Source organism: Trachurus japonicus, chromosome 24, assembly GCF_045865225.1.
Source record: "Trachurus japonicus isolate A0001 chromosome 24, Traja_1.0".
NCBI classification, from domain to species: Eukaryota; Metazoa; Chordata; class Actinopteri; order Carangiformes; family Carangidae; genus Trachurus; species Trachurus japonicus.
Window position 1 is genome coordinate 9,732,183 of NC_140930.1, and position 288,358 is coordinate 10,020,540.

Sequence of the window (288,358 nt, forward strand, 5' to 3'; positions counted from 1 at the left end):
ATCTATTTCTTATTTTATGCGCATGTAAACTGGTAGAATTTGAGACTAAAACATTGCACCACTGACAATCATTCACTGTGGCTTGAACTGCACCTCATCTAAACATTATTTTTTGGAGCTTTGCTTTCTGCAAAATGAATAAAAATTAATTTAAATGCTTATTTTGTCTGACCGGCAGCACAAAACCTCCCAAAATAATTCACTTTACCTTCATAGAAAGAGACAGAAAACCAGCAAATCGCCACATTTTAGAGGATAAAGTTTTGGCTTTTTTTTTTTTTTTTTTACATTATTAATCCAAAATTAAAATAACTGTCAGTGCACAAAAGGTCACCAGAAGCAGGGAGTTAGAAAAACTGCCAACAAACTTTGATTTCCTCACAATTGAGAGAAGTGTAAGTTATTTAAAGAGTTGTGTTACTCTTACATCAGGCAGTATAAAATAATACCTGCATAAATTGGAAGCTCATTGTGAGAAAAAAAAACAGATGTAGATGAGAAAATGAAACAAAACTGCTGAGATGTTAGATGCAGAAAAAAAGAAATCAAACGAACCCAGAAATGATCGTGGTTATCATCACATCATTTAATTTCTGCAGTTTGTAAGAAAGAAAAAAAAATATCACAACGTATATAAACATGAGCACAGGAGCTCCTCTGAGTGCTTAAACTTTGCTATGTTACATCCGACTCCGTGACGATGCCGTCATGATGCCCCTCAAAGTCCACAAAGTCAAAAGGCCAAAAAAAAAAAAATCCTCGGCACCATTCTGCTATAATTTAACAGCCTGTAAGCGACGTTTAATTTACACAAGCTTCCTCACACACACACATTCACGTACTGTTATCGGACTCCTCTCTGATCAAGGCAAAGTGGTGCTAGTATGTACACTGCATTATCTGGATGTTAGTGTGTGTTTGTGTGTGTTGTGTGTAGATGTCACGATGACCCTGGAGATCGGGTTACAGATGGCGCTTTAAGAGCTTTAATGGGGGTAGGCCTCGATCACCATGGCGTGACCCTGGAAAACACAAGAATGAAGAGCTCATGAGGAAATCGATCAATCAAATGGAAATATTATTATAGTTGTTTCCAAGAACTGTGTAGAAACATAAAACAGATCAGTTAAATCATTAAAAGGATAGTTTAACATTTTGGCAAATTGGCTCATTGCCATAATCGCTATAGTCTTAGGAGTAGGTTTGTTACCTTTAATTGTCGGTACAAGCTATTTTTAGAACGGCGGAGCAGAGCTGCGAGCTGCTCAGAGCTACACTACAGAGGCTAATGGGATTTCTTGGTTAGGTTTCCCTCATCAAACTCATCAAATAACACAATCCAACAACTCCAAAATGCTCCGGTGGACAAGTTGTGACCTGCACATTCACCACGCTATGAGATAATAACAGAACATTACGAGATGGAGCTGTTTTCGAAGTAAATGCAGGGACTGCTTGCTGAAAAACTGTCCCTGAAGGCAACGTAGTACATCAGCGGTTTTGCATGTATTTACCTCTAAAACAACTCTGTCTGGTAACGTTCTGTTATTATCTCATAGCGTGGTGAATGTGCAGGTCACAACTTGTCCACCAGAGCATTTTGGAGTTTTAGGATTGTGTGAGTTTGATGAGGGAAACCAAGAAAAATGTTGAACTATCCCTTTAAACGCCATTCCACTGTGTTATGGATTCTGTCAGTTTACCTGTCCTCCTGCAGCACAGGCTGCCACCAGTCCGTACTGTCCTCCCTCCTTCTTCAGCCTGTGTGCCACTGTGGTTACCAGTCTGCAGCCGGTGGCGCCGAACGGATGACCCAGAGACAGAGAGCCTCCCCACAGGTTGAACTTCTCCATGGGAGGAGTCCCCACCTACACACACACACACACACACACACAAAAAACAGACGATGTCATCAAGACGGCTATTTACACAGAGGCGAAGCTCAGGTGAACATTTTTCAGCTATAAACTTCCATGACTGGAGCGCAGTTAAATCAAAATAAGACGTACAAATCTCTTGATCTTAACCAATTAAAAAGATCCCACATGTCTCACTTCTACAGTATTTAGTTTGATCCATAAGAAGATGAATTTGTGTTTTTTTAACACCAAAAACCATCTCAGTTTAGTGCTCTACATCCTCTCTCAGGCGTCTCTCTGGAGCTCGAGTAATAACAGATCGATTGGCTGACTAGTTTCTGAGCAATCAAATAAAAACATAGCAGATGTCAAGAAGAGAAATCCTGCAAGGTTGGACGGTGGGTCCAGGTGGGCGGGGCTTGGTGCTTGGTGTTGTGACATCACAAAGTTACAGGAAGTCCAGACAGCTTGTTTTAAGGCCCAGTTTCTGAATACAGACTGTGTGCACTTAAGTTTTGATACATTCACAGTTGCAATATAGAAGCTATCACTGATTTATAATCACACATCAAATGAAAATTTCAATTTAGTATAATATGGGACCTTTAAATTTTTTGTCACCATTTAGTTGTTAAAAATTGATTAGGTTTTATGTCTGACCAAGGTGGCCAAAGTCTTACAATTTTAGTATGACACTACCATATACAAGGATAATACACCGGTAACAAATGCTGACCAAAAAAATTCAATTGTTTGAGTATCTTGGCCAAAATTAACTTTGCACACACTGTTCATGTGTTGCAACTATCCACACGTACTGTACTATATCTATTCTGAGTAACAGCCAACATCTGACCAGCAGCTGTTTTTACCTTTGATTTCCTTCCCATGTACGTCTGGGCGAACCAATCTGAGTCCATAGCCTTCAGATTTGCCATAATCTGACCCTGGGAAAAAAAGAAAAAACACAGATATAGAGAGTTAACAGAGTTACCATAGATACCAGACTGAAAACATATTGATCACTACTGATTCAAAGTGCAAGCTCTGAAGAAGACCAATCAAATCTGACTCCAACATTGATGTCTATGAATAACACACACACAACAATTGGATTCAGAAATTGAGAGATTCTAGTTCAATAAAAAACAAAAAAAAATGGACGATCGATCTAAAACTATTTTGGATAGAAATTAGATCAACACACACATTCATCCACCTTCACATAATTTTGTGTGTGTAAACTTACTGCAAACGCCTCGTGGAACTCAAAGACATCAATGTCACTCATGGACAAGCCGGCCCGTTCCAGAGCTTTGGGGGTGCCGTACGTTGGCCTAAAAATAAATAAATACATTTGAGATTTTTTTTTTAACTCCTTCCGAGTCAAACTGTTGGAACAAAGAAGCCCTTGTTTGTCAAATATTTGTTAGGCTTCTAGATGAAATCTGAGAATAATACACAAACTTTAAAATGACACAAGTTAACTTAAAATGAGTTGAAATTAGAAGAAGAAGACACCGAGACTCACCCCAAAAGCAGTTGATCTTTGGGGTCCTGGGACACGTAGACAAAGTCTCTGCCAGGATGAAAACACAATAAGATTAGCACGTCATCTGAAATAGCTCCACTGGGGGCGGGGGAACTGAGGCTGTCATTGCAAACAGAGAGGGTGCAGATACCTGAGGTAGGCTTTAGGCTTGTAACCCATAGCCAAAGCTTTCTCCTCCGACATGACGAGCACAGCAGAGGCACCGTCAGTCTGAGGACACACACACAAACGAGCGCTTTACTCACAGTTGGGGCAGTTTGTGACGAGTGACAGCGTTTCTGTTTGTGAACGGGAATCATGGGAGGTAGTTTTGGGGCAGGTGTATAACGTTGAACCTAAACTGTTGGCAGGTAATGCAATTATGAAGCCCAAAAGAGCGCTTCAGATAACTGTAAACTCAAAGTCAAAGTTGCTGTCTGAACTGAAGAGACTCACCGTACTCAACCAAAAATGTTTTTACAGTATTTTGCTTCAGGTCAATTGCAGCTTTGTTTATGTAGCTTCAAGTGTGCACAGCTTTGTGTGTTTCTTTTACACACAGAGACAGATGTTGATGTCTACGCTGAAGGCGCTTTTCTGAAGCAGGAAGGAGGAATTAAGAACACTGAGAATTTATGTGTGTGTGTGTGTGTGTGTGTGTGTGTGTGTGTGTGTGTGTGTTTACCAGGAAAGAGGAGTTGGCAGCAGTCACTGTGCCGTGAGGTTTAACGAAGGCGGCCTTTAGTTTGGACATTTGCTCCATGGAGGATGGTCGGATGCCATTGTCCTTAGAAACAATATCACGGCCTTGACAAGACAAATTAAAATACATGGTCATCATTTAAACAATCAGAAAAATCAGTTACAATCCTGCCACAGCATCAGTCAGATTATTTGAGCCAGTGGTGTTTATCATATTGGATCTATTAGTTCCTGTTGTACACACAATTTAAAAAAAAAATGTAAATATTATAAATTACATTATGCCAATAGGGCTAAAACGAATGACTATATTCATTATGGTTTAATCTTCTACTTATTTTCTGAATTATATCAGTAAATGTTTCTTTAATGTCAGAAAAAAAAAAAAATGAGGCAATTGAGTTTACGGCGCTGATGTAAACCACAGAAAAGCAGAAAATCTTGACAAATAAGAGGCTTGGACCAGGAACTGTTGGGCAAAAATGAAACTTATTATCATCAAGATTGTTTTTCCTCTCACTTAACGAAGCAATTAATTGTTTCAGCTTGACACACAACTACCAACACCAATAAATGGTTTATATAAGCACTTACAAGCTGAACCAGTGCAAAGAACAAACAACAACAGACAGATTGATTCATTAAACTTCATATCTCAGTTAACAGGGTGGAGCAGCGTTTACCTGGCACTTTGAAGGAGATGACGTCCTGCAGCAGACCCGCATCCTGGGCCTTTTTGGCGAGTGTGTGTGATCGCAGAGCGAACTCATCCTGCTCCACTCTGGAGACGCCAAAAGCAGCGGCCAGACGATCGGCACTGTGGCCCATAGTTTCAGCGGTGGAGAACTCAGCCACGGCAGGAAGCTACACACAAATAATCAACGGTTACAGAGGAAAAAGTGGACTTTGATGCAAGTATTGGGAGATTTTAAGTGGATATCTACCTCTGGGGAGAGGTGAGCCAGCCGGATGCTGCCAAGCAGACTGAGCCTCTGACCGACGGTCTTTGCTTTGTTGAGGGACAGCATGGTCTTCCTCATCTTGCGGCTGTGACGGATGGGAACGTCAGACATGAACTCCACCCCGCCTGCGACCACAGCGTCACACTGGCCTGCAGCGATCATACCAACAGCTGGAGAGAGACGGAGAAGGAGGAGAGAGGTCAAACGATATACACTATGGTGCATGCATGTGAAATGGAAAAGGTCTGACGTAGAGGTTTCCATCTCTAACGCACCTGAGGTCATTGCCTGGTTGGAGGAGATGCAAGCCATGGTGACGGTGTGAGCTGGGATCTTGTCAGAGAAGCCGGCGCCCAGTGCTGCCTGTGAACAGAGTCAGGTATGAAGGAGATGCACAACACAGCTCCCTGCAACAGCCAGCGCTATTTCATAAAGCATCCAAATGGTACATGATACATCCCTGGATGAGCGGTAAAAAAAATCTGATACTCGTAAACAGATTTGGGAAAGAGACTTGCTTTGTATACTGGATGAAAAAAAAGGGGGGAGGTTCTCTTCAACACAGAGGAATACATCAGAGAGGATAGAGGCGCATTTATCCAATAAAAAATAATTCTGAGGTATTATTACACTCCAACAGAGCTTAATCGAATAAGCTGAATTAGTGATAATGGGTGTAAGGATGTGTGTGTGTGTGTGTGTACCTCTCTTGCTACATTGCTGGTTTTAACTTCCTGGATGACTGTTCCGTAGATGATGTAGTCGACAGCATCTTTGGGCATTCCTGTTTTGGTCAGCAGGCCCCTGGACAGAGCAGAACACACACACTCAGTCAAGATTAACGCTGTAGAAACAAATGGTGGAGTTGTTTATTTTGTGACAAAGAAAATAGAAAACAAGATGTGACACACTCACTGCAGAGCTGCTCTGGCCAGGTCGTGTGGCATTAGGTCGGCATATCTGGAAACACAAACAAGAACAGGTTTTAGCCTCACAGCTTGACCATGTAGAACAAAGTCACTTGACTTCAATTGACCTCCAGATCAAACAACCTATTTTTAGCAGTGATCACGCCAAAGCAACATAAATAAAATAAACACGCTGACGCACGTGGTTCCAGACAACAGGAAGGGCGTTCGAACTCCCTCCACCAGCACTATGTTCTTCACACCGGGCCGAGCCAGGGTCTTCTTGCTCTTTGTCTGAACTGCAAAAAAAGAGAAGACAATAAGTAAATAAAAACGTAAATATTCAGCTCACATTAAGTGTGATCTCTGGCCAGGTCCATAATATTGATTTTCATAACAGTTAAAGTAAGTGACTTACCCTGAGCCTGAAGCTGAGATGTCGTACTGAGAGAACGGGCCCCTGAGACACAGAGAAAAACATTCCTCATCATCCTCACTTTAAATTACTAAACTACAAACATCTTAAATGACTACCGGTACAACTACCAAACAAACAAAAGTGATGGTAGGCCGATATCATTTTGTGAACTCGTATACAGCATGTATTCATAAGAATTGGCTAAGCTTATCTTCAGTCCTCTATTTCTGACTCTACTCTCCTGTGTGACTGAATATTATCCAACTACTTTGTCATGTTTTAAGACTCTGTTAAAGTGTTGAAAATGAGGATGCAGACTCACCAAGCCTCACTGCCCAGGATGGGCTGATGGAGCAGCTCCGCACTGAGTTCAGCAACATAGCCATGATGGTCTAGATGGAAAGAAACTGTGATCGTCACTCCAAACTTCTCCCCAGTTTTCACATCATTAAATTCAAGACCATGCCTTGCATCTCCATGTTTTGGATTAAAATGTTGCTATTTTCTGTTTAAAGAGAGTCATTTTTCCTCATGCAGTAGAAAAACTCACAGTTAATGCAAAGAACAGTGTGGTAAACACTCAGTCAGAGTTGGCTAAGTAGCAGAAACGCCTCTCTGTGCATACACAGGTGAATCAACACCTCTCTAAAACAGCTGTAACAAAAATGAACATTGAACAGCTTATGCAGGACTCAGTATCTCTACACTGTGGTCCTACAGCTTTTTGTGCGCACTTCTCTTCCAATGGAGACTGTGTTGCATGATGTGTTTCCATTATTACAGTGCCACCTGCAGAGTGATATAACCACACTACACTGCCTCTCACTTCTGTGGGCTAAAGGTCACCTGTTGTAAGCTCCTGTGACCTGACAGTCTAAATCGCAATAGACACAATAAACCAGTCAGTACCGCGGATCTTCCCACTGTTTATAATTAGCTAACCCCTGAGTATGACATTGCAGATCATGTGTGTTAAAATACGACGGATCAGTTGCACTTAGCTTGAAACGCTGAAGTGTAAAGTAAAATGTATGAATGGAGGGTTGATTTAGTTATTATTATTTTAAAGAAAATGCCTTTTGAGTATCTAGCCTATTTCTGTGTTTTATTATGTAGCATAACATGACATATCATTGTGCGGTCACCCAGCCCAGCCTCCCCCACCTCAACCCCGACTGTGACCCTTCACCTAGTTTCCTATCCAGCAGCATAGCAGGGGACGTAAACGCACCATTACAACTCTAAAATTGGGTGAAACCACCAGCAAACAGGTCAAATAACCTTTGCTTCCTTTTAAAAAAACAATCTTTGCCCAGATTAAAAATAAAATTCCCAGAAAATGACGCTAGAAGCTACACGCTAACTAGTAACGTTTAGAGCTAGCTAATTGTTAGCAAAAGTTTCCATTAAGTTGCGAGCTATTTCGCTTTTTTTTAGGGATAAAGACGCGTGTTTACAGAAATGTCAACGTGTTTTTATCTTTTTCTAATTCTATATTATCAATAGTGATAGTAAAGCTGGAGCTTACCTGTGTGTGTGTGATATGTCTTTGCCGACTGCCTCCCAGTCAAACGACTAACAACCACTTTAGCAGCGCTACCGGACTACAATACCCACTAACCGCCGTCAAGGACCCATGAAATTATGGCTGCCCAAAAATATGCCTGAACAAAACGAACAAGAAAACAAACAATTTACTTCATATTTTGCCTCTTTTGTGCTCAAATTCAATTATATGTCACGTAAATGGTATCCAAAAAAATATTTATTTATTTTTTACTATCAAAACAGACGATATTGGAAGAAATAAAACCATAGGCTCTGCCGCTGAGGTCCTTCTGCTGTTGACACTTTTCGGTGAGGATGACAGGTGTGTGTTTGTGCAGCCGGTAGTTTCCTGCACCACCATCTCTCAAACCTGGGATTAAGGCTATAGAGTTAGTTAGCTGCTGGAAGATTTCAATATTTTGTACTAGGATTATAGCAAGCCGCAGCAGCAATGTCGACCCTCCGCTTCGGGCAGCATCTCATCAAGGCCTCGTCGGTGTTCCTGCAGACCGAGCTGTCCTTCGCGCTGGTCAACAGGAAGCCCGTGGTGCCCGGGCATGTGTTGGTGTGCCCGCTGAGACCCGTGGAGCGTTTTCGTGACCTGCAGCCGGACGAGGTGGCGGATTTATTCAGCACCACCCAAAGAGTCGCCAACCTGGTGGAGAGACACTTCAGCGCCACCTCGCTCACCATCGCCATCCAGGACGGACCCGAAGCCGGACAAACCGTGAGGCACGTCCACGTCCATGTGCTGCCCAGGAGGAATGGGGACTTTGAGAGGAATGACAGCATCTATGATGAGCTGCAGAAACACGACCGAGAGACTGAGGATATTCCCTCCAAGTGGAGATCAGAGGAGGAGATGGCAGCTGAGGCTTCAATTCTGAGGAACCAGCTGCAGACTCTGTAAATGAACAGTGGTCAGCAGTGACTGGAGGATGATGTGAACACTTGATATTAATATGGAACAATATTATTACTGGTTTCTTTTGTATTAGTTCATGAATTTTATGCATATGTTTTCCAAAATAAAATGCAAATAAGTTTCCTGCAAACATGATTTCAGCCCACAATCCTTACTGTCTGGAAAGCAGTGCAAAATCAATAATTTAAGAATAAGAATGACTTTGTTAATCACCACCAAAGGAAAATTCATTCATCTGTCAGCTCATCTAGCCTACAATTTGCAGAAGAATGAAAAAGCCTGATAGCTGCAGGTATGAAGTATCTTCTGTATCACTCCATCTTGCAGCAAAGAGATGTCCACCACTGTTGTTTTTTTGGTCCATCGAGGTGTTATGAAGTCGATGATCTGAGTTGTTCAGAATGGCCTCTAACACCTTCAGTGTGTGTCTCTCCACCCTTCCCCCAGCTTTCCTAACTAATTTAGTGTGGGCAGTTGGCTTGAAACTTTGTGAAATCATACTGACAAGAGTGTATTTCTTTTGTATACTGCTAATCTAATGAAAAACCTTGGTTCATTTTTGGCAGTCATGACTGTGATTCATTTCAGTAGGACATACCGGTAATACATTATGTAATAATCATTTGTCTAATAATATAATTGCTAACAATTATTATTTAACCATGATGGCATAATTGAGCATGACTTAGAAGAATAACCATGCTATGTAAACAACAACTAAGAAAGATGCACATCTATAAATCTGTTGCCCAATGCATGCTTTGTTTATCAGGATTTCACCCCTCTACTCGTTTAGCTTTTATTTCAAAAATAAGAGCACACTGTATTATTGGAGCTATCTGAATGCATCACCTCACTGTCTATGCCACTGTTCATGTAATACCACCTGTGGCACATGAACCCAGAAATCACTTGGTGTTTTCTAAGCCAATTTTCAATCCTGCCAATGTATTTCTAAAAGAATTTTCTGATTTCCCATGAGCCCCCACCTTCACTGCTTTTTGGTCCCCTCCTGTGCCACCTCATTTAAGAAAATCCTGGAATTGCCTGTGATCTCCAACAGGCCTGTCTACTTCATCACCAGGACAGGTGTCAAGCAGGCTTATTGGGGCTTGAACAAGGATTTTCTATTACATATGTGTATGTGGTTCAGACAAGAGTGGAAAAAGTTGAGTTTGTTTAATTTTTACACACTGTGAAATGTTCCTGTAACTGCAAACAAATTGGGGCTTGTCAAGAGAGAAACATAGCTCCCTTTATTCAAAAGTGGTATCATTTGTGGTCCTAGTTGTCTACATTAAAACACGCTTTTAATTATGTCAGAAAATGCTTTCTTCACTTTCAGTTTGATCCAGTCCTGTAAGGAATTGTCAAGAAGGTCAGAAGATTAAGAAATCTCCCATCCCAGTCGTCGCTGCCATCTGGATGGAGGCCTCAAGGTACGACAGTGTGCGTGAATGCATGTAGATGTGATACATGCTGTTTATGTGGACTAAGATTTAAGCAGCGAGTCCCAAGTTTGTGTCTCCTCTGTAGTTAACGATGGTCTGCCCGACGTGATACAAAAGCAAAAAATATAAAAAGAATACCAGAGGTCGTGCTGGGACTGCTGCCTGGAGCAGGCGGCACTTAGAGACTGCCTAAAATGGTATACATGCACACACTCATATTAATCAGTTATTCAGTTAATAGCTTGAAAGCATTGCCACAGTCTTGTGCTAGTGGCTACTGAGTTCCACTGGAGTATATTAAGGTCAAGGGCCTCACTTGGGGGGGCATCTACTCACAATATCTGCAACCTGCTTGTCGGCACATGATGCTGACAGGCAGGAACATCAGGGCTGATAAAGTATGGGTCTCGTGCACCAGCTTGTGGACCCTCTGGGTATGTTCTACGCGTGGCATATCTCCATTGCTGTTTTTCATTATTAAGATGGCACTTGTGTAATCTATTATGGTTTTGTCCTTAAAGGGATATTTCAACATTTTGGCAAATTCGCCTATTGCCATAATCCCTGAAGTTTTAAGGGTAGGTCCATTACCTTTAATTGTCGGTGCAAGATGTTTTGAGGTCGGCGGGGAGTGAGCTCTGCACGGCAAGCTGTATTTCCGGGCTTTCCCACAATCCAACAACTCCAAAACGCTCTTGTGGACAAGTTGTTGGGTTGTGTGATGAGGGAAAAGTAGAAATACCATGAGCCTCCGTTGCGTCAACTGAGCAGCTCACGTCTCTGATCTCAGAACAGCTTGCACCGACAATTAAATGTAATTGAACCTACTCCTAAAACTAAACAGGGTTTATGGCAATAGGCAAATTTGCCAAAATGTTGAAATATCCCTTTAAAGGGATAGTAGCATTTTTTTTAAAGTGGGGTTGTATGATCTACAAATAGCCCCTAAGTACTTTAATTGCAGTAGAAGACTCTCTGCACTCCTCCTGTTAGCAACGCCAGCCCATAGCCCTGCCCAGAGATTTACAACATACATTGTTGTGAATGGACCCAAAGAAACGGCCTATTTTCACGTCCTAAAAGAGGTTTTACATGAAAAAAAAAAAACACAGTTCCATTGTTCGCTATAATATAATTTTTTCCAGCCCTTCAAAGTGCAGGAAAAACACAGTTTTTATTTGGACCTAACCAACTCACGTATCTCTCCGCCCAGGGTTAGCGCCCGCCAATCAGCAGTTGGTTAACTCCAAATAAAAACTGTGTTTTTCCTGCACTTTGAGGGGCTGGAAAAAATTAAATTATAGCGAACAATGGAACTGTTTTTTTTTTTTTTTCATTTAAAACCTCTTTCAGGCTGTGAAAATAGGCCGTTTCTTTGGGTCCATTCACAACAATGTATGTTGTAAATCTCTGGGCAGGGCTATGGGCTGGCGTTGCTAACGGGAGGAGTGCAGAGAGTCTTCTACTGCAATTAAAGTACTTAGGGGCTATTTGTAGATCATACAACCCCACTTTAAAAAAAAATGCTACTATCCCTTTAAGGTTAAGGCAACTGGTACAGTCTATGGTCATAGGAGAGTAATTTTTAACTGGCACATTAGATGTTGCACACGTGAGTGGGCGTGGTCAGTTAGCCGTTTGGCGCCAAGGCATTACCTGTCCACTAGGTGTCACTTCCGCTCGTCCATGTCTGTGGTGTTTGTGCTTTCTGTAAAATTCTTCGTGCTAATGTGAACGGACAAACAGAAGGCGAGGAAGTTTGAGCTCCTGTCTCAGAAAGGTGAGTGAAGCTTGAGTGTTGTTTTGGATAATGCTAATTAGTAGTATCGGTTTTGTTCACTGCACCTAGCTTGCTGTGCTTGCTAACATGCTAACGGACGCGAGTCCTCGCAACGGTACGTACGCACGTCACTGCCCATATTTGGATAAACCGGGAGTTCAGCATTGAACACTGATTGGTCCAGAACTTTCTTGGCCTTCTGTACGTTCCATAGTTGGCCAAGGTGGTGACTTGGGAGAGCCCATAAGACCATGGGAGAGCCACAGTTTGTTTGCATTGGTTTGTTTGAGCTGTATTTGTGTCTGGAGAAGATTCATTCACTTGTTGGAATTTCAATTTATCCAGTGTTGTGTCTGCGACCTCACATGGCTAAATAGTCCGTCATACTACTTGTTGTGTCCCATTACTGCAAGCCTTACAATCCACAAGCCCCACAACCTCCCGTCAGTGTTGTTATCAAGTTCCCCCACAACCACCAAAGCAAACAAGAGAGGATAACTTGATTTTCAGAGGTCATTAAGTTTCTATTTATTTTATTTTCTCATTTATTTCTTTGTTGTTCTTCTTACAGTGGCCTTGCAGTTACATGATCACAGAGTACATCAATATTATGTAGGTGTAGTGGACCAAGGAGGAGGTAAAGTGTATGTGTGCACGTGTGGGGGCAGAATTATGGAGTTTATGAGATGTCATGAGAAATAGTTTTTGAGAAAGTTGGTATTCAGCCTTTGGAAATCTTGAGGATATGGAGTTTAAGGAGGATTATTTCAGACATTATAGAGAACAGCAGCTTGTATGGCAATATGAAAATCACAAGAACTAATAAACAAGTTGTCTTTAACATTTACAACAACATAAATTCCCATTCACAGTTATTTGACAAACGTATCCATAGTTATAAAACAGTACTATCATCTGTACCTGTATTGTTTATATCCCTAATTATGCAGGACGTGTGTAAAATCCATAGAACAATACTTCATTTAGTTTGACTAGCTGGAAGAAAAGATCTACCAGTCAATGCACTGATGTCTGTCATTTTTAGTCCTGGAAGCTGTCTGGCCATTTTTATTAACAAGAGAGACTCGGGTCTTATCTGACTGTAGCATAATTGATACATTTTCACATTTTGTACATAATTCAACTGTTTTGAGCAGGATTTGGAGGTATTTATATACCAAAGCTGAAATAAAAATGTCGGGCTGCAACTAATGATGATTTTCATTCTTGATTCATCTGCTAATTATTTTTTACAAATAGTGAATTAATCCTTTGATCAATGAAATTTAAGAAAGTAGTGTGAAAACCATCTGTCAAAATGTCCTTAAACTTACCTCATGACTGAGTGAGGCATGTTCCAACAAAATTATTCCTTTTCATTATATAAAAACTACAACTGTTGTTTCAACATTTAAAGCAATATTAGTAATCTTTCAACAGTTTATAATTATATCGTCTTTTATGGGGCTCAAAGTATTTTGACATTTCTTACACTGTTGGTTTATATTTGACTTATTTCTTTCAAGCAGTCACCATTATGTTTTGCATAGTGAAGAAGTAAACATGAAATGGCTCTGTCATCATATCACTAAATGCAATCTCTTTTGTCATTATATGTGGTCAAATCAAGTAAGTATATCTGAACAAGTGATCTGAGGTATGAACTCTCTGCATATGTCTTTTATTCCACTTCGCTTCTATCTCCTTCTTCCCTTTATCGGACAAAGCTCAGTGGAAAAGATGAAGAAGGCTCTGAAAGACACTCATATAGGGGACAGGCTCATTGTTACATCTGTATTGTTATGTCTCATATTAGTCAACAAATGAACCCCTTAATACTCCTTAAAACAAAAACAACCACTTAATACTCCTGTGTAGTGTAATTTTTGCATTATGTAAAAGCTGCAGGGATTCTGTTGATTTGTCATAGTATTTTTTTATGTAAAACAAAGACATTTTTCCCCACTTATCAAATTTTAAGTGGCACCGTGGAAGTGGTACTTCAAACCTTTGTAGCGTGAACAGGAAGATGTATAATGGTATGACAATCTGCCACAAATACAAATTGAAACAGGGAACTTTCTTCATGTAGCTCTCCATTGTAGCCATTTGTTAGTAAACTAGTCCCAGTCTGTGATTCAGACAGGAAATATACAGTCAGTCTGTCAGAGACTCTCTGCATCAGAGCCAATCAAGTGTCAGTTCTTCAGTTTGACCACAAGGTGGCATGGTTTCCCTCCGCAAAGTCTCAGCTTCAGTCCGTGGGGCTCAGCAGCCAGTTGGTCACAGTGGAAGGCACATTCAGGACGGCTCAGGAGCCAACAGGCACATTATCAGGACTCTGTGTCGGTGTGTGTGTTTGTGTGTGTGTTAGATTTTGGGCCTCCAGCCCTGTATGAACTGTGTGATCTTGGTGACATGCAGTCGGCTCAGGTGGAAGTCATGTGACAGGATGTCCTCGGTCAGCTGCACCAGGAGGCTGCCGTCGATCCGCTCCCTCTGGAACACGGCCACCGCCGCCTCTGATAGGCCGATGAACCGCAGGCACGCCGACACCTCCTCCAACGACAGAGCAGACAGGTCGGCGGGCGGCCGCCAGGTGGGGTCGGGGGGCGGGGACAGCCCTTCGCCGCCGCCCTCGGCCCCTCTGGAGGAATCTGTGGTGGGAGTGGCGGCGGTGGGCTCGGGCGAGGGGCAAGGGGACTGGCGGTTGAAGGGGTTCAACGCCCCGAAGGGAGCGAATCGACTCTGTGGGGGCGGCGGCCTGAGTCGGGGTCCGGAGGGGGTGAAGGAATCAACCCACGGCTCTGCCCAGGTGGCCTGCGCCGGCTGAGGATTGGCTGAGTTGTCTGCGGAGACGGCGGGGACGGGCTCAGGACTGGTGGGGTTGGGCGCAGGGCAGTCGGCCCAGGAGCAGGGGTAACAGTAGAGGGAAGCATCTGGTGAGGGCGAGCAGCTGAGACAGAGCAGGAGAAATGAAATTAATGATAGAGAGGGCTCCAGACTAACTTGTTGTTTTACCTGGAGCACAGTGGCCCCTAAATTTAAACTTTAGGAATGCAAACAGAAACACAAAACACATTTATATTCACATTTCCTTTTCATTCATTATCATCACACACGTTGGCCTGCTGCCACCTGTAATGACAGATTCCAGATACTATACTTTTAATTGCTCACAGGCCCAGTGTGACAAGCTGCTGGAGTCGTTGCCTGGAAACCACTGAGCCATACGCACGCTATTATATTATTATATTAAGTTGTATTAAAGGGATAGTTCAACATTTTGGCAAATTGGCCCATTGCCATAATCCCTATAGTTTTAGCAGTAGGTTCGTTACCTTTAATTGTCGGTGCAAGCTATTTTTAGAACGACGGAGCAGAGCCGCGAGCTGCTCAGAGCTATGCTACGGAGGCTAATGGGATTTCTGGGTTTCCCTCATCAAACTCAGTGAATGTGCAGGTCACACAACTTGTCCACGAGAGCGTTTTGAAGTTGTTGGGCTTAGGGTTGGGCGGTATGAGCAAAATCTTATATCACGGTATGAGTAATTTCATATCACGGTAACGGTATATATCACGGTATGTTTTTTCCCCCCTGTAAATTCAAGTGCTTAAAATAACCATACTGTTGCATTTGATCATTTTCCTCTTTTATTTTTTAACTTGGATTTCTATTAAAAATTAAAAAAAAAACAAACAGGAAAAATGCCAGAGCAGTCTTGCTCCAGTTAGTACAATTATATAAAAAGAAATCACAACATCACAAATTTGCATTTTACAAAAATGCCTACGGTCTGTGCTGTCTACGGCTGTTCAAACAGGTCAAACCGGGAAAATCAAAAAAGTTACTTTAGAGTTCCTAAGGTAGTAAGTAACCTTTACAGTCTATGGTAGTACGGGCTCAAATGTCAACAACTGACGGAAAAACGGTGGGTGAGAGGGACGGAAGTGACCATAATAAACAGTGTCCTAGGCTAGCCTGTCCTACAGTAAAAATGGCACATAGAAAGAGGAGTAAAGCAATATGTTAAGCGGCAATATATATTTAAGCATCAAAGATGTTCAATCAAACCTACATAGTTTGAAATAACGTTTAAAACACACACAGCCAGTGTCACAACTAAGCATAAAAAGCCCGCTAGCTTAATGCTAACGTATAATGTAAAACACCATAGACGGGCTAACAGAAATTAGCATCGCTTATAACCTGACTTACTCCTCTTCTGAAAAACTCTGACAAGTCACACTTTAGGATGTGTTAGAGGTCTAATTCATCTGTCTAAACATCAGAACTATGACACATGAAACGGTAAACACAGCTGATCGATCGAAAAAAATTACGGCTGGAGTGAATTACTTTCACTTTTTCGTCTTGTTGGGCTGCCTCCGTTTCCTCGTGACTCCCCCACTCATGGATGTATTGTCATGGATTATGCTCCCACTTCTGCTTTCACTCTCCGCCTCCGCCATGGCTGTTATCACTCCGGTAACGGTAAAGCTGTTTCTTCTTCGTCGTGCTCATGCAACCACGCCAAGCAGTCTGCTGCAGTGCCGGCTCCCCCGTGTGTCGAGGCGGTGTAACTACAGTGACTCAGAGAGATGCCGCAGACATCTGCTCTTTCTCCGGTATAAACGGTATTGCAAAATCTCTACCGGTAGACATTTTATACCGTCACACGGTATAATACCGTCATACCGCCCAACCCTAGTTGGGCTGTGTATTTGATGAGTTTGATGAGGAAAACCAAGAAATCCCATTAGCCTCCGTAGCGTAGCTCTGAGCAGCTCTGCCGTTCTAAAAATAACTTGCACCGTCAATTAAAGGTAACAAACCTACTGCTAAGACTATAGGGATTATGGCAATGGGCCAATTTGCCAAAATGTTGAACTATCCCTTTAAGGCTATAGGCTGGTGCTTGTAATGTGACATGACTGTCATCAGAAGACAGTGGCCTGTAAACACTGTTTTAATACAGATGCAGAATGCACTACAGACACCAGAGGGACGTGTCACCTGTGGTTTCTGATCGGCAGCGCCTGTAGACCTACACCTGCATCTTTCTTTGTTTACTCCCGCCGTGTCTTTGATCAGCTGGGAATACGTAGCGGAATTGACATAAAACATGATCGCAACTCACATTTATCCGGCAAAGAACTGTTTCCATCGGCATTTGTCGCATAAACTTTGTATCGATCAAGAGAAAATCAGTTGAGATCGACTGTTTTAACTTTTTATCAATATTCATGACATTAAATTGAATTTTACTGTTTCCATAAGGCATATTTAATTCGATATTGCTTAATGCGAATAAAACGTGTGGATGGAAACATGGTTAGTGTTAAAAAAACCCCACCAAATTTACTGGTTGCACATGGGCAAGTAGATGAAAAATTTACTTCTGGCAGTCTGGAGCCCTGATATAGGTTATCATGACTTCTCGTGATTCGCAGGTCAAAACACATCGGTTTAAAAACATTCATGTGCTGATGTCATAATCAAAAGCTCCAGAACATCTGGACAGACGTTGCTGTTTCCAAGGTCACGGCTGATTTTTATTTTCAAGTATGTTTTCTTGCGAAGAGGAAGTTCCTGTTTGTCCTTCTTCCCTTCCATATAACACAGTGTCATCTGCTTCAGATAGTGAGAAGGATGAGATTTGGCGTCATCCTTTGATTAGGAAACACTGGTGGTTGTTAGTGGTTAGTGAAGATTAATGTGGACCTCTTCCTGTTTGTACCATAACACATGAGCCAGAAGTGAAACAGCGCTGAGGCCAGAGAACGAACACTATAATGATTTGATACTGTACCTGTCCTGAAGTCCAGAGGAGTAGAAGGAGAGGTTGGGTCTCGGGGAGGTGGAGCTTTTGGGGAAGCGAGGTGGGACAGGCGGGCTGGGGGCCGGACTGGAAATGGAGCCCCCTTTAGAGCAGCGCGGAGGGACCGGGGGGGCGATCAAGTAGCGACACTCCTCTCTCACCTACATGTAAACACACATAGAGAAAAATGAGACTCCTAACACTTCCCAGGAGGTTTTAGTTTGCATGTGTGCTAGTGTGTTTGTGTGTTAGTGTGTGTCTGCTGACTTGTCTCAATGTTCTGCTCGGTAAATGTCAAACTTGGTGACCTTTACACCTCAAACAAACTCCCTCACACCCTCGGTAGGAAGCTCCTCACACGCACGCATGCACACTCACATATGTGTTGTGTCTTGGCAGGCTAAATATCAGGGAATGAGGAACATTGTGTGTGGCAGGCTATAATCCAGCTGCATAGCAGACATCAGCACCCACACACTCTCTCTCTGTACTGCTGTAAGCTGCCATCGCTTCAGAAGAAAAAAGTTAATTAAACAAAACAAGCGTGATAATGGCCCCCCTTGCAAACAAGGACGCCGTACACACACGAACGGTGGAGAACAGCAGCAACAAAAGCTTGTTTTGAACATGACACATAATTATCCTGTTTTAAAACCGTTTGTTCTCATAAATGCACATACCGGTCGTCTTAACAATACTTTAATGTGTTTTTATATATAAAACAAAACAAAACAAAGTGATACCACACTAATGACATCACCACATGTTGCTCATTAATGTTCATCCTTTCCGGTTGCTCCAGTGTGCGTCATTTTCAATCAATAGAGGAAGAGTAGTTGGGTTACCACAAATAACTATTCAGTCAAGGACACCGGATTGAGTTCAAGAGCCTCTCCTCAATTAGAAAGAGCAAAGGCCTGGCTATCCCCTTTCCTAACTTATCGGTTCCACTGGCATCATGAAGGTCATAGGATTTGAGTGTACATAAAATTATAATAATTACTTGTTCAAATTATCAAGTGTTCAAATTTTCCATCCAAGTACCCGTTTAGCTTGAATTTGAAACCAATGGAGACGTTAGTGGAGCACAGGCTGAGCAGGAGGAGGTTGTAACACTGGTTACTGGGGAAAACTAGGGAAAGATGGTTTGAAACAACTGCATTATTGCTTCAACAGAAAAATAATCAAGAACAATAAGAAAACGAATAAGATGTGAAGTGAAAGATGTCTCTCTCTTTTCAGAGTTTATGCTTTTGAAGAGATTATTTGAAAAAAAATGTCAAAAGAATAGTCTTCAAGTGATATACTGTAATTGTGGCCCTGGACTATTTTCAGATATAGGCTACTGTACGTTCAGAATAGATGCCCCAGCAGTAGCATTACATCCACATGCGAAAAAGAAGTATCACCTAAAGAAACTTAAAGCAGAAGTAAGTGGTCCGGTCGTTTTCGCTAATGCTGTGTTCCAGGCAGGCTTTTGAAATCGTAAATTACAGCTTCAAGTCACAACTTACGACTTTGTAGCGTTTCAGGCAACCCACTCGTGTTTTTCCGACCTGTTTTACCTGTGAAAGTCACTATAACGGCCACTCGTAACTTCCGACCGGTGAACTCGTACCAGATCGAACTGGTACCACTTCACGGTCGGAAAAATACGAGTTTCCTTGAACGCACCATAACAGTCCTCGTCGCTACGTCACCACATTCATGGCGTTCCTTGGCTGCACACACAGCCCTGCATGCCGTTCTCTCTCCTCATTGGATAAAAACTGTAGGATACGATAAATGTTTTCTCTTCGGCTCAGAGCAGAGCAGAGTGACTGACAGACCCGTGTTTCAGTCCAAACACTCTATGTAAGTGATTGCTGTCGGAAGATATAACTATTTAAGACTTATATTAACACAAATATATCACTTACTTCTGCTTTAAGACTCAGACAAAAAGCAGGAAACCTGTTAGATAAATGATCTTTGGGAGGTGCAGCACTGATTCACAGCAGTAACAATAATCACAATCTGTCCCAAGTGTTGATAGATTGTGTTTTCTGTAATAATCAGCTTCTTTGTCATTATCTTTTATCATAAAGTCAATAATAATCTGGATATTCTAGCTCCTTTAGTGTTATTATGCTGTGCCATGGGAATAAAATGGCTGTGTATCATTTTCCTAGCATACAGAAAACGTGTACCTGCATCCTTAGTGACGACGGGTGTATTGAGCACATGGGCTTTGAGTGTATGACTACCTTTCCAGGAAATCTGTGTGCATGTGTGTGTGTGGGCAGTGAGGTTTAAAAGCTGTAATGTATGAATAATTCAAGCCAGGCAGCCTGACTTTTAACAGCCGGATGCTGTTGTGGACAGATAAGAGGAACGAGAGACAGAAGGATAAAGAGAAAGACAGAAAAAGACTGAAACTCACAGCATCAGATTTTGGCGGCACAGGCGGCGGGGTCGACACCCTCGTCACCACGGTAGCAACAGAGCCGTCCAGCGAGGAAGACGAATGGAAGGAGATGAGGTTCGGCTCCTTCCCCAAGCCCTCTGCGTTCTGATTGGTCCAGAGTTCCTCGTAAGGGATTTCCTCACTGGTCCTCATTTCCGCCTCAGTCCACTCTGGGGTCACGTACTCCCTCTCCTCACCTGGCCCCTCCCCGAGTCTCTCCCCAAGAGAGTCCCTGCAGCGCTGCGATAGGCTGTCCGAAACCCCTCCCCCGTACCCGCACATGGAGAGGCGCTGCAGGGCCGGCGCCAACGAGTCCTGACCCGACACGCACATGCGAGAGCGCCGCGGGCTCACGCACTCCTCGGTCATACACTCCAGTTCTGGCCTGGTTTCTCTCACGGCGCGGGAGTAGGCGTCCGGGTCGAAGGCGTGCCGCAGCAGGAGGCTCTCCAGCGCCGCCGTGTGGAGCGACACCTCGGCCACGTTGAACCGAGGCATGCAGCGCAGCAGCAGGAAGTGGGAGGGGGAGACTTCCTGTCGGCGAAGCACCATGCACAGCACCACAGTCTTGCTGACGATGTTGAGCAGCTTGTAGCGGTGGCCCTCTCGCACCGCGTGGCGGTCGTACGGGTTCCTGGGCGGTCGAGAAGGCACCGACACGTTGACGGGGAGGCGGACCCTCTCGATTATGCTTCGTACCGTGTGCTCCCCTCCCAGCATGCCCTGTTCCAAAGGGGAGCGCGTGCAAAAGCGTCCACGGCAGCCAAAGGGCAAGCTGACGCTCTGATTGGTGCGATGGTTCATGCAGACCAGGCAGGGAGTTTTACCTGAAGAGGAACAGACAGAGGGGTGGGAGGACAAAGTGTTACAAGAGACTGAAGGAGTAGAAAACCAAAATATGAACAATTCATCGTTGAGCCTTAGAGGTTTGGCTGCACCTGTGGAGACGTAAGCTTTGCTGAGGCGCTCTGATTGGTCAACTTGTGCATCTGGTGTCTCCTAGTTTCTGCTAAACACATGAGGCAAGCTAAAGTCTCATTTTCTACATCAATTGGATTGCGATTGGACAGCAGCCTTCTAACGTGTTTTTTCCTGAGAATGAACCCTTTTATTCTTGTGAAAGTAGACAACAAAGTTGGCGCATTTTCTGTGTATTATTAGTGTTAATATTTTCTTCTTTTTCAAGAGTAATATCTTAAAGGGGAACTGCAAGTTTGGTCGCTTTTCTGCTGTGTTGCTAACCCTCCTTGCAGCCATGTGCATTTGTTTTCAATGAAGCCGGCAAGAAAGCAATCTATGGAGCGGTGGATAACGTTATTTATCATATACGTATATTTGTGTAGTCTTATCTGTCATAAACAAGAGATTATGGGTTATGGGGCGCGTTTGTGTTGCGGTGCCGCCGAGATGAGAAACTCCTTGGGGCCTTTGACCATCACAAATACACTGAAGCTGTTTAATTGAGGTAAAAATGTAGCATAGTTAAGGTAAAAATCTTGTTCCTCTTTGAATTGATCAAATCGCTTACAAAGCAAAATAACTGATACCAATTTAAAAGAATCAACAGCTTGTATCCTATTTCAAATGGGAATGAACATTTCATCCCATACAGTGCTACGACTAATGTAATGACTGTAATGTGTCTTCCTAATTCTCATATGAAAACCCTGAAGTGAATCATAGATCTCAACACAGTGAGTTTGGCCTTTACTTACTTCTAGGAGTCTTTCCCAGGCGTCTCAGCAGCGCACTCAATCCTGTCTTTTCTTTAGACGGCGTGGCACAGAGAAGCTCCGCTTTCCCCATGAGTGACAGCTCATCTCCAGCCTGCAGAGTGAAGCTGTAGGGCTCACTGTCCTCACTGAACTCCCCCGAAACCACCTGCAGCACACACACATATGCACAGATAAGTAGAGGTGATAATGCATTGCTACAAAGTTGTGTATGTGCAGACTGAGGCGTGCTGCTGAAAAACCTGGAGAGAATATTTATTTGAAAAGTGAAATAAAGCAGAGATGGAAATGTGTTATATGAAGATGTGGAAAAGAGCTAACCTTGACACTGAAGGTGATTGTCTCCATAACAAAGACCCGGTCTGGGAAGACTCCAGCAACTTCCTCCACACTGGAGAAATACTGGACCGGATCCCTGACGTCCCGGTCTTCATCCAACAACTTGAACTTGCCTATGAAGACAGTGGAAACAGGATGAAGATAGGATAAGGGCGGACAAGGGACGAAGTTGGTGATGGAGGTAAAGGAAAGGACAGAAGAAGAATAAAAAAGCGTTTGGAGCCCAGAGAGGAAAGGATAATGGAGAAGAGGAGAGGAAAAGGAGGACAAGGAAAGAGATGGGAAGATAAGACAAGAGTGGAAGAAATGAATGCAGGGAAGATGACGAGGAAAGGAAGGAAAAATAAAGGATAAGTTATTTTTTCTGTCTGACTTCCTGCAGTCTTACTTCAAACACACACACACACACACACACGCTCATGCAGTAGACACTGTTTGGACGAGAAGAATACAAAGACACCTCCATGACCTCTGACCTGGCACCAGCTCTCGGCCAATCAACAGCCGACAGGGGTTGGCATGGCAACCAATAAAGGACCCCCATTCTCACGCAGAGCAGAGACACATCACCATGGAGACACTCAACTCACACATACACTCACAACTCACTCTCTCTCTCTCTCTCTCTTTTACCCTTCTTTCCTTTGCTCATCCCCTCCTCCGTCTGTAAATCTTTCACACTTCTGCGCTCCAGTGTTGCAGTCCAGTAACTGTGTTTGTCTCTTCTTTAAACTGTACATTTCTTTTCTTTTTTTTTCTTTGGGGTTGGTACCACTTTGTGATGTTAAGGAATGCACAATGTGCTCCAAGTCAGCTGTATTTAAAAGGACATTTTTAATAGCGCTCACATTACTCTTGCATTGAACGACGATAACCCTCGAAGGATCCTCTTTTTTTTTTCTCACAGAGAGTGGAAGTGTTTGTGTGTCAGGGAAAGAAAAAAGTTTTTTTTTTTTGTCTGGGAGGCAGAGCAGAATACCAAAACTCCACCATCCTCCTCGCCAGCACCTCCCGCCCTTTCTCCCTCTATCCCTCCCTCTTTCTCCCTACTCTTGCCTACCAATTCAGACACAGCCCCTAGGATGAGGAGCTTCCACCCGTTGAACAATACCAGCAAGTGCTACTTTTCAACACAGCCCACCAACCAACCCCCTCCCTAAAAAAAAAGAAAAAAAAGTGACAGGCTGAGGAGGGCTTTGAAAATGAACCAGGGTTTACAGCTATACCAAACAAAACCCCTAGCTCCATCCAGGAAACTCCTATAAGAGGATTATGTGGCTGGAAGTGAGACTCCAAATGTGACACCATACCAAAGATCTCCTATTAACTCTGTGAGAAAACAATTCAAGAAATAAAAACAGAATCACTCAGAGGCTTTTAAATCCCTACAGATGAGGGTTTGGCCACTGCCACGTTACACGAGTGGCTGTGGCCGTGGCGCCACTGGCTTCCCCCGAAACCTTATTCATGACAAGGGATCATTCAGCTTTTCTGTCCTCTACCCTTCAGTCATCCTTCGCCGCTCGCTGATGGACAGAGAGAGGATGCAGACAGACATGTCTAGGATTAGGAGGAGGGAGCATCCTGTTGTGCATCCCCAGGGGGAATCCTATATTGCTCTCCTCCTAAGCTTATTTAGACTTCCTGTATGAAGTCATCATACAGACATGAGCTCATCACTGGCGATGCCCTCTGATTCAACAACATCTCACATGTTTGAGTCAGAAAAAGAACATTTTATTCAGCTTTATTGCCTCACTTTCTCTTATTTATCAAAATGCGTCATTATAGCGATGCACCACTAGTGAGGACATCCAGTTCATGTAAGGACAGGATCCAGCAAAAACAACAGCCATAATCATTCAGACTCACCCTATAGCAGCTCTCACGGCTATTTCCTATTAGACTCTAACAGGGGAGCCACTCTTCCAAGAGTGGAACCGTTTTGGTACAAGCATTTAAATAAACTGGAAATAAGTTAGTAGAAAAGAGGGAACAACAAAGGATGGCAATTTCTTCAGCCAAGAAAATGAAGATTCAAAACCCAAATTAATCATGGATCTGTTGTTTTGTAGCCTATCTGTTGCATCTTTTCGATTTAAGAGACCTTACACTTATCCAACACGACTGCAGTTATAACACCCTAAATTTAACAATTTTGTAGTTGCACTTTGATTATCTTACTCATGTTATGTGTTAGCGAGTGAGCCAGAAATACGAGCATTCACTGTTTCCTATTAATCTCCCCATGTGCATGAGATTTGAATCTTGCACATCCATGAATAGTAACAAAAATTGGATTTGAGCTGATGAAAATCTGGTTACAACTCTCCTCTGTAATACTTTTAGAGACCCAGACATCCTGTATGATCATCACTAAGCAAGCACCTACTTAATTCACAAAACTCTATTTATAGTTGTTTATTTGTTACAACCAATGACTTCTGAACTCTGAGCTCTTGAACTTTGTTTTTTTCTTTCATGATTCTTAGTTCCCGCTAACATCAGCAATAGTGGCGGTCACATGTGAAATACATAAATGTCTAAAATGACAATGATCTCAACATGCCCCCTCCCACCCAAACGTTCTTTCATTCTTCCCGAAAAGGAGCCTGAGAGGCGGCGGCGGCGGTGGTAGTGTGAGGTAACATCTGTGCTCCATCAGTGGAGGAAGCAATGGAGAGGAGGCATTAAGATCCAGTTACACAGCAAATAACGTGACTGGCTGGCGAGTCTGAACAATGGGATTGCGGGGATGAGCTCCGGTGAGGTCATACTGACTAGATTCATTCAGCAGGAAGACGACAAGTGAATGGACAGGAGGGAGTCAGTGAAGGTCACGTCTACAGTAGCAGGTCGGCTGTGTGAATATGGACTGGAGTGAATCTGTATATGCGTGGACGTACACTATATTAGGGTTTGATTGTGTGTTTTAAATCAATAGTTCAGCATAAACATATTTGGAATCACTGGGTCCAGCTCAATGCCAATCAGCACCTTGAAAGCTCAATAATTAACATGTTTCATCATGAAATGATCGTTTGATTTGAAAGCGGAACCAACTATTATTGAAACTTATATTAACATTTTAACGTTAATATAACATTAACTGCGGCTGAGTGGTTAAAGGGATAGTTCAACATTTTGGCAAATTGGCCCATTGCCATAATCCCTATAGTTTTAGGAGTAGGTCCCTTACCTTTAATTGTCGGTGCAAGCTATTTTTAGAACGGCGGAGCAGAGCCGCGAGCTGCTCAGAGCTACGCTATGGATGCTAATGGGATTTCTTGGTTTCTCTTATCAAACTCATCAAATACACAATCCAACAAGTCCAAAACGCTCTGGTAGACAAGTTGTGACCTACACATTCACCACGCATATGATAGCAGAACGCACATCAGCGGTTTTGCATGAATTTACCTCTCCAACACCAACTCTGTCTGGTAACGTTCTGTTATTATCTCATAGCGTGATGATGTGCAGATCACAACTTGTCCACCAGAGCGTTTGGAGTTGTTGGATTGTGTATTTGATGAGTTTGATGAGGGAAACCAAGAAATCCCATTAGCCTCCGTAGCGTAGCTCTGAGCAGCTCGCGGCTCTGCTCTGGCGTTCTAAAAATAGCTAGCACAGTCAATTAAAGGTAACAAACCTACTGCTAAAACTATAGGGATTATGGCAATGGGCCAATTTGCCAAAATGTTGAACTATCCCTTTAAGACAACACATCGTTGATTGAGGCTCACTGGGACTGGGACACACGCCTAATTTCTAAACTTAGTTGAATATTTTTCGCAGAGTTTGAGGGAAATGTCAGCACAGCAAACAATATCACTTACCAATCAGTCTAACGTTAATGCGTCTATTGCGTGTGTTTGTTTGCCTATCCCCCTCAAAAGGACATGAACTCCCCACCGAATATAGACAAACTGGAAGTGGAAAAAAATGACCTTCTGACTAAAATGTGTATTTATTTTTACTCCCTAGAGAAAAGGGACATTTTTGGAGAAAAACTTGGAACTTTCAGGAGAACAAATTTTACTAATAAGGAATTTTTGTCCAAAGCAGTGTGTGTGTGTGTGTGTGTGTGTGTGTGTTCACTCACCCTGGTATTGCAGTGGGATGTCTATCTTGGGTCCAATGACGTAGTGTCCCTCCTCTAAGCTGTGGGCCGTCACTGTGGTCCACTGCCGACAGGAGTGTAACAGCACCACATCCTCCTCTGACAGGCCCTCCACACATTCACCTGGGACACACACACACACACATACACAAATCAACACAGAGATGGATTAGGGAGTCGGCTGGCTGAAGGTTTTAATTTCTAAGGTCACAGTGAGGGGCTCAGCAGTGGAAAACACTAAAACACCTCCCCACACACACAAACAGACACACATGCATTCAGGATTCAGTGTCAATAATTACCAACCATCAGTGACGGTTCACCACCCCTAACCTACTCATCAGGACCCCGCTATGCAACTGGCAACCTACTATTACGCAGCCCCCATACTTTACACACACAAACACAAACTCTCTCTCTCAACTCAAACACATGCACATGTACATGCACACACACAGCTCCCCAGCTTTCACTAGAGCCATCATGTAGCACAACAGCATTGATTTCTGCTGATAGCGCAGTGGTACAATTCAATCACACACTCACACACACACAGATCACATGGATGCACATCTTTTTTTGTTCTTGTTACTGAGGGAGAGAGCTGTTACTCCCAAACCTTTTAGTCTAACAGTCGTGTTGATGGACGGCTGAAAAGAAGCAGCGGATGAGAGAGAGAGAGACTGTAAGTAGAAACACAACAGGTCCTCTGTTGAAAAGATAATGATCGTCAGAGGAGAGGAGAGAGTCTTCGGGGAGTTTGACTCATTGTCACTAAAATTCATATCTGCGTGTCTCGGTTTTCTCTGAGCTGCTGAGCACATCAAAAGGTTGAGTTCACCACAGATCCTCTCTCTCATCCTCGGTGATGTCAGGCCACACAGCAATGTCGTTTTCCACTGAAAACACATTTATGTCCAAATTCAAACACCCAGTCTGTTGTCTGAGGCTCATTTTGACCAAATCTGCACATGCATTAACCCTCCTGTTGTCCTCCTGGGTCAAGGAAGGAAGGATAGAAGGAAGGAAGGAAGGACAAAGGGAAAGATGGGATGAAAGAAGGAAGGGAAAAGGGAAGGAAAGATTGATGGAGGGAGGGAACAGATACATTCAAGGAAGGAAGAAAGGAAAGAAGGAAGGGAAAAAGCATTGTGGAAAGAAGGAAGGGAAAATGGAAGGAAAGAAAGATAGAGGGAGGGAACAGATTTGTTCAAGGAAGGAAGAAGGGAAAGAAGGAAGGGATAAAGGAAGGAAAGAAAGATAGAGGGAGGGAACAGATGTGTTCAAGGAAGGAAGAAGGGAAAGAAGGAAGGAAAGAAAGATGGAGGGAGGAGGGAACAGGTCAGGTTTGGATCAAAAGAGGACGGAAGAAGAAGTAAGGATGAAGGGAAGGAAAGAAGGAAGGGAAAAAGGAAGGGACCAGATTGGGTCAATTTGGCCCAGAAGGACAACAGGAGGGTTTTGATGTACTTTATAATCACGACAGCATTGTTTGATTGACTGCTTGTTTGGCGGTTTCATAGTGAGTGAAACCCCCCCCCCCTCCATCCCACTGAATTACACCCCCTCACACACACACAAATACCACTGATCCACAGTCTCCATCCACATAATAAAACACTGCTGTTGTTGTTGTTGTTAATATGATTTAAATGGATGCTTACATCATTGCTCTGTTGTAAATAACTAACTATCATCTGGGTTGGCTCAGCTGCCTGCGCAAATAAGCATTTGGCATCTGTGGGAAAACTACAGTGCAGTTAATAAACACCTAGGGTTGCCCCCCACTGTCAATACAACGCACACGCGCGCAGTTGGAACATAAGGTGCGTAATTTTTCAGGGGGGGGACCATGACAGGGCTCGGATGCGCGCTTTTGTCCACCGGAGAAAGTTGGGAAGGTTTTTCCCTCCTCGTCTCTGCTCGTTAGTATTCATCACATTCACCGACAGATTACAGCATTTACATATGAAAAGAATTGAGCAGCACTTCAACAGCACAACAGACACTTTGTGGCTTTCCGGGCCTCCCTGGACTGGAACAACTTTGGCCATGACACCCATCGCCCGTTCCCAAAGTAAAGCCACTGCATATTTGGTTCAGTGGATAATCATGTTGGCACGAAAACACAACGCAAATAAATAGGAAACTGAACACAAATGTCAAATGATGCCTCTCTTTTTCCAAGTCAGTGGGGTTAGTGTGAACTCTGAAAGTCTGTTATCTCTGCAGCTGCATCAAGGTAGCCAGATTTAACCCAAATAATTACGGAAGCATGGCTATGTTGGTTTCAAAATAAGAGCACCCAATGTAGGCACTAAAAACAAAGTGTGCAAAAATATTGTATATTTCAAAGAAACATTTTTGGCTATTTTAGTCAGAAGTAAATAACTACAACTGCTAAGCACAGTAAACACAGGTTCCCATCTTTGAATCAAGTGATTCATTCCTGCAATCTCTTGTAGGAGGTGTTTGCCAGGGAGTGTTTAATCATTTAATGTTTAATTGTGATGATGCTGCTTCCCATTTAATCAAACGGTTAACTTCCAGTTAGCCTATATGACCAAACAGTGTTTTAGACAGTTAAGGGACACTTAAAACTACTTTCCACAGAGAAAAGGAGCAAGTCAGTGAATAAGCTACAACAGCGATTGAAAATGAAAATTACTTTTATGACTAATTGTCTTGTAGGCCTACTTCATTGATCGATTCATAAATTGGTTATTTCCGTTTTAATCCCCATGAAAATATGACTGCCTTAATGTTGTAGGCTAAAACTAACTGCTTTAAACTGCTGCCATCAGGCAAACATAAGATTCCACTGGCCCGGAAAAACATCTATAAAAAAAAAATCCTTCATCCCCTCTGCAATAACCACCCTGAATAACCAAAAATTAAGACTTTGCTGTTTTTAAGAGCCCCCTTTTTTAGTATTATTGCACTTACAACCTTGTTTTTAATGTTTATATTTTTTGTTTTTTATACGAGCCTGTTGATTATTATTCTATTTAATTACTTGAACGTTCATTTGTTATTGTTTTAAAGTTCCAATAGGCCTAAGTTTTTCTGCATGGTTTTCTGACGGGATTTATTTTGAAAGTTTAGGCCGGAAGCAGAAATGTTTCCTGACAGTCACTTGACACTCTCAGAACGCTCCACAGATTCTTCAGTGAAAAAAAAAGGAAGACAAAAAAAAAGCTTCGTTGTTCTTCTTTCGTCCCAGCGTTGTTACATCCACACAACCCCTCTACCCATCGTAGAAACACACTTTACTCGACACGAGTTCGAGTCTTTTCCTCACTTTTCCCCCTGACTGTAAATCCAATATTTGTCGCACGCTGTTCATCTTCTGTTGTGCTGCTGCCTGCTGCCTCTGGAGCAGCTGTGAAGCGAAGCGACGGACGGAGGAGTTTTACGTTACGTTAGCTAAGTTAACAGTTGTCATGAGAACAGAACACACAACGGCTCCCGAAAGTTCTTTTTTTAACGGTCACATTCGAAGCTCTCTCTCTCCCCACTCCCACACACAGGTTGTAGTGGAGGTTTGTGTTGTTGTCTTGTCTTTCTTACCGTGGGCGAGACGGACCAGAGTGGGCAGACGGAACTTGCTGACCACCGCGTCCAACGGCAGCGCCAACGGGCTCCAAGTGATCTCCGACAGGCTCGCCGACAACTTCTCCATCCTCCCGGGTCATCACGGTACCGGAGATAAGGGTGGTGGTGGTGATAATGATGTTGTTGTTGATGATGATGATGATGATAGCGATGATGGTGGGGATGGTGGTGGTGAGGATGAAGTGGAGGAGGGAGATGTTGGTGGTATAATGGCAAAGAGTTTCGCCATGTTTGAATGTAGGGAAGAGAGGGAGCGCAGTCACAGTCGGTGCGCACGGACGGTGGGAGGGAGAGCGAGAGCCCTCTCTCTTCTCTTTCTCCCCTCTCCTCTGTCTGTCTGTGTGTGTGTGATTTAGTTTCTGTCCACCACCACCCCCACACATACACGTGAACGAAATAGCAAAGCAAAATTTCACTTTTTTTTTTAAATTACTGTAATAAAAAAGTCCAACAAAGGCGCACACAAAACCTCCTCATCTAATAGTTTGATAACCTGTCGTGACCCCCCCCCCTATCAATAATTACACCACAAGTTAATCTGAGTGGGTGTGAGGGTTGGAAAACAATGACATGAGGGGGCTTTTTGGAGAGGATTTCTCAACCTTTTGCACAACCTTTACCACTGAGATGATTTGTAAGCATAGATGGCTGGATCACTGAGCAGATTTACAGGGTCCAGGGACTCAGTGGAGGCTCTGAAGGAGGAGATAGGCCTATTTCATGTTAAAGATAAAAACAATAAAAAGACCACATAGGACATGCCAAACAACCAAAAGTGATGTAATACATTCGCAGACAATTAGGCAAAGCACTATAATATGACACAGTTGACCACATAAATGCAAAAACGCCCACACAGACACAAAACAACCTTAAAAGACACAAAAAACCAGTCTAAAAAAATCACCAAGAAGAGATTTCCTACTCGTATGCAGTTTTCTGATTTACACAGAAGCAAGACGTAACCAGCTGACCCAAACACTCCAGACCACACATTTATCTAATGGAGCTTTATGGTAGAGCAAATCCAAGAATGCCCACACAACAGACTAGTACGGTAACTCATCCACCACATTAAAAGCAATCATATCAGTCCCAACAGAAAATTTCTCTACTTAAAGCTATTCCACATCATCAGGAGACACTGTTGTATAGTATATGAGTTTTACATTTTACATTTAGCTGTAACATAGCTATGGTGGAGTAAGCAGAAGTAGCTTTGCAGGTGTCCATGAGGCACTAACAGCTGTACACATTAGATGTATGACCAGCTCATGTAGACAGTATAGTGATGTGTTGCTGAAGTGGAATCAGTTTATCCACCTCGTCGGTCAGCACTAAACTTCTGGCCCGAGGCAGGACTCTGGTCAACTCGCTCTCAGTTCAATGAACCAAACTGTAAACAGAAACTGATTCATTTGCTATTGATTTTTCTTCCCAGCAAACCAGCTGTGATGCTGAAGTCCTGTATGTCATAACCTAAAGTGAGCAGTTCAAAAGAATTATATAATTGATGTTAAATCTATTGTTAACTTACGACACTGTTCAAACTACTGCCAGGGCTTATGAGTCAACGCAGATCATCTGTTATCAAGTTGTTCTGTGTAATCACAAATATATGGTTAAATTACTGATGTCCGGCTTCCAAGAATGAACCAACCACACCAACACCCACTCAATACCAAATATAGCAGTGCTGTGATTTATTTTGTCTGTTCAATTAGTTAAAGTGTAAACTCAAGCTGTGATTCACCGGCTGTTAATGGCTCACTCATCCTGTTTGACTCTCACAACAGCATATGGCAAACACTGAAATATGAAGGCGTACTATTGATACACAGAACCTGGATTGAACCAAAGAGCTTTCATTTATTAATTTTGTTCAGAGGGCCTTAGATTTATTCCCACATCTAACTTTTAATTAAAATATATAAATATATTTTTCTGTCTAGTGTACAAACAATCTCGTGTAGGATTACCGTCTTTGTGATACAAAATGACTCAGAAAATCTCAATGATATGACCAAAGATTTGGATAACAACTTTATTTGTTCCATATTAACAAAAATTATATCAAGATGGACTTCTGGACTAGCGACTGGGGCATTATTTCACAGCAGGGAAGGGGGGTTGTTGTCAGCATGGTGGAAAACTTAATGTGCAGGCTCTGCAAAAAGAGAAGACAAGAAAAAAACATTTTTAGTAAAACAGACTGGTTAAATAAAACCCTGTACAACTAAGCACAGAAAGAAAAAAGTGAATGTCTTCCAGAACCAGGTATCACCTGGACCACTACCACATCAGCCACTGACGTCCACATTAATGTCATCTGTCACTGACATCTAGGGGAAAACATATGAAACTGCAAGATATCTGACATTGCTGTTTGACTTGTCTTTTCCTGCAGCAGGTCTTCATGTTCATTGCTGCATTTTCCCCCCACAAAATAATCTTGTGTGTGGGAGAAACCTATGCTACAGAGGGTAATGACTAATGGCTTACCTAACCCCTCTAACGGCTGCTTAACGCACTTTTCTTTTCAATTTTGATGGCCTATTTAGACAACATACAGAGCAGTCAGAGCTGCTGCTATTGCTTATAATGTATGTTCTCTTTGACTGAACTCTAACCTTAAATCTTGGTTAAATTCCAATTACAAGTATATGGTCGAAGAACTTTATTTTTGTTTCGCTTAAGTTCAGATCATGAGGTAGGATGAGATCTATATAGAAAGACTTTGTGATGTAGTATTTTATTTTACAGGCAGGAGTTGCCAAAATGGACAGACTGCTCAATGATCTATCTAGTGCCCATCCCTGATTGTATAATATTATCAAAAAATGTTTGGCTACTTACTGTCCTTCACAGCCTTCTTGCCTGGAATGAAAAATAAATATTGCATTAGACACATTTATTATCACTGAGACACAATGTATTAAAATTAAGCAATGGTAGCTGCAGCTGCTTACAATCTAAGCCACAATCCACAACAGGATTGTGGCATTTTTTTCCAGCACCAATCAGTGATACTCTTAATTTATCTCTATGATAAATAAGTGCAAAGACTGGCTACTTTTCAGTGTGTTCAAAATCAGCTATATTACTGAGTGCATTTTTAACATACTGTCCTGAGTAAGTTAAGTCTTAAACTCACCCCCGTAGGAAACTTTGTAGTACAGGTATGTCATGATGCCAAGACCAACCCACATCTCCTGGTATGCCTTTGAGTAGTAAGGGCCCACCTTGGACCACCAGTTTGCAAACATACGTCCGGCCATCTGCGAGAGGAAGCATTGATGTATTGTCAAAACAATTCCTGTGCACACTCAGTCAGTATAATGGCACCATGTTGAACAGCAGTATATTGAATCTATGCCTGGGCGACAGTGGTTTGCTGTCTTATTCAGAGAAAAAACAAACTTCATTCAAAGATTTTCTGCTTTTTTGATGTGTCCATCTTACCCAACAGATCCAGCTGGAACTGTATTAATACTCTTCAGTATATTTCTTTAAGTGTTAATACAGTAGGTTGCATTCATTTTGACTGAAGCCTTAGAAACTAGTCCCTTCATTCAAACTATATTGTTGATCTTATGTAAAGGATACCTTGACCCTCAGCTGCATCAGGACGAGCTAATGACTTTGTGCAGCTGGGAAACGGTGAATAAAACAGAGGCTAAACCAGCACTACTCTGCAGTCTTTCACGTAAGTCAACTACGGCTGTTTAAAAAGACGTTGTTATTGTATTAACTTGACATGCTCAACAACTTCTCCTTGCTGACGCTAAGTTAACCTAGGAGGCTAATGCTAATGTTACTGCTAACATAAAAAATATCGTATCTAAATTACTGGTCAGTGACAGTGTGCGCATTAGGTGTATGCAAGTCAGTCAGACGGAGTTGAAAACAGTCTCACGGTTGATATCTATTCCGTACACGTGTTATCTGACAAGTTAACTACTTCAATCAATGAATGTGCTACTGACTAGCGTGTTAGCATCGTCTCTGCTGCAGTACATGGAGAACGCTCGTTAGCTTTAGCCAGAAGCTAGGTTAGCTTGCAGAGTGCACCTCCAAAAGTAGCGCTCAAAACCACGGTAAGAAGAGACGATAGCTCCATTTTATCACATCAGCGTGAGGAAAGAGATGTTTTTATGTTATAATTGAACCATACATGATGAATAAATGCCACCTTTTGTCTTACCTTTCAGTTTGTCACGCCGCTGTAGGAAGGTCAAGACAGCCGCTGCTGTTAAACGTCAAAGTCGTGGTGGAGAAGCTTCTTCTTCAACGCTCAGCTGAGTAGTGCTACATTCACGTGTTTTGTGATGCAGCGCCACCTAATGGAGGTACACGATACTTTTTTTTTTTTTTTTTTTAAATACCTGACTAAACATCTCTTGGCTCCACCTTGAGGGCTTCTTCATAAATGTCAAGACAATTATCTTTTCTCCCTTTTTTGGTTTATGAAAGCTGGATATTCACGGCGAGCCCACAGCTGCAGCCACTGAATTACTCAATACACCGTCCATATTCACTGCAGTCAACTGCATAATAGATGATGTGTGATATTGTAGCCTACTTCAATTACTTATTTCCAGTAAGAACAGTTAAATCATAGTTTATAAGTTACAGAATGAAGTGTTTCCTGATGTCTACTACAAGAAATAGTACAAAAATGCAGATTTAGTCCAGATAAATACATTAAAGTTAGAGCTTTGTCCAATCTAAAGGAAAGTTTTACCAGCTAAAAACTCAAAAAGTGTGTTGACATTAGATGTAGTGGGTCAATATGTGTTTTACATATCAAAGGTAGCCGTTTATTATAATTGGTGCTTTTACAAAAATAACCTTTTAGTGTGAAAACCCCCCTGCCTCACTTTCAATTCCAGTCGCACTCTATACTAGCTTTTAGCACGATGTTATATTACACATTTATAGACTTTCCAGGGGAAATAATTATTCCATACCGTGTTCTGCATTTGTACTGTATCTTGTTTCCAGAAGTGGGAATTTGTGGTGAGGGTGCAGCTGCTATATGGCACAGAGACTGTCCACCAGCTTTGTCTGCTCTCCATAGTGAGACAACAAACAAAACACTGGCACCACTCTAAAGGGTAAAAATGGCATTGTGCAATAAGATCTGCTGTTCACACTCCCCAGGTGAAACAAAGTAAAAATATCAAGTGAGTAGATATTTTATTTTATTTTATCCTCTAAAGGTCAGGTTTGGATATTTAAAACACCTGACCCCACCTGGCTGCTTTGAACTGTCATGAATTAACAGATTACTGTGACTCAATATAAAAAAAAAGCCTATTGTGGAAAGTGAAAACAGAATTAAATATTTACTACACTGGAGCATTGTACTGGGAAAGTGAAACTGAAACAGATTCACTAGACTGCATCACACTGAAGGTCTTTTCCCAGTCTCCTCTTCTCTGTGCCTTCATGGCAGTGGCATATAACAAAGATCCTGGAAAAGAGGACAAGCTAATATGAGTAAGTAGATATATTTTATATATGTGTCTTTGTTTGCCAGTAACAAGCTGTGCCTTGCCACCAAATCGCTCGACTCTGGGACTTGTCAGGATGTGATTACTCTCTAGGTAAAGGGTACCACGTTTATTATGTGACAGCCTGCGGGAGTGATTTGGCAGGCCGTCAGTGAAAGTGGGAGGGACTTTCCGCTGTTTTTTTGTCCTCCAGCGCTGATAGGCAAGAGGCACCTTGTTTCATTTTATGAGACCTAAAGGCCAAGTCCTATTTGAAGTCGCTTACATAGGGACAGTCACAGCCGGATCAACACAAGAGTTGTGCCAGTTGTGTGAGAGGACACAGCTGTGAGGAGCTTTTAGCCGTTCACTTGTTCACACTCTGCCGGGTCCTTCACTGCAATATGAACTCCAGTAGCTGTCAGTGGTGACTGCAGCCCCGCTACAGGTATGCTGATTTGAAAATAGGCGATATACGTAGATATCCGGCTGCAGGCACTTTCCATACAGCATGATCATTCCTCTGTCCTCTTTGTCTCAGTGTTTGCATGTATGCACTTGCCTCTGTGTGTGTGTGCGCGCAATAATGAAAGGGTGTGGATTGGCGCTTTTTTAATGTGAGTAATCAGACAGCGGGAGCAACAGGAAAAACCTTACTCTGCAGCATTTACTCTCTCTTTCATTGTTGATTTGTCCTGAGCAGATGATGTACTAATCCATGTGTCCTGAACCTTCCTAAAGGTGGATTTGGAGCCGCCGTTGGAGACGGCATGGCTTCAGGTGGCGCAGAGGAAGACGATGGAGGCATTCCATTGGACATCGACAACGTGCACATGCTCCTCCAAGGTCAGTCTATTTCTGTATTTTCATAGATGTTGTGACATGTGAGCTGTCGGAGTGGAGAATCACAGCAGAGGCCAACTATCTGAGAGCAACTACTCATCAAATACTGATTTATATTTAGGAAGCGTGTTGGGAGAATACAAGAGAAAATATGATCTTGTGGTGATTCCACTTTACTTTGCATCACTCTTAACTGTGGACGAACGCAGGACTTGGATAAGAGGCTTAAAGAAATGAGAGAGAAACTGACGCAGATGAATAACTGTCTAGAAAGTTAGCAGAAGTCAAGTGCACAGAAATGACTCGATATGAAAGTCATAAAATCTTACTGCAGTTTGTTTGTTGACGGTTTTTGTTCCTCATTTCTGGCACACACACACACACACACACACACGCCTCAGAGTGTCCTGGTGATAAGATCTAGTGTGTTTATTAAAGAAGATTGTTGCTGCTTCTTTTATTATTTTCATTTCATGTCCTATGTCTTTCATGAAATTATAATGCACAGCCAGTCTTTACAAATTTTCCATAATATCCATCTTCCTATAGTATAATGCTCCATTTAAATTCTTCCTTTTGATTTCATATAGTCTCATTCATTCATTTTACTATTAGTATCATAAAGTATGTTTTTTTAAAGTGTAATTGAGAGATTTAGTCGTTGAAATGTCCACTCCATCTAATGTGCGTCAGACTCCTTCATTTATCAGGTCATCAAGTTAACTGCTCTTTACAGTAATTACATGAGTAATTGCATCTATTGTCCTCTGGACTTTGATCATCCAATAATAAGCTTGTGTCACATAATCACAACATAAAAACTAATGTAGTGTAGATATGTAAGGATGGCTTTGATTGAAAGTTACCTATGAGTCACGGCGTTGATTTGACCTGACAAATATTTTAAGATCAACGATGCTTTCAGTTTTATCACCACAAATATTTCAGCTTTGGTTCATGGAAGTTTACAGCTCATTTAATGAAAAGTTGAATCTTTGATGCACAAATTAAAATAGAGTAAATCTGTATGTTCTAAAAATGTTGAAAGGTTAACATCAAGCATTGCTGTGCTGCATCAGGGAACATCTGACATAAGCTAACTGAAGATCAATATTATTTTTTTCCCCAAACAAATTAACGTACTCTCACAACATTAGATCATCTTCTTGTGATGTTTGTTCATGAGTAAACGTCTTTAAAAACCACAAGTCGATATAACCTGACAGCTGACCAGCCTGAGAGACTCAGGTAAACTGGGTGGAGTTCGGTGATTAAAAACCGAAGGAGTTTCCAGTCCTGGCAGGCTCTTACACAAACAACAGCCAGTGAGTCACAATCTGTTATAGTGAGTCTGTGAACCTGAAAGTTACTTTTCAGATAAAACAACAAGTTCCCATGTTGACTACAGACTCAGTCCGTCTTGTCTCTACTCATAGAAACCTTTGTCCTGCAGGAGATGTGGACGTATGAGTTTGTTTTACAGAACAATCATGATATTTCTGATGACATTATACAGTTATCCATGTGCTCCCATTTGATCATTAGCTGCATCTTAAAGCTTTCTGTCATTCCCATATTACTTTAAGAAGCCTCCAGGAAAGTCTTTACATTGTCATATATAGTAAAAAGGTGTGTGTTTCGTCAACAGAGGCTTAAGATCAGGTCTAGTTCCTCACAAGAGCCATGTATGTCCAAAGTCCCCTCTGTGTGTGTGTGCATATGTCTGTCAGGGAGTCCATTATGGCTCTGAGTGTGTCTCTGTGTGTATTTTCTGTGTGTATGTGTGTGTGAGAGTGAGTGTGAGCCTCAGTATCTATGTCTGTCTGTGTCTTGGAAGCCATCCCGTTGCCGGCTCGCAGCCTTACTTCAGCTTAAAGAGGAAACCTTTCACTCCAGGCGCACGAGGAAGAGGTTTCAGTAGTTTAAGAGGACAGTCTGGTTTCTTTAGCTTGTTGCACATGGGTCTGTTGACCATTGGTTGTAAGTATGGCGAGTGGAAATATCCTTCAGTTCTCTGACACTGGTGAGTAGCTTTGGACCCTGACTGCATCTGAAATCTGTTTCTGCTGCTTTAAACATTTCTGAGTTATTATGAACTTTGCAGCATCGTGTTGCACTCAGGGGAAGTCGAGTTATTTGAGCTGAAAAATAATCAACAAATGGAAATTTGGATTAACAATACTGAAGGACTGGTTGCAGTTGTCTTCCAGGGAGAGACAAATACATTTCTCCAAGTCTGTACCCTAAATCACTGTGGTTAAATATGTTTTATCATCTATAACTTTGGAAAAACATGACAGCAAACGTAAATAAACCAACAGGAGAAGAGATGAATGGACTGAGAGATCCCAGGATGCACTTCCTTAACTCATGTACAACATATCCAAAATTCACCATAGTGATCAGTTTAAATTCATATTCATGCTTTTCTTTTAATTGCTGCAAAAATGTCAAACATCTTATATGATAGCACCTCATCCTGTTGTTTTTTTTCTCTCTCTTTTCCAAACAGTGGAGCACGAACAGATTCAGAAAAGAACTTTCACCAACTGGATAAATGCTCAGCTCTCTAAGGTGAGTAAGGACAGCATGTTTGTTTATGATGCTTTTTCTTTTGAATAAATGTATATATCGGTAAATATCTAACAGATCCTGGAGCAGTGTTAATGCTTTGCACATAAAACTGACTGTCAGCATTTTTTTAATGTGTGTAGCTGTAGCATCAACTGATGTTTAAAACAAATCAAAGCCTGGTGCTTCAGCCATGTTAAAATGGTATTTGTATACTGGAGAGTACATTTGCGTGACCTTTGTAGTGTTGAGATGTGCAGGAGAGATAATGCAGGAGGGGACAGATGAGAGAAAAGTTTCCAGGTGTGTGCAGGTATGTGATATTTTCATCCTCAGCTCACACCTAATGAGGAGGCCGTCCTCTGTAATCATGGCTTCAATTTATGTTTCTTTAAGTATAGTCTGTACTGTATTTCAATCTATCTTTAATGTCTGCAATGTCATTAAAGCAGATAGAAAGTGCTCCTTGTAAAGCGGTTTGACAGTTTTAGCGCTGGGTGTTGTAACACTTGGCAACAAAAGAACATCTCTTAAACCCCGGAGAGGGCTGAAAAGTGGCGTAACGTCACACTGTGGTTTGGCTGTAAATGATCCGGAGCAAGCTGCAGCGTGCAACGTGCTGACTCACTGGTCAGACGGCGAGGTGAGGTGAAGCGAAGCGAAGCGGCTCGCCCTGGATCTCTACGGAGAGAGAGAGAGAGACCTTGAGCTGCTTGTGACATTCGTCTGGGAGTATAAATAGTTCTTCAGCGCAGCAGAGCAGCACGAAATCTGAACCCGGCCGCCCCGTCATAACCTCATGTCCATATGAATGCACTCCAACGCCAAAATCACCCGTTCATAACTTTCCATCTGTTACACCAATCTGACTTTTCCTAACAGACGACAGTATCTTTATGTCTACATAACAGGCCTGTCTTCACTGTTGGGACTTGTCCCTGAATCTCAATTTGGGTTTTAGTTCAACAGAGAGTTTGTGCTGTTAAGACATTTGTCACTGTCCAACAAATCTATAAGCACAGTATTTTTCTAATTGTAATAAAAGCACAAGACAAGTTCAAGTTGACTGAAAAAACTCCTACATTACACTTGTAGTTATGTTTTTACTTTGGTTTACTAAAGAGTAAACTTTTCAGAAACTTTCCCATCAGCCTTTTTACCATGTGACCCCTTGATGCCCGGATGAACTTCCTGTTTTGTCCAAAAATGACGCTGCAAATTTCCATCCACACCATGACCTAGGATCATTCACATAACCCTTTGTCGTTGTTTGACATTTGTGTGCCAAATGATTGTGGTGTGATTGATTAAGAGTTAATGGATGTCATGTCGCACATTGGACATATTGGGGTGGATGATCTCATGGAGGAAAAAATAAAACAAGCACAAACAAATAAAATAAAATAGCTCTGATTTAAACTCTGTTACAGTACTTCCTTTTTTGAGGTTTAATGAAAACTAATGAGAACAGTTACCGTGCATTTGCCATGATCATCTGCTGTGATTCATGATAGAAAGAGCTGCAATAGATGCTCCTTTATTTTTCATGAATTGTGCAGCTGGATATATATGAATATTTTGTTATTGTTACAGAGATGCCCTCCCTCCTCTGTGTCAGACCTGTTCTCTGACCTCAAAGATGGGTTACGGCTGCTCGACCTGTTGGAGGTGATGAGTGGTGAGTCCATGGTGAGTTGCTCCCATATGCTTCTCATATCAGAGAGTTAAGTACTGAGTTTGGGAAAAAGCCAATATAAAACCACACAACTGTAATTTGTCTCCACAGAAAAGACAAAGAGGCCATGGGGTTTTCCAGCACAGAGCCAACATCGAGACGGCGCTCAGTCTCCTAAGGAAGAAAAAAGTACATTTTCATATTTAAAAAAAAAGGAAACTGTCATCTAAAGCTGTAGTTTGTTTTATTTTAGTAACATTTGTTGTGTTTGGTTGGTGTAGATCAAGTTGGTGAATATAAACGTGTCAGATATCATAGATGGACGACCCTCGATCATCCTCGGCCTCGTGTGGACCATCATCCTCCGCTGTCACGTGAGTGCAGATTGTAAAAGTGAACTCTACCAATGAAACGGAAGCATCAGCATCACTGATTCTTAGAAGAAATCTTAAAGGGATAGTTCAACATTTTGGCAAATTGGCCCATTGCCATAATCCCTACGGTTTTAGGAGTAGGTAAGAGACAGAGTTGTTTTCGAGGCAAATGCAGAGACTGCAGAGACTGCTTGCATGAATTTACATCAGCGGTTTTGCATGAATTTACCTCTAAAACAACTCCGTCTCGTAACGTTCTGTTATTATCTCATAGCGTGGTGAATGTGCAGGTCACAACTTGTCCACCAGAGTGTTGTGGAGTTGTTGGATTGTGTATTTGATGAGTTTGATGAGGGAAACCAAGAAATCCCATTAGCCTCCGTAGCGTAGCTCTGAGCAGCTCACGGCTCTGCCCTGCCATTCTAAAAATAGCTTGCACCAACAATTAAAGGTAACGAACTTACTGCTATCACTATAGGGATTATGGCAATGGGCCAATTTGCCAAAATGTTGAACTATCCCTTTAAATAAAGATATACTGTATTGATGAGTGATGTACTGTTTCAGATTGAGGAGCTGGCCAGCACTCTCTCCTTCAGCTCTCGTCATTCCTCCCTCGACTCTCTGGCCAGTCTGGACTCCTGCTCTGGGAGTCCCGTCCCAGGGAGTCCAGTCCCTGCAGGACGGACGTCTCCGCTCCACAGACGCTTCAAAGTATCCGCCAAGAGGGCTCTGCTCATGTGGGTCAGGGACCAATGCCAAAGGTAAGTTTCCAAAAAAATAAAAAATAAAAGTCTCTTTTATTCTCTTTAATTTCCTTATTTCATCGTCTGTCTGTGTTTCTGTCTCCAGGGTTGGCAGCGCTATCAGTGTCAAGGACTTCAAGTCGAGCTGGAGGAGTGGAGAGGCCTTCCTGGTCATCCTGTGTTCCCTCAGACCACAGCTGGTCGATCTCTCTCTGCTTCAGTCCAGAAGCAACCAGGAGAACCTGGAGGAAGCTTTTCACCTGGCTGAGAGGGAGCTGCACATCCCAAGGCTGCTGGAGCCGCAGGGTGAGGCTGATCAGACTGTACAAGCTGGTTTACAGGGACATTTGTTTAATTTCAAACAGACTATTGATATCACGTATGCTTTAAATTAACATTTACGTAGAGATATTGAATTTGATATTCACTATTACCTTTTAAGAGTGTAAATTCTTGTAGCTGCATGACAGCTCATTCAACATTTACTTTGAAAACATTTTTGTTTCACCTCAGATGTTGACGTCAGAGACCCAGAAGAGAAATCCATTATGACGTATGTGGCCCAGTTCCTGCAGTACTCCAACGACATGCCAGCGCCCGACGACCATCTGGAGGTTTGTTATCACACCCACATCTGTCACAACAGTGTCACATGTTCATATCACACCCACTGAGTAAAACAGAGAGTCATTTCTTGGGTGCTTCGTGTAACATTTAATACAAGTTAATCTACAGTCGACTGTTTCTGTCTGGATTGGATGTTTCACTAACTTTTGACCCCGTCTCTTTGTATTCCCTTTGAACTCACATTACCCCACATGAAACTGTTGGGTGTTAACCACTTCCCTGTTTCCTTGGGTTTCTCCTGCTCTGCTCTCCTCTGGTGCTGGTGTAGCTGTTTCCTCTGGATCAGCCCTCCTGCTTCTCACCTGTCAGTTTACCTGCTCTCTTCACTCCAGCTATTGCTGTCTCGTCGTTACGCCAGGTAGCCTCACACACCAAGCAAGCAAGGACATACTCCTCAAGTTAATGTTTGTAGTAGTTTGCCATGATTGAGCCAATTTCCGTTGTTGCCAAACAATGCAGTGAACTGTGACTGATATTTATAAGATGCATAGCTGTTGGTGCAGTGAACTTTTCCAGGTGTTTAAATCACTGTTCAAACACAGAGCTGTTGAGAATCACATATATTTAATGTATCAATCCAATGATTGTGCAGCTCTTAGGTTTAAGTTTATTTGTTTAGCACAAAAAAATGCATAAAACGCTGCGCAAGGAGCTGGAACGAAGTCCTAACAAACTTGTACAAAGTTCCACCCCTGTCAATAATACAAAACAAAAGACAAGCAGACAACATACATGAGCTAAACAAAAGAAAAAGACAAGAAATCAATAGCAGCAGGAGTTAAGGTACTTGAAGCAACTAACAGCAAAAAATATGTGACAAAAGCAGAGAAAATATAGTTAGAGAGCGAGTAAGGAAAGATTATTAGGTTCCTGTGGAGAGTAAAAATTCCCTCAGATTCTTTTTTAAAATGCAATGGGAGGAGATGGACATCAGTGATGAGTTTAATTCAGTCCAGAGCTAAATGCATCTGTAAGTAATGTTGAATTGATGTTTGGGAGGACTTCAAAAATAAGCTGTTATTACTAAGCCTTGTTTGATAGGAATGAATATCTGTAGTCGGAATAAAGGAATTATGAAACTAACTCTGTTATTCACCTTGGTTATCACTAATATTGCATCCAAATATAGCTTTTTACACTTTCGCTTTTGATTTTGCAGGTCTCTCCGAGCGAGCGAGCACAAGAGGCGACTTGCTGGCTGCAGCAGGCGTTTGACGAGCTGTCAGACGCACGGACAGCGACAGAGAATTCCAGCTACGCAGAAAAATATCGAGTAAGTCCAAGCACATCATCACACGGGGAGAAAAAACAATCACCGGTGTGTTGTGTTTTCATGGTGATTAAGTGATAACAAGAGCTGTGTTTGGTTCCCCAGGTGTTCCAGAGTCTGACTGGCTCCTTCACAGAGCAGAGAAGACCTGTTCTGACACTCCTCTCTGCGATCGGACGCCGCCCTGAGCTGAGTCAACAGCAGCAGGCTCTCAGGGCGGCGTGGGATCGAATGGAGGCGGAGGTGAGGGAACGGAAAATGTCTCTTCCTGATTCTCTCCCCGAGATAATAAGTGAGAAGTGTTTACACAGGATCAGACAACACACAACAATGACCAGAATCTGTGTTTTTCTAGCTGCAGAGATGCAACGCAGACCTGGACCTGAGTCTCCCTCCTCCTCTGGACTCGGTGGTGGCGTGGCTGCAGCGAGCAGAGGCGGCGCTGACGGAGGAGGGAGGGAGGGTGAGAGATCATGCAGACACGGCTAAAGCAGCAAGAGCCCAACAAGACATACTGAAGGTTAGTTTCAAGCTGCAGGACAATTCATTCACACATATCTGTTTAGGTGTGCGTAATATCCTATTGTTCTGTCTCTGTATTTCACAGTTTTTTATTATTTTACCAATTTATTTACTGTAGTTTATTCTGTGTATTTGCTATAATTCTGTTGTCTTTTTAACCATATGAAGCACTTTGTGAATCCTCTCTGTGGAAAGTGCTATTTAAATAAAATGTACTTTGTTTATTATATTTTTTTGTGTTTTAAACTGTGCTTTTAATCTGTGCTAATTGTCTGTATCTTTTTTAGTATTGTTGTACAGCACTTTGGTCAACGCTGTTGTTTTTAAAAGTGCTTTATAAATAAATTTGTATTGTATTGTATTTGTATTATAAACAGATCACACAATAATTACTGAAGATAAACACCGAAGATACATTGCCATTATATAGTTTATGCGTTTATAATCTTCTTTTCTGATTTCTTTTAGACTTTAATTATAGAGATGAGCCACCATGTTCAAATCCTCGACAACTACGAGAATGTGGATGAGTCAGGCAACGTGGTGGTGCCTCTGGAAAAGTTCGATGACATCAAAAGACGGTATGAATCTTTAGAAATCTGAAAATCTCTGATAATAACAGAATCCACAACAGCATCTTTTGTATAAATATCCTCACTGGACAACGTGTTAATACTTTCTTGTTTCTTTTTCCAATTGAAAACAACAGTGTAACTCACATCAGAGTCACAGCCAAATATCACGGGATCAAGTTGGAGTACCAGGAACATCGTCTCACTGTGCTGGACCTCCTGAACCGCATCAATGCAAAGATCCAGACCTGGAAATCTCCGTACAGGTCAAAGGAGGATGTAGAGCTGCTTCTGCAGGACTGGCATGTGAGTGGAGAAGTCACAGTGAATAACATAGAGTAAACTGGTGATAGGAAAACATGGATTTATTTTTTTGGGTTGAGGAAAATACATTACACTCTTTATAGCTAGTTTTGATAAGCTCTGATTAGAATTTGTTAACCCTGCCACTTTTGTTGTTTTGTTTTGTTTTGTTTTGTTTTGTTTTGTTATGTAGGACGCAGTGGAGCGCCAAGGCGTGCTGCTGATTCTGATGGACTCTGTCCAAAACATGAAGCAGAAGGCCAACGCTTACACCAGCAAAGCAGCGCTAAGTACGAGCTGACTGTTTGTCAGAGATAAGAACGAATAAAGTCCGAGTTTAATCTTTCCACGCCATAAAGTTAAAAGGTTGCACTTGACTTTGTGTCGCTCTTCGCTCCCCAGGTGAGGACTCCCAGCTGGTGAATCGACAGGTGAAAGAAGCAGAACGCGAAGCCGAGTCGGTGGCACGAGCTGTGCCGGCTGCGAGGGAGACGATGCAGAGGGTTCTGTCAGCGTGGGAGCTTTTCAACAAGTGTCTCACGTCGCTACAAATATGGCTGACACAGATCAAAGAGGCACAAACAGAGTCTCCTGCTGCAGGGTCACAGGTAATAAATAATCTGTACGACTCTTATTATGAAGGACGGTGTTAATGAAGCTACCACAACAATATGCTATATGCTATAACAACATGCTTTATTTTGGTTACTGCAGGAGCTGAGTGAGTGGGCAGAGTGTCAGGCCAAGTTAAACGAGGTGGGGAACTTTCTCACCGAAGTGACTGAACCTTCAACCAGCCGAACTCTGGCCGAACAACTCAGCAAGGTCAACATACAGTGGGCCAAATATGGGAAGACAAAGTTTGTAAGTGGACTTATTAATTAATTCTCATTCTTCTCTTTTCACAGAAGTTGTTGTGACAAAACAAAATGTGACATGAATACATACAGGATAAAAGGACATGCACAGGCTGCCAGATATGAGATGTCAAAAACAACAGAAAGAAAATAAAAAACAAAAAATCTAAAAGAAAAAGAAAAAGAAAAAAGAAAAGATGACAACAATAGTTGAACCACTAATAGAGATACTGTTAACAATAATAGAAATCATACATCAACACTTAAACATAACTACTTCCATGTCCGTATGTAAACAAACAGGAGTACAAAACCTAAACAGATCCTATATCAGAGGCACGGTGAAATATTTGAAAGAAAAAATAAAAATGAATGAATGAATGACTGAATAAATATAAATATAAGTTAGATCAATAAGTAAGATTATACCAAGGATCTGAAAATAACACAACCAAACAAAATAACAAAAAAAACTATATATATATACATAAAGATAGACAAAAGGAGTGCCACATCCCCAGATATCCTCCCATCCACAGGACCCAAAGGACGGAACAGAAATGAATTAAAATAAAGACTTTAAAGTGGAGGCGGCATCATCCAAAAATGACACGTGTCTTTTCTTAGGAAGTGTCATCGGAGGCCATCGCCGGCCCAGTGGCTCTGCAGCTGGTGGATTCACTGACCCAGGAGGCCAACCTGCTGCTGAGACAACCACTAGACGTGTCCTCTGTCCCGCTGAAGGCCAACAGACAGAAACTACAGGTTGGAGAACTCACACACGTGACGTTTTACTAAATCTTTCCATGCCTGATCTATCTATTCTGATTCTATCCTTTTCCCGCTTACTGTGTTTACTTTTGTTTTCATTTGTCAGTCACTGTGTAAAAAGATGGCAGAAGTGGAGTCATCTCTCAGTTCATCTCTAGCCATACAAACCCGCCAGCAAACTCTCCTGCAGGTACTCTCCTGTAACAAAGTGTGTGATGCTGCAGGCTAACGGACCAAATCCTGGCTTAACCCAGTGTGAAGTCAAGCTTTATCAAACCAGCACGCAACCAACTTTCCGTAAAGACTGGAAAGAAACGCTGAGATTACTGTAATACTATTATTATTATCCTGCATGTGCCTGTTGTTACTGTAAGGCTGAGGGTCTCCTTGTGTATTTATGGCAGACGCTGGTTGAAGCGGAGCGAGCCTGTGGGGAGCTTCAGCGGGCTGCGTCCAGACTGGAGGGCCGCCTGGCCGAGCTGGACCACTGGAGCACAGACGCCCTGGACTGTGACCAGCGCCTGAAGGACAATGAGCACAGACGAGGCCCCGCACTGGAGTCAGCAGCCAAAGTCAGCACGCCACAACGTCACGCTCCTTCCATTTAAACACATCCACTAGATGTAGAGCATTACAATTCACAAATAGCCGTTACTTGACTGTTCTTTTTTTTTAATAAATAGTATAGTAATAGTAATAATAATAGCTTTAAATAATAATAATAATACATTTTATTTGTAAGCGCTTTTAGAAAATCCTCAAAGACATTTAAAATCATACACATTTAAATTATATATAAAAAGCTAATTTAAAAAGGTGAGTTTTGAGCATGGTCATTATTCAATTTTAATTTTATAAAAAGAGATACAAGAACGTAGATAGACAGACAGACAGGCAGGCAGGCAGACAGACAGACAGACAGACAGATAGACAGACAGACAGACAGACAGATAGACAGACAGACAGACAGACAGATAGGTAGGTAGGTAGATAGATAGATAGATAGATAGATAGACAGACTTTACTACTACTTAGACTACTTTAATAATTCCTCACAGGAAATTATGGTTGTTACAGCAGCATTCACATGTCATTCATAGCAACAATGAAATATACAAGTAGAAATGCAAAAATACTTAATAACTAACTAACTAAATAAATATAAACAACAGAGAACTGTGCAAAATGATACATAAGAATTAGAATTAGAAGAATTAAGATCTATAATTCAAATTTTTTTTCACTTTCAGTCTCCATGTTTGAACTTAGGTGCTCCTGGTGTTTTCATATTGTGTTTATCAGTGTTAACTTGTAGAAGATAAACTTAAACAATGCAGTATACAGTATACTTAATACAAGGTTGATAATTATTTCTAGGGGCTGATTTCTCGAGGGTTGCAGCTGGAGGACCAGGTTCTAATGGAGGGACGGGATCTGCAGGACTTTGTTGCGCGGATGCAGAGGACGTCTCCTCTGCAGCACCTCAGCACCGCTGCGATGCAGAGCAGGGTGTCAGAGGCCGTCTCCAACTGCCAGGTGAGTTCAGCAAACGTTTGGTTAACCTTCTTCAGTTCCCCAACAGTCACTCATATTTATTTGATCTGTATATTTTCCATTTCTTAGGAGATTCGTCGACTCTTTGTTTCCCTTGGGTACATGGATGAACCGGCCCGTCAGACCCAGATACAGCCAGAGACCGGATTACTTGTTGTGGCCAGAACCAAACTTGTAGACCAGACTGGGAGTGTCAAGCTGCAAACCCAGGACCCAGGTCAACATTCACCTCTTACTCCATCTCCTACGCCTCAACAAAGGAGCAGAGATCTCCAGAGTTTCCCTCAAAACCAACACAGGAAGCCACAGGATGAAAGAACCGTTGTCAAAGTCAAAATGCTGCCGCCACCTTTGAGAGAACCAGTACCACATTTCCCTTCCTCTCCTGGTCAGAGTGTAGAAGAAGTTGGATCTAAACCAATGATGCAAACTTCAAGTCCAAGCCAACGAGATCGACCTTCACCATCTTCGACTCAAACTGGGCCACCGCCTCAGAAAATTCTGGCTCTGTCCAAAGATGTCACAAATCCAGTAGCAGAGGGAAAGGAACAAACTCCCAAATCCAAATCCAGAATAAGATTTCAACCAAAACCTCCACAGGTCAATACAATATCTCAAAAGCCACCGGTCGTGGTCCGCAGCGAAGTTCACTCAAGAGCCCAGTCGATGGCGAGAAGCCGGCTGGAGAAGGCCAGAGTGCAGCTGCATGTTCGCATCCAACAAGCCATCAAGTTATTTGGTGGCAAAGAGATTTCAGAGTCGCAGGCCAAGAAGAAACAGGTACAGTTTCAAATGTTAATCAAAGTTAAAGTTTTATGTTGATGATGTTACTTTATGTTTTAGCATCATTTGCTAAAAAATACACTTGTCCATTTGTCGATAAGTGTGAGTTCTTTGTTGCTTGTTGCAGAAGCTTGGCTTTGTTTAAGTCCTGCTTCAAATGCAACGACACCCAGACCCTCCAAATCCTACTTTTAAAGGAATAGTTCACCAAAAATGAAATTCAGTCATTAGTGACTGATCCGGAGTAGTTTTTTATTCCTCAAAGTGCATCTGGAGACCCGGGAGGGGGGTTCGTAGTCCATCGAAAACTGTATGAGAGTTAATAGGGCCTGAGACAAAAACGTCCATAAAACTACACAAAAACCCTCTAATATTCCTCATTACTGCTCGTCCGCGGCAATCCAAGTGTCCTGAAGGGACATAGTCCAGAGTTTACCCGAAACAACGTCACTTAGGCAAGTCTGGTCACGTCCGCATGAAAAAAATGAAATTTTTTGGTGAACTATCCCTTTCATTTCAGAATCACACACATGCATCAAAGGTCTGTGGTGTTTTGCTTTGTGTTGCTACCAGTTGTGTTTGTGTACGTGCTGGTCCAGCTCTGTGTGTGTCTCTCTGTGCAGCGGGCTTTAAAGATTCTGCAGCCCGTCATCCTCGACGAGTTCCTGGCTGCAGTGGAGGGTTATGGGGCCTTCTGCTCCGGGGCCCAGCTCCAGGACTTGATGCTCCTCTCTGACTCAGTCAGGAAGCAGTGGGAGGTAAAACACTGATGAGCCTCAGCAAAGATTAAGTCAAAGAACTGACAAAGCTGTTTCTGTTTTGATATCATTTTTTCTACAAAAGTGGAGGTCAATAGATCTTGTTTGGGGATTTGTTTTAACACTGGTTTAACATTTTCTGGTGTTTCAGGTTTCAGGTTACTCTAATATCTTATCAAATTACCTTCTATTAAATCACAACAACTAATATTTCCTCAGAACCACTTTAAACAGCTCTCTACCTGTTTTCAGGACGTCTGCAGTGAAATGGCTGCCTTCGTTCCCGTCTTATGGTCTAAGCTCAGAGAAGGAAAGCAGCCATTTTCTGTTGTGCAAAGTGAAACGCATGCTAACGCTCTCCACGAAGTTACTGACCAGACTAACCATGAGGCTTTGCGGCAACAACAGGTACTTTGCCTAATAACCCTGTAACATTACTGTGTGGTAGCTTGTCTGATTTTGACCTTATAGCCAGAAGTTGTACTGTATAGACTAGAGTGTTTTATTCCAGAGGTTGACGTTACGACCCCACACAGGTGGTCACGGACGGAGCTGTGTCTGTTGAGGAGCGGGCTGAGTCGCTGCGAGAGCTGTGTGACACTGTGACACCAGGTCAGTCACCCTGGATGGCAACGGAGCAGCTGAAGGAGGCAGATGAAACACAAGAGACCGGCGCCACCGTGCTCCCAGCGGACAGGTAGTACAAATCAGATTGTTTAATGAAATTTAATGAAAATACATCTGATACAGACTCAAGATAATGACAACATACTCCCCAGACCCATCCGTATCTGCACACACCTCCCAACTTTCAAGACCTTAGCTTTTAACCTTAGAATTAGTTTTTAATATATAATTTTGTGTGTTTTATACTGTTTTATTGCTGTTTTTAATTGTATTTCACTCTGGCTTTGCTCTATTTTATGATTTTTAAGTGTAAAGAATCTTTGAGCATTTGTAAAATTATTATTATACAAAAGAACAAAACCGTTAAAAACCTCAATAATCCATACATCACTTAAATACATGTAACAAAATAATCCAAAAATAATCTCCCACATACCTCAAAAAAAAAATAAAAAAATCTGTAAAATTCATAACCTTGCTTTATAATTATATGAAAAGTCCTTATTTGACCCTATTTATCTAGTCTATTTAGTCTAAGTGTAAAAATGTATTTTATTTTGTCAGAACGACATATTTTTGGTCGGAGTTTTAATGAGTTCCCTCTTAGTTCATACAGTACCTATTATTCCAGAAACTGACAACAGGCTCTAAGTATAAAAAAAACAAAAAACAAATGTCTTCACAAGCAAGGGTAAAAATTCACATCAGATTTGAGTTAAACAAATTGAAATTTAGGGAGCAATAAAACAAAATGTAGTGCATATATCCTTACGTCAATATTCACTGTACAGCATCCATGCATCATTGAATTGAAGCAGACCGTGTATTCATAACAATTGTCACTGTGTAATCCTCTATTCTAAGTCTATTAATCTTAATGAGAAGCCTGTTGCTCTGGTTCCGACTGCCTGACCCTGACCCCCTCCTGTTGAACATTTCTTAACTCGGCAGGGGACGGCAGCTTGGGGGAAACACCCCGCCGAGATCGACTGGCGTGTCGGCCGACGCACGACCGAGCAGCAGTCTGCCACAGAAACAGAGCGCGGACAAGCCACAACAAGACCTCTCACCTGCGGCGGGCTCGGTGCCACTTCACGGTGACGTCCTGCCGGCGGGACCTCGGGACGTCCCGACAGAGAGGAAGGAGCAGCTGACGCAGCAGAGAGGATCTGTGCCGGGGAAAATTAAAAAGTCTGCGCTCCGAGCCCAAGAGCAGCGACTGACGGCTCGTTTGCTGAACGTCACAGGGAGCAACCAGCAAGCACAAGCTCAGATACAGGTATGACCACCACATCATCATCATCTCCAGATATTCTAGTACTTAGTGTGCTCCAAGCTGCATGTTTGAATGTTTAAAGAGCTTTAATATCATGCAGTGTGAAGTGAAACTAATTAAATAGCATCTTAAATGTATGTGATCAGGGTGGACATGGTTACAGTGATAACTTAGGAGTACATTTTTTCATTTGTAACACTCATTCACTGATTTTGAAGACTTTTAGGGTTGATGCTTTTAATTTGAATTCCTACTGTCTTTATTTAAACATCACAAGTTTTAAATTGTTTTTATTTATTTATTTATTTATTTTGTAGTTTGACATTTCCAGTGTTCTCACTCAGTGTTTGACACTCAGTTACTGTATGTAATATGCTACACTTTTCCCTGTTTGCACCAAACTATAACACACTTAAGTTTACGTTTAAGTTTAATTTATTTATATAGCACCTTAAAAGCAAAGAGCATTTGCACCAAAGTGCTTCACAGTCAACAAGTCACATATGAAAAAACCAACATCAATACAATGCAGCAACATCATATACATCAATTCATCAAAAGAAGAGATAAAAATGATTAAATCCCGGTTTTACTTAAAGCGATTATTTGTTTCTAGGAAAGGAGGAGAAAGCCTCACAGTCACAACTTGAATGCAATAAAACTTGGAAATGTGTGTTTTTCCACATGTGGCCTTCTTCTGAAGAAGGCAAAAATGATACGCATTTTGCAGGTTTTAACCTTTCTTGGACGTCTACCTAAAATCCAGAACTGCACAAGAAATAAATACACTTTTCCGTCACTTTTTCATATTTTCTTTACCTTAAACATTGTGCATCTGCAGCTTTGAATTTAATATGATACAGGTTTTTAAAGCTCAATTTCTCTCAGAGGGGTTACCATACCAGCAAACCAATGATCTTCAATACAATTACACAAGGTGAAAAACACAAGTATATCAGCATGTTTATGTTGCACGTTAATCAGCCTTAAACAAATCCTATTTACCTTATACATTCAGTTTAAAGTGTTCTTTCCTGTTCAGCCGTCTCATTGGCTGTGACTGACACTTGGACGCCACAGCACCAGGTGTCGGACACTAATCCTCAGTAATGGGATCAACCTGCCGCTCCATCTTTTTACCCTGCTCTTCTGTCACTGTGTTGCTCTCCCATCTCCCAGGCGGTTGTCAGGGGCGACACCGTGGAGACCAAGCAGGAGGCAGAGTGGACCGTCATCCCAGAGGCAGTGGCCCAACCTCAGGGGGAGCTCCGCTTCTCTGGACAGGAAGCACTGGAAAGGTATGGGCTCGTGTCTCGGAGCTGACATCTTGTTTAAAGTCACAGAGAAACATAATCTGAAATTTAAATCTGTTGTTTCTTCATGTCACACTTTTATCAGCAGGATCTGTTCCCACGTAGCCTTTCAGCCTCAGAAAATGTTTTCCTAAAGCAAAGTGTAAATTTTTCACTGCAGGTACAGGAAGTCCTGCCTGGTGTTTAAGTCTCAGCTCCAGAAGAATGAGCAACATTTGCAGGAGTTTAACCCGGAGCCAGTCACCATTGCTGCCCTGCAGAACCAGAAGGAGCGACTGCAGGCGAGTGCAAGCATCGCTCATGTTACTTCACCCTCCTTTGTGGTGCATCAACAGTTCAGACAATAAATAATACTCTAGTTCGTCCTTGTAAACATGTGTCTTCTTCCTCATGCAGGCTGTAAAGCAGGAGACAGATGCACTATGGCTTGAGGTAGAGCCCCGGTACGTCCAGCTGTCCCAGCCCCCCCACCTGATGACCAGGGACGACCTGAGTGAAGCGGAGAGAGACTGGGAGCAGCTGAGCCGGTGGTGCAGAGGCCAGCAGATGTGTCTACAGAACAGGTACAGTTCAACAGCTCCCAGATGAAATAAAAGCAGTGACCCCCCCCCTTTCTCTCTCTCCCCCCGTCCGTCATTTTACATGAAGCGGTGCGGGAGAAGCGGTCGGTACCGCGGCGGCCAGATGATCGTTTTGAATCATTGACTGAAAAAAAAAAAATGAAATCGCGGACCGGAGAATATTGGAACGGTACCGCTTCTCATCAGCGCAGCAGTCCTCATCAGGGAATGAGAGACATCTGAGCGAGGAAGTCTCCTCTCCCGGCGCAAAACCACGTCAATATTCTCCGGTAGCTTCTCATCAGTCCATACCGTGCAGTTTGTGCTGCTCTTCAGTTTCACTTGTTTTTTTATTTGGCTGTAGGAGTCCATGTATCTCCTTCTGCCACAGTAAAAAAGGAACATTTACATTTTTTCAGGCAAGATGAGAGTCTCAGAAACTTCAGAATCAATGCCCGACCCCATCCCTATTCCCAATGTCAACATTGGCACATGTACCTGTAGTGAAAACCACACCCTCTCCCCGCGACGGCTGTGGAGTGGACGTGGTTTACACATCTTATTTGCATTTCAAGGTGCAGACACAGAAATGGCTCGTTCGCAGGAGAGCTCTGGAGAGCCACTTTTAGATTGCTGAGATGTAGAGCTGCAGATTGATTTGGGGACAATACACTACGAATACAATATGGTTGGACAACTTAGACCCATGTGAAATGGTTGAAAAACAGCATAATATGGGACCTTTAAAAGATGGGGAAATGGTTGTCATATAAGGAGAGACTTGATTTTATATCATTGTATACAGGCTCTGCTCTTGATGATTGTTTTTGTTTGCTTCATCTTTCATACTCCGTAATCCAGAGGTGATTGTCTTGCAATGTATTGTTAATATTGATAACTAAAATAAACAAATAAAAATTGTTAAAAAAGAAATTAAAAAGTTGATTTTACTGTGGATTCTGTCAGGATGACGTCTCTTGAGAAATCTGCCGCCCTGATGGAGTCTGCAGACGATACGATCGCGCTGATCTCACAGAAACTGAACGGCATCATCGGACAGTCTGTGGACATCTCCTCCTTCACCTTGACTGATCCTAGTCTGCTTCCTGGCTTAAAGGTAAATCTTTGCTTTGTTCAAACAGTCAGCACTCGAGTTATGAGAGTGAACTGTGCAAACATTTGGTTTTATTAATCCCTGATGTGTTACTCAGGAGATGGACGACAGGCTTCAGTCTGGAATGAGAAAAATAGCAAAACACACCAGCGAGGAGGAAAAACAACACCCAGAAGCCACATCCCTCCACCAAGCTCTCCACACCAGTGTCAGTCACCTCAAGCAGCTGAGACAGCAGCTGGAGAAGGTTCAGTTCGCTGCCCAGTCCGTGGATCGCTTCCTGGCCACAGCGAGGGAAGTCAAGGCCCAGATCCAGGACGAAAGCGGGCAGCAGAATGAGGCGGAGCGGGAGCAGGAACAGGAGAGGCGTTCCTCTCAGGCAGCGATCCAGCAGAGGTTGCAGACGGCTGCAGACCAATGTGACAGCGATTTAAAGACAGCAGGGATGTCTCTCAGCATGGACGGTGCAGCTGTATCGTGCCGGGATGTGGTGACATCGTTGTCCAAACACACTGTGGACGTGGAGGAGAAGCTGAAGCAAAGGGAGAGAGAAGATGAGATAAATCTAACGGGAACGGAGCAAATGCAAAGAAATGAAGAGTTGAATCCCGTGGAGATACGTCAGACAAACACCGGGGATGATTCGCTACAGCATGGAGGAGCACAGGAGCAGCAGCAGCATCCTCCTCCTCCTTCACGTGGGGCGCAAGAGGAGGCCAAAAGGAGGAGGCTGGATGGAGATAATGACACAAAGAGCCAAAAGGAGGAAGAAGAGCACAAGGCTCAAACATGGAAGTCTGAAGGGGAAAGCAAAGTCCCGAGAAGAAGAAGCGGCCAGAAGAAAGAGGGTGAGGGGAAGGAGAGCTCGGTCCAGAGGAGAGCTGCCCTGTTAGTGGCACTGAGGGAGATCAGAGGAGCAGCGGAGCGTCTGGGGCTGCACGAGCTCACCCTGCCGGCTCTGCAGCAGAGGTACAGCGATATCAGATTAATGTTGAGTTGACTACACTTGGATTATTAAAATGGTGTTAAGTAACTAAATAAACTTTAAGATAGATAGATTGATGTTTTTCCTGGCCAGTGGAACCTTATGGCGTTTGCCTGATGGCAGCAGCTGGAAGCAGTGGTGGAGGGGGTGAGAAGAGTCTTCTGTGATCAGGGTGGCCTTCCTGATCACAGACCGGCTGTACAGTTCTGAGAGGGGGGTTTGTGGTGCTCCAATGATTTTGCTGGCCTGGTTAACTGTGCGGGAAAGTTTGGTCTTGTGTTTGGATGAGAGGAGGCTGTACCAGGAAGAGATGTTGAAGAAGAGTAGGGATTCAATGAGGGACTGGTAGACCAGAGTTAAAACATGTGTGCTGACGTTGAAAGTCCTTAATTTCCTCAGCAGGTAGAGAGTTGTCAGTTGTGATTTTTTAAAAATGGTGTCTGCATGCTGAGAGAGGGAGAGGCAGTTGTCCAGATCAGTTCCAAGGTATTTAAAAGACTCAACCTGCTCCACCAGCTGACCCTGGATGCTGAGTGGTTTAAAAAGAGCGGTTGCTGACTCCCTTCTGCCCCCACAGCACAGCTCTTTGGTCTTCTGGACATTTAGCTCAAGACAAAGCTGGTTATTCAATTTATTTAAAGTGGGACAATGCAAGTTCATGAACGAAACAAAATCGTAAACAAGCCGGATTGTAGCCACAGGCTAATTTCCATCTGCTGTCCCATACATAGATGTTCCCTGGTACAAAAATTATCATTTTCTATGATTGTTTGTTAGATGAATAAACATCTTACATAGCAACTACTCTTAAGGAAATAACAAAATCCAAGGCACCAAGTTTTTTTTTCTGTTTTTTATTGCACATTTCACCAAAGATTTTGCTTCAGACCTATTTTAGATTATGTGGGATACTGACTCGAGTCTCCACTGTGATGATCCGGCGCACTAATGATAATTTCTTCCTCCTCAGGAGCCGGGCTTTGACAGAGCTGGAGAGTCGTCTTGCTGGCCTCCTCTCTGAGTTTCAGCACAAACAAGATGGCTCCTCATCAGGATCCTGTGACGAGGTGCAGGACGTTTGGGAGGAGACAACTAAAGCTGTGACTGAACGGTAAAGACAAGAACAATGTTTAATTATCAACAAGCCTCTGTCTGTTGTGCAAGTTGTGCTAAGTTGCTGCATTTGTTTTGTGTACATGTTGTGTTATTGATCCCGTACAGGCTGGAGCAGTGTTGTGTCCTGACTGAGCTGCTGAAGAGGTTTCAGTCTGTTCGTGGTGAACTGACGGGGACTCTGCAGAGAGCAGAAAGCACCATCAGTGAACAAGCCTCCTACATGGGCAAAGACAACCTGCAGAGATTCCACACTAAGGTACAACATAAAGGAAACATGCAGTAGACATGAAATCATCCTTTTTTCTCTGTGCAAGTGTTGGATCTTTTTGTGCTGACACTCATATATAGATATCTGTGTACATGTATGTATGTCTTCTCAGGTTCAGCAGAGAAAAGCAGAGCTGAACAGCCTCGGCGACGGCATCGAGGAGCTCCGCAGCGTCTGCAGGCAGCTTCACTCTCATCTGCGTCAGATCCCAGGATGCACTGTCGTCCCGTTTGAGAGTGAAGCTGATTCTCTGATGGACAGCTGGCTGGATGTGAGTTTAGTAGCTTTATACATGATGGAAGAAATATAAGAATCAGAATCAGGAAAACCTTTATTGTCCCTTGCAAAAAGCAGTGGAAATTTCTTCTTTTTTTATAATAATTTTTTTAATGGAAACAGGCAATAACATACAGAATTTATAAACTGACAATACACTGACCAAAAACAGACAAACAGAAAAGAAAGGACAGAGCAGACCTGACAACATAATAAAACAGGACCAAAACAGGACAGACATGTAAAAAAGAAAGACAAAAAGGGATGTGAAACCGCTAAAATTAAATTAACTGTAACTATTTAATATACATTTACTAAAACGTAAGTTTTTCCCATTTTTTGTTATGCATTTCTACCTTATCTTGATTTGTTGCAATAATTTTTTCCAAAAGAAATTGTTGTCACACTTTATTTCTAAAGAAATTCATCTTTGACATGCTCACAGATGTGCATAGAATAAAAAAACACAAGTTAAAAACACAGTTTAGACTTAAAACAACAATACAGAATGATTTCTTGCATATTTCCTGCAGATCAAACCCTCTGTTTTAAGGAGGAATTTACTATACCTTTGTTTTATGAGTGAGTGTTAATGTGTGTGAATGATGAAGTGAACTTTCATCCTTACAGATATCAGAACGGACCGATTCCCACCTTGAAAACTTGCACCTCGGTCTGACTCTGTGGGATGGAGTCCTCCAGCTGGGAGCGGAGGTGGAGAGCTGGACTGAGAAGAAACTCGCAGTGTTTGCTCAGACTCCATCCTTTCAGTCAGAGGAGGACATCAAGACACTGCAGGTGAGACTCAGATCCCTTGTATCGCTCTGTAACATATAGTTTCAGACTTCTCCTATGGGAAGTTAAATGATCTCCAGGTTTCTACAGCTGCTTTGAATAATGATAACTTATTCCTCCTGTCTGTCTCCAGAACGAGATCGTGGCCCAAGAGAAGAGTGTGGAGCGTTTCCACCACAGAGCCACTGAGATTCAGTCACTGCTTCAAAGCACAGAGCCCCCGCTGGAGCTGCAGGTATAACACACAGCCGCTGATTCAGGGTGTGGGCGTTTCAGGCTGAAGTAAAGCTTCCAGGACGCAGCAGATAATGACTGAACTGATTATTTCAACTGATGTGATGCCGCTATCACACACCTCACACTGCTATTTGCGATTAAATTAGATCTTGGTTAATTTTGTTTCATCTAGGTGGCGGAGACCCAGATGAGGAAGAAAATAGAGCAGCTGAAGGAGCTTGGATCTGAAGCTGAGGATGTTTACAGGCAGATGGTGGCTGCTAAGGGACAAATTACTGCCAGGATGACTGAGTGCTCCAACTCCCTCCAGAAGATCCAAGACTCCCTCCTCACTCTCGGTGGTTCAGATGTTGCAGCAGTCCTTGCAAAACTCAAAGTAAGCTTTAAGTAGTTATGTCAGAAAGAAATTCTTAATTTGTTTTTAAGAATATTTGTATTAATTATACTAAAATTATACCATATTATTCTACTGGATCTTATGCTATACAGTATTCATATCCAAGATGTTCCATCTATGATTGTTGGAAGCAATTAAGTGAAAACTACAGACTTGTTTTGAAGCAGCATTTAACTTTTTTCCTTCTTAGCACCGAGAGGCTGCAAATACAAATTTAAAGGTTAAAGTGATGTGGTGCAAACCAACCAGAGTTTCACCAGCTTAAAGGATGACAAAAAATATTTATAACATTATCAGTAAGTATCAGAGAGCACAGTAGCGTCTTTTAAAGTATTTTTTATGAATTGTGTATTTTATTCTTTGTATAATTTCTTGCATACAGTAGCTATGTATATATTTTTTTTAGTATTCAATGTCCTGCTTTTTGTTTCTTTTAAGGCTGCTGTCACAAACTAATTTCCCCTCGGGGATAAATAAAGTATAATCTAATCTAATCTGATCTAATTTAAACTTTCAACTAACACTTCAGAATCAACACTCTTCTAATAAGACAACATATAATTGTACAATCAAATGAAAGATAACAGGCCACCTTCACCATCTTGTGACTTGGTTCCTCCTGGAACCTTTAAGCAGGTGTTTGGACACCAGGGGACTCTTTTTGCCCGAACACCCTGGAGTGGAGAGTTTGGAGACAACAGCAGAGAGAAATGACTGAACAAATACGAACAAACACTTGGTTTAATTCAGTTTGTAATACGTGTTAAAAAAACCCCAGAGAGAACCAGACTGTCTAAACTAATAACAACTATTAATCAACTTAAATTGGGGCAGTTAAATGAACCTGCTGTATAAAAGACACATGGCTTTAAAGTCTATACACTGATAGCTGAGGATTTTAAATCTAGTAACTTCTCCTCCTCTACAGGATCTATGTCGGCAACTCCAGACCCAGGACGAACAGGCGGAGAGTTTGCTGGAGGATCTGCGTGTCCTGACCTCCATAGCCAGTGCAGAGAGTCTGCAGAGTCTGTGTGAGGACGGGATGCAGCTGCAGGAGAAGGTCAGAACGGCCCATCAGCTCTTCTCTGAGGTGGAGGACCAGACCCAGAGGAGCATCCAGGACTTCGACAGGTAATTGAAGACACGCACACAAGTTTAATGTTTGTTTTTTTGTTTTTAACTCAGCTTCTCATGCAATTTGTACATGCATTATCTGAAACAAGCGAAACGTTGATTTATGTGTTTTATGCATCATTCAAACACAACACTTCCACAGAACAATAGAGGCACAAGCTGCTCAGCAGGTTTTTCCAGAGTTTGTTTGGGCTTCTGAGTTGAGATGCTGCTTCATCACTTGACTCTGTTCCAGTTATTGTCAAAGGATAATTTTCACAAAGCAACAAACAAACAGGCCAAACCTGAACTGAGCACACAGCAGCTAATGAGTGTTCACAAAATCATGAAATCATTTTTAATGTCTGTGATTTTAGTGTTTAACCTGACTCGAACTGTTTTCCCAATACCATTTCATTAAATGTTCTTTTCTCTTTCTCAACTTGGATTAAAAGATAAAGTCATCTCTATTGTATTTTTTTGTTAGTATTAACAAATCCAATGAAAAGACCAAACGAAAGGATGAATTATTTACATGTCAGCTGCACTCAGACCTAATCCTTTCTGCTCTAACTAAATGTCACAATATATACTTTAATTTTTAAAGCTGAATTTAATTTCCTGAAACAGATGAGCACTAAAGCTTTTAGTGTATCTGTCATGTGTAAAATGACAGGTAGGAACAAGGTAAATGCAACTTTGGCTATAGTCAATACTTGCAAGCTGGATCAATTCACCAGTGGTTTTGGTGTTTTCATTGAAATATAACACACACACTAAGTATAAACAGTCTTAGAGATACAATTCAAAAGAAACCGGGACAAGTTCAACTTGTTTTCATTAGTGCACATTGTGTTCTGTCGGATAATCGTTTTCTCACCTTGATGCCACTTTCATCTACAGTGTTTTGTTCACTCTGCACACAGGCGTGACAATGCGATGATCTGCATGCCTGCATTCATGTTTGATGTGTGTGTTGTAGGCTGCAACAGGAGAGCGAGGATTTGGAGCGATGGCTGCAGACCGCTGAGGAAAAAGCAGGGAAGGAGCAGGATCCTTGTCCCCTGCCAGAGGAAGCACTGAAACAAAGGTAAAACTCCAGTATACCGTATACTGTATGTGTTAAAGTTATGACTTAATCACAACAACACAAAAATATACATAGTTCAAGTGACCAAACATTATATATACAAGCCTGTATGCACATGAATACAAATGTTGTCTATTTTTTCAGACTGTATTAGTATTGTAAAAGGGGGTCAAGTGGTTAAAAAATGCCCCAAAAAACACATCTATAACCAAAATAACTAAGGGTTAAAAAAGTATTATTATTGCTGATTGCATCATTAACAATCCAGATGCAGATGTGCTCAGTTGGACTCACAAAGCTGTGAAGAGGCGGTAAAGTTGGCGCTAAATCTAACCGGTTCTGTGCACTTGAGTCAGGAATGTGGTGAAGACATGAACAGCCGATGGATGATTGAATCAAACACAGGTGCAGTCGGTCGGTGTTGTAAAGTTGACTGATGCTGCCTGGAGAAAGGAATGGAGGAGGTTGTAGAGCCTGTTATTCTCCAGAGGTGACTGATTGACATGGTTGTTACATGTTACACAGACACACACACAGTTTCGAGGGATAATGTCTGCAGCACACACTCATAGTAAGTATGTAAATCCTTTAATAAGGTGCTCATCTCATGGCAGTACAGGTACAAGCATGCACTACAGGTTTGCTGATACAGACGCTTCCTTCATCCTCAAGTATGTACCGGTAGTTTCAGTTTGAGGCTTTGTTTTTATTCCTTCACTTTGAAGCAGGTGCACAGTTGTTACAGATTCCTCCGTTCTTTTTATCTCTCACCTCAGTGCGTCCTCCGTAACCTCGGCCTTGAAAAGACAAAAGCTTCATTTGTGTCCCCTTATTAACATTTGAAAGTGTGAATAAACTGTAGCCGGACACCGACTCCCTTTTCCTTTTCTCTTTCTGTCTCTCTCTCTGCAGGGTGAGGACAGAGCTCCTCGGTCGGCTCGTGTCATCCTTACAAAGCAGCAGCCTTCAGCAGTGTGCGCCAGTGGAAGAGAGTAGCAGACTGCTGCAACGGGCCAACAACCTCCTCACCAGCGTACTTCATGGTGCCAAAGAGACAGAGCGCTCTCTGAGAGAGGAAGTGGAGCTGTTTCAGGTTTTGTTGAAGTCCACACAATCCTGGGTGGTAGATCTGAGACTGATTGTTGACTCTCCACGGGGCGAGGGCTCCGGTGTCCAGAGTCCTGTAGAGCTGAGACTTCACCGTGCTCAAGTAAGAAAAACTTCCCTCCCTCTGACTGAGCTGCTCAGTGTGTTTACATACTTGACAAGTCATATCCTGCAACGAATCTGATTATAATTCATTTGACTTGAGGCACGACAACAGTGTTTTCTAAGAGCAAATACTGAACCACCTCAGTCTGAATGAAACTAGGCCAACATGAGTTTAGTATTAGCCTTCTAGTTTGTTTCATAGAGTTACAAAAGGGAGCGTTTACAGTTGTGTGCCAAATCAGGGTGCGGTCACTAATATGTTTATCTGCATTTGTTCCTTCTGTTGTGTGAAAAGAATCAATGAGACGTTCTGGCACTTTTTCTTTCTGCTGCTGCTGCTGCTGCTGCATGTCTAAATAGCTTTTACACAGATCTGTGAAACTGTATTTCAGGCTGTGGTAAGCGTCGCCGCGGATGGAGAAGCTCGGCTTGAAGAGCTCAGAGTCACTGGAAATAGCCTGAGCCGCAGACTGTGTGATGGAGATGAGCTGAAACAGGAAATTGAGGAAGCGGTTCAGAAAACCGAGGGGCAGTGGAGGGACCTCGTCCAATCAGCCGAGCCCTATCGCAGGTGAGTGGAACAAGTGAACGACTTTTATCTATAAGATAAAGTTAAAATGTTAAAGCAGAAGTAAGCGATCCGGCCGTTTTGGCTAACTTCCTGTCAGCCGATGGAGTTAGCAGTCCCCCACCACATTCACGCGCATCCCTTGGCTGCACACACAGAGAGGACCGCCCCTTTATGCCGTTCTCTCTCCTCATTGGATAAAGGTTGTAGGATACAAGGAAAGTTTTCTCCTCGGCTTACAGCAGAGCAGAGTGACTGACAGACCCGTGTTTCAGACCAAACACTCTATACAAGTGATTGCTGTCGGAAGATATAACTATTTAAGACTTATATTAACACAAAAATTCTGCGTACTTCTGCTTTAAGTTGAACTTCATTATTTTGTCATTTGTGTCTCCCGGTGCTTCAGGGCTCTGCAGACGGATCCAGACGTCTCCTCCTCCTACCTGTCCAGAAGACAGGAGGTCTGCTGCAGGGTGGAGGAGCTGCGGCGCCAAACCGCTCAGCTCCCCGCCTCATTCAGCTGGCCGGGCACAGCTGAACGTAGACAGACCTGCCATCGAGCCCGTCAACTGTGGGATGAGTCTAAATCCCTGCAGCTGACTGTTAGCAGCCTGGCTGGACAGAGGAGGGATCTGGCCGAGAGAAGCAGCGACAACATCTGGAACGACTCCTCCTGGACTGAGCTGGACACCGACTGCTCATCACTGATGGCAGAGCTGAGGGTAAAACTCTACTCTTCATGTTAAAGGGATAAATAAAGTTTATTATAGTGATATCCAACCAGGATTAACTTAAAGGGATAGTTCAACATTTTGGCATATTGGCCCATTGCCATAATCCCTATAATCATAGCAGTAGGTTCGTTATCTTTAATTGTTGGTGCAAGTTTTTTTTAGAACGGCGGAGCAGAGCCGACGTTTTCGAGGTAAATTAATGCAAACCCACTGATGCACGTTCCCGTTGGGGGCAGTTATTCAGCAAGCAGTCTCTGCATTTGCCTCGAAAACAACTCTGTCTGGTAACGTTCTGTTATTAACTCATAGCGTGGTGAATGTGCAGGTCACAACTTGTCCACCAGAGCGTTTTGGAGTTGTTGGATTGTGTATTTGATGAGTTTGATGAGGGAAACCAAGAAATCCCATGAGCCTCCGTAGCATAGCTCTGAGCAGCTCGCGGCTCTGCTCCGCCGTTCCGCCGCTCCGTGCAATAGCTTGCACCGACAATTAAAGGTAACGAACCTACTGCTAAAACTATAGGGATTATGGCAATGGGCCAATTTGCCAAAGCGTTGAACTATCCCTTTAATTAACAGTTTAAAATTACCGGTAGCTAAAATTTAGATAACAGTAATGGACATAGTTAAAACAGGTACAGTATCTTAAAGTAATAAACAGATTAACTGAGCTAAACTTTTGTTAAAAGTAACCTGTGTATCATGAAATTAGCTACAGCTGCTAGAATAAAGAAACAGTTTAGATAAGATAAAAGTAGTGGACATATGTCCACTCACACTAATCGCTTAGTAGGTGAGATCCAACCTCCGATAAAAGTGGGGAAAGTAGTTATGCAATCCTGACTAAACTAAAATATAAACCAACTTTTCATCTAACAATTTCCATTAGATTAGTGTAAACATCCACATATGAGGTCTTACAGGTCGGTTAGTGAAGAGATACCTGAGCTCCTCTGATGCAGATGCACTTATCATAATCACAGTGCTGCTGATATATAAACCCACTGACTGTCTGCTTGGTATTGCTCAAACGTCTACAGGATTTGTGTTCCCGCCTCGAGGAAGGTGCGAGTAATGAGGAACATTTTGGCCGCTTGCTGCAGGACTGCCACCACAAATTGACATCCCTGCAGGAGAGGATGTCAGCTTGTCAAGCCCAGACAGAAAACCCAGATGCACCAGCTCAGGAGGTGAAGTTCATTAAGCAAACTGACCTGATGAATCACGTACACACTGATATATATATATATATATATACTGTGTATATATATATATACGTATATATATTTTTTTTTTTCCACGAAAGATACATTTATATAGAGGGAATGGAGGATTTCTTAATATTTAGCCGCCTGTATTATATTTCTGTCCGTGTACCACTCTCTCCACTTTCCAGGCTTTGCTACAAGAAGTAACAGACATGGAAAAGGACATTTTGAGACTTAAAACACTGAAGGACTCACTCTCAAAGAGCTCCACCGTCGAGGCCCAAGCCAGTGTCTCGCAGCAAGTCAGCATCCTCCAGAGCCACAAGAGGGCACTAGACAGCAGCATCAGAGAAAACCTGGCCGCGCTCACAGAAAACAACAATCAGAGAGTTCAGCAATTGAAGGAAGAGGTCTCTGGTGTGCAGACAGCTGTGAAAGACCTGGCTGCAAATATTGGCGATCTTTGTGAGAACCTAGAAGCGTTAGCAGATATCAGCCAACTGAAAACACAGTGGTCTGCCATCCAGGTAACATTCAAACATCCCAGATGGGTTAGGTTCGTGAAGGAATACATGCTGAATGAAAATGCCATGTCTGTCCTCCCTGTCCAGAATGAAATCCTAGACATTTGGCAGTATTTTCAAATCACAGAGGCGTTTGTTTTCCTCCCAGGACTTTGATACCAGACTGACAGAGTTGGCTGCAAGAGTTCACAGCCTGCAGAAAACTGGAGAGTCCGGCATCGCAGAAGAAATGCTTCCTGCAGATGTCATTCTGACTGTTGATGGAGTGGCTAAAGATGTTGACAGGTGCTTCACCTCAGTCCTGGTTAAAAAAAAACAACAACAGAAATTCACAATGTCATAGTCGCTAACTCACAGTTCTCCACAGATTTTTTTCACAAATACCTCTCTTGTTATTCAGCTTTATTTATTCATCCAAATGAAAGTAAATGGAGGTTTTTTTTTGAAGGAGTAAGAGGCTGATAGAAAAGCCATTTCCAAGTTAAATGTTAATATCTGTTCAAGGACATGCCAGAAAAAGAAGCTGGCACGGTAGCACTACTGCCTTTACAACAGTCTGCTTGAGCTTTTACAGCAAAGAATCGTGTTTATTTGTCGATGCTGCTCTTGCTGCATACACCTTTTCCCCCAGTAAGAACTCATTACCGCTCTGTTTGTTCTCTCTCTTGCTCCCTAACTGTAGCCTCAGGTCCACTTTTCTACAGAGGAAGCAGCAGTGTGCAGAAATCATTGCTAACAGGGTGAGACAGGTCACCAGGCAGCTGCAGGAGTGGAGCCAGACGGTGAGAGCCGAACGACCATCACCCAACCAGGTAAGAGTCTCTTTTGCACTGGTCAAATAAAACAATTGAAAATTATTCTCAATAATCACAAAAAAAACCCTAAAATTAAAAACTGGCATTGAATTTGCACAGTATAAGTACCTCATTTTCAGCCACATCTTGTACAAGTGTGAAGACCATAACATTTTGCAGGATCAGGCTTTGGACTAAAACACATGATTATTTTATATATAGCTTTTTTTAAAATGCCAAAGGTTCATTATTTTATTCTGCAAAACAACTAGAATGAGGAGAACTTTCTCATCTGTGTTGTACATGGTGAACATAATAGATAGTCCTCACTGGGAGCATGTGGTTCTTGGTATTACCAGAAATCATAAACATGTTGTGACTCATGTTTTTCCACCAGCCTCACTATCTGCTCCGTGCTTTTTGCTTGAATCTAACTGTTTGTTAGTCCTTAAAATGATTATCATACAGTAAATAAACTGATGTCTATGATTTAACATCATTTCCTGCTGGTAAAACATTAAATAATCCACAGTTACAGCTTATAAATCTAAGTATTTAATCAAATTGAAAAAGATTTGGAGTCCAATGTCAACAGACAGTGTGGCTCTTTTAGCTCTTTTTTAACATTTGGATGGATTTGCGTCATGTTTGTTTTCTACATCAACTAAAAGATGAATCTGTCTGACTTTGGAGAGCCATTGACTCTTTACACTTTTTCACCACCGTGATGTTAATAATTGTGGTTTTGTGGTGATATGTCCCAACATGTATGAGATGTACTGCGGTTAAATCTGATACACACACATTTATGTTTCCCACAGGATGTAATAACTCTTGTAATCGATAAATCTTTCATGTTTTCTTATCACCTGAAGCAATGCTTTGTGTTTGGTGCTAATTATTAGCAAACGTTAACATGCTGAGCTAAGGAGCTGAACATGGTAAACATTATTCCTCCTGGTAAACATCAGCATGTTCGCTGTGTCGTTGTGAGCTTGTCATCATTCTGACATTAGCATTCAGTTCTACATGTCATGCTGTTTCTGAGTGCAGCCTCATGGAGCCTCTTGAATGGTTGTACAACTCACACACACACACACACACACACACACACACACACACACACACACACACACACACACACACACACACACACACACACACACACACACACACACACACACACACAAAGTGAATTTCACAGAATCAGGAACAAAACCGAAGTGACAGGGCCTTTTGTCTTATTCACACTTAGGTCAGTGACGTCAAATATGCTTTATCTCTGGTCTGTTATTTGAGTTTGTACCTGTGTCTGTGCTCTGCAGGCAGCTCTGGATGAAGGTTTACAGCTCCAACAGTCTCTCCGTGAAGTGCTGTCAGAAAGAGATTTTCTTCTTAATTGTCTGGGAACAAAAGTCTTAAAGAAACTGAGGAGAAAAGCGTCTGATGCACTGAATCAAAGCACATCTGCACTTGAAAGCCTCTCTAAACACCCGGTGAGTTTCTTTTTCAGTCACTTTAATCATCTTGCAGCACAAAACGATGATGAGAATATTATTTGCTATTGTCCAATTTTATTTGTTTCCATAGGTGAGCCGAGATGGCGGAGATGTGGACGTGAAAGGCAAAGAGTTGACGTGTGAACCTGTTGGAGAAACATTTAGGAGTGACGCACCTCACTCAGCTTCACCTGATGAGACAAAGAGCCTTATGCAAACAGCCTCAAAAGATGCCTTAGTATCAAATCAAGCACCAAGCGCAAAAATCCCTGATGTTGTCCGATCAAAAACCAAACAGGAATCACAACAGCTCACATCTTCTCCACCAAAAAACATCGATATTAGCAACATAAACACAGAGAGCGTCCCTCAAAGCAATGGACACAGGACAAATAAGACAGATACGTTAATATCAGATTTGCCTCATGATCCCAACAAGGAAGAGACCCCTAAACTACTGCAAGAAGAAACTGTCTCAGTCCTGGACAGTACAAAAAACATTAGTTCCCAGGCAACAAAGCCTCCGGATCTCCCACTTTCTAACACTGACAATGTGTCCCAGACCATCACTGATGCTGAGGGACAGGAGAAACCCGGTGAGGACATCAGTGTGACCCCAAAGGAAGCGGTTACAGTTGTGTCGGAGATGCAGGAAAATGAAAACACTGCAGCCACCGGTGCAGATGTGCCCACATGTTCAGAGGAAGAATCGCTGGTTTCAAGCAGAGGAGTCACCGAGAAGAAATCTGGACGACAAAAGACATCAACAGATCCAGAATCATACAAAACAGACATAAAAAGCCTTAATTCAGCATCGCAGCCTGAGACATTAAAGCCACTTTCTGGTGCTGAAGATGCAGAGAAACCCTGCGAGGGCGTCAGTGTGAGCCCAAAGAAAGTGTTTACAATAGTGTTGGACACAGAGTTGCCTTTGTCACAATCACAAGACGTGCAGCAGAGAGGAAACGTTGGAGCATCCATCCGTCCTAAAGCTGAGGACACCGACTTAGAAAATAGTTTTAAATCAAATGTGTCTCAGGTGGAAACTTCACAGTCACAAAAGCTCTTAGTGTCAAAGACAGTGCAATCTACAGGTGCCAAATTATCAAGCAGAGACGAGGAGGAAACCCATGGATTAATAAATTCCTCTCCATCATGTGGCTCTGCTGCTGAACGTCAGACAGCAGCAGCAGCAACAACATTTCCCGATGCCAAACAAGAGGGGACGACAGGTTCCTGTCACACCGAGCAGCACACAACGAGCTCAGTCTTGTGCCCTGTGGAAAGTTCAACACACGCTGGAGGTGCCTTAACTACGACTCACATACCTGCCGGTGACAACAATAAACAGGTGTTGTCGGGTGCTGACGCTGCACAGAGCTCAGGTACGGGACGCGCAGAGACGACAGAAGGAGGAGAAGACCCCGAGAACAAATGTTCAGACGTGCCAGAAAGACGAGAAAACACTTCTCTGCAGGAGGAGGGAAGTGAATCAAAGACACCTGCAGCACCTGAGGACACAGAGGAGACACGGGGACAGGTGGGTCTCACTTTTTATTTATTTTCCTGTGCTTTTTCTACTCTTCTTTTTCTCTGCATTTTGCCTCTTTGAGTTAAGTTTACTGTGGCACAGTGGCTGGGAGACTGGAAGCAGTGATTAAAAGAAGATATAAGCCAATCAGTTTCAACCTCTAACACAGTACAGTATGATCACAGCTTGAAACAGCTATAGCATGATGAAGTTTCCACAAATAATGCAGAAATTAAAGAGGAGCTATGCAGGACTTAACTTAACTATGTTACTCTTTTTTTTAATTAAACAGCTATGGAGTAATTGTCATGGTTAAATGACTTGTTACAGGGAGAATGGAGGCTCTCTGCCTTCCTCGTAGCGTCTCTTCGCTGAAAACCAACCTTGTACTGTAAGATCAGAGCCTCCGACCCGGTGTCCCAGCTCTCATCTCGGTGGCACTGTAACACAAATGTGCCCTGTAACCCGTTATCTCTTGTTTATGATGGATAAGACTAGACAAATATACACATTGTAACATTGTATATGATAAATACTGTAATGTTATCTACCGCTCCATACATTGCTTTCTCGCCAGCTTTGTTAAAAACAAATGCACATGGCCAGGAGGAGGGTTAGTAAAACAGCAAAAAAGCAACTGGACTTGCATAGTTTCCCTTTAACGTTTGAAACAAGAATAATATTGTCAGACAGGAAAGTAATAAATAATCTACAGTCTACTGTGGATTATTTGGAATAAATTTCCATGTGTATTGAATATTTTTTCAGTGTTTCAGCTTCTATCACACAGCAACATAGATAACTAGAGGGAGGCAGATTCAGACAATATGCACCAGCATCTTAGACCTCTCAAGGCCACAACGACGGCTCATTCAAAAAGAAAAAGGTTTCAATTATTTGCTCTTTTTACAGCTTATAAAATCATTAGAGAACCATGATATTACAAAGAAGTTATGCTGTGCAGATTCAACGCAGTATTTTCTTGTTGGAGAAATTTGAACAGTGAAGGGAAAAAAAATTCAAAAGATCCAGATGTTCCCACAGTATCACAACTGTCCTGAATTTCACATGTCTAACAGGGTCTTCTTTTGACATTTACAAATCACTCCCCTTCTCCTCATCTGACCTTCATGTTAGAGTGGCTGTGTTCACTGAAACTTACTTATTTCTGACATTTTGCAGCTGTAATTTAATTCTAAATTTTACCCTAAATTTAGCTGTAACTTTCTTGCATGTAATCCATTTACCGCTCTCTCCGTTTGATATTTGAATGTCATAATTCACCAAAGTCCAGTCATACAGTTGTTGGTCTTCATCTTTTTTCTTTTTTTTGGGGGGGAAAAATTGGTCATCGTTACATTGTATCTTAGAAAAATGAATGAAATCCACATTATACAGTATATAACAGACTGTAAAGGGCCTATAACACTATGTGTATCACAATATAAAACCAATAGTGTGAAACTGTTAACAGGACCGTATTCCAATAAAAGCTGACAAGAAATCTATCAAAAATCTTGTTTTAAGAGAAAATCGCAACACATGGAAAAGCTTTAGGTGTGTTACTTCAGACAGAAACCCTCCACCAGATTTATTATGCTTTTTCCTGGCACCTGTTGCGCGCTGTCAGATTTGAAATCAGGCATGAAGGGGATAAAAAAGTCAAAGAATAAAGATGTTGAGGCAAAAATACGGGCGCACAGCAGTCAGCACTGACAGAAAGTACCCTCGTTCTTTGCCAGCGGAAAAATACAGAAAACCACTCACACTTAGTCCTGTTTTATCACTATACCCTCAGTTTTTGCCTCTTGCAAATATGGCAACTGGCAATATCTGCAGAGACGAGGCGGAGCCCTTTCATCACTCCAGTCCTTCTCCAGAGCTCTTTGGTCAAAAATGCTTTTGGTTTTTGAGGAATTCAAACTAAGACGACCTGTCATTATTTTGAGTAATAACAGCGTTCCTTCTTTTTCTTTCTGACTGTCCTGAAATCTTCCTCCAAATACCAGAATATTTTGTATCTAAGAAACAGTTTGGTGTTTTGTTTAGTTTTTTGACACTAATTTTCCTGCGAGTTGGAAATTTATTAATGGGCGCCACCCTGAGGAAAGCAACAGGTTGCGTTTATAAATAAAACCATTTGGTTTGAGTGTTCTTGATTCAGGACTCGGAGACCAAAAAAAAAAAAAACCTATGAGGGCAGTCAGAGAGCCTCAAAGCTAATGTCAGACAACTGCACCAGCCTGAACAGGGAAAAATTCAAATTCATAGTAAATGATCCACATCTGCCCAAAAAATATAATGGCTTCTTCTTCCCTTATCCCTCTTCCCCTCCAAATTTAGTGCAAATTGTTTCATTATTACTAAATTGTGAAAAAGTGATTCAGCTGAACAGGGTGAAAACAAAATCTCTCCAGTGTACGTGATAACCTTAAAAAAACTAAGTTCTTTTATTCTGATTTTTATTTCAAGTTTTTCGACTTAGGATTTATGAAAATGGGTACTTGACATTTTAACGTGAAGGGCACATCATGTCCAATCTGTTGAGAAGTGTACACACGCACATGAGAAGTTTCTCCTTCAAAACACTGGCGAGGAATGATAATTTCAGGCTGCAGATGAAAGTACACTCAACTTCCAGACAGAAATGAGTGTTGCCTTTATCAGCTGCCACTTAAAGCTTCAGCAAAGGTCCTCTGCACCTAAATATCTGCACGTTGCCACCAGTCAAACCTGATTCAAACTTTTGTAAGGTCATTTCCGTAGGCTTGTTTATTTCCTGACTATAAGTCCACGGGACGATTTCAAATCCTGTTCTTGTTCCACCTACACGTCCTGGTCATGCCCCACATATTTTTGCACTGCAGCTCCTCCGTCTGTAATCTAATAACCAAACAGATCATGTCATGTTTTGGTGTCTTCCCTGTCTAACCGAGTTATAACACGCAAGTTATTTTCTGTGAAGAAGACTGGGAGGCAGCGCTGTGGAGATGAATAGATGGAGGAGTCCTTCTCCTTTTCCCCTCGGGGCAAACTGCTCCCAAACTGCTCAGGCGCATTCTTGTGTTAACTGTACTGACTCGCCGGGCCACTGTCAACAGGGTGATATTTACCAACCCGGAGAGCAAGGGAAAGAACAGGAAGCTGTGTTATTATCTGTGGACAAACACAGGGAAGGAGAAGGCTAAAATGTGACACCACCCCTGCCCCCTGTGTGTGTGTTTCAGCCTCAGAGGGAAGAAGACATGGAGCCCGAGAGGACGGTGCCGGGTTTGTCAGGTGTCGGAGAGACGACAGGTGGATCAGCAGCGTCCTGCAAACACAGATCATCCACAATGCAGGATACTTTATCTGAGATACAGAGCCTGGTGGAAAGAAGTAACATAATAAATGTGAGTATGAACTTTTCTTGACCTGTATCACACTGTTTTAAATTATATTACAAAGGAATTTCTCTTAGTTTATGAACTGTTTTTGTACTTTGAGCGTAACTAAAGGTTAAAATCTGACCTGATTACCGAAATTAAAATGAAAAAAAAGGTATACAGTGCAGAAAATGCGTATTTGATCCTCTGCTGATTTTGTAAGTTTGCTCCCCCTCAAAGAAATGGACTATCTATAGTTTTTATGGTAACTTTATTTTAAGAGGGAGACAGAAAATCAACAAAAAAAATCCAGAAATAATATCATCATAAAGGTTATAAATTAATTTACATACAAAATCAGCAGGGCATCAAATACTTATTTCCCAAACTGTGTATATTTACATACATATTGTTTGTGGCACTAATCTGTAGTTGTGTTACATACTGTTTCGCAAATGAAACTTGTGTCTAAAGTCATTTTAGTGACGTAATTCAAAGTATGAGCACATAGCTCAATTTGTCACAAAAGGGCACAAAGTCAATTATAAATGCATGGAACAGTGAACAGATAGGAGCAGCAGTGTTTTGATTAATGTTTGTGTATTCCCATGATGCCACAGGCAGGAAGGTCAACAGGAAGAGATGCAACGATATCCTGCTGGGTCGTTAGCGGGTGTAATTACTCACAGTTTAGAGCTGGTGACTGATGCTGTCATAGTTTGAATGCTTTTTGATGCCAAGTCTCATTTTTGTAAAAAAAAAAAAATAACATAAAAGAGAGAAATTCACCATCTCCTCGTGATGATGATGTTTCCTCACACAGCAACTGGATAGATAGCTTTTTCACTCAATATAGATTTCTTACCAGTTTAGTTTTGTCTGTTGTTGTTTTGTTGCAGAGGACGCCACACATCGATTTAAACTGGTATCTGAGATGCTCTCCTGGTGAACCAGAGATCCGACTGGTGCGAACTGTCCAGCAGGTTCTGGCCTGTCGATACCAACCAGCACAGCTCGATGTGGCTGCTATGACCAAACAGCTGGAGGAGGCAGAGGTATGTGTGCAACCCAACATCTGTATCACAAGAGAGACAATTGTACTAAATAAAATTAAATCAATTTTTTTATGTTACCAAAAAAATGATACTGCCCTAAAGTCAGTTCTGGTTACTGCAGGGCTACAGGTGCTGTGTGGAGGATCAAGTATCTACAATGAAGAGTATGAGCGCTGCCAGGGACTGTGACCCAAATGCTTTGAGACGAGCTGAAGGACAGTGGAGCGCGGCGCTGCTGGATGCGTCCGCCACGGTGCAGGTGAAGGCGGCACAGCTGGACCAGGTCAAACGGTATCACAAACAGATGAAGATGACCAGAGTGTTTCTGGAGGTTTTAGCCGCCGAGAAGGAAAACATGAGCTTGTGAGTAAATCTTTTGATCTCATCTGTGCTTCAATTAAAGGGATACTTCACCAATTTTCTACTCACCGTCATGCCAAGGAAGGGTTTGGAGAACTTTCAGAGTCATCAAAACACTTTAGGAGTTCCAGGGGGGGTCCGGCTGGCAACGGATTTTCATATAATGGCGGCGGATAGAGTTCACTTTTGAATCATCCAAAACACACACTATGAAACATCCAGATACCTCCATACTGCTCGTCTGTACTGACCCAAGTGTCCTGAAGCCGCCACATGGAAAAGTTGATTGGAAAAAATCAATTTGATCTCTGTTTTTAGCCTTGTTGTAGTAGTAGCTCCCAGTGGCTCTGTTGATGTTTATGCACTGCGAGATGTTCGTTCGTAGTTGTAAACCATTGGATGTTTGATGTAAACACGAAAGAACATCTCGCAGCAAATCTCACGCAGCCACTGGGAGCTACTGCTACAACAAGGCTAAAAGCAGAGATCAAATTAATTTTTCCCAACAACTTTTTCATGTGGCGGCTTCAGGACACTTGGGTCAGTACAGACGAGCAGTATGGAGGTATTTGGATGTTTCATAGTGTGTGTTTTGGACGATTCAAAAGTGAACTCTATCCGCCGCCATTATATGAAAATCCGTAGCCAGCCAGACCCCCCCTGGAACTCCAAAATCTTTTTGATAACTCCAAAAGTTCTCTAAACCCGTCCTTGGCACAACGGTGAGTAGAAAATTGGTGAATTATCGTTTTTGGGTGAAGTATCCCTTTAACATTATTACTTGGTAGTGTTTGTTTTGTGTGCTTTGATGAGTGATACTCGTGTTCTTCTGGCATCATTCTCATCAGGAACGCTTTGGGAAGTAGCGCCGTTCAAGCCGATAAACTCCACGCTTTGCTGCAAACCATGGAGCAGAAGAAAGCCATCATGGAGGAGCTGCTGCACCTCAGCAGCCAGTTATCGGTCCACCTAAGCGAGGCTGAGAGCTCAGGCGCTCTACTCGCCCAGCTCGGAGACGTCCAGGAGGAGTGGAGGCTTTTGGAAGGAAGCATCAAGAGAGCTCTACGACACGCCACCAACTCCACCTCTCAGTCCTCTCTTCTTATAAAAGAGGCCGAACAGCTAAAGGCCAAGATCGAAGCTCTTCAAAGCAACGACAGCAAAAGCACTTTAGAATTTATTTGTCTCACCACAGACCTAAAACTGTACAGCCAGCTTTACCTACACTTACAGTCGCAGTCGGACGCCCTCGTCCATTTCTCTCTGGGTCGGAAGGAGAGGGACGAGATCCAGTCTAATCTGAAGGAACTGGGGTCATTGCTGAATGACACCAAGAGAAACCTCGACACTTCCTCGCACGGTTGTGGAGGCATTTCCTCCACTAAGATCAACAAACAATTACAAGACTTGATCATGTGGGCCAAGCAGGCGGAAAACCACATCTCCATCGGGAAAAAGTTGGCTCTTTTCCCCGAGGAGGCTCGCATTCAGATCGTCGACATGAAGAAATTTCAGACGGATATTCTGTCCCGACGGGCCAAGATGCCAGCACAAGTCGAAGCAATGAAAGCTGCGTCTTTTGACATGGAAAAGGAGGAAAGCGACCAAGTATTGAAGACGTTAGAAGACCTCTATGAAGCCATTGTAAATAGTTTGGATCATGTTCTCGACACCATGAAGAAAGAACTGCACAAGCGCGAGAAACTGCTATCCCAGCTCGCTAGCACGGACGCCTGGCTCGCAGCGACACACGCCACGAGAGATCCCTGCGCCCACGTCGAAAACATGTCCAACGCTGACATCCAGGAGCTGGAAAGCAAACTGGAGGGTCACAAATCGGCCACGGTGGAGATACAGAGCCAGCTAAACGTGGTGGAGGCGATGGCCGAGAGCTGCAAAGACATGACGGTAGGGCTGAGTCCAGGAGAGAGCCGCTACCTCGTCAACCGGCTGTCGGGACTCTGGACCGAACTGGATGGACTGCTGGCTCACGAGAGAGCGACCAGCTGGGAACTAGAGGAGCTGATTGAAGAGCGAACGTCTTCGGACGAGGAACTGTCAACCATCGAGGCGAGCTTGGACCAGATTTCCGCCGATTTGGAGAGGCAGAAGTTCCCCTTAACGCAGGAAACCCTTTCGACGGTCGCAACTTTGAAGCACATGCTGATGGAGAATCAGTGCCAAGTGCAAGAGCTCCAGCACTGCCACGAGGCCAAGCGCAGCGCCCTGCTGTACACCATCGGAGAACTGCAGGACAGGTGCAAGGCTCTTACTCTCAACGCCTTCGAGCAAGACAAACACCTGCACCTGAGGAGACAGATGGAGGAGTCGAGGGACATCGCCGGAGAGCAAATCCAGCGTGTCAAAGACAAAACACTGAGCCTGGGCGAGAGGTTCAGACTGTGCCAAACGCTCCTTGTCGAGCTTCCTCTGGTGAAGACTCAGTGTCAAGAGGCAGGAGACCAACTGGAAGCCGTAGCTCAGGAGATGTTCCCGTCCGAGCTGGACCAAGAGAAGCAGAGGATTCACCTCACCGTGGAAACCCTGGTCTCCTGGGAGCAGTCCGTCACCGATGATATCAAACACGTGGAGACGCAGCTTCTGTTGGGTCTGCGCTTTTCCTCCGAGCTTCCCGCCTTGATCGAGCTTTTCCAAAATACAAGAGCAGAGCTGGAGGGAGCCAAGCCCGTCGATCCGGATGAGAAAGCAATTGACAGTGCGCTGCGGAGATGCTGGGTGGTTTGGAGGAATATGGAGTCTGGGATGAGGGTGTTAGAGGCTCTGGGACGGAAGAAAAAAGTTAACCTGAAGAACAACAAGGAGCTTTACTCTCTGAGAGACGCAGCCATGCAAGAATGTCATTTACGAATGGTAAGATATAATATTTTTAGTATATTTATAACTTCACAACTCATATGCAACAAGTATCCTGACTTCTCCTGATGAATTTTCCTTGTTATCAGTTTGAACTTGATAGGATCAAGCATGTGGGTGTGAGAGCCGTTCGAAGTTAGATGGCGAGCTCAGAAACAGTCGCTAAAGTTTGTCGAGCCCTAGCAGCCACGCCCTTTGACCTACATACATTCTTTTAATAACTTTTGATCAGCATGGGGTGTTGATGATGTGTACAAAATTTGGAGTTGATTGGGTGAAATCCCTAGGACTAGTTCGTTCAAATACGAGGTGTGGAAATGGCCAAAACAACGCTGTCATTGAAAATTAAATATCAAAATGTCTGACTTCCTGTTGGGATTATACGATGACATTAAGAGACTTTTTTGTGCGTCTGGGTATGATACATGTGTGTACCATTTTTATTTTACACTATTTTATTGTTTTGCAGTTCATTTTATTGTATGTATCAGCTGCTCAAACCAATTGCCCCTTGTCGGATTAATAACGTTTTATTGATTGATTTTGATTGAGTTTGTTCATTGTTTCTCAATCTCTCCCATTTTTTGTCCAACAGGAGAGTTTATCTCAGGCTCGTGAGTCGTTGAAGGATTACCAGTGGGCAGCTCAGGGAGCGATAGCCTTCCTTTATAACGCTGAAGCCACCTTTCTGTCGGCTCCCGGGGGGTTTCTGGACTGCACCGAGGAGCAGAGACAGACCCAGCAGGCTCTGGAAGATCTAGAAGAAGGATTTCAGGCTCACATCTGTCACCTTGCAGAACTGGTCCCCCAGCAACCCTGCCTGTCCCGCCCGAAGGCCGAGCAGCTCCACATCGGCATACTCAGCCAGTTGTTGGTGGGCAGAGCTGTACTGGAGGCCCAGGCCCAGCTCAGACTGGAGTCACTGCAGAGGTACTGGGCAAAATACATCTTAAATACCTTTTTGTATTTTCATCATGTGTTTATTTCTTATAATAACTCATAAAACTGATTTCTCACAGTTGTGCCATAAGACAACAGAATCACAGGAGCTGCCATGACGACATACGTCAACGTCTGTCTGTGTCTGAAGCCAGACTTTCTGAATGTGCTGCAGCACAGGTCACGTCATACGACAAATGTGTTGCTCATCAGACGAGATCTACGGTATGTTCAGTGCAGAACCGTTGATTAGCAGGACAAAACAATTTTGTATCTGTACTGAGTGAGTTTAACTTGAAATTTACATTTCATCTCCACGTGAAGCTGCTGATCCAGGATCTCCACAACCTCGCCAGGAAGATAGAAGAGCTGAGGGCCGGGTGTCCGATGCAGGGCTGTGGAGTCGGTAAAGACGGCGAGCTGGCTGCCCTCTGGCGCCGTTGGGTGTCGCTACGACGCGGTGTCGGCGTCCTGATGGCTCACGCCGAACAGAGACAAGAGGAATGGAAGGACATCACCACAAGTGTGAGTTCACTTCAGTGACCACAAATCCTTCTTTGCATCTAAATATGCACGTCCAGCTGCACAAATAAAAGAATGAAAATTGCATCAATCACACAGAACATATCTCTAGAAATAGACTTGATCATTTCTGTTCAAATAAGGATTTTTTATATAATTATGAAGCGAGGTTATGAAATTGTAGCCTTGGTTTTTTATTTGTTTTGTTTTTTTGTTTTTTGTTTTTTATTTGTTTTGTTGTTATTGTTGTTGTTTTTCTTTGAGGTAATGTAGGAGATTATTTTCGGATTCTTTTGTTATATGCATTTACTGTAAGTGATATTATGTATGGATTATTGAAGTTTCTAATGGTATATTTGTGTTTATTTTCTGTATGTTGTCATTATTTTGAGTCTGCTGTAGAGGATTCATATCCTGTATCAGATGTATTTTCATTAAATTTCATTAAATATAGAAAATATGCAGATAATATATTAAAGATTGAATCTGATCCCTTTCAGATTGAGCAGTGCTGCAGCTTCTTGGCCAGTCTTCAGGCGGAGGTGCCTGACTCCTCCACTGTGAGCTTCACGCAGGAGAAACCCCAGGAGCTTCTTGAGCAGGCCGAGATGCACCAGGCCGGTCTGGAGCAGGAGCAGCAGGCCTTGGCCTCGCTGGAGCACCGACTGGAGCACGCACTGAGCTTATCCAGCTCCCAGGACCCCACCAGCCCCGGACCGGTCGGCAGGACACTGGTGAAGATCCAGGAGAACGTCAGAAGGTGGGGATTTCACTAGTTTACAGATGTTAAAAGAATAGTTCACCCAAAATTCAAATTGCACTCATTATCTACTCACCCTCATGTCGACTAAGGGCTGGGAGAAGTTTCAGAGTTATCCGTGGCTTCTCTGAGTTACAGGGGGTCTCGGCGTAGCAGTGCATGTCAATATTACGGTTGCAAATGGATATCACTTTTCTTCGTAACAAAAAGACACACCAAAAAACATCCAAATACCTCCATGCTACTCGTATGTAATGTCCGTCTTGTATTGAAGCCCTGAAATGAAATAAGTAAATCTCGCGAGATTTGGACAGACCAGGAAGAGTAGACTTATATAGACTTATTTCGGGGCATCAATACAAGACGGACATTACATACGAGCACTATGGAGGTATTTGGATGTTTTTTGGTGTGTCTTTTTGTTACGAAGAAAAGTGGTATCCATTTGCAACCATCATATGGTCTGTAACTCAGAAAAGCCACGGATAACTCTGAAACTTCTCCCAGCCCTTAGTCCACATGAGGGTGAGTAGATAATGAGTTTTCAATGAAATTTCAATTTTGAGTGAACTATCCCTTTAAAAGTGATGATTCATTTGTGTCGGAGATGCTGAGAAGATACTGTTCTCCTGTTTCTCCCCACAGCCTGAAAGAGAGGAACCTGCAGGTGGTGGCTGCAGTCCAGGCAGAGGAGAAAGAGAGACAGCAAGTCCAGGAGGAGATCGGAGAAGTGGAGAAACACATGATCGCCATGCTCCCCACGCTGGAGGCCTGTTCGGATCGCAGCAAACGACAGGTCAGTCCTATTTATGACGCTTCATGAAACTGGAAATTAGGCAAGGCATCTTTATTTATATAGCGCATTTCATACCAAGGCAACTTGATGTGCTTTACATAAAGACAAAACATTTAAAAAGAACAGCCTAAAAACAAACTTTTTTTTTAAATAGAGAGAGAAAAGAAAATAGATAAAATTTAAAGTTCTTAAAAAGAGCTCAGCCATACAGTAAGCACATGAAAAGAGAAATGTTTTTAGTTGGGGCTGATTTCAGTTCTGCTGGTAGTTTGTTCCAGTTGTGTGCAGCGTTACAGCTAAATTAGAGATTTTGTCGAAGATTTTGGAAAGCAAAAGATGTTGTATATGTGGAAAAAATAACACAGTCTGTCTCAGAAATAAATGTTTGGTTATTTATCTGTGATGCAATGATGAAACTTTGACTTAGTATAGTGTACCTTTATATTAAATAAGGGTAAGGGTAGAAAAAGTGATCCTGAGCCCAGTGAGAAACCAAACTGTTCTTAGATGTTTTTGTTGTTACATGTTAGATCACAGTGGTCTTTTCAAGTGGTCGTCAGTCTAAACTGTCTTATCTGTGACGTGCACCACCGCCATTTCCTTCAAAGATAGAGCATATTAAACTCATGAGGAGCTGCCTGTGCCTTTAATAGGAAAATAAGTTAATCAAATAAGTGGAAGCTAAACTTTTGAACCTCCCAGCCCCCCCTATCTGGTGGTCTGTAATGTTTCTCTGATCTCCTCTTACACATTTCCACGCCGACAGGAGCTCAGAAAGGATCTGTCCTCCCAGAGGTCAAAACTCAACTCCATCATGGACGCTATGCAGAGCCGCTATGAGGAGATTCCCGTCGATATCAGGAAACGGTTACAAGAGGTTCAGCTGTCCCTGCGGAGAGCAGAGGAGAAGGTATAAAGGCACACAGTGACATACAGTACACATTATCTACCACCAAAACCTCTTGTCTTTTTTGTGACTGTGTGTGAATATGTGTGTGTTTCACAGCTCACGGAGATGAGCGGCCCGGCTCAGGAGCTCGCTGCTCGAGTGGTGGAGCTTTGTACTGCCCTAAAAAGAGTGAACGCATCACTGGAGCAGAAATGTCCGACAGTCAGTGATGCTAAGAAAGTCCTCAAGGTGTGTTCAGTGAAATATAGTTAATTTAGATTTAGTAATTTGACTTTTTACATCACACTGTATCCAAATTGTTTTTTTATTTGAAACAATTGAAACTGACAGAGAGCTAATAGACACAATTGCATAAATGCCATGCATGGATCCCATCACACTGTATCATCTTAGAGAGTTAACATCCTGTGTCGTCTTCTGTCCTCCAGCGTGTGTGGGACGAGCTGGACACATGGCACAGCCGCTTGATGCTCCTGGAGAGCGAGGTGCAGGATCTTGCGGAGGAGCAACCGGACCAAGCTCACCTCCTAATGGACCAGCTCACACAGCCACTGCAGCTCCACCAGAACGCGTCGCAGCTGGCCGAGCAGCGCACCGCCTTCCTCAGCAAGGTCAGGCGCTTACGATATTAGATAGAGATAGAAATAGAAAGCATCAAGACAGAATCAGACAGGCAGCTTCAATGTGAAACGTGGCCTCTGAGAATATAAATATATGCTCCAAGAGAAATGTGTTTTTGCTTCCTTATACAGTATTTATCCTGTTTCTCTCGTCAGATCCCCGTCTGTCTGCAGGAGTTAAAGGACATTTTAGACAGCGCCGCCTGCTGGATGGACGAGGCCCAGTCGTGGCTTAACACTCCCTGTTCGTTCACAACAGCCAGAAGTCTCCAGAATCACGCAAACTCTCTGCAGGTCAGTGAGAAACAAACTTCTGAAGCTTTTCACCACCTTTGATATCTTATATGTCATCCTGTTATGTGTGATGTATATTTTATTTACCCTAAAGAACGTGTTTTCCATATATCTATGTATTGTTTTTACACACATCTTTCTTGAATCATTGTTTCAGGATTGTTCTGCACACTTGTTCCCATTCTGCATATTTATTGAGATACATGTATATATTCATTGATCAATGTTTCCTGCTCCATCTGTTTAGCCATGATGAATTTCATTTTTTAATTACTCCTGCAGCTGGTGCTGGACGACTCTGAGAGGATCAGGGACACCCTGCACGGCTTCAGGTCGGTGCTGGCTGAGATCTCTGCCATATGTAACATCAGGAAGCAGGAGGCGCAGCTGGACCAGAACGACCAACAAGTCCTCAAAATGCAACGCAGCCTCCTGGAGCCACTGCAACAACTCCAGCAGGCTGCTGCGGTAACATATTTATACAAATTACTGTTAAAAATGAATGCCAACCTGGATGAATTAGTGTAATTTTGGGATGTTATGGCCATGTCTTGCGATTTAGTTTGTCATTACTCAGCAGGAATCAGGATGTTGTTGCTGCATTCTACTGTAAATGCTCCACAAAGCTAGTTAAATACATATTTTACATAGATTATAATAAAGAAAAGAGGGCTCTTAAGCTGCATGTAAAATACAAATACAAGTCAGATCTCTCAAAAATCTTCTCCTCAGGTGGTGGAGGCGATGGAAGATGAGCTGAAGACGATGGAGAAGAACGTCCCGAAGATCAGAACAATTTTATCCTGCATGGACGACACCAACATCCCTCTGACGGAGCATCTAAACAACCGACAGGTGAAGCTGCGCTGTTGTAATCCTTATTTTGTCACTTCATCTAAGACACACAGAGAAAATGCAAACAGTGGTGAAGTATAATAGTAAAAATATTCATCATTTATTTGCTATTTAAGTTGGACACTTAGAAGATAAAAGTGTTCTGTTGCTGCTTTCTCTACATTTGTTAAAAACGAAGTCCCTGCTACAGTTTCACAAAATAAAACAGAAACATTACAGCTGAAAAGAAAATTTTAAATTAATTGATTTACTCGACTGTGAAAGAAAATTATTTATATGAGAAAGCAAACTCGTCATTTCTTGCTGTGTTTAAGAGAAACAAAACTGTAACAGTACTAGTTTAGATTTTTGTTGGAGTTTGTAATATATTTTCTTAATGACTTGTCAAGAGTGTTGTAAAATCCTCTGCTGATCTTTAGTCACTCTCACTCCCTCCTGTTTTCTTCCCTGCAGGTGATCCTGGCCAACGTGCAGTCGATGCAGAGGACACTGGACGACATGGAGAGATGCAAAGAGGAGCTTGACCTCCCACAGGGAGCGGAGGAGAGTCTGCTGGTCTTCTCTAGAGCCAAACAGCTGCTGCAGCCGCTGGAGGAGGTGGAGCGACTCACCCAGGAACAAACCTCACTGCTGGAGGTATAAACCAGAACAACACTGCAGTACAGACAGAAATTATAATTTGATTCTGGATTCTAGATAACTAATATTTCAAGTGTATTGCTAGGTTTGTTTCCCTATAAAATCTTATATTTCTCATGGATGATTTCATCTTTTGTTGTTATAACCAGTGTTCACAGCAGCCGAAAGAACCACAATGATATTCAACAGTACAACTTTATTTATCACTTGTAAATGTCTTTCTGCTTCTCTTGTCTGTTTGATCAACACAGAGCAAAATCAAGCTGGAGGAAGAAACCATGAAGGATCTCAGCGTCCCCACAGTCTCCAGTGTTCCTGAAGAGATACAGCCACTATACAGAAGACACTTAGTCCAGGTAATAATAATTATCCTTATAATAATAATAATAATAATAACCATCGTCATAATGAAGCAGAATATTAATCAAACGCCACTAATGTCATGTTTGATTTTAACTTGCCACCAGCTTTGGATTAAACCAATTCACTATAACCTGCAGCTTTATGTACAGTAGAGCACAGGAGGCGACCACCTAATAAAAACCCTGTGCTCTGTGGAACTGGTTGAACCTGCCTGGTACAGACCCATCAGCAAAAACAAACCCTGAATGTGTTCATCATACTGGGCTGTGAGGCAGGATCAACCAAAACCTTTGAATCTTAGTTTGTTTGTTGAGAAATTATTATTCTTAATTCTTCTTTAATTATTTATACTGCAATTATGATGCAGTTCAGACTGAATCTTAACTAATCGTGACTCAATTTAGCTGTTAGCTCATATTTTGGATCACATTTAAATGAGTTAAAGACTCTATAGCAATGAAAGAAATAGTTTTTTTCCATAGAAGCTATTCTCCCTTAAAAAATAAGCAAATTTAAGCAAATTAATAATTGCTAAATGTATATACAGTCCTCTATTAGACTTCATTATTCCCTCACAAATGTCCAATGCCCTTCTCTCACTATATTATAGTGTAGAATATGTAAATAAAGCAATAATGAGTGGATGACTGTTATTGGAGTCATGGGGCCGTGTATGCTGAATAACAATGCTTCACTGATATCACTTTAAAATGACACTATGAAAAAAAGAAGCCACTTAATTATTCCATTATCATTTAAATCCCATTTTTGATCATATCATTCACCCTTATCACTAATAGCAGGAGGCTTTTGAAGTGTCTAATTCAGAGGAAGAGGAGGAGGAGGATGACGAGAGCTCTCACTCGTCGTCCTCTGACACACTAACATGCAGTATACCAGAGGTAAATCTGAAACATAATTACAGCTTGGGAACGCATGTTTCTGGGTGCCTCTTTCTGTGGGTTTCCTTCCAAAATGTCACAAAGAACAGAGTGAAAAGTTATTTAAAATGAAAAAATACTATTACTAGTTATTCTACATATTTTGGAATGAAACTCAGAATTTCTTGGGACCCCTCTTCCTGTATTTTTCCTCCTTTTATTTCTTTCTCTTCCTGCGGTGCTGAGGCCTGGAGCAGGTTTTGCATGTTGATATGAAGCTGTGTGAGACAGGCTCAGTCCTCTTCAATGATAAATCCACTCCGACACTGTCAGATGCAGCTGCTTGAAATGTGTTGCTCCTCAGGAACCTTTCCTTTCCTCTTCATGTGTGTGTTTGTGTGTCTGTCTGTGCATGGATTTCATCTGCGTTTATGTATTCATACGAAACACACATAATAGGACCCAGACGAGCCACTCATCTCAGAGGATTTTGCTGAAATGGAGCCGCTGTCAAAGGTAAAGGTGAGTTATGTTTTAGTTTTGAAGGAATCTGTTCTCTATATGTTTTTTTTGACACTCAGTGTAGTTAGTTTGTGATCAGAGTAGTTAGAGGAAAGATTCATTTGTCTTTCAGTTTCCTTCTGAAGTGGAGACGAGCTCTGGAGCTGCTGAGTCGGGGCTTTTATCTGTGAAGCCGGGTTACGATACCAACAACTCTGGATCTAAAAATGTGGAAACTGGATTCATAACGACGGACTCTAAAGCTGGTGTTGGCGGTTCGTCGAGAGCAGCAGAGTCGCTGATCTCTGCCGGTGTCGTTCCGGCTGCTGCGAAGTCTCCGCAGGCTGCAGCAGCAGCTGCGGTCGAAGACACAAGACTGATTCCTGCCAGACCCACAGCTCCATTCACGCCGAGGAGAGACTCGGTGTTCACGGAGGAGGAGGTGGAGGAGGAGGAGGAGGAGAGAGACGGGGAAAGACACCGCGACGGAGATGAGAAGGAGCAGCAAAGGTGGAGCCGACTTTATACCCAGATCGCTCAAAAACTCACCACCTTGAAAAAAGTTCAGCAGGAGCATCAAACTGAAGATGGAGGAACAGGAGAAAAGGTAAGAAAACAGAAGGTTTCCGATCATTGGGATTTTCAAGACATGTTGGTTCAGATTTTTAAAAATAGATGCGTGATGGAAGAAGAGACATTATGCAGAGGAGAGGATGAGATGAAAACAGGATTATCCATCACATCTGTTACCTGGGCAACATCTGATAAAAAAAAAATAAGAAGCACCAATAGCCCTTAAAAAATTAGATGTTTTTTAGTGCTCTCACAAAGATATCATTATCGTTGTGATTCCAATGTGTCTGATGTTAAAAAATGTCTTGAAATAAAAATGAATGAATGCAGCTCTAATTTTAACTCATTGTTCCCTGTCTAGTTATTCTCCCCTTGCCTCCTCATCCACTTCTCCCACTCTTTCCCTCTTCCATTCACCAACCGTGAAACTTAAAATTACTTTACCTGGCTTTGTTTTAGGTTCCAGAAAAGGAGTCAATATCAACTGGTTCAGTTTCTGCCGTTCTCCAGAGGATGCACGAGTCCATCACCATGCTGAGACAAATGGTACGTGCCCTGGGAACAGAGGTGGAAATAAAAAGAAGTTGTTGACTCTTATACATTATGCCAACTCACAAGGATGTGTGTGGTTTAACAAGCTAAACAAAAGGTTTATATCAAAACAAATGCTTTCAAGTTTAGAACTAAGATGTTAAAATATGTGGACCTAAGTATAACACACACTAAACCAGAAATATTAAATCATACTGTATGGATGGGAAGCAAGATCCAACATTAAACTAAGATCATATGATCAATAAACCTTTCTTTAAAAAAAAAAACATAACGTAAAACATAAAAATCCTGCACTGAGTGATACAGTAGTGATTATCTTGTGTTTGTTTTTTCCCCAGGTGAATTCTGCAGACACTTCTCATCCAGGTGTGAAGGAGGAGTTGTATGAAGCTGCTCGGAGAGTTCTCCTCTGTCTGGACTCATGGACCGACCTCCTGTTGACTCCTGGTGGCGCTGGTGAAGATGACCCTCAGCTGAGCCTCCTGCAGCAGGAGGTAAAACACATATATAGGATATATTGTCTAATTAAATATATAAATATACTGTTACTGTGATATGATCTTAAAGGGATGGTTCAACATTTTGGCAAATTGGCCCTTTGCCATAATCCCTATAGTCTTAGCAGTAGGTTCGTTACCTTTAATTGTCGGTGCAAGCTATTTTTAGAACGGTGGGGCAGAGCCGTGATCTGTTCAGAGCTACACTACGGAGGCTCATGGGATTTCTTGGTTTTCCTCATCAAACTCAGCAAATACACAATCCAACAACTCCAAAACGCTCTGGTGGACAAGTTGTGTCCTGCACATTCACCGCGCTATGAGATAACAACGGAACATTACGAGACGGAGTTGTTTTCGAGGTAAATTCATGCAAAACCAGTGGATTGCGTTCCCGTTCGAGGCAGTTTTTCAGCAAGCAGTCTCTGCATTTACCTCTAAAACAACTCTGTCTGGTAACGTTCTGTTATTATCTCATAGCGTGGTGAATGTGCAGGTCACAACTTGTCCACCAGAGCGTTTTGGAGTTGTTGGATTGTGTAATTGATGAGTTTGACGAGGGAAACCAAGAAATCCCATGAGCCTCCATAGCGTAGCTCTGAGCAGCTTGCGGCTCTGCTCCGCCGTTCTAAAAATAGCTTGCACCAACAATTAAAGGTAATAAACCTACTCCTAAAACTATAGAGATTATGGCAATGGGCCAATTTGCCAAAATGTTGAACTATCCCTTTAAAAGGACGTGCAGTGAGCCACTGACTTTCTCTTCATCCCTGTGCAGTGTGTATCCAGGGAGCTGGTGACTCTGGTCGAGATGTTGAATAAAGTGGAGTCACAGACCAGGTCTGAACTTTCCAAAGAGCAGCCAGACGCTTTCCGCTGCCTGAGCTGCCTTCAGGACTGTCTCTGCTCCGTCCAGCTGCTCTTCACTTCGTCCAACAAGCAGCTCACACAACATCTGGCTCCCAGAGACCATCAACCAGTCAATCAGGTTAGAAACTGAGTCTGATTGAACCACATTACATTTGTTACATGAAAAAATTACATTTTGGCTTTAAGATGTGTAAAAATGTAAAGTCAAGTCAGGGGTCTGAATACTTTCTCACCAGTCTGAAGCAACACGTTTCACCTTTTCTCACATAGGAGCCCATCAACCAGCTGTGTTATCTAGACGAGTTTGAACCAGGTCAGAGTGAGACCTTCCCAAGCCTGAAGGACGCTCCTAGTCTGGAGGTAACCACCACTACACAGCTTTGTACCAGTGTCCATTATACATGTTTACACGTTTATATTCTCATGTATACTATCTTTTAATTATAAAAGCTTTACAGACCATTACTAGCTCATCCTATAGTCTCGTCTTTTTTATAATCTTCATATTCTGCACTGTCTTCGTATCTTATTAGTGCACTGATGATACCTAGTGTTTTGACATGTGCCTTGCAATTGTCCATCATGTTTTGTTTTTTTAATTGAATTGAATTGAACTGAATTGTGACTCCTACACTATATCAGACATTATTTTACTGATGATACAGAAGGATGAAAATGGCAACAATATTCTGATGTGAGCTGTAATTATTGATCAACAAAAACTTCTAGACCATTATGCAGCATTTTATTCTACTTCTACACAGTTTAATATCAATTTATATCAATATCAATGTAGTGACCCTTCTCTTTTCAAAAGAAGCAATCACAGTGGTTGATCAATGATGGTTTGATGAAGTGTGCTTGGCAAAATAAAGAGAGTGTCCAAACGAAGTTACACCAATATTTGAAGAGTTCATTTGCAAAAGCAGATAAACACCATTTTGAAAAAAAATGAGCTGATGCTTTTGAATTATTCTTTGCATAGTGTTGTTTTCAATACAGCTTTATTTTTTTGAGATACTGTTTTGAGATCTGTTTTTTTTTATGTCTCATCTCGGAGTTATCTGCTTTTGCAAATGAACTCTTCATTTATTGTTGTTACTTTCTATTGTTGAAATCAAACAAAATCCAAAAATTCTTACTAGTAAACAAAATTTCCAATATTAACCAATACTGACACAGCACAGTCAAAAAACTGTGTGCTTCTGATCAACAAATCAAAAACATAAATAAACATGAACGTAATAACGGCTCCAACAATCAATGTTCGACTCATTTATAGTTGGATCGGAAGCCTGGCTGAGGATCTGTGTCTCCAGAGTTAATGTTATTCTCTGTGTCTCTCAGCAGTGCGTCCTGGGCCGACATGTGAGAGAGAGTCCGGGGGAAAAAGCCAAGCTGCAGCAAGACTCCCGCTCTTTGCTTCAGGGGATAACTCGCCTCCTGGAAGTGGGAGAAGAAGGCACAAAGGAGAGGCAGACGAGCCAGGTTCACAACCGCAGCCAGCTTCAAGCCGCTCTCTGCAGACACAAGGTATCTCACAGAGCTTCACTCTCTTGATGGTTTTCAAAGAGACACGCAGTCCTGAAACGACCTCAAATAACCAATGATAAGATTTAACAAGATATTGTGCCTCATTCCACTCTTCCACACAATTACTTCACTTCACTTCTGTCATAAATCTGGTCTCTCGGTGATCCAGAGGCTCCTTCAGGTCCTTGGGTCTCAGTTGGCGTTTGTGCAGCATCTTTTCCAACACGAGCCAGAAGTTCTCCGGTGTCAGGAGGACGAGCGCTTGCAGCTGGAAGTCAGGGCCAAAGCTTTGCAGCAACAGGCTCTGGAGCAGGAAGTGGCTTCTCAAAGGAAACTCCAGGTTTGTTGAGCACATTTGCTGAAGGCCATAAAAATCCACACACACACACACACACACACACACACACACACACACACACACACACACACACACACATAAACGAGAAGTTTTGTGTGAAAGGTACTTTGAAAAGTGTCGTGCATTGAGAATAGATGTGTGGGTTTCTGTTAGGAGTGGAGCCTCTGGGAGGACAGCTGTGGTCAGCTGGGCAGAGCGCTGGATGAGTCTGAAGCCTTCATCAGCAGTGGAGAACCAGAGGGGGAGGATGAGGAGGAGTCGGTCATAGAGCGCAGACTAGATGCCTGCAAGGTAAAGCTGAAAACTCAAGTCTCAGGACTGTGTTTGTTTATTTGTTGTCTGTCAAACTGCTGTGATTTAGTTTTAGAAAAGGTGCAGAAATTGATAAACATCAGTCTGCTTCTTCGTCTTCCTACATTTCCTCACATGCCTCTCAACAGCTGTCATAGATCAGGCCTGCACTGTATGTGTTTACACTGTTGCATGTGTTTAATCTGAACATTTGTTCAGCTGAGAAAAGAGTTGGAAACTGTTTAGTAGTTGTTCTGGTCTCAGCTATGACGAACTCATTTGTGCCCTAAAAAAACTATACACAAAAGTATATACAACAAACAACTATTAAACTCATTGTAGAAGCACTAGAAACATCTGTGTCGTCAGTTTTGACTGGTTAGGCTCTTGAATTAAAAGGACCTACTAGATCAAATACCAGAATTAAATGGCACAACGCCTGAAGCCAGTTTCAGTGTGGAATGACTCTGTGTGGTTTTTCTTCCTGGAACAAATGAAAAGAACAGTTCGAAGGCCACACTGACGATCAGGCTGCTAAGTGTTTTGGTTCAGCTGTCAGGTGCTGGCAGAATTATAGAGGCCTGGTCATTGTTGTCACCTCCAGACACAATATAAGAGCAGATTTCTCTTTTATACCACTTCTTTTTACACTTTTTAGTTCATTTCTCATATTAATAAAAAGTGCATGGATTGGATTTGGCATAGATTTATGCAGAGAGATGAAGGGACCTGTTGCAAATGGCACAAATCAATGATACTGAGGCAGGGTGATAATGTGTTTTTTGCTTTTTATTACGTTACAGCCGTTGTCTGAGTCTTGTTTTATTTGTCTCTCTATCTTCTCTAACACTTCAAATTCTCTGCACTGCATTACATTTCCTTCACGCTCTCCTCAGATGTCAGTGTGAAAGATTGTTATTGACTTGTAGGTCGATAAAAACATCACAAACACATCACCTTTTTTTTTTTTTTTACCCCCTGTCACACAGCAAACACTGGCCCAGCTGGATGAGAGCAGAGCAGCTTTAGGACTGCTCTTGGATCAGCGCACGGTGCTGCAGACAGAGTCCAGCTTTGCTGCCTCAGTCAGCCAGACAGGAGGCGCTCTGGAGCTGCGGTGGAGGAGTGCCTTCAGGCGGACGGAGCAAGAGATTCAACGCTGCAGAGACATCCAGGACGTCCGGGCCAGGTGGGACAGAGCAACTCCTGCTCTAGATGTCTTTATTATCCATGAGTGGAGGCCAGGCAGGTTTAATTATTGCCCGAGCAGACTGAGAAATGTTTTTGTCTGGAACAGAGACTTCAGCGATTCTTCACAGACACAAAATAAAATTAGGATGCCAAAGTCTTTCTTTATTCCAGGGCCAAAGCTGTCAGGTGTCCAGGACTAACTATTATTTCACAACGTCTCAACTCCTATAATGTGTTAAGGTGTGCAACATGAAGATATACTGATACTGTGCCTTATCTTCATTATTAATAAACCTGGAGGACGTGCTGCCGTGACACTGCTCTACAGTCTTGTTCATTAGAATCCGATAAACTCGGTTGTTACTTGACTTTCTATGAAGCAGTGTTACTGTACGTTCTGCTCCACTGGATGAGTTATGTCTCCCTCGTTCCTCCCCACAGATTCCAGACGGACTTCACCTCCATCAGTAACTGGCTGGTCGGTGCCAACAAACACCTGAAGACTTGGTCAGACCTGGCAAACACCTCAGACCTGAAGCAGCAGTGTGTTCACAACAGTCTGGTGGAGCTGCTGGTGAGGCTCTTGTATCTATACAACACCTTAAAGAGGAACTATGCTACTTTTTTTTTTTACCTTAGTCTAACAGCTTTTCAGTAATTGTGATGGTTAAATGACTTGTTAGGGGGAGAATGGAGGCTCTCTGCCTTCAACCTAGCGTCTCTTGGCCGAAAACCACCTTGTTTATGACATAAGACTACACTAATGTACACTGCGTAACACGTATATGATATATATCTTTATCTACCGCTCAAATTGGATTGATTTCTCGCCGGCTTCGTTGTAAACCAATGCACATGGCCGGGAGGAGGGTTAGCAAAACAGAGAAAAAGCGACCTGACTTGCATAGTTGCCCTTTAACATACAACAAAAACATAAGGTTGTTGTCAACTACAGACTTTAAGCACAACAAAAGATCAGCCTGTTGAATACCTGATTAATTCACAAATTATTTCTTCTTTTTAAGTTTATTTGCTCATTTTAATGCCAGTAGTCTTTTAATGCACTTATGTTTTAACAGCAGTCCTTCTAGATAAATCTATTCATTCCTCCTTGGTCTGGTATTTGTTTATTTTATGCCTATTAAATACACATTGTCACTTCTTTTTGAAATCTCCTATAATAACTTCAATGACAGAAAATTTAAATATCACATAACATCACAATATTAAACAAACACACATTGAGACTAAAATTAAAATTCATTCATCAGGTCATAGATAGATAGATAGATAGATAGATAGATAGATAGATAGATAGATAGATAGATAGATAAAAAATACACTACAAGTACAAAGGGAGCAATCTAGACATAGCTTAAATACTGTGCTACATAATTTGAGTGCAATACATACTTAAAAACAATATAATAGTAGTGCAAAAGGGCCGAAACATAATTTAAAAATTAGGTATGTTGTTGTAACATATCATATCGGTCAGTACTAAACTGTGTCCTGGCATTTTTTAACCTCGGACCCTGACTCTGTGCTTCAGGACTTCTCCATGGAGGTGAAGGCCACGTCGGTGCAGAAGGCGTCTGTGTCCAGAGCGGCCACGCAGCTGCTCCACCTGAGGGAGGCCGACTGCCCCGGCCTCAGAGCTCAGATCTCACAGCTGGAGGTCGGCTGGAGCCAGCTGACCTCAGATCTGCCCCGGATACAAGAGCAGCTACACCAGGTGAGAAGCATCAGCAACAACACTAAAATGAGTTTTGAATACGCAGTAATAAGTAAATAAATTATCTTAACTCGTAATGATCTGAGGTCTGCGCCGCCGCTCCAGTCCCGTGGTTCTGTCAGTGCGTCTGTTTCTCCAAACTTCCATCACACGCCTCATAAACTCAGAACATTAAAACTTTCCAGTTCTTCATGAATTAACATGCAGTGGTCCAACTCCATGGAAGTGCTGTTGGTTCTCAAATATAATTAGGCATTGAGAAATGCCCTCTGGTCAAGGGAGTGCATCCTTCACTGCAACCCTGTTTGAAATCATTTTCGGGGTGATTTAGGGTCGGGAGGAAATGTACAAAGGAGGATTCATTTTTCTTTTCCATTTATCACCAGTGAATGGAAACAGATCTATTCTGTGTAATTAAGCTAGTGTTGGCAGAGGATTCATTTTGATGTCTCACTCACCACAGAAGAGGATGAAAACATCTACCACAGAAAGATCGATCAATGGGACAAGGACACAAGTTAGACTGTAGCAGAACTGATGTTTATCGTGTTTGGAAATTATTTTATTTAGTTTATACAGCTCAGTAAAGTTAGAAATGAAAGATCTTCTCTGTTTTCCTGTGTCTGTCAGCGGCTGCTGGATGGATGGCCACCGACGGAGCTGCTGTCCGACCTGGAGAACTGGCTGAAGAAGCTGGAGGCTCGGCTGAGCCAGGACGAAGAAACTCTTCTCAAGGCCGAAGATGCTGCTCAGATCACTGAGGTCCTGCAGCACTACAAGGTACAGACACCTCCATGGTTCACTCTGTCAGTTTCTCTTTAATAAGTGGTTATTTTCAAGTGACCACTTTTATTCAGGTTTATTTATTCCAATAACTCATTCGTAAAAAAACAAACAAACAAACAAAAAAAAAACATTTCCATGAGTTCCTGCCCCTGTCTTTATTGGTTTATGTCAAAACAATTACCTGGACTATGATGAAAAAAATTGCAAATATATATATTTACACTTCTTTGCTGATTATACTTGATGAAAAACATGAGTCTGTAGGAAATAAGTTGTCAAATATCTGAGATGTGAGTATAAACCTCCATTCATAGCAGAAGTGGATTACAAATACCACATTTTAAAAGTAATTTCTTCTTCTATTGTCATCTAGAAACTTTTTATTTTCATTTTAATGTCTACTTTATGTTTCATGTCTCTTGTTTTCAGGAGTTAAAGGCAGGTATCGTCAGCGGGCAGCTCCTCCTCGACTTCCTGTGCCAGTCTGGGCCTCAGGCGAAGGGAGCAGACGTCCAGTCTCTCCGGTCTGAACGTTCGATGTTTGCAGAGACTCTCGGTGCCCTGAGACTCCAGTGGCTGGACGTCCAGAGGCGGCTGGAGAGCCAGGTCAGTGTCCCAGCTACAGTACCATCTTAAAAACACAGCAACCTATAGTTTTACATGAGCCAATGTGGCTTTCTATGTATTTTCATGTCTAATATTCTCATTGAAATAGATTGAACTTGCAAAGCTAAGAGTTGTTTCACATAGTCGAACCCTGGATGAGTTTCCATGCAACCAAGTCAAAGACTCGACTGGAAGTGGAACTGGAGTTTCTGCTTATGTATTGTCATTTAAAGCTCAAATCTGATCGATCAGCACAAATGTTGGCTGACGGTTTGTATTGTTTCTGGAACTCTTTAATCAAACCATCAACATAAATCCATGTATGCCTTGTGTAACTCTCTAAATGGACCCAGACAAAATGCAATTTTCCAGTTCTGACTGTTGTTTCTACACATGATTGAGCCACCGTTTGGCTTCGCCCTTTAGATTCATGGAGCTGAACAGATGCATCACACTTGTGCAGCCAGAGAGAGGCGGTTGCAGCGTCTTCAAGGCTGGATAGAGCGGCAGAAAAAGCAGCTGAGTCAGTGGGAACAACCCACCAGTCAAACTCTGGCTCGTAAGGCTCTGCGAGAGTGGGAGGTATAGTATATTAATAACAGGAAGTAAAGGAGTTTTAGTTTGTACCGTTTGTTCTGCTGCTGTCATCAGACGTGAGACCGGCTCTGTTTGTGTCTCCCAGGCTGTTGTGGGCAGAGTGAAGGAGGCGGCTGCAGCTCTGCAGGAGTTGAAAACTGTACGAGCTCATTCTGAAAAGGAAGAGGTGCAACCCTGTGATATCGCTTTCTCAAACCAGGCAGCGAGTGTTAGTCACGTCTGTAAGGAACTCAGTCAACAGGTAAAAACAAACCAGCTGGTGCGATCAGACACACGGAAAAATGAAGTTTCCCAACAACAAGCAAATTAATGTTGAACTTATCACCATGAATTATTTAAATTCAATTAAACCCAGTGTTAAAAATATGATGAAACATTGTCGCCACATAGTGGTCCTGAAACAGCAAATTATCTGATATTATGCACACAGTGTTTTATATATTTTCTGGCTAAAATGACACTTGCATTGCTGAATCCACAGAGAATAATCATCATTATGGTTTACCTTATTTCCAGCTACTGTAGTCGACTGTTTTCAGTGGAAAAACCTTTAAAAAAACCTGATTACCCAACATCAAACAGCACACAGGCGAAGTTAGCAGATAGCTGGTGAAGTCATTTTTTAAACCAAAAAAGAGAGAATATTTTTGAGTTTGAGTTTATTTTGATCAGCAACATTTTCCACTATCAGAAAAAAAAACATCAATCTAAAAAAAAGGGTACATAACCTTTAAACCTTAAATCATATGTGTATTTATACTGTATATATATGCATACAAACACATACATAAATTCCACCTACACATATCATTTCATTTCATTTCATAACCTTTATTTAAACTCGGAGATATATTGAGGAGTAACCTCATTTACAATATAGCCAAGATGAAACACAAAACACACAAGGACAGAAGACAAGACATTTGAAACATACAAAAACATAACAGAATACCAGAATTTAAGGTGACTAGGGTAAATTGAAACATAGTTAAAAGCACGAGCAGTTAGAGGTAAAATAAGATGTTCAAGTTGAAGTTCACTTTTATTTATGTAGCACAGTTAAAAAGACCTGTGACATACGCCCAAAGTGCTTCACAGAGCAGAGACAGAAACAAAAACAATGCATGTGCAAGAAACAAGATGACATGCATACCATCACACATTCTCACACACAGATGTATGTACATATACATATACGGACATATGCGCATACATACACATACGCAAACGTGCACAGCTACAGTAGTCATAGACAACAGTGCACATAGATATTAGATGTATTTATGGCTTTAAATTGTCCCATTGATAAAAGTGAGGTAAGTTTCAGATGATTCTGCAGAGTGTTACAGGTTGTAGGTGCACAATAAGAGAAGCTGGTCTTTCCAAGTTCGGTGTTAACAGAGGGAACCTGCAGTGTGAGCCAGTCTTTTGAGCATGCGATAGAGACCTTGCATCAAATTATACATATACATACACAGCAAATACCAAACAAAATACCAGAAATTCAAACATTTGTCCCATAAATCATGACTACGTACCATATATATTTTTCATTTAGATACGACTCTAAATGAATGCTAATGTTTCTCCGTGTCTGCTTTATGTTATAATACTTTAACTTGAAGGGACAAATATGAAATATATTCCTTAAAATCCTTGTATAACTACTCTGTAGTAAAGATCCTAATCCAGTTTGTCTGTTAATTTGCAGATGGGAGCTTTGAAACCAGCTCTACAACAGGCGGTGACAGAGAGGAGTTACTTTGACAGAGACCTGAGGGAGGCGAGTTTGATCACCAGGAGGGTGCGCTGTGCTCTGCAGCATCAGGAAGCTCCTCTGTTCTCCCTGACGCAGGCGGATGGACACGTGGAGCTGCTCCAGGTGAGAAGATGCACCGACCATCACATCTTGAACATACTGTAATGTGCACAAACAAAGTAAATGTTGCCTCTTCGAAACGTTTCTCAAGTTTATTCAACATCTAAAAAGTTTGGCAGCTTTTAAGCTGGAAAAAGAAGCTTTTTTGTTGGAGCTGTGTGAGGCTAAAAGCATACTGATTCAGTAAAGTGGGGCAGCACATGGATGTCAAACTTCTTTTATGCCCCTAAACATAGGTCTGAAGGAAGTAAATGCACCTCTAAAGGGGGAATATAAAAGAACAATGTTTTCTATTGCGCAGAAACTCCAGGAGGAAGCTGGAAAAGGCGAAGAGCTTTGGACGGCTGTGGAAAAATCACACAAGAGTCTCATGAAGACTCTAAGTCGAGGAGCGGCACAGCTACTGGGAGAGCAAATGGAAGGAGAGCGAACACGGTCGGTAGCATAAATCACAAAAGTTTCCACAAAATCACTCCATGCATCGCTGTTGTCAAGTGAAATCATCTACTGTATATCCTGTTGTGGTGACTCAAGGTTTCCTGCTTTTAAGCTAAATATTATATTCGATAATCACAGAAAAAACACAACTCTGTAAACAGTGAAATGATGAAATATAACCCCAATCTATTACTGTACTACCAGCATTGTGAATGTAACTGTCCCTTATGGACACATCAGGATCAGGAAAGTAAAATCACAACACAAAAACACAACATTGAAATTTCATGTGTGAATCATAGCATATACATTAATGTACAAATATCCTACACATTCACACAGACAAATTAGATAAAATGTGGAATGACAGTAATTTACAACAATAATTAAAGCAGAAGTAAGTGGTCCGGTCGTTTTCGCTAATGCTGCGTTCCAGGCAGGCTTTTGAAATCGTAAATTACAGCTTCAAGTCACAACTTACGACTTTGTAGCGTTTCAGGCAACCCACTCGTGTTTTTCCGACCTGTTTTACCGGTGAAAGTCACTATAACGGCCACTCGTAACTTCCGACCGGTGAACTCGTACCAGATTGAACTGGTACCACTTCACGGTCGGAAAAATACGAGTTTTCTTGAACGCACCATAACAGTCCTCGTCCCTACGTCACCACATTCACGGCGTCCCTTGGCTGCACACACAGCCCTGCATGCCGTTCTCTCTCCTCATTGGATAAAAACTGTAGGATACGATAAATGTTTTCTCTTCGGCTCAGAGCAGAGCAGAGGGACTGACAGACCCGTGTTTCAGTCCAAACACTCTATGTAAGTGATTGCTGTCGGAAGATATAACTATTTAAAGCAGATAACAGCGGCACGGCCGTTTCGGCTAATGCTGTGTTCAAGGCAGGCTTTTGAAACCGTAAGTTACAGCTTCAAGTCACAACTACGACTTGGTAGCGTTCCAGGTAACCCGTAGCTCGTGTTTTTACCGTCCTGTTGTCTGTGAAAGTTCCCTATAACGGCCACTCGTAACTTTCGACCCGTGAACTTGTACCAGATCGAACTGGTATGACTTCACAGGAAGGAAAAACACAAAGTACGAGTTTCCTTGAACGCACCATGAGTTAGCAGCCCCCGCCCTTGTCAGGCATCAATTGGTCCTCGTGCTACGTCACCACATTCACGCGCATCCCTTGGCTGCACACACAGCCCTTCATGCCGTTCTCTCCCCTCATTGGATAACACTTGTATCCCACAAGGAAAATTTTCTCCTCGGGTTACAGCAGAGCAGAGTGACGGAGAGACTCGTGTTTAGGCTGAAATACTTCATGTAAGTGATTGCTGACGGAAAATAGGACTATTTAGGACTTATATTAACAAAAACATTCCACTGATATCTGCTTTAAGACTTATATTAACACAAATATATCACTTACTTCTGCTTTAATATAATAACAGATTATGAATAAACTGAAAAAGAAAAAGAATAGTAAAGTAATCTAACAAATATCAAAGTAGTAAGATTGATAGAAATAAAAAAGAATAAAGGTCAGGATCAATGTTAAATATTGTTCACTTGCATGAATGATTGCGTGTTCGAGACCAGTCAATCAAACAGTTTGTTTACACTGTCAATGTGAATCAATCAATTAATCAGGCAGGCTTTATTTGTATGCACTTTTCATGCCCACAGCAGCTCAAAGTGCTTCACATGATAAAAACAAGGAACATAGGGGACACATATTGGGAGACACATACATTCACATACACTTACGCATTCACACAATCATTTTAGAACATTGGATTTTAGAGACATCGAGGAAACGCTATCTTACAGTACACTCAATCATTTGCAATGGGGAAAACACCAGATAAAATGAATTAAAATAGAATAAAAAGATAATAATAGTAAATAAATTTAAAAAAAATTTAATGAATTTAAATTAAATGTTTTATAACGATAAAAATAATAAGATTCAGTTAAAAGCCAGGCTAAAAAGGTAGGTCTTCAGTTTGCTTTTAAAAATGTCCAGATTCTCTGCTCTCCTCAAGTCTTCAGGCAATCTGCTCCATAGGCGTGGGCCGTAATGATAAAATGAGGGCTCACCATCAGTGATGGGAATAACGCTGTTAAAATAAACGGCGTTACTAACGGCGTTATTTTTTTCAGTAACGAGTAATCTAACTAATTACTATTTCCACCGTTACAACGCCGTTACCGTTACCGACAATTAAATGAGGCGCGTTACAAACTACTCAGTGAAGCCGTTGTCCTCCGACTTGGCTCATCTCAGCCACAGAAGCTGCTAAACTGTTTTTCCTCCTCTCCTTTGGTGAGGGGAGGGGGGAGGAGGGAGGGGGGAGACAACCGCATAAGTGATGATGATTGGTTGAGGCAGAGTAATGTTTCATGCTAAGCCAATCAGAGGCAGTGTTCAGTTTGTACACAAACCACACACGCACACGCAGGGGCAAATGCGAGTGAAATGCTCGCCCATGGTGGGCATAAGAAAATGTAAGACCTGTCTAAAATTATTTAAGACTTGAACACAATAATTCAACAAATTTAAGACATTTTAAGACCTAAAATTTACCCTGGATACCCTGTTATTTCATATAAAAGTTTAAGTACATACATATTTTATGATGCTGTGTATTATATATTATATATTTAAGACCATCTTAGAATTTTCTAATAAATGTAATACTTTTTAAGGCCTTAATTTACATGAATTTAAGATTTTTTAAGGATTTGCGGATACCCTGAGAAGTAGTGCGCTCGCAGCAGGACAGATAATCAGATGGATAATCAGTAAAGTTAATAATTTCACTTAATGTGGCCATGAATAAATTAATTTTGATGTTTCGCCTGTTATTAAACGCAAATCTTGAATAGGTCTCCGCTGTTTTCACATTTAAAAAGGTCTTTGTTGTCTTTGTACAGAGACAATATGAGATTTGCTTGTAGCCACAGCACTTAAAAAACCCACTGTAACCTATTTTCATAGGCACACCAGCCTCGCTTTCAATAAAACACACACTCGCGTTCCATAATTGCGATCAGTGAAATATATGAAAACAATAAAATACAATTTAAAAATGAGAGAAAAAAAATCCAAATTCTTCGACATATTTAAACTTAAAAAAAAGAAAGAAAAAAGTAACGCAATAGTTACTTTCCCTGGTAACTAGTTACTATAGTGAAGTAGTGGAGTTACTAACTCAGTTACTTTTTGGGAGAAGTAATTAGTAACTATAACTAATTACTTTTTAAAAGTAACGTTCCCAACACTGCTCACCATATGCTTTGTTAGCAACTTTTGGAATAATTAAAATAAATAAACTTATCCAGTACTAATGAGCTGTGGTTGGTGGTGTCAGGTGGAGGGAGCTGGTGCAGGAGCTGAAGGACGAGCGTGTGCAGACGGGAGAGACGGTGCAGCTCTGGCAGGAGTACGGTCGTCTCTCTGAGAGCTGCTCGCGTCGCCTGCAGCAGCTGTGGCTTCAGTGGGAGGAGCTGACGGGCTCCTCATCGTCACCTCAGCAGGACACACAGACCGTGGTGGAGTCGGTGGAGGTGAGTCCAGCTCAGCGCCTGTACAGTAGATGGAGTGGATTTGTGTGAGATGTGAGATAAGATCTTGAAAGAGGAGAAAATCTTCCACTGATCAATATTTGTTTATTTCCTGCTCACAAACATCAACATTAACAACAGCAGATGAGCCAGCATTTTTTGACTCATCCTGTTCCTGCGGCTCTTTGCATTACATTCGCAATTTAATGAAATATTATTTTCTCAGTGGCTCGTCTCCTGTTCTTGGAAATATCAGCGAGGGCCTGCGCTGCGTTCGTACACCTAATCTGTTGTACTCATGCTCAGTCCAGATGCTGCATTATCTGCTGTTTTGCTCATTCAGGCAGAGAAAACAAAAAGTAGTTTCCAGTTCCTATTCATTCAATTCTTTTTTTCCCCCCATTTCTGCCCTTTTCACAAGTACTGGTAGATGTATTTTGGGAAAGTTGAATGAAGTCATTTGTTGAAAACAAGAGAAAAATAAAGAGAAAACAGTTTTAAAGATGAAATGAACATGAATTCTGTGTGTTACATAAAGTCGAACCAGCATCACTCACTGTCAAAACAGGAAATGGACAAACTGTAATTTATTATTTGTAATTTCTCTCATTTTTCTGTCTCTCTTTCTATCTTCAGAAGCTGCAGGTTGTTGCCGAGGGTTTGCAAAGCAGCGTGGGAGACGTGCTGGAGGCTTCCAAGCCTCTCATTGGACGGCTCGGGCCACCTGCCGCAAATTTAATCCAATCAGAGACCAGACTGCTGTCACGCGACGTCCTGCTGCTGTGCCAGGCCATGTCAGGGAAAAAGAAAAGTCTGCAGGTAAAAAAACAAAAACAAAACATAAATCGCAACATGTGAAGCAGACAGTATATCAATATATCCATCTTTGGTTTATGCAATGCTTCAATATTTTGTATTTAAGTAACAAAGGTGTCCTACGAATAAGTAAATAAATGAAAAACAATAGGTGGGAGAAAAATTAGAAAAATAAGTAAATAAATACAATTATTGAAATAAAATAAATACTAATCTCCCTCCCTGACCCACCCTGTCCCGTCCACCCAATACTACTCAGGTTGTCCTGCATCCTGTTTCAAGAAAGAAATAATCGGTTGCCACATCCTTTGCAACATTTCTATTGAATCTCTGCAACAAGAAGATCAGAAATATTGGTTTTACCTCCCCAGACCAGTTCGTCTGATGTGATTAAAGTTTATTTAATCAGTTTTGTCTTTCTGTGTGCAGGACGACGTGGACGAGCAGAAACACTTCCGTGCTTCTCTGCAGATGCTTGAAAAGCAAACACAGAACTTACAACATAAACTAAAAGCTGCTGTAAATGACAAAGACTCTGTGCAGGTCGGTCTGAGTCCCTGTTACGTCCCATTGAAGGAGCTTCTCTCTACATGTTTAAACTCAAATCACCTGGATCACACAAGTGGTTTTGACCAGAACTACAACAAGCCTCACGTTGGATGTGTCCTGTTTGTGCAGCAGGTTCTCCTGGAGCTCAGCGATCTGCTCCCGTCACTGGTCGACGTCAGGGAGACGAGCGGCTGTTTGACCCTGAGCAGCACCGAGACGGAGAGGCTGCAAACACTCAGCGGGGAGTGGATCGAAAGCACGACTCACACATCTGACGTGAACAGGTGATCAAGTCCACGAAAGATGTTACAGCAAATACAGAGCTGTAAATCAATATCTGTCTCCAGTAGAATACAAAGAATGTTGTTGTTTTTTGAAGGGCTTCCATTGTATTGTATTCTATTGAGATTCATTATCATTATAATTAGCTTGAAAGAAGATGTACTCAAGTGCTTTTAAAACATCTACTTCAAGTGCTCTCATGTTGAATTTGTTACTCATACTCTCGTGTTGTTTTCCAGAGAGCTGCAGGCCGAGCGTCACTGTTCCCAGACCTTCGAGCAGAAGTGTAAAAACCTGACGCGAATAAACGAGAAACTTGTCGAAGAATCATCATCCAAAAAACCTCAAAGTCTCTCCTGCCTCCAAGACATGCTGACTGTCCACCAGGTGCAGAACAACACACTCTCTGTTTTCTCTTCATTTTAAAGGGATACTTCCCCCAAAATCGATAATTCACCAAGTCATCAAAACGCTTTAGGAGTTCCAGGGGGGGTCCGGCTGGCAACCGATTTTCATATAATGGCGGCGGATAGAGTTAACTTTTGAATCATCCAAAACACACACTATGAAACATCCAGATACCTCCATACTGCTCGTCTGTACTGACCCAAGTGTCCTGAAGCCGCCACATGAAAAAGTTGTTCGGAAAAAAATAATTTGATCTCTGTTTTGCACTTGGGTCAGTACAGACAAGCAGTATGGAGGTATTTGGATGTTTCATAGTGTGTGTTTTGGACGATTCAAAAGTGAACTCTGAAAGTTCTCCAAACGCTTCCTTGGCATGACGGTGAGTAGAAAATTGGTGAAATTTCGATTGTGGGTGAAGTATCCCTTTAAATAATGGTGGCTATAACTCAAATTAGTGCCAGTGTATCTTAAAACCTTTATACAAGAGCTTGTTTTGAAGTCTTTGTGGATACATTCCCCTCCCCTACATCCACAGATGAACTCTAGATAAAGAGTTGATCTGTGTGTTAGTGGGTGATGAACATGTTGGCAAAGAAACACTTGGCACTTAATGCCCGAAGGGGAGGAGAGAGAGAGAGGAGGGGTGGGGGGTGTAAGCTAAAAGAATGACCTCATAGGCACAAATGCTCTCATATATCAGTGTAGTTACAGCAGGGCATCTGGCACGTCACTGACTCCCGTCGTGTTTTCTCTCCCCATGCTGTCACCACTTATTCCCACAGAGGCTTCAGGCTGAAATAACGAGTGGACACCAGCTTCTGCACGCTCTCCTCTGTGATGCAGTCAAGTCCATGGAACAGGAAACAGGACAGAAAAGGTACATGGGAGTTATGTTAGGAGCATTTCTGGTGACTAATTAATTCTGCTTCAAGTGAGACGGTTGAGACAGTTTCCTCCTTTCAGATCAGACTTTCTCCTGGCTCCTCTCTTCACTTTTACATGAAGTCAATGCATTCACGGAGGCCCAGCTCAGCTCACGCCTCAGTTGACTGGTCAGTTTAATTTAAAGGAACAGCAGGTGTTTGGACAGACTTGGCTATATATTATAACACTAAGTTTAAATAGTTTCTGAATGCAAATGGAGAAGCTGAGCGGTTGTGAAGACGTATTTTATATCGGGGGGGTGTCATCACAGGAAGAAGAGGAGAAATAAGTCACAGAGAGTGAATTAGCATCAATACCTCTATATGGCTTTAACAGAAACTCAAGTAAAATACCTCCGGGCTCAGGGTTGTTATTTATTGCCCGTCACAGGCTCGGTGAATAAAGTTTCTTGGTATTTGGCAGAACACCAGCTTTCTTCCTCTTCTTCTTTTCTCCTCCTCCTCCTCCTCCTCCTCCTTCTCCTGCTACTCTGCAATTTCTTTTTCCCTCATCCACCTCTAATGGGCTCGTATTAGATAAGAGCTGCCACTTTGACGCTTGGCAACCAGTCAGTAAGACGATGACAGCTGAAGCTGAAAGGAAGAAGATTTCAGCAGGAAAATTGTAGCTCAGACTAAAAAATACAGTGGTTTCTAATGGGTAAAGCATTAGATTCAGTGGATGTTAACATTTTGACAGGACATGTGACACATTATGGTCACATATCTATAAATATACATATATAAAATGTGTTCTTTGGTATTTGTATTGAAAAAAGTACTGTAGGGGTCCTATCATCTCCATGTTTGGAGGGAACCGTTGTAATTTCAGTTGTGCATTTGTAGGTTTGTATTTCCTCAGACCGTATCATCTAATAAAACTAATTAGAGTCGAGGTTTTCCAGCTGCGTTCCCATCTTCGCCACACACAGCACTGAGTGGTGTATGTGTGTGTGTGTGTGTGTGTGTGTGTGTGTGTGTGTGTGTGTGTGTGCAGGTGTTTCCTACCCTGAAACAGCAAGATTTCATTTTCTTTAATGCGTCCCGACAGTAAATCATCTTTTTTTTTTACAGTGTTTGGAAACCTTGGAGAGCTCTGTTGATGTTTATGAGGCTGCGAATGAGAGTTCCTCCTGCTGAGGCAGCTACTGAGGATTTTAAGAGAGTCTTAAAATTCTGCTGATTTCATGTTGTTGTAGCAGTTTGCTTGTGAATGACTGATGACGGACTCGTTTAGTTTTTGACAGATTTACGTCTGCTAGCTTTTCTTTTTTTTTTTACAGAGAGAGTGTCTCATTCTGCAAAAACCTAATATTGCCTTAGATTAATCACATTTCTGTTTTGCTTGTGGAGACGTAACGGCATGTGACCTTCTTGTGTTGCACAGATCTGAGCTCATGGCACAAGCGGCGAGTATGAAGGAGAGCTGGCTCGGCGCCGTCGCTCTGGTCGCCCAGCGCAGCTCCTCGGTTAAAGAACAGCTCAGAGATCGGAGGATCTACCGCCACGGTTTGAAACGTCTGTGGAGGCTGCTGAGGGACGTCGACCCCCTGCTGCCCCCGGCCGGCCCGGCTCTGTGCACCGTGCAGAGACTGGGAAGCTGCACGGATGATTTCCAGGTTAGCAGAGATGATTTCCAGAACTTTTCTGTCAATAAAAAAATCCATGTGAAGCTAAAAAGGTAAAGAAGAAATAGTAGAAACACAAATTTACCAATCTAAGATCTGTTCCTCACCACAAATCTCACAGTTGTTTCTGTCTGTCTGATCCAGAACATCTCAGCCAAACATCTTTAAACACTTTATTTGTAACTTTCCAATTAAACAATCATATTCTCTGTTTTACAAATAACTATAACAAACAGTCCTGACAATAGACAGAGACAGTTCAAACCCCAAATCAACGTGACAAACTAGTCATAGACAATAGACAGGCCAGCCACACATCTTTAAAATACAAAACAGGATTATTTCCAGTCCAATACAGTTGATTTATGGATTGATTGATCCTATATAGGCATAACCAGCTAAAATACAAGCTGCAGGCTTAGTGTGACCAATCCAACCAGTTGCCTGCCAGTGTGTGATCCAGTACAGATAATGCATGTCAGTATGTAGAGTGATACAGTATTTGTGGCTGATCTCATGTAATCTGCACTTCAATAATATAATCTGTGCACAAATCTAATGAAAGTTTCTTTTAACTGGAGCAATAATTGAAAATTGAGAAGAAATTGTGTTTTTATTGATGTTTAAAAGCTGCGAATCACAAATAAAGTAAAGTAAAGAACAGCCTTGCTCCCCATACTTGTCCCAGTGTGTTGAAGAGGCTTTGGCTCTGCACTCCACCGTCTACACCCGGACGCTGGAGGCTGGCAGGCGTTTGTGCGAAGCCGTGACGGAGCCCGAGAGTCAGGGTCGACTGCAGTTGGAGCTGCAGGCCGTGGAGGAGGCCTGGCATCGAACCGGCTCAGAGCTGAACAGCAGGAGAGACCTGCTCCAGACAACTGTCCAGGTGAGTTTTTTTAAAACAATGTTCAGACAAATACAGGAGATCCCAATACAGCAGCTGTGGAGTATTAAGCTTGACATGACCTATATCCAGGACATGATCCGACTCCAGTACAAACACACACACACACTGAGCTCCTGCCAAGAGAGGGATCAAAGAGTGGCTCAAATCCGACCATGATCCACATCCAGACACAGCTCGTTATCACTGTCTGTCCCTTTCATTCCATCACTGCAGCGTTTAGTGTAGTGAATATGACGGAAACAATTAGCACCGTAAATGTTGCAGGGATGATGTTGTGGTCGTGGCTCCTGTGCGTGACAGTGTTGTGTTTCCTGCTTCATGAGCTGCGTTAACGACTACACACAACGTCTGGATGTTGGGATGTCCGCAAAGGTCAGGGGAATGTTGTGTTAACCCCCCCCTTTAAGCTAAACAGGATCTACCCGGGGGAAAAGAAAATCCACACACAGGTCACAGGTCACAGGTCACACACACACACACACACACAGTCGCAAAGTGCAAACGACAAAACAGCAACTGACGAACTTGGTCCTCGAGTATCTGAGGATTTTTAGGAAAAGAAAACTGGTGGTGTTGGATTTCCTCTTTTATATAATGTTGATTTATGAGTTTATAATGATGTATACTTTGATCTACGAACCCAGACACTGATTAATAGCGAGTATATTAAAAATGTAGCAACCAATTAGACGGTTGTGCCATTTTTTTTAAAGGTTTGACATGGATGAATTTTGTTTCAAAAAGCATTTTATTATTTTATCATCTGGTTCTGAAAGATTTATGTTGGTGAGAATATTAAATGAGCTCTGGTGGTATAAATAACTCTGCCTTTTTATGTGGAACACTTTTTTAGAAACGCATTCAGTTTTTTATTGTTTAATTTGCTAATACAACTTAAATCAGCCAAATAAAGGAAAATTAATTCATATTATTTATTTTAAGCTGGACATCATCTCTGTGTTGATTGAACTACTGAAGCTTTGTGTTTCAGAAGTGTGTGTCTGTGTCCTGTTGTGTGTTTAGAAGTGGTCTCAGTGTCAGGACGGGATGAACAACACCAGGTCTGAGCTGGACGAGGTGACGACCAGGATGAAGCAGCAGCTGCCTGAGAGACCAGAGAAGATCGTCCAGGTGATTAAAACATGGCCGCTATGTTTATTAGTGTCGTTTTAAGTACATTGATGTGTGTGATATATTAATGGTTAGCAATAAGACTTGGTTTTCTGTGTCTCCTACCTCCTTCAACATTACATTCTATTGAAAAAAGTAGGTAGGTAGGTACTGTGATTGTGTAGCAGATTTTCTATAGAGGCAAAAAAGTTCATAAGACATTTGAATATAATATGAAAAAGAATAACAGGAAATAGACATGAAGAAGGCTTCAATTGTCACTCAACATCTACTATTATATTCGACGAACAATTGCTAAGAGCAAACTTCAGCATTTTATAGCTGGCAGAATGACAGTCTTGCATCCTGATGATGTTGAGTAAGTGTCTGAAATCTTGGCGAGCAGTAAATGAGAGAGTGATTTAAGAAACTCAGTACATGTAAAATCTGAGCTCTTCTCCTGGTGATGTACTATTAGTCTCCATTATGGACACTTAGTGTGAGCCTGAGTCTGCAGAGCTAATCATCTACAGTGGCCTACCTGCAGACCAAAGAGTCGGTCTCTTCATCTCTCTGTATTGATAGAGCAGGACTCATTTTTAGGACCAACCCTGCACAAGCCTGATAATTGACATCTGAATCTGAATTCTCAGAAGTAGTTTGGGTTTCAGAGTGTCTTTGCTTTAGCAGAAAACCAGGTGCAGACAGTAACTGAGAGCTATGTGGCCTCTATTACAGTATATCAGATATGTCATGGTTTTAGATGGAAGGGAGCATAATTAAAGGAGACATATTCTGCCCCCTTTCTACAAATTAAAATAGTTCCAGTTTCAGTGTCTGTCCCTTTAAATGCAAATGAACCACTGCTTGACCCGCCCCTTCTACCGGTCCCAGGTAGGGGTGGCGTTATGCAAATTCAAAACCTAGTTAGATCACTGGACGACAACTGAGGGAACAGCTCGTAAAACCTTGCGGATTTCAACCTAAAGAGCCTGCACAATACAGATTTTTTGATAATTCTCACATTTTGGGGGCCGAAAGGCAAGACAAACACCCAAATATATGTTAAAGAGGCTTCAAACAGTGATATTTCCATAATATGTCCCCTTTAATGTGTACGACATGAGTATATACCATGTTTGATCAGTATGAGTCTGATGGAGGACATATTCACCGGTCAGCCAAAAGTTTCCCCACCCCTCAACTCCATCAGTAGCTGCCCCCCCCCATCCCACCAGAGTGCCTATGAGTTTACCCCCCTTTCCCTTATTTATATACCCCCATGCTTTCACTCCCCTCCCCCTTTCTACCCCTGCTACCCTCCCCCTGTCCCGTCCACAGCCCTTTAATCTGGACGGTCAGAGCGAGCGCGAGCAGCCGAGAGGGAGAGAAGCGCGTACACACAGTTTTGTATATGGCTGTCCGGCCGCGTGTTTAAGAGTGTGTGAGTAAGTGTGTGTGTTTGTGTGTGTGTGTGTTATGCAGGACACAGAACTCTCTCTGCAGCATTTGGCCAGTGGACTGAAGGAACTGGGAACCATGAAGACGGACCTGTCCCAGTACATCACGGCCGGTGACTCGGCTCTGCTGGAGCAGCAGCTGGAACAGCTCCACGGTCAATGGGAAGAGCTGTGTATGAAGGTGAGAAAACATACACACACAAACATACACACACAAATATAGAGCTAGACAGACACACAGAGAGTGAGAGAGGCAATAAAAGGAGGAAGTTGTAGATGCTACAGGTGGAGAGAGGGAGAGAAGGAGGGAAAAAGCTGCTACCAGCGGTTTCTTGGCAGCACAAAGCCTGTGCACCACTGGGGCTGAGCACACACACACACACACACACGCTCATTTGTGTGATAAAAGAGCCGGCATGTGCAAGTTCATGGAGGGAAAACTACAACATCTTGTTCCTCTCTCTCTCCCTCTGATATCGAAGTAACTTTTCCTCCTCTCAGGTCAAATGAATTCTTCCTAAAAGGAGCTCATTGTCGTGTTTATATCAGCAGAACAAAACAAAACAGAACAAAACAGAACTCACTTGGCAGCCTGGTGAGCATTTTAATTGGACCCTGACTCGGTCTATAAAAGCAAAGCACGTGAACCTCTCCAACAGAACAGGCAGTTAATTCTGTAACTGCATTATTGGTGAAAGTAGCTGCGCTCTATACACACATACACACACACACATACAAGGGCTCAGATTCCTACAGTTAAGTCTTTTGGCTTAAACATAAATGCACTCTTGTTCTGGATAATGCAACGGTTATGACATACTTGTGACGTTCTCTTCCGTTATCGGCGTTATTATGGGATAATTTGCACTCAAGCTAATTGGCTCGTTAGTTTTCCTCCACCTGCCTCCCTCCAGTCTTGGCAGGAGTCACTGGGATTCACAGTAGCAGCTGATCTTTGAGTTTTCCTTTTATGTTAAGGGTTTTATCTTCATTGCAGCTTTCAACAAGCACTCATTTCTCCCGAGCTTTGTCCAAGAACAGACTTTAAAATGTATAATTTGCTAAAAAACCAGTAGATTTGTTCAAGATAAATCCTCCTATTGAAGCTCTGCTGGAAAGTAATTACCAGAAATAAGTCAGATCAGTTGTAAAAGCACAGGCTAATTTCTGCTTCTTTAAAAAAAATCCCTATTCACTCCTGACATGGCCGGGGGGCATGGATCTGCACCACAGCAGTGATCCTCCGCATAGTTAACAGGTTGTAGGTGGGGGAAGCCGCTGGAATGGGTCCGACGAGCAGATGGCCCGGCTGGTCTAAAGGGATTCAGAGCAGGGACAGGCTCTATTGTTCCTGAGGGGAAGCACAAAGTCCTCACAGGGGTGACCGCTGCTCACAATGCTCCCTTAAATTCTCCAGAGTCCCAAAGCGGCCCAGCAAGTGTTAGTAAATTAAAACCAAAGCCGGGGGCTCATTTAAATCTAATAAATGCCACCAAACAGTAAAATATAGGTGGTTGAAAGATGCCCTGTGGCCACAAAAAGATCATCAGACCCCTCCTCTGCGATAAAACGGGGGAGTTTTCATGGCATTAAGCTGTCATTTGGAAAATTGACTTTTGTTAATTTTATCAAACAGCCAGACTCTCTGGGGGATTTGATTTGGATTAAATGTTCCTGCTGTTTTCGGTGTAGTGACAAAAAATTAGTTGATATTCAGTCAGTTTTACAATATTTATCGAAGTCTGTCTCTGTCTCTTGGATTCTTCCACCTAAAATGAGCTTTATGCATAAATCTCTGTCGTGTATAAGACTCAGGGGACAGAGATTTGTGGACACAAGCCAGGAAGTGTCTGAGATTGGACTGTCAATATCTGACACCAGTAAATTTGTCAGTGAAAGAGGGCGATTTTCCAACTGAGACACATGTGTTGAGCTGTTGAAACCACTGTCAGTTTAACAGCTTGTTAAAAAACTATAAATCACGTTAAGTGCTTCGTGCAGACAACGCAACCAGATCCCTTGTTTGTCTTCAACTAGCGGCAGAGGCTGCAGGCGTGAGTGTTAAACCAATATTTATCTGCTGTTAGACATGATATGGGACATGACGGTGACTCAGCAAATTTATTCCTGACTGCAGCTTATGGCGGTGTCGCATCAGCATTATAGTTCAATACCTTTCAATACCTCTGTGGCACAAGATGATTGAGTTTCACTCTGCTCCAGCTCCTCCAACCAGGGAATAAGAAAGTGTTGAGTTTTTGATATGTTTATTGGGAAAAGTCGTGAAATTACCTCGGCTGGAACAAATTAAAAAAAAGAAAAGTTTCAGTATTAAGGTCTGTCCATGATCCAAAGGAGTTTAATTATATTTGATGATGCTGTAGAAACTAATGATGAGCAGTTATTGTGCTGGATATCTGTGCAAACCCACCTGTGTCACCTGTGAGAGAGTTATCTGCCGCCTTTTTGCACAGCCGAATCTTGTCGTCCAATCAGATTCACACACAGTTGGAAACCTTTAAGTGCTGATTTTCACTTGCAGTTTGCAGCACGTCCTCTTTCATCATTTGGATAATCTGTGAACCTCATTTTAACGAGATGAAAATCTAAAACCAGCCTTGCCTCCTTTGCTTCGCTCTCTTCCCCCGTCTTTCCCAGGTGTCTTTGCGCAGGCAGGAAATCGCCGACCGCCTCAACGCCTGGACCATCTTCAACGACAAGAACAAGGAGTTCTGCGATTGGCTGACGCAGATGGAGAACAAGGTTCGCCGCAGCGGAGATCTGAGCATCGAGGAGATGGTGGAGAAGCTGAAGAAGGTGCGACATCTAGAAAATCTTAATATCCTCCCTCTGGTTTTAAAGTGACAAACAGATTATGACATTTATATTTGAATGTAATTTCTGCAGAGCTCTAATCTCACCTGTATCACCCAGTGCACATCATATTTACACTTTTATACACTTACTCACACACTTTTCCCTAATTCCTAACCCATGATTCAGTTATGAGTTAACACTCATGTGTGCAAGATTAAAATCCATACTTGAGCAACATGCATTATGTTGTTTGTAACAGATGGTGGCCTGGAATGGAGCCGGTGGCTGTGTGGCCTTTGTTCACACACAACAGTCGTTCCTTTCAGCGACTGAAGGCCTTTTGTAACTTCCATGAAGCTTGCTCATTTAGTAAACAAGGAGATAATTGGTTTGAACGTTGCACGATCACTGTTTTGGAGGCTGATGAGAAAATTAAGAGGCTTGTGATTGTGGTTTGTGGCTGAAGAGCTGAAAATGGCGCTTCCTGGTGACTCTGACTGTGTTTGACAAGCTGAGTGAAAAGAGGAGGAGCTGTGTTAAAAAACTTTGAAATCTATTGATCATAGAATAAAACAGAATTACACACAAACCTCTACAGAATCTAATCTCCATCAGAACGTGCTGTTTGTGCAGTTGTAGTATAGATATCAAGCTGCCACGTTGTGTCTCTGCAGGACTGCATGGAGGAAATCAACCTGTTCAGTGAGAATAAGAGCCACCTGAAGCAGCTGGGCGAGCAGCTGCTGCTGGCCAGCGACCAGGCCAAGCAGACCCAGGTCCGCGGCTCCATGCAGGAGGTCAACCAGCGCTGGCACAACCTCTTCCACCACATCGAGTCCAGGTGAGTGAGAGCAGCCGCAGCCACCGTGAATAAATGAATGAATGAATGGATGGATGTGTGTGTATTTGTATAGATTTCCAAAAGACACAAGAAGAGCAAACACTCAGGACAAATATTAGATGTGTAAAGTCACTCATTGAAGATGTATGTTTAAAGAGGAACTATGCAGGATTTGTAGCTTGGAGTAACTGTACACAGCTTTGGAGTAATTGTGCTGGTTTTCTGGATTTCTCCCGTGGCTATGCTACATTTTTACCTTAATTAAAAAGCTCCGGACTAATTGTGATAGTTGTGATAGTTAACTACATGACTTGTGACTTGTTACGAGTGAGAACGGAGGCTCTGAGCCTTCCACCTGGCGTCTCACAGCTGAAAACCCACCTTGCAACATCAGTGTAGTTACTCGGTCGCCAATTTAATGAATGACTTGACTGCAACACAAACACACTCTGTAACCAGCAATTTGTTTATGATGGTTAAGACTATACAAATACACATGTTGTAACATTGTTTATGTTATATAACGTGTCATTATCCACTGCTTCATGTATTGATTTTTCGCCGGCTTCGTTGTAAACAAATGCACACGGACAAGAGGAGCTTTACCAAAACAGTGGAAAAGCAACCGGACTTGCATAGTTCCCCTTTAATAAATGGCTTAACTCCGCCGCACCGTGACACCAATGCGCCCTGTAACCCGTAATCTCTCGTTTATGACAAATTAAACTACACAAATATACACGTCGTAACATCGTATGTAACGTTATCTACCGGCTGTGTTGTAAACAAATGCACATGGCCGGGAGGAGGGTTAGCAAAACAGCAGAAAAGCGACCGGACTCACATAGTTCCTCTTTAAGTTTAAGTCTCACTAAGAAAAGAAAAGCCACTCTCCATTAAAAAGCATAATTAAGGACTGATAGGCTTTGACAGGGAGCCTGTAATTAAACAATAGCTTTATAATGCACAGCCATCCACCTGCTGCTCCGTGCTCCTGCAGCTGTCAGGAACACACCACCACTCCTCCTAATGTACAGACTGGAGAGGTTAAACCCTTGTGATGATAAACAGTTGCTGCCCCCACCACCCCTACACCCCTACACACCCTGACCCCCTCCCTCAGACAGATGGACAGTCCTGTGGAAGAGCAGGAGATACAGACTTTACTCCGAGTCCTGCACACCCTCACTCACCCACCCACAACCCCCCACCACCACCAGGAAAAAAAAAAGCTGTGGTTAGCTTAAGTCTCAGACAGTACCATATGTCCTCGTGTCCACACTGACGGCCCCTCCCTCTTTCTAGTCTGTCAGAGTGGGATGATGGGAGTACGGGGAGGGGAAGGGAGTGGAGGGGAAGGGAGGGGTCTGTCGGCATGCATTAATCACTCATTGTCAAAATGAGGACTCCATGAGCTTCATTGCTACAAGGCAACATGTCTTCATGCAGGTGATAAGTGAGTTACAGCAACACAACGAACTCTGCTTTGCTTTTTGTCTTCGTTAGACCTGTTATATTACACTAACAAGTGTTAAAGAATGAAGTCAAATAACGGCCTTTTTTGCATTAAACGCTAAATCCATTCAAAAGTTAATATAAAAACAGTGTTTAGCTTCAAATGTAGATGTACTTTTTAAAATCTCAATATAAACAAGCCAAAAAAAAGTTGCTTATTTAAAAGTAGAGCTGCACAAATAATCAGAATATAATTGAAAACATAATATGGTCAATGAGTTGCACGAGCTGCAAGGAATTTGCACAACATTATTTTGTGTTATCATGCAGTTTGTATCATTTTTATTATAAGAACCATGAGCATGGCTTTATCATATATTCTCCATACAAACAGGAAAATGGTTGATTTGTCACAAATCCATCAAAAATCCGTCAGTCATTTACAAAAAATATTTGAATGAAAATGAAAACCATGACCTACATTGCAGCAACAATTTCTCTCAAACAATCACAATACAATTTCTTCTCTTTCTTTACACATCATTCATCCTAACTTAAAAACATCTGCGGCCTTCATTTAGATGTATTTAATAGATATTTTTGGTGTAGATATAAACTTCTACAGTCCAGTGGTTGTTTCCATCCACATTAGACTCCGGCTACTGTGATATAACACGTTCACTTTGTAAAAACCTGGAGAAGCACCTGTGCAGTAAAGAGCCACATCCTCACAGTGACAGGAGTAAAAAGCCAGTCAGAGTAACTTTGAGCTCTCCCTCCGTTTCTCCTCCTTTTTCTGCTCCTCTTTTTTTTCCTGCTCCGTTCTCTCCGTCCACTCTGCTCTTGTTCTTTTCCTCAGCGAGGACCCCTGACTGGGTTTTGTGTCTTTGTTTGGCCTCGGCGTGAAGCTGCTGGCCTTTGTTGGGCTGTCAGAGGTGGAGGGGCAGTGAAAGGGAGGCAGAGACAATTTAGCTGAGTGGGACGGTTGTATCTGCAGAGTGGGAGACGATGTGCTGCACAGAATTTACAGTGACCGTATTATGTCTTCATTACACGGCCATAAACATGACGACACACAACCTACACACACACACACACACACACACTCTGACTTCACACTGTACATTAATCCTGAGCTTCGTCAGCGCAGCATTTGAATCTTCTTACAATCGGTGTTAACGCACCACCTGATCCTTTTTGTTTCTGAGTAAAGCCTCTGTTTTCATTCCAACCAACAAATTCCTCTTTTTCATCTAATAAAGTTAATTTGAAGGCAGGCAGCCACATAAACACACTCTTATCTGATCAAGAAAACACAACCTGACTGATGAGTTAACAACCTTTTAACGATCATTTCAGCCGTTTTCAGTGCTTGTTGCTGCAGACCTCTGGTGTTGAGGTGTAAGACTGATCTCTAGAAATTAAAATTTTGGAGTTAAGCCAGCAACACAACACAAATACCATTGTGTCGTGTCTTTTTATACTTTATTATAAGGAAGAAGAATGTTTTTCCACACATTACTCTTCAGCCACGGCTCAGATTGTTTTTTCATGAAACTTTGTTCAGACACTCATGATGACTTTGATGCACCATCGAAAAGATTTTAGATTTTTTTCATCCACATGTTTGTTTTATTAACAATAAGAAAAGAAAACTAATGACATTCACATTAGCTATAGTTGTAGTTTTGGTTGTGAAGTATTCATGTTGACTCCTTCAAAAGGGATCGCAATATTTACTTCTTCTTCTCCGTAGCTTTTAACTGAACCTGATTTTGTTTTTTTTCCTCCTATATTTCTTTTTCTGTTACTTTAATTCTACCATCTCTCTGATCTTGGCCTTCTGTCAAACTCATCACGATAACACCGATAACACCGATAACACCGATAAGATCATTCAGTTTTCTTTTCTATCGTGTTTATTCTCCTTCTTGTCGCTGTTTTTGTATGTCTTTGTAACATGAAGCACTTTGGAACGACTGTTTTATATATATATTTTATATTTTTATGTGAATGTATTTAGAGACCAGTTTCAGTCTGAGGTGCAGGGACATGAGATTTTTTCAGTGTTCAATCGTAGAAACGTGATGAAGAAAAACTCAAAAAAGAAGAAAAAAATCATCATTTAACTGTTGATATAAAGTTTTCCAACTCTATACATGTATTTAAAGTTCATCTTAATTCTTCTATGAAATGTAAACTGTCTTAAAGAAGAAAGAGCCGACCAACAAAAGGAGAGTATCTCCACCTTTAAAGGTCTGAAACTTCAACAACAGGACATAAAGGGCTCTCACTCTCTCACTTATCTACCGTCGTCCCAGTGTCTGGCGTCTGTTGGGACCTTTCATGCCTCCTTCATGCTGCCACTTTACTCTCACAGCTGTTTTCACTGCGTATTGTTTTGGCTGAGAGCTGAGAGCGTCTCTCTCTCTCCCTCTCAGCGCCGACGAGCTCCGCTGGACCTCGACCGGACAGGAAGGATCAACTGGGGAAATTAACTCAAACTCCCGAATGGGGCACACTTTCAGAGGCGTTTAAGCCTCCGCAGAGCTTTTATTGTCCCCAGCGTTGCTATGACACCAGTCAGTGTGGCGCGATGTGTGTGTGCGACTGTGTGTGTGTGTGTGTGTGTGTGTGTGTGTGTTCACAAGGGGGTCAGTGGTTGCCATGGAGACTTTGGAAGTTCTAGTGTACGACACCTGAGAGAGAAGAGCTGAAGTTTCTTTGTTGTTTTTTTGTTTCTGAAAAAAGTTTCCCCTTTTATCTTTTTTTTCATAATTCTTTTATTTCTTTTCTTTTGTTTTGATTGTCTGCTTTTTTTCTTGCTGGCATTTGTTCTTTTTTCTTCTTTCCTTTCAGGTTTTTCTTTGTGCCGTATTTTGTCACTTTTTCCTTCTTTTATTTTCTACTTTAACTGAAATTACTTTTTTTTTGAAAGAGACATTTATATCCCAGATTAAAGTAAATTTTTTTTCTAACTTTTTGCTTTCTATCTCTTGCAATTTTTTTTTTGCTTTTTCTCTCATTCTTTAACTCTTTTGGTTTTTTTTCTCTTTTGTCTCTTTTTTTCTGTCTTTGGTAGCCTGTCTTTTTTTACTCAATTACATTTTTTTCGTTTTTATTAATTTACTTTTTGTCATAAACATTAATCTCACACACCAAATTTTACACTTTTTTTTTTAAAATTTCTATCTTGCTCCTGGTCTTTCTCAACCCGCAGTTTGGGACCCCAAAGGGATCTAAATGTAAATCTGAGTGATCACAAATAAGTGAACAATATAGTAAAGCATAAAGTACAACTAGACCCTTTCTTTAATTTATTCAGTTAATTTCTCAAAGTCTTATTTCATTCATTTTTGTTTGATTTACTTCTATTAATTCGTTTTAAAGGTTCACAAGTCAGAAACACTGCAGACAAATGCTGGAAAATGAGCTAATTACGTATGAATGTGGATTATACAGTTTCTAAACAGTGTGTATATGTGTGTGTGTGTTGTGCAGGGTGAAGAAGCTGAAGGAGACTCTGGTCACGATGCAGCAGCTGGACAAGAACATGAGCAACCTGCGCTCGTGGCTCTCCAGGATCGAGGCCGAACTGTCCCGACCGATCACCTACAGCGTCTGTCACCACCAGGAGATCCAGAGGAGGCTGGCCGAGCACCAGGTACACACACACACACACACACACCATCTTCCTTTTTGCTTTACTTCTCAGTTTTTTTTCCCATCATTTCTGACTTATTATGTGTTTTGTCTTTTTTATTTTTCCTCCTACTCCTACTATTTCTGATTTGTTCCATATTTCTGTTCCCACTTTTAGTTTTCCTGCTCTCTGTCACTCCCACTCTTTGTCTCTGTTTATGTTTAATAATTCATCATCACCACCCTTTGTTTAATTTTGGGAGCGGTGGTCTCACACTGACTGTCACACACTCCATCCTCTGCCTCTCCGTGGACCGATGTTTTTTGTTTTTAACACATGACACGTCTTTGCTTTGGACCGATGTGATATGATGTCTGTCCGCGTGCGCGTCCAGGAGCTGCAGAGGGACATCGAGCAGCACACCGAGGGCGTCGCGTCCGTGCTCAACCTGTGCGACGTCCTGCTGCGGGACGAAGACGCTGCCGGCGGCACCGAGGCGGAGAGCGACTCGCTGCAGGAGACGAGCCGCAGCCTGGACCAGCGCTGGAGAACCATCTGCGCCCTCGCTCTGGACCGGAGGCTCAGGTAGGAGCCAGGAAAACTGTAACTTCTGCTGATTCATTTTGAGAACAAGTAGCTCCTCTTGAACGCATCACAATTACCCAGTTATAATAATAATAATGTTCATATTTCCGTTTTCCAATCTGAATTTCAGCTCAGTCACTTAATGTTTCATGTGTCATAATAATCCTGTTTTTCAAGTCCAAGAAAAGACAGATTGACGAACAAAGATAAAAAGACGTCACAGAAAATCTTTAACTCTTTAACTCCTGTTTGACGTCTCTCTGTAGGATCGAGGAGACCTGGAGACTCTGGTGTAAGTTCCTCGACGACTACTCCCGGTTCGAGGACTGGCTGAAGATGGCTGAACGCACCGCCGCCAACCCAAACTCAGCAGACGTCCTTTACACCGTCGCCAAAGAGGAGCTCAAGAAGTTCGAGGTCAGTGATGCAGTGAGGCTTCAAGTAGTTTTGTTTTGTTGCCTGGTTTATTTCTCAGTGAGATATCCTCATTGTTCAGTATTCATCACTCTTGAATTGAATTGATTTGTTTGTTTTTTTTGCTATTACACAATAAAAACTCTGCAGAAACAACAACAACAAGCAAATACAAAAAGCACTTGCTTCAAAGTTATTAATTATATTCGGGCTGAACTAAGCTAGCCCTGAGTTGTCCCGATTAAATTGCACATTTAGTAAATTAAATCCTGTACTTCATAAAAGATCTGAAATTGGGAAGGAAATGTCCATCGTAATTTACCAAACGCTAAGTAAATGTTTTTTCCAACAACAAAAAGGATCAGCAGGTGAATTTTCACAAAAAAGCATCAAATATTAAAAAATTAAAGCAATAAATTGTAAAAACCTTTTTTTTGTTTCCCTAAAAAAAATACTTAAATAATTAATATATTGTCAAATTGTGCATACATGAGTTTCTGTTGTCAAACAGTTAAAATAATTTTTGCTCAATTTGACATTATAAAAACAGACACTGGACAGCATGAACCTTTGTGTTCCTCTACCATATTCCTTTTACCACCATCTATTTATTCACTTTATTCAACTATTGATCCTTGATAACACTGTATTCCTTGGCATTCTATTTATTTACTCCACCTTATTCCCTATGTATTTATTGTGTGTACTGTGTTTTTGTACTGTGCCAGTATGCAAGCTGCTGAAACCAATTGGTGGGATTAATAAAGTTGTCTGAGTCTGATATTAAAGCAGATAACAGCGGCACGGCCGTTTCGGCTAATGCTGTGTTCAAGGCAGGCTTTTGAAACCGTAAGTTACAGCTTCAAGTCACAACTACGACTTGGTAGCGTTCCAGGTAACCCGTAGCTCGTGTTTTTACCGTCCTGTTGTCTGTGAAAGTTCCCTATAACGGCCACTCGTAACTTCCGACCCGTGAACTCGTACCAGATCGAACTGGTATGACTTCACAGGAAGGAAAAACACAAAGTACGAGTTTCCTTGAACGCACCATGAGTTAGCAGCCCCCGCCCTTGTCAGGCATCAATTGGTCCTCGTGCTACGTCACCACATTCACGCGCATCCCTTGGCTGCACACACAGCCCTTCATGCCGTTCTCTCCCCTCATTGGATAACACTTGTATCCCACAAGGAAAATTTTCTCCTCGGGTTACAGCAGAGCAGAGTGACGGAGAGACTCGTGTTTAGGCTGAAATACTTCATGTAAGTGATTGCTGACGGAAAATAGGACTATTTAGGACTTATATTAACAAAAACATTCCACTGATATCTGCTTTAAATAATTAATATATTGTCAAATTGTGCATAAATGAGTTTCTGTTGTTTCTGCTCTATTTGCCATTATAAAAACGGACACTGGACAACGTGAACCTTTGTGTTCCTCTAACTTCTCCTCCGTCTGTTTTCAGGGTTTCCAGCGGCAGGTTCACGAGCGGCTGACCCAGCTGGAACTGGTCAACAACCAGTACCGCCGTCTGGCCCGGGAGAACCGCACCGACCGGGCCAGTCAGCTCAAGGCCATGGTCCACGGGGGGAACCGGCGCTGGGACGCGCTGCACCGCAGGGTGGCCGCCGTCCTCCGCAGGCTCAAGGTAGAGCAGAGCCACTCACACACTTCACTTCACACACTCCTGTTTGTTTGTTTCCTCTCGTCTTCACGCTCCTCTGCTCGTCTCCTCTCAGTATTTCACCGGCCAGAGGGAGGAGTTCGAAGGCACCAGGGAGAGCATGCTGGTGTGGCTGACCGAGCTGGACCTGCAGCTCACCAACGTCGAACACTTCTCGGAGAGCGACGTCCATCACAAGATACAGCAGCTCAACGTGAGGACACAGTCAAGTTCACCTTAAAGGGATAGTTCAACATTTTGGCAAATTGGCCCATTGCCATAATCCCTATAGTTTCAGGAGTACGTTCGTTACCTTTAATTGTCGCTGCAAGCTATATTTAGAATGGCGAAGCAGAGCTGCGAGCTGCTCAGAGCTACGCTACGGAGGCTCATGGGATTTCTTGGTTTCCCTCATCAAACTCATCAAATACACAAACCAACAACTCCAAAACACTCTGGTGGACAAGTTGTGACCTGCACATTCACCACGCTATGAGGTAATAGAGGTAAATTCATGCGAAACTGCTGATGCACGTTCGTCGGGCGCAGTTTTTCAGTAAGCAGTCTCTGTATTTACCTCTAAAACAACTCTGTCTCATAGCTTGGTGAATGTGCAGGTCACAACTTGTATTTGATGAGTTTGATGAGGGAAACCAAGAAATCCGATTAGCCTCCGTAGCTTAGCTCTGAGCAGCTCACGGCTCTGCTCCACCGTTCTAAAAATAGCTTGCACCAACAATTAAAGGTAACAGAACTGTAATCCTGAAACTATAGGGATTATGGCAATGGGCCAATTTGCCAAAATGTTGAACTATCCCTTTAAACTTGATTAAATCTATTGAGAGGTGTTATAGATCCTTTACCTCACACGATGAGTGACCTGCTGTGTCTTCTCTCTCGCTGCAGAGCTTCCAGAAGGAGATCACCCTGAACACCGAGCGCATCGACGGGCTGATCGTGTTTGGAGAGAGTCTGATCCAGAAGAGTTCTCCGCAGGACGCAGCGCTGATCGAGGACGAGCTGGAGGAGCTGCACACCTACTGCCAGGAGGTGTTCAGCAGACTGGTCCGCTTCCACCAGCGCCTCAGCCAGCCCCCGGTCAGCTGCAGCACACACACACACACACACACACACTAATTAGGAAATCTTTCTCTTTGCTGTTACTTTCTGCACACACATATAAGTACACTTCCATTTTCTAGTTTTGTAAAGTGGTTTCCCTGATCATCAATACATTTGCTGAGGTTTCCTTCATACAAACATTGCATTACATCATAATCTAAAATTAGCCTGATCAATAAAAAGTCTCAAATCAGTCAGTTTATAAACAGAAGATCCTAGAAAAAGAAAGAAACTCACTGTCTTTGTCGTGTAGAAACAGTTTCCATAGGCTTCAAATAAAACAGAGTTTGCAATAAATATGAAAAAATAATGAATTTATCTATGAAATAAAGAGGAGCACACTAAACATCCAATGAAATCTGGTTAAAAACATTTCAGAAAAGGCATTTAGTGAATTTACATTACTACATCACCAGCTAATAAGTGATAATGTAACAATTCATTCACTGCAAAAACTCAAAATCTTACCAAGAATATTTGTCTTATTTCTAGTCAGAATGTAATTTCTAGTCAAAACAAATCTCATTATACTTGAAATAAGACTCATCACATAAAAAGTAGCTTGTTTTTAGACACTTTTTACTTCTTTCAAGGATATTTTCGCTTGAAATAAGTAGAACAGTCTGATAGTGGAGCAAGTTTTTCTTCCTTATCACAAGCACAAAAAACTTTTACTGGCAGATTATTCTACTTATTTCAAGTGAAAATTTGTTTAAAACAAGTGAAAATTATCTAAAACAAGTACAATTTTTAGGTGACGAGTCTTATTTTAAGTGGAAAGAGTTTAGTTTTGACTAGAAATGAGACATTTTGACAAGAAATAAGACAAATATTCTTGGAAAGATTTAGAGTTTTTGCAGTGTTGTTGCTTCCAGCTGCTGCAGAGATCCAGATGTTTGCTATCATAATCATGCGACAAATTTGGTGAACATCTTTTTTTTCCCTCTTTACCTCAGTCGGTCAGAAAAGAACCGGAGCTCTCCGCGACCTCCTTCTCCCTGGAGTCGAGCTTGGAGCTGATTGGCCGGCCGTGGCTGGGGCGGAGCCTCCCGGCCACGCCCACTCACCTGCTGACGTCTCCGCTGGAGCGCTCGGGCCGCGAGACGCCGGTGAGCGTGGACTCGCTGCCTCTGGAGTGGGACCACACGGGAGACGTGGGAGGTTCGTCGACACACGAGGACGACGATGATGATGATGAGGAGGAGGAGGAGGAGGAGGAAGAGGAAGAAGAGCATGACGAGGAGGGAACGTACTTCAGTGCTCTGTCAGGTACGTTTACACTGTGGGAAGCATTTCACCGTCACTATTATTAATATTATTATTATTATCAATAAAGTTTCATGGGTCAAAAACAAGTCGTTATCTTCACCTCAGTCATCAAACAACCACCAGACGCCTCTTTATGACCAAACTGTACTAAACCAAACCTAATAAAACAGTTCAGATGAAGCAGGTTGGACAGAAAATAACAGTGACACATTATGACACTAGATAAAAAAAACAACACGACCTCTCTCTGGTTCTCATTTCACTGTGACACGACCCTGTTGATGTTTAAATGAATGTAATGTTTGCGTGACGAGGATAAATAATGAACCCAGAGTGTCTGTCTCCTCGTCAAACACGCTGCTGCTCCCTCACTGATGGATATTTATTGATTGATTTAGAAGAAAACAGCAGTGAAACGATCAGGAGATAAAGTTGGATATTTACACTTTACTCTAATTTGTGCTGCTTCTTCTCACGTTTACCGGTTACATCTCTTTTCCTCCTCCTCCTCTCGTGTAGTCGTGCTCTCATCTTGTTTGTTCACTTCTCTCCCTCTTTCTCACTCTCAATTGTTAAAATGAAAAGAAAACATCATCTTACTCAGACTAACTGCACTCAGCTCCTGTTTAGTGAGTGATGTTGCGCACAAGTTGAAGCGTTAACGACTTCCAGCGTGTGCACAAAGACAACAACATTGACTGTGGTTTTTCAAAACAAAAGATAACGAACAGATCAAATAAAGAACGATACAAAGCTTTAAAAAATGTTAATACAAGAGTTGTGCATGGTTCAGAATGAATAATAAATAGGAGCTAATTGTGCAGCCAGAGGGTGGATGGATGAATATATAGGTTGTGTGCTTGCTAATCAGGGAGGACAGGATGATCAGACAGGAACTCAGATGTTCCTCTGGTTGTAATGTAAAAAAAAAAAAAAAAAAAAAATCCTATTTCAATCAGGAGAGAATCACAAGAGGTACAAGAGAGAATGAGAGATTTGAATAAAGAAATATATTGTGAACAGAGGGAATAGACTTTCAAGTGGATCACCATGGAAACAATGCACAGGTTTTTAGTTCTTCCTATTAGAGACATGTTCCCCCAGAGATGATGATGATGATGATGAGGAGGAGGATGATGAAGATGGAGCGTCTTCATGTGAGAGAAACTTGTCATCGGAGGGTTAAAGTGCTGCTCTGTGGAGTTTATTGTCGTTTATATTGAAAGAGACTCACTGATAAGATGAAACATCAACAAACCAGGACACAGGATCTAAACTTCGTCCCTTAGTAACCAGACTCAAACACAACGTCTTGACGACCAAAACATGTTCTGAGCTGCTGGGAAAGAGTCCATGTTTACTTTTGCTTCAGCTCTACTGAAATGAAAGAGACAATTATCTGATCTACAGATGAAAACCTGAACAGTGTCAGTATTTAACCCCCCTTTATTTATATATAGTATATACTGTATATATACGCTATGATCATTTTTATAATAATTTTCACTTTTTAAACTTTTTTTTTCTACAAAAAATTGAAGAAAAAAACCTACATACAAAATGGGCATACAGCACCTGACATTGTTAAAGGGACAACGAGGAGTTTTGGAAAAGCAAAGCGTTTTCACACTACATTTATGAGCCTCCGCGCGCACCGTAAAATTCTTTTGACCGGCGCAAGACGGACTCATGTTTTCATTCATCAATAATTAAAGTCAGAGGTTCAAAGAGGTTCACATACCGTCGTAGTTCCGACCATAAACGGCGATTCAGCTACGTTATTCTCATGACTCGTTGCGAAACTGAAAGTAAAGAAACGCTGGTCGGCTCGACCAGCATCTCCGCCACCACTAATAGTAACAAAATAACGATAGAGACAGAATGATATATTTATCGAAAATGGGCCCATTAACAAGTGTGGGTAGCGGAGATTCATCCACATTAACGTGAGACTTTTTTATAACCGATTAGAAACTCCTCGTTGTCCCTTTAAATGAAGTAATTGAAGTAAGAAAAAGAAAGACAGATGGATGGATATATACAATAAGCAAAGTAGTCCAGTGCCTTCTGTCTGTCTCTTTTTTTATTGAATAAAAAACAAAACACACACACAAAATAAGAACCCAGAGAGGAAGATCAAAGCCTTGGTCAGTAGAAACAATACAGGAAGATGAATAAATTACCAATACCACATAGCAGCCTGATTCATATATTGGTCATTTAGGTCTTGTCATGTAAGGCCAAAAATGGTTTCCATGTTTTTTCATAATACTTGGGTGCATTCAGTATTTTACACCTTTTTGACGCCTGCGTGCTCCCACACACACCTCTGCTCTCTCCTCCCAGAGGTGGAGTTCACTCAGAGGCTGGAGGATTTTATCGAAGCTCCAGAAGTGTTTCTGTCCTGCTCGCTGGGTACGAACCTCATCGTCTCCTCTCTCTGAGCGACGAATCCTCCTCCTTCTCCTCTTCTTTTTCTCTGCTCTTCATGGTGGAACTCATTTCCAGCACATTTTTCCTCCAGCAGCTCAAGTGTCACTCGTTCTCTCTCTCACACACACACACGCAGCCTGAACTGATGCTTCAACACGTTTCCTTCCAAGTTTGGAAAATCTTTTCAGCTTCAAAAACATGTGGAGGCGTTTTTATTATTAAACAGGTTCTTCTCCATTGTTGCAGGAACTGAAACTGTGGTTTGATATTTAAACATCTCTCAGTGTGGGTGATGTGATGGTGTGGAGATTATTAAAAGGTCAAAAATCTCACGACCGCCGTTTGCAGTATCTCTCAGGGTTTGAAGTTTCCAGCTTCAGCTCTCGGTGCTCTCGTCTCATCTCATCTCTCCGTCTGCATGTTTCACAGCAGCTGAGTTATTCTGATGCTTTTATCCACAAATAAGCAAATAATCCACCCCACTGACCTGCATCTACTAACCTGCCCGCCTTAAAAAGTGCAGATTTTTACACTGAAATACCAAAATTAAAGGAGATTCTCTCAGATGAAGAGACTTTTCTGTAGCTGTGGGTGTTGTGTTGTGTTTCCTGTGGTTTCACTCTGTTTGTTTGTGTGTGTGTGTCTCAGGTCCAGGCAGGTCCAGGCTCGGACGTGAGTCTCCAGGATGGACGTCAGCGCCGGACACACCGGGCGGAGCCGAGGCTGCACACGCCCTCACCAGCACGCCCATGAAGCCGGGCTACGTAAGTGTTTACACTAACTAACTAACCAGTCACAGTGTATTTGCTGCTCCACCTGTTTGTGTTAACTGTGTGTGTGTGTGTGTGTGTGTGTGGTTTGTTGTGCAGCTCGGCCTCATGTCTCAGTGCAGCGGCAGCATCAAAGACTTCAAACGTGTCTCACTGATCCTGGACGACGACGACGAGGAGCCGAAGGAGCTCGGGCTGACGGGGCTGAACGCCTCAGACAAGCAGTCAGGTGAGAGAAGCCTGTTCACAAGACAGAGAGGATATTGATCTGCAATAATCAAACAGAAATCAATAGAAAAAATGTCAGATTTCTGACCTGGTGTACAGTATGTGATGTGTTAGCCTAGAAATCTAGACGCACCCTAGCGGCAGCAAAATATACATTTTAATGATATAGTCTGGCTTGTCAGGCTAGTGATGTGTAGTATCTGGGCTAAAAACATACAAACCCTCAAACAAAGATCCAAAATAAAGTTTATTTCTGGTACAAATCGATGACATATTTACTGCTCTGTCTTTACTTTCTAATATGAAGACCACCGCACTCCCTGCACAATAATCAATAACATTAATCTATCATAAGTGATTTAAAGTGTAATCCTCAACAGATTTACAAAACCAAAACACTCCAGATATCTTGTCTCAATGGCTGTAGATTAAAAATAAGAAGGTTGATAAATTGGATTTTATAATATTAGGTCTCATCAGTTACTGGTTATAGTTTGGTTACAATAATATTTTTATAGTAATCTTCATTACTTTCTTCATTCTTCAGACAGATGCAAAAAACACAAGAAAAAACTGAAATGTCAGCACTCACGATAGAAACTTGAAACACAGCAGTGTCTGTTGATGTAAAAAACACAACATTAATAAAATAACTGATCCCGTCAGTTCATCACTGGATGTGTTTTTTGTTTTTCCTCTCTCCCTCAGGTGTGATCGAGCGCTGGGAGCTGATCCAGGCTCAGTCCCGGAGCGAGCAGCAGGCCGGCCCTCCGGAGCCCCGGCAGCTGACCTCTGACCTCGACGACATCACTTCCTGGCTGGAGAACGTGATCCCAGAGCTGGAGCGCCTCCAGACGTCCAACCCGGCGCCCGGTATCCAAGACATGGAAACAAAAGCCAAAGAACTGAAGGTGAAAAAAATGAAAATGATGACGATGATGATGAGTTTCAGCTCGTTCATTCAGACTAATCGATCGTCTTCTCTCTCTCTCTCCATTTCAAATCAGTCACCAAATCAGCCTTTTATCAACTTAAGAACATATCCAGAATTAAGGGTTTTATGTCCCAAACTGATCAGGAGAAGCTGATTCATGCTTTTATCTCCAGTAGACTAGACTACTGTAACGGTCTTCTGACTGGTCTCCCCCAAAAAAGCATCAAACAGCTGCAGCTCATTCAGAACGCTGCAGCTCGAGTTTTAACCAGAACAAAGAGATCAGATCACATCACCCCGGTTCTTAAGACCCTACACTGGCTCCCAGTCAGCTACAGAATAGATTTTAAAGTTCTGCTACTGGTTTACAAATCACTGAATGGTCTAGGTCCAGAATACATGAATGACATGTTAGTAGAGTATAAACCCAGCAGAGCTCTGAGATCTACTGACTCAGGTCAGATAGTGGAGCTCAGAGTTCAGACCAGACATGGTGAAGCAGCATTTAGCTGTTACGCTGCTCACAAGTGGAACAAACTACCAGCAGAACTGAGATCAGCCCCAACTGTAAGCACTTTTAAATCCAGGTTAAAAAACATTTCTTATGTTACACGTGCTTATAGCTGAGAACTTAAAACCTTATCTATTTTCTTTTATTTGCTCTTGCTTTTAACTCTGTTTTTAGTGTTTTGTTTGTTTTTATTCTGTCTTATGCTTCTTTTTTTAATGTTTTGTCTTTATGTAAAGCACATTGAGTTGCCTTGGTATGAAATGCGCTATATAAATAAAGATGCCTTGCCTTGCCTCTCTCTGTCTCTCAGGAGATGCAGAGGACGTTCACTCGCTACAAGTCCGTCATGCTGTCCATCAACCTGAGAGCTGCGGAGGCGGCGGAGCTGCAGGACAAACTGACCAGTATGAACCGAGACTGGAGCAGAGCCTGCACTGGTCTCCAGCAGTGGGACACCAGTCTGAGGAAGACTCTGCTGCGCTGCCAGGTGAAGAAACAGACCATAATACACCATGTTTTGAAGCTTTGAAGAAGGAATTAGAAAAAAACTGTTGATATATGTATACAAACATTAACAACTGTGTTTAGAAATGGCTTATTGATTAGTGTCACTGTCGGAAGAATGCTTTATGAATGATAAATTAAGTGTTGAATCCTTAGCTCATATTAAATATTGTGTAGTTATTAAGTGTTAGAAATAGGTTTTTCTATGATTTTGTGGTTTTTCCTGATTGTTTTCTAACTTTTCCTTCGACTTAAATGGAGATACTCTCTGGTTTTACAGCTATTATTGCAACAATTTGTCATTCGTTCAGTTTTATTAAGATCACAGCCTCATTTTGTGGAGATTGGGACTAAGACCTGGTCTTAAATTGATCTTTATCGCTCAACCAATGGGAAATATTGATACAGAGCTGATATTTTATTCTATCATGATGAAATTAATTGTAAATGTTCATGGATTTAGTTGTTTTTCTAGTAGATGAACACGAAGTTTCCATTTGTTTTGTCTTCACTGGATAAGAAGCTGAACATCTTGTGATTTACAGTGGATCTGTCTCTGTTTGTGTGATTGTGTCTAAAATTTGCAGCGTTTTAAACAATAAGCCATCCACTGTAGGAAGGAATTGACCTTTGACCTTTGTGCACACAGGAGTTTCACGAGAGCCTTCACTCGCTGCTGCTGTGGCTGGCCCACGCAGACAGCAGGCGCTACACGGTGGACATCGGCCACCCGGACACGTCGGTGCGAGCTCTGCAGCAGCACCACAACACTCTGACTGTACGTACAGTAAGCAGCTCGCCGCGTTAAACGCCGTCCGCTCGGCTGAAGGTCAGTGACTCACCGTCTGTACTGTGTGTGTGTGTGTGTGTGTGTGTAGGAGCTGCAGGAGGAGCTGCTGGGCAGACAGGCTCAGCAGGCCTCGCTCCAGGCTCTGTGGTCCCAGCTGCAGCCCGAGGACGGAGCGGAGGAGACGGACGAGGCCGTGGAGAAGCTGCACGTCACCGGGAGCAAGATGAAGCTGCTGCTGAGGGAGGTGAACCAGGACCTGAGCGCCCTGCAGCACAGACTGGTAACTAACTACATAATCATGGTCTTATTTCATATTAAAGCAATATGTTTTTAATCTTCTGAATTGTATGGAACTACAGATGTACTGTATGACATGAATCACAATGTAAGGGGGGGCTGAACTTGATAAGCTTTGCTTCCTTCAGCCCCTTCTCAAACTTGCACAGTATCATTATTGTTTTGTTTGTTACATAGATTGTTTGTCTTTTGATGTGCTTGTTTGAGACAAATAAAAATCAAATCAAATCAAATCAAAAACCGCTGAGTGTCTGACAGAAAACAACAGGTTGGGGCGTCGCATAGCTCACTGGGTCGTAGTGGTTGAATCCCCCGGTGGCTGCGTGTCATTTGCCCTCTGTGCCTCCCCATTTCCTGTCTCTTTCTGAATATACTATCAAAAGCCCCCCCAAAAAATCCTTAAAAAAAATAAAAAAATAACAGGTTTTGTCACAACACAATGTCACATCGACTGAACGGACAAAAATTAGATGTTGATATCAAAAAGTACAATTTCAGTTTGAGCGATAATATCAGATGATGTCATAAACACAGTCGCTTCAGATTTAAATCAAATCACAAAAAGCTATTAAAATATCATCTGAAAATTTTATTTCTCAGCTCAGCCAAACATTTAAATCATAAACAATCTGATTTTTTCATTAAAAAAAAAAAAAAAATTGATTTGCATACGATTATATAAAACATGATTTTATGTTTTTCAAATCTCTTTTGCAGGTCCGTTGAGATCTCTAGCACGAATTACTGTAAGCTGCTTAGAAAATGCAGCCGATCGTGGGCTTTGAGAGATTTTGTATATTCACAAGAACTTGCAGAAAGTAGAAATATACATGGCCTCTAATCGGCTTTTATTTGCGTAAACGTGTAGCCAGACCGGCGTCTATTTGAGACTCAGTTTTTATTTGAGAATTTATGGTTTATTAAAGTTAGTTCTCTGTTTTTGTTTTGTTTTGTTTTGTTTTTACTGAATCAAATTAGCTTTAATATCAAATAATTAGACACCCACATGTGACAGAACATGAGCCAACACAAACCTGATGATGAGTTCAAATGCAGCAGGTTTCTTTCTTTTTTTTTTCTCGGTTGATGTTTTCACGTGTGTTTTTTTTCCCTACTAGTTCTTGTGTGTGTCTCATACATTTGAACCGTGGTGACGTTTCTTGATCATGTTTTTTCTTCAGGACTCTGTGGAGCCTTCAGAACCAGCGTCAGGCGACCGAGCGGCGCCTGCAGACGATTCAAAGAGAGATGCTCCCGTTCACAGGTACAAACACAAACACACACATCAACACTTGTTTTAACGACAAACTCCTCCTCCTCCGTGTGTCTTAACGACCTCCTCTCGTGTCCTGCGTGTGTGTGTCGTGCAGAGAGCGGAGGGACGGGTCTCCTCCTCGCTCCTTCTTCTACCGAGTCCTTCGCGCCGCGTTCCCGCTGCACCTGCTGCTGCTGCTCCTCCTGCTGCTGCCCTGTCTCATCCCGCTGTCCGAGAACGACCCCAGCTGCACCGTGGCCAACAACTTCGCCCGCTCCTTCTACCCCATGTTACGCTACACCAACGGCCCCCCACCCACCTGATCTGTGGGGTCAAAGACAATTTGTATATTTTTCTACAAACACAGAGAAACAAGGTCAAACTTTCTCTTCTTTTTTTTTCTTTTTTTTAAAGTGACACACACACACGACCAAACTGCCAAACGTTCGCTGAAACTTTTATATCCCAAATTATATTTTAATGTTTGTTTTTAAATTCTAGATCTTCGTATTTATTACAGGAACAAACTCCTGCGTCAATCAGGAAAAATGTTAAAGCAGATGGTTTAATTAAGATGCAAAGCAGCATTAAACTAAAAGTCGATACATAATCAATACTGTTTTGTTTCTATTTAATTACATTTGAGCTCAGTTTTCTTGTCTTTTAACTACGATCATTGTTTGAATTTATCATTACTTTATAAACTACTGATGTTTGATTTTGTCGAATGTTTTCCTGTCCGACACACTGAGAAATTATTTTTTAAGACTAAACACACTGGATCAATTTGAATGTATTCTATAAAAAAAGGCCAACGGTACAAAACTATAGTTGTTTTTATACACAGACTTATTTTTTTAGACAGTTTTGTTTGTGTGGAGTCGGTCTGAAACACTGTAGATTTAGCAGGATGATGTTTATGTACAGATTGTAATAATATAATTAATGCATATTTATAACAACAAGATGTGGATTTATGCTCCTGATTGTCTGTCAGTAAACACTGATCGTCTTAACTCCATTTGTTCAAGGTGTTTTTATTTTTTATTTTTACCTAAACTCCTGAATGTCTGAATATAAACAAAGTGAAAACAAGAATTAACCTAAAAGTCAAAAAAAAAAGAGGTTGAAGCTCAGGTTTAGTTGGTGAAATAAGTTCTTAAATTCAAAATTTTGTTTTATCCGTTTTTGTATTTACAAGCCCAAAATTATTGCACCTGAATAATGAATGACTGTTAGTTTTTCCACCCTATTGATCACAGTCATAACCCTGGCTGCTTCAAAAGAGAAACTGAACCAAAGTTAGAAACACAAACATGGATGAACTTCAAGTTTTTAACACTTTGAGTAACTTTTATGTTAAAAAAAACTGAAAAAATGTTCTGAAGGTCACTTTCCAGTGAAAGAAAAATGTAACTCAAGGTCTGTTTGAGATGTTTCAACAATGATCAATATCATTCAAAAGTTATAAAAGTCAGTAAGTGAACCTTGAGTTGGCTGACTGCAACTGCAACTTTAAACGTTGTTACCGAATTTATGCAACTCTCTCACTGTTCTTAATTATATTGTCGTATCTGCCAATTGCATTCTCGATCAACTGTTGGATCTGTGACATGTTATAAAACCAGTCGGAGCTGTGAACTGTCACAGTTGAGAAACTGAAAATATCAAATTTTTACATCAATCAACAACATTTTTAGAATCTCCTAATTGATAGACAAGTCCTTGCAGCTCTAATGAGCGCAGTTTACAGAGGTGATGGTGTTTTCTTCTTCAACTAGTGAAGAAAACTGAGTTTAATGGTGTTCAGTTTAAAAACCACAGTTGTGTCTGTACGAGAGCTTTGCTTTATTTTCATGGTGTAAACAAACAAAAACTGAAGAACTGAAAACCTGCAACAAACTTGTTGAGCTTCCTCACTGATTAATAAATTGGTTAGTTAATGAACACACAGATGATAACGACTGATAATTGACAGAAAAACCAACGAACCGTTCACTTCAGATTTCACAAGTTTACACGTTAATTAGTCAAAGATGTATTTAGAAATGAAGCAGGAGGATGAAGTCCACTGTACTGTACATGTACATAATGACGATGATGAAGGCACAGGAAAAACAGTGAAAAGTGAAGTGGTGAAAAAATGTTCTGATTGTCAAAGGCGTCACGGCTGTGCACAACAACAACATCAGCAGCAGCAGCAGCGACTGTAGCGCAGAGTCGTAAGATACAAAAATAAGTCTTTTCTTCTTCTTCAAGCGAAAATCGACAGTGCAAAGTCGTCGTCAGAGCGACGACAGTGGTTCGGATTCTTCACAGGAAACATACTGTATAAGACTGAGTGTTTGACCATGAAACCGGGGCTGCGTTCCAAAAGGACTCGAACAGCGATGGTTAAGTCATCTCTGAGCTGTGAGGCGCCCTCTGCTGGTCGACTACAGGTCTGACATAAAAACTACTGGCACCAATAGTTTTTTTTTAATATATATACGGCTCATTTCTGACTAGAAAAAAAAACAGATTCATTTTCTGTTGAACAGTCTCAGTCTGTTTGCTGAAGTCTCCACAGTGACTTTGTTTTCCAATCACTTATATTTTCAATGCAAATTGATAAACTCATAATTTTAACCAATGTAAGTGCAGCTGTAGCTGAGGGGCAGAGTCAATTTCATATTAATTTTACACAACAAATAATAATAAGTCAATACACTGATGGGAAATCAAGTCAAACATTGTCTTGATATTTGTAAAGATGCTCAATCAGCAATTATTCTGATGAATGTCAATAACCAATATCATTCTCTCTTATAAACTATACTAGTGCTATTAAAGAGGAACTATGCAGGATTTCTATCTTAACTATGCAACATTTTTACCTTAATTAAACATCTTTGGAGTAATTGTGATGGTTTAATAAATGACTTAACTTGTTAAGAGGGAGAACGGAGTCACGGTGTCACTTATTGTGTCTTGGCACCACGACACAAACGCACCCCGTAACCCGTAATCTCTTGTTTATGACAGATTAAACTACACAAATATACACATTGTAACATCGTATATGATATATAACGTTATATACCACTCTATTGTTTGATTTCTCACTGGCTTCGTTGTAAATAAATGCACATGGCCGGGAGGAGGGTTAGCAGAACAGAGGAAAAGCGACCAGACTTACATAGTTCCTCTTTAAGTATTTACCTAATTAAGTGTATTAAATTCCTGTTGTCCACTGGTTAAACTGGTCCATAAATTGTGTACAGGTGATTTCAAATAGTTTCTAATATTTGACTCTACATCTACAGACATGAGCTGGAGAATATGAGAAACACATTTGAGTACAATGCTGCATTTCACCACCAATAATAATAATAATTCTGATGGCAGATTGGATTTGGCACTTGTACCTAATAAAACAAGCAGGGAGTGGACATTAAAGAACTTAACCAGATCAATAGACCCTGTAGAGGAGCATGTGTGTGTACATGTGTCTGAGCCTTTAACTCAACTCAGAGGCAAACTCCAGCCACTCCAGGCTTCAGAGTGTTTTGTGTTTCTCATAATGTGTGAATGAGAAGGTGAAGAGTTTATGTTGGTGAAACAAAGAGAGAAGATCCACTGCTGAAGAAAACAAAACAAAACAAAAAACCTACCAAGTGAAGTTTGTCACTTTGAATGAAATCGATCTTTGAGGCTTGTTTAGTGGAGTTTAGATATACAGATTTCACTGTGGAGCTCCAGCTTCATTATCTCTGGTGATAACAACATCGACCTCCTGCCCTGACACTTCCCATCATGCCTCAGTACGAGAAAGCCGTGATAATGAACGGTCTGTGTGTGTGTGTGTGTGTGTGTGAGAGAGAGAGAGAGAGAGTTGTGGTGAAGGCTACTGAGGTTCACCTCCACCTCCTCCGGTGCTGCTGGGAGTCCAGGTGTTTGAGGGGCCGGTGTCGGAGCCGGGGGTCCAGGCGGGGGTCTCCAGCTGGTCGGTGGCGTCCTGCTGCGGCGCCCGGTGAGGCAGGCGGGAGCTGTGCATGATGTGGGCGTCCAGCATCTCCAGCAGCAGGTCGTACAAAGGCACCATGTTCTTCATCTTCATGCAGTGCAGGTGGTCCATGCCTTTGTTGCTGCACACGGGACGAGACAAGAAAAATAAATACAAGAGCTTTGGATCGTTCGATGTTAGTAAGTAAGTAAGTAATCTTTATTTATATAGCACTTTTTACAGATAAAAATCACAAAGTGCTTCACAAATAAAATACAACAAATAAAAGCAATGGCAAATAAAACACAATAAATAAGAGAGGGAACAAACAAACAGCAACAAGAGCGGAATCCTTCAGCTCTAAAACCATAGATAGATAGAGCAGACAAGTCAGGGAAAAGGACAGATAGATAGATAGATAGATAGATAGATAGATAGATAGATAGATAGATAGATAGATAGATAGATAGATAGATAGATAGATAGATAGATAGATAGATAGATAGATAGATAGATAGATAGATAGATAGATAATTATTACATTCATTTACATACATTCCCACATTTCATACACCCACAAATACATAGAAACATAAAACATAAAACCCCACACCCTAACTAGTTTTCCACATTTACATGTACATTCCCCATGATTATGTTCTTTTCATTTTCTTATTTAGTTCTGTTATGGCATATGGGATGAAGCTTTTGTTGAATTTTATTTTCTTCAAACTATACGCCCGCTCAAATAAAATCGTCTTTAGGTGCTTTTTAAAAGAATCGACTGAGTTCAAGCAGCGTGCAGAGAGAGGCAAATCGTTCCATAGCCTAGGTGCAACCGCTTGAAAAGATCGGTCCCCTCTAGTCTTAAAATGAGTGTGAGGGACCACTAGCAGCATTTGGCCTGATGACCTGAGACTACGGGAGGGAGTGTGGAGTTGGATCAGGTCAGAGATGTAACGGGGGGCTTGTCCATGCAGGGCTCTAAAAGTAAGGACTAAAATGTTAAAACGGATTCTAAAATGAACTGGCAACCAGTGGAGTGAGGCGAAAACCGGGGTGATAAGTGCCCTTTTACATGTGTGAGTTAATGTTATGTAACCAGGACGTCCTCGGTTTCCTTCTACTGTACCTGACGTGGCGGATGTGCGACAGCAGCATGAGCAGGTGAGCGAGGCGGGTGTACTGCTGGCGGAAGGTGAGGCCCGTCTTGGCGATGGCCCAAACCAGAGCGTCCGTCACAGCGTCCAGGAGGCAGAGCAGCTTCGAGCGACTCTGCAGCTCCTCGCCGCCCTCAGGGGAGCTCAGGCTGATGTCTGGGGAAATAAAAAATAACCAGGAGAGTGAATTAAAAGGGGGAAAAAAGGACAAAAAATACATTTTCAGTGAAATTTTTACAAGCACTGAAAAGTGTTTTTTTGCCGGGATTTTATTTTTTTATTTTTTTAATTAATGAAAATGAGCTAAATCACAGCGAAGGAAGTCAAATTTTTTCTTTTCTTTTTAAATAAAATTAGTTTAAAAATAATAAAAACGTGTTGTATGAACACAAAGTGTCTGCCTATATTAACATGGAAAAGAACAATAAAAAATTTATCATAAAAAAAAACAAAAAACTTGTATCACTTGTCCGTTCAGGGCTTCCATATTTTATTTTATATTTATTCATAAAATTCATGAAATCATAAAATTGGTGCAGAAAAGAGCTGTTGGTAGTTATTTATATTATAAAAGTCTGAACATTTTAAGTTTACAGTATAAGCTCATGTGTCTTATTTTGACATTTCTTGGGTGAAACATTAAGCAGCTCCAACTTGTTCTGAATTCAACCTTTTTTTTTTCTTCCTAAAACATAATGTTCAGACTGCTCGGAGCCGGTGGAGCCAATTAAACAGAAGTCATTAGTCAGACGTTTATATCTGACTGGTATAAACGTGTAAACGCTGAGCAAAGGCTCCGACCCTTCACCCTGTTACTCATTCAGTCTGCACCTACACACCGTGTTCCCATTAGGAGGTTTCACTGCTCAGTTATTCAACTGGTTCCCTTGCCAACCCTGTGCACACTCACACACACTCACACACACACACACACACACACACACACACATGGGATTACAAGCTGTGATACCAATCAAACACTCCACTGTGGTTTCACACACTCACTGGAGTTGAGGAGGATCATGGCCTTGAGGCAGACGTACTCCTCCCTCTGCAGCTTCAGCTCTCTCACTCTGGACGTGGCGGCGATGAGCATGTCGAAGATCTCAGAGAAGCCCTGGACACAGCTCCCCTCCTCTCTACCGTACAAGGACACACACACACACACACACACACACACACACACACACACACACACACACACACACACACACACACACACACACACACACACACACACACACACACACACACACACACACACACACACACACACACACACACACACACACACACACACACAACAATGGGATGTCATCAACAACTCCTGATTTTTCTTTTCTTTACTTCACCAAACTGGGCTGAAATGAAAAGATTTCGACTCCCACCACCAGAAACCAGAGGACGGTGATGGAGCAGAACTCCTTCATTCACATCTGAAGTACTTACACTTTACTTTTACAGCATCATACAACACTTATTATTGTTTAGTTCCCAAACATCCTCAGTCTCCTTACATTGTTTTACTTCCGTTTATGGCCTTAATTTATCCTCATTATCTTGATTCTATTCATCACTGTCTCATATAACCTGTAAATGCTTTTATGTGTCTCACAAATAAATAAATAATGTTCCCATTATGTAACTCAAGTGCATAAAACAAGATTGTACATCTTCCTTTTTACTGGTCCATGTTTTCACAATAATTTCATAGAGAAGACTAATGTTGATGATAATTATAGAAGAAAACAAGAGGAGATTCTAATTGATTGAATTAACTGAGATGTGTGAGTGTAAGTCAGAGTAAAGTAGGTCAACTGAAGTCAAAGACTAATAAATTAACACTAAACAAATGTTTTTCTGTGCCCTCTGAGGTAAAGAGTTCAAAGCTTATCACTTATAGTTGAGGATGTTGATGGTGCAGTATCACTGCTATTTTAAGTTGCTGCAGCAGTGGAGGAGAGGTGAGGTGACTCCTGACACAGTTATGCTCTGCAGCCTGCACCTGCATTCACTCAGAGATATGATGCACTGATAAGAGCCACCACCACCACCACTAAGGAAATGTGGTTGGACCTGGAGGAAACCTGCTGCTGTTTCCACACTGAAGACACTCAGAGGAAGTTCATCATCATCACCTCTGTACCCAGATGTGAATTCACTGACGGTGATGAATTAGAGATAAAAATCAATCGATTCAGTTTTCTATTCATTAACACACACTATAAATCATGTCATTAATTGTTCAGGAACTGAGACAAAGTCCGGAAAGATATGAAATGAAAGATTAAAATCATCTTGTTTAGCGCTCTGCTGCTCAGACTCTGTAAACGCGTTTCTGTAAAACTGTTCCCACTATAAATGAGCTAATAATGCGTGCACATACTGTATGTGTAAATACATGTGTGATACTAATCTAAAAAGGTTTGTCAACATTAAAATCACATTAAATAGAAAAACATTTAGTGCAACTGCAACACATGCTCAGAGAAAAGGTCTCCATCTTTGAAGTTACAGGATATGTTGTTGTATAATGACGAGATGTTTGGTTTGTCTATCTCTTCTAGCGTCAGGTCATCATGACCTGCTGTACGGTGGCCCAGAGAGCTCAACAAATAAACAGACGCACCACAAATCCAGTCCTACACCACAACATAAGTGTTTTCAAAATGTGATGAACTGTTGTTCTGCGCTTAATTGTAGCTTTTGAAGTTAAAAGCATTAAATAACAAGTGAGTCTCGGTACGTTCATCACTTCTTTCTTTTTAAGGTGTTTTTTTTTTTTGGCCTTCGTTCTGATAGTGTGTGTGTGTTTACTTTTTTGCAGCCCATGTGTTGTTAAACTCATGAAGATGTTTTCTGACTTTGCAGCAGGTTTCCATATTTAGATCATGTGTTGTCTTAAAGGGATAGTTCAACATTTTTGCCCATTGCCATAATCCCTATACTGTAGTCATAGCAGTAGGTTTGTTACCTTTATTTATCGATGCAAGCTATTTTTAGAACGGCGGAGCAGAGCCATGAGCTGCTCAAGCTATACTACGGAGGCTAATGGGATTTCTTGGTTTCCCTCATCAAACTCATCAAATACACAATCCAACAACTCCAAAACGCTGTTGTGGACAAGTTGTGACCTGCACATAAACTGTAAACTGCCTTGTCTGTAACAACATCTATTGCACGTCTGTCCATCCTGGGTGAGGGATCCCTCCTCTGTTGCTCACCCTGAGGTTTCTCCGATTTTTCCCTGTTAAAAGGGTTTTCCATGGAGTTTTTCCTCAGTCGATGTGAGGGTCTAAGGACAGAGGATGTTGTTACGATGCCATGTAAAGCCCTTTGAGACAAACTGTTTGTAAAAACGGGCTATACAAATAAAATTGCCTTGCCTTGCCTTGCCACATTCACCACGCTATGAGATAATAACAGAACGTTACCAGACAGAGTTGTTTTAGAGGTAAATTCAGAGACCACTTGCTGAAAAACTGCCCCCCCCAACGGTAATTATATTAAACTTGAATACATCATTCAAGTTTAATACGACCTGTGACGTGATGTGAGAGTCAGCTGCTGGTACCTGCTCAGGCTGAGGTCGGGGGAGAAGATGAGTTTCCCTGGATGGTCCACCGACCTCCACATCAGCCCCATCATCAGCACCTCCAGCCAGCAGCACTCCAACAGGTGAACCTGGTCCAAGAGGCTGATCTCCCCAAACCCTGAGGAGAAACACACGATCCCACTGAGTTTCTACCATCACTGTAGTAAGTTCACTGCAGTCTAATAAAACCCTAAAGGACGATAAATCTGCAGTATAAAGTTCATGAAACAGAACCTGTAATAAACAGCAGCAGAGAGACAGTTTAACAGTTAATTAAAAAAGATCATTAAAAAACAAACACCCTGAAATATCTGTAGTCTCACACACATCACACAGTTTGTTCACTGTCAGTGTCATTAAATGTAAAGCTCTGTTAAACATCCATCAGGATGCTGTTTGTAGAAACAAACAATTAAATAATCAATTTATCCAGCAGAAACATTTCTGCTTCCATCATGTGAAATAGAAAGATTTGTTGATTGTCTCAATTGGTTTCATTTTAAATGAATCAATGAGTTTTTTACTAATGGTCAAATAAATCAGTCTAATTAAAGACGTCACTGAGCAGTGAAAAATATTTTAAGCCACTGATGATGATGACGTTTGTTGACCACAGAACAAGGTCACCGGCCTTAGAAGAGAATTATCTATGTAGGTGAATTGTACAGCAAGTGTTAGCCTGTACCCTTCACAATAAAAGCCTCTGTCTGGCATTTGTCATAATGTCATAATGTCCAGTGTTATATTTATAAACTTTTCTTTTTCACGACGTGTTATAAGTTGATTTCATGTGAGTTATTTTTCTCTAATACTGAAAAACGTTCATGTTTTCTGAGCTTTTTGTTGTTGGACTTTGTCTTTTTGTCTGGAGATAAGTGATGTACAAAGTGTTTTTCATCATTTCACATCAGACACTTTGAACAAATGTTAAGTGTCAGGTTTTATTGGTTTTTATGACTTTATCCAATAACTGAAATTATAATTATGTAACCTGTTGAAACCAGGTTGATTAGCACCGACCACAGGAACATTAAGCAGCTGATTTTGTGTCTCAACTGTGTGAAGTAGCGTACGGTGGCTCTGAGTCATAATGTTTGTCTGGACCAGCGACGCCGTCTGAATCTGAATCAGCCAGCACGTCGATTAAACACAGAAACAGGCGCTAATTACAGTTCAGCCACAGTTCATCGTCCACCTCCAGTTTCACAACATCACCTCCGAGTGATGTAGAGACGACGACATGTCTGGTCCAGATAAAGTCGTTAACAGACCGAGGGAATGTAGCAGATATCCAGGTGCGTCATTAAATCACTTCATTACAGGAAAAGTGGAAAGTTTGAACAAACTGTTCACTGTCCAAACTATAAGATTTAATTGGCAGACGAGTACAAGCCGCTCCCATGTGTCTGGATTAGTGTTTCGGCTTTTTCCAGTTTGACGACAGTTAAATGCTCATCGCTGGGCGTGGAATCATGAATGACAAAAGAAAGTCTTCAAGAAATAATAAAAACCAGTTCAATCAGCTACAGCTCAGAGGTAATACACAGGGATGCATTGCACTTTGTGGTCAACAAAGAGAGAGCTAGTCGAAGCTTGTGTGCGTGTGAACCAGAAATGACTGTGGCCCTTCATTACCTGAAAAGTTATGCTTTTTCCTTCATACAAGACACACAATACTGCATGACTGCACAGCATACAAGCTCATAAGTGTTTCCCAGAGGCTTGCACTCAGTTCGTAGTGATTTTAAACAAACAATGCAAATATATGCTCATTGTTGCACTGCTATCCAGTTACAGGTTGGAAGTGGACCAATTTTAAATAAATAGTTTGTTGAGGTAATAGTATCCTAAGGCCAAGGCCCCCATCCCCTTTGAAAAAAAAAAAAGAGGTCACCCAAATTGGTGTGAAAAAGAGATTTGCTGAAAAGGGAGCTGTTTGCATCTCTGAATTTAACAATAATTTGATAGGCAAAAAAAATCTAAATAAGTGTATGTATGTGAAAGAAATAAGAGCAGGAATGAAGCTGGATTGATTTAGTTCGTGCTTGTTGCACTGAATCGCATCTTTACTGGTTCTTATTCAAAACCTGACGTCCAATCAGATACCAATACCGGCTTTATTTACTTTCATTCTTTTTAAATGTTGAAACGTACCACAACTACTAAACTTAATAATATGGTATAAAAATGTAGAGAAAAGAAACACACACACACACACACCTGGGATCTTCTTGGCCCAGCTGATCATGTGAACCAGCTCCTTGTCGGCCAGGCTGGTGAGCGACATCATGACGTTGGCCTCGGTCAGCGGGCGGCTCATGTCCGTCCTGAGGTAGATCTCCGGCGGCTCCGCCTCCATCAACCTGTTGATCAGCTGCTCTGAGGACAGCCCGGGTCGCTGCGGCTCGTTCAACAAACCCCCGGCCGCCGCTGCAGCTGCTGCCGCCGCCGCCGCAGTCAAAGCCTTTGGTCCGTTAGCTCTGCTCGGTGACGACAGACGGGTCAGACGCCTCGACCTCGGGTTCCTGTAGCCTCCCTGCTCCTTACGCATACCTGAGGTGGGACAGGTAGGAAACCATCATTTACTCTCATCATCATGTCATACTGTCTTGTAATATTATAACACAATTTTCACATTTGAAGAAGTAAAATTAAAAGTCAAAATATTTATATGAACTCATTTGAATATTCAGTTAATCAAATTATTCTAAGGGTTGTTCAAGGCAGAGTTTCCACATCACATCTCCCACATCCATATTTCTTTTAAGTAAATACTCATTAATGAGCAAGAAAAACTGTCAAGAGAGAACAAATAAGTCAGAGCAGCGTGTCAGTGGAAGGTCATTTGTCTGGTTTCTTGTTTGTTGTGGACAGAAAATGAAAAAGCGGTGACAGTGACTCTAATGAGAGATTTGAATTACACTGACCACACTTGATCATGCCGACTTCGCAGCACTTGCGGAGGCGACAGGCCTGGCAGCTCTTCCGCCGGTTCTTGTCTATAGTGCATTGATTGGTTGCCGGGCAGATGTAGTCGTTGTGTCCTGAAACAACAGAAGAAGAAGAAGGATAAAAACTGTAGAAGCACAGACTGACCGCTGATCCTGATGGACGACTTCCTGTTGATTTAACTCTGCCTCAGTGTAACATAAACACCTACTGCAGGTTTCTATCACGGTGCACAAAGGTAGCGGGTGCAGGAACCAGAGATCACACTGTGTTTTCAAACATTCATCAGCTGTGTTTTCACAGTGCAGTAGGAGCAGCTCACTTATGTCACTGGTTAGTGATGAGGTGCAGCACTGTTAAAATCCCTGCAGGGTTCACTGGCTATTTTGTACTTGTGTGTCTGGTTCAGGAACACCGTGTCCCAGGTGTCCCAGTCAGCACTTTGACCTTTGGACCAATTTTCATGGAAATCTCAAAAAAACACTAGATGACACCTTCACTCAGACACACAACCTGCTACACACCTTAAGGTGTTTTACACTTCCGCTATGTTTTTATTATTTATTTGATCCATAAGAAGATTTATTTGTAAGATACAGCTCAGTGCAGTGTTCCATCTCCTCTCTCAGCTTCTTTCTGGACTGGAGCTCTAGTAACTAGGGATGGGCAATGATTTTCGAATAGTCGAATAGTCGTTCAGTTAAAAAAAAATTGAATAGTTTAAGACACAATCGTCTTGTCTGAAAAATAAAATGTCTTTTTACTGTCGCAGAAGGAGAAACATGGAAAGACTCCACCAGAAAGTTCTGTGTGAAACTCTGTCAAATGAAAACAAGTGAAACTGAGGTGCAGCTCAAACTCTGCAAGGTGCGGACTGTGATGAGAAGCTACTGAAAAATATTGACATAGTTTAGTCGATTAATAATTGATTAGTACCCTGCGATTATCGAATAGTACTTTTGCTTGAAATGCCCATCCCTACTAGTTACAACAGGCGGGTGTCAGCCAATCAGAAGAGAGGAGGCGGCTCTAAATCTGTCTTCTTATTGGTCAACTGATTTCCGAGTGCTCCAATAAAAACAGAGCAGATTTCAGGTAAAACACTGAGAGAAACTAAATCCTGCCAGTGTTGGTTGGTCGGTCCAGGTGGGCGGGGCTTGGTGACTGCCTTGTTGTGACATCACAAAGATGCGACAGCACGTTTTAAGGCTCAGTTTCTGAATGCAGCCTGTGGTGCATTTCTCTGTAGACTGAGGCTTCGCTACTTTCACAGTATTAATAAAAAACATAAAGCTCATCTATAATCAAATAAGTCATGTAAATTTTGCTTTATACAATACGGGACCTTTAAATGCTTCACTTGTGACGTCCCAAAACAGAAATCATGTCTGTCGTGTCTCACCTTGGATGCTTCTCTTGAAGAAGGCCTTGCAGCCCTCACATGACCAGACTCCGTAGTGGTAGCCTGAGGCGTAGTCGTGGCACACGGCGCAGTAGTGGAGGTCCGACTTCCCGCCCGACGACACCACACTGTCCTCGCTCTCCTGGGAACGCCTCCTCACGCTCTTACTAACAGAAAACTTGAGTCATCATCACTTCTTCCCAACACAGACATGTGGAATTAACAGTCTGTTTTTTATTAAAACTGAAGCCTGAGTCCCAATCATCTCAATGAATCAGGAATTACAGATTATTCAGTTTTACTGCAGCCACCTGTATCGTATCGCCCTACCTGGTTGTTAAGACACTGTCTCTCGGCTCCACCCATGGACTCTGCAGGGGCTGGCCGTGCTGAGGTCGGGCCTGGGAGCGCTGCAGGGGAATGGGTGGCCCCATGTGGCCTGCAGAAATGGGCCAGAATAAGGAGGGGCTTATCGACTGACGGACGGAGGGACAGTCTGAAATGCTGGGGCTGGCATAACTGAAGATGGTGGGGTTGTAGAAAGGTATGGAGGCGAAGTCGTGGCCGAGGTCTGTGTACGGGGAGGGGATGCAGATGGGCTGGCTGGTCTCCAGCGGCAGGCCCGGAGACGAGGAGCTGAGGATCGGGGAGAGGACGCGACCTCTGACTCGACTAGAGTCGACCTCCTGGAGCTGCAGCAGCGGCTGGTCCTTCTCTGGAGAGGTGGCCGCCATCGCAGCTACACACAGGCTCAGTATCACTACGTCTGCTACATCACCAACTACGAACACAGGGTGCAGCTGGAGTCATTTTTCTGCTGGTGTGAAGTTCACTGTGGTGATGTCATTATCTATAAACACCGGGTCGTTGCGGCTCACATGGTGAATTCTCACTGATGAAACTTGTGCGGAACTTTGATACGAGTCGGTGTGACGTGTCAGCGCTGGGAACAATCACATCATCGACATGAAGCTGGTCCTGATGCTTAAAGCAGAGGTGGATGTTAGGCAGCCGACACCTGGCCGGAGCAGTGTGCCTACACCTGAGCAGAGGCGGCGTTCGGAGCTCGTTCCCCGTGAAGCCATGACTCCGACATCGTTAAGCTGCAGCACATGGACTCAGCTGGAGACGAGCAGCAGGCCTGAGCTGCTGGAGGAAAAATAACACTGATTAAAGCCCTGAAATACTGAATGTGAACTTCAAAACAACATTTTGTAAAAGATGTGACATTTGAGGTCTCCTTCGCACATCACATTCTCTCTCTCTTTCTCTCTTCCAAATGCAGTTCTTTGATCACAACCACTTCTTCACCTGTTCTTATCTTTGAAAGAGCAAGTTCTATTTCCTGATCACGACCATGAGCCAGAGACTCTGGGTAAAAAAGCCAGTAAGAGACCCTTGAGTTTAGACTACTTCTAAACACAAATCTCAGGTAATTTTTCAGACCAGGTCCTGTGATATGATCTTAAAGGAATAGTTCAACATTTTGGTAAATTGGCCCATTGCCATAATCCCTATAGTCATAGCAGTAGGTTCGCTACCTTTAATTGTCGGTGCAAGCTATTTTTAGAACAGTGGAGCAGAGCCGTGAGCTGCTCAGAGCTACATGGGATTTCTTGGTTACCCTCATCAAACTCATCAAATACACAATCCAACAACTCCAAAACGCTCTGGTGGACAAGTTGTGACCTGCACATTCACTACGCTATGAGATAATAACAGAACATTACGAGAAAGAGTTGTTTTTGAGGCAAAAGCAGAGACTGCTTGCTGAAAAACTGCCCCCGACAGGAACGAACATCAGCGGTTTTGCATGAATTTACCTCGTGTGGTAAATAGGTATGAATGACAGTGTGAATGGTTGTCTGTCTACATATGTTAGCCATGTGATAGACTGGCGGCCTGTCCAGGGTGTACCCTGCCTCTTGCCCAAAGTCAGCTGAGATAGGTTACAGCTTACCCGGTGACCCTAGTGCAGGATAAGCGGTATAGAAATGAATGAATGAATTAAAGTACTATAAAATCACAAAAAAAGGAAGCTTACCAAATTGTGTGCTCATAACCAGATATGTATTTACAATTACTGCAGATGAAAAGGTCACCTCGGATAATAAAAATGAACTTGGCTTTGGTTAATAATTTTACAGTGATTACGCAATTTTAGTTTTTTTGGCTACATTGCTCTACTTCATTTTCCCCACAGTTTTGAAAAACACTAAAACTGTATAATTTATGAAAGTACAATATATCCAGCTTACTAACCAATCCTGATCAAATGTGTCTGTTTTTGGCATTCATTTGACATCTATTACGTAGTTTATTTTTAAAGCATCTGGATAAATTGAGGCACTATCACAGTCAAAAACTTTTATAAACCTAGATTTTTTTTCCATGGTAATACTTGAACATATGGATTCAAAGTGATCCTGGTTATAATTTGTAAAAACTCTTCCAGGCCTCCAGCTGGATTAAAATACAACCAGTGTGAGGTGGAATTTCCTCTTTTTTTAAGGCATGCTGTGTCTGAAAAATAAGGAAAAGAGAGGAAATAGGAAGCACAGATTTATACTGCGTTGTAGACAGAAACAGCTGGTAGATCAATAAACGCAACACAAACACATGCACACACAAAACCAAGTTACAGTCTGATAACATGCTGAGCAGATTGCTGGGTGGCAGGACTGTGTCCTCAGTCACAGTCGTACCCTCTCTTCTCCTCTCTGGCATCAAGATCGCTCCGTTGTTACTCACTCGGAGGGAAAAACAGGCTTCATTAATCTTGCCAAATAGCTGAGGAAAAGCTCTGGTTTGGCCCGCGAACAAAACTCAATAATCTGTGGGAGTAGCTGGAAGTTTTTGTGCTCCTTGCACTGTAGAAAACTGGGCGGTGATTAAAGTCACAAAGCTCTGCGACTTGATCTTGTGACTGTTAATTATTCTAGATTCTGTAGAAAAGTAATGGAGTTAATTTTTGCTTTCAGATATCAAGTTAAAGCGTGAGTGAGAAAACAACATGATAGGTCACAATATCACATCACATTTCTCTCTGACTCATTAAAATATTCTGCTGCAGTTTCAGCGAAGGGACGTGGGCACATTATGGGCTGGTGGACAGTTAAAATAAAAACACTGTCACACTTTGTCCTCAGCTGACCGAGGTAAAGAAAGTGACGTTAACACCGAGCACACGTAGACACAGACACCCTCAGACCGTCTCTATGGGGCCGTTTAGCATCTTTAACTCATCAGTGTCATTTACAGCTGCAGGCAGATGTTTTTAAGCCAGAAAAAGCAAAGGGCAGACAGACAGATGAGACCAGACTGGTGGTGAACACGGTGGCACATTGAGCTGCTTAAAGAGCCAGAGTTTACTGGCAAAGAAAGAAAAAAAAGAGAGTGAAGAAAGATGATTCACATTCATCAGGTAAATGAATAAATGAATGTTTAATGCTAATGCAGTGTGGGCTCACCTGTCCACTTCATCCCCGTATGCAAAAGTGGCCAAACTCATCAATTTTTGTTGTTTTTTAATTGGATTTTTTACTAGAAAATCTTATATATGTTTATTTTTCAATACAACAACTTGGTCTTCCCTCACCTTGAGCACTGTGTAGTACATTATTCTCAGCTGCTATAACAGTATTTATGCTCTGAAAAATGATCCGTATTTGTCCGATCAGACAGAGCGTGCGTTGGAAGAAGGAGGATGGCTTCACCTCTGTCATCTGTGGACTTTATTAATCCTTCCCTTGGCATCTGCACTGATAAAAAAAAAAGCCTGATAAATCAAGTAGAGGGGGCGACTCTGTGTTTGAAGTTTAATTACGCTGCTCTCCAGCTCATCTGTTTCTGCTTAAATCATGGTTTGTGGATGAGAAGTAACACTATAGTATACAGTAACAATATCAGAAACTCAGGTATAGGTTTTACAAACAATGCAGCTTCATCTGTTTTTTGTTTTCTTTTCACCCACTTTCAGTGACCCTGACTCACTTTCAGAAAAGTGGTTGTAGTGACATTTTTGCTCCTTCAGTTACCATTCTGGGGTAAAAGCAGATGTGGAAAAGCGTTTTGTTTCCTTTGAAGACTTGACCTTGCCATCAAACCTCCTTCACACACTGTCACTCCCTCCCGGCAGCTGTCGGCTCATTGTGGGAGAAAACCTCCCTGATCCTCCACAAACGCTGCTGCTCGTACTCACACAGATAAAATAAAAACTTGAGGTCTTTTATAGACGTAGAGTTTTAAAGGCCAGGGTTCGGCTGAAAGACACTGCATGTTACTCAGCCACTTACTGCTCCAGTGAGCATTATTTCCAATGAATGGGCAGCTGGACGAGCCTCAGCACTGAGCTCCAGGCTGTACAGAACAAAAAAAAAAATCAATTAAACTGAACTTTGATGCCACATATGCTGACTTCAGCGACATGTGATTGATTGTAGTTAAGAGGGGAGGAAGAAGTTGATAAATGTCACTGTGGAAAAGTTGTAATGGGTTAAAAAAAAAAGTTAAATCATTGATCAGAATAGCAGATTAATATTGTGATATTGTGATCGTTTTTCAATGCATCCAGTAGCCATTGTCTGAGTATGTACTGCTTTACTTTTGAACTTCACCTCACACAAACCCACTCAAAGAAAGAACGTGGCAACGACAGAAAGTGACACTGGGAAATAGAGTTTGTATTTTGTACTGTATGTAGCCACATTTTAAGAAGATTATATGACTAATTAAACCTTAATTTGCTTATCTTAAAGTTTAGTTCAATTCATGTCTATCTCAACCTATTAATATATAGCATAGTGAATACACATTGAGATAAAAAAAAAAGTACCAATACTGGATTTAAAAAAAAATAGGCCTAGTAAACTGAAGCACTAGCTTATCTCTCTCCATTATGTTACATGAAGAGTGTGCACAAAAACCACATGTACAAAATTACTTAACCTTCCTCATTTAAACTAATTATCAATCAACTTTGATTCAATATATCTGTCTGTGGTTTAAATAGTTCAATCACAGTTCATGAGACTTCCACATGTTTCTTTTTTCCTCCATTAAGACTGAATTTAGCTGCAGTTTAGTTCACGTACAACAATCTTAATCACAGAATACTTTAAAACTGAGCTTCATTAACTGTGGTAAACTGTTTAAAAAACAGGGTAAATTAGATTTAGCTAGCATGCCCACGTTAGCCATAGCAAGTCTGAACACTGTAGGTTTGAAGCCCTATTAAAGCAGAAGTAAGCGATCCGGTCGTTTTGGCTAATGCTGCGTTCCAGGTAGGCTTTTGAAACCGTAAATTACAACTTCAAGTCACAACTTACGACTTTGTAGCGTTCCAGGCAACCCATTCGTGTTTTTCCGACCTGTTTTACCTGTGAAAGTCACTATAACGGCCACTCGTAACTTCCGACCGGTGAACTTGTACCAGATTGAACTGGTACGACTTCACGGTCGGAAAAATACGAGTTGCCTTGAACGCACCATAACAGTCCTCGTCCCTACGTCACCACATTCACGGCGTCCCTTGGCTGCACACACAGCCCTGCATGCCGTTCTCTCTCCTCATTGGATAAAAACTGTAGGATACGATAAATGTTTTCTCCTCGGCTCAGAGCAGAGCAGAGTGACTGACAGACCCGTGTTTCGGTCCAAACAGTCTATGTAAGTGATTGCTGTCGGAAGATATAACTATTTAAGACTTATATTAACACAAATATATCACTTACTTCTGCTTTAACTGTTGTTCATGTTTATGTTCCCCTAAATTATAGTTTTCTATACATCCTATGAAAGACTGATGTTGATGAATGTTATTTCTACCAATATGCAGTTTTGGCCTCATTCATTACAGCTTGCAAACAACCATGCAGATTATACACTTATGGATGCGCGCACACACAAACCCTTCCATGCAACCCCCCCCCCCCAAAATTAGCCACATATAAAAGATCAAAGCCAAATAAAGCAAAATGTGAAGTGAAAGAAATGTTCCCGGCCATTAGCCAGAACTGCATGCCTTGCACAAAAGCTCAAGGCCGTGTCGTTTTTCCCATCCTAAAATCTCACTGCCTCCCTAAAAACAGGGCGGAAGGAAACGGATATGAAACTGCTCCACAAGAAGACGCCGTACTTTTCTAAATACAGCAAAGGGAGTATGAGTGGGGATGTGGGTGCTGCTGGTTACTGCCAGAGAATGTGAAACATCTAATTGAATTGTTGCCCTGATGTGAGGAACACACACACACACACACACACACACACACACACACACACACACACACACACACACAAACACACACACACACACACACACAACACACACACACACACACACACACACACACACACACACACACACACACACATACAATTTGCTACAGAAAGATGCTCGGCTTTAGATTTCATTCTGTGTCTTTTCAAGAGCAAATTAAACTCTAAAATAAATCAAACATTATTTTGATGTCTTTAGTGTTAACAGTTGCCAAACTAAACTTCAATTGTATATCAGATTCACTATTATGTCCACCCAACACAACATGCAGCCCTATAATGAATCCTGCCTTTGAAGAGCTACTGTTTCTTTTTCATACTCTGTGATTCAACCCAGAGGCTATAGTGACTCTACTGCACTGTATTCCACTCAAATTAACATACATGAGCTAAGGTATTAAAATATGTACAACAAACCAGTCTAAAAACAACAACAACAACAACAAAAAAGCAGTTACTTACACCTCACCTATCATAGTTAATGTTAAAACGCTGCCCTTAGGAAACATATTCAAGGAAAAAACTGGACTCATCATGAGTAATGAAAAACTCCAGAGTGTGAGAGAGTTTTTTTATTCTATCAAAAAAAGAGAGAGAATCTGTCTCTTCTTAGTTATTATAAATCACACCCAGGTCGATAGTATGTGACAGACACTGTTGACACCGTGACAATGGTAAAAGTGTCATCCTCACTTATTAAACTCACACGGTGAAAAGAAAAGATTATGGTTCAAGGTCTTCACCTACAGGCACATTCACTCTTTGTCATTTTGGGAGAGGTAATTGTTTATAAAAGTTGTCATTTCTTTCTATGTAGGATGCGCTACATGTTCTAATCGTACCCTCTTCTTAACGACACCAGTGTATTCTTTCATTTTTCACAAATAAAATCATGATTAAATACACTCAAAGAGGATTAACTCAGGTCACCTCTCAACCTGGCTGAACAACGAAGACAACAAAACTTCCATGCAAAATTAACTTTCCATCCGTTTCCTTGACTTCAGCATCACACAAACACTGCACTTTTTAATTACCGAGACATAATGCAAAGTGACTTCAACTGCAGCAAGCAATGTGAGAAGAAAGTGCTGGTCTTGTCTGATGAGGAATGACTAAAATGAGATTAAAATAAATGAAAATCATCTGTTTATTACTCTATAAATACCAGTGTGGTGAAATGTTATATAGGAGATGCAAAGTTGCAAACAAGGAGCAGAGGAAATTCTTCCTGTGAGCTGCCTGTGCAGCAGCTGGCAGATTGCTGCTGCTTGTTTACACAGTGGTAAGTGCTTGAAGTGACCGAATGTTCACATCACACCTGTTTAAATTTAAACAACTCATTCTCAGACCACATCCGAATCAGATGCATGACACACAGGAAGGAGACAATATAGATCCATATAAGGTTTAGATATAGAAAAAACAATATACAGCTCCTGTGCATTTGTGCAGATGTTTTGAAGACTCTTTGTAGATTGAAATCTAGAAATGATCACCTGTAAATGAATATCCTCTGGATTAAACCCTGACAGTCTGGGTAAATATTTAATGTGACACCTGTTAACAGTTTCAGCGGTTAAAACCTGCTCTGATTCCCGACTCGCGCAGTTTTCAGGCCTTCGACTTGTTGCTACTAGTGCGTGACCCGCTGTCAGAAAGTCAGTGGGTCACTTCAGACTTCAGCCCACTGTCCTCGTCTATAGCTACAAAAACAAACACAACACGGGTAGTCTACATGTTAGAGAGGAGTCTTACCGGGAGGAGGAGGCGGCGGAGGCGGAGGCGGCGGCGGCCGCAGAGAAAGTTGTGGTTCGGTCGGTGTGACGCTGTGGGCTCCGGCGGTGTGCGCGGCAGAGAGGCCGAGCTCCGAGTAACTTCAGCCGCGGAGTGACAGCGCTGATATAAAGTCTGAGCTGCTGCAGCTGCTGCTCTCAGCCCCGCAGCCTGACGATCAGCTGCGTGAGGGGAAAGGATGTCGTCAAGTCACACACAACCAGCTGCACACATCCTTCAAAATAAAGCCCCTGCTCATGAACTCTGATCTACACTGACTCTGGGCTACTTTTATATCATCAACAAAATTGACTTAAACAAGAAGATCATAAAGGAGGATATTGATAATAAACAACTGATCACAGAGGGGTCAAATAGACTTAAGAAATAAGATATACGAAGTAGGGATAGATGATTAGGAAATTCAACATTCAATATCAAATTTAACATTGAATACATTAAACACTGAATAAAAATAAACAATAAAAATTAAACAAAATAAATTCTGGGGAGTTTATTTTTTAATTTGGCAAAGACATCACAAGGGGGTGTCTAGGTTATAACTCAAAGACTAAAGACTTAAAACCCTTCCCTTCTTACTTTGGTAAATTAACAAAATAAATAAATAAGATGAATGATATAATTTGACTTGATTTGAGATATTTTTTTTATTCTAAATGATCAGCAGCACGAGGGGAATGAAGCAACATTAAATAAGGAAATGTCAAAATACCTGTAATTAGGAACCACGGACATATTGTAATAACAACAAAAATGGATCCGTTCAATGAGTTAATTAGGAAAATAAGTAAAAGAAACTCATGTCAAGTCACTTTTGACATATGCAGTGCAAAATCACAAAATACTGTAAATGTTCAAATGCAACAGGTAAAGACTGTAGTATTTTGTAGGCTTTTATTTTGAAGGTAACCCTATTTCCGGCTTTGTTTTACTATGTAAACTCAGAGCTGTTCAGAGAAAGTGACAAAAAAAAATCACAACAAACCACACCTTCCTGGTTGGTTGTGTATCATAGGTCAGTGCAAGTCAAACTGGAGCTACTGGAGTTCAGTTTACACTCTGCACACATTACACTCTCACACATTATAGAGACATCCAACACACATTGTCAGGACAACATGCAATCATTGAATTTTGAGATGTTGCAGAGAAGAGGAACACACCCATACAAATAGCTAGTTATACACCTATATCAAACTTCTATATCAGACATGTTATATGTCTACTTTTAATAGGCCTATAAAAACACATATGAAATCCAAGATTTTGTGTGTGTTCATGTGGATACTTAAATTGTAGACACACACGAACCCACCCTAGAGCCTGTCAGTAATATTTTATACTGTTTATACAGTGGGTTGCAAAAGTCTGAGATCACTTTCCAGGAATATGAATAACGATTTTAGATTTGAAATAATAAGAAAAACACAAATAAAAATCAAATCTAGAAGTGTAATATGTAAGGAAACTGGTTTCCCTTCATTCTGGATACTGGGAGTTATTTATAGTTTATATGTAGTAGCACTGTATAAATAATCAACAGTTTCTCATTCTGTTTACCAAGTGATTTTGTTCAAAACGTGTGTTATCCACTAGGGTTTTAACCACAGCGGAAGTGTGACCTCTGCTTTCCTCATTAATGAAGACTCCAGGGAGGAAATTGCTAATGACTCTGCTGCCAAAGCTGCAGGCAGGTTACAAAGAGCAGCAGAAAACAAACAATGCTATCTGTGCTTTATTTGTTTCAGATGAAACTGTCGCACAATCTGAGTCCTACTGAAGGATTAAGTCATCTGAACTTGTCAAAAGTGGCTGAAATTGAAAAAATGGTAAAGATTTTTAATATCAAATCTTCATATCTTATTACAACAGTTACAAACCTTATTTGAATTACATCAAAATGACAAATTCAGCTAAAACCAAGAAACAAGAAATATTTGTTCAACACACATGATTTGATCAGGTGTAAAACTTTTGTCTAACAATCGTCATTCTTCATTTGCAAATTCTTTTCATTAGTGTTTGAAGCTGTGCTTTTCTTTACATTAGCGTTTGCTCAAACAAACTCTTCTTATTTGCTGCCTTTGTTAGCAGATTGCCGTTTGTTAGCACTTTACTGCCACCGACTGTCAATCAGCTGAACATTAGGAAACCAAGAGACCGAGATCTGAACTAGGACTGTGCTACTGTATAGGGCTTACCAGTATTGGACTGGATTTCCAGCGCTGATATTGGTATCTGAGAGTTTTAAACAATCCATTAATGACAAATTAGTTGAAATTAATTAAATTTGCATGGCCAATAATTTAAATAAACACTGAGTACACTGATGCAGATATAGTACATGCAATAAGCCAATAAACCAGCCTGGCTTATTCACCTCAGGGTCAAAAACTCTATGCGGTATCTTCATAATAGGTTTAAAAAACATGCCAACATAATGTTCTGTAAATAATTTAATTTAAACATTAAATAGAAAACAATAATTTAAACTTTAAATAGAAAACAAATAAGTGAACCTTCATCTGGGATTTGTACCGTGGCATTGTCAGCACATCTGAAAATAAACTGTTCTGTTTATGTCTGCTCCCCAAGACAAACACATTATATTCATTTGTCAGAGAAGCTGCTTTTGTACAAAGGGACAGGGGGATGCATCTACTGATAATTTTCCACCCCGCTGAGAAAACCACTTTGCGACAATCCGTCATTGTGCTAAGTGTGCCATCTCATTTTACATCATCATGTTAAGCTGGTTTTTCCTGACTAGCCATTCTTCTAATTGCAGGGCTTGAATTGTTTATGTGTCAGGTCCCTGTAAGTTTTTAAGATCACAGAAATGATGCTCTCTGCTGGGAATTAGAGAAGTAAAACAAAACATTATTCAACATTTATTTGTGCCGGTAGCTGAAATACTTCCAGCAGTTTCAAATCTCCGTCTACACCTGCTCTCCTAAGAGTCTCAGGAACAGATTACGTGTGTGTGTGTGTGTGTGTGTGTGTGTGTGTGTGTGTGTGTGTGTCCAAAAGAAGCATTTTCATCCATGCAATTTTCTCTGAGGTAGAAGATGGGGAAAAAAAGAAAACCCTTTTCCCAATCATGGCCTACCACCACACCTGCCGAGATAATCAGTCAGAATTACGATGCGCTCATTACTCGCCCCTCCAAAATCCAATTTACGTGATTACATTTTGTGACTGTGCGGTCTACCAGTGCTTCAGAAGCTCATTTGACATCGCCGGGTAATGGACTACAGTCTTTACCATTGGGACCACACCTACATAAGTGCACGGCGGGTTGCAAGGTGCAAATTGTGCCAGAAGAAGATGTGACTATGGCGTCCGCTGTCTTTCTGTCATTTGGTTTATGGGGACCTGAAGGAGCAATTTGCCCTCAAAATTGAGCTTTTAACCCTGATGGCACATAACTAATGAACATTACTGAGATTTGGTCCCGGCCATTTCATAACCTCACTGCTTCACTGTCAGTAGCCATCTACCTGTTGGAAGAATTTATCTCTTTTTTTCTGTACCTTTGTACCCAAGGTGTATTATGTCTTCTCAGCACACGCCATGATGGCACTGCATGTGCCTCAGTCTACCTGCTGGTCTGGGCCATCAGCCTCACAATGCTTGGTGTCCCATTAGTGAGGTGAACAGATACAAGGGTTCAAAATCAGAGTAGAGATGTTAAAATTTGTGCTTACTCAACAGGGCTTCAGACTGCCCCTATGGGGGCATTTTGCCTGTAAAATTAAATCTTGCATCTACTTGCATATGTGCAACCAGTTTTTTAAGGGGATAGTTCAACATTTTGGCAAACTGGCCCATTGCCACAATCCCTATAGTTTGAACAGCAGGTTTGTTACCTTTAATTGTCGGTGCAAGCTACAGTATTTTTAGAACGGCGGAGCAGAGCCGCGAGCTGCTCAGGAACCGAATGCTACGAGAGTTGTTTTTGAGGCAAATACAGAGACTGCTTGCCGAAAAACTGCCCCCGACAGTAACGCGCATCAGCGGTTTTGCATGAATTTCCCTCGAAAACAACTCCGTCTCATAACATTCCGTTATTATCTCATAGCGTGGTGAATGTGCAGGTCACAACTTGTCCACCAGAGCGTTTTGGAGTTGTTGGATTGTGTATTTGATGAGTTTGATGAGGGAAACCAAGAAATCCCATTAGCCTCCGTAGCGTAGCTCTGAGCAGCTTGCGGCTTTGCTCTGTCGTTCTAAAAATAGCTTGCACCGACAATCAAAGGTAACGAACCTACTCCTAAAACTATAGGGATTATGGCAACTATCCCTTTAAAAAACTGGTGAAACATGGAAGGGGTGACTCGAAGAATTTGTAATCTGTCATTACAGGTGTCAGGCCAATGTGTGTGAGGATCATAAATGAAAAGGAAACGTGAATATTTACTTTGCATGTCAATTTACAGTGCGTGCCCCCAAATTTTTAGCTTGCACTTTTAAGTCGGGCCACTTTGTCATAAAAAAAAATGTTAGTCTGGAGCCCTGCTCATCAGAGACTCTTAAAAGAGCTGCATCACATCTCTCAGTGTCTTTCTCCTTTCCTATCAGCCTCTGGGAGAGACAAATCAAAACAGCAACAACAACAAATAAAAGCTTCACTAATTTCAGTAAATAACCTCAAAACGATAGAAGTTTACATTGAAGGGCCAAAGGGACGCCTAGCGGCCATGGGCATGGAAGTGTATTTTTTTAAGGCAGTGTTTTAGTGCGGAAACAGCTGGTACAGAGAAAGGAGAAGTCCTCTGTGCCCTGGGAGAGATGGATCCCTCAGTAAGAGGAACACAGAAGGTTATGTCCCCTTCAAAACTCATAACCCCAAAGAGCTGCCCTCTGCTTCACTGCTGGCTACATCCGGTTATGGTTTAGCTGTTACGTAAACTGTATTATAGCCTCTATATGCTGCCAAACATCTGAACACAAACCCCCCCAAACTGTTTGTAAAATTAACTTTTTGGGCCTTAAAGCAGAAAAAAAATCAATATGAACATTCTCATAAACAAATATATCAATCATTTATTTTCCCCAATCGATGAGCTTCAAAATAAAGGAATCAAAACTGTCCGACCTCCTGGGTTCTTGAGGAGGTCAGCGGTTCATGTTGACCTCTGAAGGCATGGCACAGGACAGGCGTCACATGCTGGCAGCTTTGTAGAAGTGAGAGTGGGAAGTTGTTGCTCTTATTGTGGCAACCTGGCACATGAGGTTACACTGAGGGCACTGAGCTTGTTTTCGGACGCTGACCAGTGTGGGAACCGTTTATTTGCTGCGTTTCAATTATTGCGAGGATGAAATGGGAAGTGTAAAGTGATTCAGCTGGTTTTTGGTGCAGTTATAGCTCTAGAAGGAATGATGTGTGATGTGGTTGATACAGTACGTAAACAATCTGTATATTTCAATATGTTATGTATACTACGAAAGGTTTTATTTCAGACATGGAGGCTATTTCTATCTGACCTATCTGTCTCTATCTGTGTTGACCTTGCGAGATCATTGACCTCAGCAATTACATATTTCAAGGCTTTGCCCTATTTCTTAATTATAATCACATATATCTTTGCCTATGGATTATTTTTGTTGTGCATTTTGTACTAATTTCACTCATTTGCAGCTATGACTGTATAACATACCCAGGTTCATTTCCACATACTGACAACTTCTGCTGTGTGTACAATACAAACAACGTATAGGTAGGTAACATATTAGCAATAATTTTCATGAAAAGCTAACATACTTAAACTTCATAGTTTATACAGTAGAGACACTGTAGAAAGTTTCATGCTTAAAATGCCTGATAAGGTCCCATATTAAAGCTCATCTGCTGCTCCAGTGGCCACAGGATTAAAAATGTTTTCAGCCTTTTGGTTAAAAAGTACAAAAACCCCACTAAAACAGTTCCAATTAAACCAAAATTATACACATCTTTAACCAAAGATAAGAAGTGCAGGATCGTATCGAATTAACTGTCTGTGCAAAGATTTTCATCTTAAATGACCCCTTTTTAAGTCTTTAAAAGCTTCCATGCAGCCTTGAGCTTTGATCCTCAGTGAAGGCTTTTTTTTTTTTTACTGTTCTGTCTGTGGTAAAGGCTGAGAATTATCAGGATTTTTTGCTCTCTTTTTTTGGCCTGAGGTTCCCTTTATTATAAAGATAAATTTGTATAAATGTTTGGTCTTTAATTTTTTATTTATTTTTGCTTTATTTCTTGTTTTCATTGTAAATCATTTTAAGTGTAACATGTTTTTTTTGTTAATTGTTAAACTGATTTAATTCCAGTAATTGAAAGAGTTTCTTTTAATCAAAGTTATTTACTTATTTTAACGTTATGTTGTTACTCATGTCTTGCTGATTGATGATGTGTAGTTATGATGCCGAGGTGGCCAAGACATGAGATACAGAGACCGCAGTGAAGGAGGAAAACATCATACTACATTAACTTTTAGTCCTCAATAAAAAATAAAGTGACTGCTGAGGAAAAAAGAAAGATGTGAAAAATACCTTTAGTCAGGAGTCCAGGTCAGATTGCACTGATTTATCTTCAGATTTACAGCAGGTTTTTGTCTGAATGACTCTAGTAGTGAAGTTACTAACACAGATGAACATGATCATTTGTTTTTCTAAGAAGAGTAAAGATTTACTGTTGGCCAGAGGTCATGATAACACTGGTCAACATGAGGTCCATTTAGTAGATTATTTCATTTCATTTTTACATACAAAACCTTCCTCCCAAATTTGACAGAAGACATGAATCAAAGATGAAAATCATCTTCATCCACCGACACAGTTTATCCAGTGGTGATGGATTTTTTTCAGGACTTCTTGTTAATGTGGCTCTGTCAGGAGGAGTTAGGCAAACTCCATCGTCTGAAAAATGATCATGTGATGCAGAAGAAAGCTTCAGCACAGACAGTAAATAGACTGTTTAACTGCTGTTTAAAAGTTTATAGGCATCAACCCTGAACATTAAACTAAGAAAAAATTTAAATGCACAAACAACCTTAATGAGTTTTTAATGAATGTTAAAAATGTCTCATTATGAGGTTCATAACAAAGTAATACTGATAAAGATGCTTAAAAACCAAAATATTCATATCTACTGCTTTCTGAGATGAACTGTGGGATGACGGAATAAAATACAATAGATTGCCACTATAAGACATTCATGACAATACTGATACAGGATATAACTTGTCAAAATCACTGCTACTCAAAAATGTTCCTCTGCTTCTTCAACAATTTCTTCATCTAGATATCCACCACATTATATTTGGCCTCCGTTCCTGTTTTAAGACAAATACTGAAGATATTTATAACTATGTTTGTATGTGAAAGCTGAACTTTCTCAATGGAAACAAAATTGAGCTGGTATTAAAACATCACACCGGAAGAAATACGACAAAAGTGCTGCAGGTGGTCGATGTGGCAAAGTAAAGAATAGCACATCTTCCCACTTACATCTGTTGCAGATTGATCGTTGTTAGGAGATTGTGATTGTTGTAGTTGTTGTTGTTATCATAATGAATTTAAAAGGGTTGTGCTCTTGTTTAGAACAAAGCTAACTCCTTGGTGGATGATTGTGGTGTGTCTAGATGTTTGTGCAACTGCGATTGTCACCAAATCTTCCCAAAACCGCTGCTGTAGCTTAGATTTTTCAGATTCGAGGGTGAAACTTTTAAATGTTTGAACCTTTTTTTACTCCACACTCCACTCCACAGTCAGGCTAATTCACAGCAGGAACTTTTCTTGTAGCAGCAGCAGCAGCAGCAGTGTCAAAGTCGACAGTGTGAATGGGCCGAGGTACTTAGGTAGTGATATAACAGGGAAAATGACAAGGAGAGTAATAATAGAAGAAGAGGGTGAAAGACGGGGAAGTAAAGGTTGTAGAGTGTGTGAGACACAGAGGCAGAGCAGAGTGAGGGGCTTTGGTCTGTGCATGTATGTGTGTGTGAGTCAGTCCTTTGGACATTTTGCAGCCGGTTTCCTGTAACAGGTTGAAGAGGTTATTTATTGCTGGATAATCCTGTGCCTCACATTCTCCCAATTAAATGAGCAATTAAAAGCAGAAGGGAACCATTAATACTATTAATTTGTAAAAATGTGTTTGAGGCTTTGGTTTAACTTTTGTTTTGTGTTTGGTGCGTTTTTAAAGAGGAGATTCTCATCTCTTCTCCAGCAAAGCCACATCTGTCCATCCTCGACAATCTATTTCCAATAAAAGACCTTGATGAGGATTTTTCATTTAATCTAATAACAAAATCATGTGATTTAACCCACAAAGTCAGTCTGGGTTAAATCAGATTCATCTGAGTGGAGTTTATTTTTGTCTGACACATTAGCTGCCCTGGGGATGGATCAAAATCAAGTCATTTGGTTAGAAACCATTTAATGGTTTGGTTGAGTTTCACTGTGAAAATGAATCACACACTCCTGTGAGACTCAGGATGAACTGTGACTTCATGGTTTGTTGCTGCTTCGACAGGTTAAAAGCTTTTTAGACACAGCTTTTGTTTATTGTATGAACACAAGAGATGGGTTAACTAACTTTTATCCAGATTGTGTCCAGATGACACAAAGTGAAGTGTATTATCATCACTGATTCACTTTAACAGGAAAGACTCTTTTCCAAATATCCACAATCAGATGTACATAATACCTTGGTAAAAGAGAATAGTGCTGCATAATTTATTGAAATATGATCAAAATTGAATAATAGGGTCAATTGGAGGAGCTGTAAAACAAATATAATACAATTATTCATGGTCATCTTACTGTGTAACTGTTGTGACACGGAGAAGGTGATAATAACATTTTTACATCAACAGATGTACAAAGTAAGATTTGTATACCATATTCTTGTCTTATCAAACTAAATAACAATTGATATTACTGTCTCTACATATTTTGTCTCATTATATTCTATTTTAATCAGTAATAGGTAACTATTCATGATGCTTAGTACATAATTTAATTAACCTATAGTCAGTCTCCTGTTTCGTTATTCAGACCTATTCTCTGCTCAGTGAACAAGAAGTCAAAGTAAATCTGTATCTGGAGAATAAAGCAGAACCAGACCAGCTGAAGGGCGGCGTGTAAAAAGCACAGTGCGCCTGTGTATGATGTGAGTGTGATTAGTGTGTGTGTGTGTGTGTGTGTGTGTGTCTGTGTCTGTGTGTGTCTGTGTGTGGGAGAGAGAGAGTAAATGTGAGTCTACTCTCTGAGTGACTGCCTGCCAGAAAAGTCTTTTAGCAATGATTTTGTGGTAAAACGTTGCTTTGAGAGGTTTTCTGACATGGTTCTCATGAGGCTTTTACAAACTGAATAAATTCACTCTGAATGGTGTGGACCTCCACTATACTGATTGATACGCTCCTACTCTTCAGTTTCACTGTTTATTTTCTTTTTGCATTATGAACAGGTCATTGTTGATGTTTCTTATCATTTGGTCACTGAAATATCATCTCAAAATTTTTAAATACTTGTATGTTTCATGATTAATCCAATAGACTTTGCTTAGAAGGGACTGTGTTAGTTGTTAAATCTGAAACTGGAGGCTTTAACAATAACACTCTTAACAGGTGTTAAATAATACAAATTGGTGTTTTCCTCTCAAAATAGATTTATCAAAAGTGTTAACTTGAGTAATCTTGAGTATACACTCAAATCACCTCATTTCCTTCATTTGTCTTAAAGTTATAAAAATGCATTGAACATAGAGAGTGGGACCCATTATGAATATCTATGGGCATTCATAAACAAACAAACTTTATCTTCTTCTCCTCTTTTACCATTAATGTTTGTTTCTCACCCTGGAGCCTGGTTCAGTCCCGTGTGTACAGACCACGCTGTCCCACTTGAAAACTACATGGATGTATTTGTCCTGGAGTAAGATGTTCTCATGTGGGTTGACAGTGCACCCTGGTGGCCGATTACATCACCTACACTAAACAGAGACCATAATACACCATACATCCTGTTACATTACAACTAAGAAGTGCATGAACAGCATTTCACTGATGGTAAATGATATTTCAGTCTGGGTTTGCAGGCAGCTGAAGCCACTGGCATGTTTTACACCTCTGCTCCTTTGAAATGTCACATCCGTTGTTATACAGTACATAACCAAGGATGTTGATAGAGACAGATATTGGGCAAGACATGACATGGACTACATTTCACTGCAGTGCATCACTCGACACTTCATTTATCTTAATTCAACACTGAAACATTAAAGGGAGAAAACTGCTGCAACAACTTCCAGTGAGATAAACTCCTCAGTCTGCTTCTTATTTTGCAGCCAGATGATTCATAGTTTGAATTTGCCAACAATATTTGGATGACGCTAAACTGCGGTGTAATATATTCAAAGTTTATACAGGAAAAAAAAAAAGATCTGCTGATGAAAGTCTGGTTTTAGTTTCATCCATGTTATTTATTTGAATTAAAATATGAATTCCTAGTGATGGCAACATATTTTGTATTGTAACAGTGAAATTGTGTTATGTGGTTCATTATGTGGAAAACAAACTTTACTATTAATAAAGGTGTTTAAATAAGAAATAAGTGTCTTTCTTCTCTTTGTGTGGTAGATATATTGTCTTACAAGGCACACACGCACACACGTACGCACACACAAGATGCTGATACAAAGGGAGGAGTTCAGTGAACTGTAAAAACACTAATGGGATCCCTGACAATATAATTAACTAATGAGGCTGATGGAGATGACAGCTCTCTGTCACCAGACACCCTCACTCCTCTTCCCCAAATCACCCTCCTCCCCCTCTGGAGCCTCCCTGCTCACATCTGCTGCTACTGAGCTCTCATGTACACAGTCATCATGTTTTCTTTTTCCAAAACATCCTGCAAAATCCAAGAGAATATACGGTATTTTGGCTTTTTAAGTTTGATTCAAATGTCTTAATGTTGATTTATTCTGAGTTGAAGATATTTAATGATGGATTATGGATTCAAAGAGCTTGTTATGTTAAATTTACAGTGATTTAAAACTGAGGAAAAATATAATCCACTGAATGATCTGTTGTTGTATCAATGGTTTAAGCCCGAACACCAAATGAACCTCTGATGATGATCTCATCATTATTTAAACACTGTGAACATACAACATAGTTTGAATCCAGTGAAATGTATTGATCGGATGTCTTTATTGATCACACCTTAAACTGCAAGTCCACTAGTAAAATGAAAGCTCATTAAATTTATCTTAAAACAGGATTAATATAATAATTCATTGGGGTTGAACATACCTCATCTACTTTTCATCAAATGTCTTAATAGAAACATTTGCAACAGAACTCATAGTGAACAAGAGTGAGCACATTTCCTCAAACAAATCCCGGTTCATCCATCTTTGTGACTCTTCAATGAAGGTGCACTCTGCCGATTGGCCAACAGTGCTGCTGGTTAACAGTTAACCTCTTTTCATGCTTGATTTCATGGTTAGTGCTAATTTACTAAGGAGGTGAGAAACGCGTGATGCTGGAGTCGCCTCCGTGGCTGTGGCCGCCGCAGAAACATCACTGTTACATTGTGTTGGTGTGTCACCGACTGACCACTGCCACTGATTTATTACAAGGCCACAAAAAAAAGGCGTCCTTTGTGCTCCGGTATAAAAGCCAGGAATGTTTGGACGCACCATTAATTAGGCAGTTTGTTGTGCTTTTTGCGCTTTTTGCATAGGGACACTGGTAATGATTAAGCAACCCTGTAGCTGTGTAGTATAATGGCTTTTCTATTTTAAGTTTTTTTTTTTTTGTACAATACAAAAGGCAAAATATTCATTATACGAACTAATGGAATTTTAACAATGAAAATACTCCTCTACAAGTTAAAGTCCTACATTTATATGCAACATAACCAGAGTCCATGCAGTTTGTTTTCAGTAAAGAACATACAGATGGATGTAACATAACATTTTAAGCAATATAATAAACCAAAATCTCCAGGAAGGGTTTGGATATGTGTTATACTGTAAAAAAAAAAAAAAATTTTTAAATATCATTAGAAAGAGTCTAAATAGCATTATTGTAGGAGGTTTAAGTGGAGATCATTTCAACCACGTTACCCAGTTTGATCTGTAGTAAGAGGATTAATTGTCTGATAAAAGCAGTTTAATATTCCCTGTTTCATATTTTTTGATTAAGGTCTCTCTCTGTTTGGTTACTTTCCAGTACTGAAGAGAGAAGTTTTAGTTGAACTGATGCTTATATTATCACTAAAAAACGAAAATGTGTGTGTTGTAGGAGCTGTCGTCCAACAGTAGGGGTCAGTACAAGCACGTGCAGCTAACAACAAGTACAGTAGGAGCAATGTGCCAAGTGTGTGTACTATAAATGTAATCTAATGCCTCTTAACACACTCTCTGTTTTACACAGTTGCACTTCCATCACTACTATGGCTGTATGTTGACAGCAGTGCTCTCTAAGCTAACATTAGTGTTATGTCTACACAGCAGCCTTCTCTCTCTCTCTCTCTCTCTCTGTCTGTGGTCATGTGCTTTGTGTTGGACGATCATGGTATATGACCTACAGCAGTCAAAACCAATGGGACAGTGAGCGCATACGCAAAAGAGACACACAAGAAAATATGCTGCATAGTTTAAGTATCTTATCGATCTTTTGCTTGGTGAACATTTATAAAGTACTTGAATGGTTGAACTGCATGAGTACTGCAGCAACAGCCAGGGATTGAACCGTCAACCTGGTAATGAATATTTCCACCCCCGAGCCATCATTTGAGTATTTACATAACTGCTTTAATCACACTATTCCCTCAGGTGCCAGTTAATTTGGGACACCTTGGTGAAACTAGCTCAGGCTCATACAACAAGTTTTGCAATCATCCTGAGTTCATCTGGGTTAAAACTTTCTGGCAGCTGCATTTTATGTAGTAAAAGTGAGTGTTGTTGTATAAGTACAGTACATTATACCGTGCCTCAAATATTATACCTAATTGATATTTGGTTAAAATTAGAGGAACCAGAAACTACAGAAATAACTATTAAGTTAAAATCACATGACTCTAAAACAGTAGCAACAAAAAATAAACATTATAACATCGATTGAGATTAATTCTATTGCACTGTTGTTGTATTGGACAGCATTAGGTGTACGGTACCTAATAAACTGGCAACTGAATGTTGTCGTAGTCAGTGATACCAGGGAGTTTCAAGCCAACAGCTGTTGGCAGTCTTACAGCCAAGACATCACTCGCTTGGAATAAATCCAAAAATGTTACATGCACTTGTTAATGACATTTCATTTTTCAATTTTCATTAAGTTTTATCAGTACGGTCCATGAAAATCACATTATAAAGATTATGAACATTACAATTTACTTGATACTTTGTTGGAATTAGAGAAATATTTTATATACAGTCCGCACTCTACTTAAATAGGCTAAAATGCCAGAGGCCATGTTAAAGATCAAGCCTTCTCTTTTCAGTGTTTATGGTGATTTCCCTGTAACTACCAGTAACTAATCCATTATGTGTGCATCGTATACAACCTGCAGGAGAGAGACCATCAGCCAAGGTGCCTTTTTTTTTTTTTTTACCTCATCTATATGGAGAGATTACAAACCAAACTGATGCGGCTAAAATCCCACGACAAGCAATCTGTATTAGTAGATGAAATGCATTTCTTCAGTGCGACTCAAAACATAGATATTATCATGTTTTAAAATGTTATCCCAGGCCACAGTTTAAAAATAAACCAGCTCTTTCCTCCTCTGTGTGTGTGTGTGAGAGTGAGTAAAGCAGAAATCCTTCCCTCCTCCCTCCTTTGGCTATAAACTTACTGACCCTCTTTGCTGCAGCAGTAGTGCTCATCTCTGCATTGACTCCCTCTGTGGAGAAAATCAATAAGCACGGGTCAAAACAGCCACTGAAGGAAGGAGTATTGGTAACACTATAAAACCATCAGCACAGGATTTACTGAGGATGCAACCGTGCACTCAGCACAGAGCAGCAGGCCTGGTGTGATTTTTACTTGTATCTATGTTTATTTGAACACGTATGAGCTACTAGCAAATGTACCAGAGCACAAACACAGGTTTCTAAAGATTTGTTGCTGTACTACTGATGCTGTGTGTTAAAAGGAAGAAACATGAATTCTTTCAAGGTGTGCGATGCTCTCTTCAGGGTCGTGACTAAAAGCTCCGTCTTTTTCTTAACTGTCCTTATCCTCCTCTTCAACAAAGAGTTTGTCGTCCTTCCCTCAGGCCACCAAGGAAGTCCAAAATAGACACACAGCATCTCAGACTCTGCTTTATTCATGTGGCCACTGAAAAACCGAATCTGGGAAACTTGCATGCCTACATTTATGTTACTAATAGGAAGGAACCTCACTGTATTTGACTCTGTCTAACATTGGTCTCAATTAGCTTGCACTTTCTGAAGAACATGATGGTAGTGGATATTTTTTTCCTTTGACTTCATCTCTTGCTGTTTTCATGCATAATAAACCACATAAAGGTATATTTACTCTTATGTATCTTAAATATTGTAGTTCCAGTATTGTATTTGATTTGATTTATATGGGTTTGTTCTTTGTGTCACCAACAATGGATTATTGCTTCTCACTGACAAAGTCAAAGTTTTCCTGTGATCTGTATGTTATTGCTGTTATTTTGAATATTAAAAACAAGTAACATTTGGAGAAAGGTTATAGGAAGATGAGTAAACACATTAACATACACAGGAAACCTCCAATAGGCTCAGTGTGAAGACATCGGCCTTCCTCCTCTCCACACGTCTCTCACCTCTCAGCACTCTTGGCCTTCATCATCAGTGTGCCGCCACAGAGTATCTTTGGCTCCACGCCTGCTGGTGTCCATGCCGCGCTCCTTATCAGGTGTCAGATGTGGGTTTGGTGTCACTGAAGTCCTGTCCATTTCCCTTCACACCCTGCTTTTTGAGCTTTATTGCCGGACCTGAGGAACACAGGGTTATGGCACTCATCACTTTTCAGGACAGGGGGGCAAATAGCAGCCTATAGGTTTTGTCACTGTGTCGAGCAAAGAAATCTGTTTGGATGCTGGTTCAGGAACATGGAAGAAAGTCAAATTAAATATTAACAATTTGTGTCAATTTGTTATAATTACTGTGTGACGTCTTAAACCTTGGCTAAAAAGCACTTTGTGATGTCACTGTGACCTCAAAGTTTGACCTCCAAAATGTAATCAGCACATCCTGGAGTGAACATTTGTGCCAAAATTTGGAGAAATTCCCTCAAGGCCAAAATCATGTTTTGTGTGAGGTTGCCATGAGCTTAACCTTTGACCCTTTGACCTTTGGCCAGCAAAATCAAATCAGTTTCTCCTCGGGTGCAGGTGAATGTTTTTACAAAATTTGAATAAGTTCCCTCAAGGTGTTATGGAGATATTGTGTTTGTACGGCCAAATCGTTTTGTGAGTATATCTTGACCTTGACCTTTGACCTTTGAGCACCAACTCCAATCACTTTGTCCTTGAGCCCAACTGAATGTTTGTGTAAAATATGGAAACAATCCAACAAGATGTTACTGAGATATTGGGTCCATAAGGACAACGACAGTCGGACATCACAAAAGCAACGGGACTCTCTATAGGCTCTGGCTATAGGAACCTTTGGAAATAAGCTCAGGTGCATTTCTTTTAATCATTTTGGAGATGTTTCCACACTTTAATACAAGTTTACCTGTTGTCCATTTGGGTTTTGGCAAGGCACACCTGTCTACAGCAGGTAAAAACACATAAATCCTTTCTGCAGCCTTTCCTTTCTGTTCACCATCAATTTTAAATGGAAGTTCAGATAAGCAGGACTCCTACTCCAACTGGCCAGTAAAAGAGGTCACTGTGACTGAGCTCCAGACATCCATCTCTACTCAAATGTTATTAAAGATTCAGAGGCAGAGGCAACACATCATTAAAAATGTTGTATGTAAAAAAGGCTGAAAAAATCTGGGTTGAACAGGCCTGATCCACATCTAAAGTGGAAACTAAAACTGTTGACCTGTTTTGTAGGTCAAGCAAGCGAATGCTAGCACAAGCACACTGAAGTTGTCCCATCCTGAACTGTCTGCAGAGTTTGGAAAGTCCCATATCACATCGTGGGAACGTAAGACATGAAAGCCAGAGGCTCAACACCAGGATAAGGGCTTGAAACGGTTCAGATGCAATGTTGTCTCCTCGACATTATTGGCAATTAGTCGCTGATAAGTGGACAGGAAAGGCTGCAGACAGTGTGTGAATGTCATTAGGGCTTGGGTACATGGCGGTTTCAATTGAAGAAAGGCTCAAAAGAAATACGTAACCTTTAATAGAAACTACCAAAACATGCAGAGTGTTTTCATTCTTGTTCTTCCGCCACATTAGGAACCACTAAGACTCTTTATATCATTTATAACAACTCAAAAGGCCGAAAGAATATTAAGAGCCAATTCATTTTCCAGCACTTTAAGAATAATGGACACATTTCAAAGCTACGCAAAGACAATTTTGAGTACAAAAAATCATATGATATATGGAATCAGAGGCAGAGCTGTGCAGCAAAACACAAGAGGATACAGCTTGTGCCGACAACTGGAGAATGAGCAGAGAAGAATATGTTCTACTGTATGACTGATGCAGCTCAAATGCATTAAACTTATCGGAGACATCTGTGGGTTTGTGGGCAGACCCGCCATCCATAATCTCATGACAGCAATGAAAAATCTGGGAATGTACCAAGCTCTGTTATCAATATAGATGGACAAACACACACTGTGGAGAAAAATGCTTTGTCATCATTATTGTGTTTGAAAGAACAAATGTGGAACTTTGATTAGAAACTGCACAGAAACCTTCTGCCGGAGCCGGAGGGCAACAGGGCCCATTTGACCTCAAGTTTACACCTTTAGTATCGCTGCTTGTTGGTGCAGGTCCATTTTTTCTTGAGAACATATGAGTAAGTTCATTTGCACAAACAACTTTCTGTTGTTTTACAACCAACTTACTGACAGTTGCTCAAAGTCTCTGTGAATAAGCATCAAGTCAGTCTTCCTGAGAATCCGTCAAGGTGATTTAACTCCAATTATGGTAGGAAAAAAAGGCAGAGAGGCCACGTTGTCCGGATGTGATTGTTTCTGTGGTGGTTATGATTTTGTGTTTCCTAATCATTGTGGTGAGTAGGGGTTAGCCTAGATACCGGGATGAGTTACAGTACTGTCATGAGGAGCAATCTGGGACTTGAGGCCTAAAAAAGCAGCATAAAAGATACTTACAAATATCACAGATGGAATTTCTATAAAGTTATTTATTATATGTTTCAGTGTTCAAGCTGGCTGGAGCGAATCGATGCTACGATCTATAATGCATCTTAGTTTATAGAATGATGACATTCTTTGCCCATTAGCTGTTGAATGAATATACTGTAATAAATGAAAGTACAACATTTTCTACTGAATGGAATGAAGTCAAAGTATTACTTAGCAAAGACTAGAGTTTCAATGGAGTAAAAGTACCAAAATGTTGTACTAAATGACAGTATTGATGATAAGGATGCAAATAAAGGTATAAAAGTAAATGTTATTAATCTAATGGCGCCCCTCCAGTTATTGTCCTAAATGATATGACGTCATATTTCTGAGTTAGGTTTCACGTTGGGTTGAAAGTCAGGTCTGACTTCAAGTTTTGTTTGAAAACACAAGTCTAAACCCCTGAACGCAGATAAACACACACAATTCATCCCGGCTGGGAATCTTGATCATCGGGTGGAATTTTCTCCCTCCCTTTGATGTTTCTCTGACTATTTATACAGCCACCACTTGTTGTCTGGAAAGTGCGAGCCTCTGCTGCAGCGTAGATCCCCACTGTACTCAAGCATATAAACACGGCCCGGGCTCACAACGCTGCCCTCCTTATCGACAGGAACCCAAAGTTCCTCCAGTGGAAATGTCTTTGTTCCCCCTCGGCTGCCACACAATGAGCGCGACTCTCTGGAGTCGGCTGAAGGCACTGCAAGCGAAGGCCTCGGCTCATTCCACGCATAGCACGGCGAAGGCGCTGACCTTGGCAAGAAGCTATTAAAATTGTTCTCCAACGGACCACACATACGTACAGTCACCTTGGCATATGAAAACACGCTCTCGTACGCAGCAAAACACATTTCACTAATAGCTTCTAGGTTAAAAACAAAGGAGTGGAAAGACATAAATTACACTTAAGACTAGGGAAGAATTTTCTATTCATCTATGTAGAGCTCGTGTCCCTCTGCCAAGTACTGAAACCTGATCTACAGTTCCATATTTATTTCATCTAAACTGCAACTACCAATTGTTGTTATTTCAATCAAATAGCCTGCTGAGTGTTTTCTTAAATATCGTCCTTCAACGTCAGACAATAATGTAAAATGCACAATAGAATTTCCAAATTGGATCTTCAGATTGTTTTCATCATTGTTTTCAATGAGAGAAATGTGAGAAATCTTAAATACATTCACTTCAATGTCACATTTGATAAAGAAAAACTTGAATTTCTGGAAATACTTGAATAATCAACTCTCCTATCTGCAAGGAATGCATCAATCGGACTATTGAGTCATTGCAGCAGGATATTTAGTGCCACAGCATACAAATAAACCGATTTTAAATTTGGGAAAAGAAAGTAGTGGTATCACATCAGTAGGTCTTGACTGATCCTAAGCTGATTAATAAAATAATTATGAATTAAATATCTACATCAACCTACTCATTCATCTACTGTACGGTAGGTATGTCCTGATCAACCACTCATATCTACCGATCCTATTCTTACCTATCTATTGAAGTTAGGACACAGGCACCTGGCACGACATTTGTGACCCAGTGTCGTGCACAAAGTGAAAAACTGCACAACAGATTCAACCAACTGAGACTCTTGAGAATACAAACCAACCTACTTACAGTTTGGGCACAGCCACAGAGGCACACAAACACGCACACCCAAACACACACTCCCACACACATGGATTTTCCCTAATGACTTGCCTCACGGCAGCAGTCAGTCGGAGCTCCACAGAGGATGAAATCCTGTTACAGCTGGCTTTTCATGATGCCTTTAACCGCATTACACTCCCCTCTCAAGTCTAGATCCAATTTCCCTATCAAACAAGCTAACACACACACACACAGCCACACTGTGACAAGGCTGCCTGCTTTTTAATGTCGTCAAAAACAAAGTGTGTTTTTCTTCTGGCAGTATCTCCAGTGGCTGTGGGCTCTCTGGGTAGATGGGAACGGGAACTCAGTCAGACAGACAGGGGACGAACGGAGGAGGACGGAGGGAGGGAGGGGGGATAACTCAGTTGGACTCTGGTGGTTTGCATGCGTGTGTTGTTCTCATGATAATAATAGGTAGCCGACTGAGGACACTGTGTTCATTAGCTTGTTTAGGATTAAGTTGCATTATTGGTTATTATAATACAGGATGTGAATTAGAAGTAAATTAGGTTAAGGCGTGAGAATGGGCCTGTAATGAAGGGGTTAAAGGACTATTTAACCATTTAAAACATGTTAATCTTGCTTTAAAATCTCTGACAGACGTTTGTGGTTTTATTGTTCTCATCTAGCTGAAACAATTAATTTAATACAGTGGCCTAATGACAGAAAAATGTGATCCACTAAACTGATAATGCAGACGTGAGGCATTTAGCTTTTGTTTTTGTTTTTTCTTTGTGGATAAAAAAAAAAGTAGAGCTGCTCGGTAGTTGGGATGAGCAGTGGAGAATCAGCACAATCAGCTTTACTGACAGCCAGTGATCTTTAAGGGAAGGAGGTGGGTCCATAGGAGGTCACACACACACACACACCCACCCCCTCCACCCTCCAGTCTATAGCAGCAGAGAAACCGTCTGTCTGTTAGAAAGGCTGCTGCAGCATCGACGACACGTTCGTCTGGATAAAAGGCCTTCCTTATTAAGTCAGCTGTCACATCGGGCACCTTGCCAAGCGGTACATCCATCCACTTGCTATTCCCAGCTGTGCCCTTATTGCTCTACACACCAACTGCCGACTCCTTGCGTGACCTCAAACAACCTCCAATGAGAGATTTTTTTTTCTAGTCTCGTTATGTTTTTCCCACATTATGATTTTCCACTAAGGCAGATGTTCAAATCGCTTCCCCCCACTTGTCTGGGCTGCTAATCAGTTTGAAAGAAAGAAAAAAGCCCAATTATTGTGCGTCCATGCTCGTCTACACTAATGAATACCAATAGTTGCAACCAAGTGTAACTTCAGCATAAGATCCCTCAGAGTCCTAATGAATGAACGGGATCATTGGCCTTAAAGAATGCAATCAATTACCATCACGTGGGACTCCCCGCATAACTTTCAATTATCCTTTCATTTAGTCATTGTAATGGAATTGATTGAGTACAGATGGAGTTGACCCCCGATCAGCTTTCTAAGGTCACGCCTGTCAAGTGTCAAGTTGAGAGAATTGATTAAAGGATCGAATGGGTTTCTGATTAATTGATTTTTTTTTCTGGAGAGTGTCCCTTTCACACCACCTTCCCATTAACACAGTGAGCAGAGACATTTAGATGTTCACAGTCTTCTGGCTCGCAGGCGGGCAATTTCTTTTAGAGATGAGGATTTTAACATTTTTCTGGTTCATTAACATTTTCGGTTTCTAAATCATTATTAAATCGTGCCCTGACTTCATTCATGTGTATTTTTTTAACAGAAAACTAAAAAAAAAGGTCATTATGAGGAAAGAGAGAGCAGGGAGTTCAAGAGTTGTCTCTTCCAATGAAATGTCTTTAAGCAAGGCATCAAGCCCCTGCATGCTGTGGTTCACCTGCTGACTCACTAGAAAATAAGAATTTGGGGAAACTTATCACTGCATGAAACTTTTGTTTTCATACTCTCTATGTTCTGGAATAAGGGCTCAGTAACTGTAAAACATTTGAATGTGAATCAGAGCTGAAGTGTTTTGAGTTTCACTATGTTGAACATGCTCAATCACTTTCTCTCCTGCATTATTCTCCAACACCCTCACCTGTACTTGACATGGCTCAAGGCAACATGTTTCTGTGACATGCCCGAACCAACTGAGGAATGTGTAATATTACAAAATCTTTTTTTTTTTGTTCATTCTGGGCCAAGTGAATCAAGGCTGAGTCATACAGGAGTGCCAGTATGAAGAGATCGGCAAAATGGACATACCTAACCCACGCTCCAATGAATACAGTCAAAGGTATCTCCACTCAAGGTCCACTTAATCATTTGTTCATCATCAGTAGTGGGGGATTACTACTTTGTGGTGTAATTGTGGATTTTTTTCAAAGTAACTTAATGACTTCTCTTACATCATAGTTCAAAAGTTGAGCTTATTGGCATACTCTTGGCCCAGAAACAGCTGTCGATATCACAGAGTCCACTTGTGAGCTGTTCGTTTGATCATATCACAAGATCTTTGATGGCAAGTGAACCTCAGCTTTTAACAGAAGTCTGAACACCTACATCTGCTGACGAAAGTCACGCAGCATAATCAAAAGCTCCAGAATACTATACATGAATAGAAATAAAAGGCTTGGGTGTGATATGACAGTTAAATTGTTTATCTGATGTCTAACTCTGTTTTGTTCACAAATGAGGTGTAAATATGTGACCTTTTAACCTGTGTATGAAAAAAGCCATGTCAATGTTTCCAAATGATGCCGGTATGAATTACAGATGAATGGTTATATGGATCAGTCTTGAGTCATATTTACAATCTTTTATGTCATGCTTAATCAGTCATGAGTCACCTTCACATCCTTTAAGTCATACTAATGAGGACAATATCCAAGAGCATTTAAATTTTTTGATTGACTTAACGTTACATGCCCAAAACCAATATGGGGAAGACAGATATACCCTCACCTACACCAAGATCATTCAACTAGTGTAGCTATAGATATCTGATACTTGTCAGATTCATACTATAACTTCAAAACCTAATCATTTGTGCCCATTAATCAGCTGGTGATGCCTATCAGTTGTAACAACACTACTATTATAATTCAGTATTGTATAATACTCTGAAATGGGGCATTCATATTTTAGGCAGCACCGTAAATCAACACCATGGCAGCATAACAATACAGAAGAAAAGTAATTTGGGCCTTTGAGGCGAGCAGCCCACATTAACATGACTAAACAGAACCAAACAGTGACTTACAGAGTGCAAGTTAACACAAGCAGCATCAGCATGTACTCACAACTGGTGAAGTGGAGTTGTAAATCCTTGGTGAGGACAGCGGGACTTTACAAAAAACTAGCTAACCGCTAAAAGTAGCTACCTAGTAGCTCCTAAGCGATTATATCCTCAACAGAGCTGCCCTGAAGCGTCATGTCCGCGAAAAAAAAGCCACCGAAACAGTGGCAGCAATGGTCACAAAAGTAAGTTTTTACTATGTATTTCCAGGACGGTTAGAAGACGAATAACGTTGTTGTTGCTCATAGCAACAAAAGAAGGTGAGCAGCGACCATGGCAACCACCTATCTGCGACCGCCATATTTGTTGTTCTTCGTTAGATGGGTGCAAATGGTGCAAAGACTGTCTTGTGAAAGTGTTCCCATGGCCAGTGGAAGGTAGCGGTTATTTATATCTTCGTATTTTATAACACAATATAGCCAATATACACTCTATCCATGCTGAAGCCTGTCACAGTATTGGGTGGTATAATAATAATAATAATAATAATAATAATAATAATAATAATAATAATAATAATAATAAACATATTGGTTTTATAGTGCTTTTCAAGATACCCAAGACAGATTCATTCATTCATATACATGCCGTGGTGTTGGGCTACCTCTGTAGCCACCGCTGCCCTGGGGCAGAAGGACCACCATCAAACATAATACACATTTATTCACATTCACACAAGGCAAGGTGGGTAAGGGACACCACAGGGAAGGATCAGGATTTCCAACCATCAACCCTCTGTCAACCCTGCAGTTATTGGCCAACCCTCTTTACCTTCTGGCCAACTCTCTATAGCTCCTGGATGGATGACCCTTTCTGTCTTCTGTTTTCTGCTTTCTGCGCCACCGTCATCTCCAATATGAAAGTCTGTTTGTGTGATTATTTGTGACTTTTATACATGTATTTTAATGAAACTACATGATAAGTTTAAAGATGAAATGTTTCTTTCATTGAACTACGACTCATAGGCCTCTGAAACTTGATACACGGTCTCCACTGTTTTTCTTTTTAAGGGGTCATGATTGGGAACCACTGCCTAAGTTCAATCGTATTCAGTAGCGTGTAATTTTGTTGTACTGTACATACTGTAACTTACTTCAGAGTAGCTCCTCAGGGTATTTCACACTCACTAGTGTCACTCAGACTGGGAAAGGTGCAAATTGACCTTGCATATCACTGTACATGGTGTTGGGTTGCACTGCACACCGTCACTTGAGCATGTACAAACAGACATGCATGGAATATGTGGAAGCAGACGGAGGAAGGAAAACTACATGCTGAAACCTTTAAAATGCTCAGTCTCTCTTTCTTTTCCTCCATTGTACAAACAACTAACATATTTGAATGTGCATGAATATGTGTGCAGTATCAGTGTGTGTGTGTGCTGTGCAAAAGGGTTTCTGGCCCTGAGGTATGGAAGTAGATGCAAATTCACAGTTTGTTTACCCTCCTTTGACCTTTGACCTTTCTCCGTGCCCCACAAAACCCAACATGTGTTTAGTATGACATCGATGGCTGCGATCTCACTAAGGTACAGCAAAGGAAGGAAACAAAGCACAGACCATTAAAAGTGATATTTTTTTTAGATATTATAAAAATATGTCCAAGAATATGCCCCCCCTCACATATGTAACCACTTATCGCTGATAAAAATGTATCTGTTACAGCTTCTTAATTGTAGTTTTAGTCATTGTTGAATTTCCTGCAGCTACATAATGAAATATTTACATTCCTAGCTCAAATATTTGACCATCATAACAGTATATAATTTCAATTCAAGCTCATATATAGGCCTATATTACATATATCTAGTTACGCCTCTAAGTGGACCCACCATGTTTACCCACAAATCATTTCACTGTCATCTCAACACATTTGTGTGTTTTGACACATGCACACCACACACACACATTGAACAGTTGTCCCAGAAAAGCTGCTATGGCACCGCAAGACACTCTGTTGCACTCCCCCCTCTTCACCGCAGCCATCCCCTCCCCTCTGCCAAGTTATTGCCCCCACCCACCAACCCACCTCCTGGTGCAGTGGGTAGCTACATGTCGGGGGGGGGGGGGTAACTGCAGAGGCAAAACAGACCTGCAGTGCCAGCCAACAGCGCACAAACACACAGAGACACAGTCAGGACACCGTGGCTTGTTTCTCTGCCTCAGTCAACCCACAATGCCAGCTGCAGCCCGCTGTCCACCAGCACGTGCCAGCTTGATATCCCGTACGGGCCATGTTTGGTGTGTGTGTGTGTGTGCATGTGTGTGTGTGTGTGTTTAAAGAGACGAAGGGCTTAGCCTAAAATCCTGTCACCCAGCTGCCTCCACTGTCAGATGGTCCCAAAGACCCACATCAACAGATGTACAGAGCAGCCACGGGGAGCAGAGCACACACAAAATACCATCTCACAGTCAGTCACTCTGCTGCAGTTTGCTCGTGTATACAGACGACACATGCACATATAAAACAGCCTACAACCTTTTTTTTCTTCTCCGCTTTAACACCGTCGGATAAATGAAACAGTCACGGCCGCCACAATGTAGCTGAATGCTTTCGGCCATTTTGAGCTTGGTGGTAGTACTACGTGTTTACAAATGCAGCGCACCGAGATGTCCTTGGCTGTTGCAAGGAGCCACTTTTGGAATCTGGTGTCAGTTTACTGATGCAGTCTGGGATCGGTGGGGGGTGCATTGATGCTGACAGGCACAAAGGAAACTTGGCATCACACTACTACTACTACTACGACTACTACTACTACTACTACCCTGTATCAACACTTGTCAATTAATAAATGTTTTATCTTGATTAGCAGATGCTGCAACACAATGGCGAAACCAAAACATTATCTTAAAATGTTTAACTGAATGGGCAGAGGATGGGATTAGAAACAAAAGGAGGTTAAATTCAAGTTAAGTCGAGGAGGTTTATTTTGGCAGTGTCTCTGGAGACAGCGTGCCATGTGCTACAATGATTGCAAAGGCGTTTTTTACGACAGTCCAGTTTCCAGTTCACCATATAACCTTGGATTTTTTGAATGGTGGGAAGAAACTGGTGCAACCAGATTAAAAACACGTGGAAGAGGGAATATATCGCTCATTATATCCACGTTGAATGTCTGTCTGTCATGTTGCAAACCGGTACAGTGGTGCAGTGGTTAGTGTTGCTGCTTCGTCTCAGCAGGAATGTTCTGGGTTCGATTGCCGAGCTGGTGGCCTTTCTCCGGTTTCCTCCCACAGTCCAGAGCAATGCATACTAGGTTAATTGGCAACTCTGAAATGCCTGTCGGTGAGCGTGTGAGGTTGTTTGTCATGTCGGGCCTGAGATGGACTGGTGATCTGTCCAGGGTGCACCCCACCCTCACCCCAGTGTCTGCTGGGATTGGCTGAAACCTCCAGCACCGATAATGTATGTAATATTCTAATCTATTTTAATCTAGCTGGACTCTAACCGGACACACAACACAACCAAAAGTATCTAGAGACCTTAACAAAGTATGCAAACATACCACGACTCAGTCCAAAACCACAGGCACTGATGTGCTCGACACTTCTGGGAAGGATTTCACTTTGAGTTTGGAGGCCAGCTCCAGGCATTAGCTTCATTCAGCTGCAAGGGCTTTAGAGGGCTTGACCCCTGATGTGGGGTCATATTTGGCCTGGATCACAATTGGCATTACAGTTCATCCCAAAGGATGCATGGGGTTAAGGTCATGCTGGTCATATTAACCCAACTGTGGAAACCATTTCTTTATGCACTGGAGCACAGTTGTGTTGAAAAACGAAAGGGAAAGTCAGCGCTTATATGAAATTATACTCTAATACGTATTTGATTTCCACCATATCTCTTAATAGGATCAATCAAGGCCCAGACAGTGTGGCCAACCCCTTCTTAAAGTGATTTTACAGTCATTCATAAGTTAATACACCCATAAACATTATCAGCTCCCTTCCCCTCTCCCACCATGACTCCAGCACTTCCACAAAGCTGTGTAAGCCGATCCGGCCTTTCCGACAACGGACCGGTCCCATTAGCGCCAGCCATGGGCACCCATGGGAGTCCGGAGGAGAAGTGTCCCACCCACCCCCCACCTCCGCCCAGCATCATAACATTACTCATGAAACATTCACATCTTTATGTGGCCAGGATGATCACGCCAGCCTCCCATTGGCGGAGACTGGATCGGCCCAGAGCAGGAGACGAGGTTCTATTGGTGTGGTGGGGAGCCAGACTGATGGCAGGACGGCGAGGAAACTGGATCGATCGATCAGCCCACATAGACGAGGGCAAGGGCAAGTGCTGTGCTGTGCTGCAGGGTTTCAGAAGACTGCTATTCTCGTGCAAACGACAACAGTTAGAGGTTGAAAGTAGAGCTTGATCGGATTTGAAGTGTGGACATTAAAATAAAAGATTGTTTGAGAAGTTTCCCATCAGCAAAATTAACAGCTATAAGGCTGAGCAGTGCTAAATCTATCTGGCAACTGCTTGTAATGCTGTGGTAGGCAGCTGTGTGGGTAGTTTTGCTTTTATTTGCACAGCTTTTAAAATACATGTAGTTGAGATAACTGTCATAGCCCCCATAGTGCTAGGTTGTGAGACTACGTTCTACTCAAGAAATGGCTGCAGCGAATTGAGAAAATGTGTTGTTTCAACTGTGATCTAACCAGCAATGTAACGCATCATTGTTTTTTATGAGTCATTATAGTTCATTAATTTATGAACAGGCAGTGAGCATTAGCATTTCGGTTGACTCTAATTGCTCGCTGCTAATTGTTAGCATCAAAAATAGCAGACTGGCTGCTGTTCTGTGTTAGATGAGTAAAGTATAATTGATAAACCAACCCTTTATGTCTGCCTGGTGCTGGAATAAGCTTCATAAAATCATTTATCACCTTTAAAACTACAATAATGAAGATAAAGGTGCTAAACACGCCACTGGACTTAGCCTATAAGGGCTGGGTGGCACTTCTCTGTGGGTCGACGTCTCTTCTTTCATATTAGTCATTCAATCCATTGTTAGTATAGAAAATATTGATTTTTCAGCATGGTGACACGACATTCAGAGGTCTACTGGTAATCAGATAATGGCTATGTTTTCATTTTACAAAATTGTTGTGTAAATTAACACTACAAAGCAATCACTACATTTGAATGGCTGACTTCTTAAGGTCATAAGGTCAAGAAGAGACTGCCCTTCTGTTAAAAACAACACCAACAACATGAGTCATCTGTGAAGCTGCTTATGATCCATAGTTCACATTAGGAGGGAGTGGCAGTCAATGAACAGGTCGATAAAACACAGGCCTGAGATAAGTAGGCTACTTGTTCATCTCACCATGTTTGATGTTGTAACTGCGGCAACAAAGCTCCGCTAATCTTATACATGTACTTAATTCAACCCATACCACAATCTTCTCCATGTTAATTATTGTTGTTACCATGACAATGACAACTGACCGACCTCCATCGGCTCATTGAAGTGTGTGATGCGGTGAAAAGCTCCAGCACAGGTAGGTGGATCTTTCGCAAACCAAATATTACAAGCGCGATCAAGATGTGTCAAAACTGCTTTTAATAAATAACTGGGATGATTATTTAGAACAATTAAACATCCACTAAAAGAATGGAAACTTTTTCCGCTTTGTACAAAATTACCTTACGTCCCTTGAAGAATAAAATGTATACAATATGTATTATTCAGCTTTTAACACCAGCAGTGACGCATCTTTAATTCTTTATTTTTGCTGTGTCCCATTTACAGAAAATACAATGGCGTTTTGAGACAATGACATGATATGAAAAGGGGTAAAACTTTTGTCATTTTGAAATGAGTTGGTAACTTAAAAAAAAAAAAAAAAAACACATTTGCATGGTCGCAAAAAAAAAAAAAATGCATCAGCAAATATTGTTCCCTTCATTAAAGCCTTTAAACCAAACATGAAGCTAATGCATGATGTCCACATTTGACCTACTGACATCCACATTCATGACACTCAAAAGAGTCATGGTGGACATTTTTTCTTTTTTTCTATCGCCTCCATCAGTGTTTTATTCCAGAGATCTCCATGATAGCAAAGTGAGATAAGGAGAGCACTTTACTCAGGCGAATAAAACACGCCACAATACACCACACAACGTTTTAAAGAGTTACTTTCCTTAATAGTGAAAACAAACCAACAACATAAAAAGATGACCATTGATTACACAAAATAGCATTACTCGTTACATTAAGGCACCTGAAACAAAAGGGTTTGTGACGGGTTTAGAAATGGTTTGATGTGTTGTGGAGAAAAAAGCTATTTAAGGCTATAATATCAGCAGCTGTTCAACACTGCTTGATGAAGTTTTTTTTTTTTTTTTTGCATCTGATCCTGAACAACGAAAAACAGGCGACTAAAGAAAGAATCCAGAAATAACTTAAGGTTATAAGGAAAAGCAATCACTGGGATCAAAAGATGTTTTCAGATTACGGCTGGAGTAAATTGCACTTTAGCCACGCCCCTTTTTGCGACATCACTGATAGAGGAGCGGCCATGACAGTTACATAAATCAAAAGTTCGTTAGTTGAAACTAGTGGTTTTTACTGGTGATAGTAAGAACACATAAATAATTTAGACATTTTAGATACTGTAATTGAAGGGAAACTAAGTGCAAAATAATTAGAATGTATCTGCATGAAAAAAAAAACATAGCTACCGTTACTAACTAAAGACAGAAGAAGAGATTCATTTTGCGCAAAAAGGTAGCATCATAGACGATTTTAACATCGGATCATGTTTAGAAAAAATAAAACAACCTGTGCTTGAACTTATTTCTATGATCACAGCATCATGATTATATATCCACCGATTTATTTTTCATAACTAAAACTCACTAAAGAAAATAACCACACCTGCAGGTGTGACCGTCTGTTGCCAAAAAAAATTAAAAACGAATGAGATGTGCCCCCCCCCCGCTTGACAAACCATTTATAAACCCATCAGAAATTCCCTCATAGGTGGTACCTCATTGTAAAGGTTCTTAACTGTGGGACTCTGGATATGAAGTGTTATAAAACCTGCCTATTTCGACTGGCATAAATAAAAGGAATGGCATTGTAAAAAAAATAAAAATAATATTAATCATAATAATAATAATAATAACAATAATAATAATAATAATAATAAAAATGTGTGACTTGTCTTTAAGTTACTTATTTCAAATATACACAGCGACTCCTTTAGTATTTACACATATGTACAGAGTATTCATTTCTGTTTTGATCAAATACCTTGTATGGCGTTGCTGTGAAATTGAACTCTCTAAATGTACACTTATATCCCTTTGAGATTTGAGAACAAGGAGGTCAAACTGGGCAGCGCGACTTGGAGCCTCGACACGGCTCTTAGAAAGGCACTTGCTACCAACTCAAATACTGCAAAAAATCCTCAAACAAGAGTTTTTCAGCCAAGACAACTGAGAGACAGGAGAAAAAAAATGGAAGGCCACATAGTAGGCACTGGGGTTTCTGTCCCCTCTCCCCCTCCAGGCCAAATGTTTTGGTAAGGCTGGCGCATGACGGCCACAGGTGGATCGGTGGGCAAAGCTGGACGAGAGACAGAGCAAAGGGAAGGTTTCCTCTGTTGCCGTGGCTGCAACAGTCCATTTCCCCTCAAAGCCCTTCCTTTACTGTCCCTTTAACGTGTCTCAGCCCCTCCCCCACAGACACTGAACAGGAGCCCGCTGACAATTCAACAAAATCATAATCATCTGTAAACAAAAAAAGAAAAAAGAAAAAAACAGAAAAAATCTTTATACAAGTTGTTTTTTCTCCTTTTTGATGATTCATCATTTCTTAAATGGTACAATTCCATAAACAAAAATCGCAGAGCTTCTTTTGCCTCCTGAAAAAATCGTTACGTTTCAGCTCCTTCTGTACATAATTAAAGAAAAATAAGTGAACAGAAGCAAAAAAGGATGTTCACTGTGCTCTAGTCTCCTGAATTAAAAAAAAATCTTTCAGGTGACAGTGACAAAAACATGAAACCAAAGCAAAGAATGGCTTATTAAAACACAAAGCCTTTTTTTCTTTCCAAAAGTAGTCCCAAAATAATAGCAGCTGCGTTGCAGCTTCTCTCGCTTCCACGTTGCGAGTCCTCTGTTTAAATTTCTTGCACACAGTGGTCTCTGCGGTCTTTCTGACCGGTAAAGACGGCACTGACATTTTTCCAGCGGTTGTCTTTGGGGCTGTAGCCTGGGGTCCGGTGGGGCGCTTTGAGGGGTGAACTGGAGCTGTGCAGGGTGCAGATCACACCCCCACTGGACTGCACTGTAGTCTTAGAGTACTTATAACCTGGCTGCTTTCCCGCCTCGGCTCCACCACACTCCTCGTCGAGCTCAAGCTCGCCTTCCGTCTCCTCCTCCTCCTCCCCATCGTCACACGTCCGATAGGAGGGACCCATGAGCTTTTTGCGCTCCTGCTCAGCCTCCCTGTTGCTTTCTTTCAGCTGCTGCTGACGTCCCACGACGAGCGGGAGGGGCTCCCACTGGTTGTTCACGTTGTCGTCTGCGGCGGATCGTGCGTTCCTCTCGCGCTCTTTTCTCCGCTTGCGCGTCCACCAAACGCAGACAATGATGCAGAAGAGGCAGAGCAAGCAGAAGACCACACACACTAAAGGCACCAGGTAATCTGTTGACATGAAGACGCACACAGAGCGAAGTTAAAGTCAGCTTCAGAGAAACCAGTGGATTACTCAGGAACTGAAAGGGCTCCATAACGAAACCTTGTGGGACACCTTTGTTAATTTATAACTTACCCACTGAGGGGGGCATGACCTGTGTTTCCACTTTGACCTCAGTGACTGCCAGCATTACAGTGCTGTTGTGCCGCCTGGACAAGGAGCCCTCAATGGCGCTGGCTACCTTCTGGATCATAGTGTGGTCTGGTAGATCCTCTGGATGGAAAGACTGAGAAACAAATCAGAGAACAGGGAAGAGATGAGACAAATGGAACAAGAATAATGCTGCATTATAACCTTTTTGCCAAATGAATAACATGTGGACAAAACAAAGGAGGAACAAATGAGGTGGTGGCTGGGAGATTAGAAAAAGTTGAATTAAGATATGCGTTGGCTCAAGATACAAGCTTATTTTAAAGGTTACCCTTCGTCTTGAGTTAAGATTGTTTAGCCACCAATGACAAAATGTGTCTCTTTGACCCAAACTTTTGGCAAACTGAAAGAAAAAAAAAAAAGATTTAATAGGACAGCTTGTGTGAGCAACTGTGTGGCTGTCTGCACAAGTGGCCAAAGAGCAGCTCTAGTTGTTCGGGTATTTGGGTCCCGACCAACTAATTCTGTGCCAGACAAGCTGGGAATAAGAACGAATGACCTCCAACGCTGTGCTCCTTTGCTGAAATGGGGAAGTTTTAATGATGCTGCACGCAGAGAAGTGAGAGAACAGAGGGCACTGTGAGCATCCAAGATCTGGATCATTCACTTACTATAGCCACCTCTACAGCATCCTGGACTGAATGAGAGAGGTCACAGAGCAGGAGAAGGGCATGGTCTTCTGCCAAGCCTCGGATGTCGGGAAGATACCTCAGCTCGTAGCAGATATTCTCCACCGTTATTCCCTGCGCATTCACAGAAACACACACACACACACACACACACACTGATCAGCAAACAATACGACTGGGCGTCTGGAACAAGAAACATTATACGCAAAAAAGACGTGACTCACTGTTGGTACTTTGCCTCTGATGAAAACAAGTGTTATGCGGATGCAGCTGTTGTCCAAATGCCCGCTGTTGGGCTGGCACTTGGTGGTCACTTGTGGAGGTGGGGGTACAGCCATGGCGCAAACCCCCCACTGATGGCATGGTGGAGAGAAGCAGGTGAGGTAGCTGTGCTTCAAGCACTCGCGTCCGGCCGGGCAGGACTGCTGCCTCTGGTCCTGGTCCGACGGCTGGAGCAGGCAGGGACGACGACCACACAGCACCTGGAGACCCAGGGTCAAAACTATCACCTTCATGTTACCTCACAAAACTGTCTTTTTCTTCTATTGTAATAATGTAATGTTGTTTTTTGTCATAAAAATGCTCTAAAATGGACAAAAACAGAAATTGAAATTAGCTTATCATATCACCCTTTGCATATACATGTGACTACATCTGGGGCCATTAAGACCACTGTATTAATCACTTGCTGATTGGACATGGGGGAAAAGATCATTAACTAGGCTTAGATAGAGAAACAAATACCCAAACTGACAGTCAAATAAAAAATAAGTTGTTTCTAGGTAGCTCTAGTTAGAAAAGTTGTGTTACCTTTGTGCAATCCACTTTGCCGTTGATGCAGTGGCAGTTGTTGCACTCTTGTTCCCAGCGGCTGCCGTGGGGAAACTGCAACCCACCGTAGTGACACGTCTTCCCAACACCTATGACTATAGATAGACACATGTTGATGAAGGTTGTCCACAGTGATTATTGACTGAATCAACTGAAAACAGCAACAACAACAAAAAAATCTATTTACACTCTTGACATCTGGTTCCTGTTCGACCGAGCGGGCAGATGCATCGGAAACCATTGATCTCGTCGATGCAGGTGGCTCCGTAGGCGCAGGGGGAAGACTGACATTCGTTTATGTCTGTGAAGGAGAGAGCATTGACGTTAGCTTGGACGGTGCTGGCCGACTTTGTCTGCACCCTTCATAACCAAACTGTGACATGGGAAGTGCTCACAGAGCTGGTTGGTGAGCTACTGTGGCTATCGCCAGCTGGAGCATGCTAGCATAAATTAGTCACAATAGCTTCCTTGCTAGCCGCTAGCTAATTGATTTATATTTTCGCCTTCTCTTATATTCTCCCTCTGTGGATCTGTTTATATGCTGACATAGTGGTTGGGGCTAGATGGTGAGAAAAAAACTCACCTTTTTGTCGTAAATTTGCGACTAAAAATTCACCAACCCCTCTTCTGGCTCGTTTTTTAAAGATACAGTGGCTTGAAAAAGTATTCAACTTTCCACATTTTGTCATATTATAAACTTTAATGTGTTATATTGGGATTTTATGTGTAAAAAATCTTTAACACCATATATAATTTTCCTTCCACTTAACTGTGTTACTTTGTGTTGGTCTAGCACATAAAATCCCAATAAAATACATTTACGTTTGTGGTTGTAATGTGACAAAATGTGAAAAAGTTTAAGGGGCATGAATACTTTTGCAAGGCACTGTACCTACAATAGCCTTGAGGCACAGCCATAAATCACAAATTAACATTCACATTTTTCTGTTCTTGAGATCTTCAAGAGTCTTTAAATAGTAAAATGTAACTGTATTTCACAAGAAATCAAGCAAATCTTTGAAAAAAAAACCCCAAAAGGAATCAATCTAATGACCTTTTGGGTCAATCAACCCATGGCTGCCCAGATTTATTTGATGGATCCCATGGGGGAAACAGTAGCCAGTCAAGACCAAAAACCAAAGGCAAAGCAAATTAACAACACATAAATAGTGCACATGTTTAATCATCAACCTCTCTGTCATTAGACCAGCTCTTTGAAAGACATGTGTCCCTCCACCACAACCTTTTGAGGAGCCCGACCATTGTCACCCAGATTTCACATGAACACGGCCTGGATGAGAATTCTCAAATTCAGGCCTGACAGCAAAGGTGAACGCTATCCGGCCGAAACAAAAGGAGCGGAGAAGAAGAATTTCAGGGTCACTGGGTAATTTGTCTTCAGTGTGTGTTTGTGTGACTGTGTGAGTATGGAGGAGGGACGACCTCTGACCCCCCGAGGCGTTAAAGGACCGAGAAAAAGGGAGAGGGCGGCGTCCTGGTCTTGCATTTAGGTGTCAATGTGTCCACCCCCACTGCACCCTTTCTCCTTGGCTCCATCTTCGCATCCTCTTAGGTTTTTTTTAAATTTTTTTTATAAATGAGTATTGATTTTATATGTGCAAAGTTGGGAGGTTTTGCACTTTTGCACTGGATTGAAAAACACGTTAAGTGATCAAGCGATGTTCGTATCAATACTCACTGATTCTGCAGTCCGGTCCAGCAAAACCAGGAGCGCATTCACATCGAAACCAGTTCACTCCGTCCACACAGATACCGCCATTGTAGCTGAGAGAGAGAGAGAGAGAGAGAAAGGACAGATGTAGATGTATATTTTTAAAAAAAAACTGTTAGATGAAGCTGCACAAGAGCTGCATCCATTCCAGCTGCGACAAAGCCACATCGTTTGTGTGTGTGTGTGTGGAGGTGGGGGTCACAAGGCTCAATTCATCTCATCAATACCAGCCTCCACCTTTCAGATGCTAATAGGCGTGTCCGGCCCCTCCCCTCCCCTCCTCTCATCATGCCTCTCCTCCAGTCCTCCTCAAAGCCCCGCTCACCCCCGCCCAGGTTGCACGGGAAGAATGGACATGCAGACCCCCCCCCTCAGCACTCCACCCCCCACCTGCATTCACCATGGGGTAGGTGGGACTCTTGTTGCCCCCCCACACCCCAACCCCAGCCCCAGCCCCAAAACCTCTCTCTCTCTCCCTGTTCCTATTCAATCAGTCCCCCCCTCCCCTCTGTACTGAGAGATGCCCCTTTGAGGCTTGATTTAAGCACAACTTCCACTGCTTTTAGCCCCCCCCCCCCCCTCCCACTCCCCAGCCTCAATCCTCACCCCCCGTGAGGTCTGTGTGAAGTGTGGAGATGAGGGAGGCAGGGACATGGATATTGGGGTCAGGGATGGGGAGGGGGCAGGAAACGATACTCACCACGGATGAGGGTTGCAGTCGTTTGTATCTGTTGAGGAGAAAAAGGGGGAAAAGACTCAGTGATCGTACAGTTTAAAGAAGCCCACTCCTCAAAACACTGTTAAAGGGATAGTTCAATATTTTGGCAAATTGGCCCATTGTCATAATCGCTATAGTCATAGCAGTAGGTTTGTTACCTTTATTTGTCGGTATAAGCTATTTTTATTTAGATTTTTATTATCTCATAGCGTGGTGAATGTGCAGGTCACAACTTGTCCACCAGAGCGTTTTGGAGTTGCTCGATTGTGTATTTGATGAGTTTGATGAGGGAAACCAAGAAATCCCATGAGCCTCCGTAGCGTAGCTCTGAGCAGCTCGCGGCTCTGCTCCGCTGTTCTCAAAATAGCTTGCACCGAAAAATAAAGGTAACGAACCTACTACTATGACTATAGCGATTATGGCAATGGGCCAATTTGCCAAAATGTTGAACTATCCCTTTAAAACAGAGTGTATCTGCCTCGAAATGCATCGTAACAAAGAGCTTTAGGGTTTTTTTTTTGTGTGTGTGTCAGATGTGTGAATAGTGATGAAGAGGAACTGACTCTGGCCACAAGTGGGGCCTTCCCAGCCCTCCTTGCAGATGCAGGTGAAGGCGTCTCCTCCTCCCACACAGGTCCCACCGTTGGAACAAGGACTGGAGGCGCATGTGCTGTTCTTGGCTGTGGAAAGAGAAAGAGCCAAAGATCACAAAGCTGCAAAACACTGTCAAAAAACAAAACATCACACAATAAGTGAGGCATGAAATGTTTATGGTGCTGCAGGAAAACTCAAACACAACTTTGCATGACATTTTCTGACCTCACTTCCCCTTAAAGTTTTTTGATTTATGCATTTGACTGAGACCCGGACACAACCGACGTCATCTATTTACGATAACGATGGATAGTTTGATTATTCTATATGTAAACTGTACCATGGAAGAAAAATCCTTAACCTGAATTAATCTGAGATGATTTAAGAGCCACATTCTGTGTGGACAGTCCACTTGAAAATGTCATTAATATTATTCAGGCTTTTAATGCAGCTTTAGCATCTATTAGCCTAAATATGGGTCGTTCCCAGGCCTCTGAAGCCATCGCTCATGTCTCTGGATTTAAAACAGGTTCGGTGTTTAAAATAGGACTGGCCCATAGATGGACATTACAGACAGCTGGAGAAACATCTCAGCAGCTATCGACCTAGCTAGATTTGTTTTAAAAAGATAGCGAAATAGAAAAAAATCATAAAGTTACGATATACAAAAACATGGCCTCTCTTCCCAGAAGACATGAACACAAAGAAGATAAAAAGCTGAACACATTGTTTGTAATTCCTTCTTTCTCTTTGTTATCTTAAAGATAATGAACATAATTCTTTACTCTTATTCTATCCCTGCTTTCAACCACTCTCTCTCCTCCATTTTCAGTGTAAACATTACCCATTACTTCCAGCAAAGGTGTGTAAATCGTCTCCAGTGTGCTTGGGTTCTGTTCTAATTAAGTATATATGTGTTTATATGTGTATATACTCAATGTATGTATATATATTTCTTTACCTTTGTGTATTCATATATACAAGAATGCATGAGTGCAGTATACTGTATGGGAAATAAGGGCTTGACAGGGTGGAAGGGGTTTGAGTTCATATTGTGCTTATTGTGCTGTTATCTTTTTATAGTTTTTTCCTTTAAACATAATACATCTGTTCATTTGTATACAATGATGAGAAAGGTAAAGGAAAAAACAAAAAGATGAGAAAGAAAAAGATAATGAACATGTGATATTTACACTTGGCAGATCCCAAACTTAGGTTTTTCTTTGGATTCCTATGCACGTCAGTCTGAAGACTCACCTGTGTTGCAGGTGTTGCCTCCCCACCCGGATGGGCAGGCGCAGCGGAAGGCGTCTCCATGGTCGTAGCAGGTGCCTCCGTTACTGCAGGTGGTTGCGTCACACTGGCTCTCACCTGGCGCGGAAAAGAAACCAACACTGAGATCATGTATTGTAAGAACACACACACATAGACACACATAGAGGATTCTTTGTACCTACAGCCATCGGGCTTTTTGATTCTTCTGCGAATGGTGATGAGCTGACAGACAAATGCATTTCCCTTTGGGGATTAATTAAGTAATTCATATTCGTATTCGTATACACACCCTCCTAATTCAGTGTGCTGTTATCTAAATTAGTAAGACAAGGCTGATTTGTGTGATCCGACATGTTGAAACCGTGCGTCAGGTGTCAAAACATACACAGATGTATGTCACGGTGGAGTCCAGGAGGCACTGTGAGATATGAACATAAACACGCACATTAACACAGAGTCGACATAACTCACGGGAATGGCAGGTCTTGCCCTTCCACTTGTCGGCGCACTCGCAGTAGAAGTCGTTCACCAGGTCGACGCAGTGCCCGCCGTTCTTACAGGGGTTGTGTCTGCACTCGTTGACGTCTGACAGGGAGGGAGGATTTATTTTTATTTAGCGCAAAGAAACAGAGCACACAGCAGCAGATGGGACTTTTTTGGGGGGGTTTAAAATGCTGTAGAAGGAGGAGAAGGAGAGGAGGGGAGGGGGCCGATGAACTCACTGTGGTTGCACAGTCGTCCCTCCCAGCCGTCAGGACAGAAGCACTGGAAGGAGTTGACCAGGTCGATGCAGGTCCCTCCGTTTCTACAGGGGTTACTGACGCAGTCGTTTATATCTGAAATAGTAAAGTGGAGGAGGTTACATCGATGGATTGAGTTCTGTTTGAGCACTTACAAGTTGTATATGAGAACTTTTTTTGCATTATTATCCATTTGTTAACAAAATATGTGGAAATAGTAAGTGTTTATTCTATATGTGTCCTCCTTATTTGTTTATCTGTTATAATTAAGGGTGTAAAACTTTAGGAGGAAAGGGAAAAAAAACTTTAACTGTAATTTGTTAAGTCAAGAGTATGTTTCCTTTATTAAAGGACAATTCCGGGCAAATTCAACCTGGGGCTATAGTTTCCTTCTATTTTAAACTGTAAAGTGTCTTTGAGCATTTGTAAAAGCGCTTCTAAAGAAAATGTATTATTATTATTTAAATATACACTGAGGGGTTCGTTTACTTCAAGCAAGCGGACATGTTTGTGAACGGAGCTATAATAGAAAGTCTCGCGGAGTCTCGCGAGAACTCACGAAGTCACGCCTAAGAGTCAAGTTGACAGCTAACTTAGTTTACAGGTTGTCTGAAGCTCTCCTGTTTGTTTTATCAATTGACAGCTCTAATTATTATACAGTATATCAACATTAGATATGTTTAATGCTACCTTAAATTATGTGTATAGAACTTTCTTTAATGTGAATGGTTTTAACATTAATATTATAATGTATTTTAACCACACATTAAGGATTTAACTGTGTTGAAAAATGTGTTGTGTATACAATTTTCACTGAATTGGAAAGACGTAATTTCATCATCCAAAAACTAATATCTGAAATGTTTTTTTAAAAAAGTGACGTCATCGTTCATTGAAAAAAAGTTTTGTCCAACTTCACACTAATTAAAATCTCTCCACTCACTCTCGTGACAGTAGATGCCACTGAAGCCCGGGTCGCACACGCAGGTGAAGTTGCCCGCCGGTTTGCTGATGCAGCGTCCTCTCGAGCCGCAGACGTTGGAGGAGATGTGTCGCACGCCGGCCGAATCGTTGGTCGCCACGGCAACGGTGCAGCTGTCGATCGCTGTGGGGAAAATAGAGATATTGGTTTTAAATACATAATAATAAAAGCTTTTTCTCTCTTTTTCTTCCCAACACATCGTGACGCAGCGTGCGGCTCCACTCACCCTGACACGGAGGCGTCTGGCAGCTCTCTTTGAGCCGCTCGCAGGTTTTCCCCTCGTAGCCTTCGGGACAGGCGCAGTAGAAGTCCTGGTAGATGCTGTGACACTTGGCCTCGTTCTCACACGGGTTGGGATCGCAGGCGTCTGAGGGAGACCAGCTGGGGACCTGCAGAAACCGAAGAGAGCCGATATAAAACTAGACTAGTAGCCGTGTGGAGCCAGCATCACTTTACTGAAGTGACTTTTTGGCGATTAGAAAAGACAGCCAATTAAGCAAAGTGAATTTAAATGAGCAGCGGAGAAAGGAGAGCTCATGTCTGTAGGTGAGAGGCTTAGCTTGGCTCAAGCCACCGTCACCGCCACCGCCGCCGCAAACCGCTGCTGCTCCTCAGAACAAATGGTAAGGTAAGTGCACGAGTGAAGTAAGCCTCAGAAAACTTTCCCCTAAGCTCATCAAGGGGATCCACGCTTTTGGTTTTACATCTCTTGTCCCGCTTAATCTTCAAAGATTACTCCGAGACAAGACGCCTGGCAGAGGAGAGGGAAAGTGAAACTGAGCAGGAGAGAGAATGATGAGCCATCCGTCGCTAGGGGCAAATATTGACTCTGGTCCAACATCCCGCAGAGCCACAGCGAATAATGTAATAATGATAAATCATCCGTCATACCACCGTGACACAGGGAGGAGGAGGAGGAGGAGGACTGGACGAGAGGCCGTGTGTGGTGGTGACATCTTTTGCCATTTCCACGCGCTGCGATGCAGAGGTCGGAGTGAAAATCTCTCACTTGGTGTAAACAGAAGCCGGCTGGGCATAAACTCTGGGTTGCACCCTTTTCGCCATTTAAGGAGCTGAGCAGAGGAGTCGGCGTAGGGCAACGCGCTCGTGAAGCCTGTGGTCACACACTGTTTATTTTACCCTAAGTGTCGAGGGCCAGATACATTTTATTTTTTTTCCCCCCTTTACCATTTAGCACGTGTGTGGTCAAGGGAAGGGGAGAGGGGGGGGTTCGCGTCTCGGGGCAAGTGTGTCTATAAATCTTCAGCACATTAATGTAGTTGTGGCGTGGCTCAGAGCAGCCTAGACTGTTTTTTGTTTTTTTTCTTCATTGCAGGAGCAAGAGGACGGGAGTTCAGCTGTGGCGGAGGCAACGTCAAAGAATGCAGCTGTGGACGACCGCAAATAAATTCTGCAATAAAACAGACTTGTTGTTGTTGTTGGTGTCATTAAAAGTGACGTTAGTGTCTTTCACAACACGGATATTACAGGATGTTGGAGACATCACTCATCATTAAGTGCTTTCCTCCTTTTCATTCGGCTCCATTTGAAACCAAAGTCGCACTTTCTTTTTTTTTTTACGCTTTTATCGACTTTGAAAGCAGCTTTTTAGGACGAGGTTGATTTGTAACCGGAGAAACGGCGGCAGCTGAGATTTCAACACGAGGTCCATTTAGTAGCTTTTGGTTTCATCTATCGCTTGATCTTCATAATGCAAATGCACTCGGAGACATCGAGGAGCAACGGAAAAGGGTTCATCAGCAAATTCGAGTTGATGCTTTCATTTTCTTTTTGAAGCTCATGCGATATGATCAAAAGCTCCACAACACCTACTAAGTGAACTTTGCAGTGAGATTGTTGAGTCAACACATTAAAAACAAAATGCTACCAAGTAAAGAAAAGAAAAGTGCATGGCTGCTAAGGTTAGTGTGTTGCTAATTAGCACAAAACACAAAGTGGATTAGCTTTATAGGTTACATGATTGGATAAAAAGGACAATGGGGGAGATGAGGGTCTGAACCAAACTTCCATCCAATAGTAGAAAATCAAATCTTTTATAAATTTGTCTGAACTAAGAGAATACATCTCATCTCGATCTCTCTGTGTGGTGCCTTCTTGAGTATTTCCACCGGGACCCAAATTGCCCTTATTTCTCCTGAAGACATGAATCAAGTCGGGATCGGGCAGAGCGCTATTACACAATCAAACTTTTATAGATCTAATCAGAGAAATATGATGCCGGAGGCGTCGTGGTTTTTGGCACTGCACGGCAGGAATGTACACCGTGCCATAGCAGGCATCAGAGGTCTGTAGTATGTGGGCAGAAATCCAGCGTCACCTCATTCAAAGAGGCTCATATTTATAGTAGAGATGCTAAATCAGGATTGGCTCCTGACCAGCAATGTCCTCCATTCAGGGCCCAAGAGATGCAGTGGAGTGTCGGTTTCCTCACTGCTAACCTACTTTAGCTTCAAACACACACTTCAAATATAAAAGCGGCGACTGCAGCCGGGACACTGATATGTAATAACGAATAATAAAAAAAAAATTGAATTACAACACAAGTTTGCCATAAAAAGCTGGGCTGGACTTGACGGAGAGCGTAACACGACCTTTAGATAATCACAGCAACGATGCGGCTCATTGAGGAGTCTGCTATGGACAGTTGGCTGGGATCACAGTGTTGTAATGGTAACTGCAGTTTGTGCATTAGCATGGTATTACAAGTGTGTGTGTGTGTTTTCCAGAATCCAAATGGCTGCCAAGTGAGTATTAATAATCTTTACACAGTATTATCATCACAGTGGTCGGCCCAGAGCTTCAACACAGCTTTCTTTACATTGTGCTGTGTTACTGACATTCAACTAATATCATTAATATAATATATAATATGTCACTAATATCTGCCCTTTGTTGGCAATGAAAAAGGAAACTATTAACATTCAAATGACAGGTTTTTATCAATCTCCATTTATATAAACAACAGCTCGGTGAAGCTGCTAATTTTGCCCCTTTTCCTGCTGTAACACCTCCGAGCACAGACTCTGTAGTCAGGTGCTGCTAAACCAGAAAAACAGCAACTTTCACTTCGCAAGATTGAGCAGCAGCTTCAAAAATAAGTTTGAAAAACACGTAATGACACAGATGGAAGCATCTCAAACAAAGGCTTTAACACCTTGTCGGGGGCATCGAGCCCTGGGGATGAAATGTGCCGGATCTGTTTTAGCAGCGTGAACAAGAAAGTCAAACTTGACTGGCGGTGAAAAAGGGGTCAATCGACTTTTAATACCACCTTTTAGGGGTTTCAAAACCCCTAATCTGCTGATTATAATAGATAAAGGGTAAATTACTGATGTTTGAAGGGCTGGAAAATTAAGTAATAACTACATCGTGCACTGTGTTCTTTTTGGTCATGGACATAAAAACTTTATTTAGTGTTGTTATCATTTACTTAATTAAAAATCATCATTTTCTATTTCTCTACCTCGCACAAGGTATGTTAATATTATTTCTTTACTTTGTTTAAATTATTTGTTAGGTCAAGGTGAGGTCATGCTATAAGCCTTTCAGGTTTCCGACCTCACCTGCACATTTTCCGTATCTTCCTCCCTATTAAGAGAGATATGTAAATGTATTTGTTCTATTTCATATGTCCAGATAAAGTCTTAAGTCTAAAAAGTCTGTGGTCACGGACACTTTCCTGATTAAAAGAATTTGGTGAATCCGGCAAAAAATCCTCTCAGAAAAAAAGTAAGAGAAGTTTAAAAATGTTTTTGCACGAGCCCCATTGTTTCATTGTGTGTGTGTGTTCAATTACTGTGGGGTACATGTGGAACCTGAGACTCACCTCACACAGCTGTCCGCCAAACTCCGGTGGGCATTCGCACACGAAGCCGTCCAGCACTGTGTGGCACTGGCCGTTGTTCTGACACGGTCCGCTGTCGCATTTGTTCCTCTGGATCTCACAGTGAGTGCCCACAAAGCCCGGGAGACACTGACAGTGGTAACTCCTCTCACCCTCCTGGGGCAGAAAACAGAAATACAGGAGTCAAAGGCTGCAGATAGCGTCCAGATCATAAACTGAAATTCAAATGAAATCCTCCGTACCTTGCATGTTGCTCCATTCAGGCATTGACCATGGCAGCCATTGATTTCTGAAGAGGACACAGGTATTTAACATTAAAAAAATGCCAAGTTTCCATGTAGGAATTGATTCCTGTGCAGAATATAGCTTCATCTTTTGCTTTAGGTGATATCTACAATGGAAGATGTGCACAGATTAAGTCAAAGCTTGGAAAAAGAAGTAACTAGTGAAGCCAAGGAAGTGCCCGATAGACCTGGTAGATTGTAACTGGGCATGCAGTGGATCCAGAGGGAGGAATTGGACATGCAAGTTGAGTCATGATTGCTGCAGAGCTGGAGCTTCAGTTTCAGCCAAGACGAGGGGGAAAAAGGGAGCGGGTTACCACATGTGAGGGAAGTGACGCTAAAAAACACCTATGTTGTGTTTCCAGGAAGTGAAGGGAGTTAAATAAAAAAAGAGGGAGGTGGGTGGAGGTTGGGGGAGGCCAGCAAGGAGGAAAAGATGATTTTCAGAGAGTGACTTCTGAGGAGGAAATACTGACTCATGTCACACTTTTGTCCGAACCATCCCGGAAAACAGTTGCAGTGATATCCGCCAATCAAATTTTTGCAAGAGTGAGCGTGCCGACAGGGCTTTCCTGCTGCACACTCATTTGTATCTGTGAAGGCAGGAGGTGAGAAGGAGACCCAGTCCGTCAATTGAGACAAAAAAAAAAAACCAAGGAGGGAGGGAGGAAGCACAGAGGAGGAGGAGGAGGAGGAGGAGGAGGAGGAGGGAGAACAGACACTCAGCCTTTGAAGCCTCACAAAAAAACACAACAATGACAGAAATGACACCAAAGCTGAGCCCACATCATGAAGCGACATGCTACTGACAAACATGTTCACTGGTTAGAAGTGACAGAAGCAGCTCTGTTTACTTCTATGGGCTTTTAACCAGCGCTTAAAAAAAAAACAAAAAAAAAACTTTATTTAACCAGGTAAAGCTTATTGAGATATAGATCTCTTTTTCAAAAGCGACCAAGAGGCAGAAAAATTACAAGTACAAGCAGTAATACAAATAAATAACAATAGTTCAATAAATAAAACAGCCACAGAGCCTTTCCAGTTCCTTAGTTTTAAGAATCTTAACAAAGTTATCAAGAGGGATCGGGTTCGACAATTTTAATTTATCTTGCAGAGGGAGCAGCAAAACGAAATGCCCCCCCCTCACCCACCAAAAGGGCACCTCCACAATTTTACACTTTATTGTTGGTTTATTTGCTGCACAGTGTCTCCTGTGGCTGTTTAAAGAGGCTGGACAAATATGAAAATAGTACATTGCGTCTAATTCACAACCTCCATCTTTATTTCATTCACTACAGATGAATATTTCAGTGAAGAGTAAAACATCAAATAGAACATTTTTTCTCTCCGAGACCCTTCTCTTTTTTTTCCAAATCCTTTTGTTGCCATAACAACCACAACAGCTTTTATACAGTGTCAAACAGCAGTTGACATTAAATTAAAAAAAAAAAAATGTTTTCATTTTCACTCGTGAACGTTCAACCACAAGTGTGACAACAAAGAAAACCACTGCTGCTCAAATATTCAGAGGAGTGGTGGTGGTGGAGTGTGTGTGGAGTGTGTGTGTGTGTGTGTGTGTGTGTGTGTGTGTGTGTGTGTGTGTGTGTGTGTGTGTGGAGGGGGGGGTTACTCCGCAGGGAGTCCTGCTGTACACACACACACACCTGTCCTCTCTCTCTGAAACCCAACACCCCCCCTACACACACACACACCAATCGCCAGGTAAGACAGGAGGCCAATAGCCGCCTGTAAACTGAGATCTGAGCTGGTAAGACGACACTGAACTCCTGGGATCTCTTTCCGATCTCCTCCTCGACACACACACACACGCACGCACGCTCGCTCTCCGCCATCCACCATCCACCCCACCCCAACTTTGTTTACCAGTCGTAATCCATTTCCTGGCTTCGAGCCGGTCACGTCCGCCTGTCGGGGACGGGGCCGCGATACAGAAACCGAGAGAGCGCCACCACCAGCGACAAACAAACAGCCGCATATAGACACACTAGTAGCTCATAAAGTCATTGAGGGGAAGAAAAAAAAAAAAAAAGCACGGAGGTGTGGGGGCAGCTGCCGGCTCGTCCCAGATATTGACAGGTTGTACTCTGGCCATGAGGCTCAGGTTGCTGTGCGCCAAATTTAACTAATTATCCAGAGCAGCGAGCGACTTTTATTGACATTTGTTTGTTTTAGAAAAAGACTGTTTGCCAAAAAACAAAATGATTAAACATAAAAATGAGTGTGTCTGTGTTCATATACTGCGGTAGAGAACTCACCTATCTGACAGGTCTTCCCCTCCCACTGAGGCGGGCACAGACACTCAAACCCGTCCTCGCGGTCGATGCAGGTCCCACCCCGAGCACACGGGCTGGACGCACACTCGTCCAAATCTGAGAAAACACACACACACTCATTTAAAGACAGGCGTGACGAGGTATGTCCAGGACGCGAGACATGGGCGTGTGTGTGTGTGTGTGTGTGAGATGATCGGCAGCGGTGCAGAGACTCACTGTTGGCACAGGTCAGACCGTCCCAGCCGGGCGGACACTGGCATTCGAACCCTGTGGGAACCTCGTGGCATGTCCCCCCGTTGGCGCAGGGACTGGACACACAGGCGTGTTCAGCTGGAGACGGGAGGGCGGGAAGTAAAGGTTATCTCAGGTAAACGGTTACAAAAAATAAATGAATGCATGGTTCTGTGGAAATTATATGTAAAGGATAATATGTGGTCTGCTTGAACCTTAATAAAAAGAGAAAAAAAAATAAAAATGAATGAATAAAACTCCTACATATTCTGCATTTAAACCCTTTATGAAACGGAGGTAACATTGGGAATAAGGAACTGAAACTTAAGTGTTTTAGTTTGATTCGACGTCTCTCTCTCACCTATCTCACAGGTCTTTCCGGAGTAGCCCTGTGGACAGGCGCAGTAGTACTCATCCGGCTCCGTGTTCATGCAGGTTCCTCCGTTGACACACGGCTGGTGGCGGCCGCAGTAATTCAGATCTGAGAGAGACCAGGACGAAGATACAGTTAGAGATGATGAGACTGAGTTTATAATCAGCAGTCAGACGCCCGGCTGCACCCGTGCATCATGAGTGGCAATGTGCAGCTTCTTCTGCTCCCTTACAAACCTTGTGTGTGTTTGTGTGACGCTGTGATTTGAGCTCCAGTTACAGCTCGTTAAAACACAAAGTGAGACGCTTTCTTCCATCATCCTGTATCCTGACTTCTATCGAGACTGCTGTCATTTTCATAAATCGAGATTTCTTTAAAAGGAGAATTTCGGCCATTTTTGACCCCTAAATCCTGATGGTCACCCAGTATTGGGGGGAGCAAAAAACGTGACTAAAAATAAACGGTGGAGCAGTGCAGTGGTAATGTCCATAATATCTCCGACCGTTTATTTTTGTAAAGAAATCATCACAACAAGGAAAAAGTGTTTGTTTCTGTGGCGGGGAGAGCAGGCGCTCTGCGATCGGATAGTAATGTCTTTCCAGGACGTTTCAGAGTTCGGCTATCTGAGGTGAGTGACTACATGCAAAAACACAAAGTTTATACTGTTTATACTGTCCACTATATGAGTTCAGTGGTGTATCGTAAGGATTCCAGACATGTACCATAGATACCTGATGTTTTTTTAAGTGTTTGTTGTGGTTGAAAGAATTGCCCCAATCGTTTAGCGTTGTCGCTATCGCTAGCGCCGGGTAACCATGGCGTAACTCTGGTTTGCCTGCATCAATTAAGGTCACATTTTTTGCTCCCCACAACACTGGGTGACCATCAGGACAATGATTTAGGGGTCAAAAATGACCGGAATTCTCCTTTAATGTTGTTTCTTGTGCACTTTGCACATAAAAAAACGAAATATCGTTCACCCCAGCTTGACAATACCACAGAAAGGTGCAATCACAAGTACGCTAAGATGATAACTTAGCAGTGGAATCATAAGAAACAAAGATACGCTCATATAAACACACTATAAAACCGTCTGATATATCCAGGTGGAGTTCCCTGGAAACTTGAAGGCAGCCGTCAGCTCTTTTCTCGACCACTCTGCTGTGGTGGAGGTATTTACAGGACTCAGCCAGGTGTTAAAACCAGTCTCACTTTCAGTTCTCATTCAGCTATATATGAGTACCGTATGTACTGTATCATATCCACAAATACGCACAGAAATGCGTCATCTTCCTCAGTTTTTTTTCCACACCGCGCTCAAACTAAACCCTACTTGATCCCTGCAGCAGCGTCCCTCAGGCTAAAGGCCAGGTCACCCTAAAGGCTGGTAAATAAATGAGCAGGGATCTGTCTCCACTCGGGATCTTAGGACCCGTTCTCATCCCCTGAAGAGCCCTCGGTGACGAAGGGATGTGGGGGGATCGAGTGTCTGCGCTGCTGCTCGGATCACATAGGCAGTAAAACTATCCAGCTGCTGTTCTTCTTCTTCTCCTACTTCTTCCTCAGCGTCTCAGGGAGAGAATGAGGAGTTGAGACCATTCAGGTGAAGGTGGTCTCTTGAAAATTCATTTTTAAACTCGAACACATCCTTATGTTTATTAATGAATGCTGTGTCTTTGATGCATAAATCAATCATTTCAATCAATCATTCTTGCAAAATACATATATTCACACAATTTTAATAGTGTTTGATTCATTTTTGAAGCAAGAAAAGGCAAAATATCCTTCTTTAGATGATCAGTTTTCTTAATTGTCGAGTCTACAAACTGTAAAATCATATGGAAAATGCCCATTGTGATTCGTGACTATGTGACATTGCTTTCCTACATGAAATCTCTGGTTGAAAAGCCACAAAATGTAGGTTTGATGTCATTTACGAAAAGTAAAAGTGGCCAAATCTGCAAATAGGAGATGCTGTAGAACTAAGTGATAATAATCAATGTTTTTGACTAATCAAAGAGCAACGCTGCAGACGAGGGACCACCGTGTCCGCCGATGAAGGCGTGAGCGGCTCGACTGTTACCGTTCTCAACGTGATGATATTTTGCCTTTTCTTTTTCACTTATTTCTCTCTGAGCAGCTTTTTAACCCGTGACTCATCAAACGCAGGCAGCTGGAGCCGGAGGCGACGTGCGGGATCAAAGTGAGGAGGTCTGTGCCAGCAACTTATGTGGGAGGTGATGAAATTACAAAACCAAGAATAAGAAGAAGAAAAAAAAAGAAAGAGGAGAAAAAAAAAAGATATACCATACCTTTATCGCACAGCAGGCCACCCCAGTTCCTCTCACAGTTGCACTGCCAGGGGATGTTGCAGGTCCCGTGAACGCATCCCGGGTAAAGCACGCATTCATCACAGAATTGGCCCTGCCAGCCGTAGTTACACCTGTCAAACACAGCAGCCGTCATTCATCATGGTTTCCCGTCCTGTATAATCCCTTCACTTGCTCCCACTCCTTCTTCATAATGCTTTTTTTCTTACACGGTACACACCCCTAAGCACTTAATGACAGACGGATTAATGTAAATGCGATGACAGCTGGACATTATTTCTATGTTCTTATGCTTTGAAAAATGTTTCATGTTCTCTGTTGAATCAGGTTTAAAGGAAAAGTTCAGTGGATTTATTAAAAAACAAACAAAAAAAAACTAGGCCTCAACATGACTGTGGTTTCTGCTCTGAAATGACAAGACAACTTTAAAAGAAACTCATTAAAAAGGGAGGATACAATCTTTTCTTATTTATAAATAAATAAAAACTTCCAGTGTCGACTTGGACAACATTTCTGCCCCGATTAAAGACGTAAACAAAAGACGCCTGATCTGTGACGTTCCATTTAATCAGTGAAACATAAACAATCCTGTGGTTTTCCTGTTTTCTGAAAGCAGATCATCCTGTATTGTTTAGTTTTTTTTTGTTTTTTTTTTCTCTGAAGGTCTAAACAGAGTTTCTCCCAACCCGAACCCGCCCATTCCCACTGTTTGCACCTTTCACACAGAAACAGAAACAGAAAGAGCGGCGGCGGTGGAATAACGGCGCTGCATTCCCGCCTTGAACAGGGAGCGATATAAAAAGGGGGCTTTGGTGGAGGGTGACATTCCAGGGCAGGAGGGGTTAAGAATACTTCCAGCGGCTTCCGTGCTTGGGGGGTTCGAGTCCTGGTGGGTGGTGGGGTGGGGGGGGGGCGGACTATGATGGTGGCACGGTGGCTCTGGGTGCAAGTGGCTGGAGACGACGGTGTGTTTACAGTGTTGTATGTGCACACGCCTGCAGCTTCATGACAGCACCCGGCTATTCCAAGGCTGCGGTGTCGTCGAGCCAGCTGTCTTGTCAATTGACTGCTATTTTGAGGCTTCTCGCAGACGGCACCGCTGCCTCTCACCGAGAAAGAGAGAGACGAGAGACTAGAGAGACGAGAGACGAGAGACTAGAGACGGAGAGAGAGGGCCTTCAGAAATCTCTGCCATTCTCGGGGGGCTGGAGAGGTGGAGGGGCGGAGGGTTCAGTGGGGAATACTTGTCATGCTTCTCCCACTGTATATGATTATAGCTTCAGAGGGTCTGACAGCGTCGCGGTGATAACACACACACACACACATATACACACACATATACACAACAGAAAAAAGCTCGAAGGAATCAAACAGCAGGAGATTAATCCTTTGGCCCTATTGATATCATGACTCATCAAACCCTTTACATGTGGAGGCAGGATGCTGCTTTTCACTCCGGATTCCTGCACTCGGGCACGTTGACATGTTGGAAAAGGTGCAAAATGTTCAGAGCAGTGAACAAATAAAAAAAAAGAAGAAAAAAAAAGAAGAAGCGTGCTACACTTCTTACCCAAGTCATCCTTGGGACACGGCAAGCCTCTGACAAATATGCAAGAACAAGTCGAAATGTTTGCTAATAAAAAATGAAAAAAAAAAAAAAAAAGCCTGAATGCACAATCGTAACAGCGGGCAAGTAGCAGCTTTTGTGTTTCTTAAATAAAAGCCAGTGGTGAAGAAAAAAAAGGGGCTCGGCCCATAAAAACAGTGGGGGGAATAAAAAAGGGAAAGAAAGGAGACGGTATGAGGGGATTTAACGCCAGCTCTCTGTGACCTGAGGCTTCATTAAATTCATGCGGCTGCAGGGAGAAGTCTTTACTGCCGCTGCTCTATTCATGACACTTTTCCTGTTGACTGCAACTTGACATTTCATAAGAATAAGCCTCTTCCCTCTTGTGTCCGCTGACTGGAATAAGGATGCAGCCCGCTGATCGAGGAAGACACAGGAAAAAAAAAAAAAAATCAAGTTTCCTAAAACTGGTCATCCCCCTGTTATTCCCTGGCTCCGAGTCAAAACCTTTAACCTAATAATGGCAGGCAAGTGTCTCTTTGCATCCGGCAGGTGGAAGGAGGAGGAGGGGAAGGTGGGTTTTCCTTTTTTTCCCCTTTTTTTTTTTTAAACGAATGATGACGGGATGTACCACATCCTGAAAACGTGGAGCATCGGGGGCCATCCCACGTCACATTATCTTAACTCTGGTTTCCACTTTGGGAAATGTACATAACACAGTGGGATATTCATTTCCTGCGCTGCCCCCTGCCCTTCAAGGAGGACTGCAATGCGGATGGGGAGGGGATATGACAATTCCCAGCACGTTTACAGTGGTCAAACTCACACACACACACACACCGACCGACAGACAACTCTTCCCCCCTTTTCCTTTCCTTTTTTTTTTTTTTCGGGGCCGAGCCGACGAGATGCTTGGTATTCTGCGGAGGATTTCGGGGTGGCTAAAAATACAAGGAGGCAGGCATGGCGTTGCCCTTTTCTTCTGAACCGAGGTGGAGATGCCCACGAGGGAAGGAAAGGCTGACACACACACACACACACACACACACACACACACACACAACAGGCTCCGACAAGTGAAGGTGCCTCCGTTTGGCTTTGGAAATCCATCACTCTTTGCACGAAATTAGGTCTAAAAAACATCCCTGCAGCTGCATTTTGGACTTTTCCATTACAAGCAGAACCTCCTCCTCCTCCTCCTCCTCCTCCCCACCAAGAAAAAACAAGGTGCATGAACAATATCAAGGCAGAGTGTTTCCCAAGAAAAAAAACAATACAATAAAAAGATCCTGCAGAAAAACATAAAGTCACATTTCTCAGTATGAAAGATAGAAATGACCTTACTTGCACTCCCCAGGGACGTGGCAGCTGCCGTGTAACAGGTTGCAGCCCTGCTTGCAGATCGCTGGAGAAAAACGAGAACACAAAGAGAAACAATAGGTTGATACTTAAAGCAGAAGTAAGCGATCCGGTCATTTTGGCTAACTTCCTGTCAGCCGATGGAGTTAGCAGTCCCCGCCCTCGTCCCTACGTCACCACATTCACGCGCATCCCTTGGCTGCACACACAGAGAGGACCGCCCCTTTATGCCGTTCTCTCTCCTCATTGGATAAAGGTTATAGGATACAAGGAAAGTTTTCTCCTCGGCTTACAGCAGAGCAGAGTGACTGACAGACCCGTGTTTCAGACCAAACACTCTATATAAGTGATTGCTGTCGGAAGATAGAACTATTTAAGACTTATATTAACACAGAAATTCCGCTTACTTCTGCTTTAAGTCTCATTTAAGTCTCATGAAGACGTTTTCTGACAGGAGGTGACGGTGCAGAGGTAACAGGAGGAGGAGGAGGAGGAGCTTGTTTGTTTGCCATCTTTTCTAACAAGTGCAACAAGACGTGAGAATTCATGGCACCCTGACCAGGGGGGGTAGGAAGGGGGACAACTTTACAGCCTTGCATGTACAACACTAACCCCTAACCGCCCTCCTCCTCCCCTCCCTACTTGCACCCTCTTAAAAGCAACCCAGCCCCACTTCTCTGCACTCCCCCCCACCCCCTCCCTCTTTTCACCCCTTCGTCTCCTAAGGTCAGTTGGGTGATTTATGGAGGCCCCCCACTCTCTCCGACACCACCCACCAGCACCCACGACCCCGACCGACGCTGCTGCATGTTGACATCAACGAGCTGCGTCTCCACCTCCACCGTCGTCCCTTAATGGCACTTGGACAAAGACCAAGTAACATACAGGCTTTTAATAACATAACTTCATGTATAATTACAGCAAATAGTCTGATCCCTTGGCACACGACAGATTTACAAATACATGAGTGATTAATGATCTCTTTAATTAGATAATCTACTGATTATATTTTCAGATTGACTGCAAAATCTTGTCCAGTTAAAATGTAATACATAAACATAAAATTACCATTTCACAGAATTAAAGGTGCCATATTTAAAATTAAAAGTAAAAACAAAAACTGACAAATTTACAGTTAAAATCAGCAAATGTTTGTAAGTGTTGACTTTAGTTCATCAATCTTTTACATTTCTATTGAATAACTATCGATATATCATTTAAGAAATAGCGAGGAAACTGATACGACTTTGAAAGATGAGGCTCACCTATCCGGCAGTCGGGGCCCATCCAGCCGTCCAGACACACCTGAGCCCCCGACGGCTCACAGCGATAGTGTCCGAAGTAGTCGTCTCGAGGGACGCACAGCTTATTGCACTTGTTGCCGTAGTAGTTTTCGTCGCACCGGACCCGGATGCGGTACACGAGGCGAGCCACGGGCCCGTCGTGCATGATGTTCTGCCAGGGGTCGCCGGGGTTGATCATGCCGGCGCGGATGCTGCGTTCGATCAGCAGCTCCTCCTCGTCTGAAACAAAGACGACACAAAGACACAAGTGAACATTCTGGTCTGTTTACATCTGTATCATTTCCTCTTCCCCATGAAAAATTAAACATATGAAGATTTATTTGTCTTTATAACGATCTCCATAGTGGTCTATTAAGTTTAAACAGGCCTCAATCTACTCAAGGGTTTAAGGACAGTCTGAATCCTGGGAAAAACCAGTCTAATTGTTTGATTCATGGGTTATGAGTGGTTTGAGTAAGAGACCAGAGGTTAAAGCAACACTGTGAGGTTTCCCTGCAATGACAATTGAAGTCTCAGTCAGTAAGACCATCTTTTTGCACATACCGTTCAAATCACAACCTCTGTTTTCTACCGTCATTAAGGTCCAACCAACTCATTCAAGTCGTCACCCAATCACAGCCTGACGTAAAGGCATTCAGGCAATCACCTGTAAGCTGCCAGTTCAGCACTGAGAAGAATCCATGACCAAACCAGACCATCTCCAAACCATCCAGTCAGGAGTTTCCCCTCATGAAGATGTACTGTCCTAAAATCTTCCAAAAGCACTTAAATCTGCCTCAGTGGTGCTTCCTGCTGCAGTTGGTGTCTCCATGAAGGTGAAGACATCACCCACCAGACTGACAACAATCACATCTAACAAGTCATTCAACCAAGCAACCAGCTGCTTCTCAGCCAAAAACCTGTACTCGCCACCAAACAGCAGATATTTCCCCCAGGAGGTGGTGGAGACCAAACATGGAGCTAAAACCAAGGAAATGCTGAGCTTATGTCCACCAGGTCGACAAATTAAAGTTAAAGTTGTTTTGAGTGTTTTCTAATAAGTTCACCATTTCAGTTTAAAAAGCCATGACTTGTCTGTGTTCACAACTTGTTATTGAAATTAGGGAGGCCCCATTTGATCAGCTGCCAATCACTACTGGACGGTTTTCAATACAAATATAGGACGATTGGTATAAGTGGCAAAAAAAATACCCAGGGCGTCATTATTGAAATACAAAAAATCTATCGTTATAGTATCGCTACGGCTCGCTTGGAACCAGGGCTGAGGCGTTAACAAAAAAGTACCAGGTACAAGTGGAAAAGCAAAGAAAATGAGTAGAGCCGTGCCGTGCTAGTGGAAAAGCACCAATAGTGTAACTTTTTCATCTTGATTGAAAAAATTGTAAAAACAAACAAATAAATCACAGCTCATGAACGTGATTATTTAGGTTCACAAACCGTCAGCTGCTGTTTGGCTCCACAGCTCAGAGGTTTTCCAGCAGCCACGGCATTTAGTGTGATGATAAAATGTACTTATCTGAAACACTGACAGTGGACAATGATGTGAACTCTCTTTACTCTGCTGTAAAGTCACTGCCTCACCAGACTGCAAAAAACAGTGCATTGTTATTCAGCAGACAGACGCTTTGATATCACATTGAGTGTGTGTGTGTGTGTGTGTGTGTGTGTGTGTTGAAAGTACTGGCTGAATCTTAAGCATGCGATTGAAATTCATCGTCTGCAAATTGATCCATTTTCTGGTGACGGCACACATTACCGGCGTCCCCTCGGCTCTGTGCGTGCACCGTCATGCCGGGAGGTAGGATGCTACCATTTAGCCTCTCGCACGCCAAACGCTTGCATTAAACACCGTTTGCCTCCGCGGCGCGCTCTCTCTCTGCAGCGCCGGCTCGCAGACAGAAAGCAATCTTTATCACAGTGGGATCGAAGCTGGCAAACAATCTCTGTGGAAATAGGGGGTCTGTGATTTCCTTTTTCTTCCACGGCTTTGGACTGCAATGCACCATGGACATTTTGAAGTGAAGTGAGCAAGCAGGAACGCACACACACACACAAATGCACACACATACACACACACACCTTCCTCTGCTGGGGACTGACACAATGTCAGACAGAATTAAGCAACAATAACAGAAATAACCCCCGGCAGTTGCCAGATAGAGAACAATGGGCTGCGGGCCCAAGCCGGGCTCTGCTACCTCGGTGTCTAAACACTGAGCCCGGCCACCGAGTCCACTCCACTTCCTGCTCGATAAACACAAGGAAAACAGCCGGCTGCCTTTCCTGAGGACACAAGGGGGAAGGGGGAGAGGAGGCACACCGGAGGACGTGACGCTGGAGGTGAGGAATCTCGGTGACCAGACCGAGCAAGCGCGGCGCGGCGGTCGACTCTTACGTAGGACGAGACACGAGGCGGCTGCTGCTGACTCAGGTCCCAGGACGAGCGTCAGTCAGTGTCCGACAGATACACACAGTCATGTATTTCAACATCTTATTTCTCTTTGTGCACAATGGAAAACCTCAGGGGGTTCAAAGCAATGTCGGTTCATACATACACAATGTCAATTATTCGTCCTGTTTGAGGAAGAAGGAGAGCGGATAAAAGCTCAAGTCCAGTCAAATCTGGAAACATGACACTGCATCTATAACGCACAACAGATTACTGTGCGTCTCCACCTCCAGTTACTTACATGACCACCCATTACTCAGGATATCACATCTCTGCAAAAACACAGAGTCCCCCCAAAACAGGAGAAACTGTATGTAGGCACTAGGACCATGTAGAAACATATCCAACTTAAGCCAATGCTTTCCTGATCGCACCGCTCTTCTGTCGAGCTCATTCAAACAGCAAAAATACCAACGTCCAAGACCCTCAACTACCAAAAATGGAGGATTTAAGGAGTTATGTCTTCATGTAGGAATGTAATATCACTTTGTAAACATCTCTGTCTGTCAGTCTGACACCTATTGTACTGTATCGAAAATGATTCTATTGTAAAAACTGTTCAAAATATATGAAGATTTATAAATATGACTCCTTGAACTGTTCGTTCAGGTCTAAATGCTGTGTATTAGGAGCTACAAGGAGGGATCCATCCTCATCCAGAGAGGAAACACCTCAACATTAACCAAATTTATCCAAAAACCACATGTTCAGGATGTGAACCTGCAGGTTTCTGTGTCTGGTGGACGTCCAGGTTTCGGTGCCATTGGATATTTAACTAAAAATCACATCAGAGAGTCGACTCGACATAACTCTGAAATGAAAACACAGTCTGTTGTAATGTGATGATGAGGGGGAAGGATAAAACGGCATCATCTCCAGGTTTCTGCAGCAGCTCCATCACATAACACCACTTCATACCAAAACCTCCACTACACCATCACCACCAGGCCCTATAAATAGAGTCCAGAGGCTCAGCTCTGCCTCCTCTCCTGATACCTGATGCCGCCCTGCATGGATCTCATTAGACTCATTATAACGTAACATAACGTGGCACTGGAAACACAGTCAGCAGACTGTCGGGACTAAATCAACTTTAAACTTTTTTTTTCTTTAAAAAAGGCAATGACATAGGAACTGTATGTGAAGCACTGATCCAACTTTAAAGGCCTCACACAAATTGAATTCAATATCATTTGTAAAGAACCAAATCATGTACGTAGATTACCTGGAAGTGCTTTACAAGATAAAAGGTCAAGTTTTGATTTTATAAAGAGAAGAACAAGAAGAAGAGCTGTACAGGTGGTGTGTCAGGTAAAAGCTTCAGTCACTGTGACCTCCCAGATGTTTGCGAGTACGAGTCCTCGTCCTGCTCAGAGGTTGAAAGCAGCGTTTGTTCCTTTGCTCCTTGAACCCGTGACATTAAGGTTGAAGTCAGCTGATGCCTGTGGCCTGACAGCAGCTCAATTCAGCTTTTTTTTTTTTTAAAGAAAAGAAAGAAACCACACACACCAACACACAGCGCACAACAAGCTGGCTTCAAACAGGTCAGTTTGAGTTTTCAGAAGTTTGGCTTCACGCTGAAAAGAGCCAGTCTGAGCTGAGAATGTGTCTTTCTTATATCCGTCACACTTTACACCCAGAAAACATCAAATTTTTCTTCTTTATAGCCACTTGGCCGAGACTAAAAGTGCTTCTCGCTGGCAGGAAATCAACCGGACGAGTAACTGACAGTGTATCAAGCAGAAACATCAGAGCTAATTACTTGAAATGTGCACAATTACTGGAGAAACAGGAGACGACACAACAGTCTAATCAAAAGAGCCATGATGTCAAAATCTATTTCTTCTCCATTGTGTGGACGCACAAGTGGAAACGCGTTTGATGTTATGGACAAAACAGGATGTGATGACCTCATATAAATAACCACGCAGGTTTGGATTACAGGGGGACGGACGGTATGGGACGGACGGCGTATACGGACACATTCAAGCCCCATGCACAGAGAGGTATTCAGGACTCGTGTAAAAAATGCCATCGAGTCCATACAGATCAAAGCCACACAGACACAGACATTTCAGTCCTCAGTGGGTCCTCTTCCTCCCAGACTGAGCTACTGCTCAGACGGGAAAAAGGGGGTTGTCCAGGAGTCCACCCAGCGGACATAAGCAAAGGAAAACAGGATACAGCTGGTCAGCGCCGAGCGCCACAGCCATGAAGAACCAAGGCTCGACTTCTATAGAGGAGGAAGCAGTATGGAGAACAGCATATATTCTACCTGCTGCCTACAGAGATAATATAAAGCACCAAGATGTCTTCTCACAGAGGCTCAGAATCCAGAATTTAATCATGACGCAATAATATTTCTAATACATAAATGACCATCAGTTTACATGGTTAGTGCCAAAATCCCATTGGCCAACTTGTAGGGTCAATATTGGGGTTTTTGTACTGCTGATACCAATACTAATAATCGATGGTGGATCCACTGCCGATACTGATCATTTTTAACATGCATGGCAAATGGCAAATGTTATATGTCTCACACACTTTGTAGAAGTTCTACACCTGAGACATGTTGTTTAGTTTGGTCTGTTGTGTAGTGATGAAGTGAAGAAGTTGAGGGGCAACTCTGATCTAACTATTATGTATTTTTAATGTAAATCAGATGATAATTATCAGCACAAGATCAATCAGGGCATCCCTAGTCTAAACTGTCTTTCTGCAGATATTTTATAATCAATGTGTGTCACATGATGAATCTATCTGAAGAAGACACAGTCTACTAGAAAGTTTATTTTTATTTTATGTATATAATAATACTACTTTTTAAAAACATGTATTCACTTGATAGGGGCAATTTCAAAGCAAAGGTATGAAACTTATGTGTTGCACCAAGAGTTCTTACTACTTACATATTCTCTAATTAGGCTTTATATAGTTATCTACAATGACCACTCACTGAATATATACACATAACAGCACAACAAGTTTCACATATCTAAACAAAAACAACACATAGCCTTCAGCCGGTAGCTAACCTTCATTAGAGAGTGAGCTACAGTTGGTGATTCGCTCTATAAAATAAAAATACACTGATGAATAAAGTCCTGTCTGCCCTGAGGAACTTGTCCTCTGTCTAGATGCAGCTTGTAGGACACAAACCCCGGCACTGAGTGGGATGTTGTGTGTGTTGAGTTCAGGACTTACTGCCTCGTGTAGCGTTGTCCCAGTCCCAGGCCTCGACGATCAACGTGTACGTCCTCTGGAAACACAAAGACAGGAGGATGTCAGGTGACATTGTGGATAAAACAACTCATGTGACACTACAGCCATAAAACATATCAAGGTGCATGTGTGTGTGTGTAAATATATTTAAGGCAGAATATTGATCACAAAAAGGTCATATTGACACATGCACCACAGCACAACAACCCTCACACCTGCAGCTCCTCTACAAACATCACACACACACACACACGATGGTACAAAAATCGATTTCACTGTTACTACAGAGTCCTGTAACTTTGCTCCGCTGCCCGGACGTGCTCTTGAGTTACGCAGCCGCTGAAACCCGAGGATTCGGAGATGAAAGAGGGAGATAGAAGAGGATGGAGGTGAAGAGAAGCTGGAGAGGAGAGGATGTGAGGGAACCTGATGTGATATCATGGAGTTCAAAGGCCACGGATACACAGAGAGTTGTGTTCAAAGTGAAAGTTAATTAAAGCTAAATGACTTGCAGACTGTTTTTTTATCCCTGCGTGTGGAGCCTTAAGCTGACTAGATACTGTGTGTTTTTATTAATCTTGTGTGATTTGTTAATTCACACTATAGGTTTTAATCAGCTTTACCCCACAGCAGCGACTTCAATGTACAGATCATCACACACGGAGCGAGCAGGGAGGCAGGGAGCTGTAGTTTAGCTTGTGCAGGGAAACAGCCTGGATGTAACAAAAAAAAAAGTGCAAAACTGTGGTTTAACTGGAGGATTTGTGCAGGTAAGATCGAGGTGATGACATCTCATGACATGTGGATCTGTTGCATGTGAGAAATGTCCCATGTGTAAAGCTGCTGCATCAAACAATGCAGCTGTTACCTGACGAGATGCTATGTTTGGCTGCAGCAGATTATGGTTCTTACTGAGACCCAGACGTGATGGTTTTACGCTCAGACCACCGACTCGACCTCGACCTGTTTTCTCAAACACACTCGTTCATCCTGAGTCTCTTCTAATCCCATTTTTATGCTCTTTTATTCGAACAAAATGAAGAAAAAACAAACAAAAAGAAAGGTTAAGGAGGGGAAAATGAAAACTCCCTCCATAAAGGGGGTCGGCTGTGCCAACATGAGCTGCGACATAAACTCTGTCTGGCTTTGTCCTTGGTTGTCAGACAGGGAGGTAAATCAGTAGCTAAGGGGATTATCTGGTTTCACACCAAGTTATGCTTCACTGTCCACCAGCACGACACAAACAGTGCATTGATGAATGTGAACTCATCAGGACATTAACCAATAACAAGCCTCATAATCTATTGGATTTTTGTCAATGTTAAATACAAATTTCAGCTGTACTGCTGTTTTCTATGGAGTCATCTGTATTGACCTCTAGTAAAATGCCATTAGCAGCAACTAACAATCTCAGATACCAATTAACCTGCTGATTACTTTCTCAATTAATCAAATTTTTAAAACCTGTCAGACTGAGTAAAAAAAAAAAATCCACATCTCAATTTCCTGAAACCTCAGGTGACATATTGAAATGACAGATTGTAAAAGTGGCTGCTGAGGTGACAGGTGTCCCACTGACCCCACCGGACGGCCATCTTTAATTAGCAAGTTCTCCATCAGGTCAGATCTGCACTGGACGACACAAACCAATGTCAGATACAGAGAGTGTGTTTGTGTTTTTAGTGTCTGATCTTCTTATTGTTATGTGTTTTATAGCGTTTAACGTTTTTACAGTGTTTTATTTTATTGTGTATATTGATGAATTAGTGCTTTAATCTGATCTGGGTGTAATAAGTTTTCCCACATTGGGTTAATGAATTAAATCTAAATCTCAATGAGTTATTTTAATCGATCAAAAGTCTTTAAACATTACATTTCTGATCATAAAGGTCATAACTAAGTATAATTTACTCACATTTAAGAAGACAGACAACTTACAGTAAGTTGTTGTTGGAAAAATAACCTTTATCGCTAGTTGATTCTCAATAATTGATTGACTATTCACACTACTGGATTTGTTATTACTGTGTTCAGGCTCAGAATGGACTAAACAATTCGTTTAAAATCATGCAATTGATGAATATAACTAAATATTTGAATGCAACAAGCTTTTATTATGTTAATTTACAATAAAAAATTAATTGGCACTTTATGTAATCGGAGCTTTTTGCAGAACTAGTCCGTGTAAACATCAACACACACACAGTCACGCACGGAAACTAACCAAACTAACCAGCATCACAGGAGTAAATCTAGCTGGTGTGCTGCTCACTGCTAGGCAACCAGCTGACCTAAATAGCATTCATTACGTCATCAGCAGTGACAGTTGTAGTAGCCACAGTGTGACTGCTGTGACCTCCACTGTAAAGTCATTGATAGGACGTTGTCGGTCTGGGAGGTGGCGGAGGAAAGACGAAGAAGGAAAAAAAAAAAAAAAAAGCATTAGGCGAGTAGTGGAGGGAGTTTGCGGTTGAATGAAGTGGGAGAGAGAAATCACAGGGAGGGAGGGAGGGAGGGAGGGAGGGGGGGATTGTAAAATGTGTATGTGTGTGTGTGTGTCTGTGTTGTTGATCTGGGGGACCAACAAGCTGGTAGGCTGGTTGCTGCTGGGCTGTGGGATTAAGTAGGCTTGTCTGGCTGTGGGTGGTGGTGGTGGTGGTGGCGGTGGTGGTGGCGGGAGGAGGAAGGGGAGGGGAGTGTTATTGTGGAAGACCACGGGTGACAAGAGAAGGGGATGGAAGATGACGGGACAGGGGGGTGAGCTAAAAGGGCTCGGGTCAGAGTTTGGACGACGGCGGGTGGTGGTGGTGCAGGCAGACGTACGAGACTGTAGCGGAAGGAAGGAAGGAAGGAGGAGGAGGAGGCAAAGATGGAGAGAGAGAAAAAAAAGAAGTTAGAAAGCCTGAAGGACTCACTATAACACCACAAATACATAGATTTATATGTAATTGTATAAAATTGTGTTGTACTGTACAAAATACGAATTGTATTGTAATATGTATGTAAATATTTTGTAAATGCTTTGGCAACAACACATTTCTGTTCATGCCAATAAAGCTGTTTGAATTGAAATTGAGTTGAATTGAGAGAGGGGTGAGGTAGAGGGGAGGCGGTGGTGGTGTGGGGGGGGGGGGGGGGCAAGGCCATGCAGTCTCATGCTGCTGTTGCCGGAAGCTCTGCCAAACCCGTCCACCGACCGACCGACCGACCGCAGACGCACAACAGATGCGGCCTCAAAGATGGATTATTTGACATGAACGTGGATCATCCCACGATATGTAGCTCGGCTTCTGACCTTTCCACCCATCCCCCCCTCCTCCCCCCTGCACCATCACCACCACCACCACAAAGGGGTGGGCTAGCTGGCTGCCCCAGTCTGAGCATGGTGGTTTGTGTGTCTATGCCAGTGCACACAAGAGGAACTACCGGGCGGTGGTCGGTGCACACATGGCTGGAGGTCTCCATCTTTAAAAAAAAAAAAAAAAAAAAAAGGGGATGATGTCCGTCTGTGTCGCAGACAAATCTCATCAGATAGAACAGGTGGCCAAATTTTATTGTTGTTAAAAGTTGTTATTTTTTCTATTGCTATATTTTATTGTTGTTTTTAATCTTTGTGCATTAGTCTCCATGTTACTCTTCTTGTTTCACCTTACTTTTTCAATCAATCAAAATTTAAAGCACTTATTTAGGCATTTATTTGCTTTGAATGGTGCTATATAAATAAAATTTGATTGATTGATTGATTGATATTGTGACCTGCACCTTTTTTTTTTTGGGAGGGGTTTTACCCAGAAGCCCCCTGGTCGGTCGGTCCGGTCGCTCGCTCGCATGCCTACATGTTGTAAAATGTTTGGTTAAATAGTCCCCTGAGTCATTGTGTGTCGGGGCTCGAGCAAAGCCACGGACTAGTCTGGTTTCCCACAGACCATCCCAGTCTGTGATTAGCTGGATTAAGTGACAGCTGCCCAAATGGTTGGAACAAGATAGATGGATGGGCAGGGGAGGGAGGGAGGGGAGGGATAAAGGGGAGGAGTGGGGGAGGGAAGAGGAGGTGGGGGCTACTGAACAAAGACCCTTGTCCCAACACGGTAACTCACCCCCAATCCCAATCAAAACCATTGTCCATGAAGAGACACAGTCAGCACGGGGACAATTAGTGTCAGCATGTGTGCGACCGAGCCGACAGTCGGTTACATGACTGGAGTCAAAAAAAGAAAAGAAAAAAGAAGCAGAAAACAAAAGCAGACGGTTTGTTCCCGTGGTAGGAGCTTCTCGTCTTTCATCTACCTGTGGAAAAACTTTATTTACCTGCTTTTTTTTATTGTTTTTTCCCCCGTCAATACAAAAAAAAAAAACACACGTCAACAACATCATCAGAGACTACGAAGAATCCTCCGTCAGTCAAATCTCCAAAACCCAACCTGGCCCTTCCCCTGGTGGATTAGAGGATTTACCGAGAGAAATCCCAGTTTTCCAAGTGGAGCAGGGGGGCACGGCGGAGAAAGAAACTGGATGTTTATGTGTCGGGCGCCAAAGTGAGTCCGTGTCCGTTTGAAATGACACAACACACTCCACTTTTATCTTTCAAAAATTGCACCGAAAACCTCAGATCTTCATTTAAAAAAAAAAAAAAACAGGTGAAGAAGGAGACGATCTTCATGTCGGTGGAGGATGATGGTGATGAGCCACAGGTGAAGGTTCCCACGCCTGGTGAGCGAGTGGAAGGTGGACTCTGATTGGGTGGAAGAGGAGGGGGGTGTTTGGGGGGTAAACAGGGAGAGGTGGCAGTGGGAAGAAGAGGAAAGCTGGGGTCACTAAGCCTGGGATCTGCACGCTTCCTTTTTCAAAAGAGGGGTCAGCCCCTCTGCATGTGGGGCGATGTGCGCGTTTGCATTCGAAGAATACCCAAAGAATGTGAGATCCAGGCCTGGTGTGTAATCCCAGGCCTGATCCCAGACCTGGCAACAATTCGGCATCTGCACCGACCGTCCCAAAACTCAGGTTTGATTGACTCATTCCAAGGAGGGAGGGGAGGAGGGGAACGTCAGGATGGAGCTTTGGGAATTTTCTCCCTCCAACAACCTCACAGATGAGCTCTCTCTCCCCGTGAGTAACCTTGAGCCGTCGGTTTCCCACGTCACTGAGAGGTGACCCGAACGCAGCACCTCCCCGTTTCCCAGCTCCTCCGCTGGGATCTCCGCTGACATCTCCTGATTTATTGCCTTCTGATGGGACGTGAGGTCATCACGATTCATCCCGTGGCCAGTAATCACCGCATGTAATCTTTCATTAATCTGTGATGTCAATCCCAGCTTTTGGTTTTACTAGGGCTGAGTCTACGCTATGTTCCAGTGAGGGGCACCAAGCTGTGAGGAAGGAAATAAGGAAGGAAGGAAGGAAGGAAGGAAGGAAGGAAGGAAGGAAGGAAGGAAGGAAGGAAGGAAGGAAGGAAGGAAGGAAGGAAGGGGTCGCCGAAACGTCCACCGTCCTCAGACACCGATCTTAAAAAAAGGAGCGGAAAAATCTGGATGAAACCCAGCGGCACTCGATCACTCCTAATGTGGATTAATGGGTAATGGTCGTCTCAGTGTGAGGGATGATAGAATGAGAGATGGCGCCATAAAATTAATGAGTTAATCAACTCTGAAATGCCCAGTCGCATCTTTTATTCGAATTAGTCGTTAAGGCTAAGTGGAAGTGAAATAATTAAGCGTCATTAACTCCTAATGATACCCAGGGTCATTAATGCACGGGACCAGGAGGAGGCTGAACGTCACAAAGATGTAAAATCTCTCCTGGTCCAGCTCCTCAATCTGTTCAGAGGCGAAGATCAAAGACCTCCGGTTGGCAAAACGTGGCCACCATGTTGGCAGACGGAGAAGAACAAGTTGGACGGGTTCTGACTCTTCCATACATCCACACTGAGCATCGCTGCTCTGATTCTACATTATGAAGGTTTGTTGGGTCCAAACTATGAATCTGTGCAACATCATTCAGTCTCATCTGTCAATTTTCATTTCTCCTCACTTCATGATCTGAAACTGGAACTTTATTGGACCAATATTTTAACATGAGCGGCCAAACGCTGTGACCGGATCAGTTTTCGATCTGTATTCTGCTTCTATTCATATCATCACGAAGTTCAAACATTAGTTTCACCTCATAATCAATGCAAATAATCCGATCCAATGATTGTGTTTGATGGTGAAAGCAGGAAAACATCAACATGCCGCTGACTTTTCCAAAACTACGGTTATTTTCATCATTAATTTATCAATTTCTGTTATTTTCTAATCATTCGGACATAATAAAGTTTCTAAAAGAAATAAGAATAGTAGTAAAATCAGCAAATAATCTCATTAGAGACACTGTAAACGATTTCAATTTCAATTCCTTATAACGATATTCAATATTTTGCAAAAATGAAACTAAGAAAAGCTCAATTTCTCTTATTTGAGAAGCTTGAATAAGTGCATATCTAGTATTGTTGCTCAACAATCAAAACTAATGGTCAAAGTGATGCACAGTATATAATTAAACCAGCTCTGCAGTGAGACCTCCACCTCCTGCAGCTGCAGCGACTCAGAGAGCAGCGCTGGCTCTCAGGTATGCACCAAACTAAACACACACATCTTATTTACAGCAGCGTCTCCACCTCGTTAATGAACCTCTGCAAGACGAGTCCAGTCCAACGCAGCTCAGCGCCTCTGACCTGTGACCCCACAAGCGCGAGGCCGACTTCCACTACTACTACAACAACTACTACTACTACTACTACTACGGCTTCATGTGTGGCTGAGCAGGCAGGTTACACACAGTCATATCTCTGCTGGGTACACAGGGAGCGAGGGCTGCACACAAGCTGCCTGCCAGAGCCCAGTGCCAAGAGATGTCGCACTGAAGGCAAGGCATTTGGCTGGCTGGTGTGTACCGGCTGCACACACACACACACACACACACACACACACACACACGGCCCATTGAGCATGCTGCTACTATGCCAACAAGGTCATTACCCATGCACTTCCAATTCAACAAACCCCTCCCCCTCCTGGTGCTAATTAAGCAGCATGATCCAAGACTATGCAACACGTAAAACAAACACCAACACATTTGCATAGAAAACTAAATGACTTCACATGAAACACACACATACACACACAGACGCATCAAGAGTCGACATCACACACTTGAACACAAACTGAAGCCGCATGGTGGTGACAAACAAAGACACTGAACCGAGCTTCTTTAATAATTAAACAGGGTGAAATAAAAAGCACTTTATTTGTGCATTTGTTGCGTTTTATCTGAGAATACAAGGCCAAAGCATGTGACGTGAAGGTTAAACCTCGCACATATTTGTCAATGACTTTCTGAGGCGGGGCGATTACGGCAATCGACGTGCTTCAGAAACATTAACGGGGCTAATTCCCCGATCCAGAGCAACAGGGCGCCTGACTGCAGAGCGACGCGGCACCGCCTCTGGCTGAGCCCACCCCATTATCATTTCAAACAGGTTCAACAGAACAGTGACAATTTAACTGCCCATGTAATGACATGCTTTAATTACCCCCACAAGGAGCCTCCAGCACCTGCACACCATTCATTTAACAAGAGGCAGGGGACGCAGCGGACCACAGCAACGCCGCACCAACACTGTATTTAAAAAAACGGAGGAAATCCAGGCAGTAAACGCGGACACATCTCGCGAGAAGGTCCAGCTTCAACCTACATTCGGAGATCACTTTATTTAAAAGCCAGTATGTGTTATTTTTTAGATAAGCAAACATGTTTAAACCAGCTCTATAACTTGTGCTTCTTCTGTGATATCAACCAGTTGTGCTGCAAAGTAATTGATACATTATATTTAAGAGGATGTCTCAGTTTTATGTGCATGTGTCAGGGTGCACTGGTGGTGAGGTTAAAGCCACCAACACGATGTTAAAGCGTCCTCAGTCCTTAAACCCAGAGGCCACTGGTGTGCATCTTTCCCCTCGTCATTTCCTGTCATTCCTATATTTTACAAACCATTAAATAAACAGCACGCAAAGCCCAGAAGATTGCGTGTTAAAAATGCTCCCAACAAACTCTGCATGACAAAAACAACATGATTGCAGAGATCCTGCAGAGATAAACACACAAAGTGGAGCTTTCGTGTGGCGCCGGAGTTCAGACTCAGGAGAGCCGACTCAGGGCAGGTGTCTTTTTTATCGCGCCTGCTGCGACTGCACCCAGAGGAATACCTGCAGCATCACAACACGCTGGCTGTTCCTGCTAGAACAGACAAGACGAGCCGTCCTCTTCAAAACACTAAGGCACCGAGTCGTCTAATTATCAACATGACGGGCAGATTCAGGTCATATGTTGCAGATTTCTACTTGGTTTTCACAGCACCACCATGTGCAACCAGCAGCGTCCACACGTCTTAACGACTAGAGCTCAACTCATTCTGATGGTGGCATCGACACCAACATCCTATGTCACAGCATCTTCCTTAAAATCCTGCCAATGCAACAAATCACGCACAAGCCACACCTGTGAAAATGTGCCAACAGCCACACAACACATTATTTTCTTAAACCAGCCAGCACATTACATCCAACTAAGGTCTCCATGACGCCCGCAACACATTTAAATGTTGGTTTAAACATTGAATGAAAGCACACGCGCTATGACAGGCTCCTCCTTTGTTTAAACTGTGGTTTGCAGTGAGGCACCGACATGAGCAGGAATAATGAGATTATTTTCATACACTGTGGCTGCAAGCTGCATCTCTCTATCTAGGGCTGCAACTAACGATTATTTTCATTATCGACTAATCTGTTGATTATTTAAACAATTAATCGATTAGTTGTTTGGTCAATAAAATGTTAAAAGTCCTCAAATGTCTTGTTTTGTCCACAAACCAAAGAGATACTCAGTACATTGTCATAAAGGAATAAAGAAACCAGAAATATTTAGCATTAAAGAAGCTGAAATCAGAGAATTTTGACTGTTTTTCTTTAAAAAACGGACTATTCGATTATCAAAATAGTTGAAGATTGATTTAATAATTGATTTTTGTTCGATTAATCGATTAATTGTTGCAGCTCTAATCTCATCCACTTCAGGCAAAGGCTTGTGGATAACATGCAGATAGAAATCAAGGTTATGTAACTATGTATTTTTGTTTAAAACATTAAGAAATGTATTGATTATCAACAGGAAATGAAGAGCGAACAGTGTTGACATTATCTCTAACTCATGTATTGCATTGCTGAGGTTAGCATACTAATCAGCTAGCAATGAACAAGTCTCAACTGAGTAGATTCTTCTCTCTTACATTACATTGTATTGATTTGAAGTATTAATTAGACAGGCGACCACTTCTAACACTTTTAAAATGAGACACGCATTGGGCTGATTATTGTATTGTAACAGGTCCAAGTGTGTGATGTGTTCCCACGGGCAACATCATCACCTATCATGGCAGACGGGTCTGGTTGGCAGCGAACGAGGGGATTAAAGAAACTCAGATAAGTTTCTGTGACACGTCTGATCTTAAAGCAACTGTTGATTTCCATGAAGTTGGAGACGCAGTTTCGGATGAACAGCTCTGCTTGTTATCTAGGTAAGGAGGCCAGTACCGCAGGGATACTGGTGCATTTTGGCCCAGACAGAGAAGTGTGCCCAAAATTAGCAGGAAAAAGTCACAGGAATCAAAAACTACCAGGCTGAGCATGAACACTGAACCTGCTCCGATTTCCAATAGATGGTTTGTTTGGTTTGTTGGCCCACTAATCACACACACGGAAAAAAAAAAGGTCAAATTATTGTTCCAACTTAAAAAGATATCGTAAAACAAAATCATCTCCCTGAGGCGACGTTTATGAAAAACAGCTCTTAAAAGCTGTTGCGTCCCGTTTGTACACGCTGTGCCTGATGCAGAAATCACAGCGTGAACAAAACAAAGTGTTCTCGGAGGAAATCCCTGCTGCCTCCTTCCACCGACACCGCAACAACACAGATCCATTTAATATTAAAATAACGCGGTCCGAGTCGGGTTTGTGATGACAAGAGTTCAGTCTACGCGGGTTTCCAACAGGGCAGCTGTCCAGATCGCACAGTCCCACACTACACTGCATCTTTGTTAATGAGCGAAGCAACAACACAGACGTCTGTCAGACTTGTAAACTCCGGCGAAAGGAAGGACAGAAATGTGCAGTGTCTGAAGGGGGGGAAAGGTCGTCAGGGGCATGATGGTCATCAGTTTCCTACTACTACAACTACTACTAATGTTCCCAGTATGAGGTTGCACAAGCGCAATAATAATTGTACTATAACTTTTAGTACGTTCCATTACCTTTATGTTACAGATGCTGCGAGCAATTCTCAGTGTGCGTAAATCAGTTAGTCAGTGTGTGTTTGTGCAGAGATCAGAAGCCAAAATGTCATCCACTGTGCCAGGTTATAAATAATTCCCATAAAACAGCACGTAATAAAAAGGTTACTCCAAGACACCACCGAGCCATCACAACTACTCACAATCATCAGGACACATCTACGATACTAATTTAATTTTCTAATTACATTAAAGGGATTGAATGTAAACCTCTTACAATGCTGAAATATGGATGTTAGATAGATTTAATGGTGCTTTGTTTTTTAGTGTGCGCGTTACTATGACTGCACACTGTTGCACTACTTGCAGGTTTATTCTCACATTTTGCTTCAGTGGAACAATAAAAAAAAGACAGGATATATAAAATAAGAGGAAAAATCGTGACATTTCAAGGTCAGCTTTTCATCTCCTGATGCAGCAATAGCTATAATTCTTCAAAGTGCAGCACTTGGCAACTTCTTTGTTGGATATTGACCAAATCTCACACCTTTACTCAGACTGGGGAAGCTGGATCTCCCCGACTGTCCTTCAAAAGTCTGTGTAGAAAAGAAAAAAGCTCAGAATCACAATGATGCACTGCTCTCAACCTACGAAACCAGAGGTAGATGCACTCTTCTCCACTGGAAAGAGGGACGCTAACTTAACAGGATGTTCTTAGACTACGCCGTGCACTTACATCCTTGTGCATGTCCAATTTGCAGCCGTGAAATAAAAAAATGCGACCCTATGCAGAAAAAAACGGAGCTTCCATTTCGCCAAGGGAGTTGAGCCTGACTGGCTAATTGCATAATCAATACAGTGCTGAGCTGCAAACACAGGTGAGACCCGAGTGAGTGGCTTTCCACGCAGCAGCCCTGGGACCAGAAGAGGAAGGGATGGGGGGGGGGGGGGGGGGGCGCTTACAGAGAGGGAAGATAATTGTTTACTGGAGGCCTATGTAGCCGTCTCCTAGCAACAGCTCTCACAAGCTCCGTATCAGGTGTGGCAAACCATGGCAGCCTCCGTTAGCCTCTGGTTCTGCAAGTGTGTGTCCAAAATACAGCTTCTCCTTCAGCTGCAGAGCAGGAAGAGAGAGGTTTGAAGATGAACAGTATAGAGTCAAACTGTCCTACTTCCCCTTGTACCAATATTAACCACTGCACTGCATCTCCCCCCTCCCATTAGTATATGTAGCCCAGGTCTTTCAGGTTTTCTCATCAGCACGAACTGCGAGCGTTAGCATGGAAAACAACCAGAAACAACAGTGGAAAGAAATGAAGACAGCAGCTGACCTGATGTGCGTTTGTGATGTGAAAATTTCCCAAAATTCAACTAAAACCCCAGAGGCTACATAGCTACACCTACGAAGATGAGATTAAAAGAAAAAAACATGTGGTAGGTCGTCTTCTGTTAGGAGGATTTTTGTTGAACATCGGTGCCAGAATAAAAAAATAAAAAAAGGTGCAGTGCCGGTGGTGGTGAACATTTTCAGCTACTCCACCACAAAATTTGGATGCGCCGAATTTTTTTAGCCCATTCAAATCCCCGTCTGTACAGCTTCTGTACACAAAACCAAAGGCCAATGAACCTTTTCTAGAACATTTTGTGCAGAGTGATTTAATCCTTTTAAAGGTAGACGACTGTGTAGAAGTATCATCATACCCCATTCACTGGGATTCACTCTTTGATAAAGCATTATGAGTTAAGAGGTTGGTATTTAATAGTCACTGACTGACACCAATTCTGATTGTGTGTTAGAGGATGCGTCTGTCAAATCCTATTAAAACTTCATTTTTCACAAAAATACATATGTCATTTCATGTGTGCAATGGGATCAAACGCATTAATGCCTTAAGGACAGTGTCACTGTGTTATTCATTGCGATTGAGGTTTGGCAGCTATTCACACTATATGTTTGTACGTCAGAAAAGATGAAGTACAGAATCATGCTGAATCCCTAAAGCCCACCAGCCACACCGTTCAATCATGGTTGACACTTAGAAGCATTAAATAATTATTAATTAGTGAAAGTTAAAAGGTCGGACTAGTCTTCTCTTGAATAGAAATAACTTGATACAGCTTTCCTTTGACTTGGTACATAAAAGATGTGCACGTTGGTGCTTGACAGCAGCAGAGAGAGAGAGAAAAAAAAAAGTTATGATAGCAACACTGTGTGTGTTCAGCGTGCACGTGGGCAGCGCTGCAGGCCAAATCCATTCAAAAAAAGTTTGAGTTTGTTCCAGGAAAAACAGTTTTCAGCAGGTCTGTGCAGATTAACATGTTGCTTAAACTTTTGACGTGATCAGCGTTGCGAGTCTGGCTGCACGCTAAAAAGGAGTGTTTGAGCTGCAGACCACCCCGACCAAATTTGGTGCCGACTCTTAATCCATTGATCATTGATAGACGGCAGATCGCAGGGCGTTTTAAAAATGCCAGTTCAAAAGCAACCGCAACAATTTCAACAATTCAGCTTCTTGATGTGGTTGGTGTCTGTTGCAGATCATCCACAGGTCCGAGGCTAACGACATGCATCCATTTACTAGCTGAGCGAGAACCGTCGTCTGATATCCAAGTGGAGGGCAGATACAGTTACAGGCTCACAGGCTCACATCAAACGGACGTCCGGCTGATGTTGCTGAGGGGCAGGGAGGGTGAGAGAGAGTGAGAGAGAGGCAGAGAAATTCCACCGGCAATTTCATTAGTGATCAAATGGAAGTGAGACGTGTCTCTGTCCGCCTTCTCCTTCTCCTGAAGTGCACACACAGCACAGGCCAACAAAATGGAAACTCAATCAAATCGGACAAACGAGGTCTTAACTTAGTCAGCTGGATGCTGGTGGATTGCCATTAATATTTGACTTCCAGGCACATGTTCACATGCTCTTGCAATGAAAGTCATCCAGTGTCTTAATAGTAAGAATAAATCAGATGACAACGTGAAAATCACGTCCCACTCACTTCTCTCAAAAGGTTGGTTTTAGGCCATCAGGAAGCTGTTTCTGGCCACAAGCTCTAACAACCCACATCACCACCAACAAATGGCAGATGCAGTTAGACATTCATTGGTGAACATAGTGGAGCATTTAGCGACCTGAGAGTCAAATGACAGGAATATGGACCAAACACACAGCTAAAAGAGTGAATATTGGTCCTGCATCTACCAGGTGTCCAGAAACAGGGTTTGAATGAACGGTAACGCGGATAATGTTGCCACTTCTGGATGTGCGAACAATCGTATACTATGTTTGATAACAACTTATCAAATCTTGACGCCTAGGAGGATCCACTGGCGTCACCAAGTTTTCTTGACGGTCTTGTGCGTCACCAAAACAGACATTTTGGCAGGCGGGAACATGGGCATGTTGACTGAAGAGGCACGAAAGGAGGATAAACACCATTAAAAACACCGACAGACCTGCGCCAAGTTGTTCTCCATCTTGCTCCCCATTGGACAGTGTCCTCTCGTCTGATGGATTTGTTTGCATAAAAGTTGAATTGTGGTCACCTTTTGGATGCACCGCGACTGCTCACACGGCCGTGCCGCCTACCCAAAACGCTTTACGGCGGTGCCAGCAACAGTTTGACACGCTTCATAGGAAATAAACAGGGATGCGTGACTCGCTGAACGCAACAATCGCCGGTGGATCCCATGCGTAGCACGACTTGCCGCGCAGAGTAAAAGAAGCTAACATTAGCCACGCTAACAGTAAAAAAAAACATTCACATTAGCCACAGTTGTGAGAGTGTAGAGCTAGTTATGTTAGCATACCAACTTGCTTAAGTAAGTAAATATCATAAATGTAATGCTACTGTTAAAATGTTTAGTGCTAAACATTGTAATTTTACCACTAGCATTTTAGCACTGTGGTGTTAACAGTAAGATAAAAGCACCACCGTGCCCAAGCAAGCTTACTGTATTGCTAACGTGTTGCTGCAAACACTTTCTTTTAGCGAGCCGGGCTGTTCTGTCTGTATAAAATTAACAGAAATAACACTGGTTTTCATCCTCTTATATCATTTTTTTTTAAAAGAAACTGAAATATTGAACTACTCAAACCATAGCACAATTTTCAAAGAAGGTCCACAAAAAGCTAATTGATAATGCAGAACACTTAGCATGTTGTAAGATAGCCAAAAGTCTGGTCCTTTCATTAGTTGGCTGCAGATTAAAGATTCAATTAGGCTCATTGTTTAAACTCCATAAAACAGAGTCTCTCTTATTGGGGGTTTTAAAAACTCTGTTGCACTGCATTTTTCACTGCTCAAACAAATCCCCTCAGCTTCAAAAGTTTGGATTACGATATCAATGACAACTTAATAATAGACTTAAAAAACCCTTAAGGAGAAAAGCAGCAGCAGCAGTGAACATTTACTGTAAATTCAGAGCTGTAGAGAGGAACAGAGGAGGATGAGCTCAGAGGTGGCAGCAGCATCAGTAGTCAGTCTCTTTACTGGCAAGACTGAGCCTGGAGGATTTCCAAAGAATGGATGAGCATCGTGCAATCTGAGTAAAATCAGCCATTAGCGACTGCATCACACTGGTGTGATAATAACTGGACCAATGATGCCTCTCTGTCTCCTCCTCGCAGAAAGCAGCACCTATTCCCAGAAATGCATGGACCACAGTCTGTGCTAACGCTAAGCCAGGAGATGACAAGTGCTCTTTGAGAATTGGCTGGAGTGTCAATTCACAAAATTAAAAAATGCATCAAAAAAAGAAAAAAAGAAAGAAGGTATTTTCCTAACAGGATTTCAAGGTCAATTTGAAACTCACCGTCTCCTCTGGTTGGAAACGGTTCAATATGAACTGCACTGAAGCTGGAAAAATAAGGTAAAAGCAGCCAAGTCTTCTGACTTTTGACTGAAATAAGATACAGAAACTCTCCAATGCCCAACCTGATCAACTTGTACACACTTGCACAGCCAAGATGCCATGCATGCCATTATTATAGCAGCTTTTTCAGGGGAATTAATAAAGTGTTTCCTCGGAAAATGATCGTGCAGCGCATTCATTGGGGGGTTCATTTTCATTATCTTCCTCATCCCAATGACATATCACATTTTTAAGAGATACAGAAAATGCACAGCTCGACTTTCATTTTCGTTTTTGTTTCAGACGCTGGCTTGAGGATGACAGAGGAGCCCAGCCCTCACTGGTTTCCATGGGGCTCAAAATGGGCATTAGGCCAGAAGACACAGCCAATAGTACACTGCATCTTTGTTTCTTCAGTGAGGAAAGCGACAACGCCACAGCCAGTGACCCCGCAGGCTTGTTGTGACATCTGGCACTGGAATAGTGCACCGTTATCAGCCTGCGCCACTTAACAGTAAGACAACACACCAGAATAACCCTCTTCACCTCTGCCTCGAGGTGTCAGTCAGTGCTTCAAATAAGAGACTCCCAGTGCTTCATACAGTGAGTGGTGGTGAACATGAGACGCGTGATGTTTTGTACACACATAACATCAAAAATACACAGGGTGGGCTGCAGAAAATTGGTTTGCTAGGGTTGTAAATGTTGCCCCTAACCACCTCCCCACCTGGAGGGCTGAACAATAGCTCCCCCCTCATTAAATATATGGCCTTTACAGTGTGAAATCGCACCTGAAGCTCAAAAACATTAGCAGGGGCTGCTGTTAATTGACTTGAGGCGACACACAGCTGTGTGACACCCTGAAATCATTAAATTCAACAAAAGACAAAAAACCTGAATAAAACGCAATGCCTTGGACACAGACGACGATGACAAAAACACACGTCCTTGCTTTCTGTAGCTCACAGTGAGCTGCTGATTATCAGGACCCACCCATTGTGGAAATCAAGGTTTACGTTCATTGGAGTTCAACAGAATTCAGTCATTTCAACATTTTTACCGATAAATTTCCAACAAATTTAAGATTTTCCTCCTCATAGAGCTGCACGCATCTTATCATGTTCCTATTAACAGTTTGGTTTATGAAAATGTCCAGAAACATCATTCATGACATGTTCAAGTGTCTTATCTGACCTATAATCAAAGATAAACGACAGATATTCAGTTTACTATTACAGAAGTTAGATATGAATCAATTGCTTTCACAAACTGCTCAAATGATTTGATGAATGTTTCCATAAATCATCTAATCTAACTCTGCAGATAGCAATCGTTTCATTCTCAATTAATCTGATGATTACTTTCTTGCTGAAGTGAGAAACCACGTTGAAGAAAATGTTGAAATTTCACAATGACAAGATGACCTGACTTCAAACCCCTCTAAAATTTGCTGTTCAATCATCAATAGATCACTTTAGCTCCAGATTGATCTTCGTCAAAATACGCCTCCATTCAGGTCACAAGAGCCTCTAAATCCTATTATAAGTCCAGACACTTCATCTTTCTACTCTCACTTTTACTACTTCATTCAAAATCTGGATAAAAGCAGGTAGCAACATCTTAAAAACATCATACCACACTGTACATTCACTAAGAATAAAAATCTCATATAATCAAAATTACAAGTGCAGCCCTCCAAAAAACCAACAACTACTAATGTGTTCAGAGCTACACTCCACGTACTTAGCATATTTTTCCTGCCTGTTCACCTTATTCACATGCCTAATCCATCAACTATCACTCATCTGCAGTCAGACGAGCTTAATTGCCCTGGAGGGGCCACCAGGGGCCACCTGGCACCCACAGCAGGAGAGGAAGCTGTGGGGGGGGGGGGGTCGAGGGTGGTGGGGGTTGGGGGGGGCGAGGTGTCAAAACCAGCCACCAGTGTTCAACCCAAACCGCTGCCCCGAGGCGCCGCTCACTTCAGCTGAACACCGACTTCCCACTCGCAGAATAATGTCACTCATTCATCACTATAATAGAGAATTAATTGGAGCATCCATCCAACAACTGGGCTGTGCCTGCAGATAGCACGTGGCCTCGTCGTACCGTACGTCACACCAGCCTCAGATATTCAAACCAGAAACATAATCCATAAACTTATTTCCATATTAAAATCCACTTTTAACAGCTGCTTTGTCTCCTGTTTCCCCACAATCATCCAACAAAAAGGGATTCAGACCCGTCTGAAAAGGCCACGTCTGAATAAACCAAATTCGACTTGATGGGATTGTCTTGTGATGAAATTACCCTCGTGAGTCAGCATAATGTCATGTTTGGAAGTGAACAAGCTTTACTTTAGCCGTTTCTCCACACCAGAAGTAGCGGAGTTCCCTCCTCCAGGGGTCTACATATCAAAGCGTTTCCCCCAGTCTAATTACCCTATCATGGCCCTGGCAGGTGCAGGCTGGAGGACTGGAACAAAGCCAGCCCTCATATATCAGGGCAACTTTAAAAGATGACCCAGATGACACTGCAAACCACTGTAGCTGCAATCGGATCCTTGGGAAGCACGCAATCGTTTAGCTGTGATGTGTGTCAATTCTCATAAGGACAGGATGCTGCAAGGAGCCCCCACTCCCCTCCCCTAACTCCCTTTATTGTAATGAGGCCTATCTTCTCAAGGAAAAGGAACATGCACATGACCCAAGACCTCAAACTAATCATTAAGGAGGTGTGGTAAATTTGGCATCGGTTGTGTCCCATTATGGATGAAAAAAATGAAACTTTTCTACCGAGCCCCTCCTGTCAAAGCCTTCCACCAAAGAAGAAAGTTGCAACCAGTCATTTAACTAACAAGAAAATTCACCTGCGTCATGTTTCCAGCAGAAACCCCCAAACAAACTGACCAGCTCCAGCTTCTCCAAACAGAATTAACTACTTTTAATACTTTTATGATAAACTGACTGTTGATCAGACACAACAGGACAATGATGAAATCTTAGGAGAATTATTTTGAAAGGGTGACCCCTTCATCCATACCAGTGCTGCTGTGGTGAACTGGGCAAAAGCAGGATGGCAGAGTGGCTCCTCATCACTACTCACTAATGGCTGTATGTCATGTTCCCTTTGGTTTGTGTATGTACAGATGCACAGAGAAGTAAATATTCAATCACCCATATTTTTCAAGAGGTTTTGTTCCCAGTTAATCTGGGTGGGAGGGTTGTTGGGGGGGGTCAGGAAACAATCAAGAAATCGCACTCACCGGCCACGCAAACTGGAAGGGGATCACAATCTTGCCAGCGTCGTCGAGTTTATTCTGGTTGTTCTTTGCGCTCCTAAAATGAAACATATTTCCACCGAGAACTTGCGTAGATCCAGCTCCAAACGTGCACTGGCCGGGGGTGGTGACGGTCTGGTACTCCTTCAGGCACACTTTGAAGTAAGTGTCGCACTCGTCTCGAGTGCAGCGCAGGTCCTGGGAGCCCCTGGAGCCGTCGCAGCACTCCCCGTCCGCCAACTCGCCGTTTACATTCTCCACGGAGATCAGCTGCAGCTCGAAATAGCCGGTTGACTGGGACACCTAGAAACAACATGTTTAAAAAAGAAAAGAAAAGAAAGACCAATATTAAATATAGGGCCTTTAAAAAAAACAGGCTGCAGTGTGATTCAAGTGGACTTTAAATTGGTGCGTAAAGTGGCCAATTAATAACCCATATAAGGTGCATCATGTAGGCGCCATGAAGGTGCAAACATTATTAATTAGTTGCATCATGAAGGGAGCACGTGAACAGCCTCCTCTCTCTCTTTTTTTTTTTTATTTCCAGGTTACAGGGGTACCATGACCCGCTGCAGCAGCAGCAGCAGCAGCAGCCAATTGATCCAATGCAACTTTCAACTTATTTGGTCCAGGCCTCGTTCTCCCTCCAAAATAAGAGAGGAAATAAATAAAAACACAAGGAGGGGAGCTGGAGGCACTGGAGCCAAAATGGAAGAGTAAAAAAAAAAAATAAAAATAAAAAAAAAGCCTCGTATCAATTGCTCAGACTTCAATCTTGTCATGGTAACATGATCACATGCTCCACAACTGACGGCTACGTAATTCAATTATCGATTAATGTGATGCGAATATGCAGCGCCGGAGAGCAAATACATCTGCCCACGCCCACCAACTTTTGACATTGGTAATTTAAATTTATTTATATGCTAAAATAAAAATAATCAAGAAAATATTGGATGGGAAATAAGAGGCTTCTTCTTACCTCCGTCCATAACGTCAACAGCAGGCACACTATTGGGAAGCAATTCCTAATCCTGGTGCGATTCCACATGCCTCCGATTAATTAGAGTGACATAGGGGGGGAGAAGCGATAAGAAAAGACAAACAGCCGCGGAGCCGGCGACTAGTTCCTCCTCTCCTGACATGCAAAAAAATAAAATAATCACATGCGCGTTTTCTCCAGCCACCGTCTGCGTCCAACGATTTCACCGAGGCATTACATGCGTTTGTGTGTGCGGTGTGTCTGTCTGTGTATGTGTATGTGTGGTGTGCGTGTGTGTGTGAGAGGGAGAGAGAGAGAGAGAGAGAGCAGGCGGATTGCAGCGCAGCGACGGTCCATGCACAGGAGGATCCCTCCGTCAAATCTCTCCACACAGCAACTGAGATGTTTCGTAGCCACAGCCTGAGGAGAGGATGTCTGCTTTGATTGGCAGCTACGCAAACCACTTACAAATTGGCCTGCGGGCAGTCTCTGAGCCAACCGGATTAAGGGGCGGACAATAGTATAATAACCCCCACCAACCCTCCTCCTCCTCCTCCTATTGCTCCTCCACCACCACCTCCTCCTCCTCCTCTTCACCCTCTTCCTCCTCCTCCCGAAAAAAAACTTGAATTTCTATTGAGCTGCATTTCAGCAAACAAAGCCAAAGTAGTCCACTTTAATTGAACGCAGCAGCAAATATCACAATGCGCTGAGCTGCTGTTTAAATATCGTTTATAATTTTTTCATTTTTTTTAAATTTAATTCTTCCTTTTGCACTTATATAAACTTTACAGTCCCGGTGTTTAAATAAGAGTTGACAGGTTAAAATATAAACCTGCAGGTACATAATGCATTTTTGTGGTTTGGACTGTTTCCTGGAGACTGACACGTGATTTGATCATGATAATGTGATAATGCTTTTTTACCTTAAATTAACAGTAGACATGGGACACTGGTTGTGAAAGCCCCTCGGTGTGTTTTTAATGAATTTTAAGCATGCAAGTGGATTTTCCATGATCAATCTAGTTTATTTTCATTGTAACAATGATTAAAAACCGAAGGATTTAGTTTATTAATGGTAATTTATAATCTGTAAGGTCTATAAATCCTCTTGCAAACAACAGATCAGCTGCTTGAGCAACATTAATGTCCATTTAAAAGTAAAACTGCCCCCAACGACGCAGCACTTTTTCATCAATAAGGAGACTCTCCTCAGCTCAACCCATCCATTGCAGCAGATTAGAGCGCCCTCTACTGTCTGTGCTGTGCACCACTCACCACCAGTTAACATGGTTCTCTCACCTTAAAAATTATAAATGTATATTTAAGTAGGTTGTAAAGCCACTCATCTCAATCTCCTATGAGATAGATATCACATGCACGGCACGTTTATGTGTTTCTGTCTCTCACTTTATACATCTTTTATTTTGTATTCAATGTGCAAAATTGTATATTTTATCCTACATTGTGTTGAGTTTCTTTACCACACCAAGCTTATATCCCAGATTTCCTTTTATCCCCTATAATACACAATATATTGCATATTTATACTCTAGTGTTTCTCATGTCAGTGCAGACCCGGTTGACCTCAGCTCATCTCCATACACATGTACAACAAGATGTCCACCTCCTGTGGATCGGCTTCCCCAGCAACAAGTGCCTTTATTTGTCCTGTGCATGATCGGGTGACCTGAGCCCTGTTGACAGATGGACGGTCATTACTGTGGCTGCATCCATTTGTGTGACCACGCTGGTGTTTTTGGCATGTTTTAGCTGTCATGTAGTTACCTTTGTGTTAAATGTGTGATTACCATTTTTCAAAGCTCCTGATAGAGATGTGCAGATAATGTTTAAATGTGCATAGTATGATTTAATAGTATGTTACTGTTACATCTAGAGTATGATAAACTGTTTTAGCAAGATTTTATGACTAAACATTGCTTGACAGTGACTCTGTTAATAAATGAACATAATCCACACCTTCACACAGGTACAATTAGTTCTTTAACATCTTAACTGAAATACAGAAGCCCTATTAAAACTCATTTTCTTCATATAGAGCCAGTGGCAGCAGATCTGTTATGTAATTACTTTGGCTTGGTGTAACAGTATAGAGGTTTTGGAACAGGTTTTGATTGCAAATACTATAAACTGCAGAAATTAGAGATCGTTTTACTTTCATTTAAGTAAAAATACAACTAATTTTCTTCTTATAACTATTATTAGAGCTGTATCTTTGGCTAATATACATATTCAGTGTATCAGCACAACATCGCACTAATTAATGCTCCAATAAACATGAGAAAGGGGAGATTGCCCTGCACCGCACAGATTAGATCCTCACATTGGTGCCGGTGGTGTCAGGAAATGAGTCCATGAAGAAAGGAAGGAGTTCCACCGCACACAATGTGGTCATTTCAATACAAGTTGCTTAACTTTTATTAATAAATCAGTATTGAAATGACCACATTGTGTGCGGTGGAACTGCAAAGACACTGTAATTCTTGTTTACAAAGGTAACAACTATGGCAACCACACCAAGTTTTTCTCGAACATGCCTGCTGAGGTGTAGGAGAAGTTGAACATGCCACCAGGAGACACGGCACTCACAGTGTGACAAGCACAACAAGAGAGAGAGAGGGAGAGAGAGCTGCCAATCAAAGTGTGTGTGACAGCAGCCCTCCCCTCTCCTCTCCTCATGTCTCTGTCTCCTTCTCATCAGGCGACTGCCAGCCCGTCAGATAGGCCCTGAAGGAGGCGGCCGATAGCGCTGAGCCGCTGCAGCCGCTGCAGCCGCTTTGACTGGAACATTTCACACGCTGTCACAAGTACATGTGAGTGCCTTAAGTTGGATCGCACCTTGTAAAGGGCCTCAGGTGGTGAAGGCACAATGTGTAAGAGTGTATATATGTGTGTGAGAGTGAGTGAGTGAATGTGTGAGTCTGTGTGTGTGTGTGTGTGTGTGTGTGTGTGTGTGCGCAGCGAGCCTCCAGAAATAGTAATGTTGGTCAGTCGGTCAGTCCACAACTTTGGTCCAGAGTCACTCCAGACTCAAATGTCTTGTCTTCTTTTCCATAGACTGAGTTTAGACATTCATTGAGCCCAGAAGTTTAGTGACCCCATGACCTTTCTTGTTAGGGCATCATGAAGTTTAAATTTCTGGTTGAGTCAAATACTATTCAATACTATTCTCCTGAAGAATACATTTTTAAACTTGTGATCCTTCAGCTTTTCCTCTAACACCATCATCAGATCATAATTTTTTATTATTTTTCCACTGTTATATCTTGTTTGTGGCCAAATATCCTCAAAATTAATGATCTTCCCATCAGCCGTAGCCGTGCTTTGAATTTAGTGCTAATTAGAAAATGTTAATAAGATGAGCTAAGAGGGTCAACATTTAATAATCTGTATTGCCCACAGTTGTGGAAACTTGCCTTTGGCTTCACAAACTACTTAAAGCACATCATTGTGACTCACAAACGATAAAACTAGCATAACATGCACTGTCCAAACAATAATATTAATGCGTATGATGCTTATGAGTTCAGAAAAGTTATTGTATTTGATATAGATTACCATCTTTGTTGCTGTTACAGCATTTTAAAGGCGCATAAACATTCCACCTGCTAACCACCAGCTCTTTGTAGTAGCCTAGCATTATCACTGCGACCACGTTAGCATGCTGATGTTAGCCACAAAGACATGCTAACATGGCTGTAGACTCTGGTTTTGTCTGGTTTGCACATGGGCTGTCTGAATATAATTTTTTGTGTGTGCTGAATGTATATTTTAAGTTTTTTTTTTATTATACCCCTGCCCATAAAATCGAAAGCCCTCAGCACAAAGCCCATGTCGAGGTGGAATTGCCTCTGTAGAAGCATTTAGGCCATAATGGTTCTCTAATATGAGCCTCTCCATTGAAACCGTGACTAATGTAATTTGTTAAGCATCTCTTTAAGCCTGAGTGATCCACCACAGGAACCTGGACACCATTTTTTTTCGCCGTAATATATGAAATTAATCAACACGAACCGTTAAATTTATGCAGCAAACAAATATGACCACAATTGAAATTGCAATTTTAAATCTCACAGTTTTTACGAGGTTCCGCTCTTTCACATTTGCCGTGGATGATGTCTAACATGTCATAAAAGGCTAATATTAATCTAATATCTCCTGAATACATTGTCTACCAAAGGGGCCTCGGGTGGTGTGTGTGCCTACCTTGTCTTCCTGTTTGCATACACCACATGCATGTGTGTGTGAGGCGCAGAGAGAGGAGTGTGTGTGCAGGAGGAGAGGGGATTATGAGTGGGAGCGCTGTGGGGGGTTTGCAAGCCTCCAGGGGGGAGGTGAAGTGGATTTCTTCTCTCATCCATTTTTCATGGCTTTTCTCCTTTCAGATCTCCAGGCTCTGTACATACGGCTGACGGGTCGACTCGCTTTTATCTTTAAGCATCTTTCGGGGGACGCAGCGTGTGTGTGTCTGGTGGTGTTCGGGGGGTGTAGATGGCAACGGCATGGGTCAAGGTTGAGACGTTCTGTTTTTCATCAAGCTCTAATGACTACCTCAACCGCATCGGCTACTAAGATGATGCTCATTTGCTGATGTCTTCTGGGTTTTAATTGTGTCTTCCTCTAATGGTTAAACCACGGGATACTGAATTCTAAATATTTAGTGGTGTTTTCCATGGTGCAGATGGATGGATGAGTGTTATGAAGCCTCATCTCAAAGCAATATCATGGAGCTCAGTCCTCATGGACCATTGATAAACAGTACTGTTAAATAGCAGTTTATTTCCCCTGAGGATTAATTCGAACACACAGGTCTTTTAAAAGGGGGCTGTGAATAATTAATGACCTCGATTGGTGACCTCTAGGGTTCATTGACTCAACTTGACTGGAGTTTCTTGGGGAGGAAGTTATTGAGCACAAAGGTTCAATAGAAATTATCTAGATGAGGATCACGAAAAATACTGGGATAATAAAACAGCACTGTCCTGTGTGTGTGTGTGTGTATTTGGACTTTGAGGGTTATGTGCAGACAAAGGTGGGTGAATCCGAAAATACACCTAATGTTTCAGGCTATTTTTGAAAAGCAAGAAATGCTAAAAACAACAGAAAAACAAGAAATTCGTCAACTTTTCTGTTTTAGTTTTGGTCTAAATTTAAAAATTGGCCCATAGTTTCTCTTTGTCTAGCCCAAAATCTATATTTCATGGTTGAGGAAGAGGAAACATAAGGGGAGTGAGAGTGAAATCGATCGCCACAAGTGAACTGAGGATGTCACGGTTATTTGACTTGTGCATTTTTAAACAAATTAAGATATTTAGGTATCAGCAGTTACAAAAAAAACCTGCCCAACAGGAACCATGTGTGCACATCTCACTTCCTTCATTATTCAGATAAAGGAAAGTTGAACAGAAAGTGTTGTAGCCGAGGTTGAAGGTGAAATCCTTAATCATAGTTGAACCTTCGGGGAAAGAATGGGGAAACTGGCAGAGGAATGTAGCTTTTCTGGTGGTGACAATGCAATAGAGGTGGCACAAGGCCGGACAAAGTTTACAGTGCAGCTCTGTGACAACAAACATAAACAAACAGCTAACTGAGAATGCTAATTGGCTAACTTCCTAAGATGGTTTAAACACACAAGGATCTGTTAATGTGAAAATTCAGTGTAACATTTAAAAAAAAAAACATTGTTAGCTTAAAATATTAGCGCAGAGCAGACTTGTAGCAGACCTGTGCTCTCTTTTTCCATTTCTTGCTCCACCTTATTATGGAAAACAACAAATTATGAGCAATATTTTTTTCTTATTTTCATTGTTTGACCGTCACTGACAGTTTACATGGAAACATGGCTGTTTAGAGTTAGCCTCTGGCTGATAAAGTTTTTTTTATTCATAAAATTGTCTAAATCATATTTAACTTAGTATTTAAGAGTAAAAATGAATTAAAGCTGATGTCTGTAAACTAATGTGGCACTTTTTTAAGAAGATTTTTGTCACTATAATTAAAAAAAAAAAGTGCTAAGTCTGTTCCTAGCAACGCAAATGTTTGTGCTCCACCTACAACCACAAAATCAACATCCTTTAGCCAAAGTGGTTGTGTGTTAACCCAGTATAATCATTAGTGAATGAAGATTAAGAGCGTAGCTTGTGCACTTGCCAAACTGCTAAGTGCACTAGAGAGAGGAGAAAGTAGCCTACAAAGCTACATCATTTGAACACCAAACATACCACATACTCAACTTCCCATATCAAAAATACAACCTCACAAGTTCCTTTTGAAGGCATTTTTCTCATAGCTAACTCTATTTTATGATTTTACCTACCTTCTCTTTCAAATACACCATAACAACTATTAGTACTTTATTAGTAACAAAGATTAAAAATAGCAGATTTAGCAGCTGGAATTAAACTAAGGTCATCCAGATTTTCAGTAAACAAGCTCCTTCAGTAGTTGACTGAACTATCAATTGTGTGGAAAAGGTATTCCTGCTGCGATAAGATGAGACATGTAGTCACCACCGACACCAAAGTGCACCTCTCTCATACCCTTATGTTCTGCTCTGCTGATAGTGCTGCATGCATTTGTGTTTTCTCATGCAGAGAGCTCAGATTTCATACAGTACATGCCAGCCTGTGGGTGACATGTTACTGTTGAGAGTGGAAGAAAAGTGACAGGCATTTCCAAACTATCTGGAAACGCATAGTTTGGTTTCAGGATCACTGGGCCAACAGGGAAACAGTCACGCTAACCAACACACGTACACACGCACACATTTATGGAAAAGCACAGTTACAATGTTAACCAGTTGGACAAGTTAATGACACATCTTGCTTTTCTTGCGCATACTTTCTAACTGATTTTTGCAGCGGCAGTCCCCATTTAACCTTTTAGACGCATGACAACAAAATAAATGGTTCAGGACGGGTTTAATTTTGGGTATTCTCTGTCAAGGCCTAGCAACACTGAATATTCGCTGTTTATACTGTGTTGTTACAAACGCAGTGATTATCTCCAACATTGTACACATGTTTGGGCAGGAAAAAAACTGCAAGGACTCCATCCTAAAGTCATTTGAACCCAGATTATTGTTTCGTTTCGCTTTCCTTCTATCGGGAATACAGGTCTTTAAGAGATGAGATGTGATTTTGATGCCCAGATTTCCTAAATGCTGCTTGTCCTACCATAAATCAGATTCAAAGATATGATTAAAAAGGATACATTCCTGTCAGTGTGCTAGAAATGACAGATGATATTTTACTATTTGCCTCTTTCCTCATATGGAGAAACCTGACTGCCCTAAGCCCTCCAATCCATCCCAGCATCCGCAGCGCAGGACCTCATAAATATACACTGCTGATAAGGCTGCAAAAAAAAGAAAATAGAGCAGCAAAACCTTTACGGCCAGCTCCATATTAGCCCTTTAAAACAGAAACAGGTTGCGAGTACTCACCTGGTTCCTATCTTGGATTGTTTATCAGTTTGGACCAGTCCCTCCTCTGCTCTTCCTCAAAGCACAATGCCATGTTAATCCAAGGTTACGACCTAGCTGCTCAAGCGTTGAGGGCAGAGGAGCAGAACATCTTGTAGTAATTTCAAGCGTAGGTTTGGTGAAAAAGTAAGGGGGAAAAAAAGGCATGATGGATGACTTGATCTGATCGGGAGATTTAGCTGTGTTTGCTGATGCACCTCAACCTCAGGGTGAGTCATAGGATAGATCTGAGGAATGGTGAGGTGACTAACTCAAAAGGTTTTCCGGACTTTTCTCCTTTCAATTGATCTGTTGGTTCGTCACTTCCAGACTGAAATATCCCAACCATTTTTGGATGGGCTGCTGTGACATGTTTTTTCACTTGTTTTAAAGGGATAGTTCAACATTTTGGCAAATTGGCCCCTTGCCATAATCCCTATAGTCATAGCAGTAGGTTTGTTACCTTTATTTGTCGATGCAAGCTGTTTTAAGAACGGCGGAGCAGAGCCATGAGCTGCTCAGAGCTATGCTACGGAGGCTAATGGGATTTCTTGGTTTCCCTCATCAAACTCAAATCAAATACACAATCCAACAACTCCAAAACGCTCTGGTGGACAAGTTGTGACCTGCACATTCACCACGCTATGAGATAATAACGGAACGTTACGAGACGGAGTTGTTTTAGAGGTAAATTCATGCAAAACCGCTGTTGCGTGTTCCTGTCGGGGGCAGTTTTTCGGCAAGCAGTCTCTGCATTTACCTCGAAAACAACTCTGTCTCATAAATGAACAAAATGTATGTAATTTTTTTGTTTTTTGGTGCGTACGTACGTACTCCTAAAACTATAGGGATTATGGCAATGGGCCAATTTGCCAACATGTTGAACTATCCCTTTAACACCTGCAAAACTAATAAAAAGCAATATAAACAGTCTCAGAATTGGCAGCATGACGGTCTTATCCAACTTGGCATACAGGTCAAAAAAGCTGAGTACTCCTTGTTCAAATGACTCTACAACAGTCAAAATGGTTGTGAGATGTCAGCGGAGAAATCTGTTTTAATTGTCTGTGAGACAAGGCAACAGTAGAAAATAGGCTTCAGTACACAAAAGACAGACATTTGTGATGAAGATAAAGAAGACAACAAGGTAGACAAAGGTTAAAAAGCACACGTCCTTACCATATGTATGTAGTCTCATTTGCATACAGATGGAGAGTGTGTCAGAGTGTGCTGGAATCACTCTGGCTTTGTGCACCTCAGTGTGTCCTCTGACTGCAGTGGTGCATCTTGTCTTCTCTTCAAAGGGCAGGTTTTTTGAGCTTCCACCTGTGAATGGACTGCATTCAGAGAAGAAGGGATGGTAATCCATCTGCCGTGGTGATCCCCACACACACACACACACATATATAACCAGATGGTCTCTGGAGAACACAGGCATCCCCATGTGTCCAGTTACAACATGAAAGCAGCTGGGTCACAACTTAAGTTTCCCACCACCTTTCTAAAGACACATGGGTGGAGGACGTATTCACCAAAGTGTTGGGTCATACTCACTAACCCGGTTAGAAATAAGGAAGATTCATGTAAGGAACTACTCACCAGCTCCACCTTCACTTCCTCTCTAGATGATCGGTCTACCAGTCCAACAGCTCGGTTCAGAGTGAAATATTTCAACATGTACGAGTGGATGGGCGGCCCTAAATTTTGGTACAGATATGATTCACTGACCTCAAAGATGCAGCAATTAATTTTTTTCTATTAACACAAGAGCGTTTGAGTGTCTTTTAAATTATTTGGTCACCACCTGCTCCAGAGTTAACATCAGATAGTGGGTGAACACACTGTTGTAGCATTTAGCGGCTAAAAAGTTCAATATTTAGGTTGGAGTTGATGGAAAATATAGATCTTAAAGTGTGAGAGAATATTGGATGTGACAGAGCATGACTTACTATCATTGACCTTTTTTAATTTTATTTTTACTGTATGTGTGGATACTTGTGTTAGAATGACGTTTTACTTGCAGCTTAGGTGAACAGAGAAGCAGGGAGTCCTAAAACAGGCCAAAACGTCCAGGCTAACCTCTGCTTCACTAGCTTCTGTAAATTAATGCTAAGCTGATTTCTTTCTGAAAAGATTAAAGTGTGTTCCTGAGGCTCCGTTTCTATTTCCTCATCCTTTACATCCACTACAACCTTTGTGAAATTAACAAAGCAAAACATTTTCCAAAAAATGAATAAATAGCTTGGTTTCATCTATTAAATTAACCATAGCTTAAGTATTGTATCCAATCGTTTAGTTGTAGTCTCTGTATCTCTCCACATCCTTGCCTCTTGCACAACCCTTTACATTTTGTGTCCAACTAGAGATGAATCCAAAATTACAAATGTTACCTGCTGATATAACAACTCTCTCATACAGTGTCCCCAATGTGTCTGTAATTTGCTTTATACATATTACATACATACATTTTTAGCCTTGTTTGTGGCCTGAATTTGGAAAAAAGTGTTTAAAAAGAGCAGAATCATCCAGATCTCTCTACATTTCTATATGTTGCTCTGTCATTTTAGGTTGGGAATCTCAAATTTCAACCCACAGATAACACAGTTTTCTAATAGACCAGCCCCTATACCTTCGCTACCTTCACCTCAACCTAATACCATAGCGATAAGCCACCAGCTGACCCCTGTTTAAAACCCACCCAGCAACAGCAGAGAGATGCAGAGGCAGACGGAGGATATAAAGTGCTTCTCTTTCAGGCTTAATGTTATCAAGGTCAGAAGCTACACAGGTATTTGAAATAAAGACCTGTATAGTATCCAGTCTGATGTTTGCAGAGTGCACTACTCACATCGAAAAGTGTTGTGATATCCAGGTGTGAGGGAGTGTGAGTGTGACCTGTTGCCATTTTGTTCCCAAGCAACATGCTTTTAAGATGCATCTGTGTGAATATGTGTTTGTGTGGTACTGACATTTGAAAAACAGAAAGGATTTAAAGTAAAAGCCATCTACAAAGACAGGTGACAATTGATACTGAACAAATTATTAGGTATTTCAAAAATGAAGACGACTTCCGGTCTAAATGTGTAGAGTTCAAAGAATTTTTAAACAATGACGCTGTAAGAAAAAATGTTCTTCCTGTTTCCTCACATACACAGACACCTCAGCTGAACCACCTCAGATAAAAATCACCTCCGCAGTACAACAGCTTCTATTCTGCCACTTGCTAAATGTGAGAACTTTGGCTTTCATTGCTGGAATCAAGATTCCCATCGAGATCGCGCTGCAGCTTATCTCGTACACAGGGAGATTCTTTGCATAAATGTGTCGTCTCATTTCCTGATCCACATCAAGCTCATGGTCTTATCAGGATGCGTTTGTTCAAGAGAGGTGATGTATATCAACGCGCTGCATAAAGGCTGCTGGCAGATTTATGTAAGCAGCAGCAGGGGAAGCGCTGCGGATTGAGTTAATCACAGAAAAAAACTTGCTGATGTCTGTTCTTTCAATTTCCTATGGAAGTAAAGGAAACTGTGATTTCAAGCTCCACCAGTTAGCATTCACAAACAGCACAAACATTTGCCAAATTATTGTCTATACTCTATTATAGTTGTGAGCACCTAAATGGACATTTTTTGTGCTTATTAAAGTACGTTGTTTGTCGTAACTCTCCTATGAGGACACATATCTTATTCAGGTATCTGCTTACACAACAGGACATATCTTTCTATTGTTAAATTTGGACAAAGGTGTTAATGACACTCAATTTACAACACTTTTGATATGGTTTGCAATCACAAAAGGTTGAATTTAGAAAATAAAATAAGTACATCCTATTGCTCTTTTATATAGAGATCATATATTGTCCGTAATGTGTACATGGATCCCTTATAAGGTCAAGCCTGCAATTAAAAACATAGGTTAGTGAGTAATTTAGCGACATGACAGTATAGGGGCAGTATATAAATACATAAAATATCACAGGTTAGGTTTCAAACACAACACAGTGACACCTATGAAACTGTATAGCGGCCTGTGATGTGACAAAAATGAAAATGTGAATAAGACAACAACAAAAAAGTAGGACAGTTTTTCTATAAAGATATATAAAAAAAGAAAATACATTAGTAATACAAACAGCAACTTTAAGACATAAAAGAAAAAGTAGATATTTTGGCATCAAACCCATTTTATTTCAACTTAATGCAGTTTAATCCAATACAGTTAGTGCACATGCAAAGTACCATATTTAAATATATACTGTATGTATGTACCAAGTCTCATGTTTTAAAAGTTAGATATTTCAACAGTTAGGTAATAAATTAACAAAACCCAAACATTACTGAAAACACTGCCCACAATTATACACTTTTAATAAAGCTTAAAATACATGATAAATTCATAAAACTGCAATGATCCTGTACTTCTTTTTTCCCCCAGAAAATGTTTTTTGAAAAACACAAATTCAGTGTTAAGACACCAGAAATGAAAATAAAAGTCACAATTGGACAAATTTCTTCACATCTTTACTGTGAGAAAAATTCATAATAATAATTCTTTCACTTAAAGGTATTATGTGTAGGATTTTCAATAAATATTACACTACCTAATGGATTAATTATGTTGGTGCGCTTTATAGTCAGTCTAAGCTGCTTCGTAGTAGCAAATCTGATTGTTGCTTCTGGATATTCAGCTGCCGTTCTGCAAATAAAACACGCAAAAGTCAGCGGACTCCATCCAAAAGAATAAAAAATAAAATCAAAAGTGCTTTTCCTATAGGATTCATGAGCAAATCAAGAATCTGTAAATGTTCAATGAAACAAGGGAATACTGAGAAGATCGTATCTGCTCTAAATTAGAGAATACTACACATAGCACCTTTAAAAAAAACCCAACGTTTTCATGATAAACTGCAGCTCAGCTTATGATCACTGATAATACAGTATGAAATTGTCAAACAGTACACAAACATTAACAAAACAAAACAAAAAAGTAAAAACAAAGAAACAATCACAGTTGAAGAAGCAACTACAGCAATAGCCATGGGGGGGACATCTATAAAAAAATCTGGTACTGATGGATTAAGTTTTCTGTCACGAAGAACCACCGCGTGTTGACATGTCCGACCGACGTGTGGCTGAGAATTTGATATGTCAACGCCTTAGAAGCAAGCGAATGCACACTAAGTATCATATCGTCATGTGCCTGAGTGATGGAGGTAGAAATGTCCCGCGCTGGGCTGTAATGGTTAAAAATCCAGAACAGGCAGGAATGAATTATACAACCATGTATTTACCTCACGTGTTAGTCTCGCTGTGTACTGAACAGAAGTAGCATATGGCTTACCGGTGGCTCAGTCTGCAACTTCACTCTGTCAAAAGTGCATTTAGTTTTGTCGCAGAGGGAAAGTCCCGCGTGTGATTGAGGTAAACTTAAAGAGAGGAGTTCAATACTTTTAGGAAAATGTGCTTATTTCATTTTCTTGTTGGTTGTTGGGAGTTAAATGAGAGAGTTGCTGTCTGTACAATAAATATGACTCTACAGCCAGGAAATGGCTAAATTATCTTAGCCTTTAGACTGGAAACAGGAGGAAACAGCTAGCTGCGGCTAACAGCTAACACCTACAGGCCAAAAACTACCAAACACACTATATCATGTTTTTTTTTAAATTCGTACAAAAACTAAAGTGTAAAAACAACTTTTTGCCACTTTATGGGCAATTATAAAAAGTTTTTTTTTTTTTTTTTTTGGCATTTTGCCTTTATTTGACAGTTCACAGTGCAGAAACAGAGAAGGGTGAAATAGAGTCGCCTGGCTAGGAATCTATTTATCGTACAAACATGAGAATGGAATCAATCTCATCATCTCACTTTCGCAAAAAACAACAACAGAATAACTGCATTTCTTAAAAAGACAAACTTTTCCTTTAAGTTCTCAACGAACACTGCCGATCGCCCAGATTACTGACTTTTAACGCCGCTCCCATTAGACTCAATTCCAACACTATGAGAGTGTGAAGTTTGGCTTTAAACTCAAATGTTACTATTTCATGCAGAAAGACAGACAGAAATGTTAAATTGAATAAGATACCGATGTAGCCAGCCACTTTTAAACAGCTTATAAAACTAATAAAAAAATGCTTGAGTACAAAATAGACTGCAGGTCTGATAAAGTAGATCAACTTGTGAATCTTCAACAAAAATAAAACTACAGGCCTGACATGAACTTCAGTTTGACCCTATTTTTAAGAACTTCTCTACAGACCCTGGCTGAACCAGCTGAACCTGAAGTGCTGCCACATGACTCCTGTTTCTTTTTTGGCAACTGAATCCAGCTTCAGTCACAACATTACAGACGTCTCTCGGTCTGTCAATCACATGTGCTACTCTGCGTTTTGTGTAATGTTTATATAATGCACGCGACTTCCAGATAAGAGTTTGGAGGGAAGCAGCGGACAAACTCACACAAGCCGACGTAGAAGACGACACGGTGTTGACATCAACGGCTCAACGTTTGATCCAAAAGAGAAGTCACATGGCAGCGCTCCACATCTGACAGGCACATAAAGTTACAGACTGGCCTTGAAAGTTTCAAATGGCTTTTTTTTTTGTTTGTTTGTTTGTCACATTTTAGGTCGAGCCGAATCAGACGCACATGGCCTCATTTCAGCAGAAGATAAAGTACCTGGGGTTGTTTTTATTCGTTTCTGTCAACGTTTGCGATGGTCATGGCTAACCCCTGTGAAATCAGATCAGACGTGGGCGATGAATAATCTTCTCAAGAGTCATTTCGAGACAAAAAAAAAAAGAAAAAGCCTCCACAACAGGTTCATCTCGTACCAGACAAGAACTAGACGATGGAAAACTGTGAGCACCATTGGAAATCTGTCAGTGAGGTTCTTCATTGAACTACTGAGATCCACGTGGACCTCGTTCACCTGAAGACTAAAGAAAATATCATCATCACATGGAAGAAGGGGGGGTGAAATAAGGAGAATAAGGAGGCCGGATGAGGATAAGGTGCCAAATAAATGACTTTCTGAAAGGTACAAACAAACATTATAAAGATATTATAGTGGCTGGTTATCATGACGCAGTGTGTGTTTTTTCTTTAAAAAAAAAAGCCCTGTTAGTTTAACTCCCAGTGGTCGTTTCATGATTTTCCAAAGGTGCTTTCCACATTTTTCCAAAGTGCCCTGATGTCGACACCAGCAACACAAGGACAACGTGACAATGAAGTGTTGGACATCGATTATTACTCAGGTCTGGACACCTCGTTACTCCTGAGAGAATACGAATCCGTTTAGCGTCAACAGACATGAACATAAAGTAATTAATAAAAAAATAATTCAAGCAGTTCCAGCAAACGAGACAATCCTACATCAAGAGATGATCTTCAGCGATTGGGCGTTAGGGGGGTTGGATCAATATGGCTTCAGGGTCTTGTGCATATTTTTGCCTACACAGTTTGGGGGCAGAAATGACTCGTCAGATATTTGACTCAGTGTGTGAAACCAAACACATTTAGTTTGATTCATTAAAAATGTAATTTGTTTTGTGCAGATGAGGGCGATGCGTTCAGAGACAACCGCACTGAGATGCCTGAAGATGAAGCTCGGTCGACTCAGTCGAGACGAGGACGACACCGAACGATGACAGAAAACCACCACGGAAAAGAAAAGAAAAAGTCAAAAAACACAATGTTTAATGAGTAAATGAGGACAAATTGATTGTCAGCTGTTGTCAGGCTCAAAAAACAAACAGAGAAGAACAAATGAATACTGAACTCATCCTTAGCTTAACCATGATTAGCTTTCACACCAGAGAAGAAAGTCTGTGTGAAGGAAAATGAATTGACGATAAATATCAACACTGGGAATAGAATTAGTTTTTGTTTCATAAGACTTCAGAAGTGTTTATTTTTAACACCTTTTAATATTTTTAAGGTGTTATTAGCATTGCACTTAAAATTCTTGTAAATAATAACCAGCTATCATTAACATACAGCATTCTTTTTCATCTATCTATTCTAGATCAGCAAAACCATCAAGTTATTCAACAACTCTGCTGGTGCACCAAGAAGAGCTGAACTCTCTGATTTCAGTTTTTGTGCAGTTTTCTCATTATCCAACTGGAGTTATGAGCAAATAATGAGATTTTTTTTTTAAGTGAGCAGTAATTTTCTAAAAAGACAAGGCTTTGCTTCAGTACTTGCATATTTCTAGCCAAAGGGGGGAAAAAAGGAAGGAGGAGAGGATTTTCGTCTAGTCACATTAAATAATAAATGAAGTACCAGCCCTTTTTTGAATGAAGAAAAAATACTAACATGTCCTATAAGAAGAGTAAGAACTGTTGCCTATTTAGCTGTAAGTGATTTGTTGAAATATAATATTATAATAACATGCTGGTCATCATCACATTCAGAGATTTTTTTTTCTTTTTTCCCCTGAATATGACCAAAGGTTTGATGATTTTTGGACCTGAGATTTTGGCAAACTGCTGTTGAGATTAACTTTGTGTATTACACTGGACCCTCCCGAATGAATTATGATTAAAGGCAATCTGTTAGATGGTTGAACTCCTTCCAAACAAGCTCCTGAACCGGCATTGTGTTCAAAATGTAACCTTAACATGCCAAGGGATAAAATTAACTCCCTAGAAATGACAACATGATAAAAAACAAAAAAAAACAGAGAGAGGATTTAACCTTTGAAGACTTGCTGTATTTTCCAGTTGAAAGTGTGAAAGAAAAATGCAATAGAGGGTAAAAAGAAATTCCTCTTCATAAAAAAACGTTTATCTATGTCAAAGGGAATTCAGGTCGTTCACTGACATTTCAGAGACAAAACATCCGACAGACTGTAACCCACTGCAGCTCTTTGAATCCCTAAACTAAAACTAAACGTGAGGACGCCATGTGGAGCGCATCCCAGCGTGTTATGTCGTCTACTAACCTAAGTACAGTATGTTTCAAATCAGGATTGTGCTTGAGTACAATGACACACTGAAAACAGAAATTAGGCCCTCGGTGCAGAGGTAGGTGTATGCTTTCTTTCTTTCTTTTCTTTTTTTTTTGTTTTTTTTTTCCTTTTTCATTTCTGTGCGGTGAATTAATAAGTCTGCTAAATACAGTATGTCGACTGGTTTGACTTTGATGAAGGATTTCCAACAGAGTGAAGAGTTGAGTTCAGTGACACTGAGTGATTGTTTAGCCCGGGGTACATGTGATAAGTATTGCTTAAAGGCTGTGGATCAGAGATAATTAATTGAGGCATGCCTGAACAAGTGGTGGTTAAAACACCGAACACCTCCGTCGTTACAAGGCCCCGCAATTGACTAGCATAGTTTTTGCATTACTGGATCATGGCTTAAAGGAATACTCCACTGATTTTTGATTTTTTAGCCTCACCTCTGTGTCCCAATCCTATTTCTAATTCGCACCCCTTCACCTCCCTATACACATACCACCAAGGGGCCAGGGTGTAGAAATATTCCCCTATGAAAATGAGACACCACTAGTTTACTACAATTCATCATCATCTGCACCATAATAAACCGATATCAGTTTAATTTCAGGACTATCTGTGCAAATCAGCAACAACGATGCAACAAACAGCCTATCTTTAAGAAAGATTTTCTGTAGTGGACGTCATAATTTGAAAATCCTTACTTATTTCCTACATTTATGTGTCTCTTTGGTTGCGTACGCAGCCATCTTGCTGGTGTATTCTGGGAAATTTGTCACACACCTCTGTTTGTAGTCTGAAAAAAATCAGCTTAGCCCGACCCCTTCATTTAAAAAGAAGTGGGATACCTGTACCCCTGATGTGGAAACACTAACTAAGGGGTCGGGCTAAGGAGCAGAAATAGGACTGGGACGTTTGCAAAAAGCAGCCACTGTTCATCAGATCCAACAATCGTCTTGTCGGGCAAATTGCTTTTGTTGCATGTTGACTTGTTAGCAAACCGGAGCTAACCAGGAGCATAAAGCTCATTAGCGTCGCGGCTTAATGCCGAGTTCACGTCACATGGGGTGAATGGTGGAGAAAGGAAACGTTAACATATCTTAGGGACTAATGTTCATAATTATGATGTGACATGAACGCAGCATGAAACACAGTTTGCATTGAACAGTGGGGTTTTGCAAGAGTGGTTAAATTAAGCCTGAGGAATCATAAAGGGTTTTTTTTTTTTCCCCCTGCAGGCTCTAATGTATCTTGAAGGTGACATTCAGCATCTGCAATAAAAAAAAACCAGTGGAGCATTCCTTTAAATCAAGGGCAGGCAAATGAAATCAGTGATATCCAGCCATTTGTAACGGATGGCACAGTAAATGAAACAAAGTGCCAGTGGCAACCAGCTATGGCAAGATTGTTTTTTTTTTGTTATTTTTAGGAAAAAGATTAAGACCACATAAAATTAAAAAAAAAAAAAAAAAAGGTAAACAGGACAAAACTTAAAGATACTTGCTGGCAACAAGACGAGGGGCCCACCCTTCATCATGTACCAGTACGCAAAAAAAATAAAAATAAAAGGCAACACAGGATGAAGAGCCAGAGGGGGCGGGGCGGGGGGAGGAGGGGATGTGCTGGGCCAGTGTTTGATTCAATTTGGAATAAATGGTAGAAAGTGGGTTGGTTAATTTAATACTAGTTACACATTGGTGGAGATCTTGTACTTGGGTGACATGTTATTGTGGAACCAGATGAAGCTAAAAATGACGCCCATGGTTTTTTGTATGCGCTCGTTGTAGGCGAACGTCATGGCCTCGTGCAGCGGGACTTTGACCACCTCGATAAGCTCCCCCTCCCGCGGCTCACCTCCACCTGCGCTCACGCAGTTGTCGTCGGACACCTCGGCGTAAAACATGGTCTGCTTGGCACCCGTTACACCGACCCCCGACCTGACGAGAGAGGAAAACATGGGAATATTTGTATTTTTTTATTTTTTATGTAGGTTATTTATTTGAAAGGGACAATACACATTAATGAACAATCAGTATGTGAATAGAAATGTAAATGTGTCAGAGTTAGCAAGCCTGCTAATTTACATCTGCAGTCCCTTGGCAGGTAATAGACAGACAGACAGAGGAATAAGAAGTAGAGTTAAAAAGAAAAAAAAAAACACAAACAGTTAAACAGTAATTCACATCATATACACATTCATCATACATAGACATAAAGTGCAGTAATGTCAGCGTGAGTTCTATAAAGTGCTGGGTATAAAGTGTCAGTGTTTTTAAATTGCAAGTGCAAGTTTAAATAGATAAAGTGCATGGATAAATGGATGGATCCAAATGCGATGGCCCTCTCCTGCTGCATAGAGTGAGTTAATTATTAGTGATACATCATAATAACCTTTTTTTTATTATTTACAATTGTCAGTTTCCTTAAAAGGTGACATCTTAGTTCATCATATCATTCCAGCTGTTGATTATTACACACTCTCTGAGCACTTTGTTAGGAACACCTGTACACCTGCTTTTTTCACACAGTTATCTGATCATCCAATCATGTGGCTGAGTGGATAATTACACGCTCTGATGAATGTGGATCTCAACTGAGGTACGCAGATGGTAGATGTAACGACGTTGCGGATGTTTTCATGGCTCGCTCTGAACCCCTTAATACCAATCAATCATGGTTTGAATGACACAGCGGAGCCTGCCTGGGTATTGTTGCTGATCATGTGCGTTCCCTTTTATGGCCAAATTGACATTTTGATGATGTGTGATAATATACGTTGTATCAAATCCAGTAAAACACCTTTGTACAGCTGCAGGCTGCAGAAATGAATTCCTAATGATTTACTTCCAGCAAGAGGAAAGAGATGATGTGACTTGACAGTTCCTACTATTCAAAGAAACTACAGAAATGAGAATAAGAATCTGACAAAGCAGATTTCACTATTTTGCCATTTTAAATGCAACATTTTTGTTTTTATGCTGCTAAAAACACGTTCTTTTAGACTTGTTGCAGGTGTATGAACTGCTGCATGTCTGTTGTCTGCTGTTGCTGTGTTCACTGGCAGGAAAAAAACAGCTCACAGCAAAAGGAGACATCCTTTAGACATTGTCTTTGTCCTACACTGGTAGCTACATTCATGGAAATTGTGGAGTTGCAATGTGACTCACAAAAACGACAACAAACACCTAAATCCACTTTTTTTTCCTTTCTTTTTTTTTAAATCAATGTGAGAAAACTGTCTCACACTGCTGCACTGTTTGATTTATCTACTGTGTTGCTGAGCAGATAAAGAGTCTGGCTGCCAGGCAATCTGTCACTTTCACTTTCACATGTACTTTCATTAAAATGCTGGTAGAGACAGGCTCATATATGAAAGCTGTAATTCTTCTCCTTGACTTATGATATGCAGAAGAACACCAGTATTCGCTGTTAAGAGTCTCTCTGCTATTTAAAACCCAACTGTATCAGTCTGCTGCGGAGGTGTGTGACCTTGCGTTGCCTGCTATTAGCGAGGAGCTTCACCATCCAGTCGGCTCCTGTCAAACACACCCTCATCGGTGCCATGAGGGTTAAGACGATACCCATCTCTTTAATAGCAGCCGCCCACACATAACAATGGCCATAGACGACACCAACACAGCTGGAGGAGGCGAGCGAGTCAAATCAAAAGCGCAGTTATGAAGACCATCAGTCAAAGCTGTCCAGGTGCTGCCGTCTGATGTGGGACTTTCTGTCTCTGTCTGACACATAAAACTGCGTCGTCTCGCTGTAGGTCATTAAAGATACAGTACACTCACAAAAGATGGATAGTTTTCATCTCATAACCGCACCACTTTTACTTTATTGTTTTGGGACTTCCTCCAAAAGACTGTCAGCCACTGACTTCAGGGTGTATCTCATAAGTTTTAAGATCTAAATGCACAGGTCTCTCTGTTTAGATCATGTGCCAGTGAAGGCAGCTTAAATTAACTTTATTATTTATCACAATCTCAGGAACGATCCTGGTTCGCTCATTGGCTACATTGGTAAACCCCCTCAGCTACAGCTCGTCCATACATCTGAACTCCTGTCGAACGTGATAAAAATGTCACTCAAGTTACTTCTTCACACGAGACGCAAGAGTGTGTGATGCGCACAAATCAATGCACACACCCTCTCGCAAGCTAGTGTGGGAGAAAGAAGAAAAGACAGATTTAGCCACATTAGCCATATAAATAATATATCTATTTATTTAACATGAAAGCTGCCGGCTCTACCATAGGGATATCCTATGAGGCTCTGATTAGATCTGATTGTCAGGTGTCAGTGAACACAACACCTGCTGAAAAGAGGCTGGAGATGTCAGACTGGATGATGCTGCAGGAATGGTACAATAACTAAATGACAGCATTTGAGTGTTTGATTGTTTGGACTACAGATGGAAAGTAGCTAGTAAGCTAAATCCGGTACAAAGGCATCTTCTCTCATCTCAAGACTAATGTTTTTTTGTACATTGTCCCTGATACAAATAAACTTATTAAACTAAACTAAACCAAACTGAGACTTTTGATAAATGATTTTAAAATGGGCCTTTTCATTGGATTTCACACCTCTAAGTTCACTTTAAAGAAACAAAGCTGCTAATGTAGGTTATAACTGAGTGAACATGGCATAAAGAAGATAAAAAATGATATACTGCATGGAAAATTATACAAAATAGGACAATAGGAAATTAATTGTTGAGGGAGATGAAATCCGGGCTGTAATTACAGCAGATGTTCAGTAGACAATGGAAAGCACTGGGGATGGACGGGTTCATGAGTAAAAAAGCTCTGTTTCGTTAACCCTCTGACCTGTAGGAAGTAATCCTCTTCAGCTTCGAGGCAGGCACGTCGTAGCCACACTCCTCCAGCACCTCCTGCCGAGCGATCTCCTCCAGGGAGAGGTCGGGTTTGTCCACCAGCCCGGCGCAGAGCTCGTAGGTGATCCCCGCCGAGGCTGGGGGCCACTGAGAGGAGCTCTCCCCCACCTCTCCCCCCGAGGCCGACTGGCCCTCCTGAGACTCGGGGGCTGCGGCTTCGGCGGCGCCCTCCTCGGTTTTCTCGGCTGACTGAGGCGGCTGCGTCTTGGCTTTTTCCCACTCGTTCATGTATACAGCTGGTGACAGAGAGGAGAGACAGGGTTTATTATTACACCTGAGGTTATGCTTATTATTACATCCAAAAGCTTTACAACTTTACATTATGAGGACTTACAGAGGCAGAATATTGATTTTTTTTTTTTTACACATATCTGATAATTTCTCAAGTCATTTTGACAAATAAGTAAAAAAGAAAAAGAAAAGAAAGGAAAAGAGAGTAAAATTGTGACATTAAACTGAGGAAGCCTTTTGGTGAAATGTATCTACAACCAAGATCAGCTTTTCTTGGACAATCGTGACCTGAGTTACTAGACTCTTCACAGATATTTTCATCTTTCAGTGATTCATAAATGGAAACATTATCCACAGATCAATAATGACAAATATCTTGCACAAATATTGCTTCTTCAAAGTTTCCCTCATTCAGCTGTAAATATAATCTGAGAAATGTTCTCCTTTCACTCCTTTCATAGATTTATAGAAAGTTAAAACCAGTGTTAAACCATCCGTTCATTATCAGTATCAGGGAGGTTTCCTGCCTCACCTGAAATAAGCATTTCTCCTAATGTCACATATGTTGTACTTAGCATTTATGCTAATTCATTTCCTGTGGGGAAACCCCACAATATGTTTCTTTGCATTTGTTTTCTGATGTCAGTAACTACTGACAAATATATTGTACACTTGAGTTTAAAAATGAACTCCATTCTTGGCCGTGGACCAGCTGATTTCTTTGAGATAAAGGACATATTTTTTTCTCTCCCTACAGCAATGAGAGAGGAGAGGAAAAAAGAAATATATCAGTGCCCAGACTTCCTTGAATTTAGCACACTGCGGTGTGGAACAGTCCCTGGCGACTTCTAACAAAGGAGGTTAGGCTGCTTTGTAACTGGGCCTCTTGCGGTCTATTTATGAGTGTGCATTGTTACTCAGATCCAGTTGAATAAACAGGGATTGTAATGTGCTGCTTTTTTAGTGAAAAGTGCCCACAGGATATATAACAATCTAGATCTAGATCTGGTGACAAGAAGAAAATTGAATAAACTGTACTGTACAGTTGTGCTAGTGTGTGTGTGTGTGTGTGTGTGTGTGTGTTCGTGTGGTGGAGACCTACCTGGGCGGAACTGCTTGACAAGGACAAAACAGTGTGAGGTGGTGTTGAAGATCAGCACTGATACGCTGAGGGAAAGAGAAAAAAATTAAATAAACATCACACTCCGACAACTCTTTCTTTAAATATACCTCAGACTGAATGAAACATCACTGGGGCGATAATCTCTCCCCTCTATATCTGAGACTTCAGCTTCACACAGACAGTAACCCGTGGCTGGATCACCTTTAAAGAATTCCTTATAATGAATTCATCAGTTATCAGGAAGAAGAGAGTAGGAAGCAGATCCACAGACAGTCTCTTGTTCTGGATCTGGGAAAATAAATCTCTTAAGCTTCACCAAAAGATGATATGAGATTGTAAATGATATGAGGGTGGCATGGTGGTACAGTGGGTAGCACTGTTCTTCCCCCAATGCTCTTCCTATGCCTGCGTGGGGTTTCCTTTGGGTGCTCCAGCTTCCTCACACAGAACAAAGACATGCAGGTACGTAGGTGTGAATATGAGTGTAAATGATTGTTTGTCTCTGTGTTTATCTGTGATAAACTAGGAACCTGCTCAGGATAAACCCCGCCTCTCTCCTGCTGCCCCAAGGTCCTGAAAGATATGTGATGCAGCAACATTTTGGCAAATTGGCCCATTGCCATAATCCCTATAGTTTTAGCAGTAGGTTTGTTACCTTTAATTGTCGGTGCAAGCTATTTTTAGAGCGGCGGAGCAGAGCCACGAGCTGCTCAGAGCTACGCTACGGAGGCTAACGGGATTTCTTGGTTTCCCTCATCAAACTCATCAAATACACAATCCAACAACTCCAAAACGCTCTGGTGGACAAGTTGTGACCTGTACATTGTCACACATTTTGTCATATCTTCACCACGCTATGAGATAATAACAGAACGTTACCAGACAGAGTTGTTTTAGAGGTAAATTCATGCAAAACTGCTGTTGCATGTTTTTTGGCAAGCAGTCTCTGCATTTACCTTGAAAACAACTCTGTCTCATAAACGTATCTTGGTTTAAAATGCAGGTAAAATATATGAAATTAAACTATAAGCAATTGAACAAACACATTTTTTTGGAGCAACAGACTTATTGAATGATCCATAATGCCAACATATACAATGGCCATATTACGCACTATCCTATTTCCCAGCAACCCTCCAGGAAAGCAGCAACTGTATCACATTTGCTTCCTGGATTCTTGTCAGTACATGACACATAACACTTCATTTAAATACATTTTGAACTGTGTGAGTGACTAAGCACTGAAACTAAAATAGAAACTGTAGAACCCCTTTGAAAAATGTGGACTATTTTGAAATAAGAGGATCTCATCACTGCAGACTGAACTGATGAGTCTCCGTGAGCAGGATGAGGAGATAGAATAGGCAGGAGGGTCAGCGTGATCAGCTTCTCCACTGACATACAGTGACTTGTACACACACAGGTGGTTCACTACTGTGTGTGTGCACATGAGTGTGACTGTCGCTGCCAGTGGAGACTCTGGGCCTGGGGTCTGTGTTGGGAAAGCGGATGTGTCTGAGGCGGCAGGAAGCCCTGCCCTGTCTTTCCCATGGTGAGAGGGAACCAGGGAGATTGCTACTCCAGCTTGATTCAGGCTGCAGCGCCGGGGGCAGTGATTTAATAACCGTTTGACACACATGTACTGTACAGTACGTGAAACGGAGCAGCATGTACCATCGTTAGCTGACCTGGTTTTATCCTTGCTTAATAATTTCTCATCATTGACTGGAGTCTGCTTTCCATCTGCAGTTAACGCCTGTTTAGCAACTTCCAACATGTTTCAGGTGTCATGTTACCTTCAAGTAAAGTGACTTGTAATTCATGTTTCTGCAGCTGCAGACACATTTATGATCCACTGAGCTAAGGGAATCATTTCTGATATCGCTGCTGCTTGCAACGTGAGCAGAATGAGTCAATTTTGTCTGATGCTTCAAAAAAGTGATTATCACATCATGTATCAGTGTCTGAAGCCATGAAATCCATGGAGGAAACAGAGGTTTAGGGGTGGGTATTCACTGATTACACTTTTGTCATATCTTCACATCTTTCAAAAAGTGTGAACTGACTACAAGGATGAAAAAGACATCATTTTTGAGGTGAGACCGTGGAGACCTGACACCGCCATCTTGCAATGTGGCCCTTAAGAGACCCCGAGGAGTTTGCTTTTGGTTATAGAAGAGTCTCATATTAATGTGGATGAACCTACGTTACCCACACTTGTTAATGGGTCCATTTACGATAAAAATATTGTTTGTCTTTATAGTTGTTTTGGTCGGCTTGCCCAGCATTTACTAGTTTCGGTTTCCCAGACGCTGCCCGGTGGGTCATGGGAATAACGCCGCCGAAACTTCTCGTAGTCCCTTTAAGAATATGTGAAAACAAACCCATTAGTTGTTTTCTGTAAACCAATGCCTTCATGGCCTCAAACCCAGACCAACAAAGTATGGAAAGCATACAAAAAGGCATTTGCTAAAAATGCCACAACGTACGTTTTTTGTGCATAGATGATGTTGAAATGTCCCATGAAAATCTGTCTGAAAATGTTAGTTTCAAAATCCTTCAAAAAAGGTGTACAACTGTCATTCACGCAATGAAAACCCACCACCCATGTGCTTGACAGTCTGCAGCTGTCTGGAACAGGAGGATCGTCTCCACTGTAGAAAACACAATAGAATATGGATACGATAATATGGTAGATTTAGCCCAAAAGTGGGCCACACAAGCCTGAGGCATGAGAGCTGTCCCTTGAGGTCTGGGTTTTGTAGTGCTGTTCCACACCATTACTGCTGTTCTACAGCTTCCTGCTGAAAAAAAAAAATCTAATGGTTAAACCAAGAAGCAGGCTAAACGGACGCTCAGGACTCTTCATGCACCGTTAAGCTTTCTCTGCAGGGCTTCTGAATGGACAGCAGGAAAAAGTGGGTTATGGCTGAGAAACGAGGAGCAGGACTGAGGTGAGAGATGATTCCTACATGAAGTTCTTCACATCAGGACAGGATGCTGGTGTGCTGGGTTCATTCATCTGATCAATAACTGGAACTGAGGCAATGGCTGGTTGAGTGTCTTGTAATTTTTGTAACTAAACGTGATGTGTTCATGTTTGAGTCATCACGGCCTGAAATTTCTAATTTGATCAATGGAGCGATTTGTGATCAAGTATTCATTTGATCCATCATGAAAAATGGCATTATCAATCTGTGTGTGCCAAGTTGTTGTTTTGTCCAATCAACATTTGAAGTTGTACTCCATTTGACTTGCCAAAAAAACAACAGAAATAAGTCAAACTCAAACTCCTCATCTCTGGATATGAATCCATTTGGGGCTGACGGATCCTTGCATCTCCTGTTCATTTTGGTCAGGATCCTCCATAATTACAAGCAAAACACATTTATCATTACTTAACTGTGCAGAAACACATCTTCTTCCATTAAATCATCCCTGAGAGATTCTGAAAACATCTGGTGAGAACCAGAGGGGCTTTAAACTGACTGTGCTTTACAAATTGATCCAAACTCCTCCAAAACATGAAGTACACGATGTGTATCCTCCACAGGCATTGCTGACTTTCTTTTTTACTCAAACTGAATATCATAGACGTGAACCAAGACACATGATGAGCAAACTGAGACCACAAAATATGCAAATGACTCGATCTTTCCTCTTAAATTTCTTGCGCTGGCTCTCATTAAAAGTCACTTCCAGTAATAAACAAGCAACCCTCTGCAAACTCTCCCATAAACACATAGGTGTCAAAACAACATGGTGATGGGAATTTGCAAATGTTCTATGAGTGTTTTTGTAAACTTAGAGAAAACTTAAGACCGTATCCTACAAGACTTTCATGAAATACGTTCTTTTTGGATATTTCACCTTCCAACAAACCCTGTTTAATGGATGACATCTAAAGGTGTAGCCAAGAACCGATTGGGGACTTCAACATTTCATCACTGTTTTTTGATGCAGCGAATTCAGGCCAGGATCTTCTTATCAGAGCTCATCACACATGAGATGGAAAACAATGGATTAGCCCATTCCCTTCCCTTTGGGAGGAATTTAGTGCCCCAAATAAAGGAGTTCAACTTTTCTCAGGGTGAGAGTGGTGGTAGGACTGGAGTGCCCTCAGTGGTAAAGGAAGCGTTCTACCTATTGACTGTGAATGAAGATGGCTGTAGCTCCCGTGACATCACCCAGAGGTTTCTGAAGAGTGGTTTTAATTCTCTCATCGCCGTCTTGCCCTAAACCTTCGGCAACTTCACATTTGAAGCCAAGACATGCCAACTTGTGGCAAGCATCAAGCTGCCATTCAAAGAAGTGCAGTTTTTGATATTTCTAATTTGGCTTCATATGGTTGGCTGTACCAGATCATCACTGCAAAGAGGAGTTGAGTTTGAGCTCCCAATTCACTACCCTACCTTCAAACCTGAATGATCTAGTCTAGAAACTGCATAAATCTGATTGCAAACTCACACCGCAAGTGTCCAAACCTCTTCCCACATGACATCAGGGAACTCCTTTGATGGAAAAGCTGGAGGACAAGCCTGAAAAACAGAGGATGGATGTCTGGCTTGTCCATAATGTTGTCATTGGACTCACAGCCAGACAAGTGGTGGGAAATAAAAGGACTGATGAATGATGCTGAAGTCACTGTGACCATCAGAATTGGCATTGACAACTTGATGAACCACTAAAGCTTAATTTACCTTCTCAACTGTCAATTCAAGTGCCAAAGGTGTCCAAAAGAAAACAGGCACAAAGAAGAAAACTCATTCTGCCAAGATCAAGAAAAAAACTAATATTTGTTTAGACATTCACCAAATTCAAAATTTTCCGGCACTGTCAGGATGTTTTCAACCTCGTGTGGTATTTGCTCCGATTTGTCTTTCACATTTCTGATGTACCAGAAAATTACAGACCAATATGACGCCTGCTGGGAAGAAAATGTCACGCACACTTTCACAAAAATGCAAAACAGTCCTGCATCCATTCAGTGCACGCTTGTGGGGGGAATAACACTTTGGCAGAATTTGCACCTGAGGAATAGCTGGATGTTCCCGCGGGCTGTTTTCTCTTTACTGCTTTTGTCCCGGTGGAACTATCTTTTTTCTCGGGGACCTCTTTTTGGGGTCAGGGGTGGAGGAAAGAGGGGTTTTAAATGACCTGAGACTTACCTCGGGGGCATTGTGGTGCCCTGAGCAAAAACAGAGCGTAGGAACCGAGGCTTTGACACAAACGTGTGATATTTCTCTTACAGCGTCCCCTGTGAAGCTCAGACATTTATAGCCATTTCCATGTAGAATAACAGGGAGCGAGAGCCCAAAAAAACAAGCTCTGTTTGGGTTGACCGTCCTCCCAGTGTAGGACCGATGAGGTATAAAAACACAATGGGGAGGGGATGTGAATTACAGCTACAGGTGATAACACACAAGTTTCCTTCTTTGACTTTCTGTTAAAGTGCCCACACAGGATGCTCCATTATTACATTTATACATTTTATGCTGCAGCAGAAGGCCTTCCATTTATCATCAAATCTCTACGCCAGCTGCATTGCAAAAAAAAAAAGCATCCAATGGGAAAGGATGGACCGAAGAAATAAGATTTAGAGCTACACAGAGACTACAGGTCAGGATTGGTGCAAATCAAGCTCTTTAGCACTTAGATCACCACATTCATCCTCATCCGCTGATCCCTGAGAGCCAGATCGGATTCAGCCGCTGTGCAGACAAGCTCTCCAGATTGCAATATGTCTCCTGACATGATGAACATGCTGATGTGTTTACATCTCAGACATATTTCATTGGCACACGTCCTTCAGAGGTGATGTCTGTCTTGGCTGTGGAGAATCAAACCCCGCTCTGATACATACCTACAGTACTGCACATCGATGTTTCTTACTCAGTCTGAGTTTGCAGAGATAAACGTACACTTTGTTTATTTTCTTTATTTTAACAGCATTTATGTTTGTGTGTTCATGTGTGGAAACATAATGAGTTGAAAGCAGTTCTGCTTCCATCCATCCAATAGTGAGTAAAATGTGTTTTTACCTGTCATGGGTTCGCATGAAGTCCCAGGATTTCTTTGTGCCATTCTGTGAAGGGAAAAAAACACAATTAAAAAAGCAGAAGTAAACACAATCAAAGACCCTTTGAACCCTCTGACACTCGGTGGAATAAGATGCACTCAGTGTACCACAACGTCTCACTCCCTTTGTTGCATATTATTACTTTTAAGGCGGGATGTCAAATCATATGTGATTTATTTAACGTGATTACTGTAAAGGCAACAGCTGCCCCAGTGTCGATGCCTGCTTGGGCACGTTGAAGTAAAAATCATGCACCACACCTTATGAAAACATCTGCGGAGTCAAAGCGAAAGAAAAGCGCCGATGACTGTTCTTAAACTTTATCAAACATAGTTCAACAACAAGCACATGAAAGAAAATCTATATTCTTTAGTGTTTATAAAGCTGTAAAGCCATGTTACATTACTTTGCATTAGTGTTTTACACAGCGTAGAAGATTCCTGATGACTAAACGCTGGAACATGTCCTGTGTAAAATCATTCAACTTCAGCGACAGACGTTGTTGTAACCGAGTGTTTTTCATGCCCCATGGTCACATCGTCATCACAACAACCAGACGTGAAGCAGAACACCCCACGAGTAAATTTCCAGTACAATCAAGTACAATCCAACCGCCGACACAGGTGTGTGTAAGTCTGATCTGATCTGGCACACAGAGATGTGAAATGAGCAGAGAAAGACACTCTGGTTGCCTGAAGTGATGGTCCTGATGGTGTGGTCTAGTCTCATTCATACCAGGTGCACAGAGGTATGTGTTCAATTAAAATGATTAGGCATTAATTATTATTTTTTTGGCAACAATAGTGGCTCAGTCTGCAAGAAAGACTGACAAACATTGGAGTTTCAGAGTCCTCCGTTCCTTCTCTGAGTTACAGCGGGGCTCCGTGCAGCACTGCATGTCCATATGACGGTTGCGAATGGGCCTCACTTTTCTTCATCCAAAAAGACACACCAAAAAAAACATCCAAATACCTCCATAGTGCTCGTCTGTAATGTCCCTCTTGTATTGAAGCCCCAACATGAGAAATTGTTCCGAAAAAAATTAAATAAGTCTATATTTTAAGGTTGTTTGTAGCGGAAGCTCCCAGTGTCTCAGTTCACTGCTTTGCCTGTGTCTGTGCAAATCTCACACGATTTGCATTGACGCAAGATTCCGGCAGAGCAACACTGGGAGCTTCCGCTACAAACAACCTTAAAATATAGACTTATTTAATTTTTTTCGGAACGATTTCTCATGTTGGGGCTTCAATACAAGAGGGACATTACAGACGAGCACTATGGAGGTATTTGGATGTTTTTTTGGTGTGTCTTTTTGGACGAAGAAAAGTGAGGTCCATTCGCAACCGTCATATGGACATGCAGTGCTGCACGGAGCCCCGCTGTAACTCAGAGAAGGCACGGAGGACTCTGAAACTTCTCCCAGCCCTTAGTCGACAATGAGGGTGAGTAGATAATGAGTGAAATTTGAATTTTGGGTGAACTATCCCTTAAATGAAAATCATTTGCCTTTACACATAATCTGTGACAGATTTATGTAAAAATCTGTTTTTTTCCACTGTTGTTATAGAAATAAACTGGTGGCCAATCAGATGAAGAGGTGCTAGAAACAGGCACTTTACACCACTGAGCCAGAACATCATGGCGACCAGCCTAATGTGCTGTTGGCCCTCAGCGTGTCGCTAAAACAGCTCTGACCCACCGAGGTCTGGGCTCCACCAGGACCTCTGAGGGAGCCTGTGGTATCTGGCATCAGGACATGAGCAGCAGATGCTACAAGTCCAATAAGATGCACCAGCAGCTCAGATCTATTCCAGCACTTCCCCCCAACACCCTGGGTTGTTCCTGGTCGGACCAGAGATGCTTAGTTTAGCAAAGTCAAGTCTTAATATTCATATTTACTGGGAAATCAACTGAAATACTATACCTTGCATCGCTGAGCATGTAACACTTTATGATCTGTTATTGTTTTTCATCTTTATCCACTTTTTTTTATTGTGTTTTTGTTTTGTTGTCCTGCAAGCACTTTACAATTTAGATATCTGTTTACTTTCTGTATAAGTCTCACATTTATTGATACATAAACCAACATTTGCCACATGTATACTTGTTATGTGTGATATTCACAAATACCAATAACGTATTAAAAAAAGGAAAAGCAATTAAAATATATAGGAATTTATAGGTAATTGGTTCATCATTGCAACTTCACTTCACAAAAACAGTTTTTACTCCTGTTAGAGCAACATTTGCTACAAACTACAGTCGCAATGTCTTTAAGGACATTATTCACCCTTGATAAATCAAAAAGAGAATATATTTGTGAACAGTTTTTAAAGATTTATACTGGTATGAGCCGGTGGAGTTAGAGGAACCATGTGAGACAAAACCACACCCAGTATAATTGGACTTTTACTTTTTAGCGTTCACATCTTAAGTGAATTAAATGTACTCATTAAGTTAAGCACCTACTCCTGTCTCCACATTACATGCTGTATAAATATGGTAAAGTTGGCCTACATTTTCTATGCCTGAGGAAATATGGCCTTGATTCAAATTTAGGCTACATCGCTCTCTCTCTCCGCCCACGAGTTCTTTCAGACGCAGAGATGACAGCTTTACAAGAAAAGGCTTATTTCACCTACAATGGTGTGCGAGTCCGTTTCAGCACCACCCAAGAAATGGGAGGGGGGTGAAATGGCGAGCTAATTGCACTGATAGAATCAAACATAATAGAGCTACTGTTGTAGCAACAGGATCTGAGTTAGGATATGCCGCTGTGCCAAAGATGTACTTAGAGCTGCAACGGACCACGTTTAGATTTTTATCTAAAGGGAATAAAAACCATTAGATCAAGGTTGAAGCACAATTAACTGATTGTTTGCGTCCTTGCCTCCAACACTTTGTGATGCGTGCAAACTTTTTCCCTTTGTCAAACATGACTAAGAACTGAATGGACGCCTTTTATAAATCCTGCTGGTTTACAAATACTACACGTTGCAATAAAACATCTGTTGAAACATCTGCACAATGATAATTTAACCAAGTGCCCTCAAAGTGGAACTCAATGATACAACCTCGTCAACAAAAAGCTCATGTTTGCGTTTCAGAAACTTGGTCCATTGAAAGTTGGGCAGTTTTGTTTGATATATGTCTTTAAAAATCATGTGATTATGAAAATTGTTGCATTGCAAATGACTGTTTGCCCAACAATTTCAGCTCTACACTTAACTTTCAAATTGTAGTATTTACAGCAGGGACGTTGCCTTGTGTTCATCTCCTTTAATTTTTTAGGCAGCTCCTCCCTACAACAGATTACCTGCTTGCCACATGAATCACTGAATTAAGTAGCATTTTCAAGTGGCTATTATAATTAAGACTAAAATTACAGAGATGATGAGAGTATAATACAGTCACGAAGTGCATTTAGGGAGAAAGCCCTGCAATGTTTGGTTTAATTCATCATCAGTAAAAAAAAAATCCCACTAATCCTATAGATTTCCACCCAGTTCCTGTTAAAGTTGGCCTTCAGATACATCTAATGGGAAATCCAACGGCTGGTGCACGACCCAACAGGTCACAAGCAGCACGGGACCTCGATGTGAAGCCAAGCTAGCATAATGCTGCTCATGCATCATTAAGTATCATAGTTGTGGCGTGAAATGAGAGCAGGAAGCCAAAGCTTGTGGACGTTTAGTTATGGTGTCATTTTTAAGTAGTGTAAAAGCCACAGGATGAGACTTCTAAACCACATTCATAGGGCACATGGTGGGGTTGGTTGATGGGTATGATACATGAAAATGATACAGTCACCAGATCTCATCCCAGTTGCACACCTCAGCACTCTCCACCACTGTTAAAGAGGGAATATCTCTTGCAAAGCAGCGTGTGGCGTTCACAGACCTGGAGAATCGATGCTCCGGCCTCACTGAGACACTTTGTGTTGATCTTTCCTGTAATTCATCGTCCGTCTGTTTGTGCGTCAGGCTCTGGGAAGAATTTGCATTCAGAGCTGAGAAAACACTCTAAGCTCTAATTCTTTATTGTCCATCCAGGTATTTTCATTTTAGTTGGCCTTTCTGGTTCTTTAATACAATCTAAATGCTCATATAAAATCAATTTTAACAGTTACAGATTGTGCAACTGTTTCAATAACCAATTGATAACTAGTCCTTAAGTAAAACTGATCAAATATTCACTCGTAACTCAAATCTAAAATGTGAAGATTTGTTGTTTTTCTTTGTCAAACATTACGCACACTGAACATATTTGGGTTTTGAACAGCTGGTCAAATAAAGCATGTAATCTGAATCTCTGACAGTTCTGGGAAATGAGAACAAGCTTTTTCCATGATTTTCTGTCATTTTATGGACAAGAGGAAGGTCTTCATTCATTAATCCAGAAAATAACCTGCAGATTAATCGATGATTACCATCTTTTCATAGTAGCCCTTGAAGAGATTCAACATTTATGTAGCCTATTGTAAAATGGTAAACAAGTAAATTGATGCTTATTAGATAAAACTGGATTAGATTAGATCAGATAAAACTGGTGATATATTTTGTGCAATAGTGATGAAATTTACTTTACACATTTTCTTAACATGAATCAAAACTGCAGGTTCATGCTCCTTGTGCTGAAGACAGAACGTGCTTCCTGTCCCAACGGTCGACCATCAGTTCATTCAAACCCCTCACGGTGCGATCACATCATCACGCCATCACAGACGCTCCACGCAGTCTGCACACATTCAACTGGTGTAGCGGCTTCTACAAAAATCCTGTCATGTCAACAAAAGTGTGCGTGCGAGCGAGCGACTCTCGCACGCACATCATTCCTCCGTGAGGCCACGCCGGCCGCGCCCCTCTCACTTTTCATCGAGGAAAGCGAAAGGCGTGTGTGTGTGTGATAAATCACTTGTCATTACTGAGGCGAGGAGCCACTTCTCGTGTCCTGATGCTGTGTGAGGAGGAGGAGGAGGAGGAGGAGGAGGAGGAGTGATTGAATAATGTATGAGGAGGAGCAGTTTTCTTGTCAATGAATGGATTTTTACATCACAAAATCTTCCACTTAGAGGTTTTCATTTTATAATGACAATCATTGTGATGCTGCAGTGAATCTACATTGCTGCAGGAAACACTATAGGATACATTAAATCCATTTGACAGGATACAGTGGGACCATGCAGACAGGTAAGTCGTTAAAGTGTCTTATATAAGGCGCTGCTACTGTCTTGTTTCTCTGTAAGTAACTGTATTAATAAACGTCCATTAGTGAGAAAGCTGCTCTGTGTTGAATAAAGCAGAAACAAACACAAGGTTTGTGGTTCTGAATCGTTGCAGTAGAGTCAAACAACTGACAGTTCCCATCACTTCTTGCCTGACCGCAGTACATGACACAGACATCATGGTTCACCATGAAGCCAGCCTATTGTTTGGAGGTATTTATTGATCACTGATTGCTATATAGCTCAGCCCCAGTGGCCGTGCAGCAGCAGCAGGAGGGAGAATCCAGATGTGGGTTTACCAGTGGCTGCTATTAACATGTCAGCTCAGAGGACACATTTAAATAAGACAACTTTGAAGTTACTGAGAGTCACATTTCTCCTGTTTAGAGGCAGTAAACGATCTCCCACCACGACCACTCACAGTCCAGTACATCTCAGAGACCAAACCAACAACAACCCTCCGTTACAGAGCAGCATTAAAGGTCCATTTATAGACATTATATACATTTATTTAATGTCAATAATACTCTATATAGGTAATAATACGCAGTGTTGTCAACACTTTACACTAACTTCTGTTGTACACTTATTCTGGAGACTTCAAATGAGTGTTGAATCTTAAAGTTGAAGAAGTTGTTCTTTAACTTTACTTTGCTTCCTTCCACAGGCGACATGAGCTATAACGATCAGGCAATTGATCAATTAGTTGATTTATAAATCAATCACAAGGGCAACAAATTAAGCTTTTTGAATGTGATGCTTTGTCATTTCTTTATCTTACATGACACCAAAGAGAATTTATTATAGGTTTGGACTGTTGGACAGAGAAAAGAGAAAAGAGACAAAACAATAAAATCTAATCTGCAGATTAACTATTAATGATGATCATGATTGATGGTTGCTGGGCAAATTGACAGACTTTCTCGACACTTGTTAGAGTCTAAACTACAGGATTAGTGTGATCTGAGAGTAAAACATGCACTTTCATAGATATCTACAAACAGATCTAGTTCATCAGCATCAACAGAAATAGGATGCTGTCCTTCCCGTATGAATACAAGCGACAGTTTACAGACATTTTTGGCTACAGCAGACGTCACGGTGCAAGGTGTGAAAACCTGACAGGAAAATCACACACAAGAAAAGCAAAATGAGTAAAGGAAAGTCAGACAGAGAGATTCAAGGAACATGTCATCCCTCCACAATAAAGTTACAGGATAAGAAAAAAAAACTGGTTTTCATATTGAAAAACAAGAGCACCAATGATAAAACAGTATGAATGTATCACCACACACACACACACACATATACACACACCTTCCCTCTCTAGTGTCCTGTCACCACTCACAGATGGTGGGGTTCTCCTCATTACTCGGGCCACTTGCTGAGAGAAGGGGGGCGGGGACGGCTTGAATGGCCCAGGGGAGACGGGGGAATCATGGCCGACATGGATTACGACAGAGAGATTAGCCCATGGGGAGAGGGAGAGAGACATAGACAGAGGACGTGAGAGAGAGAGAGAGAGAGAGGGAGAGGGAGAGAGGAAGGGAAGCAGGAACAGGCTCCACACAGGACCTTGAAATTAATGTGGTCCCTCTGGCTTTGGGCATCAGAAACGCTCCCGTGTGAATGGCCATTGTAGGAAGGGATGTATGGTCTTGATCTTTTAGGTACTTAAAGTCTAATAACCATCACACACACACACATACACACGTATACACACACCTCCTGTGCTGACTACACTATAAAGCTGGCAGCTGCAGCAGGAAGAAAAAAAAAATCAACTACCTCCTCAAACACAATGGCACTCTTTGATTCTCAACATGCGCTCTCCAATTTTTTTTCTTCTTTTTTTCATATAGTGGATCGGCTCCACTCTCACCAGCCTCGGCACAGACAAAGACAAAGACACGAGTATCATCCACACGCTGCGACCGGTGAACTAATGATCAGCAAAGGTCTGAACACGATGACCAAACAATGACCAGAAATTAAAAATAAAAAAAAAGCGTGTGCACCTGCATGAAGTGATGATGGAGCTGCAGCGTTTTAAATGTGTGAGTGCCAAACACTACAACGGCGTCAAGGACACACTCTTCCAAGTGCACGCCGCCGCCCAAGTGACCCAGTGTGTGTCCTCCAGTGAAATCCACAGAAAGCAGCAAAACTTCAAATCAAATAAAGTCAGTTTACACGCCGGTGTCCCTCCAATCAGAGCCGGACCACTCAGAGGAGCCGTCCACACCGCCCTGGCTTTTTTCTCTTCTTTCTGTTTTAACCTTGTTCTCAAGGCGTTCAGGGGCACTGATGTGACAGATTCACTTCAAATACATGCATGTATGGATTCACAACAACATGTTACATCTGATTTATCAGTTAAATGTCGATCGACGGTCGAGAGGTGCAAAGTTTAGTGTTGATTATTCATTCAAGGACGGACAAAAATCATTGAATCAGCAGCGATTCTCATGATTGATTATTTGCTTCTGTCACTTTTCAAGCAAAATAAAACAATCAGATGGTTTGAGGTTTCTCAAATGTGACTTTGCTGCTTTTTTGACCCCTTACAATAAACTAGATTGGATATTTGCTGGGTGATCAGACTTTGGACGTGTTTTCTACACCAAAAGTTTGACTGAAAATGATCTGCAGCTTTTTGACACCATTATCTATAAACAAATTAAATAATTACATAAATAAGAGCATAATTAAAGACCCACTCCCGTGAAAATCGTGTTTTCTGAGCTTTTCACATGTTCCTGTGGCATTTTTCTTGTGTTAGAGCACTTATCAGCAGAGAAGGAAGTGCAAAATTGCATTTCAGAGTTTTTCTGCCTTCAAACTGCTGTGAACCAATGGCAGACGCGAACTGGCAGTTTCAGGAAGACTGGAGTTGAGGGTGTCACAGCTCCAGGGGAGGGCACTAGTGCTACAAGCTCCCGCCCCGCTCTGCATCTGGCTCAGAGGTGAAAGCCTTCACAGCTCGGTGTAGCTGTCAAGGTATAATAGGTATAGCTCACCTGGTAGAGCAGCTTGCACCATGAGCAAGGACTATGTTCCAGTCTGGGATCGAATCCCAGTGTGGAGTTTTACGCTAAACGCGCTGAATCTGTAATTGTACAATGTCCAGCTGTCAGCAAGCGGGGGGGTGGGGTGCGAGGAGGTGGCTGGGCGGGTGCAGAGCAGCGCAGTCTCCGCCCACCCCCCAGAGGTACATTGCTAATGTGCATGGCTAATGAGCTGGTTTTAAAATGGCCGAAAAGGGTCGCGGGAGTGGGACTTTAAAGAACTAATTTACAGATGAATCTATGATGATCTATAAAATGAAACGTAATAATCAGAATTTGCTGACTTCAAACTGTTTTTGTACGAGATACAGCTGAATAAAAGTAACAAACAATCTCCACCCACAGAAAACATATACACACACACACACACACACACCAACGAGGGTCATTTTACTGCCACGACTCGAGCTCCAGCCAATAAACAACTATTCATGTGGGAAAGTGTGTGTTTTAATAATAGCTCTCTTCTTCATTGAAGGAGCGAGGGGCCGGCGATCGTAGGCTACACGAGATCCGTAATTACAGATGAATAATTCAAATCTTTATAATGAATAAATGGAAGACAATTATCCTGCTCTAAGTATCAACCTGTGATTCAACGTGAGCACCAGGCAACGGAGATGAGAGGGGTTTCCCCGAGTCAACAAGGGACAATCACCTGCTTTGTGGAGCGAGGCGCGGCGAGGGGGAGGAGACAAAACAGCAACACACACACACACACACACACACACACAAACGATGAAGAGGGCCTCTTACGCGTGACACCTACTTTTAAAGTGTGAGTAGATTTCAGATATTGACCAGCGGCCGAGCTGCAGATGCAGAGTCGTGGACATGAAAAGATTCAGGGGGGAGAAGAGATGCTCCCTCCTCGGTGGGACTGAAAAGCCTTTTTATGGGGTGAGGTGGGAGGGTGAGAGGGAGAGGGAGGGAGGGTGAAGGGAGGAGGGGAGGGGTTCATGAGCAAAACCCCTCCTGAGCTGTGGAGGAGAGATGATGAGGATGAAAGGGAGAGAGAGAGAGTCCACCGTTGTCTCTTTTGTCGTCCATCTGCTGTCTTAACCCGTTCCGCCATTCTCCTGACAAGCTTAACCCCCTCCACCCCCCCCATAGGTCCTGTCACAGGTGTGAGTCTCAGTACTTAAAGGGATACTTCGCCCAAAATCGATAATTCACCAATTTTCTACTCACCGTCATGCCAAGGAAGGGTTCGGAGAACTTTCAGAGTTATCAAAACGCTCTAGGAGTTCCAGGGGGGGTCCGGCTGGCAACGGGTTTTCATATAATGGCGGCGGGTAGAGTTCACTTTTGAATCGTCCAAAACACACACTATGAAACATCCAGATACTAGGGCTGGTGCGTGATGGGGGGGGGTGGCGGCAGCGGCGACCGTAACGTCTGACCGGGGGGGGGGCGTGGCACGATCGTAGCGGAAATAATGAAAGTAATGGCAAACAAACACTGCATACTGCATATCTCCACAATCAGGCAGGTTTCCAGGATGCCAGGTAGCCTACTCATTGTAATGTAACAAGTGCCGATGAGAACCGGTGTCATCATTTCATGGTCAATTTTCCATGGCAACGAACAAAGCTTCGAAGCTTCGATTTCTTTGGGTCAGCCCTACCAGATACCTCCATACTGCTCGTCCTACTGACCCGGGTGTCCTGAAGCCGCAACATGACAAAGTTGTTCAGAAAGAATTAATTTGATCTTAGTCTTGTTGTAGTAGTAGCTCCCAGTGGCTGAGCGAGATGTTCTTCTGTGTTTACATCAAATATCCAATGGTTTACAACGACGAACGAACATCTCGTAGCAAATCTCACGCATGTGCACAAACATCAACAGAGCCACTGAGAGCTACTGCTACAACAAGGATAAAAACAGAGGTCAAATTAATTTTTCTGAATAACTTTTTCATGTGGCGGCTTCAGGACACTTGGGTCAGTACAGACGAGCAGTATGGAGGTATCTGGATGTTTCATAGTGTGTGTTTTGGATGATTCAGCCGGACCCCCCCTGGAACTCCAAAAGCGATGACTCCGAAAGTTCTCCAAACCCTTCCTTGGCATGACGGTGAGTAGATGATTGGTGAACTATCGATTTTGGGTGAAGTATAGCTTTAAGTTTTTCAATTACCGGTACAATGACGGCAACACGACAACGAACGAGCATCTCGCACCAGTTGCAGCTCCTTTTCCTCTCACTTTGAAGCCGAACTCTGCCAGAACTTAAAAATAACAGCGTGAGTGTGACCTCAGCAACACGAGGTTGAACAACATCTTCTTATCAGAGACAATGAGACGTAATGAGCAGGACGACGGAGCATTTTTCTCTTTCTGAGAACCAGTTACATCACAGTGATTCCTTTGTGCGACTGTCACTGTTCAGATCCTCTGAAAAAAAACAAAAAAAACAGAAGCCAACCAACTCCATAACCCAGGAACAGAGAAAACTGCACAAATATTTTGAAAACCTAAAAATAGTTTGGTCTTGGACTCCTGCCTATGTTTGGGTGAGGCAACGTTTCTCACTTTGCTGGAGACCATCAGGACACACACAGTCATCATCACACTTTGATTTCTTTCCGTTTAAAGACCGAGAAAACCTAAAAAAACAAGTTTATACTGTGATGACTTCATGAGTTATAGGCTAACGTCATTTACTATTTACTGCTCAAACACCACTGGCACTGGTTGCTGTGAAATGTGACAGCTTTTGGGCTCGTTTGATAAAAATGTAAAGTTAAGAAGATTTCAGTCATACAAGATACTCTGCCATCGTGACCTGGATAGGAAGCCAAAAATGACCGAAGGAAGACGGATGGACAGTGACCGGCTCTGAACACAACACTGAATGTGGTGGCATGGTTCAATACAGAGCTGAAGACATAAGGGGCTTCTGCTTAGTCTATACAGGAAGAGCTGAAAAAGCATATCAGAAATTGACTTTTAGACTATAATGACGTTAACTTCTCATTCGTTTTCTTCCAAAAATGATTATATACTGTACATGTTGAGATGAGATATCCTTGCCAGCTGTCCATATTTACAAGATTAACTCCAATACTATTGGTGCCACATTTTCCAACACATCTATATACACACGGCTACAAAAAAAAGCAAATAATACGAGGGATGTATGGTCCAAACTGTTCTCACATGGCACCAGCATTGACGTAGCTTCCATCTGAAATGATATATTTGTCCTTCACAGTGTGGACCGCTCTGTAATCATATTTATGTAAGCTAACATGAGGATATGGACTGCTGTGGCACTAAAAGTCTGAGTCACATGGACATTTGCAACCCTAGTAAAGCCAGTATCAACATAGACCACAATGAATATTATTATTATGACCACTGATTCAGTCTGTATGTTATAATGTCCCACAGACCAAGGTGACATTTTCACATGTCTTAATTTCCCTGCGCTACAGTGCACAATCCAAACATATAAAGAGGACTATCATTGATGAGGATAAAGTTTGAATCTGCATTTATTTGCCATTTTTGCCTGAAAAAACAGCTGCTGCTGACCTCATCCTTGCAAAATCAACTAATTGCTGCAGCTCTATTCTGTCATTATTGCGTAGTAAACACATATCTACAGTGCTTCAATTTTATTATAGTGTAAATGGACAGTTCACCTCCTATCAAACACCTCTGACCTACAGTACAGACCCCTGCACCAACCAGTAGTGTCGTACATTTCGTCTCTGTCTCGGTCGAGCTGGACTCTGGATTTTTTTCTCAGTCAAGACCACAGCTGCAGTGACATCTTTTTATATATATATACCCACATGTCTCTCTCTGTCACTCGCTGACTTTGGTTTATGTAATGTAATTCAATAACTTTAAGATAATCAAAATTGTTCTACAAAAGTATCTGCCTGTGTAACCAGCTGTCAACAGTGAGAAGAGACTTCAGCAGGTTCTGTGCTGCTGTGTCTTTCTGTTCAATCCAAACTATGCTTCAATTAAATATGGTATAGATTTGGCATAAAATTATCTTCTCTTTTTAGCTGAGGAATAATGTAAATATCAAGCCACATGATTGTGATGAGTACTGGGGCTCTGAATACGGTTGAAAATGGTCTCGCTCCCCCTCAAAGTCTTGGTCTGGACTCGGTCTCGGGTTAGGTGGTCTTGACCACAACACTACAAACTCCTCTGACCTGCAGACCCCTGCATCACCAACCAACCAGTCTGCACTCACTCTCTACTAACATGCTAATCATGGACCAGCTAACTAACTAACAGTCGGACAACATCTCAGCTTGGCTCTTAACACTGCAAACCCGTGTTATCTTACGCACAACTCCTTACACTAATGTAAAGCATGTGCTAACATTAACGTGATGCTCATCCTTAAAAAAAACAAAAAAAAAAAACACCCTCTGCAGCAGCGACCGTTAGCATCGTTAGCATCTCCTAGCTCCCCCTCTTTAGCCGTGTCGGGTTAACGAGAACTACAGCGGACCACCGTTAAAACCAACAGTGTGTCTGTGTGGAAAAACAAAAGCAAACACTTCGGTTGTGTCACTGCGGCTCACAGTGATGACAATTGTTGCTGTCAACGTCTTGTGTCTAAGGTCATAATTCATTCATGTTATGCTAGCCTGCTAGCATAATGAATGGGAGGCAGGAGGAGGGGGGGTTGGGCTAGTAGCCTACAGCATCCAGCAGCCTCCTGTCTGCCACAGCTCACCTGGTTGTAGTGCACCCTGAACGGTTTCAGATAGTCGGACTCTGTGCACGGAACCACTTCAATGTTGTTAATCTCCTCCATAGTTGAACCGGGGTCGGTGGTCGGTGGCGGCTCGGCGACGGTTTGGTCTGTCACCGCTCACTAACTGACAGTGGAGGAATGTCTACGGAAGCCGGCAGAGGACATGAGAGTCGACCTGCGAGGATGGCGAGAGTGGAAATGAGCAAAAAAGAAGAAGGATGATAGGTTGTTGTTTTTTCTCCAATATTTTTATTGGCTTTTTATGTTTGTTATTACATCACAAAAACAAATAACATTAACAACTGGACCACAATAACATAGGTCGCTTTTCAAGCAGGACCCCCAAACTGATGGAGAGATGGAGCAGAGACCCCCCTTCTACTACTGTACAACATTTTAATGTTTTATATTAAACAGGGCCAAGTGCCAACCTACATATTGTTATTGTGCATTCAAATAATACACAGGTTCATATATTAAACATGTATGTAGCCTTCCCACTGCCATTTTTAAACAGACCTTGTTAACAGATACCAATGTCAATATGAATTGCATGATAATCATGCATACAAGCTATTCAAACTGATGTTTTTATTTTAAACATCAATGTGAAAACAGAAAAATATTAGAAATTGTCTAATCAACCAAAAGTTTCACGACCCCGTGCAGTACCTAGTCTGTGGACCCCCTGTTGAAGACCTCTGATTTATTATTTTATTTTTTTCCAATATTTTTATTGGCTTTTGTTTGTTGTTACATAGCAAAAAACTAATTACATGAACAATTGAACCACAATAACATAGGTCACAAATCAGCAAATGATCATTCAGACGCACACACACAATGAACTTGCACAAATTACAGTGGTGTAGTCTATGTGATATGCAGGTGTACAAAGTATACCCACTTGAAATGCATTAATATTTCAACAAAACTATCTAACTGATACAGGTATGAACAGTGTATAAAGCATGGAGATTTCTGTATACCCACTTTAACAAATTAGACTACAGCACTGACAAATTACAGACAAATGAATTGCAATGCCTTGAAATAAAATACTTTAATCAATGTGAATGTAAAGGTGATCTCACTTAATTTCACATTATTTTTCTCTATGACATACAATAGGCTATATCATCTTTTGAGAGAAGAAATGTTTATTACATTACTCATTATTCTCTTCTTTTTTCAGCATCCTGAGGTTGCAAACTAAATGAGAAGTTGCTATGAAGTAAACACAACTTAAAACATTAAGGCTGGATTGCACCAACAAGGTTTAACTTTAAAACCAGATTAAATCATGGTTTAAGTTTAAATTCTGTTGCACTAAACTTTAAACCTAGTTCAAAATTAAGACAGATTAGATTTAAACCTCCCTTTAAACCTCAGTTTAATTTTTACTCTAAACTAAGTTTAATTTTAATCCTGTTGCACCAGAACTTTAAACTCCAGTTTAAACTGTGATCTAGGGTTAATTTTAAACTGACAGTGGAGGAGGTTTAATTTTTTCCATGGCTGCATTTTTGAGCCGGAGTGAGCAAAATTATGAAGTTCCTTGAGGAAAATTGAGAGACAGGCTCTGTCTCTCAATTTTCTCTCTTTTGCTTTGTTTTGGAGAGAGACGGAGATATGCATAAACAGATGTGCATAAACTATAATAGTATTTTGTACAGTTTTATTTCCACCCATCCATTATGCATACACCTGCTCAACCTGTATAAATGCAGCTGGAATCTGTGGGTGAATCAGTTGTTAAAATGATCAAATTCTAACTAATTGCAGACACATATATGATAACCAGTAAATATAGGAAAAAGACAAGCCCTACTGTGATGGGTGATGCATCTGATCTCACCATTGTGTTTTGGTGTTTTTAAGTGCCACTGATTGGCTCAGGGGAAGCACCAGTAGCGGGCCAAATGAAGGTGACGTCATCGTTACTAATTGTCCTAGAGGAAGAGAGCATTATTCACAAAGGGCATAATGTTTATTGTTTCTGTGTTCAGCTTCACAAGAAGGGTCTGTACAATTATTATAATCTGCTCTTATGTAAATCTAAAAGATTTCATTGAGATGTTTTTTTCAGTGTTACATTTCAAAATTGAATTTAAACATTGTACTATAGTCTTTCCAGCTTTTTCTGTAGTTATTTCATTGGTGTTTATGGTCATTGTCATTGTCAGGATTTTTAAGAGCCAGGGAGGGAGTTAAAAGCTTCAGAAAAAGTAAGATTGTTTTATCAAACCACACCTTCCAAAGTGAAGAACAAAATTTCCTTCCGCGACATCCGCAAGATTCAGACAAGTTTGACATTTTGGGTTCCTTACTTTCTCGATAAGAGTTAGTTGAGGAGATTAATAACCCTGCATGAAGACGCTGTCAGTATTCCTTGTTTGAAAGTGATAAAGGTCAGTTAAGGTCAACCTGGAGTCTGCAGGTTTTCCTCCGGATACTCTGACTTCCTCCAACAATCTACAGACATGCAGGTTAGGTCAATTGGCGACTCTAAGGTGTGAATGTCTGTATATGTCAGCCCAGTTACAGACCAATGAGCTGTCCAGGATGTACCCCAACCTCGCCCTAAGTGTCACCTGGGAACGACCCCAGCTCTAAAGGGACAAAGCAGTATGTCTGATGAATGAATGAACAATCATAATGATGCAGAATCACCTGCAAAATGACTGCAGAGTACCAAAGAGATGAGAGGGAATAATAAGACCCACAAAACGACCATAAAGAGACACAAAACAAAGAAACGGAGGTGCGATATCACCAAAAAAAGATTTGGAAAAAGATCAAAAAGATGCTAAAAATAGCACAGAAAGCCTAAAAATGAGCATGAAGACCAAACCTGCTACTTTAATCCTGTTGTTTGTGTCTCTTTTAGTCAGAGGAGACCAATAAATAAGTGGTTGGGGGGTCTTCTACCTGTATGTGCCCAGGGGACCATTTTCTCATCCATCCATATATATTACTGATTAATGAGGTCCTGAAAAATTAAGCTTGTTTAGTAAAATGTAGCATTATTCTTTTGACAACTGAGATGTATTGATGCGTGTGAGTCTAAGTTGTTTGACTCTTCAGTTCACATGATGTCATCGTGATGAGAGGATCAGCATCCTCTCCATGCTGCTGAGTAATGACTAAGAGATTGGTGTGGTAGCTCTTTCTCAGCAACCCAGCCTTGAAGGGTGAGGCTGCATGATGTCACCCTCTCACATCAATAACAGCCTTATAATGGAAAACAAACTGCAGAGCTCCAATCTCGGCGGGGCTGACTTCCTCCAACAAATGAGCACCAGTCCGCCGCCCACTACACAAGGACAGGACGTAACACTTTTGCAAGCTGATTTACATCTAAATAAATACAGGCCTAGACGAAACAATATGTAGACCCAAAAGAGGAACCGGCGTCTCTCTTTTGGGCACGTCCAATTTATATTGCCCAATCCGGCCAAGCTGGAGCGCACGATAAGACGGGAGGGACTGCTGAGTTGAAGTATTGTACAGGGGTCACCCTGCTCTGGTTTATTGCCATTCTCAGAAAAGTGGACACAAAGAAACTACAGCAGAAGAATGAGAGAATAAAATGACACCACAGAATAAAGAAGTTCATGGATGCTGCATGCTACGAAACAACACAGGAAATCAGTATCAATGTGCATCCACCACATTTTTATGCAATAAAAATCTTAGTTTTTGCTCCAATCTGACATTTATAGAGAAAATACTTAAAATACAGAACATCTACTTGACAAATATACATTCCTACGGATACAGAGATACAACATACAGGAATGAAAGCTTTAAACTTTGCCGAACATCAGCAACACATTGGACACTAGAATTACAGGCTACGTAAGTCCCATTGCTCTTGAATGCATCCTGAATATAAAGAGTTACTTTGTCACCTGAAGAAACTGAGAATGGTGAACTTTTCCTAACACCGGCTCCTCTCCAGGGCCTCATCGGAGCATCACCCACAAAAAGGCCTCCCAAAGAAAAAAGTCTTATCAGTGTCTCTGCCGGGTCCTGGGGTTGCCCATAACGTGTTAATCCCATCCTTCCATGAACATGCGTGTGCAGGGTCCATGTCAGTCACGACCAATTACCGTTTGCAGGCGTCTGACGCAGCCCAGACCTCCCTGAGCTTAGTGCAACCCTAAAACCTGGAGCCTCCTGAAGCCACCGGACCTTCTCTTCCTGTCTGTCCACGCTGTTTCTGCTCTGTCTTTTTTGTTTTTCTAAAGTCTTTCTGTCTCTTTCGTCCTGTTTCTTTTTGCTTCATGAAATCAGACCTGTTTAAGTTTAAAAGTTTAATACTTTTCATCAAATCTTCCTAAAATACTGATATGGTTTATTAAATATGACTATGGTCAAGCTGATTGGAGGCATATGACCTAATAAAACCTCTAGTCTACATGAACCACAGTAGCTCGGAGAACCATTTGTGGAAACTTTGAATTAACCCATATTATAAAAGAAAAACTCAGTGGTCTATCCATAGCATAGTTTATCAGCAGGGGTCAAGCAGGGATTGGGGACAGGACCTCAGGGAATGCACTTAGCCAAGGTGGCTGCTGCAGCCTCTGTTAGCGGGCTCAGGGTGTGGGTCAAGACGGCCGGTGTCCTCCCGTCCAGCAGTCTGGACGTTCAGCCGCCACTCGCCTCGTACAGGAGACGCTCCCAAATCCTCCCACGCGAGCTTGGATTTCAAAATAGCGCCAGGTGTCAAAAGGGCACGGGATATCTCAGCACTGAAATCTGTGTGTTGTGTGGGTTGAGGTGTGTGAGGTGTTGATGGAGGATCCACGGTGAAGACACGACGCTGTCAGGACGGAAGTTTATCTAGTTCCACATTGGCTGATCAGGCACGAGGTTTACTTCTGGACTTGAGACTTGAACTTCAGTCAAATTTAAAATAAATAATTTTAGTATATCAATGGATTACATGATGAAAGTGAAATTAGGAGTCATTAGGAGTCCTTCTGACGATATTTAGATCCATTCGAGAGCTGCGTATATCCATATATGAGAGTGATCGGGGCACTGAAAAGCAGCCTAGAATTTGCTACTGCTAGTTTTGTGCAACATGGCTGAATATTTGTCAGATTTCCACAGCCCCCGGATGATGATAACAGAACGAGTTTCGCAGCAGATAATGTGTTATTTAGAGGCTGCATTTCGGTGCCCCGATCACACCCACTATATGGATATACATGGCTCTCGACTGGATCTAAATATCGTCCCAAAGACTCACCAAAGTTATACGGGTGAGAAAACGACCATGTTTTATGCCAGAATAAGGTTCAGGTTGTAAAAAACGACACTTCTCCTTTAACTGTTAACCGGTGTAGACAATTTGACACGCATAAACAACAAACATACACCATAACAAGGTGAATTTCAGCAGCTATGGATCAGCTGCTGACAGTTGGCAGTAACTCAATTCAATGGACAAATGTTGCAATCGTCATTTCTGGTAAATTCACAACGACCTTTTAGATTGAGACAACACTAGTCTCTGGAAATTCACACACTACAGAATTGTACTCAATTTCAGAAGGTCAGAAGTCAGTTTGTGTTACCTAGCAACAGTCTCCTGTTGTGAAACTATTTGCATAACCAAATTAGGTATGATGTGATATGATATATTTATATATAATAGCAGATATTGTGAGTTAATTACGTTGATTACATGTTTTTAAGTGAACCTTCAGCAGCCTCCATGTGGCATACGCTGCAGCTCCATCAGTGGTCTACCTCTCTTCCCAGCGTGGCCTTAAATAAGTGAATCCGATCTCTGTCGCAACTGCCTCATGAGGAGAAACTCCCTCCTCCTTTGCTACTCTCAAGGCCATTGTAATGGAAAACCTCGTCTGTCAGGCCCCGTATATTTTTAGGAAAAGCTATTATTGTTCTGTTCCCTTGTTGCTTGCGTGCCCCAGGATGTGTTCCCCCGAACAAGGTCAGAATTCCTGTTTTGTCATCATTATTCTACCAGAGAATAGGCACCTCACCCGCAGCGCTCTCTGTTTCGCTGGGGTTCCTGCTACTTGTTTGTCTTCCATGGATACAAATAGACCTGAAATGGCATTTTGGTGGAAGCTCAGTAAAGCTATTGTGGCAGAGAGATTCACTCAAACTCAGCTGGAAGTTGCACCCAAGTCATTTGCTACGGAAGTATCAGGTTTTCAGGAGATAGAAAAATGATTGTAGATACACTTAATCAATATAATAAATCAATCATAGACAACAATATTACTCTGGTGCCAGTTTTGTATACAGATGTATGCAGATCCTCAATAATCAAATTTTTCAAAATTCATTTTTCCCTTTGTTTAGTTGTTAATGTTGTGTCAGTCAAGAAAAATGAACTTCTGTTATTGTTTGCTAGCTAGAATCAGACTAATATGCGATCAAACCCCCAAAATAATCAATATTGCTAAAGATATATTCTCTGTTTCCTTAATGATAGCCCTAATAATTTGAGGTTTAAATATTTATTCAAATTCTGCAGCAATTTGCAATTTCATACCTTTTTGATGGCAGCCATTATATATCTTCCAAGTTTAATTAAGTGTGTTTTACTGCCTCATATTTCATTTTTAAGGGGTCTTTTCATCTGGCTTTGAGCACCCATGTCTCCATGGAACAAAGCAGACATGAAGGGAACTTTAAAGTTAGTCCTTTTTTTTGTATTTTCCTGCTAATGAGACATAATGTGTCTGCACAAAATTAAACCTCTGGACTGGATGGTTTGTGAAGCTGCTGCTGCTGCTGCTGCTGGGACCATTGAAGCCTGATAACATGGGACAGCTGCTGCGCCTCCTCGGCCCCCCTGCTGAGAGGGAGCCTATTTTAACAAGCCAGACCCATTGTCTTTTCCCAAGAATGACCAGAGAATGTGGCAACTCCTTGGGTCAGTCTTTATGAGTGTGTATGTGTGTGTGTGTGTGTGTGTGTGTGTGTGTGTGCTGGTGATTAGGGTGAGGGGTGGGACGTGGCTGTGTCCTTGTCATTCGCATCACTATGGGAGCACATGCCATCAGAGCTAATTACCTGCCTGGAAAGACCAATTAAGACGCCTCTAATGCCCCCTAACAAGATAACCTCCACTCTGCAGAAGGCCCACAGAGGTGCAGGGTGAGTGGGGAGCAGAGCGGGGGTCAGATGGGCACAAGAGCTTGATGGGGACATGAACAGTGACATTTGAAGTCGACTGTGTAGAGAGACAGTGTTTCACACAGTTCAACCAGAGTCATCGTCACAAGAGGATACCAAGTGCTCCATGATTTTAGTCACAGGGATGAAACATCATTCTGTTCATTAAAGTATGTTTTTCTTCATTTTAGAGTGGATTACTTACGAGTTTTGCAACAAAATGAGTTTGGCATCAGTCTTGCATCCTGTCTTTTCTCTGGAGCTCCAAGATTTTCCCTACTATCTCTTCTTTTCTGGCCTCTTCCTCTGCTGTGATGAAAACACAAAGAACAGAGAGTTAGCTAGCTTTTTATGGCTATAGGCCAGAGGTGTTACCAAAAAGCGCTATGTGTTGTCGTAAGGGTGATCAGGTGTTGTGCCCTGTGGTGGACTGCTCAGCATTTTCACCCCTTGCTCCAAATCACGGATGTTGAGATGATGTCCTGCATTTTGATTTGGTTTACTGTATCTGAGTCGAAATGCGTTGGTTGTCCCCAATGTTAGAATAAAGGACTTAACATACTTCAGTGTGCCTCGGACTTCTCTGTGACAGCCTGTTTCCCCATTTTTGTCCCCAAGAGCACCTGCTTTCCCCCATTTTTCACATTTTTTGACCCAACTGCAGCACTCTCAAGAACCTTTTGGTTTAGGTTCAAGATTCAAGATTCATTTATTTGCCATTTTATGTTTAAACATAAGTGGAACGTTCTGTGGTGATGTGTGTGTGTTCATTTCTTTTCACATACATAAATAAGTGCAGGACAGGACAGGACAGTGATTTTTTGTAAGTTCAAAAGGATGGTCTCATTTGTAAGCGCTTGGTGTCATTACCTTATTATAAGATCATAAAAGTCAAACCTTATTCCAGGGAAACGGTTTTTGATTTTTTTTAAATATACCGTATGTAGCACCGTATAAGCAAGCTCGTTCCACCTCATAAATGATGGACCCACCTATACCAAGTAAGTCGTAAACCCCCTAAAAGAAGTGTTATGATGATAATAGCTGTAGTTGCAGTCACTGTAATTTCAGAGGTTTGATTGTGTCTCACAAAAGCAGGACACCTGGTTACCCCAACAACCGCTGTGTCAATGCAAGATATAGTTTTGAGGTTTTTGTATTTTTCTAGTCTATAACAATGCTTAATGCATTTAAAGATGTATAAAGCTTCCTCAGCCTTATAATGCATCGCTCTACTTTCAAATACAGGCACAATTTCTTCCTCAGCATCCACCGGAGATGAAGCTGCATCACTGAATGAAACAGAGGACGCTCCACTGTGCACACTCTGTGTCTTTTGTTCAACCTGAAGTGACTTTACGTTTATTTAGCTGCAGAAGAGGAAGGGACATTTTCACGGTCTTGCCGTCTCCAAAGCTCCAAGATGTGACTGACATGGACAGTGTCCAGGGGTCATTTGAAAGGTCAAACAGTCTCCGAGAGGGAGGGGGGCATGACTGTCCACTCCTGAAGGGCTGACGTCAGGGGTCAAAGTGGACCGTCACCCTCGAGTGAGCCATCGAGGAGGGTGGGGGGGCGAGTTCCTCCCCCTTCCTCCCCCGGGAACAACGGCTGCTGTCAAACTGGATAGAGGACACATGGGGGTGTCCAGGCAGGGGTTAAGTTTGACCGAGGCGGCATTTGGGTCTCCTGACCTTTTCCCTTGAGGTCAACTCAATTTCATTTCAATCGATCGGCTGACAGATTTTTCATTACTTACACGTATGAAACTCGTTTGCTCATTAGCTCATACCACAACAATACAAATAGGAATTAGATTTTTTTTTCCCACTCAAGTTTTTTTGTAAGTTCAAAAGGATGGCCTCATTTATAAGCTCCTGGTGTCATTACCTTATTATAAGGTCGTAAAAGTCAAACCTTATTCCAGGGAAACGGTTCTTGATTTTTTTTAATAGATGTATAATCAGCAAGCTTGTTCCACCTCATAAATGATGGACCCACCTATACTAAGTAAGTCGTAAACTCGTACAAGAAATGTTATGATAATAGCTGTAGTTATCTCCATTTGCAGTCACTGTAATTTCAGAGTAATTTCCCGCTCAATAGAAATAACTGAGTATAAAACATGAGAGTAGCATTTTGTTAAATTGGATGGAAAATGGATTGATCTACTTCAAAGTAAATTTTCCAGTTGTTCAGACGTTTGACTCAAACCCCATAAATGTCAACTTCATAGAAACTTCAATAGGATTCATCCTCTGGAAATCATGAATGCCTGTAAAAGATTTATCAGCAAGACAACAAGAAAAAAACAGACAAAGTGGTGAGATCATTCATTCTGGCCCCAGTAAACATCCTCATACAGACACAATGTAGCTGAAAAAATCTATAGAAATACACAAACATGAATTCTGAAACCTGAATTGTGTTAAATGTATAATCTGTTTGTATAATGTCTGGTCCTATGTTGATGTCTGTTTATGTATGTTAAATGTATAACTGATGTCTGATGCCACACAGTAGGCTACTATGTGCTGCTACTATGCTGTGCTGAAAGCAAATTCTGCCGACTTGTTGTGCAGTCCTTAATAAATGAATTGAATTGAATTGAATTAGAGAAATTAGTTGCTCTAACAACTGTATATGAATCACTGTATGTGACTGTATGTGAATGTCTAATGAAACTTTTGGTTTTCTAATGTCATGTTAAACGTTGTGTAATATTAGAGTAGAGTAGAGGTGAGCATCTTCTATTGATTCATAAGGGACAGTACATGTTATTTTTCAGGACAATCTTGTATTTTATGGGATGATCCAACATTATTATCTCGTTATTCATCATGAGAAAGCATATTTTAAGCAATCCCAGGGTAATTTCTGTTATGTCTGTGTAATAACAGGACATAGGCAAGCCCAAGGCCACATGGCCCAGGGCTCTCTGAGGGAAGCTGTGGCAGGTATGATAAGGTTTGATTTAGTCATAGATAGTCAAAGATTAGGCAGCTGGGTTTTTTTGTGGGCCTTACTGGGCCTAGAAATGTCATCACCTCATGCATCAACGGCCCTGTACAATACATACATATTGCATCCTACTTTGTTAATTTATGACTTAAATACCTCTTTTTCATTAGCAGATGGGATCACAGACTAGATTCCCATATTCCTACAATATTTGTATTTCCTCTGTCCATCACCTCCATACAGTTACCTTTTGTCTGTGCATTTGGTGACATGTTTAATGTCACTTGTTCCTTACCTATAACACAAAACTGTAACCCTAAAGTCTAATTTTAGCCCTAATCACTATATCTAGCCCTTACTGCAAAGAGTGGAGCATTAAGCAATTAAATTACAGTAGAGTTTAATTAGTAAAGGCTTACATTGGTAAGTTTTATGTTTACTTTATATCTAATCGTGTAAGTATAAAGTAGAGATCATGAAGGCATCACCCACATGACAGGCACAATGAAACACTGTTTCCCCTCTGACTGACAAATGCAACAGCTGATTGAGATTTTGATCAAATTAGGTGGCGACACATTGTCACCGCACCAAAGGCCTAATTCTGTAAAGTGGAACATTTGTCCTCTGGCGACCTGGTTATAATTTGTTTATGTGGAGATCCAGGGGCCATATTTCACCTTAGTAACCTCATCAGTGTCGCTCACCGACATCAGTGAGAAAGGAAGGTGCAATTGGTTTTAGAAGATGGCAAAATGGATTGGCGTCCATTTGTGTTCAAGTAAAAAACAACCACCTCCCAGACTCACTGCTACAAAGAGGATATGCACTTTATTCAAACAGAAAGGACCCATTTCTATCTGTAATCCTGGAAATAAGAATAGAAACTTCAGAAGATCCTATGATTATGTATACGAACATCATTTGTCAAAATTTTAACTTAAACCAATACAGAACTGGACCCACTGGTTAAAGTAAGTAACTGTGTTTATTTTATTACAGGGACTGAAGTCTTACATAGATTACATTTCATAAATAATCCCAATTTTGATATTTATTGATGGCGTCTACAATGATAATGTTAATAATAATCTATGTAAATTCAAACTTGGATCATTTTGCAATGGACTTTGTTGTCCAGTTGGTTGAATGAGGTGCAACATGAGACAACTCAAATGGTCTGACAAACAAATTAAAACAGCATTTTGTTTACAGTCCCTATTTAAAGAAGGTCAAAGTTCAACACAGAGTTCACTTGCAGCAAACCAACAACCGCTGCGCTGACAGAATGCCGACACCTTCAGTCTGCAGTCATTCTCCTCCATTGTCCTTCCCTTCCTTTGACCTTGGTGGCCATAAGTCCAGTCTTTGTTCACGAGTCTTATCATAATTATCAAACTGTAATGCTTGGGTCCAGCTGTGACAGCATCACTCACACAGTTAGGTGGGAAGATAACAGCAGCACAGTTTAAACAGCGTTGGACTTTTACGTCAAGTCCCGAGGGAGGATTTGTATTGAAGCCAAAACACAATGTATCTATTCTTAAAGGCATTACTGTATATGTTGACAACACGTAATGCTGTCAGTAAGAGCTGCAGTTATAGTGTTGATCAAGACAAAGACAATATGGAGGCATTTTTAAATATACCGTATATATAAAAAACACATTTTATCTAAGGAAACAATGGTGACCCCACTAAACAATATGTGTCAACATAATAGAATGAGATGCAACAGATAAAAGCTTTATGAGTACATACATACTGGAATATGCTGAAGCACATGCAGTTATTTAGTTATTTCATGAAGGTCTGAAGAAAGTCAAGAGTCAGCTGTGGGGGATTTACATTAACATTCTCCATCCATTGTAAAAGCAACGCTACATGTCTTATTTACCTTAAAATGATAGTTTAAGACATTTCATTCATTTCTAACAAGGAGAATGACCTCTGCCACTGACACAGCGCCCCCTGCTGACCTGGTATTGCGCTCTGTAACTTTGGTTGCCACCACATTTTAATTTTAGCTACTGATGGTCTCTAAATATTCTGCAGCTGAGACAATCCGAGGCATCATTAGGAAGGAAGAAGGTTGGGAACTGATGCTTTAGCACACAAAGATACAAACCTAAAAAAAAACTTTAAAAATCTAATGATTACTCAAAGACCTTCCTCTTTTTAAAGGTTATCATTAAGATGGGAACTTAACCCAAAGATCCACTCACAGCAAAATTTTGAGAGGCTTTGAAACACATTATAGCCTATATTTCACAAGCCCATAGTGCCATCTGCTGTTTAATGGCTGTACAACTTGAGAGAGGAGGGTCACACTGGAGATGTGCTGTGTGTTGCATTGGTTAAAATGTCTGTACGAGTGGGAATAAGAATACAAACAGGGTGGGTGGAAATATAAAAACAGAACATATTGAAATGTAATGTGCAGCTATAGGCTACATCAAATCTTTTGATCAGAAATTCCTCATTGTTTATTTCTGTGCTGTGACTGTCAGTACATTTTAACATGTGACATCTCAAAAAGAAATTAGAACAGTGAATTAGTGCTGGGATTAAAGTACAAAGGTCTATTAAACATAAAGGGGGTAGGCCTATGTAAATAAATAAAGGTAGCCTAATGGATGAACTGTTAAGTCACTCAGGAAGTAAGTGTATCCGGTTTTTATTGACATTTCTCAGAGCAACTAATCTGTTTGAGTGAATATAGATAATTTCTTTATTTTATTATTATTTTAAGAATAGAGTTATAAATCTCATATTCCTATTCGGTTGGTGGCGGTAATGCACCAGTTTGCCAATCTCCATTCAGATTTAGAAAGAAGAAGCACTCAACCCGGATTCGGATTGACGTCACTTCCTGTTTATGTTAGCAGCGCTCAGTTGTTGTGTGTTTGACGCTGTCAGTTTACTGTCTACCGACCAGTTTTCTGCTCTCTTTAATGCCTTGAACACCACTGTAAACCACTCATAGTTTAATCCACCGGTGTCGACCACACCGACTTGTCAAACATGTTTAGTCTGCACTCCTCGATTGACTGTAAACACCTGCCTGGTGATCAGCTGCAGTGCTCCTCCGCCTCATTTACCCAGAAGTAAGTGTAGTCTTCTTGCTGCACTGGGGGTAAAGGCTCAGCGACAGCGTGTTGGAAACCCGACTCCGCACCATGGGGATTGATTATTAAATCAGTCATGGGAGCTTACCACAGTGCTCCGTAGTCGGTGCGGACCTTTTCAGCGCAGCCGTTCCTCCGCAGCCATGTGTGGTGTTCAGGCAGCCAACAACGTGGTCTATAGATATGAAGACTTTTAGGGGAATGGCTGGCTGGTCATATGGCTCACTTTAGTCATGCTGACAACATCTACCCAGAAGGCAGAGCTGCAGTCCTACACCCCACTGCAGACTTCCATCCCTCCTTACACCCCATAGAAACTGTCTGTGCTCCGAGACTATGGGCTATAAGCCTTAAAGCAGAAGTAAGTGATATATTTGTGTTAATATAAGTCTTAAATAGTTATATCTTCCGACAGCAATCACTTCTATAGAGTGTTTGGTCTGAAACACGGGTCTGTCAGTCCCTCTGCTCTGCTCTGAGCCGAGGAGAAAACATTTATCGTATCCTACAGTTTTTATCCAATGAGGAGAGAGAACGACATGCAGGGCTGTGTGTGCAGCCAAGGGATGCGCCTGAATGTGGTGACGTAGGGACGAGGACTGTTATGGTGCGTTCAAGGAAACTCGTAACTCGTGTTTTTCCGACCTGTGAAGTCGTACCAGTTCGATCTGGTACGAGTTCACGGGTCAGAAGTTACGAGTGGCCGGTTTAGTGACTTTCACAGGTAAAACAGGTCGGAAAAACACGAGTGGGTTGCCTGGAACGCTACTAAGTCGTAAGTTGTGACTTGAAGCTGTAATTTACGGTTTCAAAAGCCTGCCTGGAACGCAGCATTAGCCAAAACGACCGGATCGCTTACTTCTGCTTTAAATCTAGAGGTGCACATTATTGCAACCTAGTAAAAATACAAATCCACTGCTTTAGCAAACCAAACCAAAAGTAACACGAAAATGGATCACCAAATTGATGCCTACCGCCCCCTCACTGCCATCTTCTGTTTAGTTAGGGTGTTGCATTGAAGGAGTAGAGCTACTAGTGCTACTTCCTCACTCCCACAGGTGTTTCCAGGTGTTGTGGCTGATGAGACTCTTCAGGCTGGAGGTGGAGGTCCTGCATTAGGTGATATGTGTCTCCACAGCAGCAATCAATCTCACAGCTAAGGGGACAGTTTGTACCGACCCTCTTGGTCCTGAGAGAACTTCTTATCAGCCAGAATGACAAATGAACATTTTTTTAAATGCTTGTAAGCACTAAACAGATCAGTCGCAGCAGACTTAATTAAAGTGGTCTTTATTACAGCAAAGAAGCCAAACATTACAGACAAGAATAATTATGAACCATGAATATCAATTCTACTCAGACTGGCCTCTCATCCAGAAACCAGCTTCATTCACTACTCTTCAGGGCCATTACTTCAGATTCATTAAAGGAGGAATTATGGGCACTTCACCGTGTGATGTTTAATTCCCGTAAACACAACAACTCATCAAACCATTTTGTTTCTCTCTCAGTGTGGCCTCTGTGTTTTCTCTCCCCGTCTTTGGGGGATAAAACTTAAAAAGTTCCTCCAACAGAATAAACTTCTCTATTCAGTGGAAACTAATTTTTTTTAAACAATATCTGTGAAAATCTTTTGAATCCTCCAGGTCCAGGAGTACAATCTCTGACTTTATATCTACAACAGAACTCATGTTCTGACATTGCATCCATCATCTAAACCTCTACTGTTCATCCAACAGTAGAGCCTTTTAGAGCACTCATATGATAAGTCTATTTACAATAACATCCTTAAGAGTAGGGCATGTCTTGTTCCATCCAAGTGGAACAGCTAATATTTTATTTACAATAAACTATTTTTTTTTTCATTATTAATATTTTGAAATTTTCCCAAATCAGTTTGCGCACACAAACAGAAACAGGTCTGGTATTCAGTAAGCCTGTGAAGCCTCACAAAGAATTCATGAAGCACTCTGATGAAGTAAAACACGCTGAGTCATGGTCCAAAAAGGTTTTCAAAACATTGATCGTCCATGAGAACGCATTCAACAAAGCCCTGGTTTGCGATCTAAGATGTTAAAATACAAGGAAATTCAAATGATCAGGCACAATAAATGTTTTTTTTTTGTTCTGTTTTGTTTCACAGTCCTGCATGTTTTTTTTTGCTCACTTAAGCCTGTTTGCATCACTGAGTCAGTGTGTATCCAGGGATAATGGTGAGCAGGATATGAGGATGGAGATAAACAGCTTATCCCAACTAAGACATTAAGAGGGATAGGAGCTATTATCCAAAATACTGTGCATGTAAACGCACCGATGTTCTACAGACCACAAACAGAGCGATGGGCTTGTACACAAATAAACCACGGTAACATCACAGAGAGTTTCATTAAGTGAAAACAAGACAATACTACTGAATTCCACCTAAATACTGAAAAGTTACTTCTAATGCTTCAATATACAGCTTCGATCGGGGGGGGGGGGTTCTTAAACTCTTCTTCGTGGACCCAAATTGAGTAGATGTAGCCTCCCACCTCGACTTCAGGCTCCGGAGGAAACAGACTCGTGGCCCATTTTGCGTCCGAAAACCGGCGGTTTAAGAAACGTTGGTGGTGGAGTAAACATGGAATGAAGAATGATTGTTCTTACAAGCAATGCAAGTAAACAAACAATAAATACAAACAATGTGCTTTATCCATATAGACATATTTACATAAAGTCTTTGGCTTATGAATAAACATCAGCTGCAAAATAATAACAAAAAAAAAACAACAAAACATAAACAAAGAGAAAAGTGTTGGCCACCAGAGCGCAAAAAACAAATGAAGCCTGGGGTCAGTTCACTTCCAATTCCCTTCAAACCATAAATGGAAATGAGAGTTAATTCTCAGTCTTTTCTTGGGGTCAGCTGATTCCTCCTGTTTTTAAACCGTTTCATATTTGCCTTTTTTTTTTTTTTTGAAAAATATCCCATTTGTGAATTGGCTGAATTGAAAGTGCATTGGGCCCAGCCCTGAAATGAAACATGATTAAGCTAATGTCACATGGCTGAACAAAAAAAAAAAAAAAATCTGTTAAATGTTCAGTTTGTACAATTCAATCGGGTACAAAGAAAACTTCAAAACTTCTATCCAGTAGAGCAGGTAAATGATAATACAAAAGCAACCAGAGCTCAGAAATCAACTCTGCAGGAAACAGAAACATAAACAATGATACATATCACACTTTGTGTGTTTTTTTTTAACGTATACATTTTAGTGAAAATCCTACAACATTTTTCAAGTTGTCACTTCATGATATTGTAAAAAAAAATTAAACAATACAAAGAAAAAATAAGCCTAATACTCTGCATGTAAACTTTCTGTTTTTGTTTCATGACCAGTCTTGTTCCTAAGACACTACTTTTTCTAAAAAGCAAACTTATATTGACGTATAGGTTGTTTTCTGTTGTGTAACCAATGTAAAATGGGAACAAAGTGGCTCTTTAAATACTCAACTATGTAATAATGATTTGACCTGGTTCAGAAACATAAGCTGAAGGAGACGATGCTGCTGATGTGTGTGGAGTAGAAAACAGAAGCATTCACAGAGTTTGGCCAGGCTGCGACTGTTGAAGTGTCTTGTTCTCTTGTACAAAAAGTACCGGCTGCAAATACTCAAACACGTCACCACGACGGGACGCCCGACACTGTGAAGCAGGGAGAGTGGTGCCGCTGGAAACTTTTTAACTTGCGCTTGTGTTTGCAGCTTGCGAAGGGGAGGGGAGGGAGGGAGACACCTACAGTGCACATGGAGAACTGCAGGCGAGTCCATGCGAGGGGAAGGGAAGGAGGGAGAGGGAGAGGGGGGGCGCTGTTGTGGTGAGAGGCTAAACATTTAGACGGGGCCCGGCTCATACAGGGGCCCGCTGGCACTCAAAGAAGCTGTACAATAAGCGTAAAGGAGTAAAAAAAGGAGCGACACCACCTTCTCCTCCTCAGCTCCTGGTGTTTCCCTTTAGTTTCACGACACCGCAGAAGGAGACGCCTCCTCTCGAGCCGTTGTTATGATGCATGATGGATGCTACAGAGCGGCCGCCACAGAGGGGAGTCGGGACCAAGCAAAAGCAAAGAATCAAACACGGGGGAAGTGAAAAGATGTTCTCCTCCTTCCTCCTCCTCTACTTCTTCTTCTTCTTCTTCACCTCCTTATCTCTCCTTTTTTTCCTTTAGGAGGACTCGATGAACTCCAGCGCCAGGTCGTAGCAGAACCGATACTGCTCCTGTAAACACACACACAGAGTTCAGAGTTTTTATAATTACCACACCAATTACCTTCATATATACTTTGTAATGGAACTAAAAATTAAAAAGTAGACATACAGTATTTAACCATGTATAATTGACAGGATTTATCATGGAGGTGCTTCCAGGTACTTTTACACTTATAGGTGGCTGATAAAGGGGTAGTTCAACATTTTGGCAAATTGGCCCTTGCCATAATCCCTATAGCAGGGGTTTTCAAAGTGTGAGAGAGTGAGCCCCCCTTAATGAAAAATAAACAGCTGTGCGCCCCCCCCCCCCCCCCCCCCCCCCCCCCCCCCAAAAAAAAAGAGAGAGAATTAAACATAGCCTATTTATTATCAGTTACTATGACCAAAACAATATTTGATTCATTAAACGCATATATTAATTATCATGACAACATAAAGCACTGACTAATAAACCTAAACATTGATATAGTCTCTGTAACACACTCATCACACAAGCAGCTTCATGCTCTCCATGTGTGATCATCTGGGAAGCAGACAGCCTGAGGTTGAAGTTTATATCAATGAAATGCACAGGTGACACTGTGACAGGTCTCCACTGTACGTCTTG

General features: G+C 41.8%; 9 protein-coding genes and 1 long non-coding RNA gene across 35 annotated transcripts in view; 2 read left to right on the forward strand and 8 right to left on the reverse strand.

Moving 5' to 3' along the window:
- Positions 1–567: 567 nt before the first annotated feature.
- On the reverse strand, positions 568–7,937 carry hadhb (hydroxyacyl-CoA dehydrogenase trifunctional multienzyme complex subunit beta). Its single transcript, XM_085771456.1, has 16 exons — positions 7,909–7,937; positions 6,703–6,772; positions 6,381–6,422; positions 6,165–6,261; positions 5,970–6,014; positions 5,759–5,858; positions 5,330–5,417; positions 5,037–5,224; positions 4,776–4,956; positions 4,076–4,197; positions 3,542–3,621; positions 3,391–3,438; positions 3,109–3,196; positions 2,732–2,806; positions 1,704–1,868; positions 568–1,022 (listed from the first exon to the last, which is right to left on the reverse strand). Exons 2-16 carry the CDS (start codon positions 6,764–6,766, stop codon positions 987–989), a joined length of 1,419 nt encoding a protein of 472 aa, XP_085627582.1. The 5' UTR covers positions 6,767–6,772; positions 7,909–7,937; the 3' UTR covers positions 568–986.
- A 305-nt stretch (positions 7,938–8,242) lies between these two features.
- fhit (fragile histidine triad diadenosine triphosphatase) lies at positions 8,243–8,974 on the forward strand. Its single transcript, XM_085771457.1, has one exon. It carries the CDS (start codon positions 8,380–8,382, stop codon positions 8,836–8,838), a length of 459 nt encoding a protein of 152 aa, XP_085627583.1. The 5' UTR covers positions 8,243–8,379; the 3' UTR covers positions 8,839–8,974.
- A 3,617-nt stretch (positions 8,975–12,591) lies between these two features.
- garem2 (GRB2 associated regulator of MAPK1 subtype 2) lies at positions 12,592–31,760 on the reverse strand. Its single transcript, XM_085770461.1, has 7 exons — positions 30,118–31,760; positions 26,530–26,670; positions 22,407–22,537; positions 22,068–22,233; positions 20,329–21,179; positions 17,898–18,067; positions 12,592–15,040 (listed from the first exon to the last, which is right to left on the reverse strand). Exons 1-7 carry the CDS (start codon positions 30,227–30,229, stop codon positions 14,455–14,457), a joined length of 2,157 nt encoding a protein of 718 aa, XP_085626587.1. The 5' UTR covers positions 30,230–31,760; the 3' UTR covers positions 12,592–14,454.
- A 417-nt stretch (positions 31,761–32,177) lies between these two features.
- On the reverse strand, positions 32,178–34,411 carry atp5mj (ATP synthase membrane subunit j). Its single transcript, XM_085770462.1, has 4 exons — positions 34,367–34,411; positions 33,317–33,440; positions 33,019–33,039; positions 32,178–32,329 (listed from the first exon to the last, which is right to left on the reverse strand). The coding sequence occupies exons 2-4, from the start codon at positions 33,438–33,440 to the stop codon at positions 32,316–32,318; spliced, it is 159 nt and encodes a 52-aa protein (XP_085626588.1). The 5' UTR covers positions 34,367–34,411; the 3' UTR covers positions 32,178–32,315.
- A 1,544-nt stretch (positions 34,412–35,955) lies between these two features.
- Positions 35,956–130,972, forward strand: syne2a (spectrin repeat containing, nuclear envelope 2a). Its single transcript, XM_085771102.1, is given in 113 exon segments — positions 35,956–36,105; positions 36,399–36,503; positions 39,013–39,074; positions 40,665–40,760; positions 40,858–40,935; positions 41,028–41,120; positions 41,688–41,884; positions 41,973–42,172; positions 42,380–42,480; positions 42,762–42,851; positions 43,653–43,766; positions 43,869–44,006; positions 44,119–44,283; positions 44,754–44,866; positions 44,995–45,163; positions 45,354–45,450; positions 45,563–45,768; positions 45,875–46,024; positions 46,645–46,782; positions 46,895–46,978; positions 47,193–47,360; positions 48,166–48,324; positions 48,412–49,122; positions 49,749–49,883; positions 50,136–50,291; positions 50,420–50,583; positions 51,462–51,789; positions 52,966–53,084; positions 53,260–53,380; positions 53,496–53,662; positions 54,626–54,776; positions 54,871–55,742; positions 56,729–56,869; positions 56,980–57,130; positions 57,255–57,413; positions 58,049–58,216; positions 58,347–58,448; positions 58,623–58,826; positions 59,776–59,981; positions 60,946–61,053; positions 61,966–62,263; positions 62,658–62,836; positions 63,243–63,558; positions 64,610–64,759; positions 64,966–65,304; positions 65,450–65,586; positions 65,984–66,113; positions 67,421–67,591; positions 67,686–69,134; positions 72,353–72,517; positions 73,390–73,545; positions 73,667–73,908; positions 74,754–76,776; positions 77,375–77,709; positions 77,799–77,943; positions 78,043–78,243; positions 78,741–79,000; positions 79,646–79,796; positions 80,563–80,706; positions 80,803–80,934; positions 81,135–81,317; positions 81,483–81,620; positions 81,903–82,088; positions 82,353–82,475; positions 82,929–83,111; positions 83,366–83,470; positions 84,278–84,379; positions 84,818–84,880; positions 84,993–85,466; positions 85,892–85,978; positions 86,326–86,481; positions 87,263–87,472; positions 87,625–87,714; positions 88,702–88,887; positions 89,057–89,227; positions 89,399–89,536; positions 90,526–90,725; positions 91,169–91,301; positions 92,280–92,462; positions 93,093–93,242; positions 93,678–93,854; positions 94,281–94,436; positions 94,537–94,692; positions 96,163–96,333; positions 96,632–96,765; positions 100,149–100,344; positions 100,978–101,160; positions 101,587–101,700; positions 101,836–101,990; positions 102,228–102,375; positions 103,179–103,273; positions 104,707–104,938; positions 105,636–105,833; positions 106,878–106,985; positions 108,450–108,605; positions 111,083–111,241; positions 111,916–112,082; positions 117,039–117,201; positions 117,575–117,765; positions 118,032–118,182; positions 119,646–119,828; positions 119,920–120,057; positions 120,750–120,941; positions 121,922–122,234; positions 124,581–124,649; positions 125,316–125,431; positions 125,537–125,666; positions 126,374–126,576; positions 127,421–127,597; positions 128,264–128,392; positions 128,493–128,684; positions 129,883–129,965; positions 130,072–130,972. Coding segments are annotated over 112 exon segments (22,584 nt in total). The 5' UTR covers positions 35,956–36,105; positions 36,399–36,427; the 3' UTR covers positions 130,280–130,972.
- Positions 130,973–133,793: 2,821 nt separating this feature from the next.
- esr2a (estrogen receptor 2a) lies at positions 133,794–144,186 on the reverse strand. Its single transcript, XM_085771103.1, has 8 exons — positions 143,378–144,186; positions 143,048–143,214; positions 141,624–141,740; positions 140,917–141,249; positions 138,676–138,814; positions 136,107–136,240; positions 135,074–135,257; positions 133,794–134,083 (listed from the first exon to the last, which is right to left on the reverse strand). The coding sequence occupies exons 1-8, from the start codon at positions 143,779–143,781 to the stop codon at positions 133,843–133,845; spliced, it is 1,719 nt and encodes a 572-aa protein (XP_085627229.1). The 5' UTR covers positions 143,782–144,186; the 3' UTR covers positions 133,794–133,842.
- Positions 144,187–151,090: 6,904 nt separating this feature from the next.
- On the reverse strand, positions 151,091–166,127 carry LOC146961360 (uncharacterized). The gene is made up of 3 exons (XR_015035266.1): positions 165,929–166,127; positions 164,970–165,013; positions 151,091–151,281 (listed from the first exon to the last, which is right to left on the reverse strand). It is a non-coding gene; the product is annotated as an uncharacterized LOC146961360 (long non-coding RNA).
- A 15,161-nt stretch (positions 166,128–181,288) lies between these two features.
- On the reverse strand, positions 181,289–228,844 carry jag2b (jagged canonical Notch ligand 2b). Of its 2 annotated transcripts, XM_085770242.1 has the most exons (26): positions 228,446–228,844; positions 227,449–227,766; positions 208,994–209,048; positions 203,299–203,556; positions 202,019–202,079; positions 199,090–199,220; positions 196,766–196,885; positions 196,390–196,503; positions 196,156–196,269; positions 194,356–194,472; positions 193,838–193,884; positions 193,578–193,751; positions 189,957–190,119; positions 189,692–189,853; positions 188,731–188,844; positions 188,480–188,593; positions 187,991–188,104; positions 186,703–186,819; positions 186,122–186,149; positions 185,389–185,474; positions 183,877–183,990; positions 183,669–183,784; positions 183,083–183,340; positions 182,841–182,972; positions 182,155–182,305; positions 181,289–182,027 (listed from the first exon to the last, which is right to left on the reverse strand). In XM_085770242.1, exons 1-26 carry the CDS (start codon positions 228,512–228,514, stop codon positions 181,501–181,503), a joined length of 3,774 nt encoding a protein of 1,257 aa, XP_085626368.1. In that variant the 5' UTR covers positions 228,515–228,844; the 3' UTR covers positions 181,289–181,500. The 2 variants fall into 2 exon arrangements, with proteins under 2 accessions (XP_085626368.1, XP_085626369.1); XM_085770243.1 differs by lacking the exon at positions 194,356–194,472.
- An 11,250-nt stretch (positions 228,845–240,094) lies between these two features.
- Positions 240,095–270,421, reverse strand: nudt14 (nudix (nucleoside diphosphate linked moiety X)-type motif 14). 2 transcript variants are annotated; one of them, XM_085770655.1, is made up of 6 exons: positions 270,226–270,421; positions 257,186–257,229; positions 251,124–251,188; positions 249,723–250,026; positions 246,745–246,827; positions 240,095–240,626 (listed from the first exon to the last, which is right to left on the reverse strand). In XM_085770655.1, the coding sequence occupies exons 1-6, from the start codon at positions 270,304–270,306 to the stop codon at positions 240,565–240,567; spliced, it is 639 nt and encodes a 212-aa protein (XP_085626781.1). In that variant the 5' UTR covers positions 270,307–270,421; the 3' UTR covers positions 240,095–240,564. The 2 variants fall into 2 exon arrangements, with proteins under 2 accessions (XP_085626781.1, XP_085626780.1); XM_085770654.1 differs by lacking the exon at positions 240,095–240,626 and having other exon boundaries at positions 246,511–246,827.
- Positions 270,422–285,633: 15,212 nt separating this feature from the next.
- ptprk (protein tyrosine phosphatase receptor type K) overlaps positions 285,634–288,358 on the reverse strand; it is a 115,248-nt gene continuing 112,523 nt past the window's right edge. For all 24 annotated transcript variants that reach the window (XM_085771268.1, XM_085771264.1, XM_085771266.1 and 21 more), the window contains one exon: positions 285,634–287,760. In XM_085771268.1, coding sequence (XP_085627394.1) covers positions 287,707–287,760 — 54 coding nt within the window. In that variant the 3' untranslated portion in view covers positions 285,634–287,706. The remainder of the gene's footprint in view (positions 287,761–288,358) is intronic.

Bases quoted from the DNA above. Each gene is read 5' to 3' on its own strand.
- hadhb (XM_085771456.1), bottom strand. From the start codon at position 6,766: ATGGCTATGTTGCTGAACTCAGTGCGGAGCTGCTCCATCAGCCCATCC. The intron at 5,859-5,969 runs GTGAGTGTGTCA...TGCTCTGTCCAG, and splicing joins CTGGCCAGAGCAGCTCTGCA to GGGCCTGCTGACCAAAACAG. The intron at 1,869-2,731 runs GTAAAAACAGCT...GTGTGTGTGTAG, and splicing joins ACATGGGAAGGAAATCAAAG to GTGGGGACTCCTCCCATGGA.
- nudt14 (XM_085770654.1), bottom strand. From the start codon at position 270,306: ATGGAGGAGATTAACAACATTGAAGTGGTTCCGTGCACAGAGTCCGAC. The intron at 251,189-257,185 runs GTAAAAACACAT...TCTTTCCCTCAG, and splicing joins TTCATGCGAACCCATGACAG to CGTATCAGTGCTGATCTTCA. The intron at 250,027-251,123 runs GTAGGTCTCCAC...CTCTGTCACCAG, and splicing joins TGTCAAGCAGTTCCGCCCAG to CTGTATACATGAACGAGTGG.
- jag2b (XM_085770242.1), bottom strand. From the start codon at position 228,514: ATGTGGAATCGCACCAGGATTAGGAATTGCTTCCCAATAGTGTGCCTG. The intron at 190,120-193,577 runs GTGAGTCTCAGG...CGGTTTCTGCAG, and splicing joins TTGGCGGACAGCTGTGTGAG to GTCCCCAGCTGGTCTCCCTC. The intron at 183,785-183,876 runs GTAAATAGATTT...GTCTATCTATAG, and splicing joins AGGAACCAGATGTCAAGAGT to TCATAGGTGTTGGGAAGACG.
- atp5mj (XM_085770462.1), bottom strand. From the start codon at position 33,440: ATGGCCGGACGTATGTTTGCAAACTGGTGGTCCAAGGTGGGCCCTTAC. The intron at 33,040-33,316 runs GTGAGTTTAAGA...TTTTCATTCCAG, and splicing joins CTACAAAGTTTCCTACGGGG to GCAAGAAGGCTGTGAAGGAC.
- garem2 (XM_085770461.1), bottom strand. From the start codon at position 30,229: ATGGAGAAGTTGTCGGCGAGCCTGTCGGAGATCACTTGGAGCCCGTTG. The intron at 26,671-30,117 runs GTAAGAAAGACA...TGTGTGTCCCAG, and splicing joins TCTGGTCCGTCTCGCCCACG to GTGAATGTGTGGAGGGCCTG. The intron at 21,180-22,067 runs GTAAGTAAAGGC...GTTCCTCTTCAG, and splicing joins CCTGGGAAAGACTCCTAGAA to GTAAAACTCCCTGCCTGGTC.
- fhit (XM_085771457.1), top strand. From the start codon at position 8,380: ATGTCGACCCTCCGCTTCGGGCAGCATCTCATCAAGGCCTCGTCGGTG.
- esr2a (XM_085771103.1), bottom strand. From the start codon at position 143,781: ATGGCGGCCACCTCTCCAGAGAAGGACCAGCCGCTGCTGCAGCTCCAG. The intron at 141,250-141,623 runs GTCAGTGTAATT...GTCCCACCTCAG, and splicing joins AGTCGGCATGATCAAGTGTG to GTATGCGTAAGGAGCAGGGA. The intron at 134,084-135,073 runs GTACAGTAGAAG...TCCCGTGTGCAG, and splicing joins TCGCACATCCGCCACGTCAG to CAACAAAGGCATGGACCACC.